Raw genomic sequence first — 288,358 nt, forward strand, 5'->3', positions numbered from 1 at the left:
TTTAGAATTGTAGGTGTGTTTTCTCTATGTTTTATGACAACCTGAAAAGTAGGGAAGTGACATTTCTAAAAGCAAGAGTTTAGGAACAGAGGTTTAAAGAATGTATATGGTTCTCATAGATTTTCTCAGCAAAGACATCCATATATCTTGGTTAGCCTTTGTATTAGTCCATTCTTACACTGCTATGAAAAAATACCCAAGACTGGGTAATTTATAAAAGAAAGAGGCTTAATTAACTCATAGTTCCACATGGCTGGGGAGGCCTCAGGAGACTTACTATCATGGTGAAAGGGGAAGCAAACACATCCTTTTTCACATGGTAGCAGAAGAGGTAGCTGACTAGCACAAGGGGGAAATGGGCTCTTATAAACCATCAGATTTCATGAGAACTCACTCGCTATCACAAGAACAGCATGAGGGTAACTGCCCCCATGATTCAATTACCTCCCAGTTGGTCCCTCCCATGACACATGAGGATTATCAGAACTACAATTCAACATGAGATTTTGGTGGGGACACAGCCAAACTATATCATTCCACCCTGGCCCCTCCCAAATCTCATGTCCTCACATTTTAAAACACAATCTGGTACTTCCAACATTCCCCCAAAGTCTTAACTCATTTTAGCATTAACTTAAAAGTCCAAGTCCAAAGTCCCATATGAGACAAGGCAAGTTCCTTCCACCTATGAGATTGTAAAATCAAAAGCAAGTTAGTTACTTCCTAGATACATGGGAGTACAGGCATTGGGTAAATACACCTGTTCCAAATGGGAAAACTTGGCCAAAATAAAGGGGCTATAGGCCCCATGCAAGTCAAAAATCTAATAGGTCACCCATTAAATCTTAAAGTTCCAAAATGATCTCCTTTGACTCCATGTCTCACATCCACGTCACGCTGATGGAAGTAGGCTCCATGGCCTTGGGCAGCTCTGCCTCTGTGGCTCTGCAGGGTATAGGCCCCCTGCTGGTTGCTTTCACAGGCTGGCATTGTGTCTGAGGCTTTTCCACATGCACAGTGCAAGCTGTCAGTGGATTTAAAATTCTGGGGGCTGGAGAACAGTGGCTCTTTTCTCATAGCTCCACTAGGCAGTGCCCCAGTGGGGACTCTGTGTGGGGGCTCCAACCCACATTTCCTTTCCACACTGCCTTAGCAGAGGTTCTCCATGAGGGCTCTGCCCCCGCAGCAGACTTCTGCCTGCACATCCAGGCATTTCCATATATATCTGAAATCTAGGCAGAGGTTCCCAAATCTAAATTCTTCACTTCTGTGAGCCCACAGGCCTAACACAACATGTAAGCTGCCAACACATGGAGCTTGCACCCTCTGAAGCAATAACCTGAGCTGTGCATTGGGCCATTTTATCCATGGCTGAAGCTGAGGTATTAATAGCTGGGATGCAGGGCACCATGTCCCAAGGCTGCACAGAGCAGGGGAGCCCTGGGCATAGTCCACAAAAGCATTTATCCCTCCCAAGCCTCCAGGCCTGTGATGGAGGGGCTGCTGAGAAGGTCTGTGACATGCCCTGGAGACATTTTCTCCATTGTCTTGGTGATTAACAATTGACTCCTCATTACTTATGCAAATTTCTGCAGCCAGCTTGAATTTCTTTCCAGAAAATAGGGTTTTGTTTTCTATTGCATTGTCAGGCTGCACATTTTTTGAACTTTTATGCTCTGCTTCTTCTTGAATGCTTTGCCACTGAGAAATTTCTTCTGCTGGATACCCTAAATCGTCTCTCTCAATTTCAAAGTTACACAGATCTCTAGGGCAGGGGTAATATGCCAACAGTCTCTTTGCATACCAAGAGTGATCTTTACTCTAGTTCCAAACAAGTTCCTCATCTCCATCTGAGACCACCTCAGCCTGGACTTCATCATCCATATCACTATTGGCATTTTGGTCAAAGCTATTCAACAAATCTCTAGGAGGTTCCAAACATTCCCACATCTTCCTGTCTTCTGAGCCCTCCAAGTCTCTAGGAAGTTTCAAACTTTCTCACATTTTCCTACCTTATTTTGAGCCCCCAAAACTGTCCTAACCTCTGCCTGTTACCCAGTTCCAAAGTGGCTTCCACATTTTCTGGTATCTTTACAGCTCCACTACTCCTAGTACCAATTTACTGTATTAGTTTATTCTCATGCTGCTATGGAGAAATACCCAACACTGGGTAATTTATAAAGGAAAGAGATTCACAGTTCTGCAGAGCTTGTGAGGCCCCAGAAAACTTACAATCATGGTAGAAAGGGAAGGAAACAAGTCCTTCTTCACATGGTGGCAGGAGAGAGAGGTGCCAAGCAAAAAGTGGAAAAGTCCCTTATAAAACCACCAGATCTTGTGAGAACTCACTCACTATCTTGAGAACATCCTGAGGGTAACTGGCCCCATGATTCAATTACCTCCCACTGGGTCCCTCCCACACTGCATGGGGATTAGGGGAACTACAATTCAAGATGAGATTTGGGTGGGGACACAACCAAACAATATCAGCTGTATTTTAAGACAATTGAAAATAATCCCGGTCAGTTAATCTCCTTGGGGAGGGAGAAAAATGATTGTGTTTAAGTTATATTAAACCTAATGTGGGAATTTGTTTAAGCGTTTCCTATAATTGAATTAAAGACAAAAAGTGTCTAATGACTGGATATTTCAAGATTTCGAAGACAGGAGAAGTTCAGGGTTTTGAGTAGATAGTCCAAAGGATTTGAGAGTGTCTGATGTCAATGTAGGAGCACTTTAAGGTGATTTTAATTTAGAGGTTGTGAACGTGAGAGTTGATGTAAATGTTTAGAAAAGGAAAACATATTGTGATTAAGGAGATCAAAGAGCTGAGAGGCCAAGGTTTGAATGTTTCATCCATCTCTTGAACCTACCTAGATTTCTAGCAGTTCTTAAGATAAAAAAGTCTTAGTCAATATCTTCATTGAGTAAATAAATAAATTAATTAATTAATAATGCATTCAGAAGCTTCAACTGGAGTGATATCTGCTGAATCAATCTACTGTTCTTACTTATTGAGTAATGAGTATCATTAATTATCTGAACTATTCTAATAGCATCCAAAGTAGACTGTGTTAAGACTTTTAGCTTTATCCAACATATTCCCTCAAGTGGACAATGGTTATTTTTCTAATGTGATTTCATATAAGATGACTTCCTACTTTCGAAAAATAAAACTGTAAAAATCTGTAGTCAGATTCCAGTTTAATTTTCCTTATCCATAATTTTTATTATTATATTTTTCTTTCTTATCTATCTATTAAATATCAATTACTTGCTTCTTATTCTTACATGACCATGTAAAATTTTATGTGTTCTATAGCATCTGCTGGAGCATGTTGTCCTCGTGGGTACTCCTGGACCATGCCTCTGCAAGCATGTATCCATTGATTCCAAAATATATATTGACTGTCTACATCATTAAATTGGTCAACAATAAAGATAAGTTGGTTAGAAAGGCACACATTTTCCAGGAAATAAGTAAAGTAAATAAACAAATGAACAGGGCGATCATTTCTTATAATAGGAACTGGAAAAAAGAAGACAAGTGAGGAGTGAGGAGCTATAGGTATAACACACACTACCTTTTTTTTTTTTTTTTTTTGAATGCAGTTACCTAGATACCTAATTTCAGGAAAATTTTCAGAACGACTTCTTGTCGAAGGTAATTTAGTTGAAATAGGAATTTAAAGCCATTTAAAAAGTGGAAATTAGAATTATGACACTTCAAAAAGCCTTAAAAAGGAAAAAGGGTCTTTGAAAGTTTCTGATGACTGGAGTTGCAACAGATGAGTTTAGAAGAGAGGCTGGGTTAAAATAAGAAAGTTTGGGTTTTTATTAACACTAAAGTAGGAAGTGTGGGGGTGCCTTCAAAGTGAAAGCATTTGATTTATTCTTTCTGATCACATTCCTTGGAGAGTGCAGAATGGATTGATAGGTAAAGCCGAAGTAGGGTCAGCAGTAACAGTGAAGACGGGAACATCTTCAGTGCAGAAGGAAGGGACATACATGTGAGAGAATCAACAATGCTTGCCTCTGACTTATATGTAGGGAGTCAGGAAAAGGAAGGAGTCAAAGTTATGTAGGTTTTGACATGAGCAAATGAGTAACTAGTGGTACCATTTTGTAAGAAGATAAGACTGATGGAAGGGAATCCTTGCGGGCAATAATAAACCAAAGGCTCAGCTTTGGACGTGATACATTTGAAATGCTCATGAGATATCCAAGATTTGTCAGGCAAGCAACTGAGCGTGTGGGTCTGGAGCTTTGAGGGGATGACTGTTATGGATATATAGACATATCCATATAGATAGATAGATAGACTTTCATATATACCTAATTTTATATACATATATGTGTAAGTGTGAATATGTGTATATGTGTATACATTTTGCAAGCATGATGTCATCATCCAGATGGCATTTATGTCCATGATAATTAAAAAGATTGCCTGTCATAGCAATATATCTTATAAAATAATTATATTTCTGTGCTACTATTGCTCTATAGAACATTTTTATAGCATGAATAGTTCATATTATAGCTTACTGCATACATGTTTGCAATTTCACATGGTAGCAAACTTCCTTGGGAAGGTTTGACATATTATTCTTTTCTACATCTTCTATCGTGCTTAAATTGTATGTTTATGGGTATATATGTGCACGCATTTGTCTGTGTTTTCTATAATACACATGGATTGAATTAAGTTTCTTGAAATGTTCCATCTTGAAAACTTCTGTACGGCTATGTATTCTTTTTCTGCTCCATTTGTTGAACATTGCTTTCTTTATATTAATATATTCAGTGCAGCCATAAATATAGGCAATCTGGGCACACTCTCTTACTTTTACTTTTTTCTCCCCAGTAGTGAGATTGTTTTATGAAAGTCTTAAAAAAGCATCTGTGATCTTTGCTGCTATAAAAATAACCACTGATTCATTCAGTGCATTAGTGTTGCAGAAGAGGGGAAAAAAAGTGTAATTACATTATGCAAATTAAAGAAGCTTAGATAGAATGACTGACCTTGTTATGTGGGTTAACATCATTGGGTGGGTGAGCTATAACAAGATATCCTTTTGGAGTAAGTAGGTTAGCAATAAAACAGAAATCATAGTAGTGTCTCCAGTTGTGTGCACATTTTCACCTCCCACCTAGAAAGTCTCTCCTAAGGACCAATCATAAGTCCCATATCCTTTACGCTTTTTTGTCCACCTCTGGCCTTTGTGTTCTAACCTCCCCTTCATTATTCAGTTAATTTTCTCTATTTCCAGTGTTCTCATATCTGTTTATTCCCTTGGAAGGTTGTTTTTAATATAAAATCTATTTTCACATAATTTTTAAGTTGATTTCATCATGTTTGCAATTATGTGACACATGGAATCTGATCATGCTTCAGCAATCAATTAAATATTTATCTTTAACTAAATTACATAGAACATCAGCATCTAGGCAAATGCCCTTGGGGGGAAAACGAACCACCCCACAAAAAACAAAGCAAAACAAAACAAAACAAAAAACAGAGATTCATACTTGCAGGACAAAAAATATATTTAAAAAATCAAACTATATACATAAAAATACTTATCTAAAACAAACTTTGAAATGCAGTGATTTAAGGTAAGTAAGTGATAACTAACCTAAAATGACCCCCTGGACTTTACATAAGTAATACTAAAGTAAAAGTTTACATAAGTGTCTCTATACTATACCAAGCACAGAAATTATTAGAATTAGTTCACCCATGTTCATGCATTCTACTTTCCTAATCAAGGCATAACGTATTCCCTGAACTTTTCCATAAATGGAATAATGAGCACCAAAAGCACGTGTATAAAAATAACAGACGTGGCCTGCTTTCTTTTCTGGTTAATATCACCTGTGTGTATGTCACACACCGTGTACTTAAAGGAATCTAAAAGGAAAGTGGTTATTCAAAAAGAAAATGAAACTACTGTTACTAAAACATGAGCTTGCCATATTGCTTAGCACTAAACAAAAACAAAAGAAAGAACAAAATATTAGAAAGAGAGGCATGATGGACTAATGTTGGTCAGAGTCCTGGAAAATGAAATTATGTATAGTTGTTAAACTGATAAAATAAGGACTCCAGTGACAGGAAAATACTCATTATAGTCCTAGAATTAGGCTGAATTTTCAGCATAGACATAAGTTTTGTAGGTTTTTTTTTTTTTTTTTTTTTTTCAGGTGGAGTTTCACTCTTGTTGCCCAGACAGGACTGCGATGGTGCGATCTTGACTCACTACAACCTCCACCTCCTCGTGTTCAAGCTATTCTCCTGCTTCAGCCTCCAGAGTAGCTGGGATTACAGGCATACACTACCATGCCTGGCTAATTTTTTTTCTTTTTTTTTCTTTTTTTTTTTTTTTTAGTCGAGACGGGGTTTCTCCATGTTGGTCAGGCTGATCTCAAACTCCAGACCTCAGGTGATCTGCCTGCTTCAGCCTCTCAAAGTACTGGCATTAGAGGCGTGAGCCACCGTGCCCGGGCTTTTTTTTTTTTTTGAGATGGAGTCTTGCTCTGTCGCCCAGGCGGGGGTGTAGTGACATGATCTTGGTTCACTGCAACCTTCGCCTCCTGTGTTAAAGCGATTCTTCTGCCTCAGCCTCCAAAGTAGCTGGGACCACAGGCGTGTGCCACCACGCCCAGCTAATTTTTGTATTTTTAGTAGAGACAATGTTTCACCATATTGGCCAGGGTGGTCTCAAACTCCTGACCTCGTGTCCCGTCTGCCTCTGCCTCCCAAAGTTCTGGGATTACAGGCTTGAGCCACCGCAACCAACCCGTTTTGTAACATTTAAAAAAAATTGTGCGGCCGGGTGCGGTGGCTCACGCCTATAATCCCAGCACTTTGGGAGGCTGAGACAGGCGGATCACGAGGTCTGAGATCGAGACCATCCTGGCTAACACGGTGAATCCCCATCTTTACTAAAAATACAAAAAAAAAAAAAAAAATTAGCCAGGCTTGGTGGCGGACGCCTGTAGTTCCAGCTACTCCGGAGGCTGAGGCAGGAGAATGGCATGAACCTGGGAGGCAGAGCTTGCAGTGAGCCGAGATTGCGCCGCTGCATTCCATCCCGGACAACAGAGCAAGATTCCCTCTCAAAAAAAAAAAAAAAAAAAAAAAAGACTGTGCATCTTTTAAAACTGCTAGTAAGAATACAAGGATGTGTGTCTGTGTGTGTATGTCTGTGTGTGTGTGTGAGAGAGAGAGAGAGAGAGAAAGAGAGACAGAGAGAGATTTCCCCCCAATTAATAGAAATAGAGATGAAATCTCATTTTACTGAACTGCTGAATGTGATAATAGCCAAGGTCCTTGGAAAATAATGGTAATTCTAAAATTTAATATTATACAGTTTTTATAAAATGCTTTCTATTTGTGTTAGCTATGACAGTGACAGATCTTCAGAAAACTATATAGTTTAAAAAAAAATTTCTTTTTGGAAATGACCAGAAAGATACAACTGATGAGTATAAAACCTGGTATTAATTTTTTTCCATTTTATTTCTATTATTTTTTTATTATAAGTTGCTTTTAACCTACAGACATACTATGCTTTAAATATTGGAATGAGATTATTTCCTACTGAATATTGCTGGAAATAATAATAGCTTCAACTAAGAAGATAAATATATGTGGTTTAATCTAGTATTTCAGAATATTTGGAAAAATATCTTTGTCCTTAAATTTGCATCTATTTTGAAATATGCCACATGAGTGAATTAGAAATCAAGATTTGATCTCATATTTCTACCTTAACTACTTTGACCAGTGCCATAGTTCAAAAGAGAGTCTAAGAAGGGTTCTTCATGAGCTTGTCACCTCTCAGATGTCACCTTATACAGCTTTGCTATTATACCCAGAGCAATATTTCTCTTTCAATGGTAATTTGCATTTGGCACTTTATCAGGCATTGATTTTTACTTCTGTTCCCAATACAGCAGTAGGAGTTGGAATGTCTGAGTTGTGATTGATATTTCATTTGGGAATTCTTATATTCTTTTATTGCCAAGAAAAAAAATCCATTTTCCAGAGTACTAGAGTTGATTCTTCAAATTAAGTCTGAGATCTTTAATTCTCTAACTTCAGAGTGAAAGGTACAGTGGTAGTTAACTTGGCTTATGAAATAAGAAGGAGTCACCTAATCTCTTTGGTTAATAAAACATCATTTTTATGTATCCACAGAAAGCTTTAAAATGATATTTACATAAAAATTATAGGAAGTGACACAACAAAATAATAAAAATTAAATTCTGAAAAGTTATGTTTCCCTTTAAGAATTGTCTCAATTTGTAGAAGTCAAAAAAGGTGATTTTAGGTTATGCAAATTAGTCTGTTTAATCTACATAGAACTATGGATTATTAACACACACTAAGAAGGTTCCATAGAGATGTCTGTTGTCACTAACACACAATGTATCATACTGATGATGTAACTCCACAACTTCTGCAAACAGACATGTATGCTAAGTTCTAAGGCAAAATCAAGGGATCACTTATTTTATGAATCAGATTGCAAAGCAATATTTTTACTTCTATTATAGACATCTAATATATTCAAATTTAAGCATATAGTTATCCAATATATATTTAAAAATGTATGTTCAGTAAAGCCTCAAACTGAATTTACAAGGAAGATTTGAAAGTAAAAGTAGGTATTAAGAAGGACTGTTACTATACATTTCATGGCTGTTGAAGTCTTCATTAAAACTCAATCAACTAGACAGAAATAGAAACAGATGTTTTGTGAATAGATGTGGTGGAATGGGGTTTAGTCCAGCCAAACCTGTGGCTGGAGTTGCCCCGAAAGCAGCTGCAGAGGAATTTCCACAAAAGTGCCCCAAATTAGCCAAGATAGTGCTAGTTGAGGTTCCAAAGAAAGAAGCACTAAACATCAGAGTGGTCAGTCCAAAGCATTTATTAGAGGAAGTCGCATAAAGAGTGGGCTGCAGGAATTCTCACCAGAGGCAGTAAGAGAAAAGGGATGTTCTTCCTAAGTATGTCCACAGAAATGAAGTCAGAGTATGGAATTTACTTGAGAGTTTAAGGAATCTGGCTCAGGACTGAGGCCTTTTTTGGCAACAGCCTAGATACTTTTATCAGTGCCTGGGGATGTTCAAGGCACCAGATTGGGTTCAAGCCTGCTGTGTAAATCCTGCATAGCCAACGGTACTGGAAGACTCTACAAATGGTGTACTTTTAAAATCACAATGCTGTTCTACTCTCACCTGCTTGGTAGAAAAATGAAAAAAAAGAAAAAAGAAAAAACAACAAACAAAAAAAAACACAAATAAACTTAGAAAAACCTGAATAAAATGACATACAGTTCTGACTCCCATTAACGTCCCTAATGATGCTCATTACGACCCCAACTGCATTTTGATGCTGAAATATAATGCTTCTATTCATCATCGGAATAGAATATGGATGCTGACAATTGACAACACTTAATAATAATAGAAGAGTTCACAAAATTCAAAACTCCCTGTGTATATTGTCAGCTTGAAAGAAAATGTGTGATGGATGCTGATCAGCTCCAAGAAAAGCGAAATGACATGTTCTGGAAGAGGAAATAAAGACAAAGTGATCTAACAAGGTTCAGCAGCATCATTCACTTCAGCAAATAAGCATAAGACAAAGACTTTCTGACATGATTCAAAAAGAATAAAAGGAGTGTCTTATTAAATTATTTTTCATTTTAAGGAGGTTATTAAAAACAGCTTTTAATAGTCCTAAAATCTCATTCATCTTCTAGTCTCTTTTAAAACTTGTTAGCTTTGTTTATATTTCTGTATCTGTGTGTATATATCTGTGGTTGTTTTCTTTTTTGAAAAAAGATTACTTGGTTTTTACAGAATTTGGGGTATAAAGGTGGGAGTCAGACATGTAGGCCAGTGTTAGTCTCAGGCCCAGAGAAATCAAAAGGTTAGTAAAGGTCAGCTATTCCATAGGGATAATTTGTTTGTATTCTCTGTTCTAACAGTTGAAGTATTGTCTTGAGATTCTGTTACTAGGATGAAAGCTATCATGTTCTTATTATGTCTATTAAAAAGTTAATTTTTTAAGGTTTTAAAAATTTTTATAATTGAAAAAAGTTTATTATAGAAAATTGTGTAAATATAAAAACTAAAAAGAACAAAATAAGCATAATCGATGATCTCATATGGAGAGTCTCCTTGCTGAGAATTGAGGTACTTCTCAGTGTCTTCTGATTTATATTGGGCCCATCTCTCTATTTCATTCTTTCCTCAACCTTACATCATTAGCATATTTTTCCCATTAATATTTTCAAAAAGTCCCACACATTATTTGATAAGATCCTACTGAAAAAAAAATTATTCCTCAAAGTGTAAAATAGTCTATCCAAAAATTTGTCTTTGTTGGGGCAACATGACCAATATTTTCCAGAGCCTAGCTAAAAACTGGCTGAGACTGTGAGTGTGATGTAACTTCGGAAATAACTTTGGAAGCCCTTCTCTGTACTGCATGAGCACTGGGGTTGACCATCACCATAGATTATATTACTACTCTTTCACCTCACAGTGTGACAGTGGGACACAGCAGTAGAATTGACTTGACTCAATTTCCAACTCTTTCTAATTTCAATTTTCATTCATTCATTCAGCAGATAATTGTTAAGAACCTACTATTTGAAGAAAAAATAAAGCCTCCTAAATTAACATGTCTGCCTTTCTGTAATATACATTCTGGATGGTTTGAATTGAGTCTCTGAATTGGAAGATGAAATTGGTTCCTCTGTTTGTCCTCCACTGTCCTTTGACATTTTGTTATAAGCTTTAACCTATATGTCTCCTTATAAATAACATTTCTTGACTGCCAGCTTTACTGATCAAGGATTGGATTATATTTTAAACATATCAAGGCATTGTTTCCAAAACAATGGTCAAAGCAACTTGCCAAAAAAAATACCAAGAGGGATATACCCTGATTGATTCTCACATTCCTCTCAGATACATTTTTAAATGTGATACACCGTCCTATAAATGTACTGAACGAAGTGTGACAGAAACCAGGCAGGGACATTCCTGAAGGCAGGTTTCCGCAGCTGTCTCTAGCCACATACCTGATATGCAACAATCTGCATTCATTCTGATTGTATCAGGTGAAAGCTATGGAAGATTAAAGTGGCCCAAGTGAAGTTGTACTTTGGCTAGTATTAATTCATTCAGAACATTCCTAATTGTGCTAAAAAGCATTCAGATCACTGTTCTAAATTTATCAATAAACCTATGTAAAACACTTTTTGACAACAGGTCTAAAAGCATATCATCAGAATAATACAGACATTCTAGACCACTTTATGCTGACAGGCAAATGTATGTTTCCAAATCGAAAAGCTTATATCAAAAACACAGGTATATGTGATACATTATAAAATTAATATATTATATGTAATATTTCCCATTCTAAATTTATTCATGTACATTTATTAAAGTGTGATTCTTAGGGAAAAATGTTCTTGTCATTTCTTAAATTATTTTTATTTAAATGGCTTTTATTTTGTGAAATCATAAGAACACTAGAATTAATTTTGTGTCTAATGTTGCTTGTGTAATTTTTATTTTTTTGAGACAGGGTCTTGCTCTGCTGTCCAGGCTACAGTGCAGTAACATTATCAGAGCTCACTGTAGCCTCAAACTCCTGGGCCCAGGGGATTATCCTGCCTCAGTTTCCCAAGTAGCTAGGACTACAGGCTCACAGCACCATGCCTAGCTAATTTTAAAAGATTATAGAGAAGAGGTCTCCCGTTGTTTCCCAGACTGGTATCAAATTCCTGGCCTCAAGAAATCCTCCCTCCTCAGCCTCCCAGGGTGCTGGGTTACAGATGTCAGCCACCTCACCTGGCTACTTCTGTCATCTTAATATAATCACTTGATACATACAGCAAGGAGTGTTCTCTATGAGTTTCCTACTTTATTTGATCTGATATTTTTATTTTAATTATTTCAAGCATTGGAATTTTGATGTTTTAAATTATGTAGCAAATTGATGGATTTTTTTAAAAAAAGATTATTTAGAAAATACCAGATTATTTTAGAAGTGAAATTATATGCAATTTATCTTCGAAGGAGAGGGATCTACTAAAATATGTTCAGGTTGCCAGTTACATCTTACAGAAAAAAAAAAAGGAAGAAAGAAAAAGAAATGCAAATGCAATGGAATAAATGGAAAGAAAAGAGAAGTCTCAAAAGAAAAGACCAGAGAAAGGCAAGAAGACTGAAGTAATACACTTTAATATCCTGTCTTTTCAACACATTTTTTTTTTGTTCAATGTCTCTGAACCCTTCATTCTTCTAGCCACAGTGTACTGTTGTTGCCAAACTTTCTCCATAATTCAGCTAAAATCAGGCTCTCGTTACAAGACAGGGAAAGATTAGGCTCACAAATAGATGGAAGGGTGAGGAAAATTGAATTTATTTGATGAAAAGGAAAAAGAAAGGAAAACCCTCAGCAAAGGGAAAGGAGGTCTTGCCAATGACTTCATAGATTGAATACCAAGTCCCCACACAGGAAGAGCAGAGGCCAGGCTCCTCCCCGCTGCAAATGGTGTGAATTTCCTGAGGCTCCACCCCCTCCTCCTAGTGAGCAGGTGGACATTATTCATGAATAATCAGTTGAGAAAGGTTGAGCTTTATGTGGGACCAGCAGTCCATTCTTTTAACCTTCAGGCTGTTTTAGGCTTGAAAGCGGGGTTTCCCAGGGGCCCTTGGCTGCCTCCTGTCTCTATCACTGTTTTTATAAACTTTTATAAATTTTATAAACTTTAAAAAGTTGGAGTATATGTGTACATATCATATGTGCATGTACATAAAATACATATGTACATATCATTGTACATGTACATAAAATACACATGTACATATACACATCTATGTAAACATATGTGACATATTATACATTCTGTATTATAAATTTATAAAATATACACACAGAATACACAAACACACACGCACTAACGCAAAGTCACAAATCCTAAGTGCACATCTTGCTTAATTATCACAAAGGAAACACACTATATAAAAAATAACAAAATCAAGAACTACTGTAGAAATCTGTGTCCTATCTCAATCACTATCCTTCTCCCCTCCAAGAGGAAACCACTATTCATACTTCTAACACCATATGTTGTTTTTGCTTTTGTTTAACTCTATGTAGATGAAACCATGTGGCATGCTTTGTTTTGCATTTGAATCTTTCCATTCAAAGTTATGCTTGTGGGAGTCTACAATGTTGTTTCATATGTTCATTTTCATTGCTGTATACCACTCTGTTGTATGTATACACAACTATTTATTCTACTTTTGATATGCATATGTGTTCTTTTCAGTTTGAGACTATTGTGAATAATTGTGCTTTGAGCATTCACGTACATTTCTTTTGGTGCACAGATATCTGCTTTTCTGGTAGATATGTAAGTATGGAATTTCTGTGTCATAGGGTATAAATATGTTCCGCTATAAAACTCATTGTGAAAAATTTCTTCCAACTGATTGTAATAATAGTAATAATTGTAATCACTTCTAACAATAGTGATATTTCCTGAATCTGTACAAACTGTCTAAAATATTATTGGTCTTTTTTACAGTGTTATGAATCCTTGAATAAACAGTAGCATTTCACCAGGGGTTTCTTTTTTCTTTGGCATTTTCCTGGTAATGTAAGAAGTTGGGTTTTGTTTTCTTCCAATTTTTGAACTTATTGGTGATTTTGAAAAGTAAATATTTACTCTCCTTCTTATTTGGATTGTCTATCTACTCCTTATTTATTTGCAAATATTTTCTATATAATCCAGTTCTGAGTTGTCAATGTTCTGTTTTGCAGCTATTCTTTCTTACTCAGTGGCTTACATTGTCACTTCCCTAAAGGCAGCACTTTGGTTAAATGGATGCTTCATCTACTCTCTGTTTACTCTCAGATTTAAGCTGTCCTTGAGAGTCTGGACCACAGGGATGGTCTGTCTCTCTGCTCCTTTCCTTTCTTAATAGTAGAATATACACAACACTTTACAATTTTTTTTTAATCAAAAGTGGAACCCTCTTTTTCAAAAGAAATCTCATATGGAACCCAAAAGATAAAAGTAGAGCAGATCTTATTGTAGCAGGGAGATAGTTCCAGAACATTTTTGGCCATGCCACCCTCCTGCTCCGCCATCACAGGGACCTATGTGGCACCTCCAGGAATCCTATGATTCTGCAGAGCAAAGCTTGAAAGTCTTGTATTCGTTCTCAGTTCTTCTTTTACTGAGTTCTCAAAAGTATTTGACTCCTTTGGTCACTCACTATTTGGCTTCTGGGACATCACTTTTGAAGAGTTCTATTGCAGGTCAGAATCCTATACATAAACTTGCACACCCAGCCATAGGGCAATTACAAAGGTTTTACATGGCAGATCTCACAGGGTAAAGCTGCCCACCTAACACCAGTTGTGCTGCAGGCCAGTGCAATGCAGTCTCTGGAGGGAGTCACAGACAAGGACTCAGGCTCACCTGCACTGGCCATGTTCCTGTATATAGCTGCATTCCAAGCTCAGGTGCTTCCATCCAGAGGCCCTCTATATGTGAAGTCCTTAGCCAAGTCCTTTCTTGGTTACCTCTACAGAGACTTCCTCATCAAGGGACTTTGAAGGCACTATTCTCTACTCTCAGCACTTTTTCATTCCTATTTGTCTCCCTTCTTTCTTCCTCCTGGCCTTTTCCCTCTGGCCTCTCGGTCTATAAAACATCATAAATCTTTAGAGCAAGGCTTCTATGGCAATGGGACATACATTCTATGTTAATACATCTAGTACTATTCCACAGGGAAAAATAGAAAATGCTGGGAAAACTGGCAGCTTTTCCTGCTTTGGGGTTGATTATACTACCTACGGAAGTGAATAAAGCCTGACTGTTCTTTTCAGTTTGGCTTCTTGTCTTAATTGACCACCTGACCACCTAAGAACTCAGGCCTCTTTTTCTCTGACAGATTTCTGTTGCTCCTCTTACCTCACCGATCTCCCCTTCTGTCTCCCATTGTTATATCCTCCTCATCTCCCTGTATCCTAAAAATCAGAATATTCTGGGGTTTACTCCTTAGAGCCCTCCTCTCCAGTTATACTCAAGATTCACAGTTTTAAAATCATATGGCCTCCAACTAAATTTATAGAGATTTGTATCTCCAGTTTCAATTTTTCCTCAAACTCCAGGTATCTCCATGGGAATGGCTCAAAAGCACCTCTACTACTGGGACCTAAGTTGGTAAAGGAAAAGTTTTTCTTCCATTGATACTTTCTAGTCAAGTTTGTAATTAAGTAAATAACGAAGTTACTCCATGATATACATTCCCTCATTATCCATTTGTTCTCTTAATATCATTGCTATGGTCTGAATGTGGCCTCCAAAATTCATGTGTTGAAATTAATTACCAATGTGAAAGTATTAAAAGGTGGTCCCTTTAGAACATGATTAAGTATAAGGGTGAGCTCTAGTGGATGGGATTAGGGCCTTTTTATAAAAGGGCATGAGGGAGTGGGTTTGTTTTCTGTTCTTCCTTCATGTGAGGTCAAAGTACCAACTTGGAAGTAAAGACCAAGTTCTCACCAGATACAAAACCTGCTGGCACCTTGATATGGGGCTTCCCAGGCTCCAGAACTGTGAAAAAGTAAATTTCTGGTCTTTATAAATTACTTCACTTCAGGTATTTTGTTATAGGAGCACAGATTGAGATGATCATTATTATGATCATTATATTCATTATGTCCACAAATCTTTATTACATATGCTTGATAAACAATAAAAAATAGAACCAGCATCTGACCTTGAATGGCTTACAGACTGGTGAAGAAATATATTTTAAAAGTAATTTCAGTTATTTGGAGAGAGGTGTAATAATGTATATAGTGATTTTAGCAATTTTTTGTCTATCATCTTGCTTTAAAAGATGAGGAAAGGAACTAAAGTCAGCAGGTTTATATAAACTAAATGTTGTAGTAACAAAGAAAAAGTAAGTTTCAGCAACTGCTGATTGAAAGAATATTTTATTGCTAATAGTAACTAAAATTTGTTTTACTAAGCAATTTTTGTAAATGTTTTGTAAATTTTTATTATTTATTTTCTAGGAGATTTTAGATTATTCTTTAAATTTTTTAGTTCTTTTTTAATAGTATTTATTTTTAAAGCAATATTGAACAAAAGTTACAATTTCCCATAGACTTCCTATGTAGGCTCATGTACACAGCTCCCTCATTATTGAGATCCTCCACCAGAGTGCTATATGCGTTGCAATTGATGAACTATATCCACACATCATTATTACCCAAAGTCCACAGTTTACATTAGGATTTACTATTGGTGTTTTACATTCTGGGGTCTAGACAAATAATGACACTTAGCTACCATTATAATATCATATAGAGTAGTTTTTTCAGTATACATTTATAATTGTTCTATTTTATTATTAGTTATTGTTAATGTCTTACTGTGCCTATTTATAAATCAAACTTTATCACAGGTTTGTATGTATAGGAAAAAACATAACTACAGTTACCGTTTGAACAATACACAAATGCACTTATACATTTTTTTTTCTCCAATCAAACTTGGATTGAAAATACAGTATCCCTCAGATGCAAAATCCCTCATATCAGGAAGGTTGACTTTTCTATATATGTGGGTTCCATAGGGCTGACCGCAGACTGTATTATGCCAGGATTTTGGTGTACATGGGGATTCTGGAACCACGCCCCTGTGTATAACCTGGGATAATTGCAGAGAGTTTCCGCTGAATGGTTGTAGGCATCCACTATGGATCTTGGAACATACCCTTCATAGATAAGGGGGTAGACTATTGTATTCTTAGACTCATGACAATATTGAAATCAACTGAGCCCTCTGCAGCAAGAAAAGAGAAGGGTGAGAAGTTTCCACACTGTTTTGTTTTCCCAGAACTTGATAACCACAAAGGATTACTTTGTTTTCAGGTATTCAGTGACAAGGCCCAACTCCACCTTTTCTTAATGACTCAGATAAGACATATTCATCTCCACTGTTCTACATGACTGCCATAAGTCTCCTGAATGACTCTCTTGATTGTTTGCTTCTATAAAATCCAGTTATTTGAGATGTTCCTCATTATTTAATGTTTTTTCTGTTACAATTGCCTGAATAAATAATCTCCTTAATTGTTTGGTGTCTTGTGATTTTATACTCAGTTTATAGAATAATTCAAACATGTCATATTCTAATACTTTAATAGTTTCATTTATTTTTAAACATTTAGATTCCTGATCCATTTGAAATACATTCCTTCACATAGTTGACATAAGGATTTGCTTTTATATTTTTTCAAATGGCTAACCAAAGTCTCAGCACCATTCATTAAAAAGGGTGTCTTTGGGACCAGGTGCAGTGGCTTATGCCTGTAATTGCAGCAACTCAGAAAGCTGCAATAGGATGACTTGAGGCAAGGAGTTGGAGACCAGCCGAGGCAACATAGCGAGACCCCATCTCTAAAATAATTTTAAAAATTAACCAAGTCTGGTGGCATACCTGTAGTCCTAGCTACTTGGGAGGCTGAGAAAAAAGGATTGCCTGAGCCCAGGAATTTGGGATTAGAGTGAGCTATGATTATACCATTGCACTCCAGCCTAGGCAACAGAACAATATCCTGTCTCAAAAAAAATAAAAAGGTGGGAGGGGTTGCTGCCTATGAAATGATGCTATAGTGAATAGTGATTAGATATGTCACCTTTATCATATGGCGTATTTACTTGTATATTCGGATCTGTTTCTGGATTTTCTATTGCATTGCCATAAACTTAGTCTAGTATACAGGCTTCTAATATCTGGTAAGTCTGACCCCTAAATTTTTCTGGTAATTTTTATATGCTTATTTTCTCATTTTTCCATATTAGTTTTGGTATTAACCTCTGCAGTGATATAAGAAAAAAAATGTGTGTTGGTATTTTGGGGTATTATTTTAACTTTCTATGTTAGGGAAGACTGAGGTCATTATGCATGTGAGTTGTCCTAATCAAGAGTATGAATCCTTTTCATTGATTCAAAATTACTTTTGTGTCTTTCAGGGTTTTTAAAAAGTGTTTCCTCATTTATCCTTTCTACATTTAGTATTAAGTATATTCTCCAGTACTTAACCTTTATTGCCACTGTAACTGACTTCTTTATATTCTAATGGGCAGTTGTTTTTGTATACGAAGACAATTTGATTTCAGTATGTTTGTTCTATAAATCCCTGCCATAGCCCAGAGATTTAAAGTGCTTTCCTTTCTTCTTTCAACTTTATAAATTATTGAAATTTTTCTTTGTTTAAAAGTAATTTTTAATTTATTCTTTAGGAACTTTCATCTCTATTATCATCTCATCTGCAAACTGAAATAGATCTATTTCCAGTATAATAGTACAATATGAAATAGTAGAAAAGGTAGTGGGCATTTTGCCCTATTCTTGAATTTAATGTAAATTCCTCTGATATTTTCCTCTAAGTAAGATGCTGCCTTGAAAACTAACTTAGATAGATAGATAGATAATAGATAATTATAAATAAATATAGATAAATACATTGTCAAGAAGAAATAAATTTTTGAGTGTTTTTTTTAAATTAGAATTGGATATTAAATTTTGCTGAAGGCTTTTCCATCATATATAGAAATAGTAACATGATTACATCTAATAATCTAGTGAATTATACTGATGATTTTCCTAATATTGAACCAGCCTTGAATTCATGGAATAAATGCTGGTTGGTTTTCATGTATTACTTTCTTAATGTAGCATTGGATTCAGTTTGCAAATATTCCATTTAACACTTTTACATCAAAGTAATAATGATCTGGCTTTATTTTTTGGGTACTGTTTTTATGAGCTTTAGGCTTCAATAATATATTTGCTTCATAAGAGTTATTAATAGATTTTCTTCATTTTCAATGCTCTGGAACAATTTATGGAGCATTGAGACTGTTTGGTGTTTGTGATACAGACAGGAGGCAGGGAAATACTGGGTAGAGGGGGATGATTCCCTGGAAAAGGCCCCATTCACAAGCCTGGGCACACAGCCCTAAATGAGAACTCCACATCCTTATTTTTCCCACCCAATGTTGCTTTTTCCAAAACCACCCAGGCCTGCCACACCCCCATCCTGTACCTATAAAAACCCCAAACTCCCCTGGCAGAGGAGCAGAGTGGTGTGGCAGAGAAGAAGAGAAGAGAGTAAGTGTCTGTATGTTGAAGAGGCAGCTGGACATTCGGAGAGGAGTTCAGGAAGGTTATCTTCCCACTCCATCCCCTTTCAAGCTCCCCATCCCACTGAGAGCCACCACCATCTCTCAATAAAACCTCTTCATTCACCATCCTTCAAGTTCCCATGACCTGATACTTCCTGGATACCAGACAAGAACCCAGGTACCAAGAGGACAGGGTATATATCACCCTTACTCTCCACTGAGCTGGTTAACACTTAGTCATCTATGGACTGCCACTGCTAAAAGGGCATTGTTTGAAACACACACCCTCTGGGGCGCTAGAGGTCACAGTCAACCACTAGACACTGCCGTGGGCCAGTACAAGGATGGTTCATAAATGAGTCTAAGGGCACTCACCCCAGCTCCTGCATCCACTCACCCGTATCCTCCCCCTCCCACAAGGGGTTTGAACTCAGTGGTGAGCAAAACAAGCCATCCCTCCCACCATCGCAAGTCCCACAAGAGGGTCAAGGAACACTCCCGCCTCATTTGGAAGTTTAAAACAATTCCCCAGTGAAAATATTTTGCCCTGGTCCTTTTCTGAGGTAATTTCCTCATAGCTCTCTTATTTTTTTCTACGGAAATTTGACTGTATAAGAATTCTGTGAGGTTAATTTTGATAAACTTTATTTTTCTAGCGAATTACTCATTTTTATAGGTTTTTGAATCTATTCGAATAGAGAAAAGTAGCCTCAATAATTTTTTTTGTGTTTTCTGTTAAAATGGCCATTTTCTCTTTGCCATGTCCTCTCTCTCATTCTCCCTCTTTTCTTGATAAAATTAACTAGTGGTTTGGTTAAAAAGCAGGATTTTTATGTATTTTTTTTTTTGCTTTTTCTATTCTCTAACATTAATTTTTCATTCATTATTATTTCCTTTGTGCTTTCTTTTAATTTATCGTTTTGCTTTATTTCTGGTTTTTGAGCTGAAAATTTGACTCATTCTTTTTCATTCTTTCATTTTTAGTGACAAAAGTACTTAGAGCAATACATTATCCTCTCCTTTGATCAGTTTTAAATCTCATAAATTGTATTTTTTTTATTCTGGTATGTGCTTTTTCCTTTTCATCCAAGAGTTGTTTAACATAATCCATTTCTATACTCGACATGGTTTGTTCTAATTGTTATTCCTTTATTGTTTATCTGTATTTTATAGTTTATAGTCTTCGTAGTGATACATTAAAGTCATCAAAGACCAGGACCCTTTATTTCTTTTCTTTTCTTTCTTTTTTTTTTTTTTTTTTTTCTTTTTGAGACCAAGTCTCACTGCGTTGCCCAAGCTGGAGTGCAGTGGCACTTCATTTCTAATCATTTATGAGACCACCATCAGGGTCAGAGGAAATTCAAATAGCTTTTTCTCATAAAGTAATTTTGATTTATTACAATGATTAAATTCATGGCTTGCTTTGGAAGGGAGTCTTTTTTATATCAGCTAGTCATTTGGGTCTAATTTCTTTTTTCTGTTTCTATTGTTCTTCTATTTGAAAGATGTATGAATACCTGCTATTTTGAAAGCCTCAGAAGCAGTTCCCAGCCTATATTTGTATTTGTATATTTATGTATTTACATTTTACAATATAATGTGTATTTATGTATTTGTAATATATAGTTTTTAAAAATTTCTTGCTGCCATAGCCCAGGGATTTAAACTCTTGCCTTTCAACTTGCAATCAGCCATGATGCATGTCATGTATGAGAAATCCATCTCTAAAGAAAAGCTTTTTTTTCTCTCCAGAGAGAAGTTCACTAGTAGTTTTAATTTCAATGATTTTACTGGTAATTATTTTGGGTAACATAAATTATAAAATAACAAACCTTAATGTGTTATGAAGCTTGATGAAATGTTACAAATATTGTTTCTCTATTTTTTCATATCTATAGTCCTTAATTTTTTCCATATTTTTATTGAAAGGTATCCTCAACAAAGTTAGCCATTCACTTACAGCTGCCCCACCCCATGCAGCAATAGAGGATTTGTTATTATAAAACATATAGACCCTAACTCCTAAAGTATAAAACAAGTTATGATACTAAAACTCTATGTCTATCTAGGTCTATAAAGACACTTTAGCTGTAGCTATCTACTCTATATCATTTTTTGTGTAGTAAATTCACTTAAAATTCAAAGTAATATAGCAGAGCAATTGAAAGTATAGAACACTTCTGATGAAGTTATGGTTTAAAATTAGTTTAATAATATTAACTTTTTTTCAGCTATAGAAACATTTCATATAGTTTTCTTAACATAAGGATTAAATAAGTCTAATTTATGCTTGTAATAACAGATTTTTCCATCATTTGCCAAGTTACTGAAAAATACGTTTAAATCACTAAAGAAATTCATACCAGACATTTAACAAATAAATTGTAATTAACAAAATAATATTAAAGGTAGCATTTTTGTTTTAAAATAATGTTACCTGTACATTAAACTGGCTGATTCTGAAATAGCATTCAAGAAGGTAAATGATTCTGTTAATTTCATTAGAAAAATGTGAAATATAAATTGCTTAAGAGAAAAATAATACACTGTAATTTTTCTTCTGTATGTTCTTTTATTTCCCGAACACAAAACTTGCTAACCTGTTTTTTAAAATTGCTAGGTAAAACAATTTAGAAAATTTTATATGAAAAATGAAGTTAGTGTTTGCATTAGAATCATCAACATTATTTAAGAAAAGTCCATTAAAATTCACAATCTCTTATAGTTTATTATTTCAAGGTAGTACTTCTTTTACAGAACAGATTGTTCTTATAATTTTTGCATATTCTTGGTAAGTTTTTTTCAATAAACATCCTTTACTTCTTTATCTCCTTTGCCTAATTACTTTCTGATTTTTAAGAGATCTGTAATATAGAGCTTGAAAATATACTCCAGATGTCTTCCATCTGATGGTATTGTTCTGATGTACAAAAGACAAAAATTCTCTGTTATCTTTCAAAAATATTTGCCATAGAGCAGTATTATAAAATGAAATATTCACTCTAGTGTGATACAGTAGCTATATATGGAAAAGAATGTTAAAATACTCACAAATAACATTTAAACAAATGCATGTTTATATTTGTATGTATGTATGTATTTATTTATTTCTATGGTCATGTTAAACTTTTTTTGCACAAATAACATGAAAATAAATTAGTGATATTCAGAAAATAGATGGAATATTAAATAGACAAACTCCAATCCACATATTCTTTATACTTACTAGTAGTTATCACATATTGTATCCTTGGCCTAATATCTTTAATATTCAAATCTGCAACTTCTAAGTCAGGCGGTAGTTTTACATCATCTTGGTAAATTTTCACTTTTCATAAGCTACCCCTTCAATGTTAATTTTATCTTAGTTGCTTTATCATGCTATATGATATGTTCAGTAAATCCTTATCACTTCTCCTTCAGCTACCTTGGCTTCCTTGCACTTTAGTACCTATACCCATTCCTATCTCAAGGTTTTCCATTTGCTCTTTAGGGGAACTTTTTCCCCTCAGGTACATCCTTGGCTAGCTCTCAAACTTCATGCAGGACTTTGCTCAAAAGTTGCACCCTGCACAGAGAACTTCCAGATCACTCTGGCCAAAACAGCACTCCTAGTCACTCCCTACTCTTTTATTCTGCTTACTTTACCTCAATATCATTGATCCCCAATTGACATTATTTCTCAATGTTTATTATTAGACCTATGAGAATGTAAGCTTCATTGCTTCATGAGGCCAGAGATTTTGTTAGTTTTGTTTATGACTCTATCACCAGGTCTTAAAGCTTTACTTGGCACACTATCAGTGTTCAATGCATTTTAAATACATAGGTGTGGTACTCATTTTTTATTTATTTTATTGCCATTCTGTGTTGCAAAGAAAATAAAATAGTTTGAAGAAATGTTGGTTTTTTTCAAAGTAAGAAGATGAAAGTGATGGGACTGAAGGATAAACACACAGTAGATAAATCACAAGGATGATTGTGAAGGCACAATACAGGTTTTACATGGAAGTATGAAAATACTTTTACTTAGTAGAACTTTTGCTTTGATAAATTACTAATTGTGCCTTAAGATCAACATAGGCTTAAATTTTAAACTTTCAATTAAAGATAAGGAAACAAAAGGGTCAAACTACAGTGGGCAAAATATTCATAAAAATATTAGAAGCCTACAAGTTTTTTGTACATATTGTATACCTCATGTAATTTTCAGATAATAAACTTTATTCTGGGTATTGCATATTTACAATGGCTTAAGTCAGGAAATTAAGGGAATAAAGACAATGTCTACTATCTTCTAAAATAATATTTTTATCTACTCTATAAAGAATACTTGCATGTTTACCATGAAATATTAGTGTGCCTTTTGGTAAACATTTCAAACATTCTGCCTAGCCTCAGGAAAACAGAGTTTGTTAGAAACTAAAGAAATAAATGTCCAGTCAATAGAAAAGATCATGAAAATATGTTATTGTCAAATTTGTGCTTACATTTTTAATAACATTTTAAATCACGTTTGGTATCCAGTAACTTTTAGTGAAGCTCTATATTCTTATGCAGATTATGTAAAAATGCTACTTGCATAACATTCTGGGAAGAAGACTTAAAAAGTGTTATCTTCTAAAGATCATTTAAATATAAGCCTATGGAGCAATTATCCATGGATGCTTAAAACATCAGATGGTGGGAAAATCACCTCATCTTGTTCAATGGGAACAATCTGGAGGCAAGTAGTGTGTGTTGTAATTGTTTTATTACTTTTGGTTGAGGAGAAAATGCTCATCAGAATTTGATTACCTGCCCTAGCCTATACAGGCAGTTATCAAGGAAAAAATATACACCTTGGCAAATTTTGCCTATTAGTTAAAGAAGTACTTAAGTTCAGTTTGTGTGTGATGTTTGAAGACAATTTAAAATTAGAATCTTAGAGACTCGACATACTTTTTAAGATTCAAAGATTATATGAAAGAAAGAGACTCAAAAGAAATTCATGTTACATCCACTAAACAGCTGAACATCAGACTTGAGAAAGAAAAAAAGAATTTTTATTCTCAAGCTGCTATGTCTTTGAAATAACTTACAAACACCAAATGGAAATCATTTTTGCCATATTTCACCCTTTGCAGACCAATCGACTACATCAGAATAGAGAAAGAAAAAGAGAGAGAGAGAGAGACAGAGAAACAAAAACCTGATGTTATATTCATAATTTACTTTGGATTCTAGTTCTGGAACCAGTACCCCTAAATGAATCTAGAATGACTGTGCCTGCTCAGGATGCTCAGATTGAGATGCTAGAATGCATGCTCAGGATTGGAATAGGTCACAACAACATTTTGTTCATTCATCAAATGCTTGAGTGCCTGTCAAGTGTCTGGCATCCTTCTCAGACCTGTGGATACAGCAGACGACAAAACAAATCATGACTCGATTCTAACAGAACTTACATTCTAAAAGTTTTTTGTGCTCCACTTTACTCAAACCACCAATCAGTGAATACTTCTGTTTTATTTGTATGTCAGCTTCTGCATTCTCATGATTTCTCTTATTTTCAGTTGATGCTGTTTTTACTTTCTGTGCCATTGTTCCTAATTGAGAAACTTGTTTGGACTTACTCCTGTGGTTTTGTCATTAGAAATCTTGATAACAGGCAGTAGCTAGACCTACTTCTTGTTTATCCTGTTAGGAAAAGGTTCAGAAATGCACTTAATTATATTAAATGATGTTATTCATTTCTGATTCCTCTTTAAGACCTGAAAAAAATATAGGTATTCATTAAACTCTGAGGCTGTTAATACTTACAGCAGTCTTACATATTTCATACTATTTATAAGTGTAATTGAAGAAAAGCAATTGGTTAGAACAGGAGGCTAAGGGATTTGACTTTGACTTGAACTGTATTTGTCTACTATCAAGTCAATATGCATGGACATAGTGCTAGCACTCTTTTATATGAATATAGTGTAATATTTATTACAGAAATTTATAGACAGGCATAAAATTAGTATGATTGGCAGATTTATAAAAATATGATTTTCCTCTGTAAATGGGGATAAGAGTTATTTGCTAGACATCACACTCTATAATATATACCTGGGAGTAATCTGTTTCTTTTTGTTTGTTTGTTTATTTTTTATTTTTATTTTTTTAATTTACCTATGATCTGTGATGGGGAAGACAGCATCAATATTGGTGGTAAAGAGGGAGAAATTAAGATTTTGGTTAAATTTTCAAGTTGTTATGTTTGAGTTACTGATTTAGAATTCCAAATGGAATTGTCAAGCATTTAGTTATATATCCAAATCTAATAAGAGATGACCAGGTTTTAGATAACCTAAAGTTAATGGGGTCTTATGAACATATAGAAGGTATGTAAGCTTATGAAAGAGGATCACAAAGGAGAAAATGCAGATAGAAATGCTAGTCAGACTACCCAATGATTTAGATGATGGGAAACTAAAGAGAAACTAGCAAATGGAGAATGATAATAAAAAATGGTTACTGTGGTAGGAGTATCATCTACTAGGAGGTTGTGATATCCTTAAAGCCAAGTGAAGATTTTGTTTCAAGAAGGAATAGTAAGTCAAATACTAATAGAGGTAAGATGAGAACTGAGAACTGACTGTTGGAGTTCAGTATGTGGAGATTTTTGATAACCTTGCCAAGAATATTGACTTATGTCTAGGAATAAAAGCCTGATTCAAGTGGAGTTTAGAAAGAAGAAAGGGAATGTTGAGCCAGCAAGTATAGACAACTCTTTCTAGAAGGTTTCAGTAGAGATTGTTTGTGAGAAACAGGAATCCATTTATTCACAATCCGATTTTACTCTGCAAATGGGAGTTAATAAGAGTAGTTTCCTGGAAATAATATTCTATAATATTTTAAAATATACCTGGAGATAATACTCTCCAATGTTTTTGCTGTGGAATTCACTCATCTTTTATTATAGATTAAAATTATCTTTTTCTAAAACAAATATGACTCTTTTATATAAGTTTCATGTTGAGTGCATCATTCAAAGCCAGATAGACTATTGTGTCCAAAAATCACTAAGTTTTATAACTGCAGGCTAAGCGTGTACATCTTGGAAAAAATATACTTAACCTTTATATGCTTCATTTTCCTCGTTTACAAAAAAACTGCTGACAAAATTACTTGCACAAAACTAGTTTGTAACTATCAGTTATTTGGCCTCCATACAATCTTGCTAGAATTCCAGGTGATACAAAAACATATTTTTTCTTCTGCTACTTTTTATTTCCTGTGAATTCTGTAATGCTTATTTTGAAAGAAGAGTTTTCTATTAAAAACTTTTAAAAATCAATTACAAAACTGGGATTTCAATTTCTAAGTCAACTCTGCAATTGTAAAGGAGTGGGGTTTGGAAATAAGCTTGACATTCAAACCTCATAGTATTAGTTCCATTGCTGCTTACTACAGGGATGTAATCCTCACAAAAATACTATTTGATCTCAGGGAGGGGAAAAAAAGATAATGGATTGCCCCTCCACACGAAACCGTAAAACAGTGCTCTGGGTTGCTGCCATTCAAATGAATAGAAACCGGCAGCAATTCTAACACCTATCCAGTTTCAATTTTGTAACATCTGCAAGCATCATTCTGGAAATGGTAAACATTTTAATGGTCAGACCCTGTCCACTTATGAATTACTATCTTCAGTATTATCCCCCAGTTCTATCTGGAAAGAGAAACTAAAATGTGACAGATTGCTGTGAATGAAATGAATGGAGATGCCATTTGCATTCATTTCAGCAGCGGCAAACTCGCTCCTTTCCCATTCTTTTGTTGTCCTTCAGAGATCTCCCTTATTGCTTTGGAAAATTCAAGAGTCAGACACTACATTTTAATAATGTGGCTTGAACTCCAAGCATCAGCACATGAATTGATTTAAGAGCATCAAACAACTTTATAATTGCAGTCCATCTCTGCCTTTTAAATACAAATTCATTCTGATTGAATTAAGATTGAAGCTGCACCTTTTTTATAAATTGAATTTTTATACATATAAAAACTTTTAAGTGTCTAGTATATACCCATTGAAATTCAGAAACTAAATAGCACATTACTTGCTTTATACAAATTTAAGATTCAATGAACTAAAACCCTTGCATTTTCCTTGAATCTCTTGTATTAAAAAAATACATTCATTTCACTCATTTGGTAACCGTTCCTAGAAGTGTCATATTTGGAAGATGATTCAATATGTGTGCTGAGTGCATGAATACAATAATGCAACCTGGATGCACACGCACGTATTCTGTTTTTGTAAAAGTCTAAGGAAAAAAACATTTTTTACTACTTCTCTATGTACCCTCAAACATACACCAAATTGTATTCTGGGTTATATAGTACTAGGAAACTTGCTGAAACATATCATCTTACTTGGTTGATCAATTAAAGGTGAACCATTACTGCAAAACAAAGCCAAATGTGACACCACTTATGTGTAAATTACAGTTCAAATTTTTCTCTGAAAGATATCCCTTTGCAATTTTAGAAAAAGACAATGTGCGAGAGATCTAAATCATATTAAGTATTATTTAAGGAAGATATAACCTTATAATAGAGCTTTAATGGAGAATTTATTTATAACCAAAATGAACATATAAAATGATAATTTTAGTGATGTATTTTCTTTCATTTGCCTTTTATCTTCTAAGGAAAATACGTATTTCCCATCAAAAACAAATGTATTAGAAGAAAACAATAGAAAATTAATAGCATCTGACATATTGGATCAGCTTGGCAATCTATATTTTGCAACTCTAAAGGCTTAAATAATAATTACGTAACAGGCTTTATAGTATGATTGGTAAAGTTGTCAGCTGTAGTTGAATTTTCCTGTTTGTTTTTAATATGTTTTTGTATTAAAAGCATTAGTTATCCAGATATAAAGATGGAGGAGCATTTAACTTAAATGAGGAATACCTGCTTCTATTGACTGGTTATCAGTATTTGCATTTTGAAGTTTTCCATTAAAGTAAACTTTAACAATATCAAAGAATACTCAGATTTGATATTACTAATAATTTTAATTTAAACAATTAACACAGTGAAGGTCAGAATGTTTTCTTTAGCATGTGATAAACTTGCCCAAAATTCTACTTTCCAACATAAATTCTGATGCATGAAAGATGTTTTATTTGTAAGAAGTTTTTTCCTTGGATTAATTTGAAGTTGTCATGGGTATTTTACTTGGATAGGAAAAGTTAAAAAATATACAGAAAAAAAAAAGAATCTTCTTTCTCCAAAGAAACCTCTCATGAAGCCATAAATTGTTTATTTCTGTTTATAGGCAACATTTTTCTTTTTATACAGCTGTGGGAATTAACAACCAACCAAGTCAGGAAAAGGAAAAACAACAGTAGCCTCTTTCATGACACCTTTCAGTCATTTGAGTATTTAGATTGATTTGTGGAACTACAATAGTGTTATGTATTCAGTGTGTGTGTGGATAAAGTATGAAACAAGGCCATACATCCTGTCCTAAATAAATATATAGTAAGGCATCTATCATAGTTAAAAATAGTGTATCCCTTCAATTCCCATCTGATTTTAAGTTATATACAAAATAGCATATGTTTCATTCAACCCATGCTTTAACTTAGAATATGTCACCATATTACTATCCAGACTAGCTTTGTCTCATTTTATAGAATTAAAAATATTCCACTTCTCCAGAGCTGTTTGAATTCTTGTCCAATATGATTCAGTCCATACAAATCTAATTTCACTTGAAAATTGTTCCTGCAAATACTAAGTAATGCCATTCCTCTCATTTAAAAATAACCCTAAACTCTCCAGACCTCTATACATAAATTGACAAACACTATGTTAACTAAGTAGTTAAACAAAATAATTTTTATGCCAGTCAATAGTCTCCAAGAATACTGCATGATTTCCTGCAAAATACATGATTTTACATAGGGAGCAAAATGACCTTCAAGATAAATAAAATGATATAATAATGTTATAAGTTGCTATCTTAACTGAGCTCATAAAAGTGCTATGAAACTAAAAATTGATTTATGGAGCAGAAATTTTTACCTTGTCTGACTATAAGAATCACCTAGGACATTAAAAAAAATGCTGATGTTCCTGATACCCCAGCACAACTTAGTCAGAATCTCTGGATGTATAGCATGAGAATTACAATGTTTAAAAAGTTTCCCAGGTAATTCTAATGTCCAGTCAAGTTTGGAAAACTCCGCCTCAAAGGAAGAGTAATGATTTTGATTTTCCACTCTGGGCATCACTTATATAAGAGGTTTGATTCAACAGCCAATCATGGAACAAATCAATAAGTTAAACCACAGCCAATCACGGAAGAAGTCAATCAGCTAAACGGTTGCTGAAGTTTTAAGTGATCTATTTCTCATATTATAGAATATCCAAATAATTTAATGATATCAAAATGTAAACCAAATAATGATATCCATAAAAAGGCAAAAGGCAGAATTTGAACTTAATAAATGTTATTTTACATAATTTCTATATATATTTAAGTCTAAATATGTTTATAAGCACATGTATGTATAATGATCTCTATTTTTCTACCTATATGGATGTATAATCCATCTATTTCTATATAGCTATATGATAGTGCATAGAGAACATATAAAATATTTTTGGAAACATTAAAATATTATATTTGTATTTCTACATTGTTTATTTCTACAATTACATGTGGAAGGTTCAGAATAACCCTTGGAAACTGATCTCCATGTTTGACATTCCTCTAATGTGGGACATTTGGCCAGGTGTGGGCCAATACTTAATTTCTTAAAGTCCCACAGCAAGATTAAAATATAAATCATGATTTATAATTAAATAAAATATATGTTATTCCATATTTATATCCCTCAAAATCTCTTGGTATGTTTATTAGATAAGGTGTCACTGCTCTAGTACAGCAGAGAAAGCCACAGACTTATGAAAATTAGGTTTTTCCCAAAACATTTTTTGCAGTGATGGGTAGTGTACTTGTTTTCTAAGGTTGCCAAAATATCACAGACTGGGTGGCTTAAAAAATAGAAATTTTCTTACAGTTTTGGAGGCCAGAAGTTGAAGATCAAGGTGTCTATAGACTTGGTTTCTTTCTTCTGAGGCCTCTCATCTCGTCTTGTAGGTGGCCACCTTCTCACTGTCCTCACATGGTTCCCCTTTGTGCATTCTCTGTATCCTCATTTCCATTCCTTAAAAAGATGCCAATCATATTAATTAGGGCATATCCATATGACCTAACTTAAAATGTACTGCCTCTTTAAAGATCACATCTTCAAATACTGTCACATTCTGATGTACTGGGTATTAGGATTTCAACTTGTGAATTTTGGGAGACAACTCAGCCTGTAACAAGTAGATAAAGGAAAATAAATAATCAGATCTATTGTTCTTAACTATTCTGTTTCCATGACTAGCTTTAAGAAATATATTCCAATATCAAGACAAGTAGTAATATAGTTCATCAATAACCGAAAAGCAGTGTGTGCATGTGCATGGAGGGAGAAATCAATTAATTTTGTTAGATTCTCCAAAATGTAAACCTTGCCATTTGTTTGTCATCAGGCGCAATTTGTCTATGAGCTGCTTTTTAATCAATTTTTTCCACATAATACTGATGCCAGCTGAGTTTTTCTAGGATCATCTATAGTATTCATTTGCTTTGATTAAATGCTTTAGGTACTACTGTTTTCCACATTTGCCTAGATATTGTAGCTCCTTTAAACTAGTGCCATTCAAAAATACGCTAAAAGTTTCTGCTAATATTTAAAATAACTTTATGAATTCTGATTCTAGTTACCCTTCCAATATCACCAATCAGAATCAAACAAACCACTGGTCTCCTGAATGTGAATTTCTCTAGGCAGCCTCAAACTTCCCTGGAAGTTCTCAAGCTGGCCTTCTTAACAGAACTTTCTTTCTGAGCAAGCATCATCAGAGACTGCTGATCTTCAAGAAGTACCTCCACTTGTTCCTTTTCTTTCCACCTGACCATTATCAGTTGAACAAAGGCAGTGACTCCTTGGCAGTCATCTAGGTGTTCTTTCTCCAGCAGCAAAGTTGGTGTAATCTAATAGCTTGTTAGATATTTGGAATCTCAGGTCCCATCCACCACCTACTACATACAGCAGAATCCTCATTTTAAAAGGACACTAAGGTGACCCATATGCACATATAAGCTTGGAAAGCTCTAATCTTTGAGAAAATATGTTTCTCTGAAGCTCAGCACCTGTTTGAGGCATCTCTCCCAACTTGGTTGGTTAAACACCCTGGGTACCTGCCTAGTTACATCTGTGTTCACAGGTCAAAATATGATGCCTCTTCCAAATTTCCAGTTCTCAAATATTTGTAAATATTTTCATGTCCCTTTAGTTATACTTTTCTCAGATCAACTTCTTTAGTTCCTTCAACCATCTCTCATATAATGGTTTCCAGCTCTCTTCAAACTTCAGCCATTTTCCTCAACATGATTTCAAATAAGTCAACATCTATGGCAAACTGCAAAATACCTACTGCACAATAATCTACGCAAAAATATTTATTATACAGAAGCAAATACTGAGAGATAAATGTAAATGGGAGACAGGCATGACCAATTACACATTACCAGTGTGCTCTCATGTCTTAATAAAGTTGAGATATCAATTTGATTTTTAGCTTTTTTCCAAGAAGTGCTGCCCAACAAGATGCAGAATGATAAATGTTGACCTCTTAAAACCACTAAGGTATAAAGTGCAACAAAAATTATTAATACAACTATGTGATTAAGTGTGTCTCTATCAATGAATCACAGTGACAGGAGTATTCCAGAGTTTGCCTGCAGGAGTGAAAAATGAGGTCGTTAGTGAAAATCAAATGCAAATATCATTAGATTCTGGAACATTTCTCTTTACATATTAAAAAAAGATATCTCCAACTTACAGTGAGGTACACACTTCAATTTAAAATATATCTCTGTGGAATATAAAGTTTTTAAATAAAAATAGCCCAGTATTTGGAATTCTGAAACTGATTTTGTTTGAACATATGAAACATGCATGGTTATATCACAAAACAAGTGAAAACTATCCTAAAATTTATAAATAATAGGTGTATTAATATTAAAATTTCCAGTTATGTATTTTCTATATATGTGGTTGATTTACTTTTAAGAGGCCAATGAAACTGAAATATTGCTGATTCTAAGGATGCCTCCAGTTTTTAGAATGTTGACTTTTTATAAATGGAAAAGCTTTGGGTATTAAAAATATAATTTACATTTTAAAATATTTAAATATCTAAGTTTTCTTTACATACAGACATACAAATCTTAAAAACAAAATAGGAAAAGTGCATTGTTTGGTTTTAGAATATGCTTGGATTTCATCACTAGTGAAGGACAGAGAAAGAAAAATGTTGAACACATCTTATGGATAAAAATATGCAATGAATCAAAACTAGAAAGGGGGCTGTAGAAAGTTTTTAGTGGGCTTTATTCTCTAATCAATCATAAGTCATAAAAGCTTACTGAGAAGAAAAATTATGTGACTCATGTTTTGAAAAGTTAACTTCGGAGGAGGAGATGAGAAAGCTTTTAAATAATTCAGTCAAGGAGACTTGTTAAAAGACAGCTGTAATAATCCAGAAGAAAACATTTACTTTTCTTTATAGTTTCTGCTTGTAAATGTTTCTAGATAGTGATTCAATTACTCTTTAAAGTCATGTTACGCCTATCCTGTTGCTTCTTTAGATGAATTCCTTACCTAACTCATTGCCCCTGTTTTATCATGGTCAATATTAATTCATAGCCTGGTACGAAACTCTCTACTGAAAGCCATGATTTGTCAACCTTGTAATTTCAGTTTAAATTTAATTTTCTTTAAAAATCATTGTGCTTTGATATAATACTTACTCACTTACCCTGACTATCATGCACCTGGTGCTTTCCCAATTGCCTGATAATTGAATATTTCAGTAAAAAGATTTACCTACAGTTACACAAAATTCATAAATACATGAGAATGATTTAGGGAAATAATTTAGAAAAATATTTGTATAGAATTAGTCTAATTAATGAAACTCAAATCAATTTTGAAAAGGAAAAAGTGAAGAAAACCATCTCATTCATTCATATGCTAAGAAAGAAAGAGAAACAAAGAAAAATAGAAGTGTAAGAAGCAATAAAAAGAAATGTAACAGATCAGAGGAACAAAAAGATAATGATATAATCATTTACTTCATGGAATTTAATAATTAGTGAGACAGGAAAATATGAAAATAGTTTACTTTTAGATTTAGTGACTATATCAATGGAAACTAATAGCCATAGGTAATTAATAGCAGTAATCAATAGAAAAAATAGGAAAGGAACTTAGGAAGACTAAGGGATGAGAAAGTACGTTATGGAAGATTTCTAAGGGAGGTAATACAATGAGCCACATGCACTGAAAAGAAATTTATATCATGTATTTTCCAGTCTGATTCTTTCTGGTACTCAAAAAAATGCAGGCTTGATTTATTGATTTGGGTAGGAGGTTGCACCCTTTCTCTTAAGCTATCATCATAGGACTTTTCCTATAATGGGGCACTAATCAGGGGCCATCTTTAACCTATTTATATCATGAGCATACAGAGCATTGGCAAAGATTTAACAATGCTTCTTTCAAGTTTAAGTAAGCAGTTAGTATACTAAACTAAGTGGAGAATTTACCTAGTGAGGAATCTATCATTTAAATAATAATAATATATTAATTTTGTGACTTAAATTTTTTAGGGCACATTAAAATACTGTACCATTTTTGAGCTTCATTGCAGTCTTCTAAATTATTTGTTTTCCTTTTTATCTCACAGAGCTAAAACAATTTACCTACAGTTACACAAAATTCATAAATACATAAGAACTATTTAGGGAAATAATTTAGAAAAATCATTTTACTATTATTCTTCATCTATAAAATAGAGTAGATAGATAATTCCTCTCTAAGGATACTTCCAAGCCTAGAATACTATGATTAATATTTTAATATTTTCTTCACTTATATAAGAATTCTAATATTAAATTTACCTTATTAATTTGCTTAACAAACAGTTTTATTCATAGTTAATGAAATATCACAGTAGAATTTAGTTAAAACTGGTTTAATTAAAGGAAGTAATGAAAACTTGTCTATAAAATTCCAGGTAAAAACCAATGTACTGTATACATTAAAGTGTGAATATTGCTTCTATTTGGAACAGGATGCAAACTTAAGATCATTAAATTCAGCGAGCACCTACTGTTTGCCAAGTATTTTTTTAAATTTATTTATTATTATTATACTTTAAGTTTTAGGGTACATGTGCACAATATGCAGGTTAGTTGGCACATGTATACACATGTTTGCCAAGTATTTTTATACATCGTTTTGTTGCAACAGCCTTTTTTGGTAGGTAGAACCTATCTAACTTCTGGCATGTAGAAACAGAACATCTAATTAATCAATAATTTACCCAAGATAGATTGGTTTATAAACAGCATAGTTTGAATTCAAATATCTCTTTATTACAAGCTCATAATTTGAGACACTATTATGACTTCTCAATTCCGTGTGTTCAATTAGTAAGATTTGTTACTTCAGCTTGTTTTAAATATTCTTAACATTAAATATTAAATTATTTTCTTCTAGATATAACACCTAATGCTTTTTAAATTCTATGTTGACCCAAAGACATATATTTTATTCTACTCATTTTTGAACTCACACTTTTATAGTGGAAGAGATATGACATGGAAATTGATTATATTAAAGCTTAAGAAACAAATTTAGATGTTTTAAATAAAAAAGACCATTTACTATATACTTACAGAAATTTGAAGTCCATTAAAAAGTAAATAATAATTTAATTATATTCAGAAAGGTGGTCTAGCAATGTTACTGCTATTTGTATTTTCTGATATCCCTTATTTATAAAATGCAGAAAAAGGTACATATGCACATGTACACATATAGACTGACATACACAGCCTTAGTCTCATAATTGTGATATCATATTATGGCTCTGATAAAAATGTTCCATACGTCAATTAACTAAAATTATGTGACAAAGTCAAAATAAGACTAGTGTTACTTCTAATTTTGTGTTTTATTGAGTCATATTTTAAGAAAATTGAAAAGCTTTTGCTCTTTTATTTATGTTTGACACTGGCAAAAGCCTCTTCTCAAATGTAATGAAAATGATAACCTAATAAAATTAAACAGAAAATTGAACCCTTAGGTCTGACATTACTTACACTTATTTCCAGCATAGCTGGCATCTGACCAATTTAAGAATAAAAATGAAGGACTGAAGAATCCACAACTGATATTTATGAGTATATTTAATAATTTCCTTCAAGAGCATATAAACTCAGGCATTAGACAAATTTGTGCTTTGTTTCTGGAATCTTGATTTTTACAGATTATGATCTTAATTATGATTTCCATGTGTGAATGTTCATTGACTCTTCCTTGGTTTCAGAGGTTTCTGGGTCTCCTCAGTTCTCTAGTGCAAAATACATAACCTAGACCTTGATTTTTTTCTTGATTTGGAGATGGTGTTCTCACTCTGTATCTATATAAGCAGACCATTTTGACATGACCAGTTTTGTACAAATATAAAGACAGTAAGGAGGACATTTTTATACAGGTATTTATATACAACGTTTTAATTGCCTAATAATGTGTTCAGAAGAAATCCTTGACTGACTAAAAAGTATCAAGGTTGATAAATAAATATTCATGCCAGGCGAACAGTTCAACATATTGAGGTGTATCAAAATCAAAAAACTTGATGTAACCCTAAACAATTATTTTTAAAAGATCTATATTAGTTGATTTGTAAGGTTTGTAATGTTTTTCATATGGAAATATCAAGGTAGAAAAGCAAGATGCAAAAAAGTATGTATCATAAGGTTTTCTTTAAACATAAATTACAATATTCATATATGTATACTTGTGTATATACAGAATGTACAACTTTATGTATACATAAATATATACATATTTTTAAAATGTGCTTTTTTCTATTAAAACATTTGGTGGCTTTTAGAGAATAATTACAGTTGAGCCTAAATTGGAGGCTTTGAATATCAAGTAAAAGCAATATTTAGAAGTATAAATGAAAGAAAAATTAAAGATAGGCTAATTGTGGAAGAAAAAAATGAGAGAAATGACAGATGAATCCAGGTGATACAATATGAAATAAGAAGAGGTGAAATAAATAAATAGAAGGGAGATATTAATTATTCTGATGAAAGAAAAATAATGTCCCTATGGATATTATTCTGGGTAGTATTTATAAGAGAACAATGCAAACTTTGAAAAATTCAAAAAATAAAGGAAAATTCTAAAGACTCCCACTGATAAAAAAAATTAATTAAAAAATTAGGTTTCTCTTCACCAATACTGGAAGAAATAATACATTGATCACAAGGAGAATCTTGATATAAATTTTAAATCAAAGATTTTATTATCCAAATTTCTAGAGAATTTTTTTTTGAGACGTTGTCTTGCTCTGTCACTCAGGCTTGCAATGGCATGGTCTCAGCTCACTGCAACCTCTGCCTTCCGGGTTCAAGCAATTCTCCTGTCTCAGCCTCCCGAGTAGCTGGGACTGCAGGCGTGTGCCACCCAGAAACTCTTGATGGTTTGGAAATTATAGAACAAATTCTGCAAACGATATTTATAGCTACTGAACAAAAAACTGCTCTGCAGAGCCCTGTACCTAACAATGCAATTATGTCATTCATTTGACAAGGTGAAATAAGTTAATGCATATGCAAAGAAACATATCACTTGCTTTTCTACCTGAGGAAAATACTTGACAAAGCATTGTAAAAAATGCAACAAAATAACCAGAAAAGAGCCTCAAGAAAGGGAGCATACAGAGGAAAAAATCAATGGTGGGCAATAAAGTAAGCATATACATAATTAAGTTAAATTAATAAAGAAAGTATACTATAATTACTGAATAACTCTTGGAAAAGAAAATGTTTGCGATACAGGAAATGGTTGTAATTACTGTCAATTAAAACTGCCATTGTAACTAAGAAAAATTTAGGATACTTTGATAGTGTAGGGTTTATTAAAAAGAAGTAAGATTATTCTAAAAGATTTTCAGAATTTCAGATGTAAAAAGAAGTTGGAAGCAGAGTATGGAAAATATTTTTTTCTTAGAAAATAGGATAAATATATGCAGGGAAAAATAAGAGAAAGTATCCATTAATAAAATAGAAAAGTACAATAAAATCCCCCAACTAATAACAGAATAAAAAGTGTCTCTATCTTTCTCTCTCTCTGTCTTGTGTGTGTGTGTGTGTGTGTGTGTGTGTGTGTATTCATTGGGGGATTAAAAGATTGGTTCTAGGACCTTCTTTGGATACCAAAATTCATGGATGCCCGTCTCTGATATAAAATTGCATAATATTTGAATATAACCTATGCTCAACCTCCTGTATATGTTAAATCATCTCTAGATTACTTATAATGCAGAATATAATGTAAATGCTATGTAAATAGTTGTTATTTATACTGCATTGTTTAGGGAATCATGACAAGAAAAACAGTCTGTACATATTCAGTTTGAATACAATTTTATTTTTTAAATATTTCTGATCCACAGTTGGTTGAACCCACAAATGAGGAACTCAAGGCTATATATATATATACAAATACACATGTGTATATATGTATACACACACATGCACACACACACACAGTTGTCTTAGTCCAGTTGTGCTGCTACAACAAAATATCTGAGATTGGGTTATTTTTAGAGAACAAAAATTTATTTCTCATAGTTTTGAAAGTCGAACATCAAGGTGCCAGTAGGTTCAGTTATCTGGTAACGGTCCATCCTCTGCTTCCAAAAAGATGCCTTGAATACTGCATCCTCCACAGGGGAGAAATGCTGTGTCTTCACAAGGCAGAAGGGGGAAACGCAAAAGGGGCAAACTCCCTTCACTAACTCTTCTTATAGGGCATCTAATTTAATTCATTAGAGCTCTGCTCTAATGACTTGATCACTTCCCAAAGCTACAGTTCCCAAATTATTACATTGAGGATTTTATTTCAACATTTTTCAAATGAATTTTGGAAAGGAAAAAAACATTCAAACGATAACAATATATAGACATAGATGCAAATATAGATATAGATGATATAGATAGATACACACACACATGCGTATGTAACTGTGACGTATTAAGGGTTATCCAGAGAAACACACACACAAGCACATACACACATATAGACATCTATTTGTTCTGTGTCTCTAGAGAACCAGGACTATTGCATTGACTACAGAGAAAATCTTGGTATGATATAAATTTTAAATCAAAGTGTGGAAGGTATCCAGGGGGAGGTAACTGAATCATGAGGGCCAGTCTTTCTCGTGCTATTCTCGTGATCGTTAATAAGTCTCATGAGATCCAATGGGTTTATCAGGTGTTTCTACTTTTGGTTCTCTCTCTTCTCTTGTCCACCACCATGTGAGTCATGCTTTTCATCTTCCACCATGACTGTGAGGCCTTCCCAGCCATGTGGAACTGTAAGACCAATAAACCTCCCTCTTTTGTAAATTGCCCAGTCTCTGGTGTGTCTTTATCAGCAGCGTGAAAACAGACTAATGCACAAAGATTTTATTACCCAAATTTTTATAGAATTTTGATAATTAGGAAAAGGTAACCAGAAAATCTTGATGGTTTGAGAATTATGAAACAAGGAAGATGAAAAATCAAATATGAAATATCAAACTATACAAGAAGTAATAAAATTGTTTTTCTATATAAAATAATGACATAGTAAAATCTGTACTCAGAAGAAAAAATACACATTGCAATACAGTCATTAGTAAAGAAGAAAGAATAAAATAGTTTAACAACAGGTTACATTATTTAGAAAACTACAAAGCAACCAAGTGAAATTAGGCTAAAAATATTATAAAGATAAAAGCTAAAATAAATGAAATGAATGAAGTAAATATGCAAAGTATGCATACATTCAAACTCTGATTTCTGGAAAATACTAGTTAAAAATTGGTTTGCATTTCATCTCATAATAGCTTCACCTTCTTTGTAAGAGTAACATATTTTACAGATGATTTTACCATTTTCTCTTTTTTCACTTCTGTACTCCATATGTCAATATACTCTAGTAAGTTCTCTCTGATTTCAGATTATATACAACAATCTATTGACCAATTTGAAATTATCTACTCAACTTATAATAATCCTCTCTCTTTAAGAGAGTTGTTCCTGCAAAAAACAACTGGATCCATTTGGGTAATTACTATGCTCCAGGTATCTATCTATCTATCTATCTATCTATCTATCTATCTATCTATCTATATCATCTATCTATCTACATCTATACATATATACACACTAATGTATATATAATGGTTAACATATATGTATATGTATGTGCATGTATATATGTGTGTGTGTGTACTATATTTGTAGGTGATTTTACTATTCTCTGCTTTCTAGAATAGTATTAGAATAGTCTACTATTCTGCTATAGTATAAATCACACAAATAAACTCAGGGAGGTTCTTTAGGAGATATTCCAGAAGAAGGCATTGTCATAGGAGATGACAGCTCAATGCGTGTTACTGCTTCTGAAGACCTTCCAGTGGGACGAGCTATGGAGGTGGAAGACAGTGATATTGATGAACCTGACTCTGTGTAGGTCTAGGCTAATATGTGTGTGTTTTAGTTTTTAACAAAAAAGTTTAAAAACAAAAAAAATTGAAAAATTTAAAAATGGAAAAAAATTTTTATAGAATAAGGATATAAAGAAAGAAGTATTTTCATACATCTGTACAGAGAGATTGTGTTTTAAGCTAAGTATTATTACAAAAGAGCCAAAAAGTTCAAAATGTTTAAGAGTTTAGAAAGTAAAAAAGTTACAGTCAGCTAATGTTAAATGTAGATTAAATGTGTAATGTTTATAAGGTCTACAATACGGTACAATAATGTCCTAGACCCTCACATTCACTCACCACTCACTCACTGACTCACCAGAGAAACTTTCCATCCTGCAAGCTCCATTGGTGGTAAGTGACCTATACAGGTATACCATTATTTTTTCTTTTATATTGTATTTTTACCCCACCTTTTCCCTGTAACACAAACACCATTGTGTTATAACTGCCTACAGTATTTTGTACAATAACATTCTGTGCAGGTTTTTAACCTAGAAACAATAGCTGTATTATAGCCTAGATGTGTAGTAGGCTATACCATCTGGTTTGTGTAAGTACACTCTATGATGTTTTCACAAGGATGAAATTGCCTAACGTTGCATTTCTCACAACCTATCCCCACTGTTAAGAAACACATGATTGTACTGCAATACCAGACATAGTAAACATTTTTGAAAATTAGAGAAATAGAGGTAACTAATTCAGTTACAGGGGTTAAAAAAGACTACTGAGTTGATGCTTGAACTGTGTGGTTGAAAGTAAGTAGCATTTAATCAAGTGCAAAATGTAGGAAAAAGTCATGCTAGACAGCGGAAACCTGTATAAAGGCCCAGAGGAATGAGAGAGAAGGTCATTTTCAAGCATCTATAAATAATCAAAAGTGTAGAGAGAAGAGGGTGGCATAATGGAAAAAGGAATGTAAATAAGGCAACAAATTATACTCAACCTTTTGCTGTGTGTAATAGGAAGTCACAGAAAGATTTAAATCTGGGTGTTATGATATATTTTAAATTTAGCGGAACACTTTGGAAACACTTTGGAGGACAGGCAATGGGCAAGAAGCAAGTGGAAAGATAAGTGGAAGCTATTTGAAACTTCTGCTTGAAACGGGGTGAATAGTTCAGCTAAGCAGGGGGAAATGGTAATAGGAAAAACAGGGTGGATTTTGGAGTTCACCAGGAGTGGACCTCCACAAGCACAAGTGGAGTCACTTTCAGAGACTCTCTTAACATCTGTCATGCAGGTAAAAAATGTGAAATGTGAAACATCTTAATGGTCCATTTTCAAGGCATGATAAATATAAATACTGGCAGTCAGCCTGTGGATGTAACAAACCACACGGCTCATGCACCTAGAAGGTTACAATAAGCAAACAGAATGTAGAGGAGGGGTCAGCCCATAAAAGGGAAGAAATTTTTGTTTTTGGGAAATCAAAACTTAAGTGGGGAAGGAAATGGGGTATAACCTTATAAGGGAGATGGTGAAACTTAGGTGACATCTGGCAAGATTGTACCTCCATAATACTCAACCAATGAGGAACTGGGGGAAGGACTTCCATGTTAGGAGATAAATTACCTGCTGTAACTGCCCGGGTGTGCCTGCCTACCAGACACTTGATCTTGCAAGACCACCATTAAAAGTCTCACTTCTTTTGTTCTTCGTGTCTCCAAGTCTATTCGTTGGGTTTGGACGGGTGAATGTGTCTTTCTCACAAAACCTATTCAAGCTTTTATGTGAAAGCAAACTAGTTAATACGTCTCAAAGCACATTAAAAAATTTAAAACTATAAATATCTTTGGTATTGATCTTATTAAAGTTACACCAATTAAAGTTAGAGTCATTAAAATGAATTATCATCTCTGCCTTTTATAGTACAAATAATATCCATCCTTTTGTTATCAAAGAATTGTAGTCAATTTATTTCAAACATTTTAGATAGAAGACAGTTGCCTGTATATCAGAAATTGAACATTCTTTTTGATCACTCCAATTAGAGCTCCTTTCCATCATATTGGGAATGTACCACTGTGTACTCTGCTTCAACATTTCTCATTTCTGCCATCTTGCTTACATCTCCTTTCTTTCTCCACTTTCCTTTTGTATTTACTCAGCTCCTCTTTCTTTTCTTTCCCAAAGAACATGTTTTCAAAGAGATAACACAGACTATGAATAGAGATTAATACAATTCCTCAGAAATCAAAATGTATTTATTCATTGTTTACTTCACACTTACAATAGGCGAGGCCCTGTCTATGGTCCTAGTGATCAAATAGTGATGAGGCAAACTTGGCCTCTGTCCTCATTAAGCTTATAGTCTACCAAGAAAGGTGGTCAATTAAATAAGTGATGATTTGCCTGAGTGTATGTGTGTACAAGTAGAAAGAGGTGGAGAATGAGAGGAAGAAAAAGAGATAAGAAAGAATTTGAGAGGGTCTTTGAATTTCTGCGGAATCATAGAATAGGAATCTAATATACAGCTAGTTGTGTCAACCTTCACAGAGGAAATTATGTTTAGAAGGAGATCTAGCATAAGAGAAAAATTTATTCAGGTACCAGTGAGAGTCAGGGGGATGAAAATTTCTCCAGGATAAGGAAAGAACTTTCTTGAATATCTTGATGCAGAAGAGAAAATAACTGCTTCCAAGAATAAAGAAGTCCAATTTGGCTGGAAAACAGAGTGAAGACAGAAATAGTGAGGGTTTCACTGCTGGATGTCAAAATTAGTATTGTGATACTACATGAAGAATACTGCCTGAAGAATAATATAGTGCTACCAAGATATATTTTAAAGCAAAACTCCACCTTAAGAAAAAACATCTGAATCAGAATAATATTTTCTTTTTTTATTTTTATTTTATTATTATTATACTTTAAGTTTTAGGGTACATGTGCACAATGTGCAGGTTAGTTACATATGTATACATGTGCCATGCTGGTGTGCTGCACCCATTAACTCGTCATTTAGCGTTCAATTATTATCACATCTGTGAATCTAGGGAGTATTAAACTGATTGGAAGAGGAAGGAGAAAAATGGTGTTTTTATAGAATTAAGTAAATATTATTTGTATAAAAGAATATATTTGATTAGATAAAAAAGATAATGTACTGACTGAAAACTAAAATTTTAAATACTTGCATAGTAAAAGGGACACACTGTACTTGAAAAATAAATGTATAATTGCAGCATAAGTGGATTATCTGCTCATATAGAGAGGGTCCCATCTTCAGAAATAAAGACAGAAAGAACAATTACAGAAAGAATTGCATCAAGACAGAAAGAAGCTGCATCAAGGACTGCAAAGTAGAAGCACATCACTTCCACATGGCATGACCTGCATTATCTGCAGACCTGTTATTCACTCCCACTCAGGAAGTTAACTGGTAGTGTTCAAAGAAGTTTACAATTATAAGGCCAAGTGGAAGAGTCACATTACATGTAAGTAAATTGCCCATCCCCTTACAATGGCAGAAACTCTTCAAGAAATGATGCAAAGGGCAAAGGAAAAGTGACTAAAAGCCCACTGACCAACAATGCTATAAGACATAGTAACTATTTTAAGTTATAGCTCTTTGATGTTTTTCAAGTACTCAAAAACTTATTAGAAAATCCACAAACCCCTTTGTTCAGAACTAAAGCCATCAGAATCACTAAAATCCTTTCTAGTGTAGGAGAAAATACTTAACCTAATGACCAACTGAAATTTAAGTTTGTGTGGACCTATCTATTTTAGTTACTTACTTATTTCTATCTATGCTCCTAATATGGCTATTTTTGTTTTACTCAAACTACTATTTGGTGTGAATCAATGTTAGGCAAGAACAAAATAATATTACATTATTAACAATGAAAATTAAATATAATAACAATATTAAGATGTATAAATTTATGTTCCAATTAAGAAATATATATCTTACATTTATGTTTAAAGCACCCAACCAGATCTCAATAAAATTTCAATAGTTTTCCAATTCTTTATTCATCCAGTAGTTCCTTCATTTGATATAAACTTATTTGGCAATCAAAATCCTAACATAAGAATAAAGGAATTAAATGTATGCATCCATAACAAGATCTTTGTATGTTTTACAGTTTTGCCTTGTTACTATAATTATATTCTATGATATTTAGGTTATATTTCTATGTTACTTTAGGTTTGTTATTTTTTTCCTCTTCTATTTTTCTGTCTCTTTTTTTCTTTTTTCTATCCTTTCTTTCTTCTATATTCTTTTCGTTCAGCAATAATGTCTAAAACAATGTAGCCATTTGCATTTTCAAACTATAGCCATGACAGTATCTCCCATTCCATATTTTCATCTTAAAATGTAATCTTGACACTCCTACCATGGTGAGAGGGGTCCTATGTTCTCCCTGTTGTGTCTGAGCAGGCTGCTGACCGTGGAGGAAGTAATTCCTAAAGCAAGCTAAGAGAGAAAAAGTAATTCTCTGTCTTACTTTCTGGAACATTCACTTTTAGAGCTCTGAGTCTAAGTACCTCAAGGAAGTCAAAACTGCACAGTTACTCGTGAGGAGAGACCACATGAGAAAGCCCTGATAACTACATGGAATGGTAAAAATACCCAGGCAGCCACCATCTTCTCCAATTTTCTAGAGTTCCAGCTGTAGCAGCCATCTATCTGCAACCATGTGAGAGATCCTGAGCCAGAACTGCTCAGACAAGCTCTTTTTTATTTCCTGACCATAGAAACCATGACAGTTAATAAAATTATTGTTGGTTTAAACTATTAAAATTGGGATGATTCATTACACAGCAATAAAGAAGCAGAGAAAACACTGAGTTGATGTCAGTGTTCATAGATGTTAAGGTCACAAGCATGAATGGTTTCTCTCAGTGTTTTTACAGCCTAGTTGGAAGAAAAATATCTATATATATTAAAAAATGGCAATATAATGCAAAGAGTACAACAGCAAAGTTAGCCCATCATGCTGTGGGATTCCCAAATAATTGTAGGGAGAGGCAATGGGCCCTGAAGATCCCTGCACATTCTTGCTGCATATGCCAGGATACATTTTCTGGGGTTTGGTTTATAGCCAACAATGATCTGGGATGAAGTAATGACTCCTCTCAAAATAAAAGCAGCTTTGCTTTTACTTCCCATAAAACATTCCAAGCTCAGCATTTTTCTCCTGTAATACAGCCCATTACAGGTGCAGGCAATCATCTAGCCCAATCTGTGTTCCCCTACTGGGACTTAGGGGACCTAAGGATAATGGTATCAACAACATGAGGACCATGCTGCTTTCTCTGCCATGAATAATAAACTCCTTTGCCCCTGACCCAGTAGTGTCCTATCTTTGCCAGTACCCATGAGACAGTGACAGTCTGGCCTGTTATTCATAAGTAGGTTAAAATGCCAGATCTTACAGAGTTCCTGTAAAGGATGTCTCAACTTTCCTTGGAAAGTCATGGAACAATTCAGCAAGTGATGGTTCAATTGAAAGTCATGGTTAAATTCACAGTTGAACGTTACAGCTTTTCAGGTCTATGTGGAATAGCCACTCCATTGTCATGGTTACATAGGCTGCCTTTTTATTAATGAGAAATTAAAGCTAACTAATATAAAATGTAATTTTATAAATGGTATTTTATGATAATGGAAGATTATGATTGAAGTGATCAACAGTCTAAGACAACACTTAGACTGACAAATATTTAAAGATTAATTTTTATCCTGTTTGATCGACAAATATTTAAAGATTAATTTTTATCCTGTTTGACCAAGAATTTCAAACAAATGGGTAAAAAAAATCAATTTTCCCTTATTGCTGATATTTTATATTTTAATTAATACAGCTGGATTTTATTTGTTGGCATTAGATTTCAGAGAGATTTCTCTTTTTTTCTTTACTTGCTGAAGTTCTGCCTTCCATTTCAAAAGTATATTCCCTAGTTTGCTTCAGTAGAAAAACATGTTCTCAATTAGTAATTGACAATTACCATCTGCTTTTAAAGGAACGTGGCTGTCTCTTGTGTGTTGTAATATGATTCATCAACTTAAACACAGACTGAGGCAAAATGGTTAAAGGAAATTTTATAAAGCAAATTATTGGCATCTCAAAACAGTATAACAGTTTCTTGTTTTATAGCATGATTTTTTTTCTAAAATAAATTCCTCACAATTAAGGTACTACGTATAAATGCAATATTTGTTATCAATAATGAGTCTTAATGTTATTAATCACTGTGACACTATGTTTTATGCTTGAATTCTCAAGTATATGCTTATGAAATTTGATATATCATATGTTTCTTAAACAAGTATTATCAAATAACCACATGCAAGATGTTAATATAAGAGTCTTAAAGCAAGAGGAGAACCATGAAATTTTATAGTACCAATCTCTATTTCACAAATTAAAAACAAGCGACAGTGATTGGTCTCTCCCAGTATCACACAGCAAGTTAAAGGAAGATCTACATTTAAAACATGTTTTCTGACTACAAACTGATATAATTTTAAACGATTTTTAAAGAGAAGTAGATATGTTCTTCTTGCTCTTGCACATACCTTATACATTGGCCTCATATAATTATTTCTGATTATTTCATTTTTTTCAAAATAATAGTTGCCTTGAGGGTGTGGGGGGAAATAATGTGAGAAGGAAGAGAGAATAATGTTTTATTTTTTATAAAATATTCAACTGGAGCATATAAAGTAAGTTATTACCCACAATATTATGCCAGTATATTTTTTATGTAACCTATTTATATTAAAATGTAAAGAAGAAAAGTACACAAATATTACATTTACAAGTCAATACATTTTACCCTGCAAACACACCTAGTAGGTGTCACCCAAATCAATGTTCAAATATCACCAAGTACCCAGAAACAACTTATGTGCCCTCTCATTATGTTCCCCAAAATATATTCTCTACTCTGACTTCTGTCTCCAGAGATTAGTTATACTCTTTATATTTTTAAGAAATATTACTTAAATGATGTCATATGAAGTGTCCTCTTTTATGTTTTGTTTCTTTCTTTTAACACTGTGTTTGGGAGATATGCCTGTCTAGTTCTTGTAGCAGTATTTTGTAAACGTTCATTGCTGCACTCTGAATGAATAGATCACATTTTTAATCCATTTTAACCTTGAAGGACATTTAATTCATTCTAACATTGATAGTAATCATTTGAATTTGGAGTGTTTTATATACTGCTTTGGACATTCTTTCACATATTTTCTGGTACATATATACATTTATGCACTTCTGTTGACATTGATATTGGAGTGGAATTTCTGGATCACAGGATATACATAAACTCACTATCAGTTAATACTGACAAACAGTTTTAGAAACTAGTATAGTAATTTGTACTCTGATCAGCATTATGTGAAGGGTCCCCTAGCTCCAAGCCCTAACCAACACTTGGTATTGCATTTTTGTTCTTTGGTTTTTATTTTTTCATTTTAGCCATTCTAATGAACTAGAGTGATTTCTTATCATGGTTTTAATTTAAAATTATCTTCCACATATGGGCTATTATTGATAATTAATTTACTATTGTGTGTATTTAATACTTCCAAAAATATTATTTCTAATATAAACTTTTAATATTCATTTATATTTAATAATTTATTTATATATTATACTGTTCTTCATTCCTTCTTCTTGTATGTCCTTCCAAGATCCCCTTATTTATGCCTAAAAAAATTGTTTCATGAAGGGCCGCTGGAGAAAATTTTTTTAGTTTTTGTTTGAAACGTCTTTATTATAACATCATTTTTGAAGAACGATTTTATCAGGTATATACTTCTATGTTCCTTCAAGATTTTAAACATGCTATTACATAATCTTTTGTCATTCTTATTATAAAGTCAGCTATCAGTCTAATATTTACTTCTTTGAAAGTCATGTGTCTTTTAATTTCATTTAGGACACTGAATATTTCTCTTTATGTTTGCTTTTTGTTGTTTTACTACATATGTTTAGGGTTTGTGTGTGGGCAAGTGTGTGTTGTGTATTTATTCTTTTTGGCATCGGTAGGGGCTAGATGCATTTTTAAATGTTCTTAAATATATATTTTTTAAATTGTTTTTCTCCTCTCTCGTCTGTAGAGCTACTTATATTTATTCTGAGCTTTTTCACATTTCTAAATGTGTCTCATATTCTTTTTAGTGCTTTGTTTTCATTCATTTTTGTCTATGTGTTTTTAATTCTGTAAATTTTCTACAATTCTACTTTCTATTTATTAACTGTCTATCCCACTAACATAATATGCTGTTAACCCATATGGTAAGTTCTTAATTTCAACTATAATTCAATGATTTTTAGAATTCTCAATTTTTTGTGATCTTTATAAATATTAATTACCTCAAAAAAGACCCTTTGAAATCCCTTTTAAAAAAACATATTAATTACAATTATTTTGTAACTCTCTGATAACTAATATCAGGATTACCTGTGGGTCTGTTTATATTTTTTTTTATTATTTACTTTTTAATTTTTAGTTTATGTCTTCTTTTGAGTTTTGTAAAATTTTATTGAATGTTGAACATTTTTGTGATAAGTTATAGTGATTCTGAATGATGTTACCTTTCTCCAGAAGAGATACAATTTTTTTTTTTTTTTTTTTTTTTATGTTAAGAATTATACTTTAATTCTTTCATTTCTTTTTTTTTTTTTTTTCTTTTATTATTATTATTATTATACTTTAGGTTTTATGGTACATGTGCACAATGTGCAGGTAAGTTACATATGTATACATGTGCCATGCTGGTGCGCTGCACCCACCAACTCGTCATCTAGCATTAGGTATATCTCCCAGTGCTATCCCTCCCCCCTCCCCCCACCCCACAACAGTCCCCAGAGTGTGATGTTCCCCTTCCTGTGTCCATGTGTTCTCATTGTTTAATTCCCACCTATGAGTGAGAATATGTGGTGTTTGGTTTTTTGTTCTTGCGATAGTTTACTGAGAATGATGATTTCCAATTTCATCCATGTCCCTACAAAGGACGTGAACTCATCATTTTTTATGGCTGCATAGTATTCCATGGTGTATATGTGCCACATTTTCTTAATCCAGTCTATCATTGTTGGACATTTGGGTTGGTTCCAAGTCTTTGCTATTGTGAATAATGCCGCAATAAACATACGTGTGCATGTGTCTTTATAGCAGCATGATTTATAGTCCTTTGGGTATATACCCAGTAATGGGATGGCTGGGTCGAATGGAATTTCTAGTTCTAGATCCCTGAGGAATCGCCACACTGACTTCCACAAGGGTTGAACTAGTTTACAGTCCCACCAACAGTGTAAAAGTGTTCCTATTTCTCCACATCCTCTCCAGCACCTGTTGTTTCCTGACTTTTTAATGATTGCCATTCTAACTGGTGTGAGATGGTATCTCATTGTGGTTTTGATTTGCATTTCTCTGATGGCCAGTGATGGTGAGCATTTTTTCATGTGTTTTTTGGCTGCATAAATGTCTTCTTTTGAGAAGTGTCTGTTCATGTCCTTCGCCCACTTTTTGATGGGGTTGTTTGTTTTTTTCTTGTAAATTTGTTGGAGTTCATTGTAGATTCTGGATATTAGCCCTTTGTCAGATGAGTAGGTTGCGAAAATTTTCTCCCATTTTGTAGGTTGCCTGCTCACTCTGATGGTAGTTTCTTTTGCTGTGCAGAAGCTCTTTAGTTTAATTAGATCCCATTTGTCAATTTTGGCTTTTGTTGCCATTGCTTTTGGTGTTTTAGACATGAAGTCCTTGCCCATGCCTATGTCCTGAATGGTAATGCCTAGGTTTTCTTCTAGGGTTTTTATGGTTTTAGGTCTAACATTTAAGTCTTTAATCCATCTTGAATTGATTTTTGTATAAGGTGTAAGGAAGGGATCCAGTTTCAGCTTTCTACATATGGCTAGCCAGTTTTCCCAGCACCAGTTATTAAATAGGGAATCCTTTCCCCATTTCTTGTTTTTGTCAGGTTTGTCAAAGATCAGATACTTGTAGATATGTGGCATTATTTCTGAGGGCTCTGTTCTGTTCCATTGATCTATATCTCTGTTTTGGTACCAGTACCATGCTGTTTTGGTTACTGTAGCCTTGTAGTATAGTTTGAAGTCAGGTAGTGTGATGCCTCCAGCTTTGTTCTTTTGGCTTAGGATTGACTTGGCGATGCGGGCTCTTTTTTGGTTCCATATGAACTTTAAAGTAGTTTTTTCCAATTCTGTGAAGAAAGTCATTGGTAGCTTGATGGGGATGGCATTGAATCTGTAAATTACCTTGGGAAGGATGGCCATTTTCATGATATTGATTCTTCCTACCCATGAGCATGGAATGTTCTTCCATTTGTATGTATCCTCTTTTATTTCCCTGAGCAGTGGTTTGTAGTTCTCCTTGAAGAGGTCTTTCACATCCCTTGTAAGTTGGATTCCTAGGTATTTGATTCTCTTTGAAGCAATTGTGAATGGGAGTTCACTCATGATTTGGCTCTCTGTTTGTCTGTTATTGATGTATAAGAATGCTTGTGATTTTTGCACATTGATTTTGTATCCTGAGACTTTGCTGAAGTTGCTTATCAGCTTAAGGAGATTTTGGGCTGAGACAATGGGGTTTTCTAGATATACTATCATGTCATCTGCAAACAGGGACAATTTGACTTCCTCTTTTCCTAATTGAATACCCTTGATTTCCTTCTCCTGCCTAATTGCCCTGGCCAGAACTTCCAACACTATGTTGAATAGAAGTGGTGAGAGAGGGCATCCCTGTCTTGTGCCAGTTTTCAAAGGGAATGCTTCCAGTTTTTGCCCATTCAGTATGATATTGGCTGTGGGTTTGTCATAAATAGCTCTTATTATTTTGAGATACGTCCCATCAATTCCTAATTTATTGAGAGTTTTTAGCATGAAGGGTTGTTGAATTTTGTCAAAGGCCTTTTCTGCATCTATTGAGATAATCATGTGGTTTTTGTCTTTGGTTCTGTTTATATGCTGGATTACATTTATTGATTTGCGTATATTGAACCAGCCTTGCATCCCAGGGATGAAGCCCACTTGATCATGGTGGATAAGCTTTTTGATGTGCTGCTGGATTCTGTTTGCCAGTATTTTATTGAGGATTTTTGCATCAATGTTCATCAAGGATATTGGTCTAAAATTCTCTTTTTTTGTTGTGTCTCTGCCAGGCTTTGGTATCAGGATGATGCTGGCCTCATAAAATGAGTTAGGGAGGATTCCCTCTTTTTCTATTGATTGGAATAGTTTCAGAAGGAATGGTACCAGCTCCTCCTTGTACCTCTGGTAGAATTCGGCTGTGAATCCATCTGGTCCTGGACTTTTTTTGGTTGGTAAGCTATTGATTATTGCCACAATTTCAGCTCCTGTTATTGGTCTATTCAGAGATTCAACTTCTTCCTGGTTTAGTCTTGGGAGGGTGTATGTGTTGAGGAATTTATCCATTTCTTCTAGATTTTCTAGTTTATTTGCATAGAGGTGTTTGTAATATTCTCTGATGGTAGTTTGTATTTCTGTGGGATTGGTGGTGATATCCCCTTTATCATTTTTTATTGCATCTATTTGATTCTTCTCTCTTTTTTTCTTTATTAATGTTGCTAGCGGTCTATCAATTTTGTTGATCCTTTCAAAAAACCAGCTCCTGGATTCATTTATTTTTTGAAGGGTTTTTTGTGTCTCTATTTCCTTCAGTTCTGCTCTGATTTTAGTTATTTCTTGCCTTCTGCTAGCTTTTGAATGTGTTTGCTCTTGCTTTTCTAGTTCTTTTAATTGTGATGTTAGGGTGTCAATTTTGGATCTTTCCTGCTTTCTCTTGTGGGCATTTAGTGCTATAAATTTCCCTCTACACACTGCTTTGAATGCATCCCAGAGATTCTGGTATGTTGTGTCTTGGTTCTCGTTGGTTTCAAAGAACATCTTTATTTCTGCCTTCATTTCGTTATGTACCCAGTAGTCATTCAGGAGCAGGTTGTTCAGTTTCCACGTAGTTGAGCGGTTTTGAGTGAGATTCTTAATCCTGAGTTCTAGCTTGATTGCACTGTGATCTGAGAGACAGTTTGTTACAATTTCTGTTCTTTTACATTTATTGAGGAGAGCTTTACTTCCAAGTATATGGTCAATTTTGGAATAGGTGTGGTGTGGTGCTGAAAAAAATGTATATTCTGTTGATTTGGGGTGGAGAGTTCTGTAGATGTCTATTAGGTCCGCTTGGTGCAGAGCTGAGTTCAATTCCTGGGTATCCTTGTTGACTTTCTGTCTCGTTGATCTGTCTAATGTTGATAGTGGGGTGTTAAAGTCTCCCATTATTAATATGTGGGAGTCTAAGTCTCTTTGTAGGTCACTCAGGACTTGCTTTATGAATCTGGGTGCTCCTGTATTGGGTGCATATATATTTAGGATAGTTAGCTCTTCTTGTTGAATTAATCCCTTTACCATTATGTAATGGCCTTCTTTGTCTCTTTTGATCTTTGTTGGTTTAAAGTCTGTTTTATCAGAGACTAGGATTGCAACCCCTGCCTTTTTTTGTTTTCCATTTGCTTGGTAGATCTTCCTCCATCCTTTTATTTTGAGCCTATGTGTGTCTCTGCACGTGAGATGGGTTTCCTGAATACAGCACACTGATGGGTCTTGAGTCTTTATCCAGTTTGCCAGTCTGTGTCTTTTAATTGGAGCATTTAGTCCATTTACATTTAAAGTTAATATTGTTATGTGTGAATTTGATCCTGTCATTATGATGTTAGCTGGATATTTTGCTCGTTAGTTGATGCAGTCTCTTCCTAGTCTCGATGTTCTTTACATTTCGGTATGATTTTGCAGTGGCTGGTACCGGTTGTGCCTTTCCATGTTTAGCGCTTCCTTCAGGAGCTCTTTTAGGGCAGGCCTGGTGGTGACAAAATCTCTCAGCATTTGCTTGTCTGTAAAGTATTTTATTTCTCCTTCACTTATGAAGCTTAGTTTGGCAGGATATGAAATTCTGGGTTGAAAATTCTTTTCTTTAAGAATGTTGAATATTGGCCCCCACTCTCTTCTGGCTTGTAGGGTTTCTGCCGAGAGATCCGCTGTTAGTCTGATGGGCTTCCCTTTGATGGTAACCCGACCTTTCTCTCTGGCTGCCCTTAACATTTTTTCCTTCATTTCAACTTTGGTGAATCTGACAATTATGTGTCTTGGAGTTGCTCTTCTCGAGGAGTATCTTTGTGGCGTTCTCTGTATTTCCTGAATCTGAATGTTGGCCTGCCTTGCTAGATTGGGGAAGTTCTCCTGGATAATATCCTGCAGAGTGTTTTCCAACTTGTTTCCATTCTCCCCGTCACTTTCAGGTACACCAATCAGACGTAGATTTGGTCTTTTCACATAGTCCCACATTTCTTGGAGGCTTTGCTCGTTTCTTTTTATTCTTTTTTCTCTAAACTTCCCTTCTCGCTTCATTTCATTCATTTCATCTTCCAGGGCTGATACCCTTTCTTCCATTTGATCGCATCGGCTCCTGAGGCTTCTGCATTCTTCACGTAGTTCTCGAGCCTTGGTTTTCAGCTCCATTAGCTCCTTTAAGCACTTCTCTGTATTGGTTATTCTAGTTATACATTCTTCTAAATTTTTTTCAAAGTTTTCAACTTCTTTGCCTTTGGTTTGAATATCCTCCCGTAGCTCGGAGTAATTTGATCGTCTGAAGCCTTCTTCTCTCAGCTCGTCAAAGTCATTTTCCGTCCAGCTTTGTTCCGTTGCTGGTGAGGAACTGCGTTCCTTTGGAGGAGGAGAGGTACTCTGGTTTTTAGAGTTTCCAGTTTTTCTGCTCTGTTTTTTCCCCATCTTTGTGGTTTTATCTACTTTTGGTCTTTGATGATGGTGATGTACAGATGGGTTTTTGGTGTGGATGTCCTTTCTGTTAGTTTTCCTTCTAACAGACAGAACCCTCAGCTGCAGGTCTGTTGGAGTACCTGGCCGGCCGTGTGAGGTGTCAGTCTGCCCCTGCTGGGGGGTGCCTCCCAGTTAGGCTGCTCGGGGGTCAGGGGTCAGGGACCCACTTGAGGAGGCAGTCTGCCCGTTCTCAGATCTCCAGCTGCGTGCTGGGAGAACCACTGCTCTCCTCACAGCTGTCAGACAGGGACATTTAAGTCTGCAGAGGTTACTGCTGTCTTTTTGTTTGTCTGTGTCCTGCCCCCAGAGGTGGAGCCTACAGAGGCAGGCAGGCCTCCTTGAGCTGTGGTGGGCTCCACCCAGTTCAAGCTTCCAGGCTGCTTTGTTTACCTAAGCGAGCCTGGGCAATGGCGGGCGCCCCTCCCCCAGCCTCGCTGCCGACTTGCTGTTTGATCTCAGACTGCTGTGCTAGCAATCAGCGAGACTCCGTGGGCGTAGGACCCTCTGAGCCAGGTGCAGGCTATACTCTCCTGGGGCACCGTTTCCTAAGCCCGTTGGAAAAGCACAGTATTCGGGTGGGAGTGGCCCGATTTTCCAGGTGCCGTCTGTCACCCCTGGAAAGGGAACTCCCTGACCCCTTGCGCTTCCCGAGTGAGGCAATGCCTCGCCCCTGCTTCGGCTGGCGCACGGTGCGCTCACCCACTGACCTGCGCCCACTGTCTGGCACTCCCTAGTGAGATGAACACGGTACCTCAGATGGAAATGCAGAAATCACCCGTCTTCTGCGTCGCTCGCGCTGGGAGCTGTAGACCGGAGCTGTTCCTATTCGGCCATCTTGGCTCCTCCCCCCGAGATACAATTTTTAATAGAAATTTTGTCTTAAATTGGAGTAGGGGCAGATCATATTGATCCAAACAGATTGAGATGGTTTGGAGCTAAATTTAAAGTTTATAAATATTACTTTATTAGAAGTTATCAATTTCCCCAGCATAAGGCTTCCCATAGGTCTCAATTAAATACCTGAGATGTTTTCACTATCCACTTTCCACAGTAAGCCTTATTCTCCTTTTTGTTTGTTTCCCACAATTGATTGATCCTGTTGAAATCTTTGCTTAACCCTTTAAACTGCTTTTTTTCCCCCTCCTCAACTTCCAGCTCCTGCACAAGTTAGAATTCAACAATTTCCTGAGAACTAAAGCCATGCTGAATATCAGTGTTCTTTGTGGTTACCTTTTCTATAGGACTGTGAGCCTTTACTATTATTGCATCCTTGTACTCCAATATTTGTTTCAAAAGCTTATTTATTTCTCTTTAGGATCAAAGCACTGTGTAGCAAATCAACAAATATCCCATGAAGAAAAACGAAAGACAAGTTCGTCATGATGTGTTTTCTTTAATTGTTGAATCTTGGCTTCCATACTTGTCTTAGTTAGCCGATAGTAACTTCAAACTTATAATTTTTAGTTTTTTTATATTTTAATCAAATTTCATAGTATTTCTCAAGCAATATGTTTGGATTGACACAACTACACTACCATATCCAGAAGTAAAAATCATATTCACTTGTGTTTGGTCAACAAAGTCAACTGTCATTTTTTATTATTTCTTGGTGTGGTTAAGATTAATTGAGCAAGAGCAAATGTAATTACACTATCAAATCAGCGTTCAATTTCAGTTTTCTTATTCCATTATACTAAAATAATGATTTTCTTTTGCACATATGACTGTGCTGCCTCACAGAATATCTGCCATCATGTACCATGATTTTATCACTTAATATTTTCTCATAAGCATTTTTTTAAGTAATTTAAAAATTATTTTACAGACTTAAAAATTGTGCAATATGCTTATTAATCATTATTTAAAGCAATTTTAAAATATTAAATTGTATTGTGTTTAACAGTAACAATGAGCATCTTAGAGACTTCTCTACCTCACTTTTATAGTTTTGTACATTACAGTCTTAGATATATGAAAATTAGATCAAAAGAAGTAAGCATTTTAAACATTTTCTACATAATACCAAATGCATTCAAAAATGTTGAAAAGCAATTTCTAGTTCCATCATCAGCAAATATTTCATAATTTTAAAACAAACTTGATAGCATTAGTTACTATCATTAAAAGGGAACTCAATTTAAAATATTATCTAAAGTCTCTCTAATTTGTTTCTCTTTGATTATTAATACAAATAAAACTATTTCTACATATTTGCTTACAATTTTTACATGTTCTTTTAATTAATTGTTTATATGCTTCTTCTACTTATGTATTGATGATTTTATTGTCTTTTCATAGTTTAAGGTGTTTTGTTTACATCACATATTTATATATACATATATTAACTGTCATAATTTTCCAAATATTTACTCAGATAGTGACTAAAACTTCTCAGTGCTTTTGCAATTAGGAATACAGACAATTCTCATTATTTACAGTAGTTACATTCTATAAAGCTGTCACGTACACTAAATTAAACTATACAAAGCATTGCTCCTAGAGGAAATACAGGGTTAGGTACCTGTGAGCCTCTAGTCACGACATTTGTATCAATATAGACTTGTTTTATGTGTGTGTCTTTTAAAGGCACCTTATTTAATATATATTGCTGATTTATTAACATTAAAATTCATGGCCCACAGCACTATCACTCATGCCTGAATGAAGGTTATTCAACACACATGTTTTCTCCATAATGCACCTATTAGCCTTCTTGTGTTTAGAAGCACTAGACAGCATCTCAGAACTATGCTTAGAGACCATTTTAAACAGAAAAATTACCAATAAAAAGCACACAAATGAGAAAAAATGTGGCACTAAGTAGATTACCAAGTAGATTATAGCCTGAGAGGTGAAACAATAACTCAGGGCATCACCTTATTTAACTTCAGCCAGAAAGGTGCCTGTCAGGTGACTCAAGTGTTTGGTGTAGTGCACATGTCTGCAAACAACTGTGAAAGTGCCATGAGCATTGATTTAGTGGTTACAAAGAAATTTTATCTTGTATGCAAATTTACAAATATTGAATCCATGAATAATAATAATAGACTGTAGACTGTACAGGAATTCCTGTTATATGTTTAAATACAAAAAGCCACAAGGCAAATACAGAGCAAGAGAGAGAAATCTTAATATCTTGGGACTTGTGAAGAAAGTCTGACCAACATTTTAAATCATTATGATAATTTTAATTTTAAAAAAATGCCTAAGAGAAAGGCATAGAAGAAATATCAGATGTGAGTGTATTTAGTATTTGGTAGTTCTTAAAAAAAAAAAGAAACTGTCAAAACAGGTGTAAATGATCTCCAGCCAAAGACTAACAGACGCAGAGCTGCAATTGAAAAAAAAGTTGGGTATACTAGTTATTGCATTGACAGAGAGCACACACTAATGGGAATTTTGTGATGTCTCAGAAAGAAGTGTTCAAAAGTACTTACAAGGTTTGACCTTACGTTAGGTGATTTTTGGAGAGAGTTCAAAGTGATGCTTTCTTCTGCATTGAAAGCAATGAGAAATCAGGGGTAATTCTATGGTTGACCATCTTAGAAAATATTGACTAAATCATGGGGAGAGTATTGTGAGGTTATACCTGTAATAAGTACTGTGAAAGCTAATCATGCAAATTGGATTTTTTGTCATACCCAACTAAAACAGAGTTAAGAGGCCAAGGGAAAAAAGCACTCAGGGTACATAAGACCTCCTTGAATGCAATTCTCTGCAAGCCTGGCTGCTAAAACTGCCTGCTGTACTTGGAAGTCAGTTTTATCTAATAACTACTAAAACAACCTGCTGCTACTCTAAAACTAGTTTTACCCACCACCCTCGCTTACCAATTGGAGCTTGCCAGGTCCCCAAAAGTTTACTAGTACCAATTAAATTTCTTATAAACAATATATAACATTTCTCTTTTTATAAAACCTCTAACCTTCTCTTTGTTCTTCAGGTACATGGAAGATCACCCTATCTGTGTGCATACTCTAAATTGCAATTCTTGTTTTTCAAATACAATGTGTTAAATTTACATTTCTTTCTATATTTTGACTTCAGTGGTACACAAGCAGCAGGCATTCTTCCAGGAAAAGGAGATGTTTGGTTATATTTATGGTTTGAACAATTTTCTTTCCCTTATCTAAGTTCAGTCACAATGATAAAGTAGCCTTACTTTTGTCTTGATCTATCAAATTCACAGGGTGGCCTGGTGCAATTATGGCATTTTTACAAAATTCATATATTCAACAGGAGAGTACAAAGACCTAGCTGTGAGCACCAAGCCATCTCTTAGCAACACCATGCCTCATGGGTAATAATGTCAGGCAGGTACTGATAGTGAAGGGCTGTTTTTTCTTCTTTCTCAAGGGTACAAAGCATTAAAGGCATTCCCAATAACTGGTACTGTGTCTTCTCTAGTATAATACTATAATATATTATTGAAGACCACACAGGTAATCTGATCTGTGCATATAGGGGATGGTAGTAGAAAGACTAAAGGACACAACCTGTATTAACCTTAAAGTTTTAAAATATATTCCTGAGCAAGAAATAGAGTTTTGAGAAAAATATTGCAAAACCATAAACTATTTAAAGAGTCCGTTTTCTACATTAAATTGAGAATACTTTTTGAACAGAAAAAACACACCCTGATGGAAAAAACCAAGAGCTCTATATTGAACCTGGGTACTCCTTCTCCTTTTATTTAGTCACTTGCCTGCTTTTACTTCTGTACATGTTTTCTTCCAATATCAACATCCTCCTCTTAAAAGGGCAGTGTGAATTCTTCTGTATGGAAGTTTATATTCAAAATTCTTGGATGTACATTTTGCTGTAAACTGTTGCCTGGTTTAAGAAGCTATGTATGGATACTGCAGTTTATGGTGGAAATTAAATAATTAAAAAGATCATTATTATATGAAACAATAAACAAAGAATCATGCTGACATATATCAGTGGCCAAAATATGTTTATTAAAATTCAAATATTAATGTTATTTTAAAATATGAATATGTATCTGTCATTGTAATAGTCATATCCAAAAATGTGTCTTTAAAATGTACATTAGTAAAAAACAAAGTTTTGGATAATGATCTCCAAAAAGTAAGAAAATCACAGAGTTTAAAATTAAAAGCTAAATTGATAAAGACATTCATTTGATGCTTTAAAAAACTGTTGAATTGTGATGTTTATTCACACACACACACATATACATTCACACACAGAGCTATTAACTCTTAGAAGTGCACATTGGGCTAAACACACATACTCTAGAGCTGCAGGGTGTGGTGCCTTGGGGAATAGCAGGTAACTTTCAGGTCAGTAGGATTTGATGACATTTGAGTAGACTTCTGAATATTGAAAATATTTGATATTTGTAGGACTTATATTCTTTAACAAGTAAATTGATAACACTATCATTTTATTTCCTATGCACTCAAATACAGGAGAGTGTAGGAGAGAGAGAGAGAATGCATAATATGACAGTCCTGTATTTCCTGGCTCATATCATTTGCCTACTTATAAACATCACAGCTGAATTAGATGTGCCCCTGGGGACATGTGAGAATTCAACTTGAACTAACATATCTATCCCCACTGTCAAACCACTGGGCTTCAGCGGCTAAGTCTCAACTTCCAGACCTGCAAAGATTGTAGAGACTATTTCTTAGTCTCAGCTGGTAGAATCAACATCCTCACTTATCAGAGTCCTTTTGAATATGCCTTGAGTCTCCAGATTATGTATCTGGATCTTTATCTGGCACTAAATTGTTGACTTCTTCAAAGGCTGGTGTTACTTCCTATGCTTATTAAAGAGACCCTGCGGGATACTTTGTTATCAGAGGCATTTAGATGTATTTTACTGAATTTCTGGTCACATCAGTCACATTTCTCTTTAGTCTTTTTTTTTTGTTTTTTATTTTTTCCTCTATCCTATAACATTTCCAAATTGCAATATATTTTTTTCCTTAAAAAATGTAGAGGCAGTTCCCACTTAGATGGACAGAGCAGTGTGAAGAGGCCCACATTGTGAACTTTTATTCCAAGAACTACCACAGAGACATACAAGGAAAGCCCAGAGAAACAGACCCTTTGAAGGAGGTAGATTTCCACTGCAGGCTCTGTGGGACAGCTAAGGAACTGTGAGTGGGATTGCTTTCTAAGCTGGGAGGCTTGTAGCCTGGGGCAAGTTCTCAGCCCTGCTCACTGGCTGCATGAAAATAAAATCGATGCTGTTGTTAGGGGCATGGTGGGTGTGAGACTGGCCTTTCTGGCTGGGAGCTGTATGGTAGCAGAGTGAGGTCTGTGGCTGCTGGCTTTCCCTGACTTCCCTGGTGACCTGTCTGACACAGAAGAGACAGCCATATATCCATAACTCCATTGGCCTGGGAACCACACCCCTATCCCACACAGCAGCAGCAGCAAGCCCCACTCAAGGAGAGTCAGCTCAGACAGTCCTAACCCTACCCCCACCTGAGGGTCTTTCTCTACCTGCCCTGGTAGCCAAAGACAAACGACATAATCTCTTGGAAGCTCAATGGCCCCACCCCCACCTGACCCTAGGGCAAGCTTGTATCTTCCCTATACAACTGTAACTGATGCCCTCTTTAAAGCTCCAACTCCTGGCTAGAGGACAACCAACACAAAACCAGTGCACTAAACAAAAAAACAACGAGGACCCTCACAGAGTCCACTTCACTCCACTGCTACCTACACCAGAGTAGGTGCTGGTATCATGAATGAGAGACCTGAAGATGGCTCACATCGCAGGACTCTTTGCAGACACTCCCCATTACTAGTTCAGAACCCAGTGGCTCTGCTGGGTGGCCAGATCCAGAAGAGAAGTAACAATCACATCAGTATGGCTCTCAGGAAGCCCCATCCCTAGGGAAAAAGGTAGAGGACTGCATTTAAAGAGCACCCGTCAGACAAAAGATTCTGAACAGCAGTCCTTGAGTCCCAGATCTTCCCTCTGACATAGTCTACCCAAATAAGAAAGAACCAGAAAAATGATTCTGGTAATATGATAAAACAAGGTTCTTTAACACCTCCAAAAGATCACACTAGCTCATCAGCAATTGATCCAAACCAAGAAGAAATCTCTGAATTGCCAGAAAAAGAATTCAGAAGGTTTATTATTAAGCTAATCAAGGAGGCACCAGAGAAAGGTGAAGTCCAACTTAAAGAAATAAAAAAAGAAGAATTGATACAGGATATGAATGGAAAAATCTCCAATGAAATAAATAGCATGAATAAAACAATCACAACTTCTGGAAATCAAGGACACACTTAGAGAAATGCAAAATACACTGGAAAGTTTCAACAATAGAATCAAACACATAGAAGAAAGAACTTCAGAACTCAAAGGCAAGGTTTTTGAATGAACCCAATTTGACGACGACAAAGAAAAAAGAATTTTAAAAAATGAACAAAGCCTACAAGAAATTTGGGATTATGTTAAACGACCAAACCTAAGAATAATTGTTGCTCCCAAGGAAGAAAAGGTATCTAAAAGTTTGGAAAACATATTTGAGGGAATAATTGTGGAAGCCTTCCCTGGTCTTGCTAGAGATCTAGATATTCAAATTAAAAAGAAGCTCAAATAACACATTGGAAATTCATGGCAAAAAGATCATTGCCTAGGCACATAGGCATCAGGTTATCTAAAGTCAAGACAAAGGTAAGAATATTAAGAGCTGTGAGGCAAAGCATCAGGTAATCTATAAAGGAAAATCAACTGCAGATTTCTCAGCAGAAACCCTACAAACTAGAAGAGACTGGGGTCCTATCTTTAGCCTCTTTAAACAAAACAATTATCAGCCAAAAATTTTGTATCCAGAAAAACTAAGCTTTGCAGATGAAGGAAAGATAACAGTCTTTTTTCAGACAAAAAAATGCTGAGGGATTTCAGCACTATCAAGCCAGCACTACCAGAACTGCTAAAAGAAGCTCTAAATCTTGAAACAAATCCTCAAAATACACCAAACTAGAATCTTCTTAAAGCATAAATCGCATAGGATCTACAAAAAATAAAAATAAAAAAATAACACAATGAAAAAAGGGACAAGGTATTCAGGCAACAAATAACATGAGGAACAGAATAGTATCTCACATCTCAGTACTACTGTTGAACGTAAATGGCCTAAATGCTTCACTTAAAAGATGTAGAATGGCAGAATGGATAAGAACTCACCAAACCAAGCATCTGCTGTCTTCAAGTGACTCACCTGACACATAAGGACTCATATAAACTTAAGGTAAAGGGGTGGGAAAAAATATTCCATGCAAAGGGGCACCAAAACAGGCATGATTAGCTATTCTTTACATCAGACAAAACAAACTTTAATGCAACAGAAGTTAAAAAGGACAAAACAGACATTATATAATGATAAAAGGACTAGTCTAACAGGAAAATATCACAATCTTAAATATATATGCACCTAACACTGGAGCTCCCAAATGTATAAAACAATTACTACTATACCTAAGAAATGAGATAAACAGCAACATAATAATAGTGGGGGACTTTAATACTCCACTGACAGCTCTGGACAGGTCATCAAGACAGAAAGTCAACAAAGAAAGAATAGACTTAGATTATACCCTAGAACAAATGGATTTCACAGATATTTACAGAACATTCTACCCAACAGCTGCAGAATATACATTCTATTCATCAGCACACAGAATGTTCTCCAAGATAGACCATATAATAGGCCACAAAACAAGTCTCAACAAATTTATGAAAGTCAAAATTATATCAAGTACTCTCTCAGACCACAGTGGAATAAAATTGGACATCAACTACAAAAGGACACCCCCAAACCATTCAAATACATGGAAATTAAATAACTTGCTTCTGAATGATCATTGGGTCAACAATGAAATCAAGATGGAAATTTAAAAATTTGAATTTAAATTTAAGTTTAAATAATTAAATTTAAATTTTTAAATTTAAAATGAATGATAATTATAATTAAACTGAATGATAATAGTGACACAACCTATCAAAACCTCTGGGATACAGCAAAAGTGGTGCTAAGAGGAAAGTTCATAGCATTAAATGCCTACATCAAAAAGTTTGAGGCTGGGTGCAATGGCTCACGCCTGTAATCTCAGCACTTTGGGAAGCCAAGGTGGGGGGAATCACGAGGTCAGGAGTTCAAGACCAGCCTGACCAACATGGTGAAACTTCATCTCTACTAAAAACACAACAATTAGCCAGGCGTGGTGGTGTGCACCTGTAATCCTAGCTAGTCAGGAGGCTGAGGCAGGAGAATCGCTTGAACCCAGAAGGTGGAGGTTGCAGTGAGGTGAGATCACACCATTGCACTCCAGCCTGGGTGACAGAGCAAGACTCTGTTTCAAAAAAAAAAAAGCTTTGAAAGAGGACAAATAGTTAATCTAAGGTCACACATCAAGAAACTAGAGAAACAAAAACAAGCAAAACCAAAACCTAGCAGAAGAAAAGAAATAACCAAGATCAGAGCAGAACTAAATGAAATTAAAACAAAAGATAAATGAAACAAAAAGCTGGTTCTTTGAAAAGTTAATTAAAATTGATATACCATTCATGAGATTAATCAAAAAAAGAAGAATGAAGATCCAAATAAGCTCAATTAAAATAAAATGGGAGACACTACAACTGATTCCACAGAAATACAAAAGATCATTCAAGGCTACTATGAATGCCTTTATGCAGATAAACTAGCAAACATAGAGAAGAGGGACAAATTCTTGGAAATATATAACCCTCCTAGATTAAACCAGAAAGAAATAGAAACTCTGAGAAGACAAATAACAAGCACAAGATTGAAATGATAATTAAAAATTTGCCAAGTAAAAAAAAAGGCCAGGACCAGACAGATTCACAGCTGAATTCTATCAGATATTCAAATAATTGGTACCAATCCTATTGACACTATTACAAAACATAGAGAAATAGGGAATCCTTCCTAAATCATTCTATGAAGTATCACCCTAATACCAAAACCAGAAAAGGACATAACAATAAAACTATAGGCCAATATCCCTTATGAACATAATGACATGGTATATGTCATTGTATATTACATATAATGACATGGTATATGTCATTATGTATTACATATAATGACATGGTATATGTCATTATGTATTACATATAATGACATGGTATATGTCATTATGTATTACATATAATGACATGGTATATGTCATTATGTATTACATATAATGACATGGTATATGTCATTATGTATTACATATAATGACATGGTATATGTCATTATGTATTACATATAATGACATGGTATATGTCATTATGTATTACATATAATGACATGGTATATGTCATTATGTATTACATATAATGGTATGGTATATGTCATTATACATTACATATAATTATATATTATATATCATTATATATTATGTTTAATGAGATATTATATAATATAATAATATAATATATAATACAATAATATAATATAATATAATAATATAATATATTATATAACATAATATATAATATAATTTAATATATATTTATTATAGATATATTTATATATAATATATATGTTATATATATAAAATATATATATAATATAATATATGTATAATTATTATACATATAGTAATATAATATATAAATATATATTATAATTACATATAAGTATAATATTATATGTACATATATGTACATATAATTATAATTATATGTACATATATGTACATACAATTATATTATATAATTACATATAATTATATATTATATATCATTATATATTATGTTTAATGATATATTATATAATATAATAATATAATATAATGTATTATATAATATAATAATATAATATATATAATATACATTTATTATATATATTATATATTATATATAATATATATAATATATGTATAATTATTATACATATATTAATATAATATATATTAAGATGTATATTATAAATAATATAAATATATTATTATATATTATAAATAATATAAATATATTATATAAATAATATATTATATAATATAATATGTTACATATGATATAATATAATGATTATATAATATATCATTATACATTACATACATGATTATATATAATATGTATAATATATAATTATATACAATTTTTATGTAGTATACATTATGTTATATATTATATAATATATTGTATAATGATATATAAGTATACAATGTCTAATATTGTATATTAGATATTTAATATTACATAATTAATATTATATAAATAATATAAATTATTTATTATATATAAATATATTATTAATTATATACAAATACGTAATTATATATTTAATTTTATATAATTAATACGTAACCATATCTTATATATAATTGTTATATAATCATACATAATATATAATTATAAAGTATATATTATATATTATTGTATAGTATATTATATGTATATATTAAATATATAATATGTAATAAGAGATCATATATTTTATATATACACTGTGGAATACTACTCAGCCATAAAAATGAATGAAATAATGGCATTTTCAGCAACTTAAATGTAATTGCAGACTGTTATTTTAAGCAAAGTACCTCAGGAATGGAAACCCAATCATCAACATCGTATGTTCTCACGCATAAGTAGGAGCTAAGCTATGAGGACGCAATGGCATAAGAATGATACAATGGACTTTGGGGACTCGGGCAAAGGGTGGAAGGGATGTAAGGGACAAAAGACTATACACCGGGTACAGGGATGGGTGCACCAAAATCTCAGAAGTGACCACTAAAGAACTTATTCATGTAATGAAACACCACATTTTCCCCAAAATCTATTGAAATAATTGTTTTTTTTAATTAGAATTTCTTTGACTGGAACTAGGTCATTGATAATATGAGTATCTGAATATAAATTTTAGTTGTGCTTTTTATTAAGGTTGTCAAACTGATTTTTTAAAAATAATGTTTGCTTAACCATGTGAAAGAGATGCTATTTTCAATTTTTAATTTAAATATCACATTGAAAGAAAAAAACTATTTTGCCTATTTAAGCCATTACACATACTCATTGATAAATAAATTTCAACAATATAAAAGTATTGGAAACTTAAATATAGAATTTAGATGATAATTTGGTAGTTTTTTCATATATTAAAATAAAAGAGAGTTACTTAATATTCCTTCCTTTGAATCATCTGATTTTAAGTTCTAACTCTCGAGGTAACAATACAAGTTTAAAATTCACTCTTAGCTGTTCAAACCTACAGTTTAGTGCTGGCTTTCCAATAAAAGCTACTTTAACTTTTAGTCTGATTTCCAAACAGTAAAACAAATGTATCCTAATATAATGACTAGTTGCATATATTTATCTGTTATGTAAGAACTTAGATTAAAAAAGAGGATGATTGCAATAATAAAATGGCTTTATTTAAAAACCAATATAACAGACATCAGATAATTTTAGATGTGTTCCGATCTAATAAGGACTTTTTACTAAACAAATCAAAGTAATTTTTTTAAAGGAAATGCACTCTTAAATAAAATCTTAAGTCAATTTGTGGCATATCATGTTTAGATAACTAAAATAGAGAATGTTAAAGTTTAAGTGAGCTGTAAACTATTTCATCTTCATTATTATAATCTAGTCAGCCAAAATAGCAATTTTATATATAAATAAATAATAGTACTATATAATATATATTTTAGATGTAAAACTTATTTAATATATTATGTATTTAAACATATCAAATAAAATATATAATATAAATATGATATACTTTATCTATACATATGAAAACAAACAGAAAGTGGTTCTTTCTTGTGTCTGTCAATTTCCTGCTGGAAACTGGATTGAGAGTGAGCTGAATAAATTTACTGAGAACCCAGTATAACAGAGTGGGAGTAAATTCAAGGGCAGAACTTGGAATTTCAAATGTGGGAACCAGAAATCAATAGAAGAAAGATCTCTGTGTTAAATTTAATACTCTAAACAGTTATTGAAGCAAAGAACACCATCCAGAAAGCAATGAGAACTAGTGAATTAATACATATACTAAACAATAAAATGTTTGCAGAAAGGGAATTTGCCCTACTGAACCTCAATAGATTAGGCTAATCATTGATAAGACACTGCTAATTAATAAAGAAGAAATACATTCCCTTGATGTAGAAAATACATTACATTAGAAAAACAAGCTGCTCTGCTACCTTTTATGATTTTTTTTTGTTCATGATTTTAAGGGGTAAGTGAGCAAATTTTCTGGTATTTTCTGATATTGCTCTACCATCTGCTTCTTAAATGCAGCAATGACCTAGGTCTCTGTTCTCAAATACTCAAATTGTCCTTTGCTGGTACTTTCTGAAACAGTCTGTAAACCCATTCTTCCATTTTCACTTCCTGTCAAATGTTTATCAAATCTGCATCTCACATCTTGAACTTCATGTTCCCAAATGCCTGATAAGCATCTCCATTAAAGTATATTAAAGACAACTCAATCTTACATATCCTCCACTAATTTTTGAAGAAAAATTGGATGTTCTTAAAAATAAAACACAGCCAGTGTGGTGGCTCACGACTGTAATCCCAGCACTTGGGAGGCCTAGGTGGGCAGATCACCTGAGGTGGGGAGTTTGAGACCAGCCTGACCAACATGGAGAAATCCCGTCTCTACTAAAAACACAAAAAATTAGCTGGGCGTGGTGGCACATGCCTATAATCCCAGATACTCGGGAGGCTGAGACAGGAGAATTGCTTGAACCAGGGAGGCAGAGGTTGCAGTGAGCGAAGATAGCATCATTGCACTCCAGCCTGGGCAACAAGAGCAAAACTCTGTCTCAAAAATAAATAAATAAAAAAAATAAAAAACAGCAGAAAAGTACAATACCCATTTCCCTATCACTCGATTGAATCTCAACAAGTATTGTGGTACGGTTTTTACCACTTTTTTATTTTTAAGCATAACTCCTCAATTATTTTTATAAAAATAGCATGTTTCCATTATAAATATTTCAAGCATTTCAAAAAGTATGAGGATAAAAGGAAAATATCAGATCGAATCCCATGACCCAAATCAGGAACACTGAGTATCATTGCAGAGAAATAGTATAGATTCAAACCTTACCACTAGTTCTTTGACACAACCACACCTTTACCAAATTCAATATTTAATTCACCTTTTATCTGAATAGATGTAGTGGTTAAGTAGACAATCTCCCATCCCACCCAGAAGAGCACAGAGGTGCTGTATTTATTGAGCTTGTTCATGTTGAGCCAGTCATTCAGTCTATTTTATTCCTACAAGGCCCATATGCTGGTTATAAACTTTTAAAGGTATTTTTTCCTTCAGACATTGTAGACTTTGTCACATTATCTCCTGACATCCCGTCTGTTAGTCTGCTTTCTTTTGTTTTGTTTTTAAAGAGATTTGAAAGGACTATGATAATTTTTACCCATGGAGCAATTTGTTTTCCTTCCTGGATTGCCAAATAATTTTTTTTCTTTCTCCAATCTCAATTTTGTTAAAGTTTTTAACAATTTAACTTCCTCTACATTTGTTAAATTTCTCAGTTTTATTACATTCTTTAGGATTCTTTTTAGATATTTACGTGCAGCTTTTTCTCCATTTTAAGAAAATACTTTTTATTGTTCACTTTGGACATCTGCATTCTAGAAATATATTACAATATTCCTTTATTTGTTTAAATGTTTTGTTTTTAAATGTATTTGCAGCGACTATGATCATCTCAAGCCTTTCCACTGTGACAGTGATTAGATTTTTAGTGGCTTATCTTCTCTTTATTTTTCTTTCTAATTTTAAAGTTCAAATTGTCTGACACTGAAATTTGCTCTGACCATGTAAGAATTCTGGTCATCCTTCCCACTGAGGACAGTTTATTTTCTCCTCTGAGCTATAGTTTGAGGCTCAGTATGCCTTAGAATGGATGATGAGAGGAAGTGAAAATTCTTAGTTGCGTTGATAACGCTATGGTCTATTTTAGAACAAATGGGCTATGCTTTTTCTTCTGATAATTGTAAAAATATCTGTACTGGAGTTCATTCTCATAAATGTCAAGAGCAAGGAAGGAAGACCAATTTTTATGTGATCTCAATTATTTACCCAGTTTAAGAATAGCCCTGAAGGATTTACCTTGTTCAGGAAAAAGCAAAAATTTCCTTCATTTGTTTTCCCCATTATGCAGACGTATTTGCATAAGTTCTTTCCACTAATTCTTAACAAAAAATGAAAAAGCAAATGATATGTTTCTCTCCAGATTTAGAGATAATATTAATAAGAATCTGGGATACTGTAAACTCAATTTTATATTACCAAGGAGTAGAGAAGTATACTTCTCCTTTACTCAAGGATCTTCTACAATGAAATCCAATGTTTACAAGTATAAGAGATTAGAATATTCTCCTTTTTAAAATTATCACATGAGTTGCTTTATTTCATTTGATCTTACCATGTTTAGCTTATTTCACTGAATTTCAGGAAAGTCAAATACCGAGACTAGTTTCAAACAGCATTTTTAACCTGAATTTCCAATCAGCTTTCTATTTATGCTGATCTGAAGATATCACTGTTTTTCTAGTCACAAAAATTCAAAACCCTGGAGTTCTTTTTTATTCCTTATTCTTGCTCCTCTAAAAATCCAATCAGCCATCAAAGTACATCAATTCTAAGCCGAGAAAACCTTGATGGCTCTTGATATTTTTTGTCTCTGAGCTGTATGTTCGTAGTTCCATCCTACATTCTTTCTATAATGGACTATTATGCAAACCTCTTAACTAGAATTCCAACCCTGTCCTTCTAAAATAATGAAGAAATAAGCCTTTATTGATACCCATTATACAAAATTTATCTTCTCTAATTATAAAATATTATAAAATATATGGCTTTTGTGTTATTAAGAACATTTCCCAAATTACTCACTTAACCAGGGACAGAACTGGGATTTGAGCCCATATGTGAGAAATTCCATTACTGTACCCATTCCACTACTCTAAGTATTTTTCCATTTATTTATATGATACCTAAGCCAGTATATGCATGGTGGATGCTTCCATTTTCAAAGAGTTAAGATTAAAAATGCTTTATGAAAATCTACATCTAAAACAGCATTAAAGTCTATATCTTTAAAAAAAATCAGCTTTTAAAATTAGATACCTAAATTAAAAAATAATGTTGCCCTATCTTCTTTCTGACTTATTACCAAAACCTAGTAAAAATATTTTGTACTAGAATATTAATGAGAATAATTATACTTACTCATTACACATTTATTAATGTTAAGAACCCTGATCAATTGGGAAGAAAGATAAAATGAAAGGAAATTATCCCTTTTCTTACAACTCAGTTATTCTCATTGGAAGTCAAATAATTGGGATATCTAAGTGTCATATTGCAAAAAAAGAAAAACTTTCTGTCTTTTTTCTCTCAATCAGTAACTCTAGTGATTACTTAATAATTTTATGCAGGAAAAAGGAGGACTATTTTTAATTACTGTTCATTTTAGTATAGGTGAAGCATTTTGGGACTTTTTCACCTAATATTTTCTTTTGATGTAAATGCTTTTTCAGGGGTAGGGGATCTAGAATTCACTGTGTTAGAGTTGTATGTATTTTCCAGTGGCCAAATGATATTCAATTTCATTATGCATTCTAATTTTAAATTTTTTTGAAATTATAAAGCTACATTTCAACCCATATGTGTGTAAGTAATGTGTTCTGGAACCTATTATGTATATTCAATAATATGTGTCCTTTAAAATAAATAGTAAAGTCCTCTTGCCCTTTGAAGAGCTGTAACTCTTTTTCAAGGAAGATATTATGATAAATTTCTGAATCAGCTTTGTGCTCATACTACAACTAACTTTGCTGCAGACATTGGATTTTCAATATCAAATCTCTATGGTCTAAATATTCAAATTGACTAATATCAGATAGTGAAAGAAAATAAGAAAATAGGTTTCACTAAGCACCTAATGTATGGCAAACTATATGTCAAGCCTATTTCATTTACAATATCATTAAATCCTAAAAAAGTCCTGTAGAGAAATACTTTATACAAACAAAGCAAGTGACTCAACACAAAGGCTCACAAATACACTCTTCTTAGAATATGTTTTATCAATTCAACTAAAATTTGCTAACTGTCTAATATTTAGTTAGCTTTGAAAATATGAATTTTAAACCTATACTTTAGATCCCTAACCTTGAAGTGATACTTATTCAATCTCAGATCAACTGAGTTAGATAATGATTGGCTCATGATAATAGAATTTCCAAGCAGCCACTTTCTGGTAGGCAGGAGAAATCAAGTAAATACCTACTGATTCGTGACATGAAGCAACGAAGCATTGTTGCTGACTGCTAGAAATTGACAACAATCAATCAAAGTGACATGTAGCAATTAGAAACAAGGTAGCTGTAATTGAACAAATGTGTCAACCAGCTTATAAGCGAAAAGGTAGTCACAAATAGCTACAAGACCTAAAACACTGGATCTATTCATTAATCAAAGGGCAGATTTCATAGCTATACTCTGTAGTAATACTTCCAAATAAGGTCTACTTTAGTTTTCAAGTGTCATCTAAGTAAAACAAAATAGATACATGTACAGTCATACATAATTAAGGTGCAAAAGTATGTTTTACAAGAAATGTTCTATTGGCTTAACATTCATTCTTTTATTTTTTTACTTTTTTTTTTGGAGAGACAACACCTTGCTCTGCCCAGGCTGGTCTCAAACTCCTGGCCTCAAGTGATCCTTCCACCTAGGCCCAAACAAAATTGCTATGGTGTGAAAAGTTTCAAATAATTTTATCCAGCATTTTTGCAACATGGAATATTTTATCTCTTGAGAATGAAGGATGCTTCCCATAAAATAGTGCATTTTCAGTCATAGTAGCAGGACAACCAGAAATTGTTTATGGTGATACATTTAAACAGGAAGCATACAAAATAATACATTTTTCATTGTATTAATTTTGTTATTTGGTTCATAAGGGAGTTTAAAATGAAATAGATAATTTTAGTAGCAAAAGCTACTGTAGGCTATTTTGGTACATTTTCTGAAGTGCTATTCAGACCCCTGTGGTCAAAGAATATAAAGTTTTAGTTATGTAGAATAAATAAACTGAAATATCTAACCTAAAGCATGAGGACTATAGCTAACAGTATTGGATGGTATTCTAGAAATTTACTATGAGAATAGATTTTAAGTACTTTTTCCACACACACACACAGAGTAACTATATAAGATGAGGGATATGATAATTTGCTTGACTTTAGTAATTATTTTATTATATATACATATATCAAAACATCATGATGTATACCTTAAATATATGCAATAAAAGTAAATTAAAAAATAACTTGGAAGACTGAAGTCCAAGGTAACATTCTAATATTTGTATAATAAAGAATTGTTTTTTAAATGAATTTCTCATCAAATATTTATACAATTTTATATGATATGCCTTTATAATCATTTATACATTTAAAATAGGATGGTGTGTAGCACACGATGATGGCTGTCAGCCATACTGGCTTTACTGCTTTTATTACTACAATGTATAATAAGGTAGGGTGGAGTTAATGTTAGTAAAATGTTGCTTAATTAGTTGTCTCACATAAGAGTAGGTAAATGTAGGGATTTTTAATCAAATTGAATATTTTCAAACCCTGATCTAAGTTTATATATAATTTATAGGAGATACAATATGTATATGCTCTTATTTGTAAAGATACGTAGGATTTTTTACTAGTTTGATTATGTTGAGCATAGTTTTGGACAATGGAATGCACTTGCAAATTGACTGGATGGTAGTAGTGGATATGTGACCACTGATTGTTGGAAATAAAACAAGTCCTTAGGGAAAGAAAAATGTAGATTAAACTAGAACATGACCCAGATTTCCTATATCTTCTTAGGGCTCATTCTGCTTCAGTGTATCATACTTGATTCTATCATAAGTATTTGAAATTTTGTAGTAAAACAAATATGTATAGATTTGAAATTAGGATGTGCAAATTTTATTCATGAGGAAGGAAACTAGAATAAAATTATTTACTTCATTTTTCATACAATCAGAGAATGAGCTAATGGAAAACCACATTGTGCAATCAGTGCAAAGTAACCCTTAGAATGATATGCTTTTCCTGAAAATAGGAAATTATGAAACTACTACAACTGTAGATAGTCCAAGTCATGCAGCTCCAAAAGAACCAGTACCACCACCTTTGTGGACAGAGGATGCAAACTACTCCCTGTGGCTTTTCTGAAATGTGTCTGGTAGAAAAGAGAGAACTGGTAAGCAAAATTTATTCCCAGTAATAAAGCTACCAAACATTGAAAGTACAAACATGGATAAAAAGTTAAAAAAAAAGTATGCTTCCTTTCGTCACCTTGATGAGCTATAGTTTTCAAATATGAGAAAAAGAAAGTAAATAGATCTCTCTCTATATATGTAAAATATATATAACTATATATTATATTATAATTATTATATGTAATTATAATATTTTAATGTCTGGTGAATTTAGAGGTGAGTAATCTGTATGTTTCAGGCAATTAATGTCATGTTATTATTAAAGTTTTATGGGCTTCCTAATCAATGTTTAGATCTTAAAGCTATTAAGCCTTATTCATTCATATTATCTTCCTTTTCCAAAATTCACTGCACAAATCCTTAATTTTCACTTTTATCTTTTCTACATTTTCATATACTTATAACTGTCAGCCACTAGGGTGATGGAGAGATTGAGAGCCTTTCCTTTAAATCACAGAGAGGCCATGTCAAAAGGTCATCAAGGATGGAAAATGCAGGCACATTCTGAAACATCGAGCACTGTACTTCTAACTAGGTCTGATAGACACATAAAAAAATCTCATAAATGCAAATAGCATTCCAGAACAAAAGATTGTCACTTCTTTCTTTGAAAAATAACTGTCTAGCTTATCTGTCTTTCCTCACACTGACAATTGCCTTCGTAAAAGCAAAAGATACACAATATGGATTGAAAGGTGTATTTCATGTTTATGCAGAGAAAAAAAGTGCATTTCTAATAAATGAATAGTGAGATGTAAATGAGAAAAAAATACCTATATGGCACAGGAAGATCTCAGAAATAACAATTGAACTAAGTAGTCCCAACAAAGATTAGTAGTTCTTGGGCAGTAGCAACAACAGATCATTGATTTTAAAAACACTGTAATTTTTTTAAACTATAATCACAATACCTATTTCTGCTGATCTTTCAAAACAGACCTCCTTTGGTTAGTCATTTTAAAGATGACTGTATCAGAAGAAAGAATTGTCATCCAGCAGATGGCAACGAAAGGGAAAGAGACACATTTTATCCAGGAAAAACATAGTCGAACCTTCTTATAAATCCATGGGAACTCTGTGAAGAATATTCATAAAAATATTAATTAGTTGGCAGTTATCAAAAGTGACAAATTTATCTGATGTCTTTAGGATTTATATGTAAAAATAGCACAGCTAAAGAAACATCTATTGGTCTTGTAGTATTTATAAGGAAATATTCTATGCCTCATATAAATTTTTTTAAATGTGTAATATAATATCACATGTTCCCTGTTATCAAGAAATACAATCTAATGAGACATATAGGACATGTCCACAACTAAAAATACCGCCTGCCAAATGATTATTGGTATAATTAAGGGATATATAAACTGCGGGAGTACTTAGAAGAAGGAATTTAGTGTCTCTAATATGAACACTCAAACATACCTCTTACTGAATCAGTAAGAATTCCTTCAGCAGGAAGTTTTGGTGCAGACAGGAAAAATATAATAATGAAAAGACACTTATATAAAAGAAATGACAAGCTAGCATAAAGCTTTTGCAATAGCGCTTAACATATTTCTTCCCAGTTGGTTCTACTTCTACTATCTCGGTCCTTGTGGAGCCGTGGATATGGGGCCTTGTCTAGTCTAGTCAGTGGCTCTCTCTTTATCAATTTGACATAGTTTTTTGGCACAGTTCACTGAACTCTTTACATGGCAGTCAGGGAATCTTTCACCATAAAATACTACAAACCTCCTGGTATTTTAGAAACTATACACATGAATGAATGAAATGCATGAAGACTATTTCCCTCAAAATATATATTATAAAACCTCAGAGTTTGTATGACAAGTTCTATTGTACTATTTTACTATTATGTAAAAATTCTACTGTATTGCTATATTGTAGATATTATTGAGAAGATATATATCTTAATAATATCTTAATAACAAACATACTAAATATAATAAATATTATAATATGTGTGTACATATGTAATATTTACTATATTAACTATGTTTATACCACAAATATATATTATGTAATATTTTATGCACATATATAATTGTGTATATATATTCATATGTATGATATTCATATATAATATTCATATATATAAATGAATGAGACATTGGGCCTGCAATACTCTTACATGAACTGAAAATACATTTATTTCTTATGGAGCTAAAGGAGTTACAAGTGAATATAAATTACTTTAAAATAATAATATTGGCTGACCTTCCATAGCTACATGACACTAGAAAATACCAATGATTTATTTCTTTAATATTTAATAAATAACAACTTATAAATCTTCAGTATGTAGTTGGGTCACATATTGCTTTATTTTACCCACTCCATCAATTTTAGTTCATGTATTTAGAGTATGCACATTTAGAATGTTCATTTGTATAGTTGGATTAATATCAACCATGTTTATAATTGATTTGTATTTGCTGTACTTGTTCCTGCTTTCTTTTATTGTCTTATTCTCATTTCCTGCTTGTCTTTTATTTTCACTGCAAACTGCTTTTTCAGTTTCAACTAACCATTTTCTTATTCCATTTTCTCTTCTTCTTAGCATATCAGTTATACCTCTTTTTAAATAGTTTTTTCTTGTTGCCCCTAGAATGTGAAACATACATGTACAGGCATTCTAAGTCTACTTTTAAATAACACTATGACATTTTACATATAGTCCAGTAATTTACTATGGGATATTTCCAATTCTTCTATTCAGACTACGTTTCTACTTGCTTTTTAGCTTGCTTGTAATTTTTTTGTTGAAAGCTGTATGTGGTTTATCAGGGAATAGAAACCAAGTAAAGTAAGACTTTAGTGTTAAATTTTATGTTAAACTGACTAGGGCTTGGGCTGTGTGTTTAGTTTAGAAGTTTAGTTTTCTGTTATGTCTTAGATATTTTTTCTCCCCTGTGGTCTTTGAGTTTTCTTTAGAACTCCTTTAGTGCAATCTGCACTGTGGAAATCCATTGTTATAACACTGGAGCCCTGTTGATGTGGTGGTATGGGGAGGGCAAATGTTTTATAATCATTTGTTTAACTCTCAGTCTTTTAGAAGACCTGTTACCCTTACAAGTGTTTTTTTAACTGCCAGATGAAACAAGAAGGCTTTAGGGATGATGTTGGCTGAGTGCTGTTCTCTCAGATCCATAAGGCTCTGATAGAGATTTTCTTCCTGCAGAGTAGGTCTTTGTTATGGAGATAATTTGCCATATTTCAAAGTGGTTATGTTCCCCTGACCCTGCCAAAAATATTGGGGTATATTGCTTGGCTTTTAACTCTGAGGACCTGGTATGGTACCTGAAGCAAAAACTCCACAAAAGTTCCTTTCCCTATCCAGCCCCCAACACCACACACATACAAGACTGTGGTTCCCAGGTATTTCTTTCTTTTATTCTAGTCCACACTTATCCCCAACAATTCATCAAAATTGCTATTCAAGCTTTTCTGTCACTTCACGGTTCCATTGGTTTCTGCTCCATGCAAGCTGACCTCAGCTCTGTCTCTCTAGAACTGTTTGTATCTCCAGTTTCCAGGGTACCGGTCTTTCCTGTGACTTGAATTGTCTGGTAGTTCTAAGAAATGTCATTGATTTTTATTTTAGCTTTTCTCTTCTTGTAAGTTTGGGAGTGATAACATCCATCCTCTTTACATGTTGTAGAAAAGCAGAAGTCCTGAAGTCCTGTGCTTTTTAAATTGTGTGTGTGTGTGTGTGTATGTGTGTGTGTGAGAGAGAGAGAGACAGAGAGAGAAAGGAGAGAGAGAGAGTGAGAGAGAGAGAGAGAAAGAGAAAGAGAAGAAAATTTTAAGTACAAGGCTAAGGGCAAGGCATCTATCACAGATCTAAGAATGATGCTGAATATTAGAAATGAAGAGATTTTCATTTGGGAAAATATTATTAAGGGTATGCTTATATCTAGATCTTGTGAGGACAATAAACCGCTATCATCTCCAAGATTATTTGGTAGCAGAAAGCACATAGTATGCATAGATAGGGTTTTCGGTAAAAAAAATACAGTTCTTAGGGTTCTGAAATATCAATAAACACTGTAGAAATGAGATGAAGTTGTGGCAATATTAAAGTTTTCAGCATATTCTTATAAAGCACGACAATTAATTTATTGTTAAGAATAGGTAATTTCTTTCGGATAAAACTACTGTAATGGGCCTTTTAGTTACCCAAAGGTCAACAGATAAGATTTAACTGAAACTGTGAGACTTAGAGACATAGAAGTTTCAAAGAGCTGGGAAATCATTGCTTTGAGGTAAACTGAGGCATAGGGAAAACTAAATTGTATTAGAAAAACATGGTATGGTTAGAAGTAAGAAACATTGGTGGAAGAGAAGGCATAATATGCACTCCAAATGTAACCTGTTAATTTCAGTTTTTCTAGTTTGGTTAAAGAAATCATGACCAGATGTTAACAAACATTCTAGGCTAGTGAAACCTCTGGTCTCGTGCATACAACAAATTACAATTTACCTGTTCCAGAAAATTTAGGATGCTTCCAAGATTTCACTATAATAAACAACACACTGATAAAGATGTGTATGTGTGTGTTTGTATGTGTGTATTCATCTTTTCTCAGCGCACATATGTAGACACTTATTCACTAGAACAAATAACATGTTGTCAGAAACATTTTGTGCTCCTGGATATAACATAATTGGCAATTGTAACTGCAATCTGACAACAAGAATGTACAAAATATAATACCAGTTTCTCAAACTTATCTTATTCAGCCATAAAGTGAACGGTCAGATAACATTCTATGTTAACACATGTGTTAACACAGAATGCTCAGAGTTGTAAACTTTTCATCTTTTCTAACTTTTATCTTTTGATCACTTTTTTCTTTCTTAAACTGACTTATTTTTGTTTACCAAAAAGTTGTACATATAATGGCTATTTGTATTTTTTCTTTTATAAAGTTATTATTCTTTCTCAGGCAAAATTTAATATTAGGGTATATAGTCTTGTTTGTTGTTCAATATATTGAGATTATTTGTTACTTATTTAATGTTAGATTTATATGCTCTAAACTATGGTCTCTAGTGTGTTCTTTGTCTTCAATTTTGGAATTCATATATTTTTAATATCACTGATATCATTTGGATGTTTTGTCTCCTTCAAATTTCATATGAAGTGTGACTTCCAGTATTGGTGGTAGGCCTAGTGGAAGGTGTTTGGATCATGTGGGAGGATGCTTCATGAGTGGCTTGGTGTTTATTTCACAGTAATGAGTGAGTTCTCATTCTATGAGTTTACATGAGATCTGGTTATTTAAGAGTCTTGCACCTCCTCCCTCTCTTTCTTGCTACATCTCTTTCATGTGATATGTCTCCTCCCCCTTGACCTTCCACCATGATTGTAAGCTTCCTGAGGCCCTCACCAGAAGCAGATGCTAACACTATGCAGCTTGTACAGTCTGCAGAAGTGTGAGTCAAATAAATTTCTTTTCTTTGTAAATTACCCAGGCTGAAGAGGTTTTTTACGGCAACACAAACGAACTAATACAACTACCATTTTAAATTTTTAGCTAGTTGAATATATCAATCACTTCTATATCCACCTTATATGTTTTTCTGATGCTCAGGAAAAAATTCGTATAACTCTTAAATATTCACTTGCGTTTACTTCTGGCTTTGTATCTTTATATTCCTTATTTAACTTTCCAGCTTTTCTGGGATTTGTGTTTGTTGACGGTGTAACATCAAATTTTGAATACATATTTTTTCCTCAAAATTACCCAGTGTCTTGAACAACCTGAGAAACACTTAGTTTTCTACAACTATTTGAAAAAATGCCTGTTTAAATAATCATATTTTAAATAATGTAATATAATTTGAACTTTGGTGTCCTCATGACCCAATCTTTATATTGTTTTCAAAGATACAGTCATCAAAATCAGAAAGCTTGATGAATAATGACGAGCTTTACCCTAAATCTCCTTAAGATTTATCCTTTTAATCATGGAACCTCATTAAGCATCCTATTTATTCAGCCCCTCATTCTTAAGTGTTTCCACTCAAAGAAGACACTAAGATATCTCTCTCATATTCCCTATCCTCCTGTGCTCTTGATCCCCAACACAGAACTTTATGATTCTTTATAGAACATCACTCATCAGCCTAATGACATTTTCTAGAAACTCAATGTTACTTCTGTGTTAATCAAGGGAAGCACGCAGGGCCTACTAGAAAATATAAATTGTTATTTCTCTCATAACTATTTTTCTAAAAAAGTCATAGATGATAACATATTTTCTTTGTTTCATATAAGTGCCAACATTGCTTTCTGAGATTTCTATTTGATTCCATTAATGTATCTATTCTGTACCTATAAAACTTTATTATTATTACACCTTTACAATCATTTGGTAAATCATATTACGCCAGTATGTTCATTACTCTCTTGTTTAAATTGCTTTGTCATTGTTTCTTATTTGTTGTTTCACATAGATTTTTAAGATATTTTTCAATATTAATAAATACTCATTTGGAGTTCTAGGGAACTTATGTTAATACACAAAATAAAGATAAAGGCATATCTTCGTAATAATTTTCTTCTAATACATGAGCATACTGTAGATTTCTACTGAAGCTGAATTTTATTTTATTGGCATAAAGTAAATTGAAATAAAATTAATAGAAAACATAAAAATTGGCAAAGATAATAAAAAGTTGATAGCCCTGTATAATTTTAATTGACATTTATATAATATGAAGTAGAATGTAACGAGGTGGTTCAATTTATAGCCTGAGAAGAAAAATTCAGTTCATGTGCATTGCTATTATTCCATTTAGTATATTGAGTTATTATTTTTAAATAACCTTTGCTTAGTAAAATAAAATAATCAAACTTTACTAAAATGCTCCTCACCAAAATTTTGTAGAAATGCTTTTCAATATCTTACTACAGAAGACACCTAATAGAAACAGGAAATAGAGGAAAGCCTTTGAGGGAAAAGTGTGACCATTTTACATTTGAAATCCTTAATAGAAGTATTTGAGTGCATTTTATCTGAAAATTAAGAACCTGGGGAAGTGAGTAAGTTGAAGTAACTTAAAAGATGACTAAACATCCAATAAATTTTAACTGTTATTTTGTCAGTAATCGATGCAAGTGATATATTAAATTTGGAATATTTTTGAATGCCTTGGTTTTCTACATAAATAATGTCATTTTCAGTTGTATTTTTCTCTTATAGATTCTGAATATCAACTCCAGTATTTTTTATTTTATTTTGTTATATTGTCTTAAATTGCCTAAAATCTTCTGAGCAACGTTAAAAAGTGGCAAGCAGGCCTGGCGCTGTGGCTCACGCCTCTAATCCCAGCACTTTGGGAGGCCAAGGCGGGAGGATAATGAGGTCAGGAGATCGAGAACATCCTGGCTGACATGGTGAAACCCCGTCTCTACTAAAAATACAAAAAATTAGCCAGACGTGGTGGCAGGCGCCTGTAGTCCCAGCTACTCGGGAGGCTGAGGCAGGAGAATGGCGTGAGCCCGGGATGCGGAGCACAGTGAGCCAAGATCGCGCCACTGCACTCCAGCTTGGGCGACAGAGCCAGACTCTGTCTGAAAAAAAAAAAAAAAAAAAAAAGTGGAAAACAGAGGTGCAGCTTTATTTTATTTATTCAATAAATATTTACTAAGTTTAGCTTACCTAAGAAATATTATATTGATCTAGTCCTCAGGAAATTTACATTTTAGTAGGAAAGACAGACAATCTCTAAATAATAATATAAATAGACAATTATGAATTCAAAAAGTATAGTTTGTGTTGCCAGATAAAATAAAGAACACTCAGTAAATTTTGAATTTCAGATTAATAACAAATAGGTTTAGTTTTTTTTAAATTTTAGTATGTTTTATAAATTTTTTATAAGAATTACCCATGTATTGCATAGCATATACTTGCTTTAGTACCTTTTATGTTTCTATAACAGAATACCACAGACTGGGTAATTTATAAAGCTTTTCCTTTTTTCCAAAGTTATAAAAATTTTAGGTAAGCACATGATCAACTAGAATAAAAAAAGTACCTTCCCCAGTATCCTTTGTAGATAGATATGTTCATGTGTTTAAGTTTCAACCAAATCGGTGGAAGTGGAAGTTGCGCAGCCCTTCTGAGAAATATCCTGAAGTGATATTTGGGGTACATTGTCCCTTTCTTCTTCCATTTATTGGTACTGCTGCTTGGAATGTGTAATTTCTGGAACTCATCTTGGACGCTGAGTAGTAGAGCCACACATAGAGATGCTAAAGCTGAAAGCTGGAAGGAGCTTGGGTGCCTAAGTGTGCTATGACATAATTTCTTAGTCTTAGATTTGTTACCTCTGAACTTTAACAACTGGGGGCAAATATTTATTTAAACCACTGTTCTTTTTTTTCTCTGTAATTTGTTTCTATATGAATTCTAACTCACGCTTTCTCCTATTGTTTGTCCCCTCTTTAATTTCATTTTGCTTTTTCATTTTGTAGCTCTATTCACTGGTCTCTCCCTTCTTCTTCACAAATTATAATTTTACTTTATCTTCATTTTATCCCTTTTCTTTCTTTTTAAAAAATAATTTTAATGTGGTCAAATATGCATAACATGTACTTCTTTAACCATTTTAAATTGTACATTTCACTGACATTAAGTTAATTCACATTGTTCTGTAACCATTACCACCATCCATCTTCATAACTCTTTTTGTCTTGCAAAACTGAAACTCAGTACACATTAAACAATGTAACTCTCCATTCTCCCCTTCCCACAGCTCCTGACAACCACCATTTTTACTTTTTGTCTGAGTTTGACTATTTTATGTACCTAATATAAGTGGAATCATACAGTATTTGTCCTTTTTTATCTGGTTTATTTTACTTAGAATATTTTTAAGATTCTTCCATGTTGTGGCATGAATAAGAATACCATCCCTTTTTAAAGCTGAATAATATTCCATTGTACATGTATGTTACATTTTGTTTATTCATCAATGGACACTTGAGTTCCTTTCACATTGAGCTATTGTGACTCATGCTGCTATAAACATAGATGCACAAGTATCTGTTCAAGTTTCTGCTTTCAATTCTTTTGTCTGTATGTCCAAAAGTAGAATTGCAAAATCACATGACAATTTCATTTTTAATTTTTTGAGGAACTGCCATTGTGTTCCATAGCAGCTGCACTATTTTGCATTCTCACCAGAAATGTACATGGGTTCAAATTTCTTCACATCCTTTTTTCTGTTGTTGATAATATTCATTGTAATAGGTGTGAAGTGGAATGTCATTGTGGTTCTTATTTATATTTTTCAAAGCTTCAATGATATTAAACAGCTTTCAAGACTGTATTGGATATTTGCGGTGTTTTTGAAATTCCATGTGAGTTTTACAATGAATTGTTAATTTTCTACAAAAATAACACCATTGGGATTTTGGTAGGGATAGCATTTAATCTGTACATCACTGAATAATGTTGAGATCTTAACAAAGAATTCTTGCCATCCATAAACACGAAATGTCTTTCTATTTATTTGTGTCTGCTTTAATAACTTTCGGCAAAACTTTGTAGTTTTCAGAGGGCAATTGTTTTACCTCCTTGGCTAAGTATGTAAGTATCATTTTCTTTTTAATGTTATTGTAAATGAAGCTGTTTTCTTAGCTATTTTTTCTAATTCTTTAGCATATAGAAACACAATTGATTTTATATGTTGTTTATTGTATCCTGAAACTTTGCTGAACTTTATTAGTTTTTAGCTTTCTTGTGGAATGTTTAGTTTTCTACATAGAAGATGCTGTCATTTATGAACAAAGGTATATTTACTTCTTGCTTTCTATTTTGGATGCCTTTCATTTCTTTTTCTTTCCTAATTGCTCTGGCTAAGGTTTCCAGTACTATGTTAAATAAAAGCTGCAAAAGCATGTATTATTCTCTTGTTCCTAATCTCAGAAGAAGAGCTTTCAGTTTTTCGCCATTGAGTATGTTAAGTGTGGATTTTTTGGACGTTCTATATTATATCGAGATAGTTTCCTTCTATTCCTAGTTTGTTGAATGTGTTTGTCATAAAAGAGTGTTGAATTTTGCCAAAAGCTTTCTATGCATTTGGATGATTATGTGTTTTTCCCCTTCATTCTGTTAATGTTATGTATTACATTGATCAGTTTTCATATTTTGAACCATCCTTGCATACTAGGAAAAAAATCCCACTTGGTCATGGTGTATAATTCTTTCATGTGCTATTGAATTCCCTTTGCTAGTATTTTTTTAAAGAATTTTTGCATTGATATTCATCCAGGATATTGGTCAATAGTTTTCTTCTCTTGTAGTGTTTTGTCTAGCTTTGATATCAGGATAACGGTGACTACACAGAAGGCATTAAAAAGTATTCCTGTTCTTCAATATTTTCAGAGTTTGAGGATTGACATTATTTTTTCTTCAAATGTTTGGTAGAATGCACCAGTGAAGCAATCTTGTCCTGAGTTTTCTTTGTGGAGAAATTTTTGATTACTGATCGATTCTCCTTTACTAGTTATAGGTCTATTCAGGTTTTCTATTTCTTCATGATTTTATATGGTTAGTTTGTGTGTTTCTAGGAATTTGGTCATTTCATGTAGGCTATATGGTTTGTTGGTGCTTGATTTTTTGTAGTAATATCATATAATCCTTTTTATATCTGTATAATTAGTGGTAGTATTACCACTTTCATTTCTGATTTTAATTATTTTTGTCTTCTCTCTTTTATTCTTAGACAATCTAACTAAAATTTTCTCCATGTCTTTTCAAAGAACCAATTCTTGATGCTATTCATTTTTTAAATTGTTTTTCTCTTCTCTAGATTATTTCTCTCTGTTCTAAACTTTAGTATTTTTTTCTTCTACTAGCTTTGTATTGTTTGTTCTTTATCTAGTTTCTTCAGGTATAAAGTTTGATTTTTGACTGGAGATCCTTCTTTTTCAATATAAGTATTTTAGGCACTAATTTCCTTCTTAATTGCATTTCATAAATTTTCATATGTTATTTTAAATTTTTATTTCTCTCAATAAAAATTTTCTAATCTTTATTGTGCTATCTTTTTGGCCCATTGGATATTTAAGAGAGTGTTGTTTAATTTCCACATATTTATGCATGTTTTAATTCCTCTTCTAATATTAACTACTAGTTTCATTTCATTGTGATCAGAAAAGATAATTTGTATAATTTTAATATTTTAAAATTTTTAATCATTTTTAATTTAAAAATGTAAAAATGTATTAAAGGCTTCTTTGTACCCTAACTTTGGTTTATCCTGGAGAATACTCAATGTGCTCTTTTCATCCTTTAATTCCTCTATTCCTCTTTATTTTATTGTTTACATAAGATGTAACCAAGACTATAATCTTTCCATTTATTGCATTTTTAAATAAAATTAATTTAGTTCATCTGAATTTTAAATAATGAGACCAGATTTCTTGTTTATAAAGGAGAAAAAAACATGTATACGTATTATTTTGCATGTATATTTTCCTGGGATGTTTTTACGTTTTTAACAGTTCTTAAAAATATCACCCATTATTGTTTTTAATGATGCACCCTCCTGCCAGGTCTTCCCTCATTTTTAAAGAACTATTGAAAACACAGTCATGAGTAAGACCACTTGAAAACAGATAACCTTAACTTTCAAACTTGAAGAATGTGTAAATTAAAACTGTTTATCCATTTTCAATACTTCTAATGTGTGAGTTTTCTGCTACAAGCAATTCTCCAATTTTTTTCTGTGGATACCAACTGGTGTCCTACAATTTAGTTCAATTCTGCCACTAACCACCCAGAGTCAGTATAGATTCCATAGTGCCACACTACTTCTCCCATTTCAGATTCTAGTCACTAGAAATGGTTGACTAGGACACTCACACTTTTTTCAGACTTGGCTATAAGTTGGGGTTTCCAACAATCCCCTCCTCATTTTCGATAATTTACTATAATGGCTCATAAAACTCAGGGAAACACTTTACTTATGTCTGCCAGTTTATCATAAAGGACATTATAAAAAGATATAAATGTCATCCAGATGAAAAGGTACATAGCATGAGGTTCAAAATTCCCAAACACGGGAGTTTCTGTTCTTGTGTAGTTGGGATATGTCACCACCCATCATGGAGATGCATTCGCCAATACAGAAGCTTTCCAAATCCCATGCTTTGGGATTTTTATGATGGCTTTATCACATAAGTATGATGGATTATCAATTCAATCTTCAGGCTATCACTCCTCCCTAGAGAATGGTGCTGGGGCTAAAAGTTCTAAGCCTGAAAATCTCCAGGATGCCAGCCACCCTGAAGCCCCAAAGCAGGTGCTACAGAGTGTTAACAGCTCTTTCATTCCTGACATCTGCAGCCTTATAAATGAGGGTGCATGGTGCCCAGTGGCTCAATATCCCATTGCTCAGCCAGCAAGAGGGGAGTGGTACAGGGTTACAGCTCTGTTCACACTTGCTGTTTGGAGGGCCCTGAGTTCTTGTCCCACATTCAAGAGGAATTAGGTTAAACTGACATCTGGCAGGTGAGCAAGATGAAGAGTTTTATTGAGTGATGAATCAGATCTCAGTGAGAGGTGGACCTGAGTTGGGCATCCCCTACCAAAAGTCGGGTAGCCTCCCCAAAATGTAGCTAAGTCTGAGGTTTTTATAGCCAGAGAATGGGGAAGGTGCCGGCCATAGGAAGCACTGGGAGATGTAACATTGAATTGATTGAAAAGCATTATTCAGAAATAACCAGTTAGGAAAGAGTGGGCAAACAGAAATATAAATTTTCACTCTTGGTAGTGGGTTTCATCTGGAACCAGCAGCCTGGGCTTTCAGGCTTCAGGCTGTTTTTGGCTTGAAGGTGTGGTTTCACTGGGGACCTGCCTTTGTCTGCCTAAGATTTGTCTGCCTCCTGCTGCTATGAAAGGCTTGGTCCTTCTAGTGTCTAACCCCCAATCTTGAGTTATCTAAGAGCCCACCAGGAGTTACCTCATTAGGACAAAAGACATTCCCATCACACAGGAAGCTCCAAGGGATTTAGGACGTTTGTGTAAGATGCACCTATTATCCCCCTTACTCAGAAAATTACAAAAGTTTTAGGCGGTCTGTGTCAAGAAATGGGGGAAAGGATCAAATATATATTTCTTAATATGTCACAATGTGTTAAGATCACCACATCTAAAGTTAGTGATTATATTTTTATTTCTAAGCAAACACATTCCCAGGCATAATTTCCTCACATCTTTCCATCATCTAGTGTTTTAAATGAGATAAAACAAATAAACTAAATAAAATCAACAGTAAAGGAAAAAGCAATCCCCATAACTCAGTTCTAAGCCAATTAGAGTTTATAAGAACAAATATGTATTAATCACCTAAATTATAAGAAAAACTTCAAACGTTTTTAATAATTATGATAAATAAATGAAACTTTTTAAAGTAACTTTAGTTACTTTCCTGGAATTTTACAGAAATGGCTAAATTTCTATTTTATAGTGATCTGTTTTTTACCACAATGAAAATAGAAAGGCTTGGATTTTAATGTCTCTACTTTTATTATTTATACATTTCACCTGCATATTTTACTCATGACAACTGAAATGTTCTAAAAGAAATATGCAAAATAGATCTTCTGATGACAATTGATTTTATTTTGAAAAGATCATATGCCTTAATCCCTAAGGTAACCACTCAGTCAAAGGCTGAAATAGTACAAGATTTGGATGCCATGTCATATCAGAATTCAAGACTTACTTATTTTAAAAACTTGTTATAGTACCTTTTTCTTTGTAGTTTTTGAGATCACTATGAAATTCTCCTGAAGGTATTTATAAAAATATTTGACCATCAGACTCAGTTGACACAAGCTAGCAATAGCTTTGCAAAAGAAAGAAAGAAAGAAGTTCAACTGAACAATTGTGGTAGGCAAAATATTAACTTCCTTATCATTATTCCCTATACCTATCTATTTTCTAGCACATGAAATACAATCTTTACTTGGATTTTCAATAGGTAAACACATCTATTAAATAATCTCTATGTATTTATCACCCACCATCAAACCAATCCATTTTACAAATTACACTTTAAAAGACACAAATTTACTTTTAATATGTATCTATTGATGTCATAAATCATCATATTCATAATTAAATTGTCATCCGACTGAGGCAGGGACACAGAAAAAAATAAAACAGCTTAATGAGCTTTCTCTAAGCCATTGCCTACCAGGTTTAAAAAAAACAAAAACAGTTCAGTCTTTTTATGTGAAAGAAATGTTTCTTTAAACCTACTATAAACTAGTGGATTTACAGTTATAATTATTTTTCTCATTGACTTTTATATTACACTTGGGACCCTGCTGTTATTCAGGATTTGCTTTTAGATCTATTTTCATCAGACAGTTTTCCAAGTATATTTGCACATCTCAATTCAGTTACATTGAAATTATTTTTAATCTAAAATGCATGTTTTAGTTATTTATTTCCTTTTCCAATCTGAATCATTCTGCCCTAATTTGTGTAAAAATTCATGCTGACTTCTTTTTCCTTGTTTATGATTTGTGAACCAACTTTCATCCATCTAATTAAAACTTTTGTGAAGGACAAAACATGAAATAACTGCAAGGAGGCAGTCTGAAGTTATCTGAAATGATTCCAGCATCAGTGATGCAACTTTCTATAGTACCTTCAAGTGTTTGCAGACCCAAATAAGTAAATTGCTTGGTCTTTCCTGAGTGTAATTAGTACTTAATTATAGATTGGATAGATTGGTGCAAAAGTAATTGCAGTTTTTGTTATTGAAAATAATACTACACTCTGGTGACTTGATGAACCTATCTGACAGTCAGTTTAAGATGTTAGCAAAATGATTCCAATGATATTCTGTTATTTATAACAATAAATAAATAGTTTGAATATAACAAAAGATTTAGAAAGAAAGGAAACCAAATAAAACTAATTACAGACTTTACTCCTATTTGGAAAAGAAAAAGATTGCGAAATAAAAACTATGAGAAACCTAGGCTAACATGAACAGTGAATAAAAGAAAAGCAGTAAGCCTCAGAAGGATGTTGATATGAATGAAAATAGCGATATTAAACCTCCCTTCCCACACACAGACAAATCTAGAACTATTGCTTAGTTTTTCTGTCGGTATGGAGTCTATTTTCTTTCTATGAAGCTCTTCAGTATTGCTGAGTGAGTAAGCCAAATGTAAATGAGACTATTGAAGGGTAAATGGACCTAAGAGGTGAGAAAATGTCATGCTAATAATCAGAGAGGTCTCTAAAGGTCATGGGAGAAAACTACATAAGGGCCACAATCAAGTTTTTCGTTTGGTCTCTGAGACTTGCTAGAAAATTACACTAATATTGATGAAAAGAAGATTCCTAGTACTCTCTAAAATGTCTATATAAAATAAATAACATGTTTTTCTAGAATTTCACAGACAATATAATTCTTGAGGCCTATAATAAACATTCATTACACCCACTATATCAAACAAGCATATCCCTGCTATTAGACATTTGATAACATTTAATCTTGAAAGTTTAAACTGAATAGTGAAAAAATTATTTTAAAAATGGTTCTAAATGCTCACTTCACTATATGTTGAATATGGCAGTGGTAATTTGATATTTATACATCCAGTTATGGACAAGTCAGTATCTATCCTTTTATAAGATATTAATATATAGTTGTGGATTTGCTTTGTATTAAACAAATGCTTTTATATTTGGATAATAAAATTAGTAAAATGTACATGTATATTTTATTTACTCATGTTGAACAAAATTCTGATACTTTTTGTTTTGGGTTTATTTTGGCTTTGTGTATCATTTATTAACATACTAAATTTATTAGCAAAATAATATAATGAGAATATCTATATTTCAAGTTTATACATTCTCAGGTCTAATGTCCATATTACTTATGATAGAATAATAAAAATATAAAGTGAATAAAAGATGCAATTTGAATAAAAAATTCAATACAGTGATTTTTAACGATTTTTTTCTATATAAGAAATTATTACGAAATAATAATTTATCAAATACAAATGATACGGCTTTTTCACTCCCTTAGTTTGGAGAATGAGAAAAAATGGCACCCAGCAGCTTCTTCTCTCTTGTTGTTTAACAAGCAATAGGAAATATTTCAGCTCTTTTACTACCACCACCAGCAGCTCAGCAAGCAGGAGTGTTATAGATCTTTTGCTCCTGCAGTTTGGTGAGTTTTGGGTTCTTGTCCTGTGACTAAGAGGAATAAGGTACATGGACACTGAGGAGTGAGTAAGGCAGAGTAGAATTTTATTGGGTGACAGAAAGAAAGGTCTCAGAATCAAGAGGGTACCCAAAAGTTGTTTGTGAGGCTGAGTCCAGGGTTTTTATGGGCTTAGAATAAGGGAGTGTGTGCTGATTGCTCCATGGGTGGTCTTGGAAAAAGCACCATTTGATTGGTTACAAGGCGTCATTCAGAAGGAACCAATCTAGAGCGAGTGAGTAAGATGGTGATGGAAGTTCTCACTCAAGTCATGGACTGTATCTAGAACTGGCACCTCAGTTTTCAGGCTTTAAACTACCCTTGGCTTGAAGGTCGAGTTTCACTGGGGACCCATTGTTGTCTACTTAGGAATTTGTCTGTCTCCTGTCACTACCAAAAGCCAGAAACATGTTAATCCAATCAATGAAGTGTACTTTATTTTTATCTTGATAGAAATACAAGGAAAGCATTATCATAACAAAATAATACACTTTCATTCCATACATCAGCATTTCTCAGATAACTGATTTGGGCTGTTTATTTCATTCATATTTGAACTACAAATTTCAGCTTGTGTTAGAAAGCAACAAGTCCTGGTTTCGTATTTTTAATCACATGCTGGCCAAATTTAAAAATCTGAACTCAATTTTTTGTCAATTTTAACTTTTTAAATGTTATAGAAATAATAAGTAGAAAATATTCTCCCTTGAGTCTTAGTTTCAGTTTGGATTTAAAGTAAAGGCAATGTTCATCAACAAATGCTGCATGATGTTTAAACTTCCTTTAATTTAACTTAAATATGATCCTACAAAAGCTATCAAAAAAATTAACTATTTTGCTAATATTTATTTTTGAGGAGACGTGAAATTTATCTGGGTAACTGAAGTCAAATGTGCAATCAAGGGGTTTATTATATAGGAGAAAACATTTGCATAAATTTACTTATAAACCACACATTCATTACATATATTCATGAACTAAAAGAAAGACAAGTAAATTCAATTTATTCTTGAAATGCTATTCCATCTTAAAACAAATTATACAGATGACTACCACTGTCCATAACATGAGGATTTAGAAATTATCCCCTTTTGGTAGTCAATTGTCAGAAATTACAGTGTGTGTGTGTGTGTGTGTGTGTTATTGTTGTTTTTTTTTTTTCCTACAAGATGATGTTAAAATAAGTGTTTGAATGCAATTTCAAATGTCATTGTTGGAGTTGTGGAAAAATGATAGGGAAGAAAAGGCAGTCACAAAGGATGCATTACAATCGGCTATCACAGTGGATACCTGGAACTTAGTCCCATTGAGAAACTCTGGAAAATGGCACAAAGTCACACTTCATAATCTCACTTGAGAGGCATAGGAGCTGCTATATTTATGTATTATTTCCCAAGATGATTATTTGAAGACTGCTCATAGAGTGGTGTGAATTCCATAACCCATTCATTCCCAGCACTCACAATGCACAGAGAGCAGCCTTCTGTGCTGTCAGAACAAGTCCTCAGACACAGAAACACAGAGATTGGTACTGGGAAATTAGCCATAATTTACTGAACCATTCCAAGTATTTGGGCAAGGCTTTGCTATGAATACTCCTATCTTTACCTTACATTGCTCAGAACCCCCTCAGGCTCTAAATTAAATTCATAGTTTATTTAATGTTATTTATGGTATATCCCTTAATGTTATTTATGGAATATCCCTTTTTAAGGGATGGTCAAAAATTTTTTAAAACACAAACAAAACCAACAAATTACAGGATGATGGAGAGTAGGTCAAGCTTTAGCTCTGCTTTTTTAGTGGGTGCTGAGTCTGGCCACAGCTGATATTCTTTATATCCGTCTTTTACTGCTCCTACCAGATTTCCCTCAACTTGTGTCAGCAGTTCAGCTAGTCCAGAGTACTTTCCCAGTGTGACAAATTATACTTTCATGCCTGAAGGTTCCAAATCTTTGGTTACCAATTGCTTTGTCAGATTGTGTCTTATACAATTGCCATTTAAGATTTTGATTTAATGGAAGCACTGAGATAACCCAAGGAATTGTTTTAACTACAGACATATTTCCTTCTACCCTCATTGCACAGCAACAACCCCACCTTCTCATAAAAATTATGGTCTGTTATCCCTGCCAGTATACTAACTCCTTTTTTGTGTGCTGTTTTAATGACATAAGGAGCTCAAAATAAGTTGAATGACATAAGAAGCTCAAAGTTAGTTGAATGAATACTTTTTTTTGGTAGTATCTTTAATATGTTCTTGGGTAAAAGTGTCCCTCCCCTCATAACAAAGACCTAGAAGAGGTCCAGAAGGCCAAAAATTGCTCAAAAAAGCAAAAATATTCTTAATTGCATCACTGGGAACATAGGTGAGAAAACACTGAGGCATAGGCATTCTATGTATCAGAAATACATTCAGTCCAAAGGATTCCAGGGACATTTTATTCATTGTTGCACTACCTTTGCTATATTGAGTACTGCTTGTTCCAAAGCACTGTTCAAGATAATTAATCAGTCAATGTGTTAGCCTTTGAGTAGAATTGCTGGTTAAGGCACTGCAGAAAGAGAAGGAAAACACATATCCATTCCCAAGTCAAAGCAAAAATTAAGCCAGATAAAGTTAAACAGGCAAAGAAGACTTTTTAATTCAAGAAGATTGCAATAAGAAAGGAAGCTGAACTCCACTGTAAAAAAGATTGGCGAACTTTTAGACACTGGAATGAACTAGTGAAAAAATATTGGAGGACTTTGAGGCTGGGGTTGATCAATGGCATCTGTCCAGCACATTGATTTATTCCTGAGTTTCTAAATATTTTTCTCTGTGATTATCCTATCAGTTTACTAATTGTTGCCCATTGAAAACAGGCTCCTACCCTCCCATGGAGATTAGCAGATAGGGGTTCCAGCTCCTCTGATGTTTACATTTCAAAGAAATTGTTCCCAGGTCCTTGAAAAAGACATTTCTTGGGTTATACAACTGGCAAGGGTCAGGAGATTTACATACATTTCAAAGTGACAGGAAAAGAATACACAACGGAAAAGTTTCCGTAGCAAATGTTATAAGACTAGGCAAGTCAGGTGTTCATAGTCAGAAAGAAATCCATCTAAAATTTAGTCAAGCTAAGGAGAACTTTAAAGAGTATGTGAATATGTGAATCCAGTATAGGTAAATTACTACTTAAGGGTGAAAAGGATCCAATGTAATCAATATATCACACAGTGGCTAGGTGAGCTTTTCAAGGGATGATAGCAATACTTAGGGCTAAAGTTTATTCTCTACTGCTAATTGGTTAGCATTCAGGCATGGCAATATCTATTACAGGAAAAGGGAGTCCATATTGGGCCCAGGAATATTTACCAGTTCTGCTAAGGCTATTCCTTTCATTAGAAAAATTCTTGCTTGGTTCTACAGTAATTAAGGACAGACCATTTTTGCTGTTTTCTGTTCTTTTATTCTTTTACCATTTTTGGTTCTTGGTTTTATTATGTCTTTTTTTTTTTTTTGAGACAGAGTCTCACTCTGTCACCCATGCTGGAGTGCAATGGCGCAATCTCGGCTCACTGCAACCTCTGCCTCCCGGTTTCAAGCGATTCTCCCTGCCTCAGCCTCTCAAGTAGTTGGGATTACAGGCGCCCACCACCACACTCGGCTAATTTTTGTATTTTTAGTAGAGACAAGGTTTCACCACGTTGGCCATGCTGGTCTCGAACTCCTGACCTCACTTGATCCACCTGCCTTGGCCTTCCAAAGTGCTGGGATTACAGGCATAAGCCACCGTTCCCTGCATATTATATGGCATTTTTAGCAATGCTATAATTAATAAATATGGGGTGTGTCTTTGTTGACTTATCCAGATATATCTGTAGTATTAATTTCTACTTCAGTTCTTGAGTCAAATATACATGTGATGATAACATTGCAGGTAATTTTGATAGAGAATGCCAAATTTCGCTTTAAAAAATTAGATTCCTACTTTGTGGGTGTATGAAAAGATCAATTAATTTGATTAAGCCAATTTCAAGAAAGATCATGCTATAATGGCCATGCTATTTAGGTTCATCTGGACTCCTGGTACAAAGATTTTCCACGTTCCAACCCACAATATGAAACCTCCCCCACCCTTGGCATTCTTCAACTCATGGGATTTGTGTTAAAGTTAGCAATGGAGTTTGATTAATTAATTAAATCCTCACACAATTGAAGCATATGCATATACATAACAAGTTCACCATCCAGAATGTTTTTAGTAACATTTTTTATGCTAATATAAACTCAAAATACCTCAAATGTCTATCAGCAGTTAAAAAGACATACAAATTTTGGTATATTAATAAACGAAACATGATACATCCATGAAAATACATGAACCAAAGTAAAACTTCATGCAAAAATAAAATGGATTACACAAACATGTAAAGTGACTGAAGTCAGACCCAAATGAATACATACTATATAATTCAGTTTACATAAAGTATAAAGTAGCCAGAAGTATAGTATTGTGTTAGAATTCAAGATAGTGCTTATTTTGGGGAAAGGGAGGCTAGAATTGGAAGGGAGATAAAATAAATTTCTGAAAGGCAGGCAATCCCTTGTTCTTGACCTGTTTGTGATTACACAGGCATTTATGTTAAAAACATGGAGCACCGTATGCACTACATACTTTACTGTACATGTATTACGGTTAAAAATAAAAAATAAAAAGAACACAAAATTAAAATCTCATAGTTGCACATGCTAACCATTATATCGCAAAACATGGTTACAATTTTCTCAGCACTTTGTAAATATTGCTTTACTAAATTTTTGTTGGTGTTGTTCATCAAAACGATCATATTATAATGTCTTGAGAATAGAAGCAAGAGGTGTGGAAAACTTTTCCTGATATAAACAATGTTCATTAAATATTCTTTCTGATCATTTTATTTCAGAATGGTAACATAAAGTCATTTATATCCTAACGATATCTATCTAATCCATCAACACATACAAAATTGTCAGAATACCTACATTTAAATAGTACATTTCATCTTATCTTTTCTAATGTTTTGCCAATTATTTATTTTATTAACTCAAAATAAAGAGAATAGAATTAACTATTAGTGGGGACACATCAAAGTTGTAAAATTTTATCATGTATTTCCAGAATAAAATATATGTTACCATTTTCATAGCAAATTTAAAATACTTTAAAATGACAAAGGGAAAATTGGACGACAGAAAAACATGTAAAATGGTAGGTTAATTAAACCTTATTATAATATAAGAATATTCCTGGTAAATTCCCATCATGAAATTAAAAACTATATTATCAGTTAAAATTTTTTGCAAAAAATAACGTAACACATTTTTATATTTTTACTGAATTTCCATTTTATGTCCATATCAATTTAGATATTATTTTTGAGCAGCTTCTCAAGCTTTTTGCCCAATTTTCTAATGGATTGTCATTCTTTTATTTATTGATTTACAGAAGTGCCTTATATAATCTGAAATCAGGTTTGTTAGAGATATTTATTGTAACTATTTTTCTCCTATGGTTTACACTCTTTTTTCTTAATGTTTCTTTTGATAAAAATGAATTTCCTGTTGTAATAATATTTTTGTTTAAGCTTTTAGTTTCTATAGCTATGAGAGATATTGAATATTAATATATTTCAATATTATTTTCAGGTTTTAGTGTTAAGAATATGTCACATTATAAATTATGTTAGGAAAGTATATTGTAACTCTAGGTTTTTTGAATAATGTCATGTAAGATCCTGGAGATTTCCTTCTTAAATATATGGAAAAATTGACTGTTTAAAATTAATAAAATTTAAGGCAGTGGCCCCATTTCCACAGCTCCACTAAGCAAAGCCCTGGTGAGTACTGTCTACAGTGGTTCTGCCTCTGTGGCAGGCTTCTGCCTGAGGATATATCCTCCAAAACCTAGGTGAATGTTACCAAGCCTCCAGCACTCCTGCATTCTGGGCATCTGCAGACTCAATACCATGTGGAAGACAGAGGGGCTTACACCTCATGCCCTCCAAACGCTTCCAACCTCTCCCCATTGCCCAGTTTCAAAGCTGCTTCCACATTTTCAGGTATCTTTACACCATCCCTCCTTTGGTACAGATTTACTGCATTAGTCTGTTTCATGTTGCTGTAAATATCTGCGGCTGGGTAATTTATAAAGCAAAAAGGTTTTATTTGGCTCACACTTCTCCAGTATATACAAGAAGCATGGCATCAGAATTGCTCCTGGTGAGGGTCTCAGATTCCCTCCACTCATGGTAGAAGGAAAAGGGGAGGCAGTGTGTGCAGAGATCACATAGTAAAAGAGGAAGGAAGAGAGTAGGAGAGGGGTGATGCTAGCTTATTTTTAACAACAAGCTCTGGAAGGAACTAATAGACCAAGAACTCACTCACCTCTCACACTAGAAAGTTTAATCTATTCATGTGAGATCTGCTCCCATGACACAAACACTTCCCATGAGGCTCCACCTCTAACACTGGGGATCACATTTGAGAGTGATCACACTGGGGATAAACATCCAAACATAATGGAATTCCTTTCAACTCATTTTCATTATAGCTTGTCTCTATTTTTTTAGTACTGTGTCTTTCATATTAAGTATAAATAAGGTATTAATCGCAATATAAAATTCATCACTATTCTGTCTTTCTGCCTTCACAGTGTTTTAGTTTGCCAAGTCATCACTTTTAATGCTTGGATATAATGTTCAGATGCTGGTTTTTCAAGTATGTGTGTATATACATATATATATATATATATATATATATATATAAAAAATATACCAATAGACCAAGAATATTATCCATGCAAATGTCCATAAAGGTTACAAGAAATAATATTTACTCTAATAAGTCAAAAATACATCACAATTTTGAGTTTGACAGTGAAAGATTTTATTTTCAAAATTTATTTAATTGTTTACATGATATTATTTATTTAATGTGAATAAGGGTCGCCTTAGCTAAAGGCCATATATTTTTGGATACTTTTCCTCCCCACATTCAGTATTCTGTTTTGTTTAAATACAAGCACATTTATTCTTTCTTTCTTTATTTTTTTATTTTCTTGAGATAGAGTCTTGATCTGTAGTCCATGCTGGAGTGCAGTGGTGTGATGCTAGCTCAAAGCAGCCTTGAACTCCTGGCTCAAGCAATACTCTTGCCTCAGCCTCCAGAGTAGCTGGGACTACTGGCATGTGCCCCTATGCCTAGCTTTTTTTTTTTTTTTTTTTGTAGAGACAGGGTCTTACTTTACAAATATCTTTATTCTTAATGAGCTTTTGCTACTTTCTGCATGTTTTAAAGGCTACATAGCTAAGATTATTACACAATAAATTAGGAGAGGATCTTAAAATTTCAAACAATTCCAAAGAGGAAAAAGGAAGGTTGTGAATCCTGTGTTGTCTTTATAAATGAAACACGTCCCTAAAGGAGCTAAATTGGGATCAAGGAACCAAGAAAAATCACACAGTAAAGATAATCTATTTTATTATCTATGTGAAAGTTTAAATGTATTCTTATAGGAAACATTGACTCCATAGAAAATTAGTATCTTTAAATAAAATATTATGAAATATTCTTTATAAGAAACTCTACTTCAATCTTACCTATATCCATATTTAAGCAGACTGCCTGAGCTCAGGAATTTGAGATCAGCCTGGGCAACACGCCAAAGCCTCATCTCTACTAAAAATACAAAAATTAGCTAGGCATGGTGGCACACGCCTGTAGTCCCAGCTACTCGGGAGGCTGAGGCACGAGAATTGTTTGAACCCTGGAGGCAGAGGTTGCAGTGAGCTGAGATCCTGCCACTGACCTACATCCTGGGCAACACAGCCAGACTCTGTTTAAAAAATAAATAAATAAATAAATAACATCTCTCCTATCCTTTTGAATTTTACATATGCTTTGCAGTTTATTATATACCTAATATTTTACCTTCTCATTGATTCATCTATAAACATTGCCTTTGGACAATCAGAAGAATAAATTACTCCCTTTTAAAACTTCATATTTGGCTGATAAGATTATTTTTTTCTCCAGTGTTGTGTGGTTCATCATATTAATATTTTGCATTATTTGTACTTTATATATAAAAGAAACCTTGCTCATTCTGAATTTGTGTTTTTAAACATTCTAATGACAGTAGATTTTTTAATTTTTAAAATTTTTTAAATTTGTTAAGTTTCAGGATTATGTGAGCTACTGTACTTCTTTTTAAACTTCACATTTAATCTTAACATTTTTGTTGCTTAATTTGAAAAAGAAGTTCATAGATTACATTCACGATATTAATTTTCAGGTAAAGTGATAAAACACTATAGCAAAACTTCAACCGAATATTGTAGATGTTTTTTCTTTATATTTAACATTCTTAAATAGAGTCGAAATCACCATTATTATACAAATGTGATCACAAAATGATGCTAGTGATGTCAGTGTAGAAGCTGAAATGACAATTCATATGGCACAAATGGTATTGCCAGCGGTGACATGATTTTCCAAAATGTTGAACCACTCTAGGTTACATTTCAAAGAAAGCAAAATACAATCTCCTTATAATTTATCCAGTACTTTAATTTGACAGGCATGAAAGCTATGTAAAATTTATTTTATATTTCTGTGTAAAATGGAAGGCTATATTTAAAGTAGACTTTTTATTCTGGTCATTTGTCTATTACATAACTTTATTTTTCTTACAAACTCTGATAATAGGTTGTCTATTTTCCTATTCCTTCTTTCTCTCCCCCAACACACATTATCTATTTCTAATCATTATCTACTTCTAATCATTATTTCTCTCCCAATTCACACACACACACAGTCACGTACAAAACATGCTCTCATACACACAGTCTGAATGTAAACTTCTGAGAGAGATCTATGTCTATCTTCCTCATTGCTGTATCCTCTACACATTGTAATTATTCAATAAATATTTGTTAAAGAAATAAATAATTTTTATTTTCATCATTTTATTTGAAATAAATGTACTGTTCCTCTAAGTGAATTACATATAATCATTTAAAACCCAAAGTTATTATGATTAGAACAATTCAGCCAGAACACTGCAGTGATAGTACTAGTAGCTGTCTTCCATGGTTATTTTATCGTTAACTACCAAAAAACCACAGCATTTAAATCAGAAAATAAATATTTTGTAATCTGAATTTCTACACTAAAAGTCAAATGAGCTAACTCTAATAATTGTACTCTATGTTATTCACCTACAAACTTTTAAAAATGGATAGCTCTTAGTTTCTAAGTAAGAAACAATAACATAAAAAGCATTGAATTCAAAATGAGCCAAGGTACCCTTTAGCAGAAATGTTGAATTACAGTTTGTCTAAGGAATACTAGTATTGCTCACGTTTGCATATTTAGATTAATAGTACATTTCTACAAGGTTTGTGCTGTAATTGGAACTTAAGTAACATTTGTAAAGTGTTATTTGTCAGAGCCTGAAGAGACCCAAAGAGAATGTATGTCATTATGCAAAATTACTAATTAAGTACAAGTAATTCAGCAGATAATTTACATGTTCATTTTATAATAGAAATTATTTAGTTTTAAGGTCCTCTTTGTATTTCTAAAGTAATCTCGACCCAAGGGATCACAGACTGTTAAGAAGAAGTATAAATTATAGAATGAGACATATGTTTAACTGACTCACAGAGCTTTTGTTGTGGCTAATGATTCTTCTAACAGTAATTGCATAAGGGAAAACATTTTCTTTTTAAGTAAATAGTGCTCGTTACCTCTTAAATCTACTGTCACTTGACAACATTAATGTGGAAAAATTTCTACCTTCTTGATTAGCTCTCCAAGGATATTCAGCAGCTTTAAATTAATATTGATGAAACAGAAACCATCATATCCATCAGTGTTCTTACAAATGTGGATGCACGGAAAAAAATAATATTTCAATAGATTCTGGAAAGGGAAACAATTAGTTTTCTGAAACATATTGTAAATTACTGAAATATAGTGTAAACTATAAATATAAGGAAATTATATTAGAATGGGGTATTTATTGGGTACCTGTTAATAAATACTAGATCTATATATAAATCTTAAATCTTTCAATAATAAAGTCTGCATTTGTATAGTCTAACTGTGACCATATTGTGTTACAAATTGTTATCCCATAACACAACTCTGGAGAGAAAAGAAATCAACCTGCCTTTCCAAACCAGTCCTTTTTAAAATTCAAATCGTCTGAAAGCTCCATGAAGGTGGCAATACTGTTTATTTAAACAGCTCTAGTCCACTAATGTAAAACAGTGCTGAGGTATACTCTAATTTAGGTGACAATTCCCTCAAGTTCTTCTCTCTGTTTTCTTTAGGTTTAATATGTTGTTGGTTTTAAAATAACTGTAAAAATGATATTAATTCAATTTTTTTCTAATTTTTATTGGTGCATATATTTAATGCTGTCAAATGTTCTCTGATGCTTACTTTAGCTGTATCCTATAAATCCTGATAAGCCCCATTTTAATTTTGAGAAATAGTGTAGTTTTATTTGTTTCCAGTTTGATCCTGGGGTTGTTTAACACTGTCCATTTTAATACCTTGTGGAAGAATTTTTTGTTTTCAAATTTGTTACAAATTATTGTTTTATTCAAAATTCACAGAATGCTCTTAGTATTTTTTTTTTTAGTATTAAGATTTCATTTGTGGTATAAAATGATGAATTTTTATGAATAACTTTGCTGTACTTAAGACAAGTATAGTATCATCTGGGTTAAGGTTTCAATATATTAATATAATATCTAAATTATTGATGACAGATGTTCAGTACTTCAATATCTTTATGAAATTTTTGTCCACTTGATTCACCTTGATTAAAGAAGAATGTGTTGATTTTTATTTTTATTAATTTCCTTGTACAGTTCTTTTTGCAGCTGCAGTTGGTGTTTAAAGCAAGTCACTGCTATATTACTATTGGCATAAAAATTAATGGCTGTTACAGCTTCACTGAGAAACATTGTTTTTAAATTTATAAAATATTTCATCATTATATAATCTACTTGGCATCAATTTTGTACTTTTGGATATCAAGATTTTAACTCCTACTTTACTTCAATTGCATTTAGGTAGTACATATCAGTGCATCCTTCTATTTTTATCACTTTTTAATGTTGTTTTTTCAGGTCTGTCACTTATATAAAGTGATATTTTGGATTTTACATTTTTATTCAATAAAACCATTTTCTTTCTACTGGTGATTTAAGCTCATTTCATTACACTAGAATTAATATATTTGGCCTCCATTCTCTTATATTTTTAATGTTTTATGCACACAAGGTATGTCATTATGTGGTCACTTATTTGTTCTCTCCTCATATATTTTGGTATTTAGAAAGTTTTGCAATTCTAGACTAACGGCTATATTTATAACATTTATACTAATGCTTTTGAAGAATATCCTTAGTCCTCTAACTTTTTCAAGTTCTATTGTTTCCCTCTGTAAGTGAAATTTAATTTTACTTGGAAACTTTTATTCTCCCCCCACCATCTCCCTACAAATCTGATTTGAAGTAATATCTTTCACTCTCAGTTATTGTCAGTAATTTGTGAAGTGATTATCCTTTCCATACACTTTCTTAATTTTGTAAACCACTATTGATTATGTTACTTTATCTAAAATGTCAGAATATTTAACCTACAGGTACTTTATTGTCTTCTTTATATCTGTTAGTCATTTCTCTATAGATAAACATATATTCAATGTTTAGCACCAGATTTTAAGCTCAATTGTTTTTATATTCTACAGATAATTTTCTAGGTAGGATTTATGGAAACAGTATTCCTTGCGTTCTGACATATTCTTAAAGTCTACTTTTACACTAGAAGGTCAATTTAGACAGACATAAAATCTTTTTGTTATGCTTTTTCTTCCTTAGAACTTTAAGCATATTAATAGTTTTCTTTGGCACAAAACATTACAGATGAAAAGGCTGAATATCAGTCTTATTTTATTTGCTTTATAAGTGACTTGAACTTCTTGCCTGGATACTCAAAGAATGTCTTTTCCTTTGTTTTAAAGTATAATAGCTTTGCTAGAATATATCTAGGTGCTAGATGTCATCCACTGTAGGTTGATTTTACTAAGTACCAGAATATAAATATGGTTATGTGCCTCTTAATGATGGGGATATGTTCTGAAAAATGGCATCATGAGGCAACTTTGTCATCCTGGGAATATTATAGAGTGCATTTACACAAACTTAGATGGTATAGCCTATAACACACCCAGGTTATAGCCTATTGCTTTTAACCTAAAATCTGCATAGCATGTTACTATGTTGAATACTTGTAGGTAATTGTAACACAATGATCAGTATTTGTGTATCTAAACATATTGAAACATAGAAAAAGCACTGTAAAAATAGAGCATAAAAGATTAAAAAAAGGAATACCTGTATAGGGTGCTTATCATGAATGAAACTTATAGAAAAGAAAGTTACTGTGGGCAACTCAGTGAGTGAGTGGCGAGTGAATGTAAAGGCCTACAATATTAATGTGCACTACTGTAGACTTTACAACACTGTTCACTTAGACTACATTAAATCTATTAATTTTTCTTCAACAATAAATTAAACTTAGGTAATTCTACAGGAGAAGCAGAGCACAGTGGCCAAACAGTGACCACCCCCCTGTAGGAACACCCAATTAAACAACTATCCATGCAAGGAATCACCTTCATAGGGACCAGAAAATCAGATGCATAATCATAGTACCTGGCTGTAACAGAATAACAAGGAAAGAAGCATTGAAGGGGACAGGCAGGATAGTCTTACATTGCCTACAGGACCCCTCCCTCAAGCCCAGACAGCACAGCACAAAGAGAATCTGTGTGCTTTGGGGAGGGAAAGTAAGCATGGGACTTTGCATTAAAGCTCAGTGCTACCCTATCATAGTGCAGAATTCTGCTGGCGCACTTAAAGGGAGCATTTAGACCAACACTGTGCCGGAGAGGAATCCTCCACCCTAACCTGAGGAAACATGAGGAAACTTGAGTCTCAGCCAGTTTCACCATGGGCTGACTAACATGGCCAGGGGCCCCAAATAAATTTGAGTGTCAGTAAGGCCACAGAGACTGCAGTCGCTGGGCAAGCCCTGGTGTTGCACTGATTTTGGAGACAGTGGATATGGAGTGCAACCCAGAGTGTCACCAGCTGCAGAAGCCCACAGCCATGAGAGTGCCTGCATCACCCCTCCCCCAATTGTAGGATGAGCAGCTCACAGGCAGCCTCCTTTTTAGGGGAAAAAGAAAGAGTAGAGACGATTTTGTCTTGAAACTTGGGTATAAACTCCGACACAGTAAAATAAGTCACCAAGCAGATTTATAAAGCACCAATTCCAGGTTTTTCCTCCTGCATGGTATTTATAGACCCACCCTGGGAATTCGCTCCCCTAATGGAATGGACCCAATCCAAGAAGGATTCAGCATCTGCTGCTTAAAATGATCCTGGGCCTTGAATAAAAATGAGTGGCAGCTAGGCATTAGTGTCCACAAGCCTTGGGCAAGGTTTAGTACTATGCTGATCTAGAAAACAATGGGCTACAGAAGTGACCCAGGGCCATGTTGGCTGTGGTGGCCATGAAGATGCTCATATTACCCCTTACCAAACTTTAGACAGCTCAGTGCAGAGAGAGATCCCTTCTGATTGGAGAAAAGAGAGGGAAGAGAGCAAGAGACTTTGCCTGGTATCCCAGATAATACACCCTCCTCCAGGTAACCCAAGGCTATGTAGTTAGGAGTCTACAAGAGCCACAGTGTTCCTATGCTTAAGACACTCCCCAGTGCTGAAAGAGCTGCAGTGACCACAGGATTAAGTCAGAACACACAAGCCCCTTTGAATTCATGGAAAGAAGGATAGGTACAAACAAGCCCAGACTGTGAATATTGTAATAAATGCCTGATTCTTCAATGCCAAGACATTGATAAATGTCCACAAGCATCAAAAACATCCAAATCTAGATGTGGTGGATCATGTCTATAATCCCAGCTATTTGGGAGGTTGATGTGAAAAGATTGTTGAGGTCAGAAGCTAGAGTCCAGCCTGGGCAACATAGTAAGACTCCATCTCTCTCAAAATATTAGCCAGGTGGTATGTGCCTATATTCCCAGCTACTCAGGAGTCTGAGGTGTGAGGATTGCTCAAGCCTAGGAGTTTGAGGCTGGACAGAGTGAGACCCCTATCTGTAAAAATAAGTAAAATGTAAAAGAAAAAAGTAAAATTAAAAAAAATTATAAAGTAAAATTTAAAAGAAAAAAGAAAGAAATTCCAGGAAAATATAACATCACCAAATGGACTAAGTGAGGAACCAGTAACCGATTCTGGAGTGACAGATACGTGACCTCTCAGACAATTAATTTAAAATAGTTCTGTTGAGGAAGCTTAACACAAAGAAGGAATTCCAAATTCTTTTAGAGAAACTTAACAAAGAGATTGAAATATTTAAAATAATTAAGCAGAAATTCTAAAGCTGAAAAATTCAATTAACAACCTGAAAAATGCATCAGAGTTTCTCAACAGCAGACTTAATCAAGCAGAAGAAAGAATTAGTAAGCTTAAATGCAGGCTACATGGAAATACACAGTCAGAGAAGAAAAAAAAAGAATGAAGCATGCCTATAGGATCTAGAAAATAGCCTAAAGAAGAAAAATCTAAGAGTTATTGGTTATAAAGAGGATGTAGAGAGAGATAATGAGATAGAAATCTTATTCAAGGAAGTAATAACACAGAACTTTACAAACACAAGGATAAACAAAGAATCCTAATAGCAGAAGGAGAAGAAAATAAATAGAATACAAAGGAGTTAAAATACATCTGGAAGCAGACTTCTCAGTAAAAACCTTAGAGATCAGGACAGATATTTGAAATGGTGAAAGAAAAAAGAAATCCCAACTTAGAATGTTATTTCCAGCAAAATTATCCTTCAAACATGAAGTAGAAATAAAGATCTACCAGACAAACAAAAGCTGAGGGATTTCATCAACAGCAGACTTGTCTTACAAGAGATGCTAAAGAGAATTCTTCAGTCTCAAAGAATAGGACATTAACGAGCAAAAATAAATTAACTGAACATATAAAAGTAACTGGTAAAAGTACACAGACAATACAGAATACTCTAGCACTGTAGCTGCAGTAAGTAAAAAAACTCATATATTTCACAGAAAAAACAAAAGACAAACCCATCAAAAATAATACTACAACAATTTGTTGAGACTGTACAAATATATAAATAGAGTCAACAAATAATTAAAAAGTGGGGGGATGGAGTTATAGAGCTTTTTAGCTTTCTCTTGTTTGTGTGCTTATTTGTTTTCTTTCTTTTTTCTTTTGTTTTCAGTGATCAAAGTTAAGTTTTCATCAGTTTAAAATAATTGGTTATAAGCTTCATTGTAATCCCAAAGCAAAAACCTTGTAACAAAGACACAAAAAAAAATGCAAGGAATTAAAAAATACTACCAGAGAAAATAACTTTTAAACAAAGGGAGACAATAAGGAGGAAGAAGAAAAGAAAGAGAACAACAAAACAACCAGAAAAGGAATAACAAATTGACAGTAATAAGTCCTTCCCTAGCAATAATAACATTGAAGCCACAATAGTAAAACCAAACAAAGAAGGTTATTATGTAATGATAAGAAGATCAGTTCAACAAAAATATATTACAATCCTAAATATATATGCATCTAACTCTGCAGCTCCCAGATCCATAAAACAATTAATACTAGACCTAAGAAAAGAGATAGACACCAACACAATAATAATAGGGGACCTCAAAACTCCACTGACAGCAGTAGACAGATCATCAAGGTGGAACGTCAACAAAGAAACACTGGACTTAAATTGCACTCTAGAACAAACAGAACTAACAGATATGCACAGAACACTCTACTCTAGAACTGCAGAATATACACTCTTCTCATCAGCACATGGAACATTCTTCAAGATAGACAATATGATATGCCACAAAAGTCTGAATAAATTTTTAAATATCAAAATCCTATCAAGTATCTTCTCAAGGCCACAGTGAAATAAAACTAGAAGTCAACTCCAAAAGGAAACCTTAAGACTATAGAAATACATGGAAATTAATCAAATCTGCTCTTGAATGATTTTGGGGTTAACAATGAAATCAAGATAAAAATTTAAAAATTTTTCAAAATGAATATTAACTGTGAGACAAGGTATAAAGACCTCTGGGATACAGCAAAAGCAATGCTAAGAGGAACGTTTATAGTGCTAAATGCCTACATCAAAAAGTCTGAAAGATCACAAATTGGCAACCCAATATCTCATTTAAATGAACTATAGAAACAATAACAAACCATATTCAAAGCCAGCAGAAGAAAAGAAACAAAGATCAGAACAGAACTACATGAAACTGAAATTAGAAAATTACAAAAGATCAATGAAACAAAAAGGTGGTTCTTATAAATAAAAATAAAATTGATAGACCATTAGCTAGAAGAACCAGGTAGAGGGAAGATTCAAATAAGCTCAATTGGAAATGCAAATGGAGGCATTCCAATTGACAATAAAGAAATACAAAAGATCATTTGAGACTGCTATGAATACCCCTCTATACATACAAACTAGACCATCTATACTAAATGAATAAATTCCTGAAGAAATATAACCCTCCTTGCTTTAATCTGGAAGAAACAGAAACCCTGAATACACCAATAATAAGCAGTGAGACTGAATCAGTAATGAAAAAAATGACATCAAAAAAGCCCAAAGCTAGATGAATTTGCAGTCAAATTCTACCAGACATTCAAATAATTGGTACGAATCCTACTGAAAATATTCCAAAAGACTGAAAAGAAGGAAATCATCTCTTATTCATTCTATGAAGTCAGCATCACCCTGACATCAAAGCCAGGAAAGAACATAAAAAAAGAAAACTACAGACCAATATCCCTGATGAACATAGATGCAAAAATCCTCAACAATATACTAGCAAACTGAATCCAACAGCACATAAAAAAGATAATTCACCATAATCAAGTGGGTTTCAGCCCAGGAGGGATGGTTCAAGATATGCAAGTCAATAAATGTGATTCATCACATAAATAGAATTTAAAATGAAAACCATATGATCATCTCATAGATACAGAAAACACATTCAATAAATTCCAGTATCTCTTTATTATAAAAACCCTCAACAACTTAGGTATAGAACAAACATACATAAACATAATATGTCATGTAGTACACACCCACAGCCAAAATCATAGTTAACATGGAAAAGCTGAGAGCATCCTCACAAAGAACTGGAACAAGACAGAGATGCCCACTTTTACCACTTCTGTTAAAAATAGAAGTCCTGGCTATAGCAATCAAGCAAGAGAAATAAATAAAGGACGTCTGTTTGCCAATGATGTGATTGGCTACATAGAAAATCCTAAAGACAACTCCAAAAGACTCCTAGATTTTATAAATGAATTCAGCAAAGACTCAAGCTATAAAATCCATGTATACAAATTGGTAGCACTGCTATACACCAACAGCAACCAAGCTGAGAATCAAACAAGAATGCAATCCCTTTTACAATAGCTGCAAAAAAATTGAGATACCTAGAAATATTCTTAAAAAATGTGAAAGATCTTTACAAGGAGAAATACAAAAGCGTGGTAACATAAATCATCTTCTATACAAACAAATATAAATACATCCTATGCTCATGGATTGCAAGGATAAGTATTGTAAAAACGACCATACTGCCCAAAAGAATCTACAGATTCAATGCGATTTCTATCAAAACATCACCACCATTTTTTCACAGAATTAGAAAAAAAAAAGCTAAAATTCATATAGATCAGGAAAGAGCCCCAATAGCCAAAGCAATCCTAAGCAAAACTAATAAATCTGGAAGCATCACATTACCTGATTTCAAATTATACTACATGGGCATATTTACCAAAATAGCATGGTATTGGTTAAAATAAAAAAAGTAGATACATAGACCAATGGAACAGAATAAATAACTCAGACATAAAGCCAAATACATATAACCAACTGATCTTTGACAATGTACACAAAAACATAAACTGGGGAAAGGTCTCCCTGTTCAATAAATGGTGCCAGGAAAACTGGGTAGCAGCCACATGCAGAAGAATGAAACTGGATCCCCATCTCTCACCATATACAAAAATCAACTTAAGATGGATTAAAGCTTTAAATCTAAAACCTGAAACCATAAAAACTCTAAAAGAAAACCTAGGATAAACTCTTTTGGACATTGGCCTAGGCAAAGAAATTACGACTAATATCCCAAAAGCAAATGCAACAAAACCAAAAATGAATAAATGAGACCTCATTAAATTAAAAAGCTTCTGCATAGCAGAAAAGTAATCATCATAGTAAAGAGAAAACCCACAGAATGGGAGAAGATATTTGCAAACTATGCATCCAACAAAGGTCTAGTATCCTGGGTTTATAAGGAGCTTAAATCAGCAAGCAACAATAATAAAAATAATGAACCCCTCAAAAGGTGAGCAGATGACATGAGTAGACATTTTTCAAAAGAAGATACACAAATGATCAACAAACATGAAAAAATGCTCAACATCACTAATCATTATGGAAATGCAAATTAAAACCATATTGAGATACCTCCTTATCGCAGTCAGAAGGACCATTATTGAGACGTCAAAAAACAATAGATGTTGGCATAGATGTGGTGAAAAGAGAACTCTTACACACTGCTGGTAAGAATGTAAATTAGTACAATTCCTATGGAAAGCAGTTTGGAGGTTTCCAAAATAACTCAGAGTAGATCTGTTATTCAATCCAGCAATCCCTCTACTGGCTATCTACCTAAAAGAAAAGAAGTCATTGTATCAAAAAATACTTGCACATGTATGCTTATCATAGCGCAATTTATAATTGCGCTAGTGACCAACCTAAGTGCCCATCAACTGAAGAGTGGATAAAAAAAATGTGGTATACATCATGGAATACTATTCAGCCTCTAAAAAGAGTGAAATAAGGTATTTTGTAGCAACTTGGATGGAGGTGAAGGTCATTATTCTAAGTGAAATAATTCAGAAATGGAAAACCAAACACCATATGTTATCACTTACAAATGGGAGCTAAGCTATGGGTATGCAAAGGTATACAGAGTGGTACAACGGACACCGTAGAGGCAGAAGCCAGGAGGGTTGGAGTGAGGTGAGGGATAAAATCCTACATATTGGATACAAAGTACACTACTCAGGTGATGGCTGCGCTAAAACTTCAGACTTCACAAGTATATAGTTCATCTATGTAAGGAAAACCCACTTGTACCCCCAAAGCTGTTGACATAAATAAATAAATGAATATATATTTAGATAGATGATAGATAAATAGATGTAAATATAGAAAATAAATCAATACCATAGAAATAAAAATAAAAGAAAGCAGTTAATCTGCTTCCTGAAAGCTTAGGTTTCCCCACCTTGACCAGTTCTCAAAAGAGAAAATGCCCCTAAGCCTGCAGAGGTCCCAGAAGAAGCTTGGTCTTACTGACCTGGCTCTGTTGCCTATGAGGGTCTAGAATGCTCTCTGCCTTGGGCACCACCCACTTGGGCAGGTCACACCATCATCGCTTTCCTTCAGGCCCTCTGAGGGTTACAGGGTCTACGTTCTGTGCCTTGTGCTCATAGGAGGCAGCAGATGTAACAGAGCTGATTTTCTGGAGGATCAAACAAAGGCATGTGGAAAGAAAAGAAAGAAACAGATCACAAATTAAGCCAGTGTATCTGCTTTGATTTTTGTCCCTTCCTATTCATTCCAGAGGACTCTGAGAAAAAGCCACTTAGATCCAGAGGTGCCCAACTTAAAACCCTTTAGTGTTCTATATGCCTCATGCCCACCCTCTGCCCCTCATTCACTGACATGCCATGCTGGACTTTCTTCTTTTCCTTAAATATATTGGATTCTTACCTAACCCATACCACTCTTCTCTTTGCTTCAAGCACCCTTCAATCCTCTGTCCTGTCTAACTTCTTTCACCTGGCTAAACTCTACTTGGCTTTCTGTTCTTGGCTTAAGTGTTTCTTTTTCAAAAATGTCCCTTTTGACTATTCCTATCCTAAGAAGTAATCCAATTGAATGAGAGAACACAGAGGATGTTTAGGACACTGAAACTACTCTGTGTGACACTGTAGTACTATATACATGGCATTATACATTTGTCCCATGCCACAGAATGTACAACACCAAGAGTGAACCGTAATGCTAACTATGGACTGTGTGTGTTAATGATGTATTATGACAGGTTCATTCATTGCAACAAATATGCCACTCTAGGGGGGATATTGATACTGGGGGAGCTTGTGTGCATCTGTGGTAGCGGGGAGTATTTGGGAAATCTCTGTACCTTCATCTCAGTTTTGCTGTGATCCTAATATTGCTCTGAAAAATAAAGTTTATTATAATAAAATAAAAAACCAAAGCAATAATAATAATAAAAATAAATAATAATATGGCATGTAAGTCATCAAAATTCTCCAATAAAAATACATAGAGTGGCTGAATGGTTAAAAGAAAAACAGGACTCAAGTATATGCTGTGTATAAGAAACTCAACTCACTTATAAGGACACATAATAGAGTTACAATAAACAAATGGAAAACTATATTCCATGCAAAGGAAAATCTAAAAAGAGCAGGAATAGCTATACTTATATCACAAGAAATAGACTTCAAGACAAAAATCTGTAAAAAGAGACAAAGAAAAATAATTATATAATAATAAAGGGGTCAACTCACTAAGAGTATATAACAATTGTAAATATATATGCACTCAATACTGGAGCACCCAGATATATAAAACAAATATTATTTGAGCTAAAGAGAGAGATAGGCCCTAATACAGTAATAGTTGAGAACTTCAACACTCTACTTTCAGCATTGCATGTATCATCTAGACAGAAAATAAACAACAAAACACGAGACTTATTCTGTACTATAGAACAAATTGATTTAATAGACACAGAACATTTCATACAACAGCAGCCAACTTCACATTCTTCTCCTCAGCACATGAAACATTCTCAAAGATAGTATATGTGTTAGGCCATAAAACAAGTCCTGTAAATTTCAAAAAAGTACCTTTTCTGACAAAAGTGGAATAAACTAGAAATCAATAACAAGAGGAAATTTGAAAACTATGTAGACACATGTAAATTAAACAACATTCTCTTGACTGAGCATTGGGACAATAAAGAAATTAAGAAGAAAACTTTTTAAAATATTGAAACAAATAAAAATAAAAACACAGCATGCCCAAATCTATGGTTACAGAAAAAGCAGTAATAAGAGGAATGTTTATAGCAATAAATGCCTACATGAAAATAGTAGAAAAACTTTAAATAACTAATGATGCATCTTAAAGAAGTAGAACAGCAAGAGCAAACCAAACCTCAAATTAGCAGAAGAGAAATAGTAACAATAAGAACAGAAATAAATGAAATTGAGACAAAAAAAAAAATTGCAAATGAAAGAAAAATTTAGTTTCTTGAAAAGATAAACAAAATTAACAAACATTTTGTTCTGAGTAACTAGGAAAAAAAGAGAGAATACCCAAATAAATAAAATCAAAGAGAAAAAGAAAACATTACAAATGATACCACAGAAATTTAAAAGGATCATTAAAGACTATTATGAGCAACTATATGCCAATAAATTGACAAACGTAGAAGAAATATGTAAATTCCTAGACACATAAAACCTACCAAGATTGAGCCATAAAAAATCAGAAACCTGAATAGACTGATAACAAACAAGATAGAACCAATAATAAAAAAAAATTCTATCAAAGAAAATCCCAGGATCTGCTGATTTCTCAGCTGAATTTTAACAAACACTAAAAGATGAATCAATCCTACTCAAAACTATTCCAAAAAGTTGAGAATGAGGGAATACTCTCAAACTCATTTCATAAACTCAAACTCATTTCATCATACAAGACCAGTATTGCCCTGATGTCAAAATCCAACAAAGACAAAACAGCAACAAACTGTTGTTGGTTGGTGACCAATATCACCAATCAACATAGATGCAGAAACCTTCAACAAAATACTAGCAAACTGAATTCAACAACTATTCAAAAGACCATTAACCATAATAAGGTGGGATTCTTCCCATAAATGCAAGGATGAGTCAACATATGCAAATCGATAACTGTGAGAGATCACATCAAAAGAATAAAGAGTAAAATACATATGGTCATTTCTACTGATGCTGATAAAACTTTTGATAAATTCCACATCTCTTTATGATAAAAACTCTCAACAAACTGGGTGTAGAAGGAACAAATCTCAAAATTCTAAAAATCCATATAAGACAAACCCATGAATATTATCATACTGAAAAACTGAAAGCCTTTCGTCTAAGTTCTGGAACCCAACAAAGATACTCGCTTTCATCACTGTTATTCAAAAGAGTACTATAATTCCTAGCTAGAGCAATCAGACAAGAGAAAGAAATAAAAGGCATCCAAATTAGAAAGAAGTCAAATTATCCCAGTTTGCTGCTGATATAATCTTATGTTTAGAGAAACCTCAAGACTCCATCAAAAAAGATTTAGAACTAATAAACAAATTCAGTAAAATTGCAGGATACAAAATCAACCAACGAAAACCAGTAGCATTGCAATATGTCAACAGCAAACAATCTGAAAAAGAAAAAAAATTCCATTTATAATAGCAAAAGATAAAATAAAATACCTGGGAGTATACTTGGCCAAATAAGTGAAAGCTCTCTACATTTAAAACTGTGAGTCATTGATGAAAGAAATTGAAAGGGACAAAAAAAGTAAAGACATTCTATGGTCATGGATAGGAAAAATAAAAATTGTTTTTGTTATTATCTTATGCATTTTACTTTTTAATTTTTTTTAACTTTTAATTTAGGTTCAGGACTAAATATGCAAGTGTGTTACATAAGGAAATTGCATGTCACCTGTGTTTGGTATACAAATAATCTTGTTACTAAGGTAATAAGCATAGTAACTGTAGTAACTGATAGGTAGTTTTTCTATTTTCTCTCTCCTTCCACACTCCACACTCAAGTAGACCTGTGTCTGCTTTTCCCAAGTAGACCTGTGTCCATGTGAACTCAACATTTAGCTCCCACTTACAAGTGAGAACATGTGGTATTTGGTTTTCTGTTCCTGCATTACTTGGCTTGGTATAATTGTATACCATTGTATAATACTTGCAGCTCCCTCTATGTTGCTGCAAAGGACATGATCTCATTATTTTTTACAGCTGTGTAGTATTCCATAATGTATACATACCACATTTCCTTTATCCAGTCTACCATTCATGGACATTTTTGTTGATTCCATGTATTTACTTTTTATGAATAGTATGGAATTAACGTAGGTGTACATGTGTCTTTATGATAGAATGTATCAGTCCATTCTTGCACTGCTATAAAGAAATACCCGAGACTGCACAATTTATAAAGAAAATAGGTTTAATTGCCTCACGGTACCATAGGCTGTACAGGAAGCATGATGCTGGCATCTGCTCAGGTTTGGGTGTGATCTCAGGAAATTTAGAATCATAGCAGAAGGTGAAGGGGGAGCAAGGTGCCTCACATGGTGGAAACAGGAGCCAGAGACAATGAGGAAGGAGGTGCTACACACATTTAAACAACTAGATCTTGTGAGAACTCACTATCACGAGAACAGCACCAAGAGGATGACAATAGACCAATCATGAGAAATCCATTACCATGATCCAAGAACCTCCCACCAGGTCCCACCTCCAACACTAGGGACTACAATTCAACATGAGACTTACTGGGAACACAGATTCAGACAATATCATAGAATGATTTCTATTCCTTTGGGTATATACCCAATAAGGGGATTGCTGGATCAAATGGTACTTCTCTTTTAAGTGCTTTGAGATATCACCACACTGCTTTCCCCAATTGCTGAAATAATTTGCATTTCCCCCAGCAGTGTATAAGTGTTCCCTTTTATCTGCAACCTTGCCAGCATTTGTTATTTTTTGACTTCTTAATAATACTTATTCTGATTGGTGTGAGATGGTATCTCATTGTGGTTTGGAATTCCATTTGCATTTCTACTAATGATTAATGATGGTGAGCATTTTTTCATATGCTTTTGGCCACTTGTATGCACTCTTTTTTGGCTCTGTCAGCAAGGCTGCAGTACAGTGGCACAATCTCGGCTCACTGCAACCTCCACCTTCCAGGTTCAAGCAATTATCCTGCCTCAGCCTCCCAAGTAGCTGAGATTACAGGTGCATGCCACCACACTTGAAGAATTTTTGTATTTTTAGTAGATACGGGGTTTCACCATATTGGTCCGGTTGGTCTCGAACTCCTGACCTTGTGATCCACTTGCCTCAGCCTCCCAAAGTACTGGGATTACAAGCATGAGCCACCACGCCTGGCCATATGCATTACTTTGAAAAGTGACTGTTCATGTACTTTGCCCACTTTTAAATGGGGTTGTTTTTTGCTAGATACTGTCTTTAAGTTCCTTAGAGATTCTGGATCCTAGCTGTTTGTCAGGTACATAGTTTGCAAACCAACAGCCAACATCATACTAAATGGGCAAAAGCTGGAAGCATTCCCCTTAGAAGCAAAACAAGACAAGGTTGCCCACTGTCATGATTCCTATTCAATATAGTACTATAAGTCCTAGCCAGAGCAATCAGGCAAAGAAATGAAAGGCATCTGAATAGGAGGAGAGGAAGTAAAACTCTCTTTGTTTGCAGATTATGTGATGCTATACCTAGAAAAACCCATAGTCTCTGTTGAAAAGCTCCAAGATCTAATAAACAACTTCAGCAAAGTTTCAAGATACAAAGTCAATGTACAAAAATCAGTAGCATTTCTATATACCAACAACATCCAAGCTGACAGACAAATCAGAAAGACAATCCCATTCACAATATAGCCACAAAAAGAATAAAATACCTAGGAATACACCTAACAGGGGCATGAAATATCTCTACAATGAGAATTACAAACCAGTGCTCAAAAAAATCAAAGATAACATGAACAGATGGAAAAAAACATTCCATGCTCATGGATAGGAAAAATCAATATTGTTATAATGGCCATCCTGCCCAAAGTAATTTACATATCAATGCTATTCCTATAAAACTACCAATTACATTATTCACAGAATTAGAAAAAAAAATTCTAAAATTCACATGGAACCAAAAAAACTCACATAGCCAAAGCAATTCTAAGCAAGAAGTACAAAGTTGGAGACAGCACGTCACCCAATTTCAAACTACACTGCAAGCCTACGGTAACCAAAACAGCACGGTACTGGTACAAAAACAGACATATAGACTATTAAAACAGCATAGAGAGCCCAGAAATAAAGCCAAACCCCTACAAACATGTGATCTTTGGCAAAGTTGACCAACTAGCAATGGGGAAAGGACTATTCAATAAATGATGCTAGGATAACTGCCTAGCCATATGCAGAAGATTGAACCTTGACTGCTTCGTTACACCATACGCAAAAATCAATTCAAAATAGATAAAAGGCTTAAATGTAAAACCTAAAACTATATAAATTCTGGGAGATAATCTAGAAAATACCATTCTGGACATAAGTCCTGGCAAATATTTCATGATGAAGATGCCAAAAACAATTGCAACAACAACAAAAAACTGGCAAATGGGACCTAATTAAACTAAAAAGCTTCTGCACAGTAAAAAAACTATCTATATCATTTAAAAGTCAGTACTATTCAATGAAATCTGCAGATCCAATGCAATCTCCCTCAAAATACCAATAATATTCTTCACAGAAATATAAAAAATATTAAAATATATATGGAATTACAGAGCAAAAAAGAACAAAGCTTCAGGCATCACATTACCTGACTTCAAATTATAGTACAAAAATGGATAAAAGGTATGAACAGACATTTCTTAAAAGAAGACAAACAAATGGCCAACAGTTTTATGAAAAAATGTTCAACATCATTAATCATTAGATAGATGCATATAAAAACTACAAGGAGATGTCATCTCATCCCAGTTAAAATAGCTTTTATCAAAAAGACAGGCAATAACAAATGCTGATGAGGATGTGGAGAAAGAGAAACTCTGGTACACTGGTGATGAAAATTTAAATTAGAAGAGCTACTATGGAGAACACCGTGGGGATTCCTCAAAAAAAAAAAAAAGAAACTGAAAATAGAACTACCATATGATCCAGCAAACCCACTGGTGGGCATTTATCCAACAGAAAGGAAATCTGTATATCAAAGAGATATTTGCACTGCCATGTTTGTAACAGTACTATTCACAATAGCCAAAATACAGAAACAACCTAAGTATCCATCAGTTAATAAATGGGTTTAAAAAGTGGCACACATACACAATATAATCACAAAAATGAAATCCTGTCATTTTCAATAACATGAATAGAACTGGAGGACATTAAGTTAAATAAGACAGGCACAAAGAGACAAATATCACATGTTCTCACTCATGTGGGAAATAAAAAATACTGAACTCATGGAGATAGAAAGTAGAATGATGGTTACCAGAGGCTGGGAATGGTAGTTGTCAGGGAGGATGAAGAGTGGATGGTAAATGGGTACAAAAATACAGTTAGATAGAAGAAATATGATCCAGTGTTTTGTAGCAAAATAAGACAACTATAGTTAACAATTTATTGTACATTTAAAAAAAACTAAGAGTGAAATTGGAATGTTTGTAACACAAAGAAATGATAAGTGCTTGAGGTGATTGCTGCATAAGCCAATTACCCTGATTTGAACATTACACATTTTATGCTTGTATCAAAATATCACATGTACCCCATAAATATTTATAATGATTGTATATCCATAGTAATTAAAAATAAAATGTTTTTATAAAATTTAACCTGATGGTACTGTAACTATTTTAAACTTTTAAATTTGTTAACTTTTGTGCTTTTTTGTAATAACAGCTTAAAACACAAACACATTGTACAGAATATTTAGTACAGCTGTACAAAAATATTTTCTTTCTTTATATCCTTATTCAATAAGCTTCTTTCTTTTTAAAAACATTTTATTTTTCTTTTACTATTTAATTTTTTTTTGTTAAAATCTATGACATCAACACATATTTTCCTAGGCCTACACGTGGTCAGTATCATTAACATCAACATGTTCCACTTCCATATCTCATCTCATATCTCATTAAATGTATGGAGCTATCATCTCCTATCACAATGTCTACTTCTGAAATAATTCCTGAAGGAATTGCGCTAGGCTGTTTTTACAGTTACCTTTTTTTAAAAAAAGATAGTAAGTAGAAGTATATCCCAAATGAATAATAAATAGTATAGTAAGTTCATAAACCAGTAACATATTTATTATCAAGTATTAGATACTGTACATAATTGTTATGTGCTATACTTTTACACTACTGGCAGGACTGTATGTGTGTTTACATCAGCATCACCAAAAACAGATGAGTAAGCCTTGTGTATGACCGCTATAACCATGTTATGACTGCTACAATGACACTAGGTGATAGTAATTTTTCAGCTTTATTAGAATCTTATGGGACCACCATTGTACATGTGATATAACACTGATCAAAACATAATTATGTGGCACATGACTGTATATGTATTTATGTTTGTATTTGTGTGCATGCATGTGTGTATATATGTTTATATGTTTCTGCGGTTTTTCCCTTTTGGCATTATCTACATAAGTATTCATTATTAGTTTCCTTTTTGTTTAAACTTCATTTCTATATATTTTTTCCTTTTAGAGTTCATTTATTTCTAAGATGACCAGAAATTTTTTATATCACCTTGTCTAATTTTATTTCCAGATTTTTCTAAATTTCATTGATGTTATTTTTATAATTTCTCTCATTTTCTCTAAATCTTTAGCTGGTTTTGAAATAGTAGGGTAAATTTTTCATGTTTCCTATGTCTGTCCTTTAAGTATGGTTTCATTGTAAAAATGCAATCCTATTTATTATTTTATGGCCATGTGTTTAATGCTTGGCCACATCACATACATAGGGAACTACCTATACCTTCATTCAGAACAGAATTGAGGGAGCAAGAGGTAAGATCAGATCTTCAGAATATAGTAAAACATGACAGTGATAGCTTTTATAATTCCACGCATACCCACGTCCTTTAAGGACAAAATAGAAGTACTCGTGAAAAGTAGCTTTGACTATCTTAACAGATATAAAAAGTATGAAGTCTAAAAAGCATGAAATCAAATTTGCTTGAAGAGTTGTGAGATGTCTACAGAAATAAGAATAAATAATTAAAATGTGAATTACATGTGTGCTATGTCAGCCTCTGTAGATTTAAGCTGTTATTGTTTTGGTTTGTTTTATTATGATGCCACCCAAATGATCTGACCGTTTTTCAAAATAATTTAATTTATTTTTAAAATTAATTAATTAATTTTAATTAATTAATTAATTAGTTAATTAATTAATTTATTTATTTATTTGAGACATGGTCTCTCTCTGTCACCCAGGCTGAATTGCAGTGGCACAATCTCGGCTCACTGCAACCTCCGCCTCCTGAGTTCAAGCGATTCTCCTGCCTCAGCCTCCCGAGTAGCTGGGATTACAGGCATGTGCCACCACGTCTGGCTAATTTTTGTATTTTTAGTAGAGATGAGGTTTTACCATGTTGCCCAGGCTTCTCTTGAATTCCTGGCCTCATGTGATTCACCCGCCTTGGCTTCCCAAAGTGCTGGGATTACAGGCATGAGTCACTGTGCCTGGTCTGATCTGACAGTTTTAAAAGAAGCAATTAACAAAATGGATTTCCTTAAACAATTTTGAAAAAGAGGAGACTAATCCTAGGCTGCAGAGTAATAGGCAATTGAAAATACCTGCAAGAGCATATAACAAATAGAAGAAAAAGAATCAAATGGAAACCTGCAAATGTAAAATAGTCTTGTCTTAACTGCAGACTCTTTCCAAGTAAATTCAGATTCCTGAAAAGAATATAAAGCTTTTACAAAGATGCTTAAGCTAAGGATAAATTTCTACTACTATTTTGGAAAGAAACTATACATAATGAATGGTGACCTAGAATCTTCAGCTAATCTCATGGTCACAGTTTGAAGAGGTAAATCAGAAAGAAAATAACATTTTGCATAAACTGTTTCTTTATCATTAAAGTTAATTATTCTCTTAAATACGTTACATATTAAATGTCAGCATATTAGAAACTGTGAATGTATTAAATTTTTATTCATGATATCATTAATAGAAAACTCAAGTTATATTAATAGATAAATGATTATAAGCTATATTATGATTTATATCATTTATAGAAATAAATTATGTCTATCTGCTCGAAAGATAAAGATGTTGGATAATTGGTTGTTGTGTTAAAGTAAATGTAGGGCCAGGTGTGGTGGCTCATCCCCGTAATCCCAGCCCTCTGAGAGGATTGCTTGAGCACAGGAGTTGGAGACCAGCCTCGGCAAAACAGTGAGACCCTGGCTCTTCAAATAATAATAATGATAATAACAATAATAATAAGCAAATGTAGAAACACTTAAAAATAATCAGATTTAGGGTGAGGCCAAGATGGCAGACTAGAAGCAGCACATGTGTGCCTCTCTCACGGAGAGGAAACAAAAAGGCTAGTGAACACTAACCCAACAGGCCGATCATCTGAAAAACCACGTCAGGATCCATCAAGGCAGCAGGGGGACACAGAACAGAGAGGAGAAAAGTTGGGTGCTAGCATGTTTGGGCTCAACACGAAGCCAGGAGAACCTCTGTGACATGGGAAAGGGTAAGTGAGTGAGGGTGCCCAGGGTGATTCATGCTCTCCACAGGAACCTGTGTAAGACTGGGAATAAGAGAATCCCCCTGGCGCCCCCATGCCCTCACTGCACTTCTAAACTGAGGCAAAGAGCCACCTGGATGTTTTGCAGGGGCAACTCACAAGTCCAAGGAAACTTTACAAGCCTTGAGCCCTGCAGCAGACCTATAATGGTGCCACAACCCCAATAGAGGCACCAGTTGTGGTGACTTGGAGCAGTGAGATTGTTGCACCCCCTTTTCCGGATAGGGCTTGGTGGCAGCTTCCAGCCCAGTGGTCCTGCTTAGGCCCAAACTTGCCTGCCCACTCCTGCCACGCCCCCACCACTGGTAACCACATGGACAAGCCCTGCTAGAGCTTCTATCCCAGCCATCCCTTTTTTCTTTTTCTTTTTTTTTTTTTTAGATGTAGTCTTGCTATCACCAGGCTGGAGTGCAGTGGCAGGATCTCGGCTCACTGCAGCCTCCACCTCCTGGGTTCGGGCAATTCTCCTGCTTCAGCCTCCCAACTAGCTGGGACTACAGGTGCGTGCCACCATGCCCAGATAATTTTTGAATTTTTAGTAGAGACAGGGTTTCACCGTATTGGCCAGGATGGTTTTGGTCTCTTAAACCTGTGATCCACCCAACTCAGCCTCCAAAAGTGCTGGGATTACAGGCATGAGCCACCGTGCCCAACTCAGCAGTCCCACTTCTGTGTGAACTCAGTTGGAGGGCACATCTTCCTGTTGTCTCAGAAAACACCCAGACAACAGAGCTGGTGACCACACCGGCCCTCACTACTGGTAACCAGGCAGGCAATGCTTGCTAGAGCTTCTAGCCCAGCAGTTCCACTTCTATGTGAACTCATCTGGTAAGCACATCTTTATATTGTCCCCTAGGAAACATCCAGATGTCAGAGCACATGACACCACCTGGCCCTACCAGTGGTAACCAGGTAGGCAAGGCCTGCCACAGCCTCTAGCATGGTGCTCCTGGTTCTGCAGGAACTCAGCTGATGAACGCAGCCTTCCTGTTGTCCCAGGAAACAACCAGACTGCAGGGCTCATGACCCCACCCTCCCCCACTATTAATAGCCAAGCAGGCAACACTTGCTAGAGTTTCCAGCCTAGCAACCCTGATTCTGTGTAAACTCGGCTAGAAGGCACAGTTTCCTGTGTCTCAGGAAAGGCCTAGACAGCAGGGCAGGCATCCTCACCCATCCCTATTTCTGGTAGCCAGGAAAGCCATGCCTGCTAGAGCTTCCAGCCCAGTGGTCCTACTTCTCCCTACTTCTGTCTGAGGGTAGGCACAACCTTGTATTTCCCCAGGAGGCATACATATAGCAGATTAGGGCTGACCTCACAAGGATATAGCTTGTTTGCTAACTCAGGCCCCTGCCTGTGAGAACTCACGAAGCAGAACACCCCACATAAGAAATGTGGGCATGGAGAGTTATTGGAGGAGGTTCCTCCAAGACCAGGAATTAACTAGAATTGAAGTGAGTAAACCAAACACACCATATACCATAATTAACCCCTGAAGGGTATTAAAGAAGAAAAAAGAAAAAAAATCCCCACAAGGATAGTAACTTCAAGACTGAACAAACATCAGCCCACACAAATGAGAAAAAACCCAACACAACAACTCTGGCAACTCAAAAAGCCAGAGTGTTTTCTTATCTCCAAATGATTGCACTCTTTCACCAGCAATGGTTCTTAACCAAGCTGAAATGGCTAAAATGTCAGAAATAGAATTCAGAATAAGAACAGGAATGAAAATCATCAACATACAGGAGATAGTTGAAACCCAAACCAAGAAATCTAAGGATTACAATAAAACAATACAGGAGTTGAAAAATCAAATGGCCATTATAAGAAAGCACTAAACAGTTCTGAAAGAGCTGAAAAATTCACTAGAAAAATTTTATAAAGCAGTCACAAGTATTAACAGCAGTATCAACTGAGTTGAGAAAAGAATTTCAGAGCTTGAAAACTGATCCTTTGAAATAACTCAGGAAGACAAAAAGTGGATCTACAACAATATTGAGAACATGAAAATGACAATATTAAATCACTTTAAAATTTTTATTTTTACCAACTATAAATTCCTATTTGAAATTTAAAAGATAAAATGTTAAAAGAATACATTTATTGAAATGGCTGTACATGTAAGCAGGCAACTACACAGCAGACGTGGCAATATGTGTGGAGAGAAGGGTGAAAGTAGAAACAGTGGCTCAAGGCATATCTATGTACATTAGCTTTTACTGGAATGCTTATCAGAAAAGTTAAGATTCTACTTATATATTAAGGCACTTGGGCACGTAAGATTTAATACTCTTTAATGAATGAATCCCTATTTTCAACTAAGATAACTTGCTATTATCACACACCAAAAAAAATTAGAATGAACAAAATTTAAATAAATTAAATCCATAGGATTGTATATTTTTGTAAACTGACTGTCTTTTTTTTTTTACAGCAAATGCTGGAAATAAGCAATTTCTACTAAGGCAGATTATTGTGTAATTAAGCCATAGCTATAATTCATCTAGACATCTGATGTTATGTCCTATTAACTCCTTACATACATGAAAAAACTCTGTTTCCTGATATTATCTTGAAAATATATGTAAGCATTATCAAATATTGTTCAGATATTTGAACAGTTTTACAGATTAGCTTTCCTAAATTAAGATGTAGACTAGATTATCCAGAATAAGATGTCAAGGCCAGGCACACTTAATACACTTTCCAGTCTTGTTGTCTGGTAAACCTTTTTAACAACTTTCTGCTTCTGATATATGTTTTGGTAAATACTTACCTAGTATAAGAATCTATGTGAAACTTATATGCCAACTCTAATTCATTGGCTCTCTGAATCAAGTATTTACCAAAATATATGTTATTAAAAATGGAAAAGCACATTTTTAAAAGATTTACTATAGGTTTTATATAAGATACTTTTTATGAACCAAAATTTTAGTTAGAAGCGTTGAGAATACGAAATTCTGAAAGTCATAAACACAATACAGATAAATTGTGTGGGTGTGTATATATTTGTGTGAATATATGTATTTAAAGTGTTCAAAATATTTTGAAGCATGACATCAAAGCCATTTAAATAAAATACTGAAACTTTCCAGCTTAACATTCAATTTTGGAATAACCTTCAAAACTATAAAGAAAGTGAAATATCAGGGGGAAAAGTCTAAAATGTAGTCATAATATGCAAAGAAATCTAAAAATCCATGTAAATAAAAAACACCCCAACAAGAAAATAAATTGTGATCATGAGACATTAACTCATAAGTATGAAAATACAAATGGTCAGTGAGTACACAAATGCTGTTCAACTTTTGTAATTTACAAAAGTGAAATAAAGCAATGATGAAATGGTTTGTTTTACATATCATGTTGAATTGACCAACAGCTTAAAAAAGACCCTTGTTTCTTGGAGCATATGGAAATAGGTATTCTCCTACAATGACAATGGAAATGTAAGTGCCACAAGTATTCTGGACAGCATTTAAGCAATATTTATCAAAATTACTTTTTAAAATTGATTCTTTTTTAACCATTAATTCTACTTCTAAACATTTTCTTAAGAAAATAGATATATTTGCATATATAAGTTTGCAAGGATGTTAACCTCCAAGTTATTTATGACAGAGGAAGAAAGAAAAAAGGAAGAAATTATCTAGCAACAAGAAGTTTATTAATAAGAAATTAGTTATATTTTGGTACAGTCATTGAACAAAACATAAATGTCACTCAGATTATAAGACAAATAATTATTGTGAGCATAAAAGTTGACAATAGCATATTGTTTAATTAAGAAAGCAATTTCAAACAACATTTGTAATATTATCCTATTTTTCTTAAATTACCTAGGTGTATATATGTAGAGAGAGAAAAAAATAGAAAAATATGTAACAAATTATAATAGGGAATTGGTTTGCATAATACAATTATATGCAAATTCTTTTAATTTTTTCATTGTCCATAATTTTTTATGGACTAAAAGATTTTTATTTTAGAAAATGTGCAAAGAATATACACATAATTTCTATAAAAATAAAAGACAAAAAATTGTTCTCATTCATAAGCTGAGGTATTGCCAAAAAATATTTTACTATTTCTTTTATATTAGTAATATATGAAATAGAGAATGTGAATAATAGTTACGAGAAACAACTAAGCCAAGTAAAAATATGAAAACAGTAAAAACAAAAGCACTTGCTTGCTAGATACCTTTGGTATGAATCAGAATTTGTAAAGCAATTATTTAAATGTAATTAAATAACTCTTGCCTCGATTTCCAAATGTATTTGAAGCAGCACATATTAAAAGACAACATAAAAAAAAATCCTTTAGAAAGTATTTTAAAAAGCTGAGGAATATAGATGAAAGGCAAGAGAGAAAGGAAAATAGGTGAATGGTTCTAAACTAAAAATTATGCTAGAAAACAGAATAAGTGATGTAACTTCAATTCATCAGAAAATCAATCAGTGAGTTTCTGATCAATGAAGGCTAAAAGTGAACCTTAATGGGTTCCATAGCTGCCACAGTCTAATAAAAGGAGATGTGAGTACATAAAAATAGAGGAACTTACTTTTCTGAACCCTAAGAGAATATCACAACACAAAACAATATAAAAGAGATTTTAAAAGTTTTTAAACAGAATTTCTATAATCTGTATATATGATTTTCATAATATTAGCATCTGGTAAATATTAAGCCATGTAAGTATGAAGAGATTTAGGACCAGGCCAACTTTGGATCACCTGAGTTGATAACAGATTTATAACTTAAGGAATGTAGAAGTTAAGGTTTTACAGTGCAAGTTACAATTTAGATTAACTAGTAAGTACCTGAATTATAGTCAACTAATGGAAAAAACAAAACACATAAAGCCAGTTTTTAGGCAACATTAAAAACTTCCATCATCTTAATTTAAACCATCCAAAAAACAAGCATGTCAGGATATAAATTTAAAAGAAATTCAACTATATCTGAGTACTTTAAGCATCAATTCAAAATGAAATTAGATCTTTAAATTCATACTATAAATTTCTAAAAGTCTGATTCCTCTGAACTTGGATGAAAAATTAGAAAATTTCTGTTGGTAAAAATACTTTGGAATCTTTAGGTGTAAGAACTATTTTGAGCATATTTTCATAGAAGAAATTAAAGCTAGCAATATTACTAAAATAATAAAATATGCAATAAATTCAAATAATTACCTCATTTCATTTGGTTCAAATGTAATAAAAATATATCTATTTATACTTATTGCTATGAACACATCAAAATAAGAAAAATGTGCAATATTAAAATTAGAAAATGTGCCTCTGTAAAATGAACTAAGCTTCATTTCTTTTTCCACAAAAGAAAAAAAAATGGCTTGGTATAAAAAACGTTTTATCATAAAGTTTACTGAACTAAGCACCCATCATGTGGAATATGAAATTTACTGAGGTCAATTCAGGCAGAGATCACTATCATTCCTCCACCTGCTGCAGATACTAGCTGGGAAGGTACGTTTTTCTTTCCTAGTGTCTCTGGGCCAAGGCAATGCTAAGAGGTTTGGAGCCCAAGATGCGGCCATTCATCTCAGTCATTGCTTTAGTAGCATCCTCAGGAGAGGAGAAGCAGATCAAGCCAAACCCTTTGCTCTGTCCCTCTTCCTGCATTACCTTAACTCTGCTAATTGATCCAAATGAAGAAAACTCGTTTCGTAGTTTTTCATCATCAATGGTGTCATCAAGGTTCTTAATATAGAGCTTTACCCCCTGGCACCCACAAATTCGTTCCCTTTTCAGCTGCTCAAACATTTGCTTTAACTCAGCCTGTCGCTCTACTTTCTTTTGCGCCCGGCCTACAAAAATCAGCTGCCCATTTATGTCCCTTCCATTCATTTCTTCAACAGCTTTCTTGGCAGCCTCATGGCTATCAAAACTCACAAAGCCAAAGCCTTTGGATTTCCCACTGGAATCTGTCATCACCTTAACACTCAGAGTTTTGCCATATTTGCTGAAAACGTCCTTCAATCTCTCATCATCCATGTCACCGCCAAAGTTTTTGATGTAAATATTGGTGAATTCACTGGCTTTGCTTCTGAGTTCAGCTTCACGATCTTTTCGGTTTTTGAATCTGCCAACAAACACCTTGCAGCCCTTGAGTAGTTTTCCATTCATCTCCTCAATGGCCCTGTCTGCAGCACTCTGGTTCTGAAAGTGCACAAATGCATAGCCCTTGGAGCCTTGATCATCACTCATCACTTTGGAGGAAAGGATCTTTCCAAAAGCTGAAAAATGTTCATAAAGGGTTTTGTTATCGATAGATTTGTCCAGATTCTTGATGAACACGTTCCCAATTCCAGATCTCCTCAAGTAGGCATCGCGCTGAGACCACATGAGACGGATGGATTTGCCTTTTATGATGTCAAAGTTCATTGTGTCCAGCGCCTTCTGGGCATCAGCCAGCTGCAAGAAGTTCACGTAGGCATAGCCCAGAGAGCGGCGGGTGACCTGGTCCCTGCAAATGCGGATGGACAGCACAGGCCCCACAGTGCTGAACTTCCTGAACAGCAGGTCCTCGGTGACATCTGCATGTAAGTCACCCACATACAGGGAGGCCATGCGGTACTTGGCTGCTACATTCATCTCCCTGTCCTTGCCACTGTGAGTCTGTCCCCTGGAGCTCTTTGAGCAATCCCTGTGGGGGGATACTAGGTCACAGCTTTGGCCGGGCTCAAGTGTGGAGGCCTCGGGATCACCACACAAAGGCCAAGCAATGGAGTTCAGACACGGCTTCCCCAGCTCAGGCAACACCCTCATCCAAAAGTCCCCACAGCCACCAATCTGGCCCTCCTAGGACGCAGCAATAGAACTGTGAAATCGCGAAGAGAGATTATTATTAGGACAAGACGTTCCTTCCCCTCAGATTTGTGAGAAAACTTCAAGTGGCGGGCTGGCCCTCCATCTGAGCATTCTCCACAGACGCCCTGGTCGCTGGTTTCTGAATAAAAATAGGCCTCGCTCAGAGTGGTTTAAAGTTACAGCCGCTCAGGGAAGAACTCCACAAGCGGAGGCGTCAGAGGCCCCAGCCGTGGAGTATGGGCTGCGAGGTTCTGCCCGGCAGAGACCCGAACCTGCCAGGTACCGGGTTCTGCAGGCGCCGCCGCCGAGGCGCTGCCGGGAGCGACGCGGGCCAAGGGCGTCCTGAAGACCTAGGGGGCCCCTCCGACCTCCCGACCCGCGCGGCGCCCAGAGAAAGGAGGCGTGGGGGAAGGGGAGGCTGACAGACCGACGGACTGACGGACGCGGCGAAGCGGGCGGCCAGGCGGGGGCTGGGGGCTCACCGGCGGTCGTCTGCGGGCGGGCGGGAAGCCCGGAACTCGCGCGCTGAACTTCCCGCGCACTCGCTGCCAAGTGGGATGTTTTCTTTTTAATATTTTTTTTAAGAACGTTTTTCTTCCCCCCGCCCCTATTACACGTTTCCCACCCTCCTCAGATGGCTAAGCTGAGAAGCAGGAGGCGGTGACTGGGGTGGAGAAAGGCAGCCGAGGGGAGTGGCCCCAATAAACCCACCCGCCCGCAGGGCTTTGCATGGGTCTGAGTGAAGGAGCCTTTCCAAATGTGGATCAGGGCCTGTCACTTCCTGGCTTCAAACCCTCCAGTGGCTTCCTTTGACTTTTTGATAAGGTCCAACATCCGCACCTTGTTCTATAAAGTTCTGCAGGATTCCTGAAATGTTCCAGCCTCAACTGCTGCTTAGTTCCCCTTACAAAACTCCAAGACACACTAGCCTTTTTCAGAGCCAACTTTATAAAAATGTGTTCTTCGGAAATAAGTTAACTGCTCTTTCCAAATAGATGTTTTTTCTAAATCCCTCTGACAATTTAGGTTTCCCTCTTAGAAACTCTAACCCTACCCTGTATTTGCCTGGCTTTTGTCTAATTACAAAATATTGCATATTTCGTAACAATAGAAGCCATGTGCACTTTATTCTCAGGGACTTGCAGACAAGGGATGTGCAGTATTTATTGAACAAATCTTAGCCTCAGGTTAGTTTTCACATCTAGTTAAATGGAGGCGATGGCACTTATCTTAGAGAGTATTTTACGTGTGAAATGAGTTAATAGATTTGGAAATGGATAACACAATATCAGATACATAAGTGGTTTCCAGTAACAATGATTTCATTTTCTTTAGCATTAAATAAAATTCCTTAGTATCTAATGAATCCTTAAAATTTGAATCATAATGCATCTTAGGGAGTCAATAAGTTACTGTCACGGTAGCATGACCTTGATTCTCCAAGAGTGCCAGAACCTATGAAATTAACCTGTGGTCTCAGTTGTACTTGTTTACAGAAACAAAAGCCAGGCCGGATGCCAGTAGCCACAAACAAGCCACTAGATAAAAACTCAGCTTGGCAGTGCTACTCAGACAGACCTGAATCCTCACTTCCTTATCATATTAAAATCTCTGCCCAGTGGGGAGAGATGCCCTTTGCTAGGCACATATAGTAAGTGCCCAGTGCAAAAGGAAGAACAAGACTGCACACATTCTAGTTTTCTCTTGAAAGTCCCACCTCTTTCCAGGAATTCGCATCCTTAGTCTCCACCTCCATGCTCTAAGAGACCTTAAAAATCCCCCTTCTGCACATACCTGGGGAGAAGGTGAATGGGAAGCTCACCTTCTCTACTCTTTGAACAACAAATAAAGTTTCTGCTCTGCTTAACAGAACCAACCTCCTTTCTACTGTCTCAATGGCAACAGGCAGGTAAAGGACCCATTGGGGTAAAACAACCCCTCTTCAGGGCGGAACATTACTTGCAAATCTGAATTGGGTGGATCAGTTAATGTAAGGCAAATTTAGTACTTTTTCAACTTTACTGGACATAAGAAAAAACTAGTGCTCTTGTTGAAAAAGCAGATTTTGATTCAGTAGCTTGAGGTGGACCTGAGATTCAACTTTTCGAACAAGTTCCTGAGTGATGCAAATTCTGCTGGTCTCTGAACCACACTGAGTAGCAAGATTAATTGAATCCTCATTTAGAGGGATCTTTTCTAATGTAAGAACTGGAAAACTAAAAATATGTGTTTAACTTGCAGAAGATAATAATACTCTAGCAAAATTCATTCTTAGAAATGCATTAAACAAAACTGGAGCATGATTTTCACTATAAAATCCAAATTGATTGTAATCTATCTAAAATTTCCTATGTGGGAGATGAGAAGATGCCACTCCAAAATATGAGAGATTACTGAGCTGAAGATAATTAAGAAGAAGCAGATGCAGGAAAGCTCACTGCCCTGCATCTACTTGCCTAGAAGCATGATAGAATTATAATGAAAAATGTTACTTTGCCCTCCCCAAACCCGCTTGCAAATGTTAGCCACTGAAGACAACTTTGGACCCTATCAGCCTGGAGAAGGTACGAGAGGAATCTATATTAACAAATTTTAACAAGATAACTAGCATTTATCTACCATTGATTCACCTTCCCCCAAGTTGCTGCCCATAACAACTTAAAGTCCTTTTTTGTTTGTTTTACCACTCATCTAAGAATTTACTTAGAAGAAGAAGGTGCTATATAATCTGAAATTCACCAAAGAGGTGAGTCACCTCTTTGAGAACTACTCATTATATATTTTATATATACACGAGAATATATGTAAAATATACATACTCATGTATATATAATACATGAGAGTATAAAATATATATGTTAAATTACACATGAACTTGTTTGTTTTTCTCTTGTTTTTTTTTTTTTTTTTGTCTTGTTTTAGTTTGTAATTTTTTTAGGCAGGGTCTCACTCTGTTAGCCAAGCTGGAGTGCAGTGATGCAAACAGGGCTCTCTGCACCTTGGACTTCATGGGCTCAAGCAATCCCTCCACCTCAGCCTCTCTAATAGTTGGAACAACAGACGCATGCCAACATGCCAGGCTATTTATTTATTTATTTATGTTTTATTATAGAGACAGGGTCTTGCCTGTTGACCAGGACCATCTCCAGTTCCTGGGCTCAAGTGATACTCCTGCCTTAGCCTCTCAGAATGCTAGGATTAGAGGCATAAGTCACTGTGCCTGGCTGTTTGTAAAATTTATTTCAATATGTGTTGTTCCTATAGCATCATTTGTTCAAATAAATAAATACAGTAATCTTTTCTTTCAGCCTGTCTTGTAAGCTGCAATTGTAAAAAGGAAAAGAGATCACCAACATAGTTGTAGACACCATTAATGGATTTGGGCAGTACTCCAGTACACACTTTAAGAATTTAGATGCTATTTGGTGTTGTTTAACATAAATAAAACAGTGATTGCTATGTTCAATATTATCAGGAGTTTTTTGTTTTTGTTTTTGTTTTTTAAGAAAGCTCCTAAGTGTGTAGTCCCTCAGAATTTAGTCTTAAGATTTTTAATTTCTAAAAAAATATAGTTTAGATCTCATCAGTTCTTTGTGTTGTTTGAATACAACGGTACTTCAGCTATAACAAGATACCAAAATATTTCAAGAACTTGTGGGTTTTTCATTTTACCTTAGTGTGATCTTCACTCGACATTTTGTGAAAAATGAGAAGAATTTCCAAATTTAGAATTTAGTCCTACATTCTCTAATCAACTTACAGGCAACTGGTACAAACCTCAGTTGGTTAAATGACTAATTATTATACATCTTCCTATTTGTTTTAGTTACGGTGTTTTTATTTTTATATTTTAACAAATACAGCATTTTTTAAGTAACTATGATTCTTCCTTCTCTTTAATTCGCTAAATCTCCTCTTTTTGTCAGTTGTGTTCTTCACTTGGGGTGTCCTTTACATTTGCCCTTTCTTTCCCTTCCCTTTCCTATTGCCTTTGCTTCATTTCCTTGTATATTACTGCATGAGTCTTATTTGTTCACCTTCTTTGATTTGGGCTGTTTGTATATCAGTCCATGCTGCATTTTGTTACTGGAATAATTTTACTAATCTCTCTTTCATAATATTTTAGTAAAAAATAGCAAATGACACCAAAGACTTTGCAAGATCAATATCATTGTAACTACATATATTTTCTCTTGTCAAGCTAATCCCTCGCTTGTTTTATATGTACATGCAGTTAATTCTTTTAAAAATAGAAAGGAATGCAATATATTTGAAGAGATTATCTGCATTCTCTTGTTTATTACAGTACTATTCACAACAGCCAAGATTTATGGAATCAACTGAAGTGTCCACCAGTGGATGAATGAATAAATAAAATGTGTGTGTGCATGTGTGTGTATATATACATATATATAAGTATATATATGCATATATAAGTATATATACATATATATGCATATATAAGTATATATACATATATATGCATATATAAGTATATATACATAATGGAATATTATTCAACCATAAAAAAGATTGAAATCCTGTCATTTGCAGCAACATGGTTGGAACTGGAAGTCATTATGTTAATTGAAATAGACCAGGGACAGAGAGATAAACATTGCATGTTCTAACTCATATGTGAGAGCTAAAAAAATGAATCTCGTGAAAATAGAGTAGATTGCCTAATCTTGAAAAAAAATAGTAATTTTGCCTACCTTATGTTATTTAGTTCAATTGCCCTCCAATGTACAAGTTTGTTGTGTGGGTGGCTCACAGAATTAGGAGAGGATGAGATTGCTGTTTTGCTTAAATGGCAGGAAAACCGTCAGTATTTCTACTCACTGATATTGACAGCAATGGAAGTTATTGTTTACTTTGGTATTTATCGTGAAGATATTAATAAGTAGCTATTTTGGGTATGGAAATGCATTTTAAAATAAAAATCTCTCATACTAAATTAGGTAAAATTAGTTTCTGAAGTCTTGAATCATTGTTCTGATGTAGTCAACTATTAATAAAATTTTTCTTTTTTGTGTTCAAAATGGTCTTTATTGCCTTAATACATAGTAATTAAATAAAGAAAACTTGCTTTTGTTGTATTATGAAACTATCATGTTCAATTTACCACAAAGTATATTATTGTATCTTTCAGATTATTTGGTTCATTTTTTTGACAATAATCTCTTTCCAGTTGTTATTTGTTATTGTTGTTGTTGCTTGTGTATTTTGTTTTGTTTTTCTTACCCAAATATAGTGTTAATTTCTTGAGATGAGGAATATGATTTACATTTCAGAGTTACCTTTCTCTATATAGCACATATGGAAATTTTTCAATAAGTAATGCTTGATTGCTAGTAGATCTTGATGAAAGGTAAATGTCCCCCAAGGCTGAAATAGATGGTGTCAATCATCACATATCACCCAATATACAGCTTTGAGCACAATAAAAACCTTGGAAATTCATTTACTTGAATCCCAAGCTGTCATCACACCAGTAGAAACTGATGCGAAGACTTACTTTATGATAAAAGGTTGCTTCATTTATGTACATCCCCTGATCCTCCTCTGTCCCCCACCACAACCTCAGTCATTTCAATGAGAAAGATAATTAGGGATAGGGCCAAGGCTCCTAAGAAAAATAAGAGAATAACATCATTCAGACCTATTTAAGAGAAAGAGAAATAACATTATTCAGACCTATGTAAGCATACTGAGGTATTATATTTCAGGAAATAGCATCAAATTTCAGTGGTTTTATTAGATACTGATACCCAAGTTATAATACTGCCTGGTTCCCTGGCAGGTGAGAGTGCCCAAATCCAGCTGATGGGGTTTAGACATTGTTCACAGTAGGGAAAGAAGCTAAATGGACCTTGTGGGCTGCTCCATTGGACCAATTTAATGTACCATTTTTACTTATTTTACAACTGATTTATAACCAATTTCACAACAAAATTTATAATAGGAATTTCTATGTTAGATGCTTATACATTTCTACAAATTGGCAGATTCTAGGGCACTGAACTGTGGAAATTAATTTCTATCCCTTATAGAAACATCTTGGTCCTTCATGTAGGTGTCATGTTAAGGGTCATTCACTCATAAGATAGTAATTGAGCTGGAGATTGACCTTGCACCACTCAGATTGCTACCATTGCTAACTGTGTCCATCAATATAGCATACATTTTTTGACTTGCTTTTGAGGCAAGGAAGGCTACATGGCATTGAGTTCTGATGACTCCTGGAAAGCTCTAGTGGGATAACACTTCTTGAGGCTATCAGTGCTGTCCCACCACCATTGATCCATTTTTCGGTTGCAATGTTACGGTTTAAATTCTATCAGCCCACTGTGGCTACACTATTGTGGCCTTTGGAATGAAAGTCTTACATTTTTAGTTTTTAGAACTAAATATTTAGAAATATTTACAGTCTGACAATGGAATATCTTCTATCATGATACCCACTCTACAACACCTTGATAATCAAGATAGACTTCAATAGACTTTCCTTATGCCAAACTATCTGTAGAAATCAGGTTGTGCTGAGAACTGGAATGTCCTTCTTTAAAAAATCAATTTGAAAGGATTCTGAGTCTATATCCCTCAAAACCTCTTAGTCCCCAGCTTTTAGCAAGAGAGTTCAGTGGTTATCCCCAGAAAGTGGCTATCTCATTGGCTACTTCCTGGGTAATCATCAGGACAAAAACAGTGGGTTACATAGATCTATTATGAACAGTTGGCATTCTACCCTGTTCATTCTTGATCATGATACCTTTTCTTTTCCCTGATGTCCTCACCATGCTGGACTGGCTGGTGTGCTCTCCAAGGAATAGACTGACCAATACAGACTCAAAGGATTTAAATTCTATTGCAATTCAACCACCTGGATACTCTTCTTAGATTGGTATATTCCTGTGTCATAACAATAACGACCGTTTGTTCAATATATTACTCCCTAAGTCCCTGTATTGTTGTCCACACCAACCAAAATAGCAGACATATGGATGTAGTTTTTGTCTCTTATGTCCCTGGCCTCCATGGATTAAAGTTATGGGTTCAAGTAGAGTATGATTGGGGATAGGTGAATTTTTAGCTCCAGAATCGATACACAGCAATTCTGTAGCAAAGGAAAGAGAAGAACAAACTTAGTACCCGGGAAATATCTCAGAATTTAGAAATTATGATGAAGAAAGGAAGATCAATGATAATCGTCTTTCAGAATCACCCTGAAGAGTTGCTCATGATGAAAAAAACTCCTTGGTGTGCGTCTCCCAAACTGTGGAAAGTGCTTTCAATTTAAGTGACGGCAGAGTCTTTCATCTTCTACCACATGGAAATATGACCATGATTTGAATGCTGCTTTCCTAAAATTCACTGTGAAGTCAACTGGAAAACAGCAGAGGATGCCCTCAGTTCCTGCATATCCCAGGCAAAATAACTGTCAGCACCTTGGGATGTTTCTCGCACTCCACTTTCCACAGATATTATTCAGTTATTCCATATAGTAGATGAATGCCATCTTGCTGTCAGCACAGACAAAATACTGTAAGCTGTACTGATGTGTCAGGCAATCCCTCAACAAACATTCTATTTGAACTGAATTGGGAATTCTAAAATGTGCCAGCTAGCTGGGAGGACACGTCATAGGCACTATCAACCTGTGACCCTCATGATATAAGTCCCATGTGGGGCACAAAATTTGTAATTATACTTTTCTCTATGGATACTATGTAGATCTGTGAGATTGCACTTCTGCTTACAAGCCAGGCATTAACTTGACTACCCTCTGAAGACATGGTAACTTGCCCTTTATGAATGACAATAAAATATCTTCAAGTATTTAACAAAATTACATCAGTATAACATGTAGCTTTCAAATAACTGTGGAGAGTTCTCTGAAATGAGGCAACCCTTTGGTGATTTTTCCAGAGGTAAGTGACTTATTCATGTGAAACCTGTATACAATTATCCCTATAATGGAAGTCATACAATTTGAAATGGTAATATGAAATTTGCTCCTGATTTTGTCTGAAGTAACCAGTAACACTATTTTGGCCCTGAAAGATATTCAGGCCTCACTTCACTGTCCAAAGTTGTTATGGAAGAAATAATTACTCTACACTTTGTGCTTGAAAACCAAGACAGTTTCTGTGCAATCTCACATATAGTCTATTGCACTTGGATTAGTGCCTCAGGCCAGGTGGAAAGGTCAATACAGGAAAAAATAAAAATAAAAAGAAATTCATTCTTCATCTCAGGTAGACCCTGATGCTTTAAAGGAGTTGTTGAGTTGGTTGGGTCTAGAACCCTGGTATACAAGGTTGAAAGTGATACCACAGGTTTATTTCATCCTGTTACTTGAAGTCCTGTTGATAGTAGCCTTTCTATCAACAATAAATATGGGACAAATTGAGCAGCCTCAATTTTCTCCCTGCTTCTGTTGCTTAGAATGGCCAACAGAGTGGTGTACTCATAGGAAAATTTGCCAAAATACAAGATAATGTAGAAATAAGAGGTGGATATTAATAGGGAACAATTTTCCATGGTTCTTTTGTGTTTCTGTATGATTTACAAGCAGAATCACTGACTTTCATTTTTTTTTTTTTTCAGATTGTCTTTTCTAAGATGGTTTCATGATAAACAGTCTGGAAAGATTGATGGTGTCTCCATCTAAAGAAAGAGCAAATATTTTTACTATTCCTTATAAAAGATCTGTGTTCCCTAAACTTAGGTTTCCCTCTCTTAACGCAACATACTGAATAGATAGGTGTCACCTGGCTCTCTTCACATGGCCTTTTGAAAATTGTGCTTGAGGAACTGACGCAAGAAAATGCTTATATTCTGGCTCCCATTGTTGTTGTGAGTGATGAAGTCCTTTGTCTCTGACTCAGAAGTCTCATGTCTCCTGGCAATATCCATGCTAACTTGGTAGTTTGTAAGTAGGGTAAAAATATCAAAGTCTTCACAGTTCTTGACATTGAACAAATAAAAGAATGAATTAAGGATAATCTCTCATGTTTAGAGCAGAAATCTCATGACTTTGAAAGAAGATCACATTTATTTTACTGGTATTATTTTCTCTTTCTTCTACATTACTGGTATATCTCCACATCCTCACACTACACTTGGCAGTACTCCTATACCGCCAATTATGGAAGTAGTAATGGACTTAAGATTTTATCAGTAACACAGGAAGCTGTCTGGTGTGCAGCCTATTATCCCTCTTTATTTTGTAAATTCCCCATGTCGCAAGTTTCACTAGGTTTCTTTAGCTTCCTTTGTTGCTATTTCTCTTAGTAAAATTATCTTTAGTCTGACAACAAAATTAAAAACAAATTGGATTTAGAGAACATTCTTGGTGTTTTCTACTTCATCAAAAACTTACATTAGAGCAGTCAAATATGATGTTTAGGTGTCTACAACAATCTAAGAGAAAGACTTGAAAGTCTCCATAACATTCTTGTTTTATGGTATCTGGAACACTTCATTTCAGTCTCTAAAGCCAAGTGTCTGCTAATATGCCTTATAAAAATTCTGGACTTTTGCAATCTGATGACATAAAAGAATGTCTGGCTAGCTTATCCTGTCTCCTTCCTAACACTGATAGCAGATGATCCCTTGGTGAATGGGGTACAATCCAGGATTGACTGGAATCCTTCCATTAGCTCTATCATTGCCTACATGTCACTTGTTTCTTTTCCCAGGAATGAGACACTGGAATGTCTTTAATGTCTGTAGCCTTAGCATTACTCATCCTAGGCTCCCTCTCCTAATATGTCATGCAGAAAATTTGCTTTATGGCTCATCCTAACAAACTTAAACTAAAAGGTACAGTCTTGGCTGGCTTTCTAGTTAAAATCTAGTTAGAAAATCCTTTTTTAAAATCTATGTAACTACAACTGTCCTAGTGCTAAGGTATCTGCTTTTTTAGATTCCTCTTTCCTAAAGCGTCAGGGATCATACTTTCTAAGGCTAAATCTACACCTCATCCTATGCATCATTATTGTAATAGTTTCTAACAATTGTAATAAGATTCAGGGCAATCACTTACTGCATCAGAGTTTAACAATCCCAAGAGAGAGACTCGACAAATACCAGCCTGCCTTTATGTCATACAAAGTCTGCAACTATGTGCAAATCCAGTATATTACCAGAAAAAATGCAGTCTTGTCTATAACCAATGATAATCGCCTTTCAGGAAACACGGAGTCAGTCTCAGAAGGAAAGCCAGAAGTTGACTTTCTCGCTGATCTCTCTCTCTTATTCCATATCTATCTCTATTTCTTCAGAATCCCTGGTTTATCCTGTAACTCTTTGTCAGGGCCAGAAAAACCTGTTGTGCCTGGATCCTGATATTCCTCCAGGAGGAACACATGTAAAACAAAACAAATTTTTTCATGCTAATGTTGATTTACTCTTAATATTATAATATTTTTTAGACTAACACAATGTTTCTTCATTGTTAAAGACTCCACCCTACCAGGGGTGAGGATGGGAAGAACAAAATCCTAAAGAGATATAGAACCTGGGCCAACCACACAGTCATTTGGATAATGATTGATAAAGGCCTGAATTAAGGCAGTAGCAATGGGAAATAAAATAATTGGGTTGCATATGCAAGAATTCAAACTGGTATATAATCTGAAGTTATAATTTGTTTCCTAAAATTACGCTGCTAAAGTTGTAGTATTTAACTAATAAGAGCAACAACCTAAAGAACATCATCTATGTTCCAAACACTGTAATATAAAGTATTAAACACAGAGTAAGTACTCATACAGCACTATTAAAACAGTATTATATTGTTATATCAGTTTTACATAGTGATGCCTACTCATTTCAGGCAACAATCTTAAAGAGGAGATTTCAGTCTAACTGTTTTTGATTTGGACATCAGACTCAGAAACTTTAACTTGTCCAAGTAATCAGAATATTTAAAAAAGGTAAGTATTTTAGTCTATGTCTCTCTAATTTCCAAAATCATGCTTTTATACTCATGCTTTTGTTTATACTGCATTCACTTTGAGAATACCTTTGATGGCTCAGTGAACATGTCTTTCTATTTTTTAACAATATCTAAGCTGCTTAAGCAGACATTTTCACAACAAAGCCAATATAAACAAAGTTTCAAGTAATTTTCATAGTTTCTGCCACAATTCTGATTTGTATTCCCACTTGTTGACTCAATCCAGTTGTAATTTACTATGTCCTGTATTTATTCTTTATACCTTTATTCTCAGCATTTCTCTAATTTATCTTCCTCTTATATCTTGACAACACATCTCTCCCTCTCCTCAGATAGCTAATTAAAAATTTGCAAGACTAAATAATATGAGTTCCCAAAAGACAGTGTGTCAAGGAGACATTAGAGGCCATGGATGAGGTGTAGGGAAATGCTGGGAAGACATGCCACTTTGATAGACAGGCATTTTGAGCTAATAAAGTCCTTAGAGATCTCCCTGACTCTTTGGAATGCACATATGGATACAGCTGAAATCCTCTCCAGCTGTTCTGTTCCCAGAAGAGATATGGGCTAACTTTAGATGACCCACAAAAAGCCCTCTACTCAGGAAAATTTCAGAGGAGATGATCCAGAAGGAGAAAGAGTGTGAGGGAAGAAAAATTTAGAACAAATGGGCATGTTCCAGAAATATAATAAATGGACATGAAATATTTTAGAAGAACTTGAGGAAAAAGGTTGTTTCTCTAGTGATGTAAGGCTAATCATGTTTATGAACTTCTCTGGGATTTTTTTTTTGCATTTGTGAAAAGGAAATTATGACACCTATATTAATGTAGAATTACCTGCTATAATTATGAAAGCCAACAATTACTGAATACTTACTAGGAACCATACTGTCTTATAAGCATATTACATAAATTATCTCATTTAATGTTCTATAAAATAGTATATGGTAAATACTATTACTAGCTCCATTTCCAGATGCAGGTAGTGAGGTTCAGAGAGTCTGAATAACCTGCCTTAAGTTATATGGATAACCTCGACAGTCTTACTCCAGGGTCAGTTCTCTTCTCAGCATCATTGGTGAGAAATGTCATAGCAGTTAACCTTTCACTTCAGACACTGCTGATCAGCCATTCGTTTTTATTTTATTTTATTTTATTTTATTTATTTTATTTTATTTTTTCTCACAAGGGAATTTGTCTCAAGGGAATTCCTTTGTGGGATGCTAAAGAGTGGACTCCAGGGTCCCACTCTATCACCCAGGCTAGAGCCAGTGCAGTGGCACAATCATGGCTCACTGCTGCCTCACCTAGGCTCAAATGATTCTCCCACCTCAGCCTCCTGAGTAGCTGGGATTACAAGCACATGCCACCACACCTATTTGTTTCTTTTTATTTTTGTAGAGATGAGGTCTCTCTATGTTGTGCAGGTTGGTCTGGAATTCCTGGCTTTAACCGACCCTCCCATCTTGGCCTCCCAAAGTGTTGGGATCGAAGGTGTAAACCATTTCACCTGGCCTGATTGGCCATTCTTAAAGGCTATTTCTGGAGAGGTAGGGCAGTGATAATGTCCATTGTGCCCCTGATTCTTTTACACTTTAACCAGTATTAGCTAACAGGCTCTGACACAGAACCTGCCTAGTTTACTTACCTATCTGCCTCCTACCCTCTCTCTGGTTTTTAAACCCTCTTTAATATTCTGACACCCATTATTTGACTGGGGTCTTCTTTCTTACACTGGAGAGCCACTGAATTTTTGCCCTGGTCTTAAGGACACCAGTTTTCCTTATCTAAGGGCCATCCTCTCTGCCCTTTGCCCATCTAACTCTCTTCAGCTCAACATTCATTGCTCTCTACTTCCTGAGTTTCAATTTTATCTACATTATCCTCATCCCCCTTGCCCACCCCAATAAACAATGCAAACTATAAACATGCAAACAATAATGCAAAAAATAATGCAAACAATAAACAATGCCAGGCCAGACATTCAGGTCCTCTTACAGCACAGTAGAAATGGGTAGTTAGAAGATTTACAGACACAATGTCAGTTGGCAGACATTCTAAGCAGTGACAACTTTTTTTAAATTAAATGAGAGTATTGATTTTTTTATGTCGTGCGCATTTTAAAATGTCATCGACAACCCTCCATCTCATCTTTCACTGATGTATTTTGTCTTTAAAAGCATTTCAACCTCTTACTTTTCCTCTTGAAAACTGCACTTTATTTTATCTTCCTTTATTGATTATTAGTAGGTACTTTTTGTTTTATTGATACTTTAATCCTTTTATGATCATTATTTATTTTAAATTGTTCTTTATTTCTACTCACTTAAACAAACAAACAAACAAAAATATGCATTACCTGATCACTGACTTACCTCACTCATCCTGTATGCCACAGTCTCATTTGTGAAGATGTAAAACCCTTCTAGTAACTCAGCTCAAAGAGAAATTCTCTAATGGTTCCTATCACATTTTTATTTTGCTAGCAATCATAAAATTACCTATCCTTTCTCTATTTCTGAACTATGTTTTGTATCTTATTTAAGCGCTTTTTGCAATAACAATTCATTTAGCTGTTATGAAGCTCAAAAATTCTACAAAAAAGCACAATTTTGGAAATCATAGTCTAATTATTGCAATTGATATTTGCCCTTTTTAGCATTAAATAGTGATGAGATTTTTCTTCTTAGAAATATTAATCGTTATGACTTATTAATTGAGAGTAGAACAAGATAAAAATGGGGCTTATCATAAGAAACAAATTTAGAGGAACAAGAGATTTTAGCTTGAAAAACAGGAGATTAATGGGTAATCTTACAATTGTCCTGAGAAATAAGTTTCGACTTAATATCTTTGTGTTAAAGGACAGAACTAGTAACTGTTATATGAGGAACATTATAGCATAATTTGAGAAACCACTAAAAATTAGAAGAGTTTAAAAATGAAAATTAGCTGATTTTTTGTAGTAACAAGTTTAAATATTTGAGCCATATAAACATATAGCAGAAGTATGACAATGGGAAAACCTTTGTGGGAGGCTAAATAGATAATCTTTGAGATTGATTCCTACTTTATTATTCATGACATATTTTACAATGTTGTAGAGGCATGATATGAAATAATTAGAATCGACCAAAATTTGTGGAAGTTTAAACTGTGTACAGGGATGATTCATTTCTATGTGATGTTTTGAATAGTTGCAGTAGAAAGATATTTTTAAGAATGTTCAGTATGTAATCAGCACATATTGTTTTTTGTTGTTAATTACACCTATTTATCTGTTTATGTCTTTTTAGTAAGGATTAGCTATAGATGCATATTCATAATTTTCCTTAAAATATCTATAAAAACAATAGCATTAATAACTATCATTAAAATTGAAGTATGGTAGCAAAATTTTATTTCTACTTTTTCTTCATTTTCCGATATACCAGGAAGGAATATCAACATCTATAATTCTCAGAACCTGCATTTAAATATCTTCAGATTACTTGAGTAAATATTCTTGATTTTTGCAAGGACAATTAGTATATTTCTTCTCTCAAGTATAGATTCTGGATTTAGGAGAGGAAAAGTCTTCCAAAATGTATATGCACTTTTTGCATTCATGGATATTTATGTGTTATATAGCTATGTTTGTGTGTATATTTTTACATTGAACAGGGTAAAAAATAGGAAATATACAACTGTACCTGAATGTCAAATCCCCTGTTATTTGAGGATATGCTATTTAAAGTGATTTTTAACACATATGTAAAGTAGTTTTAATCAACTCAGGTGTGCTTCTAACAATGTTTGGTACTTGTCAAGAATTGTATTAAATACTGGAAAATAATGATGCTAGACACAATTCTTACCCACAGGTACATATAGCCTAGTGAAAGGAGGGAAACAGACATAAATACCTAAATAAATAAGTTATAATAAAATATTAATTAATATTTCTTAATTAGTAGTACTTATCACCCATTCACAGATGGTTTAATATGCTTCCATTTGTATTTGTCTATTGTAATCATCAGTGCTTGAGTAACCTTGGCAACGTAGATGTCTAAGTAAAATTATTGATTAAATGAACAGCTAAGTTATTCAAGTTGTACCTTTTTTTATATTCAGCAAAGCTGATAAAGAGTATTAGTGAATAAAAATAAATAAATAATGGAGTTTGATCAGTTAATGTGTTGCAAAGTATTGGTAAAAACAGGTTTCTTAAGGAGGACACTTAAATTTGCCTATAAAAATTTTTGTTCTGCAATACTAAATTAGTCCCATAAGCTACAATGTAGTACAGTATTAATTGAAAAGAATTGTGAGCAGTTTATCTTACATAGAATAAGAAATGTAGCAAAGAAACATGAATGGATTTAACTTACAGTAGCTAACTCTGGCTGAGAAACAAACAACAAATTCCAAATATTATTCTTTCTATTGCCATGGAAATCTATTATCCTCCAGCAGCTTTCCCCAGTCCACTCGGTTGAAATTGTCTCTTCATAGCCCTCTGATATTTATTTTATAAAAAGATTGAAGGTTCCAAACATTGACAGAAACATAAAAAGTTAAAAATAACTTATATGAGGGGTGACGAAATTGTGGCAACAAAAATTTGTGACTTCCCAAGCAATTTAATTAAAAATGTGTTTTGTTTTCCCTGAATGGTAAACTGTTAGGTCACAAAAGCAGGCTTCAAAATGTCCACAAAATAGCAGAGATTGGTGTATTAATTTATTTTCTCTCAATTGCTGACTCTCATACATTAACTAATTTAACTCTTCAGCTCTTATCAGAAACAAATAAGTATATTCAAGATTTTGAATATGCTTTGTTGCCAATAGGTAGCTTTTTATGGCAGGAGAAAATAAAAGAAGACACGGTGTTTTGGAGGTTCATTTCAGAAGTTAAAGGCCTTGAAACCCTAAAAGTTCTTAAAAGTTCTTAGTCTGAAACTCAGCTCAACACTTGTGAGCTATGTAACCATTGGGAAGTCACCTTACTTTTGTAAGCCTCACATTCCTAATTTGTAAAATTAGGTTAGTGTCAGCCCTTCCTATCTCACGCACTATGTTTGGCATATAAATCTATAGATCTATAGATATATAGATGTGTGTGTCTGTGTAATGCTCTATAGGAACACACACACACACATCCATATGTATATATCAAACAGTGTGTGAGATAGGAAGGGCTGAATCTATCATAATTTTACAAATTAAGAATGTGAGGCTGACAAAAGTAAAGTGACTTGCCAATGGTTACATAGCTCACAAGTATATATACTATATATATAACATTACACAAGCACACACACATACACACACACACATCACTATGTTACATTTAATCCTTTTTGCTTGAAATATGCCTCACACCCCATACTCTCACTGAAAATCTAGCCACACAACAGTTAAGTACAGCAACTAACAACATGTTGACTGCTTGGTACATATAGTAGAGGAACTACTTTATGAAAGCAAACAGTGAGGTAATTTTATCAATGTCAGCCTAAGTATCTGACTACAGTTCAAACCAGTGAGTTAGGAAATGGATTTCCCTAACAAACAGAATAAGAATCTATTCAGAATTCCACCATTTTTATTTTCTTATAGAACAAATAACATAAAATGAAAGGTGCATGTCTGTCTTTACAAGGGAGAGAAATGGTAAGAAAGTAAATTTAAGATGAAAGAGGAGAAGGAGAAGTGAGGAAAACAATGATAGAGCGAAGTGGAAATGACCTTGACGGACCAGATGATTTATGGGGATTTCGTTGAAGCTGTACAACAATTGGGACACAGTCAGGAGACCAGGGGGATGGAAAAATCACAGTAATTGTACTTTATAAATAAACTTGAAACATGTTCTTTTTTCATCTATCAGGGTAAGAAAACCAAATCAAAACTTAAAGAAAATTGTATATACTTGGCAAATGTGCTCATTAATACTGCCAGCAACATTGTCTAAGTTTCTAAATTAAAAAACAAACAAACAAACAACAACAACAAAAAAACAACTATCCTTTCACAGGGCTTACTCTAGCCATTGTAAATATTCTCAACTTCATAAAAACAATGCTCAAACCAGGATGGTTTGTAAAAACTGTCTTCACTTCCATTCTCCTAAATCTATGCACTGGATACTTCACTCACTACAACAAAGTAGTAGTTGGTAATAGCAGTTGGCCTTTTGCCTTTTAAAGGCTTTCATACTTCCATCACACAAATTCTATGGTCAGTTTTCAATTTTACTTTTCCTCAGTCTCCCAGTAGCATTTCATACATTATTTTCCATTCCTCCTGCCCAAGTTTCTGTTTCTGGTTTCTTTTCCTTTGTCCTACCTCTAGTAAAATGTATTTTTAAACATATTTGTTCCTGATCTATTAAATATGATCAATAAATACATACTGAATGAAATTAAGTGAAGCTAAACAATTAAAATCTATGAGTCCATATTGTATTACTCACAATAGGCCAGATAACCCAAAATATCCACTGTAAATCAGTTGTCTTACGTTGTCTTCATTCTTGGGTGAATCTGACAGAGTGGCCTCGACCTAGATCATTCTATAATGATTCCTTCAGCTAAGAAAAAATATGGCACTAGCTCATATTTCATTGGCCAAAACTAATAATATAGCTCTGTATGAGTTCCACAGGGAGAACATATATAATCCTCCAGTAAGGAGAGATATCAGTTTTGGTGAGTAGTAATACAATCAACTAACATATATGAACAACAACAAAAAAAGAAACAAAACGTCCAGTAGAGATAATTATTACAATATTTTCCCCCTGAAACTTGGTAATTTTAAAAAATCAATAATTTCTCTACCTTTTAGGACCAACTGTAAATTATCTTAATTGTTGGAGAAACACTCCATTACAGAAAAATGCCTGCTAATAAAAGCAGAAGGAATGTTTGCATTTCAATGACAGATTCAGGCAAGGATTACAAATAAATATTAAAAGGAGTAGCTTATGCTGTTGGGAAACAATATATGTTCAGTTCCAAAGTAAGACCTCACACTTCTCTTAATAAATTCAAAGTGAAACACTGTATCTGTAAATTAGAGAGGTTTGGAAGTTAGTATGAATAATCCTAACAGCACTAATAAAAGGACACTCAATATTACATCCCTCTCCTATTGTGTTGCAAAATGAAGTGGGATCATTGCACATGAAATATTTATGCAAAAAATGTTTAACTTGAATCCAATAAAGGCCTGAGGCTTAACTTTTACTTTACAAGATAAAGTTTTAAAGGAACACGGAATGACATCACAAGGGAACACTTACTAAAATTCACTGTGTGAGGCATTTTATAGAAAAACTGGCTAGGACTTTTCAGAGTTAATGTTATTTTAAAAATGTAAAAGCTAAGAGGATTTTTCTCCATCAAAAAAGACAAAGAAGACACACAGGTGAATATGTTACATGAACTTTCATTGGACCCTCATTAAAATTATACAGCTATAAAATATTATTTTGGAAAAAATAGATATTTTCAATATAGATTTGATATTAAAAATGACTTCAGTAAAGTTTAAGGATATAAAAATCAATGTACAAAAATCAGCAGCATTTCTATAGACTAGCAATGTTCAAAATGAGTGGCAACTCAAGAGCACAATGCCATTTACAACAGCCATTAAAAAAAAAGTCTAGGAATACATATAACCAAAGAGGTAAAGATCTCTACAAGAAGAAATACAATCACTGCTGAAAGAAATCAGATTTGACACAAACAAATGGAAAAATATTTCATGCTCATGGATTGGAAAAATCAGTATCATTAAAATTGCCATACTGCCCAAAGCAACCTAGAAATTCAACAATATTCCTACCAAACAATTGTCATTTCTCACAGAATTAGAAAAAGCTATTCTAAAATTCATATGGAACCATAAAAGATCCCAAATAGCAAAAGCAATCCTAAGCAATAAGAACAAAACCAAAGGAATAACATTATTTGACTTCAAGCTATACTATAAGGTTACAGTAACCAAAAGAGCATGGTACCAGTAAAAAATAAACACATAGACCAATGGAATAGAACAGGGACTTCAAAATAAAACCGCACACTTACAGACCTCTGACCTTTGACAAAGTCTACAAAAATAAGCAATGGGGAAAGACTCCCTATTCAATAAATGGTGCTGGGATAGCTGGCTAGCCATATGCAGAAGAATGAAACTGAACCCATCTTTTATCATATATAAAAATTAACATAAGATGAACTAAAAAGTTAAATGTAAGACCACAAACTACAAGAATCCTAGAAGAAAACCTAGGAAATGCCATTCTGGACATCAACCTTGGAAAAGAATTTATGACCAAGCCCTCAAAAGCAATTGCAACAAAACCAAATTTGACAAGTGAGAACTAATTCAAATAAGAGCTTCTGCATAGCAAAAGAAATTATCAACAGGGTAAACAGACAACCTACAAAATGGGAGGAAATCATCACAAACTATGCATACAACTAAGGTCTAATATCCAGAATGTATAAGTAGCTTAAACAATTCAACAAGCAAAAAACAAGTAACCCTGAGCAATTCTGTAAAGACAAGTAGGCAAAAGACATGAACAAACACTTCTCAAAAGAAGACATAGAAGTGACCAATAAACATAGAAAAAATGCTTCACATCACTAATCATCAGAGAAATGCAAATCAATACTACAATGAGATACTATCTTATACCAGTTAGAATGGCTACTATTAAAAAGTCAGAAAACAACAGATGCCGGTGAGGCTGCAGAGAAACGGGAACACTTACACACTGTTGATGGGAATGTAATTAGTTCAGCCACTGTGGAAAGCAGTATGGTGATGCCTCAAAGAGCTAAAAGCAGAACTACCACTTGGACCAGCACTCCCATTACTGGGTATATACCCAGAAGAATATAGATCATTCTACCACAAAGACACATGTGTGCATATGTTCATTGCTGCACTATTTACAATAGCAAACACATGGAATCAACCTAGGTGCCCATCAAGAGTGGATTGAATGAAGAAAATGTGGTCCATATACACCATGGATTACTATGCAGCAATAAAAAAGAACCAAAGCCTGTCCTTTGCAGTAACATGGATGCATCTGGAGGACATTATTGTAAGCAAATTAATGCAGGAACAGAAACCAAATACTGCATGTTCTAATTTATAAGTTAGGGCTAAATATTGGTAAAAATGGACATTAAGATGACCACACTAGACACTGGAGAGTGCTACAAAAGGAGGAAAGGAGGGAGGCAAGTGATGAAAAATTAACTGTTGGGTACTGTGGTCACTACCAGAGTAATGGTGGCAGTCGTACTCCAAAGCTCAGCATTACACAATATACCCATTTAACACACAAGCACATGTACTCTACGAATTTAAAATAAGTTGAAATTATTAAAAAATGGTTTTATTGTTCATTTTCTCTTGTAATTGAACTGAGATCAAATCCTGATTATTATAACGTTATATTGAAATATTTTTAGATGAAGTTCTATAAATTTGCACTAACTTTCAAATGCTTTAAAAATAATATGGCAAAATAACTCGAATTCAGGTGTTAGATCTATAAAACTTCATTTTATTATTTGATTACTTTTAGGTATGATTAAACTTTTCAACAGTAAAAAGTAGAGAACAAACTACAATGAGATGTCACTTCTTCTAATAAGATTTGCACAGCTTTGAAAATCTCACTTTGTCTAGTTATGGGAAGAATATGGCCAACTGAGCAATTCTGTATATCAATAGCTAGATAATACATTTTCATGAAAAACAATTTTTGAAAATCTTGTGAAAACTATTTCATAAGAATATTCATTTCTGCTTAATTTATACTATTAAACAATTAGAAATAACTAAGATATCTGCAAATAAAAGGATGTTTGAATGAAACATGATCCATTCATATGACAGATAAGGAAAAATACATATTTTATTAGTAAGTAAAAAAAAACGCATTTCAGATCCATACCTCTGTTGTAATACTAGGAATAAAAGTGTTGGTATAAATAAGTCTATATATAAGTCTAGAAGGAGGACAGTTTTATTTTTATTTTGTATGCTTGAAAAAATTAAGCCATGAAACACTGTATAATAATGATCACATGCCAATCCAAGTGTCAGAACTGGAACGAAGTCAAAGAATATCTGCATCTTGTTTTTTTTTTTTTTAAATTAAAACAAAACAATGTGAAAATAATAATAAAACTTAAGCCCAAATTTTTTATGCCTTACTTTACATTGCTTAGCTAGAGTTTTACAGAACAAAGAAGCCAGGTCCTATGATGCTTATGCTTTTATTGTGGTGTGATAGCAGTCTGCATATACGTTTTCTAACTACACAGCTAATTACAAAATGAAGTTCAAGATAGGATGCTTTTGTCAACATCAGTTTAAAAAGTTAACATTCTGATTTGGAATATGCTTGCTAAAATAAGCATGTTTATTAAAATATAATACTTTAGAGTTTCTATTTAGTATTTGAATACAATTTTAAAATTGAATGACTTTTTTAAAATGTCAGGTTTTATTTTAAATAAGTAAAGATTAAGGTTTTTTTTAAGTGTTTTCTTTCAAATTGCCTAGCTATTTATCTTTGTTTTTATTGCATTTGCTTTTGGGTTCTTGGTCATGAAATCCATGCCTAAGTCAATGTCTAAAAGGTTTTTCTGATGTTATCTTCTAGAATTTTTATAGTTTCAGGTCTTAGATTTAAGTCCTTGAGCCATCTTGACTTGATTTTTTTATAAGGTGAGAGATGAGGATCTGGTTTCATTCTTCTACATGTGACTAGCCAGTTACCCCAGCAACATTTGTTGAATAGGGTGTCTTTTCCTCACTTTATGTTTTTGTTAGCTTTGTTGAAGATCAGTTGGCTGTAAGAATTTGGGTTTATTTCTGGGTTCTCTATTCTGTTCCATTGGTCTATGTGCCTTTTTGTATACCAGTACCATGCTGTTTTGGTGACTGTAGCCTTATAGTATAGTTTGAAATCAGGTAATGTGATGCCTCCAGATTTGTTCCGCCTCCCTGGTTCACACCATTCTCCTGTCTCAGCCTCCCCAGTAGCTGGACTACAGGCACCCGCCACCATGCCTGGCTAATTTTTTTGTTGCTGCTGTTGTTGTTGTTTAGTAGAGACGGGGTTTCATCATGTTAGCCAGGATGGTCTCAATCTCCTGACTTTGTGACCTGCCCACCTCGGCCTCCCAAAGTGCTGGGATTACAGACGTGAGCCACTGCACCTGGCCTGTTCTTTTTGTTTAGTCTTGCTTTGGCTATGTGGACTCTTTTTTGGTTCCATATAAGTTTTAGAATTGTTTTTTCTAGTTCTGTGAAGAATGATCGTGGCATTTTGATGGGAATTGCATTAAATTTGTAGATTACTTTTGGCAGTATGGTCATTTTCACAACATTGATTCTACCCATCCTTGAGCATGGAATGTGTTTCCACTTGTTTGTGTCATCTATGGTTACTTTCAGCAGTGTTTTGTAGTTTTCCTTGTAGTGGTCTTTCACCTCCTTGGTTAGGTATATTCCTAAGTATTTTTTTTTCAGCTATTGTAAAAAGAGTTGAGTTCTTGATTTGATTCTCAGCTTGGTCACTGTTGGTGTATAGACAAGCTACTGATTTGTGTACATTAATTTTGTATCTAGAAACTTTGCTGATTTCTTTAATCAGTTCTAGGAGCTTTTTGGAGGAGTCTTTAGGGTTTTCTAGGTGTACAACCATATCATCTGCAAACAGCAACAGTTGCACTTCCTCTTTACCAATTTGGATGGTCCTTGTTTCTTTCTCTTGTCTGATTGCCCTGGCTAGGACTTCTAGTACTATGTTGAATAGAAGTGGTGCAAGTGGGCACCCTTGTCTTGTTCTGGTTCTCAGAGGGAATGCTTTCAACTTTTCCTTGTTGAGTATAATGTTGGCTGTAGGTTTGTTATAGATGGCTTTTGTTACATTGAGGTATGTCCCTTGTATGCCGATTTTGCTGAGAGTTTTAATCACAAAGAGATTCTGTCAAATCCTTTTTTGCATCTATTGAGACGATCATGTGATTTTGGTTTTTAATTCTGTTTATGTGGTGTATCACATTTACCGACTTGCTTATGTTAAACCATCCCCGCATCCCTGGTCTGAAACCCAGTTGATCATGGTAGATTATCTTGTTGTTATGTTGTTAGATTTCGTTAGCTAATATTTTATTGAGGATTTTTGCATCTATGTTCATCAGGGATATTGGTCTGTAGTTTTCTTTTTTGGTTATGTTCTTTCCTGGTTTTGGTATTAGGGTGATACCGTCTTCATAGAATGATTAAGGGAGGATTCCCGGTTTCTCTGTCTTGTGGAACAGTGTCAATAGAATTGGTACCAGTTCTTCTTTGAATGTCTGGCAGAATTCAGGTGTGAATTTATCGATTCCTGGGCTTTTTGTTGTCATTGGTAATTTTTTTTATTAGCATTTCAATCTTGCTGTTTGTTATTCGTCTGTTCAGGGTATCTAATTCTTCCTGATTTAAGCTAGGAGGCTGGCATCTTTCCAGGAATTTATCCATCTCCTCTAGGTTTTCTAGTTTATGTGTGTAAAGGTTTTCATAGTAGTCTTGAATAATCTTTTGTATTTCTGTGGTGTCAGTTGTAATATCTCCTGTTTCATTTTTAGTTGAGCTTATTTGGATTTTCTCTTTTTTTTTTGGTTAAGATAACATATTAATATTGAAAAGAATTTAAAGTAGTATTTTCTCCATAACAACACCTAATTGATTAAATCATCATGCTGTTCTAAGTGTGGGTAGGGGTGGGGAACAATTATCACCTTTATTGTTTGGAGTAGGGGGAGTAGACACCATTCTTCAGGGGGTGCCATGTCATGCTTGGTATTCTCTATTCCTTTTCCACACTCTCCCTTATTTCCTCTTATGCAAAGAGAAATTATTTATCTCATTGTGGAATTGTCAAGACACTGATATCCACTGAGCCATGCTATGTAGTGCGCATATCACTACATGAGTAGTGTGCATACCTATGGACACTAATTTACAATTTGCCTGAACAGCAGAAACAGCCCTGTCTCTGTTTCTTGCTCTACAGTATCACCAGAAATTGTATGCATCAAGTCTTTGGAGCCTCCTAGGACTCTGACAGGCACCCACCAGGCTTCTTCTTTCCTTTTCTGTGCTTTCTGCTATGTTACTTTTGTTAGCTGCTGAAATCCTTCACATAGTTGTCTAGGTAAGTGTCTGCTATTCAGGCCCAACATTTTCCAAGAAGATAATTTCATAATTTCATTCACTTGGGTTTGACGATTTGGTAGGAGAACATATACATTGAAGGAAGTTCTTCTTTTGAGTAGAATCCAAACTGCATTCTCCAGTTTAGCTATAACGGAAAGCCCTTGTACTTTTAGTGTTATTGAGCTCTTACATTGTATATTAATGTCATTAACACTGTATATTATTCAATATTCTGCCCTAGTATTCAGTTTTAGTTTGTAAAAACTTTAAAGGAGAGAGGAATTGATTCTTGAATACTCACATAATTCTGCCTCTATATAATGTATCTAAATATTCGCCCTCCTTTTCTTTTCCTCCATCCTGATTATAAAATAAAAATCAAATTTCAGAATTTAGTATTTTATTAAGTAAGGGAGCAATATAACATTGGGAGAGTGATCTTTTTATTATTTATTCTTAAAACTTTAAAAATGTGTTATGAAGCTGACATTTTGATTTGTTGGACTGTGGGAGGGGATGGGAAGAAGGTATTATTCGATATATTTTGGATAATATTCAAATATATTTATTTTCAAAATTTTACCCACATTTTTCTTAGGTTGATTTGTGATCAAAGAGAAAAAAGGCAAGCCAGAAAATAAAATATCCTTACAATTTTAATATCAACTATTTACATAGTCTAACATCACTCCATGCTAACTTAAAGTGTAGAAACTCTTCTAAAACACCAAACAATTACTGGTTTAGTTTTTTATATTCTAATAAACTGTGTAGTACATAGGAGCCAATGGTGTTTTACAACTAGCAAGCAATTTCTGTAAAAGTAGGGTAGCTGTTTCAGACAACATAAAACATAATTTTCAGATTAATTGGAATAAGGAGGTGATATGCTCAGATAACACTAATAGGAAAACAAGGTTCAAGAATCAGAAAATTCAATAAAATAAGCACCTTATCTCTAGCAAACCATATGGACCTTAAGCCATGAATCCTTAGGTGCTAACTTTACCTCTTGGTTTAGTGGATTTATTTATTTTGACTCATCAGAAACTTCATATTTTTGTATTGTGTACATTTTTTGTAAACCACATCATATTTTTTGTGGAATGGTATAAAGTATAGTTGATTAAATATGTTTCCAATTTTAAGGAGTTTAGATTGCTTTTAGAGGAGATTTTTATGCTTTACACAACCAAACTAGCGCTTCAAAATTCAATCAACTTTACTTTGTAAAACTGCTTTAAGTACTTGTTTACACATTTTTTTCTAGAATCGATTATGTTATATGTCCTTATATATGATTTACTAAGTAGTATGAGTAGAGTTTTTAGGAAGCATAGAAAATATTTATTTTATTCTGTAAGTAGAGCCAGTTTATTGATTCAAGTAATAGTATATATTTTCAACTTTTAAAGTGGTTCTAGTGATTTTTTTCACTTAAGATTTTATTTAGCAATGTCTTCACAGAAAGAAAAACAGCATACAATATATCACAAATAGATTAACTAAAATATCGCCAAACAATGCTTACATCTTTGTAAAATGACTACCTTACAGAGCAATCTACCCAAAATTATATATAAATAAATATTCTGGTTGTAGTATAGTTGATAGGGAATTATATTAGATAAAATAGGCCAGAAATGTTGTTTTATAGTAAGTTTTCCTTTGTTCCAGGAAGTTTCAATTAAGAATTTCAGAAACATAATTCTCTGAACTTATTTGTTCATTTATCTTCCATAGAAATATTTCAATAATATGTGAATTTTCAAGATGACCCAGAATGAGAGAGATCAATGTTCAAACCATTCTTGCTACAGATTTAAGATGCAATTCAATTTGGAGGTTTGACCTTGGTTTTCATAACTGAACTGTTTGTCTCCATACAATGTTCTACCTTTGAAGAATTGGCTTTAAATCTTTTTCATTTTTTTTTTTGAGACGGAATTTCACTCTTGTTGCCCAGGCTGGAGTGCAATGGAGCAATCTCGGCTCACTGCAACCTCCACCTCCCAGATTCAAGCAATTCTCCTGCCTCAGCCTCCCCCATAGCTGGGATTACAGATACCTGCCACCATCCCTGGCTATTTTTTTTTTTTATTTTTTAGTAGAGAGGGGGTTTCACCATATTGGCCAGGCTGGTCTTGAACTCTTGAACTGGCTTTAAATCTTTATATTGAGTTAAATAACTAATTTGGAGTCAAATTACTCAAAGAATATAGACATGATATTGCTAAGGGAATGTAGGTGCTGGGTTATTACTGTTTGAAAAATATATGTAATATGAAACATTAAAAATAATTATTGCTCTTTGAATAACTTTATAGAAATGGAGAAAAAACTATTTGAACAATCCCTATGGGCTTGAGGCTCAGACTTCTGAGGATAGGATGCTATCCAACTGTTGGTATCTCTGAAAAGACAGGATAGGGTGCTTCTAGGAGTACCAAAATAAGTTAGACTCTAATTGCTAATGCCAGGGCAACACTAAGAGGAACATTAAGTGGAAAGGAGAAAGTCCCTTCTCTCCTTCTCAGCTTTCATTTTTTGCAAGCCATTTACTGGCAAAACCTAACAGAAAATCAGTGCTCCAGCATTACTGAGCAGATGGAGGCAATGATAAATAACTGATCTAGGACATCTCCCTGTTAGTCAGTATTCATGGATATTCCTACAAGCATAATAAAATGTCCATCCAATATTTACTTCATGTTTCTATTTAACAAGATGTGATGATTCTCCAACAAATGAACTGTTACCATCAAAAGGTATAAAAATATCTATCTCTGCATGATGTTAATTCTTCTTCTAGTTTAATCATTATCCCAATGAATCTCTATTAGAGATTAAAAAAATTAGAACAATATTGCCAAGGAAGTATTGTTTCTATCATTAATTTTTTAAAGAATGTCTATAATATATAAAAAATTTTAAATCATCATTAAGTCTTTTAGAGTTTTGGATGGGTGCCATCATCCACCACATTAAATCCGTATTAAAGCTGAACAGCTTAATGGAGTGGTGGTGAACCACTGGACATACAGATCTGTGCCTATTTACTATTTTCCTGATTATCTATCTGTTTACCCTGCCTTCCCTCACTCCCTCCCTATATTGCTCTCTCATTTCTTTTTCTAACTTTCTCACTTGCTGGTTGTCCTTCTAGTAGAAAATTTTAAACGCTTCAGGAATTGATGAGAACAAGTTGAGGAAACAGAGATAGAGTTAGTGTCTGCAACAGCTGAAAAATAAGAAGTTGACCAAATTTGTAGACTTAATGAAGAACATTAGACCCAATGTCAGCAACATACTCCTCAGCATTTTAGATAGCTTATAGGGATTTTACTTGAATCATTATTTTTGTAAAAAATATATCAAATGAATAAATTTGAAATTACATTCTCATTTTCCTTTTTGTATTACATTATCAGGCAGGGTACATTAATAAAAGTATTAGAGTTATAAAGGCAAAATAGAAACCATGTTATAAACAATATCATAGCCTAAGTTTTTGCTTCTTTGCAGATGAATTACTGAGATTTTAAAAAAATTCTAACTTAAATAGCATAATATATAGAGAGGGATTCTGGCTTAAACTGGCAGACTTATAAATAACTTCCATTTGTAAAAGGTCACGTTGAAGTCATAGAAAATACATAAAAAGAACTAAGTAAGTAAATGTAAAAATCATGAAGCACAAAATTATAAGAAAATACAAAAGTTTAGAGAAATTCCCGGAAAAAAGGCAGATGGTAGTTGATCCAATTAATCTAATTAGCCTTTACAATTAATAATATTTTTATAATTCTAATAAAGTAAATGCTACTTATCAATTTTTAATTTTCAAATGTAACATATAGAAAAATCCTGATGAACTTAATTATAGGTAAAGCACAGAATGTAAATGTTGTAACCTGTATTTAAAAAGTAAAATAATAGTAATAATAATATAGTACAAACAGAAAGAAGTAATATTTTAAATGTCTCCCTCTTTTATATTTGAGAATCAATGTAATCTTTAACATTTACATAAATCAAGACAAGCATGTAAAGTATTATTTATACACTAATAAAGATAGTAAATAAAAGAAGCAAAGTTTGTCAAAACAAAATAACGGATGAAGACATCAATAATATACTGATAAATGAAGAGAAAACTAAATATCATATTTGTACTTATAAGAATTACTACTTAAAATATTAAAAAGAAGTATTTTATGTGGAACAATTTGTAACTACCTTTTGTCTTCTTAACCTCTTTATGTTTGAGGAATACAGCAAGCTATTAAGCAGAATGACTCCTAATTTTGGTTTATTTGATGTGTACTCATATTTAGATTCAGGTACCATTTTTAGCAGAATTTCCCCAGAAACACTATGTCATCATTTTAGGAAGTAAGTAATGTCAAATTTGTGCACAATTTGTTGCAATATTATTGATCGTAACTTTAATCACTTATTTAGAGTGGTACAAATTAAGGTTTTCAACTGTGAAATCACTCCCTATTGTAAGTAATAAGAAATTTGTAGGTAGCTACTTTGAGAATGTGCACTGTGAATTTGATAATACTGCATTGATGTTAAATTTCTAGATTTTGATAATTGTATTGTATCTATATATGAGAATATGTTGCTGATAAGAAATACATGTAAAGTAGTATATTAAGATGTAAAAGGATACAATATCCTGAAATTAATATCTAATAGTTAAAAAAGAATATTATCTTTGTATAAATACATACATAGAGAATAATAAAATATCGATGTTGCGAAGAGTTAGAATTGATGAATCTGAGTGAAGGATACCTGGAATTTCCTTGTACTATTTTTGAATCTTCTTTGTAAGTTTGAAAATAAAATGAAAAACTACAAAAATAAAATAACGGTGTCCTCTCAGATTTGAGACTATGTGTTGAAGATGGTAACAGGGAAATTATCTCATTTTTTTCTTAATACATGCATTGTATAATTCCTTTTTTTTTTCTTTTTTTTCTTTTTTTGAGACGGAGTCTTGCTCTGTCGCCCAGTTTGGAGTGCAGTGACACGATCTCGGCTCACTGCAACCTCTGTCTCCCGGGTTCAAGCGATTCTCCTGCCTCAGCCTCCCAAGTAGCTGGGACTACAGGCACGCACCACCACGCCCAGCTAACTTTTTGTATTTTTAGTAGAGATGGGGTTACACTGTGTTAGCCAGGATTGTTTCCATCTCCTGACCTTGTGATCTGCCCTCCTTGGTCTCCCAAAGTGCTGGGATTACTGGCATGAGCCACCACGCCCAGCCATATAATTCTTTTAAGTAAGCAAAACAATTTAATAATATGAAACTTTAAGCATTTAGCACAATACTTAGCACATAGTGAGGACTTAACAGTGGTGTATGAGTAGTGTGCTATTCCTTGAAGGAATACAAAAAGAAACATTTGTTCTTCACATTTTCTAAATGAAGAATTCTAAGGTTGTGTATTAATGGTTGCTTTGTAGAGAACTTTACTCTCAGGCTCTCTGAACTAACACAAACCTTTTGACTGGTATCATTTCACAGGTCACATGGCAGTAACCTAAACATATTAAAATTAACTGTGGGAAACCGTAAAAGGGCTGCCAGGACAGGTTCAAATCACTGGACAAAATGATGATATTCCAAAAATGAATTTCTGTAGGTTTCCTTCAAATTAAGGTGACTTATAAGAAGTAACTGAAGATAATATTCCCATGACCTTTTACACTCATTTCTTCTTTGAGGTATGTGCTTAACAAATAAAATTTGTAAAACATTGTTTTTTTTTTCAATAGTTTTTTTTGGTAACAGGTAGTTTGCTTACATAAATAAGTTGTTTTGTGGTGATTTCTGAGATTCTGCACCCATCACCCAAGCAGTGTACACTGTACCCAATGTGTAGCCAACCCTTTCTCTTGAGTCCCGAAAGTCCATTGTATCATTCTTAAGCCTTTGCATCCTCGTAGCTTAGTTCCCACTATGAGTGAAAACATGCGATGTTTGATTTTCCATTTCTGAGTTACTTCACTTAGAATAATGGTCTCCAGTTCCATCCAGGTTGCTGTAAATGCCATTATTTTGTTTCTTTTTATGGCTGAATAGTGTTCCGTGGGGGGTGTGTGTGTGTGTGTGTGTATATATATATATACACACATATATATATGTCACATATATATATGACATTGTCTTTATCCACTCATTGCTTGATGGGCATGTAGGCTGGTACCATATTATTGCAATTGTGAATTCTGCTGGTATAAACATGGGCGTGTGGTTATCTTTTTCATATAGTAACTTCTTTTCCACTGGGTAGATACCCAGGAGTGGGATTGCTGGATCAAATGGTAGATCTACTTTTAATTACTTAAGGAATCTCCACACTGTTTTCCATAATGGTTATACTAGTTTACATTCCCACCAACAGTGTAAGGTGTTCCCTTTTCACCACATCCACACCAGCATCTATTATTTTTTGATTTTTTAATTTATGGTCATTCTTGCAGGAGTGAGGTAGTATCGTATTATGGTTTTGATTTGCATTTCCCTGATCATTAGTGATGTTAAGCATTTTTTTAATGATTTTTGGCCATTTGTATATCTTCTTTTGAGAATTGTCTATTCATGTTCTTAGCCCACTTTTTGATGGGATTGTTTGTTTTTTCTTGCTGATTTGTTTTAGTTGTTTGTAGATTCTGGATATCAGTCTTTTGACAGATATATAGATTACAAAGATTTTCTCCCACTCTGTGGGTTGCCTGTTTACTCTGCTGATTATTTCTTTTGCTGTGCAGAAGCTTTTCAGTTTAATTAAGTCCCATCTATTTATCTATGCTTTTGTTGCATTTGCTTTTGGTTCACAGTCATGAAGTCTTTCCCTAAGCCAATGTCTAGAAGGGTTTTTCCAATGTTATCTTCTATAATTTTTATGATTTCCAGTCTTAGCTTTAAGTTTTTGATCTATCTTGAGTTGATTTTTGTATAGTGTGAGAGATGAGGATCCAGTTTCATTCTTCTATACATGGCTTGCCAATCATCCCAGCACCATTTGTTGAATAGGATGTCGCTTACCCACTTTATGTTTTTGTTTGCTTTGTTGAAGATCAGTTGACTGTTAGTATTTGGCTTTGTTTTGGGATTCTCTATTCTGTTCAATTGATCTATATGTCTATTTACATATCAGTACCATGCTGTTTTGGTGCCTATGGCTTTATAGTATAGTTAGAACTCTAGTAATGTAATGGTTCCAGATTTGTTCTTTTTGCTTAGTCTTGCTTTGGCTATGTGGGCTCTTTTTTTATTCCATATGAATTTTAGGATTTTTTTTTCTAGTTCTGTGAAGAATGATGGTGGCATTTTGATGGGAATTGCACTGAATTTGTAGATTGCTTTTGGCAGTATGGCCAACCAGCATCTATTTATGATTAAAGCCCTCAGCTAAATTGGTATAGAAGAGACATACCTCAAGGTAATACGAGCCATCTATGACAAACCCACAGCCAACATTATACTGAAGGGGAAAAATTTGAAAGCATTCCCCTCTCCGAGCACTGGAACAAGACAAGGATACCCACTTTCACAACTGCTGTTCTTCCCCAGAGCAATCAGACAAGAGAAAGAAATAAAGGGCATCCAAATTGGTAATGAGGAAGAAAAACTGCCCCTCTTTGATTATGACATGATTGTAATACCTAGAAAACCCTAAATCGTCATCCAAAAAGCTCCCTGAACTGGTAAGTGGATTCAGCAAAGTTTCAGGATACAAAATTAGTGTACACAAATCAGTAGGCCTGATATACACCAACAGTCACCAAGCTAAGAATCAAATAAATAACTCAACTTCTTTTACAACAGCTGCAAAATAAATAAAATACTTAGAAATATACTTAACCAAAAAGGTGACAGACTTCTACAAGAAAACTACAAAACACTTCTGAAAGTAATCATAGATGACACAAAGAAATGGAAACACATCCCATGCTCATGGTTGGGTAGAATCAATATTGTGAAAACACAGTATTTTAAAATGTAAAATGATCACTTTTTAATTTTAATCAAGGGTTATTGAAAGTGCATATTAATAAAGGTAAATATGTAGAGGAGATTAACAAGAGGCTTCTCATTTTTAGAGCCCATATCGGGTTAAATAAGTCTGACTGGGTTGAATGAGGTAATATTGGTATGATAGAATTAAGACACAAGTGAAACTTGGTATTTATTGGAAAGTAGTTATCATTTGTTCTGCTGAATGCAAAAAGGAAACCAATAAAAGGACAGGGAATTATGTCTTAAAAAGCCCAGAAAATATGTAACAAATAAATTCTCACATAAGCTTTTATAAAGATCCATTTCTAGATTAAAGTTAGTATTACATGTAGTCCCAGCTACTGGAGAGGCTGAGACAGAATTGCTTGGACCTGGGAGGCAGAGGTTGCAGTGAGCCAAGATCGTCCCACTGCACTCCAGTATGGGTGCCAGAGTGAGTCTCCATCTCAAAAACAAACAAACAAACAAACAACAACAGAAAAGTTGGCATTCCATGGAACCACACATACATAGGCATAATGTAAGTAAATAAAGTTTTATTGGCTTTTTCAGAAACATCTAAGAATTATACACCACATGAATATTTTGTATGTCAATATACATGACCTGAGAAGCTTTTTGCTTTTCCTTGTGTGTTTTGAAGTATTTTAGAAACTATTTTAGGAGTGTTTTCAAAGCTAAAGCATTTTACCCTTTGTAACATTTGAATATTTGATATGTGTAAATAATTTGAATGCACTAAAGGCTGAATTTAATTAACTACAATCTGAATGAATAAAAATAAAGAATAAAAGTATATAACATAATTTGAGATAATAAAACATACTGTGTAAACATATAGTATTAGGACGGAATTTCTTGTTTAATTTATGAATTGAGACTAAAAGAAAAAAAGTCCTAATTTATTTTGTTGTAATTTTGTGGGGGAATAAATGCATTTCATTGCAAATAACTGTATGGAATTAAAGTGTTAAATAGAATATACCTTATAAGCCAGTATATGTTTGAACAAATCACTCTGGCATTTTATAGTTTACTCATTTAGTCACTCACAAATCATAAATTACATTCCTACACATACAAAACTCTGTACTAGTTGTGATTAGCTTTTACCTATTCCTTTCTATTCTACATCAGACACTCTATTAGAAGCCTATTTTTTCACACACATGAAGACTGAGATTTAGGTAAATCATTTGTCCAGGATCACATAGCAAGAAGTGATATAAAACAGATTTGAACCTATGCAATTTAATTTCAGAGTTGACTACACATAAACATTATATATACTTTCTAGGACTTGACACAGTCTCTCAAAAGACTTACAATACTGAAGTAGAGAATAGAATTATAACTAGAAAATCTTGAAAATAAGGGAAGTATGTATTAGTATGCAAATCTTAATCAATTTTTTTAACAAAGCACAAAGAGAGAAAGAAATTTTGGGGAAATAGTGTAGAAGTGATGAGTATTCACAGAGTCAGATTTGAGTTCCATCTTGTATCAATCACTTACTTGATGAGAAATTTTGGGCAAGTAATTTAACATTTCTAAGCCTCATTTTTATTACCTCTAAAGTGAGACTATTAATACCTACTCCATGGGACAGATTTGAAGATTAAGTAAAACGACACACAAGGCCAAAGCAGCATAGCAAAGGCTTGGAGAACTGAACTATGACATAGACTACTGGAAATATCTCAGATTAATCCTGAGTGGAACAAGTATGGGACACACAGAAAGCAGCACAGGAAAAACTTTAAAAACTGAAAAGTTATTGGAAACACAAATAGCAAAACATCAAAACAGTGTATGCAGTCTGAGTTGAACAATGTTGATTTCCTGCTAAACAAAACCAGGAAACTCCACAGCAGTTCTCCAGAGAATTTACCGGGACCAATAATCTCACAACATAGTTTTAAAGTTTACTCAAGATCTAAAGAACAAGAAAAATGTTATTTATTTCAAAGTTATTTGCAAGAGGAAAGGCTATAACTAGTACAAATCCCAACCCCAAGATAAATAAGATGTTGAAATTATCAATGAAGTCTTAAAGCAGCTATAATAACCATATTCCTTGAGATAAAAGTAATAATCTTAAAATAAATGGAAGGATAGAAGGTCTCAGCAGAGAGTTAGAAACCATAAAATACAAATGGTAACTTTAGAACTAAAAAGAAATCTAATATTTGTAAAGAATTATTGAATGAGGACCATATCAGAATGATGATCACAGTGAAATGTCAGTGAACTCAAAGAAAGATTAATAGGAATTATCAAATCTGAAGATTAGAAAGAAAATGCATGAAAAAGAAGCATAAATGAAGTTTCAGGAGCCAATGGGACAGCGTAAAATGTATAGTATTTGTGACTTTGAAAACCTAGATGAAGAGGAGAAAAAGAATAAGGCAGAAAAACAAACAACAAAACCTGAGCAAAACCTGGCCTAATATTTCCAAAACCTGGTGAAAGACACAATTTACAGATTTACTTCTTGGTGAATGCCAAAGAAGAAAAATTCAGAAAGGCTATGCTCATACAGAGTGTAATTAAGTTGCTGAAAAATCAAATAAACTTTGAAAATACCCTGAGAGAAACAAGACATTAAATATAAGACAACAATGACGTGAAAATCTACAATTTCTCATCAGAAACCGCAAAGGCCAGAAGACAGAGAAATAATATGCTCAAATGGCTGACATATAAGAATGTCAACCCAGAATTCTATATACAGAGGAAAGATCCTTTACTTAGAAAAGTAGAACAAAGGTATTTTTTAAGGATGAAAAATTTTTGGGAGACATGCTTTAATGAAGTGCTAATGAAGGTTCTTCAACCAAAATGGAAATGCTACCAGAAAGAAACATCAAGAATGAAGGAAATGATAAATATTGAACAGATGTAGTGGATTATTTCTTTCCAGAAGTGTTTATTAAAATATGTAGAACAATTTAAAGCATAAATTATATAATCAAATAGGGGGAGGTTTAAAATGTATGTAGATACAATACTTATGACAACTATAACATAAAGAGGAGATAGTAAAATGAATAATATCATTGTAACTCTTTTATATTTTATGTAAAGTAGTAAAACGTTAACTCTGTGGAAGATTACTTATGTGTATTTCAATCCCTAGTACATTCATTAAAAAATAATACAAAGAGATATTGTAAAAGTCAGTAGATAAGTTAAAATTGTTTACGAAAAATATCCAAATAATCAAAAAGAAGGCAGAAAAGAGAGCAAAATACCAAGGATACAAAGAGAAAACAAACCTAAATCCAATATTTCAATGTTATGTTAAGTACGAATGGTCTAAAACTTCAAATAAAATATATTATTAGATTAGATTTAAAAATAAAAGCAATACATATACCTTAAATATAATGATATAGACACGTTAAAGTACAAGTATAAAATAAGTTACATTTTAATATCAAAGTATATTTCAGAGTAAAAATAATATGACCAGGTATAAAAGTCATTTCATAACAATAATGGTTTCAACTAATCAAAGGGACATAACAATTCTAAACACCTACACCTTTAATAACATTACTTAAAAATACATAAAAACTTAATGGAACTGCAGAAGATTTAGACAAATTCACAGTTAACAAATACTTCTTTCTCAAAAATTGACAGACTATGCTGTCAGAAAATCAGCAAAAATATAGTAGACTTGGATAACACTATCAACAAACTTGAGGTTATCAACATTTTTAAATATTTGTAGAACACTATACAAAACAGCAGCAGACATGAATTCCTTCAAGCGCAAAATATAGAATATTTGCCAAGACAGATCATATTTTGAGACACAAGACAAACCTCAATAAATTTTTAAAGATTTGTCAGACAAATTATGTTTTCTGACAATGAAATTAAACTCGAAAATGGTAATAGACAGATCTTGAAAAACCCACATACATTTTAAAATTTTAAAAACTTCAAATAAAATGACTTAAAAAGAAATATTTAAAAAAAACAAAAAAATTGAACTGAATAAAAATATAAATGCCCATACCAAAATTTGACGGATGCAGTTTAGCAGCAATTGGAGTAAAATAATAGCATTAAATTTTTATTAGAAAAGAAGAAAAGTCTTAAATCAGGCATTTAACGTTAGGCATTAGCAAATTTTTCTGTATAGGTTCAGATGTTAAATATGTAAGCCTTATTAAGTCACATGGTCTCAATCACAGCTACTCAACTGCCATTTTAGTACAAAAGAAGACATAGACACTACATAAATAAATGTCCATGACCAAGTTCCAATAAAACTTTATTTACAAAAAGTAGAGAGCAGACCAGATTTGGGCACAGTTTGCCAATTGTTGACACTCACCTTAAAGACCTTTTTCATGCCCAAAGCATGCAGAAGGTAGTGAAAGCAGCGGTGGCCCTTCTGGTGCATCCACTGCAGAATGCCAGCTCCGGCATGGGAGGCGCTGGGGCTGCACGCTCTGTGAAGCAAGTGGGAGCCAGGAACAGGCTAGAGTCCCGCCCTCTTCTGAGTTGGCAGTCAGTTGCCACTCAGCTGCAGCTGCGGACCCAGCATCCTGTGCTCTTAGGGACCCGGGAAGCCCACCTGCCCCTGTAGGCTCGGAAGTGCCTGTTTCCACTGCTTGGCCTCTCCCTGCTTTTGGCGCCCGGTCCAATTTTGGAGCAAAGTTGAAGCCAAGCTTTGGTGTTGTGGCAACTTGGCTGGGTGTCCGTGTGCTTTGGGGTGGTGCTGACACGCCAGCCTCCTGCCCCCCATGCCTCAGCCCCCTCTGGACTTTGGGCATCAACAAGCACAGGAGGGAGCCTGAGGGGGACTGAGGGCGGCAGCGTGGTGCCAGCCTGCAGGTGGCCCTGGGCATGAACAGCCTTGACCCAGTGGACCACATGGTGGAGGCAGACAGGTTCAGGTTCATGGGTGGAAAGGGGCCGTCCTGGGTGAAGCCCCATCTTCAAGCCAGGGATGGGCTGAAGCCTCGGGGCTGGGCTGACAGTTCCAAGTGAAGTCTGCCGGCCTAGGGTGCTTTGCATCATGTTTATGTATAGTAAAAGCACAGTTCATTTTACTTGAATTAGATGTCTACCTCAAAGATATTTTACCATAATAAAACAGTGTGCTTCACTCAAAGTTGGTTCACTGCATTCTTAACACATTATGTTTAACAGACTCATTTGGAGTTGAAGGTGAAGAACAATGGCGAGTTGATTTTATGATGAACGTTGTACTCTGATTATGATGTCTAGGGTAGGCAAGACATACTAACTGAAAATTAAAATTACTAATATAAGGAAGGAAATAAATAACAGCCAAACAACCATATAGGCTAGAATTCTACCCACGTTCGTAAGAAAAATACTATAGACTTCTGTAGCCAAGAAATATTTATTGAGGTTCTTCTGAAACTATGGTTCTTCTGAAACTTTTAGAGTAGGTGTAATTTGTATAATCATGCTGAGGTAAGAAAGAAAAAGATATTCAAGGTTGGAAGAAAGGAGTGAGTTTGAGAATAGTGAGTGCTATGGAGAACATGTTTAGGGTGTTTTCAGTGGGTAAATAGGATTATTCCACAACTTTGTTTGCTGTAGTCCTCATTTTGGTTATCATATGACCTTTGAAGATCGAACAAATTTCACACAGGCAGCATCAGCAATGTAATTTTAGCAAATTAACCTCAAGTGAGAGGAAGGAGAGGAAGCATCCTCGTATTCAAAATAATCCCTCTAAAAACTCCATTCTCTTCAACAGTGGGCACGGTGGAACAGAGCAGTGACCAATAAATATTTGTTGAATAAATAAATGGTAAACATAAAACACACATAACAAACACATTTATTGCTTATCAAAATTCTAATGACATAATTATGAAAACATTTATTTAAAGTTAGTACTCTGTGGAAATGTAAGCTCCCATTGGAGCATGAATTTATTTTTCTACTCTTCAGCACCATACAACAAATGTTTAGTTTAGTGCCTCATCCATGATAGGGACTCTATAAATATTTCCAACATGAAAGAAAAAAAGAATGGCTGAGTAAAGGAAAAAAACAGTATTGTTCAAACAATGGCACCAGATAGAACTAAATTTATTTTCTTTCTTTTCTGGTGAAGGGGTTGTTTTGTTTGTAATTTGTTTTAAAATAGAATAAAATATGCAATAATTAAATACAATAAAGGCAAATGGAGAGAAGTAAAATTTTTACCATTTTTATGTATTGTAAACAGTTTTGCATTTAAGATATATACACAATACCACAAGAATAAAAGAAGGGAAGAAAGTGGAAATGAAAAGAAAATAATTAGTAACAAATATTTACAATAAAGGAAGGAAGACTCAAAATTTAAAGAGGTGACAAATTTTCTTTCTTCTGTTTTAATTCTTTTAAGTTATTACTAGCTATATTGGTAACAGAGGCATAAATTGAGGTAATGATAAATGATGAATATCCAAAAGCCTTTTTAAATTGTAAAACATATTAACTTTAGATAAAATATGTAAATGTACCAATAATATTTTTGTAAATGTTCACTATACTGTATTTCATTTGTTCCTATCTACAAAAAGTGACTATGAAGTATTATCTTAAATAATCTAAGGAAAATAATATACACAGTTCTCTATCAGCAAGGGTGGGAGATACATGAATTTTTTCAGACTTATCAGAGTAAGGAAATGGAAAACTATAATTTCCAGGTAATTAATTGCTAATGTAATTACCTGGAAAAAGGTTTATAACTTGTTCCTCCAGAAAACACATTTTTTTATCCCCTCATAATGAAAGAAAATTTTACAAGTTTTAAAAACTCTTTTTTTTAATTTAATTTTATTTTATTACTATTTTACTTTAAGTTTTAGGGTACATGTGCACAATGTGCATGTTTGTTACGTATGTATACATGTGCCATGTTGGTGTGCTGCACCCATTAACTCGTCATTTAGCATTAGGTATATCTCCTAATACTATCCCTCCCACCCCCTCCCCACAACAGTCCCCGGAGTGTGATGTTCCCCTTAATATTTTTCCATTTACACATTATTCAGCTCCTTCACATTACCGAGAAATCCCCAACATTTACCAATCTTTCATCTGAAAACATTTATTGCTATTGGCTTAAAATTAGCACTTAGAAATTTTAATAAGTAAAATTGAGTTTAAATGTGAAAACTTACTACATAAATATTAAATAAACATCTAATGTGGACTCTATCAAGAACCCCCAAAATGTTACGTATTTTTCTGAATATATGCTTTGCTTATTTTAAGATATTTTTTAAAAATTAAAAATATAAACAAGAGAAAGATCTGTCATTTACTATAAAATCTTAAAGTATATTGCATATTAATTTCACTATTTGTATCTATGAATATGCGTATATACTATACACACCTATATAGATATACCATATTTTTTCATATCCTCACAAAGAAAAATTTGTCCATATTTTAGGACAAAAGCAATAAGCATGAGCTTATTGGTCCTCTGTTTCTTAATTATGTGTATCTACCATGTGTCCACTTTTATATTTGATTTTTAAACATTTTCTTATCCATTGTAATTTAGTAATATAAAGGGTATTATATCAAAGATTAACTCTTAAAAATGATCATAACTAATATTTACCAAATTTGTTACATGTTTTGCTGTTCTAACTTCTATATCAAAGGAACACTACAACTTAGTGACTTAAAATCATCATTTAAATTTGTTCATAATTGCATGACTCAAGAATTCAAGGAGAACTTAGCTGTATATTCAACTCTGGTACACATGAAATTAGCATGGTACCTGGGGCTGGAGGACCTACTTCAAAGTTGGCTTCTTCACTCACAGTCTGACTCTCTCGTGCCCCTTGGCCTCTATATTTTTCAACATGATGTTTCTCTTCCAAGACTTCTTCATGGACTTGGACTTTTCACAGCATGGTAATTTCAGGTCAGTTATTTATATTGGCTTACTTTCCTTAGAGCTAACATTTCAATAACAACTATTACAAGTTATCTGGACAGATATTGAATCACTCATATATTGTTGGTGAGAATATAAAATGGTATAGACACTTTAAAAATTAGTTTTGCAGTCGCTGTTACAAAACTAAACAATCAATTTTCATGAAATCCAACACGTTCATTCTTGAGTATTTAACCCAGAAAAAAATGAAAATTTATATTCACACAAAAACCAATAAAAATAAAAATTTATGATCACACAAAAACGTTCATCTAACCTTTATTCATAATAGTCAAACACTGGGTATACACCACATATGCGGTAGTACATTTTTTACCATGAAATGCCCTTCGACACTAAAATAAAATTGATGAATGATGCAAAAACTTAGAAGAATCTCTAGAGAATTATGCTGTGTGAAAAGATCAGTATCAGAATTTTGCATACAGTAGAATCCAATTTATAAAACATTATTTGAATGACAAATTATAGAAATGAAGAACATATTAGTTATTTACAGGGCTGAGAGATGAGGAAAGAAATGGTATGAGAATTTATTATAAAAAAGTGACAGAGGAATCATTGTGGTGCTGGAACTCTTCTGCACCTTGACTGCGGTGGTGGCTACACAAGCCTGCACATGTTTTAAAATTTCATAGAACTTAATAGAAACTTGTGCAAATAAATCAGTACTTGTAAAACTGGAGAGAGCTGAATAAGATCAGTTCATTTTACTAATGTCAATATCCTGGTTATGGTACTGTACTGGTGTTAAAAGTTGTTACCATGGGAAAAAACTGAATAGGATACATTGAATGTCTCTATATTAGTTCTTAAAACTGCATGGGTCTACAGTTATTTCAAAATAAACATAATTAATTTTAAAAATCAAAGCCAAAATGTACAAATGTATATGTAAAAATGTTTTATTATTTTAAAATAATGCATTTTAATATCACAAATGATAAAAGGATATTTCTTGTCAGCTTTACATTCAACACAAAATTGGTTGCTTAGCCATAAACATAAGAAAATATAGAGAAATAAAATTCATTAGAAATGAAAACAAAAATATCTATGCTCCCAGATGTTACGATTCTAGACAGAAATAAAATTCAAGTTTACAAAAAGTTTACAAAAGCAAGTAATTAAAATTAATAAAGTTAGGCAAGTTTGACATACACAAGGGCAATATACAAAAATCAAATGATGTCTGAACTTTAAGAATAGTATCAAAAATAAATTATGAATAAATCTAACTAAGGTTCTACAAAAGCTTTTTAAATGAAATTATACCATATTATATATTGAAAGAAATGAAACAGGATATAAAAAGTTATATCATATTCATAGGAAAAGATATTACAAAGATGACAAATGTCTCTAAATTGAGATATAGATTTAATGTGATTCTATTTATAATCATAACAATATATTTTTTCTACTTGACAACTTTATTCTCAATTATTTGGAAAAGTAAAGGGCCAAGAAAAACAGAAGAATTCCTGAAAACAGACAAGGAAAAAGCAATTCTAGTTTTAAATATAACGACTTCTTCTAAAGCTATAAATATTTAGGACAGTGTGGAAATTGTACAAAAAAGGCAAATAAAAAATTACAGAATAGAAAGCTACAGACCTATGTATTTATGCAAGATGTATATAACAGAAGTGTTTGTGCAAATCAGTGGAACTGGATAGACTATTTAAGTATTTATGGATTACTTCATTATATAGATTTTTCAAATTAAAACAACATTCATACCTTAAGCAAAACGAATTTCACATGGCTTAATGGATAAAAAATGATACATTGAAATGCATTAAATTTAAGTACTTATATTCATCAAAAGACTCATAAAAACAAAGTGAACACCAAACCCTATGAATCTGAAAAGATATTTGAAACACATTTAGCAGTCATGAATTCAAATTTGGAAAATATGAAGAACACCTAAGATAAATAACAAAAAGGTAAATATTACAATGGAAAAGTGGACAAGGAAAACTGACAGAGCATTTCATCAAAAATCGAAATATAAGTGGTCCATAAACAGTAGGAAAATGACCAATTTTATCATAAAAATGAAATACAATGAAATAGCAATGCATGCCTATCACATTGGTTGAAAAGGATGTTGAACAACAGAAGCTCTTTTTTCCAGTTTTAAATTGATACATAATAATTGTATATATTTATAAAGTGCATATGATATTTTGATACATGCATACAATCTATTATGATCAAATCAAAGTAATTAGAATATCCATCACCTCAAACACTTATCATTTCTTTATGTTGAGAACCATCTTAATCTTTTGAAATATTCGATAAATTATTGTTAACTATAGTCACCCTACTGTGCTCTCAAACACTAGAGTTTACTCCTTCTATTTAACTGTATCTTTGTACCCATTAACCAACCTTACGCCTCTCTTCCCAACACTTTCCAGCCTCTGGTTATGATCATTCTACCTTCTACTTCCAGGAGATAAACTTTTGTAGCTTCCACATATGAACGACAATATGTACCATTTGTCTTTCTCTGCCTGGCTCACTAAATGTAACATAATGACCTGAAATTCCAATTATGTTGTTGCAAATGACATGATTATATTCTTTTTTTATGGCTGAATACTATGCCATTATGTATGTATACCACATTTTCTTTATTTATTCATCATTGTTGGATACTTAGGTGAATTTCATATCTTGGCTATTGTGAATATAGCTGCAGTAAACATGGGAGTACAGACATCCCTTTACTATAGCAATTTATATATATATAGATATATATATATCTAGCAGTAGGGATTGCTGCAAAGATCTATCTTTAGTTTTTTGTGGAACCTGCATACTATTTTCCCTGGTAGCTGCACTAACTTACATTCCTACCAACAGTACACTAGCATCCCCCTTTCTCTGCATCCTCACTAGACTCTCCTTTCCACAATGTTTATTCTTGCTGCCTTTGATATCTTTTTAGAAAGTTCACTATTAACTAATTTTTGTATGTTGATTTTATACTATGAAACGTTATGGAATTGGTTTATGTGTTGTTAACAGTTATATGTTAGACTGTTTAGTTTATTCTGTGTTTAAGATCATGTCATATGCAAACAGGGACAATTTGACTTCCTTCTTTCCAATTCAGATGCCTTTTGTTTCTTTCTCTTGTCTAACTGCTTTAGGTTGACTTCCAGTACCAAGTTGAATAATGGTGAAAGTGAGCATCCTCGTCTTTTTCCAGATCTTAAGCAAAGTCTTTCGGTTTTTTTCCTGTTCAGTATGGTATTAACTGTGGGTTTGTTACATATGGACTTTACTGTTTTGAGGTCTGTTCCTTCTATACCCAGTTGAAAGTTTTTAATCATGAAGAGATATTAAATTTTGTTGAATGATTTTTCAACATCAGTTGAAATGATTACATGATCTTTTCTTCTTCATTCTGTTAACATAATGTATCATTCATAGTTTGCATATATTGATATGCAAACTAATGGTCAGTGATATTTTTATTGTGTTGTTGAATTCAGTTTGCTAGTATTTTGGTGAGAATTTTTGCATCTGTGTTCAATAGGGACATTAGCCTGTAGTTTTCTCTTTGTTATCTTCTTTTCTGGGTTTAGTGTCAGGGTAATTCTGGCCTTAAAAAATAAGTTTGAAAGTATTCCTTCCTACTTAATTATTTGGAACAGATGAGTAGAATTATTTTTCTTTTTTTTTAATTATTATTATACTTTAAGTTTTAGGGTACATGTGCACAATGTGCAGGTTAGTTACATATGTATACATGTGCTATGCTGGTGTGCTGCACCCATTAACTCGTCATTTAGCATTAGGTATATCTCCTAATGCTATCCCTCCCCCCTCCCCCCACCCCACAACAGTCCCCAGACTGTGATGTTCCCCTTCCTGTGTCCATGTGTTCTCATTGTTCAATTCCCCTCTATGAATGAGAATATGTGGTGTTTGGTTTTTTGTCCTTGTGACAGTTTACTGAGAATGATCATTTCCAGTTTCATCCATGTCCCATTTTTCATTTTTATTCAATAGTTTGGTAGAATCTGGCAGTGAAGCCCTAAGGTCCTGGGCTTTTCTTTGATGGAGGACTTTTTTACTCTTACTTCAATCTCATTAGTTTTTATTGGTCTCTTCAGGTTTTCTGTTTCTTCGTGGTTCAATCCTGGTAAGTTGTACTTGTCCAGGAATTTGTCAGTTTCTTCAGGTTTTCCAATTTGTTGGCACATAATTGCTCATAATATTAGCTAATAATTATTTGTATTTTTGTGATACCAGTTGTAATGTTTCCCTTTTCTCATCTCTGATTTTATTCGGGCATTTTCTTTTGTTTTCTAACTAATGGTAACTATCTAAAGATATGTCAATTTTGTTTATCTTTTCAAATAATCAAGTTTTTGTTTGGTTGATCTTCCATGTTGTTCTTTTAGTCTCAATTTTATGTATTTCTTCTTTGATCTTTATTATTTCTTCCCTCCTATTAATTTTGTGTTTGATTTATTCTTGCTTTTCTACTTCTAAAAGGTGAATTGTTAGGTTATTTGAAGTCTTTCTACTTTTTTTGATGTAGATGTTTATTGCTAAAACCTTCCAAGAACTGTTTTTGCTTGTTTTGATATACTGTGTTTCCATTTTCATTTTTGTCTCAATTTTTAAAATTTCTTTTCTAAATTTATTTAATGGCCCATTTGTTGCACAGAAGCAGGTTGTTTAATTTCAATAAATGTGTACAGTTTCCAATATTCCTTCAGCTATTGATTTATAGTTTTATTCAATTATTGTCAGAAAAGATAATGGATAAGATTTTGATTTTTAAACATTTTTTAGGACTTGTTTTGTTACCTCATAGATGGTCTAAATGTTCCATGTGCTGATAAGAAAATGTGTATTCTGCAGCTGTTGGGTGAAATGTTCTGCAAATGTCTGTTAGGTCATTTGGCCCATGATACAGTTTGACTTTTCTTTGTTGATTTGCTGTCTAGATGATTTATCCATTAATGAAAGTGGGGTATTGAAGTCCCCCCCTTAGTATTATTGTATTGCAGTCAAATTCTCTCTTTATGTCTATCAGTATTTGTTTTACATTTTTTGGGTGATTTGGGGTTGAGTGCAATATATTCATAATTGTCTTAAGTTCTTGCTATACTGACCCCTTTATCATTATGTAATGGCTTTCCTTGTCTTTTTTATTTTATTTTTATCTTTCTTTACTTAAAGTCTCTTTTATCTGATATGGTTATAGCTACTCTTGCTCTTTTTTGGTTTCCTTGTACGGAGATACTTTTTTTTTAACCCTTTCATTTTCAGGCTGAGTGTTTCCTTGCAGGTGAAGTATGTTTCTTGTAGGTAGCATATAGTTGAGTTTGGTTCTTACAGATCTATTCAGTCCCTCTGTTTTTTAATTGGATAATTTAATCCATTTCCATTTAAGGTTATTAACTATAGGTAAGGGTTTACTGCTACTGTTTTGTTACTTTTTTTAAAAATTGTTTTGAAGATCCTTTCTTCCTTTTCTGTCTTCTTGTATGGTTAAGTGATTTTCCCTAATATTATGTTTGGTTTCTGTGCTATTTATTTTTAGTGTAATTATTATAGATTTTTGCTCTGTGGTTACCATAAGGCTTATAAAAGCATCCTATAGTTGTAACAAGTTATTTTAAACTTATAGTGACGTAACTTTGATCTCAAAGAAAATAAAACTCTATAACACAATTCCCCTCTCCATTTGGATTTAGCAATGTTTCAATTTACAAGTTGTTATATTGCCTATCTCTTAAACTATTGTTTTAGTTATTATTGTATTTAAAAGTTTTTCCTTTTAGTCTTCCCACTTAATATATAAGTAGAAAGACTCTGGTTTACTTATCATGAATACAGTATCCATAGTATTCTAACTTTGTTTCTTTACTTTTATCAGTGAATTTTATACGTTCAGATGTTTTATTGTTACACGTTAGTGTACACTTCTTTCAGATGGAAGAACTCCTTTTAGCATTTCTTTTTTAAAAATCGTTATTTATTTTTTAAAATTTTACCTTTTATTTTATATACCAAAGGGTACTTGTACAGGTTTGTTATATGAGAATACTGCATGATGCTAATATTTGGGATACAGATCTCATTACCCAGGTGGTGAGCATAGTACCCAATAGGTAGTTTTTCAACCCATGACTTCCTCTCTCCTTCCACCATCTAGAAGTCTACAGCATCTAGTGTTCCCATATTTATGTCCATGTGTACTAAATCTTTAGCTTCCACTTATAAATGAGAACATGTAGTATTTAGTTTGCTGTTCCCACATTAATTTGCTTAAGATTATAGCCTCAAGCTGCATCCATGTTGCTGCAAAGGACACAATTTTATTATTTTTTATGGCTGTGTAGTGTTCCATAGTGAACATGTACCACATTTTCTGAGGCAGATCTGGTGTTGATGAATTACCTCAGTTTTTGCTTATCTAGGAAAGTCTTTACTTCCCTTTCATGGTTGAAAGATAGCTTTGCCAGATACAGTTTTGTTGGTTGGCAGAGGGTGTTTGTTTGTTTGTTTATTTGTTTGTTTTGTAGTTTTGTTTTCTCTCTTCAGCACTTTGAATATAGCATTTCAGTCTCTCCTGGCCTACAGCATTTCTGCTGAGAAATGTGCTCAACACCATATTGAGTATCTGTTGAAAGTAAAATATTTATTTTCTCTTGCGAGTTTGAGTATTTTTTTCTATGTATTTCAGTTTTGCTAAATTGATTATAATGTGCTTTGGGAAATCCTACTTTTTATTGAATTTGATTAGTGACTTCTGAGATTCCTGAACCTGGATATTGTCATATTTCTCCTGATTTAAAAACTTTTCAGGAATTATTTTCTTAAATGTGTTTATAGGCCTATTTCTCTCTCATCTTCCCCAAAAATTCCAATTATGTGGAGATTAGTTTACTTGATGGTTTCCCGTAATTCTTATAGATCTTCTTCACTCTTTTTAAATACTTATTTCTTTTTGCTTCTCTGATTGGGTAATTTTATATATTCCATCTTTAAGTTCACTAATTCTTTTCTCTTTTTGATCAAGTCTGTTGTGACAGCTCTCTAATGAGTTTTTCGGTTCAGTTATTTTAATTTTTATTCCTTGGACTTTTAATATTGTTTCTATTTTTTCAAGTTTCTCATTTTGTTAATTGATTGTTTTTTAATTTTTATTTAGTTTCTATCCATATTTCTTTGTGATTTTCTAAACTTCTTTAGGGGTTCTCCAGATTTGGAATGGCTGAATTCCCAGCCATTATTTATATAGAGAGAGGAAGAGATTTTTCTGAATGCTCTGTCAGACATCTTACAGACGTTTAATTATTCTGGATCCATTGATGGAGCCTCCTTGATGCCTTTTGGTGAGTTCATATCTACCTGAGTTTTCACCATTTTGATGTGCTTATGTTGATGCCTGCACATTTGAGGAGACACCCACCTCTTCCAGTTTTTGCAGATGTTCTTTGGTGATGTTAGGGGTTATGTCTTAGTATTAAATTTAAACACTTGAATGTTGTTTCAATTCCTGGGAAGGACTTACGGTGAATATCGGAACTAAAATACTGTACTGAAACTAAATTATTGCCTGTCATTTTTTTCTCAGTCTCAGGATGACTTATGTTAAGCTGAGCACTAGATCTTAAATACCGCCCCAAACTATATTGCTGCCCTGACATTATTTCCCATTCTAGGGAAATTTTACGGGGACACTAAACCATGTAGTTGTTTATAGGCAAGGGTAAGGCTCTATGCAAGCACCTGGGCTTTGTGGAAACTCCAGCTAGGAATGTAAACCTTCCCTAAAATTGTGCCTCCTGTGTTGCTATGGCTCCTACCAATCTCCTCAACAGGGTGTCATCACTGCCTACAGTACAGAGTAGCCATCAAGATCTATGCACCAGTCACTGCAATCAGCACGCTGCTTTTTCTTTTCAATTCACCTCAGATGGTTAGGCCTCCTGGCACTCCCATTAGTTTCCACAGGACAGGACTGGAGTAGATTTCCTGTAAAGATTTGCAGAGCAATCTGAAGATTGTACTTCCACTTTTAATTCCCTCCTCTCACCTCAGAGACCACAGGTCTACAGAAATTATTATTACATTTTTAATTTTTATTTTTCAGATGGAGTCTCACTCTGTTACCCAGGCTGGAGTGCAGTCACATGATCTTGGCTCACTGCAACCTCTGCTTCCTGGGTTCAAGTGGTCCTCAGTCTTTTGAATAGCTTGAATTATAGGCACCAGCCACCATGCTCAGCTAATCTTTTTTTTTGTATTTTTAGTAGAGATGGGGTTTCACCATGTTGGCCAGGCTGGTCTGGAACACCTGACCTCAAGTGATCCACCCACCTTGTCCTCCCAAAGTGAGAGGATTACAGGTGTGAGCCATCACGCCAGACTGGTCTAGAGAAATTCTCTGTGAGAGGTGTTATGCTAGTTTTGGGGAGAGAGTAGCACACTTTAAAATGACCATTTATTTTACTATTCATGGCTTCTGTCAGTTCTATGAACTTAAAAGCTTTCTTGGCTTCTCCCCTGAGTTCTGGTTTATTCAGAGTGATAGTTTTGTCTTTAAATAGTTTCTAATTGTATTTTTGTTGGGGAAGTAATGCCAGGAGATATTCTGTTTCACCATCTTGCTGATATCACTGATGAAACTGCATCAGAAATTTTATACACTGTTACTTAAAGGGTAGGATGCTAAAGGCACTTTGAAAAAATATTAAAATTTGATTTGTGGAGTAGAAGACATACAGACTCTATGGATCATAATTCCCATTTCAGATATACATCTTGAAGATATTCATTCGTGTATAACTCTCTTCATATCTCTCATGCCTTCAATACTTATAAGTATATAACAGTAATCCTTTTTTGGCACACTTTTAGACCCTGGACAATATTTTATAGTAAAATTTTGGATGCAAGCATATAATATTTTTATTTTGTAGAATGAAGAAGGCATGTCTTCAAAGCAGAGCTCTCAAGGAGTTTTAAAATAGAATATGTATGGAAGTTTAGAATAAGGAAGAAAAACATTTTGTTAAAATCCGGTGCCTATGAAGCGCTGAAAATTATTTCATTTATCCAAAATCACTCAAAATGAGTACTCAAAATTACTCATTTTTATTTTTAAAAATCAATATTCCAGGATAACACTTTGGTGTTTTAAGCATCCCTTTTCTTCTCTACCAAGATAAAGTGAGCTCCCTGATAATTAGGTTATAATCATTGATTTGTGTATTTAAATTGGGTAGAAACAACCTCTCATAGGTCCATAAGCACTGAAGAAATCTTAGATTTTATCAAGCTAGGTTCACTCATTTAATTCCTAAAGAAAGTACCTTGTGAGGTAATATATATCTAACATATATCTAAAGGGATATATTTATGAACACATAAAACATTCTTTTCCTCTTTTTCATGATTTTATATTCAAACTTATATAGCTCATAACTTCTTCTCACAACCCAAAACAAATTCTGCCTCTCAAGCAAAACAGTTTGATCCTCAAAAGGAAATGAAGTTATTCATCGAAACCTTGGCACTAAAAAGCTCCCAGAAATCCATAAATGGTAGTTTGTACTCTTACTTCATTCTTTTTACCATGTTCCCTTTTACTTTTTTCCCCTTACTCAAGAGAAATGGCTGAAGAAATAACTTCTTTGTCCACTTTCTGATCCCAGAGTAGATAATATCCTGCTTATAATATATATATGTATTTTATTACTGTTCAATTTATTTTTCAAATTTTCATAGTAATCACATGCAAAGTTTCCTCTATTTTAAAAGGAATTTTAATTTAATTTTAAATTAATTTTAATTTAATTTAAAAGGGTTTTTAAAAATGTAACTAATATAGAGATACATACTCTCTATCCTGTGAAACATGGATAGATTTGCCTAAAATTGCCTCTTTTGAAGAAGTTAATGACTTCCCTGGATTTCTTTGGATTAACAAAAAATCATGTTCTTGAAATACACTCTGGCCTCAAGTCTCCACAATCACATATGTCATTTTTATTTTGTGGCATATCATTGCAGAGAAAAAAAAAACTCATTTTTTTCGCTAGTATCAATCAATACATAGGTAGCTAGCTAGATAAATAGATAAATGATAGACAATTTTCAGGCCAGAGTAGCTCAGATTTAAATAAAAGCTTACAGATATAATGAATGGCTTGTATTATAGCAACTCGAATATACTTCTCTCTATATATATATGTCAGTGTGCGTGTGTGTGTGTGTGTATACATATTTTAGTTTGTCAGGTTTCATCGTTGCTCTAAATTCCCAAGCTCTATTTTCTATCTAACTAGGTCCTCACAGATTCTGCTACTCTTTCTTTTTCCTTCTATTTATGCTCCATGTTAAAAGCAAAATTTACTCCTCTTGCCCCATACAGCAACTCCCCCATTGCTAACAAACAGTTCTTGGTGGAGGAGTTATTAGAGCTCAAGTTCACAGTCTACCTTTGCCATCACAAAGCAACCCTTTTCCTAAACAAATATTAAAAAGGTAAGAGAAATTCTGGTTCTTGTAGATAGAATATCCTCTTGTTTGTTGTAATTGTAAAAGTGATACTTGCATTATTTGAATTTTAACATATATCTAAAGGGATATAGAAACAGAAGTGAATATTTTCCTCCTCAGCCACTTTCTTTCCACCACATTATGATTATCCAGTGCTTAACAATTTATTGTATTGTTGCATAAATTTTCAGTGCATATAAAAACATTTTGCAAGGTTTTTTCTTCAAGTATGTATCTTGGATATGCATTTGTGTCTGCATCTAAAATTTTAGTGTTTAACAGTGGCAGAGTGTTAAATCATTTAATGAAACAATGACAAATGTTTACCATTATCCTATCTCCCTGTCCTGCTCTCTCTATTTTACTGTCTCATTATTTGGCAAAATCATGTGAATACTTGAAGAATTTCCTTGTGTGTCTGTGCATATGTGTATGTGTGTGTGTGTGTGTGTGTGTGTGTGTGTATGTCAGGGAGAAAAAGGTCTATCAAGAGCTTATGGCATAGGAGGATATCCCCAGAACAAAATTCTTTTTTCCAAACACAACAAGCATTATCCATTAATTTAATTGCTTACCACAGGAAGATAAATATTGCAATTCCGGATCACTTCTCCAAAAGTTTCAAGTTCCCTCAGAACATCCAGTTCTCAACTTCTCAAGGACAGAATTCCAGCTTTTGGCTGCTAGACTATTTCTGCCAAATTCCCACTAATTCAAAATAAAATATTTGGACGGAAAGAGTAAGGAAATAGCTGAGGGAATAAACAAGTCAAGTTCGACTCTGCACAAAATCTTGAATGCCCGATATAATTCAATACTTACAACATCCTATGATACAGCTATTTTTAAATCAAATCTAGTGCAGGTGAGAAACTAGGCTTAGAGAGTTGAAGCAATTTTCTCAATGTCTCTGCATGTGCTATTTCTGTTACTTTATATCATTTTCTTGTCAAAGAAAGAAAAACATCTCCCAAAAGATATACCTAAAAATGCCTGAAGTTGTTGCACTGTGTGGTCTTCCCTTGTATTAGCCCATTTTCATATGGCTACAAAGAAAAACCTGAGACTGGGTAATTTATAAAGAAAAGGAGGTTCAATGAACTCACAGTTCCACATGACTGGGGAGGTCTCACAATCACGGCTGAAGGCAAAGGAGGAGCAAAGGCATGTCTTACATGGTGGCACACAAGAGAATCTGTGTAGGGGAACTGCTCTTTACAAAACCATCAGATCTTCTGAGACTTAATCACTATCATGAGAACAGCACAGGAAAGACCTGCCCTTATGATTCAATTACCTCCTACTGGGTCCCTCCCATGACATACGGAGATTATGGGAGCTACAATTCAAGATGAGATTTGGTTAGGGACACAGCCAAACCATATCATTCCGCCCGGACCCCTTCCAAATCTCAGGTCCTCATATTTCAAAACCAATCATGCTGTTCAAAAATTACCCAAAGTCTTAACTCATTTCTCCATTAACGCAAAAGTCCATGGTACAAAACCTCATTTGAGACAAGTTCCTTCCACCTATGAGCCTGTAAAATCAAAAGCAAGTTAGTTACTTCCTAGATACAAAAAGGGTACAGGCATTGGTAAATACAGACATTCAAAATTAGCCAAAACAAAGAGGCTACAGGTCCCATGCAAGTCCAAAATCCAGCAGGGCAGTCAAATCTTAAAGCTCCAAAATGATCTCCTTTGACTCCATGTCTCACATCCAGGTTAGGCTGATGCAAGAGGTGGGCTCCCATGGCGTTTGGCACCTCCTACTCTGTGGCTTTGAAGGGTACATCCCTCCTCACGATTGCTTTCACGGGCCGGTGTTGAGTGTGTATAGCTTTTCTAGGTGTACGGTGCAAGCTGTTGGTGGATCTACCGTTCTGTGGTCTGAAGAATGGTGGCCCTCTTCTCACAGCTTCACTAGGTAGTGCCGCAGTGGGGACTTGGTCGGTGCTGCAACCCCTCATTTTCTTTCTGCACTGCCCTAGCAGAGTTTTTCCATGAGGGAGAATCTGCAGCACAACTCTGTCTGGACATCTAGGTGTTTCCATACATCCTATGAAATCTAAGCAGAGGTTCCTAAACCTCAATTCTTGACTTCTGTGCACCCGTCAGCCCAAAACCACATGTAAGCTACCAAGGTTTGGGGCTTGCACCTCTAAGGCAATGGCCTGATCTGTACATTGGCTCCTTTTAGCCATGATTGGGACACAGGGCACCAAGTCCTGAGACTGCATAAAGTAGCAAGTCTTTGGGGTCTGGACCATGAAAGCATGTTTTCCTCCTAGGCCTCCCAGCTTGTGATGGGAGGTGCTGCCATGAAGACCTCTGACATGCCCTGGAGACATTTTCCCCATTGTCTTGGTGATTAACATTTGATTCCTGGTTACTTATGCAAATTTTTGCAGCCAGCTTGAATTTCTCCTCAGAAGATGTTTTTTTTTCTTTTCTACCGCATCATCAGGCTACAAATATTCTGAACTTTTAAGCTCTGTTTCCCTTTTAAACATAAGTTCCAATTCCAAAGCATATCTTTGTGAATGAATAAAACTTAATGCTTTTAAGTTATGTCTTGAACACTTTGCTGCTTAGAACTTTCTCCCACTAGTACTCTAAATCATCTCTGTCAAGTTCAAAGTTCCACAGATCTCTAGGGCATGGGCAAATAGCCACCAGTGTTTATGCTAAAATATAGCAAGAATCACCTTTGTTCCAGTTCCTAGTAAGTTCCTTATCTCCATTTGAGACCACCTCAGCCTGGACTTTTTGGTCAAAACAATTCAACCAGTCTCCAGGAAGCTCCAAATTTTCCTACATCTTCCTGTCTTCTTCTGAGCCCTCCAAACTGTTTCATCACCTACTTGTTACCCAGTTTCAAAGTTGCTTCCATATTTTTGGGTATCTTCATAGCAGTACCTCACTCTACCAATACCAATTTACTGTATTAGTCCATTTCTATACTGCTATGAAGAAATACCCAAGACTGGGTAATTTATTCAAAAGAAAGACGTTTAATAGACTCATTATTCCTCATGGCTGGGGAGGCCTCACAATCATGGCAGAAGGTAGAACAACAAAGGCACTTCTTACATGGTGGCAGGCAAGAGAACCTGTGCAGGGGTACTTCCCTTTATAAAACCATGAGATGTCATGAGTTTTCTTCACTATCACGAGAACAGCATGGGAAAAACCTGCCCCCATGATTCAATTACCTCCCACCGGCTCCCTCCCATGACATGTGGAGATTATGAGAGCTATGATTCAAGATGAAGTTTGGGTGGGGACAGAGCCAAACCGCATCATCCCTTATACTAATTGAATATCTGCCTTATGGTTGATGAGATTGTTGGAATAAACTGCATAGATAACTTTAAATGGTGCTTATCCTGAGGCGGCCAATACATTGGCCCTCATTGATGTACTCAACAATACTCCATTTGGTTTGTGACAAGACTTAAGGGTTGATGACAGAGTTTTGTTATCCGAAAATGTCGTATAATGAAATCTTCTGTTTTTATAGACAGGAAAATGAGTATGAGATGTTGCGGGGTATCTGTCTAATAACAGACATATTTTATGGTGAAACTGAGATTCCTCTGTGGTCTTATATTTCCTCTGAGCAAAACCATGCTGGTGAACTAGAACATCTACAAATAATCATGTATCTCATGGGATAAATCCTATAGAAATGGTGAATCGCATCAAACAATGGTTTAAGGTAAACCTAAATCTGGAAAGATCACAAGAAGACTGAGAGATATAGCCATCTCATCTTTGGTGTTTATATTTGAAGGATTAAACTGAAAGGACAATTAAATATGAAGTACTTGTTTCAACCAGTTTGTTCTCACTTGTCCAGATTTAGTTTTTCTGCTAATCAACTTTAGTTCTCAGAGATAAAACTAAAACAAAAGTAGCGACAAGTAGATGCTTGCTAGTATTCAGGCCGTCAGTAGCTTTAAGAATAAATTTCTATATGTTGACGAAAAATTAAAGTGAAACAGGAAACAAAACATATGTTTCATTATGAAAAATAACAAAGTAAACAATTATTATACTGTAAGAATAGTATGTATTTTATGAAAGGGCTTTTCTATCAAACTTCAATTATTAATACTTATTTTTAATAATATTTTATTGTAATTAAGTTTTAACTTATGTTAAAGTGATTTGAAGTGATTAACAAAGTCTGGTACTAAATGTTTTATTTTTCCTTTCTATGTCTACAAATGAATTTACAAATCTCTTTAAATTGTGGAAAATTTTGAAAATAATTGTTCATGTGCTGTGTAATGTGCTTTCTTTAGTGAAATCTTCACATAATGCCATGATCATGCAGTGTTTTTATGTTGCAGATCAAAAACAAGAGAAAGCATGGTAGCATTATTTTCCAAGGTGTTAGCACAGGTTTATTTTCCCATAATAATGGAGTCCAAGTAGCTGGCAGAAACATTTTAAAATATCAACTTTCAAATGTAGCTGCACAGTTTAAATTCAGTCATATTTCACATCTGTGTTATGCAGCTCTATCCTAACAGGGGTAGAATCCAGAACACAATCTGTGTTAGAATGGCCTTGAAAGTAAAATGAGAGAACTCTTCACCTGCCCACTGATGTTCTTTGTGCTGTACACAGAAGCAACAAACACAGGTTCAAGCTGCTGAAAACAAACAATTAGAAATCAAATCAAAGCCTGTTTGGCTTCACAATTGAATGCTGAGATGCAATAGGAATTGTAACAATGCAAAGTAATAGCCTGCCGAATTCAATGAATATGGCTTAATACTTTTAGACCACAGCAAGACTTGGGTAAAATTAAAAAGTAATGTAAAGCTCTTTGGTATGCTCTACTAAATTAGTATTCTGAGGCATGTGTCTACACACCATACATAATGAAGACTGTTGGTTTCATTTACAGACACTGGCTACATTAGCTAGCACTAATGTGTAAAAACATATTGTATGCTGGTCTATAGAGGCACTCCAAATTTTCATTATGTTTTAGTCAAAAAGTGCTTGTTTTGCAGGATGGAATCCATGTCAATAAAATGGATTGGGTGTCACTTAAACCAAGTGACATGCTAATCTTCTAGAGGCCTCTGTCCTTAATCTCTAAAGGACATAAGTCAGTTTAGAAGCATGAGCTGTTCTCACAGGTAGCAACTATTGAGCTCTTTAATGTAAATTCAAAAGCAAAGCTTATCAGTGTGTTTCAGAAATTGCTTCAATGTGAGTTGCTGTCTATGAAAAAAAAAAAATCCCCCTACTTCCTCCAAATCCATGGGCAACTTCCAAGTTTTTATAGTGCCTGGGAGCACCATTTAATTATAAAGAAATTGGTTTTGGTGATAGCTGCCCTATGACCAATTGGATTAGAGGCATTTCTTCTGGCTGTTATTAAGGTAACTTTACTATTGCCCTTGTATAGTTAGGCATGATCAAAATATTAAGCAAAGCAATGTCTCAATCCAGAATTTCAAGACCCAGTACCTAGATGTTTTTAAAGTACAGCTATAACTAACCATTTAATAACAAAAGAAAAGAGTAATGGGATTGGGATTAATAGTTCTTTAGTTTGTAGAGAGAGTTACAAAATGTGGAAAATGACACTAATTTAATTTCTAATATTTTAACATTGCATTTGTTATATCATAGGAAAGCTAGAAAAGCTCAAAGAAAAATTGCAAGACGTTTCCAGAATCTAAGAGCTAAATTAGTTGACAATAAAAACTTTAAAACACAAAATTAAATAGAAGTCTCCATTCTGTATATATTTTATTTTCTAAATACCAAATAGTATACATTTTCTGCTCATTTGCTCCAAATAGAATAAAATGCAATCATTACTGGAAGTTATTACTTCAGTAGAGTACACTGGAGTATATTCTACTCCAATATAACACTTTCCACAAAAGAGTAAGAGTCTCACATCTATGATTATTTCTGGTATTACATGACACTCTGTTCATAAATACACACATGAAATCTTGAAAGCATGCATTGCACTAAAATTAGAATCACTAACATAAAAAGATGTAATCGACAGAATAAAATGATAAAATATTCCATTACTTCTGAGAGCAAAGCAATAGGCTAATAGCTAATAAGTAATGAAGTTAATGAGTATGCTTGAATGCAGGGATATTTTCTTTAAATTGGAATTAGCAAATACCTTTTTTAAAATTTAAACTATTTTTAAGAGTGTGTGCAAAATATATTTTTCATTCAGGAAATAAAATATGCTGATTCAAACTTTATTTTCATTGGATAATTTCAGGTGTCACTGACTTGCATTGTTAATATAAGTATCATTTCTTTTAATTGCTTATCTATAAACACCGAAGGATATCGAGTAGTATCTGTAATGATTCCAGGATAAAGCAGTCCCATTTCTCTCTTTAATATGTTTTTCATATTAACTTGTTTTATTCCCACATTCTTAGAATAAATAATGTATGTGTTGTTGAATAACTCAATGCATATTGTGAGCTCTAGTTAATGAAAAATTAGATTTACAATGATAAATTAGTTTGCTGGTAGCAGTAAAATACAGATTATTTTTACTTAGTTGCAAAATGATGACAAGCTAAAATTTTGGGACCATTGCCAAAGGATTAGTACTATCAAAGACATAATATAAATGCATCGTAATGACACATTTAGGAGGAAACATTTTAAAAAATCATTTTGAAAATAATATTTTATACAGCTAGAAGGATGTTGATTTTGTTGCAAGTATAAATTTAAGAAATATTTAAACATGTAAGTTAGTATGTCTTAATGAAATAAAAACATAAGTATGTGTAGAATTAACATTAGTCAGCTTTGAACACTATACACGTAAGATATTCCTTCACATAATTAAAATTTTTGTGTGTCAATAAATATATAAGTAAACATGAATTCTAACATAAGTTATATAGTGTTGTTCTTGATTTTTATCCAGTGTTCTTAGGCAAGAACATTGAAATCTTTTTTATCTATTTTTATATTAAAATACTTTATTAACTACATATAAAATACTCAATTGGTTTTGGTTTTTTTGTTTGTTTGCTTAAGGAAGATGATTATGATAGAATTGTTTGTGTTTCTTAAAAGAAACTTGGGATTAACATTTGTCTCTAAAATATATGAAGTTCATGTGATTCCTTTGATGTCTCCAAACTGACGCTCAGCTGTTGGAAAATGTTCTTTGTTTTGTGTGACATTTGCTCACAGATGTTTCTGCATGATTCTGTCCACAACTGTTTGTTCTTTTAAGTGTCTGCCAATCTGAGAGCATCAGTATATGTAATGCATGGACATATATTCATAGAAACAAATACTTAAATGATAAATAATTTAAAAATAGGGATAAAAGTGCTTTGAAATACACTGTAATAGTTGCTTTCTACATTCTGTGATTAGAGTTTAAAGGATATTTAAAATGTGTGAGCACAAAAAAATATATTTAAAGAAAATGAAGAAAAAAGAGAGAAAAAAAGCAATAATTGAATACAAAACTGTATTTCCAGAGGAGACACTTTTTTTTTTTCTTTTGGAAAGTAGAAAACTACTTACGTAAATTTCTTTTCTTTCTGTAAACAAATGAAGAAACACAAAGTTAGGAAATAAATAAAAAAAATAATACTGGGTAATTAACCAAAAAAAAGTCATAATAGAGTGCTGCGAAATGATATATTTACATTTTAAGTTTATATATGTATATAAAATAGTGTAGACAAGAAGTATATATATTTATTTTCCCTATAAGTATTATAGTCTTATTCTGGAAACTATTAGGGTAATTCAGAAAACTATCACTCTGCATTGCTACATCAAAAATATCATTGTTCTGGAATAGATCTTGAGGATAAGTAAAAAAGGTAGTGGAATTGAAATGATATCTCAAGCTTATTGAATTGCGATATATCAATATTGCTTTTCTTGGTTTGAAAATGTATCACGGTAATATAAGATGTCAACATCAGGGAAAATAGTAAAGACTATATGGAAAACTGTTGTAAATCTAAAAATATGCCAAAATCAAATGTTTATTTAAACATACATCATATGTTGTTGTATTAGAGATGTAGCCTTTAGCCATTCATTTAGCAGAGATTGATTCAATGCTACTGGTGCTGGTCCCTCAACTTGGCACAAAGTGGGCAGTGAGATAATTAAAACCAAACTACGTAACTCAGAAAATACAGAAACCAAGCTGGGTGCAGTGGCTCATGCTTGCATTTCCAGCACTTTGAGAGGTTCAGGCAAGAGGATTGCCTGAGGCCAGGAGTTTGAGACCAGCCTGGGGAACACAGTGAGACCTCATTTCTATTTTTTTTTAATTAACTTGGCAGAGTGGTACACACCTGTAGCCCCAGCTACTAGGGAGGCTAAGGTGGGAGGATTGCTTGAGGCCAGGAGTTTGGGCTGGGTAACAAACAAAAAAAGAATTAAGAAGGAAAAGAAAATATAGAAACCAAGGTTACTGCCCTCATGAAACTTACAGGCTCATATAGCGAAGATTTGCTAATCATATGAAAAAATACAGATATACAATGATAAATTCTAATTATTTTACCATTAAATTTTAATGATAATTTTAATATGGGAAATGCTTATTGTTGAGAGAGAAAATTAAAAAAGAAGTGCCACTGTAATTTTTAAGAGATTTAAAAAAATTGTGCTAAAATACACACAAGATAAACTCAACAATTTTTAAGTGTACAATTAAGTAGCATAAGTATATTCACATTGTTGTGGAACTATCATCCCTATCATTCTCCAAAACTTTTTTAACATTGTAAACTGAAATTATCTACTCCTTAAACAATAACTCCCTATTTCTTCCTCCACACAGCTCCTGGTCACCGCTATTCTACTTTCTCTATTTACCTCATATAAGGTAAATATGTGTATAAGTGGAAATGTGTAGTATTTGTTCTTTCGTGTCTGGCTTATTTAATTATCAATGTTTTCAAGACTCATCCATGTTGTAGCACATATCAGAAAATCATACCTTTTTAAGGCTGAATAATATTCTATTTTATGTGTATGCTATTCTTTGTTTATCCATTCATATGTTGATAGGCATTTGGGTTGCTTCTACCTTCTGGTTATAATAAAGCTGCTATCAACATCAGTGTACAAATATCTGTTCATATTTCTGCTTCCAATTTTTTGGGGTACTCAGAAGTGGATTACTGGATCATATTCTATGTTTAATTTTTTTTTGAGAAATTGACATGCTATAATCCACCACTGCTGTTTTTAAGCAAAACCTAATGTGTACAATGAGAAGGTCAATTGAAGAGTATGTTAGATAGTGATGAGGAGGCGAAGGGCATTGGAGGGAAGAGAAAATTTGAAACTGAGGTGACATCATGATGCAGAGGCCCTGAGGCCACATTGGCTAGTTCTGAAGATGCTGAAGGCTTAAAGGAGGACAACATGTGGTTGGCCATGAAGACAGGAAAGGAATTGGGTTAAACACAATGTGCAGACCTGGTAAGGTGCCAGATGAGACAAGATTATGTAGGCCACTGCAGTGTGTTTTCATTTTATTCTCTGTACAAAGAAAACACTGTGACAAATTTTCAAGTAGGACTATACTAGGGCTTAAATTTTATCATATGAAAAATAGGAATAAGGCAAGAACATATGAAGTGAGACACCTTAAGAGGCTATTATCAAATTTCTCCAGGTATGACTTTATTATTACCTTGCATGAGGATGGTGGGGTTTGTGATATGGACTTAGGAAACTTGGTGATGAATCCAGTATAGGAAGTATAGGAGGTAAGAGAGATAGAGGTGGCAGGATTAACTTACAGCTTTTTGTTTGTAACAGCTCAATGGATGTTTGCATCATTTACCAATGAGGAAGAGATTGTGGGGGAACATGTTGGTTTGGGAAATTTCAAATTAGAAGTGCCCATTAGAGATATGAAAATCCTATAATTTAAAAAGTCTCTCCTTGAGTTTAGAGTTACCTAAAGACAAAAAACTTTAGAAATTTTTATTTTTTTCAGATTTGACTTAACCTGCAGAGATACAGTGATCCTACAGAGTAAGTGTTTTTTTTTTCTTTTTTTGTTCATTTTACTCTGAAAGTCAAAGATGACTGCATTATTAAAAGAAAAGAAAGATAACAAAATGTACCTGAAACCTTCCTTCAAAAATCATTTTATTTCATAGAGACATTAAAATTTGTTACTCACAATTACCTGGTAAATTTACCCTATATAATTTGTCAAATCTTGTAATTCAGGCAAAATATGTACTACCTTTTCAATATATTAATACAAAATGACCTGACTATACAAAACTAATTCACTGTATATATCTGAAATCTCACAGTTGACTTTGTTTTATAGATTTCTTCTCAATTTTATTGTCTTCTGCCTTAGTAGAGTGTTCTCTGTATATTACATTTTAGTCATTACTACTGTTTGGTTGGACTTTGTGAAGTCTGTTTTTTTTTCTTTTTCCTTATGAATAGAAGTGTCCTGGCAGAGAAAATCAATTTGTCACCCATTCTTAGGACTGTAAAACTGTTGCCACTTGGTCACTTACAATCTTAGTGTGCATTGAATGTTATTGGTTTTATGCCATCTCACAAGTAGCTCTTTGCCTTTGATATTTTACAATATTATTATGTAATCTGGTGAAACTACTTCATGTATTTCTTCTAGAATACATTTCCAGAAAAAAAATCTGCACAGGAGCTCAGAAACATATTAAATAAGGCTAAAATATGCCATAGTTCTCCTGAGGTGATTCTTGTAGGAAAAAATAAAAAATAGTTTACATTTGGTAATATATGTGCCATGTTATCATTACTAGAAACATTAGAAAAAGCATAATTGACATTGTACTAATATGGTAGCAAGGAGAAATTATCACTTTGATTTTAGGGCTATGATTTTTTTTCATATTTTTATGGTTATATGACTCTATCATGTGTTTTGTTATGTGTCCTTCCAACTACCCACTAGCCAGGAGAAAAATAAAGCTACTTTAGGAAAAAATATAGAAGAAGAAGGAGAAGAAATGAAAGAGGAGGAAGAGGAAGAAGAGGATAACTTTAATGAAATTTGACAGTTATATGAAACTGTTTTCACTGGTTATAAATATAATATATAATTCATAATAATATAATATTATTTCAGAAAATTAGAAAATACAAAAAAAAAGAAGAAGGTACTGCCAATAGTAATTTTTTTCACAAGAAGTAAACATTGTTAACATATTCTCGTATATTCTCCAGTATTTGATGCATAATGAGATTCAGGTGATTTTTTTACCTGCCTTTTTTCATTGAAAGCCAATCACAATTTAAATAATAATATAAACTACTTCCAAATACTGTTTCACCTAGTGTTGAAAAGCATTGTTATTCTCATACATGTCTGGTAAATTTGCATCGTAAAACTTGTCAGTCTGGATTATTGACATAAAATTTTTGACTCTGCATTTACCTTTAAAAGTGGCATGCTTATACAGATTATTTTAGGCATTGAGAGGACAAAGATGACCCATTTGAGACAGCAATAAAGGGGCTAGAGATGGCCATGATGACCCTGCCTAGACTGAGTTGGCTGGACAATAACAGTCCTCTGACAAATCTGTAAAAGTTAATTCATTGAGAATTAAGAGTGGTAGCAGCCATTTAAAGAACAAAAGAAAAGATATCTAAATATATACGCAAGATTGTAGAAAGACACAAAATATATTTCTTGAAAAGAGTCAAAGGTAGACAAGTTGACCCTTAGCTGAGGTTTCTTTTAAATAGTCTAATATTAGTGATATGATATGCATTGTGATAGGAATGTACTTGTAGTTAGGCAGGCTTGTGTACAAATTTTGAATTTACTTCTTATATTTGTATGAATTGAGCATGTCATTTAACTTCTCTAACTTGGCTCAGTTTACTCATTGTTAAGATGATATTAATTATAAGATTTCTTCATTGGATTCTTGTGATTATTGGATGAAATTTGTATAAACAGCTTAATATAGTGAGTAACATATAGTAAATGATTAATTAATGGTACAAGTAAATGATAGCTATAGAGATATTTCTTACATCACTGATTTTTTTTCTACTCAAATTGCTATATTACCCAAATAAACAAATATCATATATTCTATTCATATTGCTGTTACATTAAAATGTACAACTTATTTAAATTATACATGATACTTCAAATGTGTAAAGAATGTCCATTTTCATCTGCTCTATTTTGTGATTTTTAAAGAATACAGGCATATCATGTTTTATTGAACTTCACAAATGCTGCTTTCTTTTTTTCTTTTTTTCTTTCTTTCTTTTTTTTTTTTTTTTTGAGAGGGAGTCTTGCTCTGTAGCTCAGGCTGGAGTGCAGTGGTGCGATCTCGGCTCACTGTAAGCTCCCCCTCCCGGGTTCAAGGGATTCTCCTGACTCAGCCTCCTAAGTAGCTGGGACTACAGGCACATGACACCATGCCAGGCTAATTTTTGCAGTTTTAGTAGAGACGGGGTTTCACCATATTGGTCAGGCTGGTCTCGAACTCCTGACCTCAGGTGATCCACCTGCCTCAGACTCCTAAGTAGCTGGGACTACAGGTGCCCGCCACCATGCTTGGCTAATTTTTTTGTATCTTTAGTAGAGACGGGGTTTCACCATATTGGTCAGGCTGGTCTCAAACTCCTGACCTCAGGGGATCGGCCTGCCTCGGCCTCCCAAAGTGCTAGGATTACAGGCGTGAGCCGCCACGCCTGGCCAAATGTTGCATTTTTAACTAATTGAACCTTTGTGGCAACCCTGTGTCAAGCAAATCTATGGGTACCTTTTTTTTTTTTTTTTAAGACAGAGTTTCACTCTTGTTGCCCAGGCTGGAGTGCAATGGCATGATCTTGGCTCACTGCAACCTCCACCTCCTGGGTTCAAGCGATTCTCCTGCCTCAGCCTGCTGAGTAGCTAGGATTACAGGCATGCGCCACCACACCCGGCTAATTCTTGTATTTTTAGTAGAGACGAGGTTTCACCACATTGGCCAGGCTGGTCTTGAACTCTGGACCTTGTGACCCACCCGCCTCAGCCTCCCAAAAGTGCTGGGATTACAGGCGTGAGCCACCGCACCCAGCCGGGTACCATTTTTTCAATAGCAGGTGTTCACTTCCCATCTCTGTGTCACATTTTGGTAATTCTTAAAATATTAAAGTGTTTTTATTATTATCGTATCTGTTATGGTCATCTGAAATCAGTGATCTTTGATATTTCTATTGTAATTGTTTTGGGGCTCCATGAACTGTGACCATATAAAGTGACAAACTTAATTGATAAATGTTCTTAATTGACATATGTTCTCACTGCTCCACTAACCAGCCGTTCCTCAGTCTGTCTCCCTCTTCTTGGGCTTTCCTGTTCTCTGAGACACAACAATATTGAAATATACTGAAATATTTAAATTAGGCCCATTAATAACCCTATAATGGCATTTAGGTCATCAAATGAAAGGAAGAGCCACTTTAAATCAAAAGCTAGAAATAATTAAGCTTAGTGAGTAAGGCATGTCCAGATTGAAATGGGCTAAAAGCTAGGGTTCATGACTTAAACAGCTTAGTTGTGAATGCAAAGGAAAAATTATCATAGGAAATTAGAAGTGTTACTCAAGAGAAGACACAAATGATAAGAAAGTGACAACAGCCTTATTTCTGATATGAACTAAATTTGAATAGCCTGGATAGAAGATCAAACCAGTCACAAAATTCCTTTAAGCCAAATCCTGATTTAGAGCAAGGCCCTAACTCTTTTCAATTCTAGGGAAGCTTGGAGAGGTAATAAAGCTGAAGAAAAGTTAAAAGCTAGCAGAAGTTGGTTCATGAGGTTTAAGGAAATAACCTGTCTCCATAATGTAAAGTGCAAAGTAAAGAAAGCAAAATGTGCTGATGAAAAAGCTTGAGCAAGTAATGCAGAAAAATCTAGCTAAGATAAATGCTGAAGGTGACTACACTAAAGAACAGATTTTAAATGAAGATAAAACAGCCTTTTATTGGAGGATAATTCAATCAAGGGCTTTCATAGCTAGAGAGGAGAAGTCAACACTTAGCTTCAAAGGACAGGCTTAATCTCTTGCTTGGAGCTAATGCAGTAGGTGACTTCAGGTTAAAGTCAATATTTGTTTGTTCTAGAAATGGAAAAACAAAGCCCAGATGACAGCACATCTGGTTACAGCATGGTTTACTAAATATTTTAAGTTCACTAGTGAGACCTACTGCTCAAAAAATAGATTCCTTTTAAAATATTACTGCTCATTGATAATACCCCCGGTCAGCCAAGAGTTCTAATGAAGATGTACAAATGTTGAATGTTGTTTTCACACCTGATAGCACATCCATTCTGCAGCCCATAGATGAAGGAGTAATTTCAACTTTCAAGTTTTATTATTTGAGAAATACCTTTTGCAAGGCAATAGCTACCACAGATAGTGATTCCTTTGATGGATTTGGACAAAGTAAATTGAAAACCTTCTGGAAAGGATTAGCTATTCTAGATACCATTAAGAACATTTGTTATTCATGGAAGGTCATCAAATATCAACAAAGTTTGGAAGAAGCTGATTCCAACCTTCATGGATGACTTTGAGGGATTCCATATTTTAGTCCAAGAAGTAACTACAGATGTAGTGGAAATAGCAAGAGAATTAGAACTTGAAGTGGAACCTGAAGATGTAACTGAATTGCTACAATCTCATGATGAAATTTAAATGGATAAGGAGTTGCTTCTTAGAGAAGAGCAAAGAAAGAGGTTTCATGAGATGGAATCTACTTCTGGTGAAGATGCTGTCCACATTGCTGAAATGACAACAAAGGATTTATAATCTTGCATAAACTTAGATGCAACAGAAGTGGCAGGGTTTGAAGGATTAACTCCAATTTTGAAATAAGTTCTATTGTGCATGGAATGCTATCAAAGAGACTTGCATGCTTGATATGGAAAACCTTACTGTTGTCTTTTTTAAAAAAATTGCCACAGCCAACCCCAGCCTACTACAATCATCACCCAGAGCAGTCAGCAGTCATCAACATTGAGGCAAGACCCTCCACTAGCAAGAAGATTATAACTTGCTGAAGGCTCAGATTATTGTTAGCATTTTTTAGTAATACATTATTTTTAAATTATGTATTTTTTATACATAATGCTATTGTACACTTAATAGAGTACATTATAGTGTAAACATAACTCTTAAATGCACTTGGAAATCAAGAAATTTGTGTGACTTTATTGTGATATTCACTTTATTGCGGTGGTTGGGAACTGAACTTGCGATATCTTTGAGGTATGCCTATATGTTGCAGAAGATACTCCCTATAATCCAGTGACTGCTCTTTATATTCAGGGGCATGGCCCCTTCATGACAGACTTTGTAAAGGCAACACTTTTTCCTCAACTGCCCTTGGGAGAAAACATACTCACTAATAGGAAGGCCATTATAGTTTAGAAAAGACGCTGACAGATCAGATGAAATTTCTGGCTTCAGACCTTGTTCTGCCACTCAATATTTATACATTCCCTGCCAAATTATTTATTCTGTCTGCAACATAATATCTTGTTTGGAAGTGAATGAGATAACTTGCATCATTCCATTTATTTCCAATATTGTCTTCTCTGTTTCCTGTGCATTGCCTTTCTCTTTGCAAATATAGAGTTCACGTAGCAAATCCTCTTCAACATTAAAAGGCTAACGTTGGTTATAAACTGAGTACAGAGATGACAAAACTAAATATATGGTACAAAATGACATTTCCTTTATTGAGATGTATGAGAAGCACAAGGGCAACATTGTCAAACTATCAAAGATAGATGAATGGGGAAGTTTTATTGCCAGAGGAAAGATATTTGATTTTCAGTTGCCAAAGTACTGTGAGAGCTGACAGAGGAGCCTGGACAAAAAGCAGATGAATAACTTCTTTCCATTCAATGAACAGATTTCATCTGGACCTTGATGACACATGTGTGCTTCTCACATATGTTTTTATGCTATTTCCATTACTTAATTCATTTCTAAGAGTGCTCCATACACCTATAATGGCCCTCTCCAACTCTGTTCCAAGTAGATTTGAACTTGGTAGAATGGGAATGAGGAGTGGGTAAAAAATGAAACTTATTGAATGTTGAGTACTTGTCAAGGAATTTGCTAAGGAATCAACACTCCGATTTAATCATAGACACTGTCTGAAGTAGTTATCCTCATCAGCTCCATTTTACAGATGTAAAAACTGAGTGTCAAAAAATGAAGTTACTTACCCAATGTAATAGAGTTAGTAGGTGTCTGTGCCTGGATGTGTGCATCTACTCAAAAAATTTTAAACCTCACACCCTTAAATACAAAACGCAACTCAGAACTGGTGACTTTGATACATTAGAAGTATGCTGAGATATTTTTCTCTTCAGTCAGTCCCTAGAGCTGTCGCCTATGCCCCAGGCCCGTTTGCTCCAGCCTCCAAAGGCCTTCTCCATTTCCCCCTGCACATGGTGCTGGCATCATTTTCCATGTATGCATGATGTGATAAAGTTGAGAGGCCCAGCTCCACCATATGACTTGAACAAACACTGGGAATAGAAATAATACATACGCTAAGTGACACACTTATGACTTTTATCAGTTTTTTAAAAATAAGAAATTAGCATGGGTAAGAGTCATGAGTCTTAAGAAGGAACACATACATCTGTACCTTCCAACACTGTTAAAATATGCCAAATTCATACCTGTGGAAAGAAGTTTAAGATAGCACCTGGGTGGATGTCTTTTCAGAAGTGCCGAAGAATGGAAGAGTAAGAAGATCAATGCGATACTTGGTTATACTAAAATTATACAGTAGCAGCTCTGACAATATTGTCTGTTAAATCATTTATTTAACATTAGTACACTGTTTATGTCAATAACATTCAAATCCAAAGAATACCTGTCATTTCTCACATATAATTTCAATGTTTTAAAATGCCTTTACAAAGAAATACATTTAAATCTAGAAATTTTCATAAGTGTATTAATACAATCCAAGATTTGAATTTATTGAGATACCTGGTTTCTAATCTATATCTTCATTCTTTTTTGGCAGTTTTCAAAACTATATATAATACACTATGACAGAAAAAAAGTACAGGAAAGATATAGCCCAAATACTATCTTGAGTCACTAGGAGAAATTAGTTCTGAAAATTTGGGGGCATCCTAAAGTTTTCTAATGGTTCGGTTCTGACTTCTTACTTTGGCATATATGTTAGTTCTTCTCTCAAATTTGCCTTCTCTTTATTTAACTTGGTATGTTCCAGTTTCTTCATTTAGAACACAGAAACAAATTTTCCCTTGCTTATTTGACAAAACTTTTGTGATGTTCACACAAAGCGACAGATCACAAACTTATGAATCTGAAAATAATTATAAACACCTATAAAACTATAATAATACACATTTGTATGCTCTAAGGTGTTACATAGGTATTACAGTAGTTGCATATATAACAATTGTGTAATTTTTATTATAACTAAATCCAAAACTTCATTAAATTTAAGTTCTAAAAAATAAACAAAACCTCATTATTCTACTAAAACAAATTCCAAAGAAAATCTAACGACATGGAAGACACCATTAATTTTTAAAATGTAATTTTCCCTTTTAAAAATTTAATTTTTTGCTAGAATTTGTATAATAATATATGGTGATAATTGCTTGTAATATACATTTAACCTCGATTTAATTTTGAAGGATAAACAATAAGAATATGCTGACCTGGATTTTGGGCTTCACATGTCGTTTTCCAAGTAGTTTAATCCATAAACACTGCTTGAACCTTTGTCTATGTTTAATACCTCAACAATGTTTAAGTACAATTGACCTTTGAGTAGCACAGGGGAAGGGAGTCCTAGTTCACTCTCCTACAGTCAAAATTCTGCATAAAATTGTAGACTTCTCAAAAATGTAACTGCCAACTGCCTATTGTAAACCAGAAGCTTTACCAGTAACATAAACAGCCAATTAACATATACTTTTAATGTTATATGTATTACATACTGTATTCTTATAACAAAATAAGTTAGAGAAAATAAAATATTATTAAGAAAATCATAAAGAAGAGAAAATATCTGCTATTCATTAAGTAAAAGTAGGACATAATAAAGGTCCTCATCGTCATTATCTTCACACTGAATGGGCTGGGAAGGCAGAGGGGGAAGAGGATCGTTTGTCTTTGTTGTCTCAGGGGTGGGAGAGGTGAAAAAGAGGAGTCAGGAGAGGCAAGCACAGCCACTGTCACTTTATGGAAATACATCGTAATTTCAGTCTGATTTTTTTGTTTTTTCATTTATTTACAAACGTTTCTGTATAGTACCAACCCTTCTTCTACCATTTGCTTTAATTTTAGTATCCATCTAATAGAAGGGTCCATGCCATAAAATAAGTAAAATTAATCCTGAAAAATCAAACCCTCTGTCAGATTCTCTAATGCTAGTATGTTTTATGACACTGCTTCTACATCTTCTTCCTCATCTTCTGACACTGGTTTGGAAGCACTCACTTTCATCAAGTTGTTTTCTTCTAATTCCTCTGGTGTGGTGTCTATTAGCTTTTGCATTTTTCTAAGGAGTCTATCTTGAAACACTTCAACTTCTACTTTTTTGCCATAGCTATAAGTTCTTTCATAATTTCCTTAATTCATTCTGTTGTAAATCATGTGAAGTCATGCAAAACATCTGGACAGTTTTATCCAGCAGAAATTTATTGTTTCGGGCTTGAAGACTTTTATGGCTTTTTCTATCTTCAATGGTGTAATCCTTCCAGGCTTTCACAGTGTTCTCCCTATTGGGGTTCTCTTCCACAGCCTTGATAAGCCTTGTCATAGAGTAATATATGTAATGAGCTTTAAAGGTTCTTATGACTTCTTGGACTAGAGGTTGAATCATAGACTCTGTGTTTGGGAGTAAGTAGACCACTGTTATGCCCTTAGTGTTGAACTCATGGGGTTCTGGGTAGCCAGGAGCAATATCCACTGTTAACTTTAAAATGCAGTCCCTTACTGGTAAGGTATTTTCTGACTTCAGGGACAAATAATTAATCGAACCAATCCAGTGAAAGCGTTTTCATTGTCCAAGACCTCTTGTCAGATAGACAAAAGATTAGCAGCTGATGTTTGTCTTTTCCTCTTAATTCTTGGAAATTAGTAGCTTTATAGATAACGGCTGAGTTGATCAAAACCTCAACAACATTTGCATAAAACAGTAGAGTTAGCCTATCCCTTTCTGCCTTAAATCCTGGTGATCGCTTCTCTTCCTTACTAATAAACATCCTTTGTGGCATTTTTTTTTCCAGGATAGGCTACTTTAATCTGCATTAAAAATCTGTTCAGGCAAATATCTTTTCCCTTCAAGGATTCCTTTAGTAGTGTCTGGGAACTTTTCTGCTGCCTCTTGGTCAGCAGAAGCTGCTTCTCTTGTTATCTGGACACTGTTTAGAGTTAAATCTCTTTCTAAAATTATCAAGCCATCCTTTGCTGGCATTAAATTTTCCAGCTTTAGATCCTTCACTTTCCTTTTGCTTTGTCATATAATGACTTCACTTTTTCTCAAATTTTGTGAGTCTACAGGTATGCCTTTCTTATAGCAATGTGCATCCACATAAAAGCTACATTTTTAATACAAGATAAAAAGGCACATGTTTCACAAGAAGTGCAAAGTTTTGTGCCTGCTGGAGTAACTGCAGCAATGGCTTTACAAATTCTCTATTCTTTTTTACAATGGTCCTAATGCTGAATTTGTTTATCTTGAAATGGTGGGCAACTGCTGGAACTGCAGACATTATTCTATGGTACATATGAAGCAATTTAACTTTTTCTTATAAAGTCATGACTTTGCTTCTTGGAGGCACTTCTAGCATCACTAGTGGCACTGCATGTGGATCTTATGGTGTTATTTAAGGTTTACTGTATTTCACTAAACACCACGGAAAATACATGAGAACTATGAGAGATCACTTTTTACTGCAGTATGCAATTTACTGGCGAGACAAGCTGCTCACAGGGAGATGATTAGCATCACATGGTGTTTTAAGTGTATACAACAAGAGCTCACTGCAATAACAGGAGGTGGCCACAAAATTATTACATTAGTATAATATTATTATAGTTAATTTTATGCAGTTATAATTTAATACAGTATTTTTACTTTTTTTTACATTTCTCTCAACAGCCAATGGCACCATTACTATTTGTAAGCATGTGCACAAGTTTTGATTTTTACTTTTTGTAATAGATTTGTGTATATTTTATGGTAGTAAATGATAAAATATGCTAATATGCTAATATTTACAAATATTTTATGTATTCATGACATATCTTACCTTTTCTTAATTTTTAAAATTTTCTAGGCTATGTGGATTCATCTGTGAATTTTTTCAAGTTATTGCAAATCTTCAAAAAGTTGATATATTCATTGAAAAAAAATCTTTGTGTAAGTGGACCCACACAGTTCAAACCTGGGTAGTTCGAGTGAAGTATTTTAGTCAAGTATTTTAGAAAGTTTACCTATCTTATTTCTTCAGATAGAATAATGACACTCATGACTTTCTCAATCGTAAATAAAAAAAACTAATGGTAGAGGTTTTTTTTAGTGTACACTTTTGTAAATTATCTAATTGTTAACAATGAACAAGTTTTGCTGTCTGAATTAGAAAGAAAAAAAAGTAAAAAGTCAAGGTAAAGTAAAACTCTGTAATGTGTTTTAAGTAAAATGATTTGGTCATTACTATAATTCTTAAAGGTCAGAATAAGAGTAAAACACTCTAAATGAGTCATTCTTTAAAAATCATATTAAAATGTTTGGATTTAAACTGATAGCATCTCTAAGTTGAAAACTTTGATTTAGGGCTTCATAAATTAGAAGTTGTTGTGGGTTTGGTCTTTTGAGATACAACAGCAGTAGTTCCATTGAGTCGGATAGACAATTTATAATATATAGAGACACAGATAGCACTTTTGGACTTCCTAATAAGGATGCCATTTTACTCAAGCTATCTACTTGTAAATTTTAAATGAAAGACCAAACTAGCTAATAGAAACTGTCTTACATGAATAATGTTTAAATTTTATAAGGATGATTTCATTACATAGACTTGTGCTCTCCAACAGGCATTTAATTTCCTTTAGATTTGTGGTGATAAAGCATTGTGTACTTCATTTTAACAACTGTCCACTTTCTTAACATAGAGTAATATGATTTAAAATAAAACAAGTGTATATACGTAATAATTTTATTAATTTTTGATGTTATGTATTAATATAAATATGAAAATTCCTTGAAATATTAAAAAAATAAGCTACTGATTATACTGTCAACATACATTTGATATAAAATATTGATATGCTAGTCATTTTGTATTTATAATCTTTCCATGGATAAGCATTTTTCCTATTTTTTAATACATGAACATAGAAGATGCATATATACATAGCTAGTGCAATGGTACTGGAACCGATAATATTGATAATAACAAACATTAGTAACAATAACAATCATGTGTTGAGTGCAAATATGTTCTAGTCACATTACAGGGTTTTTTTTAGCCCTAATAGTAGCCCTGCAAAATACAAATGTATTTACCCATGAGGATGCTCTTGTTCAAAAAAGTCAAATAACTTACACTCTTTTTCTTATCTCACGGCCTCTGATTCTTCTCTGTTTCATTACGATATTGGTGCATTTTCTACTGCATCAAGTTTGTAATCTATTCTCCACGATAAATAGATTACACTTTATTTTAACTATACTACTTACTAAAAGGTATTCTATGTATATATTATGTGCCTTAAATTGGTGTGTTGTTTTAATACTTAAATTTTATGAAGACACCGCATTATTTATATCTGTGCATTTAGAATGATAAGAACAAAATTTAAACAAAATTCACAGAGTTTGTATTTCATATGTCATTAAAAAAATAAAACAGCCAAAGTACAACATAATCTGAGTTTGCATAACAAAAATGTATCTTACAACAATGTTGAGGTTAAAGTCAAGTGATAAGAGCCTCTCACTGACCTTTATTCTCCCCCATGGTCTCTGGAAATAGACTAGACACATTTACAGATTTTTAATGCCTATTTCATATACCTCCTTATGTCAGACATTATAAATTTAGGATTAGTGGTCAAATTCTTTTCCTTAACCTGAAAAGTCTATTATTCTTGAGGAAGCTTGCTCATGATATTCACTTGACATTCAATTGCTTACCAGCACCTCAATGTGCCCAAAACAAGATTCATTTTCCAGGATCCCAGATAAGATTCTTCTCTTACTCATTCTCTTTGATTAGCATCCAGTTGCTCAGGAAACAAATCAGACCATCATCTTAAGTATTTTTTTTTATTCACAGCCCAAAAGCCAATATTTATTTCTGCTTTCGATTCAAGTCCACTTCTTGTCTCTCATCATCACCAGCTTCAATGTTTGCTATACCTTTTAGGGTATTTATATCTACTATGACTTTCTAGCAATTTTACTCATTATGCTGTCATATGAATATTTTTTTCAAAGTAGTAATCTGATAATATCATTTCTGTGTTTCAAATCCTTCAAAGAGTGATAAAACCACACCCCTTAGCTTTTCACAAAAACCATGGGATTTCTTGGTTTTCCTGGACTCTATGTTTCTTTCCTGCTCCTGCTCCCATCACTTCCTCTTAAAGTTTCCTTTCCAACAGTGGTGAGCCACTTTGAGTTTCCTGAAAAGTAACACCCAATTTCTTATCACCAGTCATCTGTCTTTAGAAACTTTTTTTTTCTTATCTGTCTTTATCCTGCAAAATGCTGCACCTCCATCATACCACTCATAATCTCTTTGACCTGTATCTCTATGACCTCAGTGTAATTAATAATTAACACTATGTACTACTTCTTCTTGACATATTTTTATTATTAAGCGTGCCACAAAGTATTCTAATTGATAGCATATACTTTTTTTTTTGCTACTGGACCAAAGCAACATGAAAGCAGGGAGTATGTTTTCTTCTTTATTTCCATAGCATCTAGCACAGTACATGAAATAAAAATGATGCTCAAATAAACCCTTCTGTAAGGAAAAAAAAAAGGCTTTGGAGAGTAGAGACTTGAAACAGAAAAGTTAAGAAAGAAATAATAATGTAGTAAAGATCCAATGAATTTTATTTTTAGTCTTGACTGTAATTTCTACCTGAGTCCAGCTGGCAATAAAACCTTAGCAAAAAATCTTTAATGACAAGAAATATTTTTCCTATGTAAAAAGAAATGAGAATTTGAGTTTTTCACTATATACTGTTTTGCTTCAACTTCAGAGTTAGGGTTTAAGTGCAGATAAAACAGAGTCAAATGAGAAATCAAAGAACAGTGGAGTTTTTTTGGTTACTATAAACATTAAGCATTCATCCATTAAAATTTGGGTATATTATGGACTTCTTTTCAGCTGATAAGTTAATAAATTATGTATTTGTACCTTATAGTGGCATCACACATACTCAACACAGACGTAGATAGTAATATTTACAAATAAGAGTATCTAAACACACTATAATAAATAGCCTTACTTTTTAATGGACGTTGAATTATCATTGAATGTGGGTAAACACTAAAACAGTAAAATGACAAAATATTTTTTAGGTTTTTAAATTTTATTTTAATCTCACTTTAGAAACAGAAGAAAGAAATCATAATCAATTAATGCTATCTCAAAATATATAAAATATTCCCATAAAATGTTTTATATTAAGAATAGAACAATCTTGTCTCAAAAGTGTTCTTTGTTGAAAGAAGAAGCAAAAGGCATCTGAAATTTATTTATTTAGCTTAATTCATGACATCTATTTTGAATCAATTCAGCAAATTAAAATCATCAGGAAGGTATCAGATGTACAAGCTATAAGAAGTTAAGAATTGAACATAGATAAAATGCTCTTTGAGGCAGATCACAGATCTTTCAGACTGACTATTAAGTCTTGTTAAATAAAATAGTAGCCAAAAAGCAAAATTATTTAAAAATGAAAATAAATCAATGGCATTTAGCTATTATTATTGTGACTTTGAATGCCCAATTTGAAATTTCTGTACTATTATTAACAAGAATATGTCAGTACTTTTTATTATGAATGCCTATAATGTTAAAATACATTTCCATTTTAAAAATTTTACCCATTCATCTCATTATATATATATATATTTCTCATTATCTATCTATCTATCTATCTATCTATCTATCTATATCTTTCTCTCATAAAGCAGATACATAGGCCATAGATTTATTTGAAAGGAAATTTACAAGTGAATTTCTTTCTCTATTATGTGAGATGGAATAATTGTAATTTCTGATATACTAAATTTAATTATTTAAGATAAATAAATATTTATATAACATTTTAATTTTTGTACCCTACTTTAAAATTTTAATCTTGAAAAACAGTTCCTAAGCTCAAGCAATACTTCCTGAGTTGACTGATTTTATACTATAAACATTTCTTAAAAATCAATATCAGTTACATCTTAGTAACAAGTCACAGATCACCAGATGTAACAAGTCACCATTTTCATGAGATCAGACTATTGAATATTGAAATTCACTATAAGCATTATTTTACCACAAAATATAGAAGAAAAGGAACTCAGAAAAAATGAAACTGTCAATTCAAGGAAGAATTGTGTATATAGACTTGATCGCATTAAGTCTGAAGTATATTTTTAAAAAAGAAACAAAGATAAAATGTTGAGCACTTTGCTATGTCAAGTCAGCAATGCAAAATGAAGCATTCACTCTATTCATGCTTCTGATAGAAGATGTTTTCAGAAATCATAGAAATAGACTTGCAAGAACTTTTTTAAACTAAATTAGGAGGATTATTGCACAATATTTCAGGAGATTCTGAAATATCAAAACCCATAAAGGAATTCAAAGAAAATATAAAAAGCATAAATGAGAAGACAGTGGTATGTAGATTTACATCCACTTTAACTCTCTGATCTTAGGGTTGCCTAACTTCTTGGGATTCGATTTTTTTTTAATTTATCAAATAGAAATGCTATTTGTTGTATAAGTTATTCCAAAACCATAGTATGTATACACCTGTACAGATTTCTGAGATGATTTAACTATAAACACTGTATTGGCTTTATTTGGCAATGAATTTCAACCCTCTTTTACAATTTACCTGGAAGGAAAGAAAATGTTCTATGTGAAATTTGTAGCACAATACCATCCATGTACAAAGGACATCCTATGACAATGTAAACAACAATGATAAATGCATCTCATGTGTTAAAATATCAAAGATAGTAGAATATAATTAATTATGTTATTAAATGTCCCACAAGGTAATAATTAAACAAACAACATAGAATTAAGGGCAATTGATAAAGTGATGAATCTAATATATGGGTAGCATTTAGAAAAACCACCAATGGTGATGTTTTAGTACTCATGGGCTAATAAGGAGAGTGAGGAGAGCTGTAACTAACCCTAAGTTTGAAGGGGAAGTGGGAAAGTGATTACTAGAAATGAAAAATGGGAGCTATATGGAAAGGGATGTTCAAGATGCACTGTGAACCTAGATCCAGTCAACTAATAGTGACCTGACAGAAATTGAACAGAGGAAATATGTATCTTGACCTCACTGTTCATCTATTCTTTTACATTCTTCTAATGACACTGTTGGCTAAATCCTTTTGCAAGACTGAAGTGATACAGTCTATACAAGACAATCTCTTTAGACCTAAAGCAATGGAGAAGGGTAGAAAGTGGATCCAGAGGACTAATAATTTCAGGAATATATTATATATTCATCAAATATTTTTCCAAATATTTAAAACTTTAGCAGTATACACCAGTGGAAAGAATGAAGATTGCAATCAACACACCTGTATTTGAATTTAAATTCCATTGTTTTCTAGCTGATTTACATTAGGCAAGTTAATTATCTTTTCTATATTATAGTATCCTCTATGAACTAGGAACAATAGCACTTGTTCATATGTGAGGTCACCGTATTGTGCTCATAATAGGCTATATATAAAAAGCATCTACACAGAATTTGGCATGTAGTAAGCATTGGAAAATAAAATTATTTTGTCTTTCTTTTTCCCTACAAATCAGATTTTACTTAGATTACTCAACTCCATGGCACATCATTTTAAAAAAAATTTGGATAACACCTAAGTTCTGAGAACATTATACTCAATCAATTTCACATTCTTTGAAGGCAAGAGAGAGTCTGATGCACTTGAAAATTCTGCTATAGTAAATATTCTTAAGGAAATCAGAATTAATTTAACAGTATAGGACATTTATTAGTCATATGCTATAATTTTAGTCTGGATTTTATGATACTTCATCTTATGGAAATAATTCTCAACAGAGGAACAAAGCAGACTAATATATTGTGACCATGGCTGTTTGATGTCATCTTGAATATGTATTTACAAACTCCATAGAAGGCAGGAATTGATGTTAGGTTTGCAAGAAGTGGTGAATCATCTCTTTGACAATGATTGCATTACAAATCCAAAAAGTTATCAAAAATTAGCATGAATATGCAAGAACTGGTGTCTTCACCCATTTTTGTGTTGCTTAAAAAGGAATACAATACCTGAGGGTGTATAATATGTAAAGAAAAAACTTTATTTGTCTCATGGATCTGCAGGTTTTATGAGAAGCATGGCACCAGTTGCTTCTGGTGGGAGGCTCAGACTACTTCCACTCATAGCAGAAAGCAAACGGGAGCAAGAGTGTGCAGAGATCACATGGCAAGAAAGTGAGAGAGACAGGAGAGGGAGGTGCCAGGCTTTTTTCAACAGCTAAGTTTTTTGAGAACTAATAGAGTGAGAACTCACTCATTACTGAAGGACAGCACCAAGCTATTCATGAGGGATCTGCCCCCATGAACAAAACATCTCCAATTAGGTTCCACCTCCTAAATGATCAAATTTCACCTTGAAATTTGGAAGGGTCAAATATCCAAACCATTGTAATCAGTAAAAGCAATATTGACAACTGATAAAACTTTGTCCTAAAACTAAGTGTGCAGTATATAGTGCTTGTAAGTGTCCCAAATGAAAAAATGCATATTTAAAACTATAAACCCTAAGTAAGTAAGGAAATAAACAAGAATCACACTTTTGCCATAATATTTTAACTTAAAAGAATGTCATTGATTACTTAAGTATTCAATTGTGTGAAGAAAAAAATCTAACTTTCAATTTCAACTGAAATCAACAGCCATAATGCATTAAATTTAGACAACCATTAATCAATAACCAATATACAATACAAAGAATTATCTTAAATGAAGTAATTTAAATGAAGTAATTTAAATGAAGTATACAACATTAGAGCACATATTAAGTGCGCACTCTGTGCCAGGTATTCTGTTAAGTGTTCCAAACAAATCACCTTATGTGATCCTAATCTATACACTATTGAATGTCCCCATTTTATGAATGAGGAAAGTGACTCTTAAGGGAGGTTAAATAATTTGCCTAAAACATCAAGATAGTAAGTTTTGGGGTCAGAATTTGTATTCAATCAGCATGACTCTGAGACTCTACCCTCATTCACTATATCACACTGAATTTTTCATGCATTTTCAAAGTTTTACATTATGACCCTGAAATAACTAATGAAATTCTAAAAAGTGTAGGTGCCAAAGATGTAGTAAAACAATATATATAGTACAAACAGAAGATGACAGGACATAGGTCACAGGGGAAAAAAAATATTTATGGCACATACGTTCAACTGAGATGTTCCTGAGTGAACTACCGACGTGATAAGCCAACGACAACAAAGTGCAAAAAGGAGATATATAATCAAGGTAAAAAATAATGATCTTATGATTTTCTGGGTGGGAAAAGTCAGATAAATAACATAATTTTTCCACCATGTCCAAGAAGTTTAGAAGTTTCTGATCACAGAGGGCAAAGTACTTCTCTAATTGACTTTGCTACTCTTTCTTTTTTGAAAGATTGTAAAACAAGTTTTTTAAGAATGAAGTTTGAGGCTGTGTAGTTCAAGGCTATTTTTGCTTTTGTTATATACAGGTGTATTACGTAAACTATGGTGCAGATCTATATTACTCACCCCAAATTGAGGGAAAGAAAAAAATCAGTGGTTAATGTGAGATAATTTATTACAAGTTAAAATAAACACATTACAGGTTCTGGAGGTAATATCCCCTGTAACAGGTGTGAAGCAAATATCAGTAGGCTTAACTCTTTGACTATATCAAATATGATATTCTTATGATTATTAGAAAATTTTTATTATAATATGCTATAGTGGTTAAGAAATGAAAACCTAGAATGACTACCTATATGATTTAACTGTGTGTCTCACTTTCCTTATCTCTAAAATGAGGGAAATACTGTCAATATTTTACAGACCTTTAGCTATACATTGATGAATCTCAGATTTATTTCTTTCGAAGTTATCTCTCCAGCTCTGACCTCTTCTTTGAGTTCTAAAACATATACATAATAATCTATTCTATTTATTCCACTTAAAATATTACGGTCATCTTAATCTTAACATATTTATTATTAAAGTTTTCATTTATCACCTAAGTTAGGTACTTTCAGCCTTTCCTCTCTCTGTATACATCATACCATCTGACCATCTGCTTAAGAGCCATAAGTGTCAGTCATCGTTATTACCTCTCACTCTCTCCTTCAGTCACCATAATTCATTGGCAAATCAGCTCCTACTTCTCTCTGTCTTCTTTGCCACTACTTTGCTTAAAACCATCCTTTGTCTTGATGAAAATATTATAATATCCTCCTAAAAGCAACATTGCCATATCTCAATGTTAGGGACAAAGAAAGAAAAACTAACAGAGTGAGAAGGTGATCTACAGAGAAAATATTTTCACACTACACATTAGACAAGGGGTTAATATCCAAAACTTATAAGGGACTTAAACAACTCAAAGGCAACAAACAAAACAAAACAAAAAACTTCAAATTATGTAATTAAAAAAATGCACAAAAATACTCTGAATTTCTCAAAAGAGAGCATACACATAACCCACAGGTATATGAAAAAATGCTCAGCATCACTAACCATCAGGGAAATGCAAATTAAAGCTGCAATAAGAGATACCATCTCGCTTTATTAGAATGGCCATTATAAAAAAGACCAAAGAAAACAATTGGCAAGGATGTGGAGAAAAATAAACATGTACACAGTTTTGGAGGAACTGTAAATCAGTACAGCCATTATGGAAAACACTATGGAGGTTCCTTAAAACATTAAAAATGGAACTTTCATGTGATCCAAAATTCCCACTACTGGGTATATATCCAAAGGAAATGAAATCAGTATGCCAATGAGGTATCTACACTCTCATGTTTGTTGCGGTACTATTTACAACAGCCAAGACAGGAATCAACCTAAGTGTCCAACAACAGATGAATGAATAAAGAAAATGTGGTATATGTACACAAAGGAATACTATTCAGCCATAAAAAATAATGAAATCTTGTCATACACAATTACCTGGAAGACATCATTCTAAGTGAAATAAGCCAGATACATAGACAAATACCACATGATCTTATTTATATTTGGAATCTTTAAAAAAAAGTTCATATGCTAGAGGTAGATTAGTTACCAGAGACTAGGGTAAGGGGACAAGGAAGAATGGGTAGAGGTTGGTCAATGAGTATGACATTACAATTAGATAAGATGAATAATTTATCACTTTCTATTACTATGGTTAACGGTAAGGTATTGTATATTACAAAATAGCTAGAAGAGAGGCCTTTGAATGTTCTCATTATAAAGAAATAATAAATGCTTGAGGTGATGGGTATGGTAACCACCCTGATTTTATCATTATACATATATGTATCAAAATCTCAAATTGTATTCCATAAGTAGGTACCATTACTATTTGTCAATTTAAAAATTTAAAAGTTAATATGTACCCCCTCCCTCAAATTCTGACATAAAAAACAAAACAAAATAACATTAGGGGTATGTGAATTAAAAGTGTGTGCTGCTAATTGCTGTGCTTTAGAGATTGTAACTTTAATGGATGATTTCAGAAACAATTGCCAGTTGGAGTAATAAGGGCTAAATCCACAAAGATTCCACACAGCTAGATGTTAAAGGAAATACTAGCTGATAAAAGAAAGGAAGGCACTTCATCTTTGGAGAGACTACAAGAGCAAAGACCTGAAGGTAGAAATGGTCTCTCTTCATATAAAGAATAACCAAGCGCTCTAATTGGAGAAAAATTAGGGAAAATTAATTAAGTGACAAATCCATTGACTATTCTTTGCACTACTCTCAGAAAAATTTCTATATGTTGCTAATATAAAATATTGTGAGTGTCTATTATTGGATTTCAGGAAACATAACTAAAATCATAGCAAATAAATGTTAATCTAAATCTTAGATAACTTATGACTACAGGTTCAGCCCGTGTTAGAGCAATGCATATTACATTTGAAAGAAGGGAATGAGACAACATTATACAAACACGTTGCTCCAGACTACCTTGCATTAAAAATTTCAAAATATTTCGGTTAGAAATAGCAGTTTCAGTAGAACTTCAAAGTCCTTCTTTTAAAAAAAGTAAAATTTCTTTTGAGCTATTGCTAGCTGAAGATGAACAAACAAAATCATGAAAACATAAGCAATTAGTATTTGTGTTTCCTCAATAATCCTCGTCAGACTTTCTCAGTAATTCCTTTTCCTGCTCTCAACCAAAGGGTTGTGCTACAGGGAAAATGATTTATTTCAGACTTCAAAATGTAGTATTAGTGGATGTGAATTAAAAATAGATAAGAGCATAAACACTTTGCTAGAGACTATTTATTCTTCTTTACATTTATTTATTTATTTATTTTTTAATTTTATTATTATTATACTTGAAGTTTTAGGGTATATGTGCACAATGTGCAGGTTTGTTACACATGTATACATGTGCCATGTTGGTGTGCTGCACCCATTAACTCGTCATTTAGCATTAGGTATATCCCCTAATGCTATCCCTCCCCCCTCCCCCACCCCACAATAGGCCCCAGTGTGTGATGTTCCCCTTCCTGTGTCCATGTGTTCTCATTGTTCAGTCCCCACCTATGAGTGACAACATGTGGTGTTTGGTTTTTTGTCCTTGTGATAGTTCACTGAGAATGATGATTTCCACCTTCATCCATGTCCCTACAAAGGACATGAACTCATCATTTTTTATGGCTGCATAGTATTCCATGGTGTATATGTGCCACATTTTCTTAATCCAGTCTATCATTGTTGGACATTTGGGTTGGTTCCAAGTCTTTGCTATTGTGAATAGTGCCGCAATAAACATACGTGTACATGTGTCTTTATAGCAGCATGATTTATAATCCTTTGGGTATATGCCCAGTAATGGGATGGCTGGCTCAAATGGTATTTCTAGTTCTAGATCCCTGAGGAATCGCCACACTGACTTCCACAATGGTTGAACTAGTTTACAGTCCCACCAACAGTGTAAAAGTGTTCCTGTTTCTCCACATCCTCTCCAGCACCTGTTGTTTCCTGACTTTTTAATGCTCGCCATTCTAACTGGTGTGAGATGGTATCTCATTGTGGTTTTGATTTGCATTTCTCTGATGGCCAGTGATGATGAGCATTTTTTCATGTGTTTTTTAGCTGCATAAATGTCTTCTTTTGAGAAGTGTCTATTCATATCCTTTGCCCACTTTTTGATGGGGTTGTTTGTTTTTTTCTTGTAAATTTGTTTGAGTTCATTGTAGATTCTGAATATTAGCCCTTTGTCAGATGAGTATGTTGCAAAAATTTTCTCCCATTCTGTAGGTTGCCTGTTCACTCTGATGGTAGTTTCTTTGGCTGTGCAGAAGCTCTTTAGTTTAATTAGATCCCTACATTTATTTTTATAGTAACTTACTGACAGATTACTTTAAATGTGTTAAAAGAGACTTATCCAATAATAAAATTTAAGAATTTTCCTATCTAAAATGTAGTATACATGTTCAGAGAAAACAAGGAAAAGGAAACTTCAAGCTAGCACATTCACACTATGATTTTTTAAGCTGAATGGCTCATATGAACTTCTTATGCAACAGACAAAACACTGAATGAGAAATATATGTTAATTTAGAAAAATGCAATATAAAATAAAGCATTGATTAGTAGTAAAATTTTAGCTTGGTTAGTGCTAATATTCCAATGTTAATATACCATAATTGTGTAAAATAAAATATTAGTTAAGTCTTTCATGAATTATTCAATATATTGATTTTGCTATATGTAATTTAGAATCAGTCTGGCAATATAGTGTTTTAAAATGGTTTTAATATATTATAGGAAGATATCTCCATTTAACCAGGACAAATTTTCTAATAACTTCTACTACAAAACTTTATTCTTGCCTATATTGCATAAGACTATAAATTGCACTGTTTTAATTGGGAAAATAAGTTCCATTTAATTTCCTTATTATATTTTAATTAATCTTTTTAAAAAAATTAGAAGAACTCATTTTCAATGCTTTATTAAACAATTTGAGAGACAGAAATATTCTGGTTTTAAGTGGATTTTTGATATCAATTTTCGAAGTACTTATAATTAGTGTAAAATAATATAATTCTATGACATGTTAGATATTCTTACAAAATAACCTACCATGTGTTTTGCATTTAATTTATAGCTGGGAACTCACTAGGGTGTATTTTGATGTTTCTACATGAAGCATAATATCGTGATTTTGACCAATAATGTTTTGTTTTTAATAATTTTCACCATAAAATAGGTTCTCTGGGAGCTTTCAAAGAAGTATGTATCCCTATCCTCCACATTATTTTAACATAGATCAAAGATAAAGACCTTGCAAAAATTTCAGTTTGACCACAGCTTTCAAATAATTAAAAGAAAAAACATCTATTTCTACTGAAACATATAGTTAAAAATAAGTAATGGAACTTACACAAACACTTCTAAAATAACTAGGCTCAAATGAACATCTTTTCGGGTTTCTAACTTCATGAATTATTTACTTTTGTCCAGTTGCTTGAGAACTAATAATTAGTCATTTCAGAGATTTTGTCTTAATTTTTAAGGCCTAGAGATTTGTGAGTAAAAATTTTGCACATGAAAGGTTGCTATAAAACTTTACTAGATACTATAATGTTTTACTAAATATATACTTAACAGATAGAAGCAATAACCATGACTCACTTATTTTTAAGGGTGGATATTACTGGGAGAAAATAGACTGCATGTTGAATTAGACTTGCCTTGCTTTCAAAAGATTCCAATTTAAATTTGACTATGTTTTAATTAAAATATATATTCATTGGCAATTATTCATTCCTATTTCAAAACGTAAATATCATGAGAATATCATACTCAATGTTAATAATCATTTAGTTGGCACTTAGCACAGTTCCTAGCTGACTTTGTTTTATAAAGTATGGGTAAAGGTGAATAAGGCATAATAAACCCAGTTTTCTGAAAAAGTAGGAATATACACTCTGGGAAATGGGAAAATAATTAAGAACATGTTGTCTAATAGGAATTATTGAAAATAAAACCAAAGCATGTCCAGGATGGCATTACGGAGAATGACTAGGGGTATTTCAGAGGTGGAAACGGGAATATCATGACTAAATGGGAAGGACATAGTGATGACTTCCATAGAATCTGGGATATGTAACAGCCTTAGATCTACGTCTAGTTTAGTTAAGAATAAAACAGAATGGCAAGTTTTTAGGTCTGGAGGAGAAGGGATGATATACAGTACGTAATTTTGAAATTTTTGAGGTTAAGTTGCTTGTGGAACATCTAAGATTTAATGTTCAGAAAGATCTAGGTACAGAAGACAACAGCTACACAGATTAATGCCAGCACATTTTTAAAAAGGCAACATGGAAGTTAGTGACTTTTTTTATATCAATAATTATTACTCAGTAAATGAATATTTTTGTATTAAATCTAATTGTGTGTAACCTAACACCAGCCTCATCCAAACCTATAAACAGCCAAATATCAGGGTAAAGTACAGTTTCCCCAAGGCAAATGTTCAAATATATTTTGGTTTAAAAGGCTACTGTCTTAAACTTGAAAAGAAAACTAAAGGGAAAATTCAATAACTTAATTGTAATAATATATAATAGATAACCAAATTAGAAGAGTCTACAATGATGATGATGGTGATAGATAATATTTATATAGAGAACAAAACAAACATAAATGTTTTAATTGACTAAAATAAAAATATCCATGAAATCCTAATAAAAACTTGAAACTATTTTTTCATATTTTGAGATAATTCTTGATATTTAATAGTGACTACATATTTAATTTTAAAACATTTTAGTAGGATGATATTAATATAAAGATAAAAATAATCAAAGTTATACACCTTAAAAATCAAGTTAGAAAAGTTATATGGCTGTTAGAAAATATATATACCTCCTATGTGCTAGGAACATCTATATAATGTTCCAAGGACTTTACATAAATTAGTTCATATATCCTCAGAGTATGCTTATGAATTCCTGTTTTACTAAGCAGACATTGAGGCTGAAAAATGTTTTAATTGGAGTCAGAATTTCAACCCTATTAATACATTTTATCAAGATATAGAAATGTTATCTTAAAAGGACTTTAAAAAATATGAGTTTTCTTATCTGATCACATAACACAATAATTTTGTGCTTTTGGCTAGTATTTATGAAACCTAATCTATATTTGAAGTGATGTACCAAGAAGCCTAATCTAGTACACCCAGGCACCAGGCAGGATCCACCCCACCTCAAACCCCTGGTAACAGGCCTATGGACCTCACTGGAGACTCAGCAGTAGCCATGTGACCTGGCTCCAATCCCATAAGACCCCCTTTCTGGAGGTAATCCCATCAGCCTATGGACCCAAAACATCTTTACCTACCAAAACCAGTCTGTAAAGACTGGAAGAGGTGTTTGCTCCTTCAGATGCACAGACACAAATGCAAGCCTATGCAGATCATAAAAAATCAGGCAACTGTCACACAACCAAAGGAAAGCAATAAAATCCTAGCAGCCCACTTCTACTAGATCTCTATAGAACTACAGATCTATGAATTGTCAAAAAACAAAATGATCATCTTGAAGCTGAATAAGATGCTCAAAACAGATAAACAACTAAATAAAATTAGGAAAACAATGCATGGGCAAAATAAGTTTTATAAAAAAATGGAAACCATAAAAAGAACCCAATAGAAATCCTGAAGCTAAAGAATGCAATAACAGAAGTGATAATTTTATAGATAGCTTTACTGGCAGACGTATTCATGCAGAAGAAATTCTTTAAATTTTTAATACCATGATTGTTTTCAATACCATAGAATATTAGAAAACTCAGAAACAATACAAAGTAGACTTTCATTGACTGAAATAATAGTAACATATAAAAACCTAATAAAAATTGGAAACTCATTTTCTCACATTTTGAGATCATTCTGGATAACACTTAATGACTACAAACATCATTTTAAAATGTTAGCTGAGTGGTACCAATATGAAAATAGGAAGAGTCCATCTGATATATAAACTTATATAAATGATATGGCTATTAGAAAATATGTCCAAATGGAAGCTGAGCACGTTGGCTCACACTTGTAATCTCAGTGCTTTGGGAAGCAAAGTGGGAGGGTTGCTTGAGCCTAAATCACAACTAAAATAACTTGAGAACCAAGAGCAAACAAATCCCTAAGCTAGCAGAAGACAACAAATAACCAAAATCAGAGCTGAACTGAAGAAGATAGAGACACGAAAACCCTTCAAAAGATCAACAAATTCAGGAGCTGGTTACAGTGAGCTATGATCATGCCACTGCACTCTAGCCTGGGTAACAGAGCAAGTCTCTCTCTCTCTCTTAAAAAGAAAATGAATATACCCAAATGGGTCTGTCCTTTTAAAAAATCTGTAAGACAGTGGCAAAATAACCCTCAAAAGAATCACACTGATTTCAGGTAGCAAAGGAGAGTTAAACTTTGTGTTAAGTATTCCTATTCAAATCATTTATTAAATAGGGAATCCTTTCCCCATTGCTTGTTTTTCTCAGTTTTGTCAAAGATCAGATAGTTGTAGATATGTGGCGTTATTTCTGAGGGCTCTGTTCTGTTCCATTGATCTCTATCTCTGTTTTGCTACCAGTACCATGATGTTTTGGTTATTGTAGCCTTGTAGTATAGTTTGAAGTCAGGTAGCGTGATGACTCCAGCTTTGTTCTTTTGGCTTAGGATTGACTTGGTGATGTGGGCTCTTTTTTGGTTCCATATGAACTTTCAAGTAGTTTTTTCCAATTCTGTGAAGAAAGTCATTGGTAACTTGATGGGGATGGCATTGAATCTATAAATTACCTTGGGCAGTATGGCCATTTTCATGATATTGATTCTTCCTACCCATGAGCATGGAATGTTCTTCCATTTGTTTGTATCTTCTTTTATTTCATTGAACAGTGGCTTATAGTTCTCCTTGAAGAGGTCCTTCACGTCCCTTGTAAATTGGATTCCTAAGTATTTTATTCTCTTTGAAGCAATTGTGAATGGGAGTTCACTCATGATTTAGCTCTCTGTTTGTCTGTTATTGGTGTATAAGAATGCTTGTGATTTTTGTACATTGATTTTGTATCCTGAGACTTTGCTGAAGTTGCTTATCAGCTTAAGGAGATTTTGGGCTGAGACAATGGGGTTTTCTACATATACAATCATGTCATCTGCAAACAGGGACAATTGGATTTCCTCTTTTCCTAACTGAATACCCTTTATTTCCTTCTCCTGCCTAATTGCCCTGGCCAGAACTTCCAACACTATGTTGAATAGGAGTAGTGAGATAGGGCATCCCTGTCTTGTGCCAGTTTTCAAAGGGAATGCTTCCAGTTTTTGCCCATTCAGTATGACATTGGCCGTGGGTTTGTCATAGATAGATCTTATTATTTTGAGATACGTCCCATCAATACCTAATTTATTGAGAGTTTTTAGCATGAAGGGTTGGTAAATTTTGTCAAAGGCCTTTTCTGCATCTATTGAGATAATCATGTGGTTTTTGTCTTTGGTTCTGTTTATATGCTGGATTACATGTATTGATTTGCGTATATTGAACCAGCCTTGCATCCCAGGGATGAAGCCCACTTGATCATGGTGGATAAGGTTTTTGATGTGCTGCTGGATTCGGTTTGCCGGTATTTTATTGAGGATTTTTGCATCAATGTTCATTAAAGATATTGGTCTAAAATTCTCTTTTTTGGTTGTGTCTCTGCCCAGCTTTGGTATCAGGATGATGCTGGCCTCATAAAATGAGTTAGGGAGGATTCCCTCTTTCTCTATTGATTGGAATAGTTTCAGAAGGAATGGTACCAGTTCCTCCTTGTACCTCTGGTAGAATTCGGCTGTGAATCCATCTGGTCCTGGACTCTTTTTGGTTGGTAAGCTATTGATTATTGCCACAATTTCAGAGCCTGTTATTGGTCTATTCAGAGATTCAACTTCTTCATGGTTTAGTCTTGGGAGAGTGTATGTGTCGAGGAATTTATCTATTTCTTCTAGATTTTCTAGTTTATTTGTGTAGAGGTGTTTGTAGTATTCTCTGATGGTAGTTTGTATTTCTGTGGGATCAGAGGTGATATCCCCTTTATCATTTTTTATTGCATCTATTTGATTCTTCTCTCTTTTTTTCTTTATTAGTCTTGCTAGCGGTCTATCAATTTTGTTGATCCTTTCAAAAAACCAGCTCCTGGATTCATTGATTATTTGAAGGGTTTTTATCGTCTCTATTTCCTTCAGTTCTGCTCTGATTTTAGTTATTTCTTGCCTTCTGCTAGCTTTTGAATGTGTTTGCTCTTGCTTTTCTAGTTCTTTTAATTGTGATGTTAGGGTGTCATTTTGGATCTTTCCTGCTTTCTCTTGTGGGCATTTAGTGCTATAAATTTCCCTCTACACACTGCTTTGAATGTGTCCCAGAGATTCTGGTACACATGTGTCTTTGTTCTCGTTGGTTTCAAAGAACATCTTTATTTCTGCCTTCATTTCGTTATGTACCCAGTAGTCATTCAGGAGCAGGTTGTTCAGTTTCCATGTAGTTGAGCGGTTTTGAGTGAGTTTCTTAATCCTGAGTTCTAGTTTGATTGCACTGTGGTCTGAGAGACAGTTTGTTATAATTTCTGTTCTTTTACATTTGCTGAGGAGAGCTTTACTTCCAACTATGTGGTCAATTTTGGAATAGGTGTGGTGTGGTGCTGAAAAAAATGTATATTCTGTTGATTTGGGGTGGAGAGTTCTGTAGATGTCTATTAGGTCCGCTTGGTGCAGAGCTGAGTTCAATTCCTGGGTATCCTTGTTAACATTCCGTCTTGTTGATCTGTCTAATGTTAACGGTGGGGTGTAAAAGTCTCCCATTATTAATGTGTGGGAGTCTAAGTCTCTTTGTAGGTCACTCAGGACTTGCTTTATGAATCTGGGTGCTCCTGTATTGGGTGCATATATATTTAGGATAGTTAGCTCTTCCTGTTGAATTGATCCCTTTACCATTATGTAATGGCCTTCTTTGTCTCTTTTGATCTTTGTTGGTTTAAAGTCTGTTTTATCAGAGACTAGGATTGCAATGCCTGCCTTTTTTTGTTTTCCATTTGCTTGGTAGATCTTCCTCCATCCTTTTATTTTAAGCCTATGTGTGTCTCTGCATGTGAGATGGGTTTCCTGAATACAGCACACTGATGGGTCTTGACTCTTTATCCAATTTGCCAGTCTGTGTCTTTTACTTGGAGCATTTAGTCCATTTACATTTAAAGTTAATATTGTTATGTGCGAATTTGATCCTGTCATTATGATGTTAGCTGGTTATTTTGCTCGTTAGTTGATGCAGTTTCTTCCTTGTCTTGATGGTCTTTATATTTTGGCATGATTTTGCAGCAGCTGGTACCGGTTGTGCCTTTCCATGTTTAGTGCTTCCTTCAGGAGTTCTTTTAGGGCAGGCCTGGTGGTGACAAAATCTCTCAGCATTTGCTTGTCTGTAAAGGATTTTATTTCTCCTTCACTTATGAAGCTTAGTTTGGCTGGATATGAAATTCTGGGTTGAAAATTCTTTTCTTTAAGAATGTTGAATATTGGCCCCCACTCTCTTCGGGCTTCTAGAGTTTCTGCTGAGAGATCCGCTGTTAGTCTGATGGGCTTCCCTTTGTGGGTAACCCGACCTTTCTCTCTGGCTGCCCTTAACATTTTTTCCTTCATTTCAACTTTGGTGAATCTGACAATTATGTGTCTTGGAGTTGCTCTTCTCGAGGAGTATCTTTTTGATGTTCTCTGTATTTCCTGAATCTGAATGTTGGCCTGCCTTGCTAGATTGGGGAAGTTCTCCGGATAATATATTGCAGAGTGTTTTCCAACTTGGTTCCATTCTCCCCGTCACTTTCAGGTACACCAATGAGATGCAGATTTGGTCTTTTCACATAGTCCCATATTTCTTGGAGGCTTTGTTCGTTTCTTTTTATTCTTTTTTCTCTAAACTTCCCTTCTCACTTCATTTCATTCATTTCATCTTCCATCACTGATACCCTTTCTTCCAGTTGGTCACATCAGCTCCTGAGGCTTCTGCATTCTTCACATAGTTCTCGAGCCTTGGCTTTCAGTTCCATCAGCTCCTTTAAGCACTTCTCTGTATTGGTTATTCTAGTTATACATTTGTCTAAAGTTTTTTCAAAGTTTTCAACTTATTTGCCTTTGGTTTGAATTTCCTCCTGTAGCTTGGAGTAGTTTGATCGTCTGAAGCCATAGTCCCCTTAATATTAGTCTCGTTCCCTAGTATGAAAAATTTGCATAACAATCCCTCAAATAGTTGAAATCTATAGAGTATACTTCATCCAATTTTTGTTATATTATTGCCCACCAATAGTAGAAAAATATTCCTAGTAAAACTAACAAAGTAGCAATTACTTGGAGCTGTTAATATCTCATTAAGTTTATATATTACAAATACATATCTATATTAACAATTTCAATCAATATTCTTTAAAGAGTATTTTAGCCCTTAGCTATCAATAGTCAGGAAGACTAATGAATATTTTTTTCTCCAACGCCCACACTGAATTGTATAGCCTCACAAACCATTAAAAAAACAAAAGGATTAATAGGGACAGAAAGTGAAATAGTGGTTACCAAGGACTTGGGGAAGGAGGAATGGGCAGTTATTGCTTAAATGGTACAGAGTTTCTGTTTGGGATGATGTAAAAGTTCTGGAAGTATATAAAGGTGATGGTTGCACAACATTGTGAATGTACTTAATGCCATTTAAATATATATTTAGTAATTTTTAAATGCTATATTTTATGTCACGTATATTTTGTCATAATAAAAATGCAAAAAATAAAACACCCCACACAAAAGGAGCATTTTTGGAGTTGTTCCAAAATATTCCATGCTAATAAAGCATGAAAATTGAATAAGCTGCTCTTGAATGACTTTTGGGTAAATAATGAAATTAAGGCAGAAATCAAGATGCTCTTTGAAATTAATCAGAAAAAAAGATACAACATACCAGAATCTCTGGAACACAGCCAACAGTTTTAGGAGGGAAGTTTATAGCACTAAATGGCCACATTAAAAAGTTAGAAAGATCTCAACTTAACAACCTAAAATCACAACTAAAGGAACTTGAGAACCAGGAGCAAACAAATCCCTAAGCTAGCAGAAGATAACAAATAACCAAAATCAGAACTGAACTGAAGAAGATAGAGACACGAAAACCCTTCAAAAGATCAACAAATTCAGAAGGTGGTTTTTAGAAAAAAAAATTAATAAAACAGACAACTAGCTAGACTAATAAAGAAGAAAAGAGAGAAGATTCAAATAAACACAACCAAAAATGACAAGGGATATTACCATTGACCCAATAAAATATGAACAGCCATCAGAGAATATTATTAACACCTCTCTGCACATAAACTAGAAAATCGAGAATAAATACATACATTCCTGGACACAGACACCCTCCCAAGACTGAGCCAGGAAGAAATTAAATTACTGAATAGACCAAAACAAGCTCTGAAGTTGAGTAAGTAATAAATATCCAACCAACCAAAAAAATCCCAGGACCAGAGGGATTCTACCTGATGTACAAAGTAGAGCTGATATGACTCCTGCTGAAAATATTCCAAAAAATTCAGTAGAAGAAATTCCTCCCTAACTCATTCTACAAGGCAAGCATCATCCTAATACCAAAATCTGACAAAGATCCAACAAAACAAGAGAACTTCAGGCCAATATCCCTGATGAACATCAATACAAAAATCCTCAACAAAATACAGGCAAACCAAATCCAGCAGCACATCAAAAAGCTTATTCACCACAATCAAATATGCTTTATCCCTAAGATGCCATGTTGGTTCAACATACACAAATCAATCAATGTGATTCATCATATAAGTAGAGCTAAAGACAAAAACCACATAATTCTCTCAATAGATGCAACAAAGGCTTTTGATAAAATTCAATACATCTTCATGTTAAAAACTCTCAATAAACTAGCTATTGAAGGAACATACCTCGAAATAATAAGAGCCATCTATGACAAACCCCCAGCCAAAATCATACTGCATGGGCAAAAACTGGAAACATTCTTGGCAAAAGACAAGCATGCCCTCTCTCACCACTCCTATTCAGCCATAGTATTGGAAGGCTGGTCCAGGGCCATCAGGCAAGAAATTAAAAATAATAATAAAGGGTATCCAAGTAGGAATGGAGGAAGTTAAACTATCTCTGTTTGCAGATGACATGATCCTATATCTAGAAAATCCTATTGCCTCAACCTAAAAGCTTCATAAGCTGATAAACAACTTCAGCAAAGTATCAGCATATAAAATCATTGTGTAAAAATGTCTAGCATTATTACAGCAACCACAGTGAAGCTGAGAGACAAGTCAGGAGCACAATCTCATCCACAATTGCCACAAAAAGAATAAACTATCTGGGAATATAGGTAACTAGGGAGGGTGAAAGATCTCTACAAGGAGTACTACAAAACATTGTTGAAAGAAATCAGAGATAACATAAACAATGGAAACGCATCCCACATTCTTGTATAAGAAGAATAAATATCAAAAAAAATGGCCATACTTCCCAAAGCAATTTATAGATTCAATACTATTCCTATTAAACTACCATTGACATTCTTCATGGAACTAGAAAAACTATATGAGAATTCATATGAAACCAAAAAAGAGCCTGAATAGTCAAGACAATCTTAAATAAAAAGAACAAAGCTGGAGGCATCATGCTACCTGATTTCAAACCATACTTCAGGGCTACAGTAACAAAAACAGTATGGCACTGATACAAAAACAGGCACATAAACCAACGGAACAGAATAGAGAGCCCAGAAATAAGTTCACACACCTGCAACCTAATGCCTATCTGATCCTCAACAGACCTGACAAAAACAAGCAATGGGGAAAGGATTCTTTATTCAACAAATGGTGCTGAGATAACTGGCTAGCCTTATGCAGAAGATTCAAACTGAACTCCTTCCTTACACCGTATACAAAAATAAACTCAAGATGGATGAAAGGCTTAAATGTAAAACCCAAAACTATAAAAGCCCTGGAAGACAACCTAGGTAATATCATTCAGGACATAGGCACAGGCAAAGATTTCATGATGAAGATACTGAAAGCAATTGCATCAAAAGCAAAAATTGACAAATGGGGTCTAATTAAACTAAAGAACTTCTGCACAGCAAAAGAAACTATCAACAGAGTGAATAGACAAACCTACATAATGGGAGCAAATTTTTGCAAACTATGCTTCCAACAAAGGTCTAATAGCCAACACCTACAAGGAACTTAAACAAATATACAAGAAGAAAACAACCCCATTAAAGAGTGGACAAAGAACATGAACAGAAACTTCTCCAAAGAAGACATACACACAGACAACAAACAGGGAAAAAAGCTCAAAATCATTGATAATTAGAGAAATGCAAATGAAAACACAATTAGATATCATCTCCTACCAGTCAGAATGGCTATTAATAAAAAGTCAAAAAATAACAGCTGCTGGCAAGGTTGTGAAGAAATAGGAATGCTTATACACTTTTCATAAGAGTGTAAATTAGTTCAACCATTGTGAAAGACAGTGCGGTAATTCTTCAGAGACTTAAAGACAGAAATGCCATCGATCCAGCAATCCCATTATTGGGTATATACCCCAAAGAATATAAATCATTCAATTACAAAAACACATGCACCTGTATGTTCATTGCAGCACTATTCACAATAGCAAAGACAGAATCAACCTAAATGCCCATCAATAATAGACTGAATGAAGGAAATGTGGTACATATATACCATGGAATACTATGCAGCCATAAAAATATAACAAGATCCTGTCTTTTGCAGGGACACTGATGGTGCTGGGCGCCATTATCCTTAGCAAACTAATGAAGGAACAGAAAACCAAATACCACATGCTGTCACTTATTAGTGGGAGCTAAATGATGAGATGATAATATACGGACACATACAGGGAACAACATGCACTGGGGCCTATCAGAGGGTGGAGGGTGAAAGGAGGGAGAGGATCCAGAAAAACAAGGGGTCCTTGGCTTAATACTTGGGTGACAAAATAATCTGTATAACAATACCCCATGACACAAGTTTTACCTATATAACAATCCTGCACGTGTACCCCTGAACTTAAATAAAAGTTAAAGAAAGAAAATTTCAGGGAAGTTTTCTAGAATTATCTGAGCAATTACTCCAAGCCATTGCTCAATAAGATGTCTGTTTAACCTGTGCTTACTATCCAAATGCAGTTCCACTTTTTAATACAGACCCATATCTAAAGGAGCCCATTAAATCCCACTATAAACCAAATTTCTTAAGAGCTAGCTGTGAGAATCAGTTGCAGAAAGCTTGTTTTTCAGTGGAGTTAACTGCTCACAATCAAGAGAACTTCCAGGAATCCCAAGTTCAAAGGTAAACACCTACTTCAGCTTCATGCTATCTAGAACTTGATAGAAGAGAGCTAGGAGGCTTTTATGATTTTCCTGTGCACAAGAACTAAACTAGCAGGCTTTAAAAAGTATAAGTGAAACTTCAGAGGGTTATATAGCTCTGAAGTAATGGTAAAAAACCTAGCAGGGGAGGTGAATGGCGAAAAGAAGAGATGATTCTAAGGGGATTTCTGGTAACTATTGCATAAACTGACTTGGCTGCTAAAATACCTGCTGTGTCTGAACATCAGTCAAGAAAGGCAAAAAAAAAAAAAATGCATTTTGATTTTTTTGGTTAAAGTACTGTGTTTAAAATTCAAGACGTCTAATGTTATTCTAAATCATATTCTCATTGTTTCTTCACATGTCCTTTTAAAAACATACTACAATTGAACATTTAGCTCTTCTTAATAAAAATTTGTATAGGGACTTGTTTATAAGCACAATAAACTATTCTGTGTGTGAATTACGGGGTAATAATTCACACCTTGAGCTTTAAATGGAGCTCAGTATGATCTTATGTCTACCCATGCAAAGGATGTGAATTATTACATCATCATTCACATCCTGTTGTGTTGTGCTTCTTAAATATCATGTTTTTGCAGAAAAAAATGCTTTATATTTATGCGTTTTATTCTTAAATTTGTGTTTGGGTATATGGCTTTGGAAACTGTACAAAAATGCGAGGCAAACAATACTTTAATGCTGTATTAGAGGCATTGTTTATTTTACATTTGAAATATTGTTGGCTAAGTTTAATCAAGCTATATCATCATACTAGCAAAGGCACTGCATAGGTATTACACATTTCTTTTACAGAGCAGACGTATTCATCTGTTTGATTACCTTGATTATCGTCTTTAAAGTTAAATTTGTCTGTTTGCCTCTTATCTTGTACATTGAGGCAAGAGTTGTAAATTAATTATTTAATGTTATCCAGATGGCAGAGATTCTTTCACGTTTAAGGTTGCATCTAGGCAAATACTTCAAAAATTTCTTTTACTTGTTATTTCTAGAAGTACACAAATTTGGTAATTCTACAAATTTTGTTGAATATTTTTTATCTAAATATTTAGTAATGAAATTAAAAAGTGAAGATTAATTTTGTTGTAGAAATTCTTATTTATATGTGTCCATGTTTATCTTAAACAGAAATATAGGATTTCAAAATTGAGGCTTGTTAGATGTTTCATTTTATTAGAATCTACAGAAAGCAGCAGACCTAGAATTTGTTTGGACTCACCTGCTTTTTGTCTAATTATTTACTTGTTTAACAAACTAACTTAATCCTAGGGAGATTAAGATTATCAAATTTGATAATAGAAGATGTAAATATTTCCATTTTTCAATTGTAAGTTTTGTAAGATTTGGTAACAGTGAAACAGCAAAATAACTAACTCCATTTTTGTCTAAGGGGCCTTTACTCATTCCTGCAGGTAGGCTAGTATAATTTTAGAGCACTAAGATAATATGTAAAAACAGCCATTATGTAATTTTTAAAACTAACTCTGAGATTAAAGGAGAAGTATGTAAACAACTATGTTTTGGGAAAGGCTTATAGGAGCATTGTGACCTGACCAAGGGCAAAAATGTTCCCAGCCTCCTCAGACCCTCCCTGGTGCCCAGATGTCTGTGGTTGTCAATCACCTCTTGATCCCAACCCCCTGTTCTTCCCCTTGCCCTTAACATTAAAAAAGCCTAAAATTTGTTCTGACTTAAGATGGTATTTTAGGATACTGGTCCACTATCTTCTTGATTTGCTGGCTTTCTGAATAAAACTGCTTTTACTTTCTCACTAATTCTCTTCTCTTGTGTTTGGCTTTTGAGTGGTGAGCAGCTGAACCTGGACTTGCCTTATTCTGTTGTAACATGAACCTGTGATTATATTGTTTAGTATCATTAAATATATATATATGTGCACATATACATATAAGCATATACCCATACATTATATATAAAATACCAACATAAATTTAGATTATATATGTACATTTTATACATAATTACATATATAATACCAATTTATAGATAAGTTTTGCTCTCCAATATGATATTCACTAACTTCATCTGTTATTTAAATTCAAATTTTGATTGATTTACATTAAATTAAAATTTCAGTTACTCAGCTACACTAGGCACATTTTAAGTGCTCAATAGTCCTCATCACAGAAAGTCCTATTGAACTGAACTTAATATATATGTACACACACATACACACACAATATATATATATACACACACACAAGCTTATATATATGCTGTCTAAATTTAAATATAATCCATACATATACATGCACACTACATAAATATAAGTTTTATAGCAGATTCTTCTATTTATTGACCAAATTGAGTAGGTCACAAGAAATTACTAGGAGCTCTACCAAAAAAAAGCTAAAGCTCTCTTGAAGGCAAATTATATTAAAAAAAATTATTAAAGAATTTATCTAATTTGCCAGTATGTTGCTTTTGTATGTTTGTTTCCTTGTTTGTGTTTGAACACTTCTTTTTAACCCAAACTACCATTGAAAATTGTTACTGTAAACAGCAAATTATTTACTTTTAGAAAAATAAACTGAAAAATATTTGGTGGATAGTTCTCTCTCTTAATTTATGTCAAATGTAGTCATTGTCCTTATCTTTATGTTGTCTAAAATATTTCTATGCTATTATTATATAAATTTATTCTTGTTAATTTGTAAATATGTATTATAGTTTTGATTCCATCACTTAAGTAGGCTATAATTGAATTTGACTGCAGTTGTTTTTATAATTAATTTTCATGTTTATTTGCAGAATGTATTATGTACACTTTTGAACAGTGTGCCACATGCAATTAATTGCAGAAGATTTGACTTGGTATGCTCTTTTTCATTTAATTAAAACTCCAACTCATTGCTATGATGAAGACTGGCACAATGGGAAAGGCAAATAATCTAGAAAAGAGTGAAATGTAACAAGCTTCAATGAAACATATGCACAGTTTGGAAATAAGCGAGCAAATGTTAATATCTTTTATCTTGTGCTCTAGTTTATGAAAATTGCCATGGCATATATTCATTCAAGTACCCATTCATTAATCACTTATTTAGTACCTACTATGCACGAGGTACCATGTCAGATGAATGCAAAACTAGAAAATCGTGGTGTCAGAAGAAATCCAGAGAAGCGCAAAGTTATTAGAAGAGAACTCTTTCCAGACCATTTTCAAGTAGATATGTTTTGCTTAATCAAAGGAAAAAAAGAGGCAAATGTTTAAATGTATGCTCAGTGACCGTTCTCCAATTGTTGATTCCTGCTACACAGTCTTGTTCTCATGTACAGGCTTGAATGCAGCTGATTGAGAGTTGCAGAGAGGTCACTGTTGTAAAACGGTATGTGTATAAACATCTAATGAACAAAAGGCATTTGTTAGGTTGTGTACTCATTTTCTAGGGCTGCCATAAAAAGTAATGCACCACTGAGGAGCTTTTTTCTCACAGTTCTACAGGCTAGAAGTCCAAGATCAAGATGTCAGTAGGGTTAGTTTCTTCTGAAGACCTGTCTCCTTGTAAACAGTTATATTTTCCATGTATCTTCACATGATCTTTCCTCTGTGTCTGTGTATCCTAATCTCTTCTTCTTATAAGGACACTAGTCCTATTGGATTAGGGCTCACACCAGTGACCTAATTTAACCTTAATTACTTCTCTAAATACATTATCTTCAAATAAGAGTCACATTCCGAGGTACTGAACGTTAAGATTTTAACACATACATTTCAGGGCACACAATTTAGCCCATAGCACACTGCCAGACAATATACATATATATTATCTTATTAGATTCTTACTAGTCTTACCACCAAGCCCCTGTTCCATGGTTACCTCGGCCCTGCATCCTTATTACTCTTACTTTGTGGGACTTTTACCTTCAGACTTTAACTTAAATCTGATTCTCCCGGAAAAGAGTGCTTTTCCTGTATCCCTTAAAGTGGAGGGTGTTTGGGTCATCTGACTAAAGCCTCTCTCCCACCTTAGGCACTCTTCATTTCACTAGTGAAATGGCACGTAACTGGCAATGTTCCCTTTCAATATAAGTCTCATCTCATTCTTGCTAACTATGCTGCCCACATGCGCAAGATATCTAATGATTTATTTCTTATTCATTGAACTCTGCAACTCCAAAGACCTCATCTACTTCAGCTACAAACTCCCATGGACTTTCATCACCAAAATTACTCTGTCTTAAAGTTACAAATTATGTTTGTATTCCCCCTATATCTTTCTCAGTAGGTATTCACTCAACAAATTAAGAGTGAAATATCAAGGTTAGGCTTTATTCCAGGGTCTTAAAAACATTAAAGGACATACTTATATCTTACAAAAGTAAATTGCACTATAAAATACTAAACTATACTATGCTAAATTAAATGTAGTACTTTACAAACAAGAAATTTATGAAACATTGACTATTCACCTTTCTAGTATTTCACATCAAGGCGAGATAAGCATATTAAGAATGAGCAAAACTAAAACTCCAGATATTATAAAATTTACATGAGGCTATTAATTTCTGAAACTTATTTATTTATTTATTTTTTGAGATGGAGTTTCACTCACTCTGTTGCCCAGGCTCGAGTGCAGTGGCACGATTCATGTTCAAGTGATTCTCCTGCTTTCAGCCTCCCAAGTAGTTGGCATTACTGGCACATGCCATCACACCCAGCTAATTTTTGTATTTTTAGTAGAGACGGGGTTTTGCCATGTTGGCCAGGCTGGTCTCAAACTCCTGGCCTCAAGCAATCCTCCTGCCTTGGTCTCCCAAAGTGCTGAGATTACAGTCATGAGCCACTACACCCAGCCAGACTTTTTTATCTCAGTGGCTTTAAGGATACAAGTGATTTTTGGTTATGTGGATAAAATATGGGATTTTAGTGTACCCGTCACCTGAAGCATGTACATTGTACCTAATAGGTGGTTTTTCATCCCTCACCACCCCCCCAATCCTCCATGCTTTTGAGTCTCCAGTGTCCTTTACACCACTCTTTAAAATAGAATCTTGCAATAGTTGGTGAGCCTTGTTCTTCCAAGGCAGTGCGGAATTAGGTTACTTACTTACGTGCCAGTCGCAAAATTTACCCCTTTCTGCTGTGCATGTTTTTTGCTACCACCCTTGGCAGATGGATGACTATAAGAGCCACAAATACCTCCCTGCTCCCTATTTCGTACCCCAGCTGACTCCCATTCTTTCTCTACATAGCAGGAGGTTGGTCTCGCTAAATCTCATATATTTGATTGTTTCCCCACACTACTTACAGAAGTTCAATAACTTTCAGCGGCCTTCGCTTATGAAAATGTATTCTATACAATGAAAGGGATGTGTTACACAGCACCTAAATGTGTCTCTTTTTTAACTTTTATTTTAGGTTTGGGGCTACATGTGAAACTTTGTTATATAAGTAAACTCATGTCACACAGGTTTGGTGTACAGATTATTTTGTTAACCAGGTACCAAGCCTAATATGCAGTAGTTGTTTTTTTCTGCTCCTCTCCCTCCTCCCAATCTCCATCATCCAAAAGGCCCCAGTGTCTGTTGTTCCGTTCTTTGTGTTCATGAGTTCTCATCATTCAGCTCCCACTTATAAGTGAAAACATGCAGTATTTGGGCTTTTGTTCTCTTGTTAGTTTGCTAAGGATAATGGCCTCTAGCTCCATCCATGTTCCTGCTAAAGACATGATCTTGTTCTTTTATATGGCTGGATAGTATTCCATGGTGTATATGTACCACATTTTCTTTATTGAATCTGTCATTGACGGAGATTTAGACTGGTTCCATGTCTTTGCTATTGTGAATAGTGCTGCAGTGAACTTTTGCTTGCATATGTCTTTATAATAGAATAATTTATATTCCTCTGGGTATATACCTAGTAGTGGGATTGCTGAGCTGAATGGTGGTTCTGTTTTTAGCTCTTTGAGGAATCACCATAGTGCTTTCCACGATGGTTGAACTAATTTACACTCCCACTGACAGTGTATAAGTGTTCCCTTTTCTCCACAACCTTGCCAGCATCTGTTATTTTTTTGCTTGTTAATAACAGCCATTCTGACTGGTGTGAGATGGTATCTCACTGTGGTTTTGATTTACATTTCCCTAATGTTGAGTGATATTGAGCTTTTTTTCATATGCTTGTTAGCCACATGTATGTCTTTTTTAGAAAAGTCTCTGTTCATGTCTTTTGCCCACTTTTTAATAGGGTTGTTCATTTTTTTCTTGTACATTTGTTTAAGTTCCTTACAGATTCTAGATACTACACCTTTGACAAATGCATAGTTTGCAAAAAATTTGCTCCCATTCTGTAGGTCTGTTTATTTTGTTAATAGTTTATTTTACTGTGCAGAAACTCCTAAGTTTAATTAGATCCCATTTGTCAATTTTTGTTTTTGTTATGATTGCTTTTGGCATCTTTGTCATGAAATATTTGCCTGTTCCTATATCCAATATAGTATTTCCTAGGTTGTCTTTCAGAGTTTTTACCCTTTTGGGTTTTATATTTAAGTCTTTAATCCATCTTGAATTTATTTTTATATATGGTATAAGGAAGGGGTTCAGCTTCAGTATTTTGCATATGGTTAGCCAGTTATCTCAGCACCATTTATTGAATAGGGAATCATTTCCCTATTGTTTGTTTTGGTCAGCTTCGTTGAAGACCCAGAGGTTGTAGGTGTGCAGCTTTATTTCTGGGCACTCTATTCTCACCACTGCTATTCAACATAACTATGAAAGTTCTTGCCAGAATAGCCAGGCAAGAGAAAGAAATAAAGTGTATCCAAATAGGAAGAAAAGAAGTCAATCTATCCCTCTTTGTAGATAACAAGTTTCTATATCTGGGAAATCCCCTAGTCTTGGCCCAACAGCTTCTTAAGCTGATAAACAACCCCAGCAAGTTTCAGGATACAAAATCAATGTGCAAAAATCACTAGTATTCCTATACACCAACAATAGCCAAGAGACAAATCAGGAATGCACTGCCGTTCATGGTAGCCACAAAAAGAATTAAATACCCAGAAATAATGCAAAAGATCTCTACAATGTGAATTACAAAACACTGCTGAAAGAAAACAGAGATAACACAAATGGAAAAACATCCCGTGCTTATGGATAAGTAAAATCAATATCATTAAAATGGCTATACTACCCAAAGCAATTTATACATTTAATGTTATTCCTATCAAACTATCAATTACATTCTTCACAGAACTAGGAAAAAAAAACTATTTTACAATGCATATGGAACCATAAAAGAGCCCAAATATCTAAGGCTATTCTATGCAAAAAGAACAAAGTTGGAGGCATCACATTACCCAACTTCAAACTATACTACAGGGCTACAGTAACAAAAACAGCATGGTACTGTTACAGGAACAGACACATAGACCAAAGGAAAATGTGTTTTAAATTACTATATTTGTTAATCTGTATATATGAATTTTTGTTATGTACTATGATTTTCAATTTTGATTTGTAAATACCAGATATTCATTATTTGAATAAAGTAATTGATTTCAATTAACTTGGTTAGTTGTTGCTTTGTAATTTGTAGAAAACCAGTTTATATAGAAAATGGAAATATACATACTTTCACTTATGTCATTCTCACAACAATTCCATGAACTAGGTATTATTATACCATTTACAAATGGAGGCACAGAAAGTCTCAGCAACTTATTCAAAACCATACTGCTTAGGATGGAGTATTATCCAAATGAGGCTAGCCCACATTTGGGGCCCATAACTTAACCTTCATGCAAAGATCATGGAAGAAGATATAAGAGCAGTTTGTTTTCTCTCCTCAGTTTTTCTCTTTTTCCAAAAGAAAACTTTAGTATTCCTAAGGAAAGTATTGACTTCCAAAATTACTACAAGAACATTACTGTAAGAACAAAATAGAAAGAATAACATAAAATATTGTCTACTTTATATAATTAAATTGAAATAACTATGCTTCTTTAAGGCCACATACATCTTAACCCACTCAAACTCATGTTTTCAAAGGTGCATTTATCCCGTATTACTATTTATGTTCAAGTTTATACATTTCTTAATTATGTGGACTCCCTAAACATAGTGCATTTAGTTTATTAATATAAAATGAGAGCTGTTACAATTTACTGCTTACTTGTCTTCTCATATAGCAACCTGTCATTCAGGCAAAGAAAACATGTCTAAGATTAATGTAGGTCACACTAACCCAAGTATTTTGATATTTTTGGAGCAAACAGAACCAAAAAGTAAACAGGCAAAAAGTCAATCTTTAAGCCAACAATGATAACAGGATATGTGTAAATGAATGGTTATTATAACATTTTTTTAATACCAAAAGAGGCAAAATAAAAATTTTAAACCCTTTCATAAGGCTATGGGGCAGATAAAGACAGGAGAAGTCTAATTGCAATATATCCTGTAATGGAATCACCGTCTGTGTAGAAGCTGATTAAGGTTAATTTGAATCACATCAATTTGAATTAATGTGGCCTTTGCAGAAGGCCAACATGATCAATTAGTACTTTTAACTCCATACATCTGCCTAGAAAGGTTAGATTTATTAGTTTTCAAGATAACATTTTAGAATGCAAATCCATGTTACTTCATTTTTCTCCAGCCCACCTTACCTGAACACCTGGAATTTCTCAGCACAGATGTGTCTTAGAGTGAATTCATTTATAATGTGAAGCAAAAAAGGATGTACAGAGAAAAACAGCCAGATAGTTTTGCCTGTCTTCCAATGCTGGACAAACAAGTTCAAGTTACCCAATTAAGTCAAAGATCATAGTTTAGAAAAAAAATAACTGGTTATATTAGGTATAGAGTTATGTGTTACCCATATGGATTTCAAATCTTAGAGCTCAAAGATCCTTTAAGGTTTTATGGACAATTCATTTTAGTTCCCTTATTTTATGGATTAAAACATACTGCAGACCAGCAAATTTAAGTAACTTGCTTATAATCACACAACAAACTAGACCAGAAGTTTAGTCTTTAGGCAACACTTTACACTTTATAATCCCTGCTGAATTGGATGTTTTACATTATTTGCACACACATGCAAAAACGTGTCACTGGCAAGATACGGTATTTCTATCAATTGTTGTGGTATCAGCAACAATCTCAGCAATTAAATTTTCAGAGATGAGATGTCATCTCTTTACTCCTAGAAAATTTACTTTTTTTAAAAAAAAAAAACCTTTTCAAGTTAATCATCTTATCACTAGCCACTTTGACTAACAGGCTACTGGAATGTATTCAGGCATACAGAGTAGTTTCATGCTTCTATGCCTTTATTTCCACTCTTCCCCCTGGAATGCCCTTTATCATTGTATCTTAACTGTCTACTCCCCCTATTCCTACATGGAATACTCACATTTTCACTGGTTTATTGTTACATAACAAATCATCACAATCAATTCCTTCAAATGGCAAAAATATATTTGCTCATGATTTTGCAGCTTAGGCAGATAAGCATAGCTCATGCATGTCTGCTTCACATGGTGAAATCTGAGACAACTCACCTAAAGCTAAAGGATCCAAGATGCTTCATTGGCAGGTCTGTTGCTTTACCTGGTATTAATGAAATAGTTGTGGGACTGGCTGGGCTTGTCTTCCTTACTTCTTAGTCTGTTATTATACAGGGCCTCTCTGTTTCCAAAGTCTAGCTCTCAACCAAGATATTCAGACTTCTTTATGATGACTGCCTTCCAAGAGAAAAGAATAGCTGTTAGGCCTCTTAACTTCTAAGCTTAAAAGTCATACAGTATGACCTCTGCCACTTTCTATTGGTCAAAGCAAGACTCAGAACTATACTGGATCCAAGGGATGGGAAATCAACTCCCTCTCTGGATGGAATGAGTGGCATATACTTATTGGAATGCCATTAAGTCTCTGGCTGGAATGAGTGGCATATACTTATTGGAAGGCCATTTGATGATGGCCTCCTTCTGATCAGTAGACATCAGCTAGACTAAGCCAAGTCCTTTTCCAGAAGCACCCCTAGCATACCCATAGTCAACTGAAGCTAAGCCAAGAGTTCCGATTTTGTACCTTTTAATCCCTTATCATTTTACTTATCACATTATTATATGATTTAAATAATATAATTTATATAATATAATGATATATAATGATTTGAGACCGCTTCCTTGCAAAATAATAAGAAACCAGAACATGATCAGTTATTAATCATCCTTGAGTCATTGGTATTTAGAGTATGTCTGGCAAAGAAAGAGCTCAATAAAAGATTGCCAAACGTAACTCAAAGTTTTAAAAGTACTGAAAGGGGAAGAAGCATCTTTTTCCAATATATTCACATGGCCGAGGAAAGTTGAATTTGAGAATAGGGACACTTAAAAAGATGTAACAATGTAGCTAGAATATTTTATGGAAAAAAATTCATAATAAAATGAAACAATGAGATAAAAGGTGCCCAGAAGTTTGTTTCATAAGAGTTTATTGCCCTATGTGGTGATAAACAAGACATTTGATTCTATTTATTTTATTTGTACCTTCTTTTTTTTATCTTTTTTTGTTGTTGTTGAGACGGAGTCTCGCTCCATCACCCAGGCTGGATTGGAGTGCAGTGGTGTGATGTGATCTCGGCTCACTGCAACCTCCGCCTCCCAGGTTCAAGAGATTCTCCTGCCTCAGCCTCCTGAGTAGCTGGAATTACAGCTATTCAGTGGCGTGGCACCACCACGCCCAGCTAATTTTTGTATTTTTAGTAAAGATGGGGTCTCACCATGTTGGTGAGGCTGGTCTGCAACTCCTGACCTCCTGATCTGCCTGTCTAGGCCTCCCAAAGTGCTGGGATTACAGGCATAAGCCACCATGCACGGCCTATTTGTATCTTCTTTAAATGAAATAATTCGTATTGGTTCATTAAATATGTCTATCTGCATGTGGCATTTGTTTGTAAGTATTTATTCTTATACTGATAAATTTTCACAAATCTAAAAATTTTGGGAAATCCAAGAAAGGCAAATATTGCATAGAGTGAAATTTTCCTGAGGGCAAAATTCCAGGATGAAATCTTTAAGGGAAAATTATTTATCAAAATCCACAGCCTGAATTAGTGTATTTGAAAGATGTGGAGGTTTCCTCCCCCTCAAACATTTCCATCTGTCTCTTATTTCCTATCCCCACTTTGGTAATAGCTGTGAACTTGTTGAAACAATCCAAATGGACTATTTCAAAGGAGTAAGCTGACTCTGCATAAAGCCATTTCTTGAAAATGCTCAATAAACACCAATGCTTTTATTTCTCTCTTTTAAAAGGCAGTAGAGGACTTGCTAGGACCTAGGGATGGCTTTCTTATTCCTTGTCAAACTATACGAGAAAGAGAAATAGAGATCTGGTCATGACACCATCTCTAGCCCTGAATAAAACTTTTGTCAATGAACGCACTACCCGTAAGCTCATACAATGTTTTTACTCTGGAAAACGATGATAATAACAGATATTATATGAGCACATTTAAAGGATCTTTTATGTGTCAAAATTGCTTAGATAAAATAGAAATTTTATTTTCAACTAGGAATCACAATGAAAAATAGATAAGTCATTACTCTCCTTCAATGGTAGCTTTATTTATACTCACCAGGATTTAAGTTGTTAGTTTGTCAATTAATTTCATTAGCTTTGTATTTCTGTTCATTATGTTGAAGGCTTTGAGAAAGGTCTATTTGAAAGGTGTCTCCAGAGATATCTTTTTTTACTATAAAATTAATGTGACATTTATCTGCTAGACACAGAACCACGAACACAGTAAATAAACTTAAAATTTTCATTCAAATATTCCTATGTCTAAATCCCGTGGTTAGAAACTATAGCAGATGCAGGACAAAAATGGAAAGCAGGAAAATGTGTGTCCACAGATTTTATTAGTAAGGCAGGAATTGTTAAGCAGGCTAAAAGCAGAACAGGAGGGAAGGCTAGGTAGGCCCTTCCCACACAGTTGGTACAAAGGTTGAGATAAATGAAGCAGCTAAAAGCACAGGCTTCTTTTTCAAAACTACTCACTAAAAGCAAAGTGGGAAATGAGAGAGACTTGCCTATAAGGAGACTATTTTCTGAGACTCACCCCTGTGGTTGATACAGGAGAAAAATACAGGGCTACACAATAATATAGGTAATACTACTCCCTCTCAAACACAGCTTTTCTAGCGTTGGTCATTACAATCAGTCTCAGTGGACAAATGCCCATCTTTGGAAGCATCTAAGCATATAATTACTTAATAAAAAATAAAACAAGTTACATGATTATAACTGTCTTTTACTAACATTACATATTTTATTACATTGTCTAGCAGTGAATGTGAGTGCTATAAAATATCATGAAAATATCTTTTAGCAAACATTGGTCTGTGAATTTAAAATATTGACATCTAGTGTTAAAATATGTTGGCATAAACTTACTAAAATTAAAAATGTAACCGATATTCATCTGCATTTTGTTTAGCTGAATATGTCTGTCTTCTTTTTAACTTGTGTCCAAATAAATTCTGGAGGGTTTTAAAAACTATTTCCTGTCATTTCCATTTAATAATTATGTTTTGTGTTTGTTCCTCTTAGCACATTTCATATTCATCAATTCAAATAGCCTGTTTTTTATTTATGGAATTCTAAACAATGTTAGAGTAAACTATTGGGTGCTCCATTCCATTTAATAAAGGATTGCTGTGCATATGTCTGCAGTTGATATCCTATTTGAACATGTACAATTTATATGTGTGTATATGCATATTGAGTCATGTGTCATTTCACAACAGAGATATGTTCCAAGAAATACATTGTTAGGTGATGTTTTTGTGTGAACATGATAAGGTGTGTTTACACAAACCCCAAAATTATATTACTACACACCTAGGCTACCTGGTAGAGCCTACTGCTCCTAGGCCACAAACCTGTACAGCATGTTACTGTACTGAATACTGTAGACAATTGCAACACAATATTAAGTATTTGTGTATCTAAACATAAAAAAAAGTAAGAATGCAGTATTATAATGCTATGGGACCACAAGCACATATATGTTCCACTGTTACTGAAAAGTTATTATGCAGCACATGACTGTATATACATATATATTTGTGCATATATATATAAAAACACACATATATACATTTTAATGTATTTGTGTTATGTTTTCACAATTTGCATTTAATATATACTATTTGGTATAATATGATTTGATATAGCAATACTATAATAGTAATGTGAAATATTTGGAAGATTTAGGATGAAATGAGAAAAGATTTGACCTTATACAAAAATTTTAAAATTAGCCTGGAAAAAATAATAAAATTGAGAAAGAGAACAAACTGTGGGGTTCAAGGCAGTTGTTAAATTTGTCAATTGTGTTAGCTTAAAAAGTGATTTAAACTCTTGAGTCTAAATAATCTTTAGATTCAAGAATATAAAATTGTCTCACATGCTTCTGTGATTAAATTCATAAGAAAGTTCTGGCAGATAGGAGATGCTCAATAAGTAGTGGCTTCTTTCCTCAGCAATTGTTCAAAATTGATGCAAGGCTTTGCTCATTCTTTTTAATCTAGGAAGAGAATAAAATCCAGAGGAAAAGAACAAGAGTCTCTATGTTTGGGAAATACAAATCGAAATCTCAGTGCTTAGGATTTAATGTGAATGATTTAGATGGTTAAAACTGAGTGTCAACTTGATTGGATTGAAGGATACACAGTATTGATCCTGGGTGTGTCTGTGAGGGTGTTGCCAAGGGAGATTAACATTTGAGTGAGTGGGCTGGGAAAGGCAGATCCACCCTTTATCTGGGTTAATCTGGGTGGGCACAATCTAATCAACTGCTAGGTAAGCTAGAATATAAACAGGCAGAAAAATGTGGAAGGGAGACTGGCATAGCCTCCCAGCCTACATCTTTCTATTGTGCTTCCTGCCCTTGAATATCAGACTCCATGTTCTTTAGTTTTGGAACTCACACTGGCTCTCCTTGCTCCTCAGCATCCAGATGGCCTATTGTGGGACTTCGTGATCATGCAAGTTAATACTTAATAAACTCTCATATGTGTGTGTGTATATATATGTGTGTGTATATATATACACACACACACGTATATGTATACATATATATATTCCATTAGTTCTGTCCCTCTAGAGAACGTTGACTAATACAATGATCTTTTCATGTCTAATTTCCATATCTGCAAAATGTATTTCAAGTTTTCTGTTATATAAAAATGAAATGATGGTCGATGGGGAAATATATATCACTCATTCAAAATATTATTTGACACATAATTGGCAACAACCATATATATTTTATATATATATATATATACACATATATACAGCTTTTGCTTCCTAACCAACACTGCACTAAGTACTTTAAATGCATCATCTAGTTCACTACTCAAGAATTTAATCATTATTATCTTTATTAGTTTCTCAAATTTTAAAAAATATTTAAGCAAGTTCAATAGAACTTTCTTCAGTAATAGAAGTTTGGTTTTTTTTTTATCTTCTGATTTGGTAGCTACTAGTTATATGTGGAACATAAAATATGACTAGTACAACCAAAAATTTGTTTTTAAATCTAATTTTATTTAATTTGAAACTAACTTTAAATAGCTTCATGTGGCTGATACATATTGGACAACATGAACATAGTCTATATAGATATAACACTAAGTTTATAAATAAAAATTAAATTTAACTTGGAGCTGACAGGATCTCACTCTGTTGCCCAGGCTGGAGTGCAGTGGCATGATCATAGCTCACTGCAGTCTTGATCTCCCAGGCTGAAGTGATCCTCCTTTCTCAGCCTCCCAAGTAGCTGGGACGACAGATGCACATTACAGGACATGGCTTTTTTTATTAGTAGTATTTGTTTTGTAGAATTGGGCTCTCACTATGTTGCCTAGGCTGGTCTTGAACTCCTGGGCTCAGGCAATCCTCCTGCTTCAGCCTCCTAAGGTACTAGGACTACAGGCATAAGTCACCATGCCTGGCCTTGGAGTTATTTTCTAAGATGACAAATACTTAAAATTTGTACCGTACAATTCACCACCTCATCTTACATTATTCTGTTCAATATTTTTTAGTGTATGTTAGTGTTATCTCCCCAGATTGTGTGGTAAATTCCTTGAGAGTAATAGCTATGCTTTTTATTTTTTCTTTTCTTCCTGCTACATGCCTATGCCAGAAAGCCTTTGCACAATCCTGCCCAGTTAGGCTGAAGGTGCTTCCTTGTCCATTTGCCATATGACAATGTTTCCCTCATCGGTGAACATCTGGATTGGTAAAACTACCATGGTTTAGGCTATTGATTCGCAAGAGGTAATTTATAACAAAGAAGGAGATCAATTATGTGATTTTTTTTATATAATGACATAAAAATGTTAACAGAATTTTTACTTTTTGTTTACTTTGTAATACTTTTTTCAAGAAATATATATATAATATATATATATTTTATATATATATATATATATATATACATAAACCCTGACACTCAGTGGCCCAAATAAGAAAAACAATTAAAAAGTTAAAACTGGGTGGCATTACTGTTCAGCGTTTCATGTTTAAAGGAGCATGATATCCTAGGAAAGAGAAAATTGAGGAAAAAAGTATTGGTCCAGAGAGCTTGTCTGGGATCAGATCCCCTTTTTGTTTATTGAAGTTGGGAAACGTATCAAATATCTTTGATTCCATTAAAGAAGAGTGAATTTATGAACAGAGCAAAGAAAATACAATAGCAACTGTATCTTGTATAGCAGGTCACGATTATAATGGTGTTTTGCTACAGAGCCATTCTAATTGATGCCTTCCTCTTAAGACATTACTCACTGTCCACTCACAGTTTTAAAAATAACCCACAAGCTTAGGGGAGAGAATTGTCTAGCCAAGAAAAGTACTTATCCCTTCATCTTAGACCAAAATTTACCTAAGATATTTTAACTTTTACTTAATGTTTAGAAAAGCTTATAGAAAAATAAATTTTTAGAATGGGAAGATGGTAGGAATTATTCAATCCAAACTCTCTTCTATTATACAGAATAAACTATGATCCAGAAAATACAGACTTGTTTAATGTAAACAAAATGCTTAGCATCAGAGACAGAATAATACTTTTTTTCTTTGTCTGATGTTCTAAGTAATAGTGAACATTAAGATTACACTTGAGGCCGGGTACAGTGGCTCACGCCTGTAATCCCAGCACTTTGGGAGGCCAAGGCGGGCAGATCACAAGGTCAGGAAATCAAGACCATCCTGGCTAACATGGTGAAACCCCGTCTCCACAAAAAAATACAAAAAAATTAGCCGGGCATGGTGGCGGGCGCCTGTAGTCCCAGCTACTTGGGAGGCTGAGGCAGGAGAATGACGTGAACCTGGGAGGCGGAGCTTGCAGTGAGTCGAGATCGCACCACTGCACTCCAGCCTGGGTGCCAGAGTGAGACTCTGTCTCAAAAAAAAAAAAAAAAAAAAAGTACACTTGAAACAATACTAAATATCTGAAGAGAATAGAACTTTTAAAACACTCATACAATAAATAAGCAAGATGTACTGGATAAACAGAAATTGATTGCTGCAAGTTATTTGAAAAACCTATCAACTTTATTCTCATTCAAGATGGCCATGTGCTCTAAATATAGAACACTGCAATCCTCTGACCTTAAAGTTATTATAAGACACGGTATGTGTCACTATGGAAGTGTTTAGTCAAGCATATAAAACTCTTAGAATATCCAACTTAACTTTACCAGAAAATTATTAGGCCTACTAAAACATGTTTTTACTTTTTTCAAGAGCAATCAAATCAAACAGCATATATCAAACTTTGATAAACACATTTTTTTTCATCTACAATACTGCCAATAGATAGAAAAAGGGAGACTGACTTCTCTACCATTCTGAAAGCTTCTTGCCTCTGCTCTCCACACTGTGTTATTAGATATCACAGAAGCACATAAAAACTATGCTATTCTAACTGGTGTGAGATGGTATCTCATTGTGGTTTTGATTTGCATTTCTCTGATGGCCAGTGATGGTGAGCATTTTTTCATGTGTTTTTTGGCTGCATAAATGTCTTCTTTTGAGAAGTGTCTGTTCATGTCCTTCGCCCACTTTTTGATGGGGTTGTTTGTTTTTTTCTTGTAAATTTGTTGGAGTTCATTGTAGATTCTGGATATTAGCCCTTTGTCAGATGAGTAGGTTGCGAAAATTTTCTCCCATTTTGTAGGTTGCCTGTTCACTCTGATGGTAGTTTCTTTTGCTGTGCAGAAGCTCTTTAGTTTAATTAGATCCCATTTGTCAATTTTGGCTTTTGTTGCCATTGCTTTTGGTGTTTTAGACATGAAGTCCTTGCCCATGCCTATGTCCTGAATGGTAATGCCTAGGTTTTCTTCTAGGGTTTTTATGGTTTTAGGTCTAACATTTAAGGCAATCATTAAAAAGTCAGGAAACAACAGGTGCTGGAGAGGATGTGGAGAAATAGGAACACTTTTACACTGTTGGTGGGACTGTAAACTAGTTCAACCCTTGTGGAAGTCAGTGTGGCGATTCCTCAGGGATCTAGAACTAGAAATTCCATTCGACCCAGCCATCCCATTACTGGGTATATACCCAAAGGACTATAAATCATGCTGCTATAAAGACACATGCACACGTATGTTTATTGCGGCATTATTCACAATAGCAAAGACTTGGAACCAACCCAAATGTCCAACAATGATAGACTGGATTAAGAAAATGTGGCACATATACACCATGGAATACTATGCAGCCATAAAAAATGATGAGTTCACGTCCTTTGTAGGGACATGGATGAAATTGGAAATCATCATTCTCAGTAAACTATCGCAAGAACAAAAAACCAAACACCGCATATTCTCACTCATAGGTGGGAATTAAACAATGAGAACACATGGACACAGGAAGGGGAACATCACACTCTGGGGACTGTTGTGGGGTGGGGGGAGGGGGGAGGGATAGCACTGGGAGATATACCTAATGCTAGATGACGAGTTGGTGGGTGCAGCGCACCAGCATGGCACATGTATACATATGTAACTTACCTGCACATTGTGCACATGTACCATAAAACCTAAAGTATAATAATAATAATAATAAAAGAAAAAAAAAAAAAAAAAAAAAAAAAAAAAAAAAAACTATGCTAATAGGTGTCATGGAGACACAGGGTAAAAAGTAGATCGATTGCTCAAATGACACTTCACAGCTGCTTGAAGAGGCTTTAAGGCCTCCCAGACTATGCAGGTGAAACAACTCATTTTGCCAAGCAGTTTCCTTTTAGGGTCCTCAGCCTTGTGTGACCATCTAATCTGATTTTATCTTCAGCAGAAGTTATTGATTCAAATCAGACAAACCTTCATATATGGAACATGGGCCAGGGAACACCTGCATCTGGCTAGATAGCACATTTAAATTTCATTCTTGGCAGCTAGAATCCAGGAATTTTTAATATGATTTTTATAAATTTATAAGGTGTGACCACACATAATATTTTGTATTATGGAAAAAAATCTGGAAAACAGCCATGTTTTTAAAGCCCATAGGGACATGGTGCTGTGACATTTGTAACTCTCATTTAGATATAAATAATCAAGTATCTATTTAATAATGTAAATAGAATAATTTTTAAAAACTAAAAGTTCCTTTTTGTTTTGTTTTCATAATTTCTACCAATTATGGCTGTTACTCTAGGGAGAGTCCACAGAGCTCCTGCTACCACCATTCCAAAAATACTGTCTTTCTCTATCAATACTGTATACTAAAATGTAACGAGTGTTATTTCTTAACATGTTTCAAGCTGAATTTATTCTATGCTCTAATTTAGGGTCATCCTTTTACCTTGTGCTCTTTCTTTAATATCATTACTTGATAAAATATTATTTATTTTCTAGATGAAGTTTAAGCATGGTTTTCTTTAAGGAAGGTTCTTGATTTCTCAACTTGGTGTGTTCTTAATATCTTAATCCATGAGCCTTTTATTTCAAATAAGTCCGGTCACTTATCTTTGCCTTAGTTTGGAGTTGTTCTTTTTTATTCTTTTCCCTGCCTTTGATTTTAAGTTCCTCCGGGAAACAAATTATGTTTTATCTATCTTTGTATTTCTTATCTTTTTTTCACATTTTAGCATCTATAACAAGTAACATCTAAATAGTTGTCAATACATACTTGGTTGTAGAAATACATTAATGAATGAACAAAATGAAAATAGCTCACAATATGAAATATCATATCATAAAACCACACAGTTATCAAACTGCATCTCACAACGTTCCATAACATATTATTTTAGACTTCTTTTGTCCTAATGTCAGCTTAGCAACATTCCATATTCATTAAAAAAGTAAGTTGAGAGAAAAATATTACTACTATAATGTATTTAGCTTAGCCTTAATGTAGGAGGGGATTATTAAGCTATTAGGAAAACATAAAATGTAAAATTTGTATTTAATAATTCAAGTGAAAATCAATCAAGAAGCTTAATAAGGTTTGTCAGAAAAAGATATTAAATGGTACAACAGTGCTAAATGTTTTTAAGTGAGGCCTGCAAACATATATTTTAAGTTATATTAGGATATTTTGAATTTGTCACTGAATACTTCCCTCAGTTTTATTTATCATCTTGGAAATCACTCAAAACTTTAATCTCACAAAGGGAAGGAGAAGGAAGACAAGGAGGAAGAGAGGAAAGACTAACTTTTTTATAAAGTCTGATATTATGAAAAAGACTGAGATATTGTGATTTCAGATTCAGACCACCACAATAAAACAGATATCACAATTGAGTCACAGAATTTTTTTGATTTCCCATTACATATAAAAGTTATGTTGGCCAGGCACAGTGGCTCAGGTCTGTAATCCCAGCACTTTGGGGGGCTGAGGCGGGCAGATCACGAGGTCAGGTGATCGAGACTGTCCTGGTTAACATGGTGAAATCCCGTCTCTACTAAAAATACAAAAAATTAGCTAGGCGTGGTGGTGAGTGCCTGTAGTCCCAGCTACTTGGGAGGCTGAGGCAGGAGAACGGCGTGAACCCGGGAGGTGGAGCTAGCAGTGAGCCGAGGTCGTGCCACTGCACTCCAGCCTGGGCGACAGAGCGAGACCCCGTCTCAAAAAAAAAAAAAGTTATGTTTACATTATACTTTATAATAACTGTGCAATAGCAGTATGTCTTTAAAAAAAAGTACATACCTTAATTAAAGTGTATTTTATTATTGAAAACACTGATAATCCTCTGACCCTTAGGCCAAGCATAATATTTCTGCTGGTGGAGGATCTTGCCTCAATGTTGATGGCTGCTGACTAATCACCGTGTTGGTTGCTGAAGGTTGGAGTGGCTGTGACAATTTCTTAAAATAAGACAGTGAGGTTGCCACATCAGTTGACTTTTTCTTTCATGAAAGATTTTTCTGTAGCATATCATGCTGTTTGATAGAATTTACCCACAAAACTTACCTCAAAGTTGGAGTAAATTCTCTCAAACTCTGCCACTGTTTTATTAACAAAGTTTATGCACTATTCTAAATCATTTGCTGTGATTTTAACAAGGTTAATAGTGTCTTAACCAGTAGTAAATTCCACTCATGAGATCATTTTATTTGGTCATCCATAAAAAGCAACTCTTTATCCATTAAAGTTTTATCACAAGATTTTAGGAATTCAGTCACATCTTCTAGTTCTTTTGCTCTTCCCACCACATCTATAGTTATTAACATATCCTCTACTGAAGTTTTGAACACCAAAGTCAACTCTGAGGGTTGGAATCAACTTCTTCCAAATTCCTGTTAATGTTAATATTTTGTCCTTCTCCCATGAATCATGAATGCTCCTAATGGCTTCTATAATGGTGAATCTTTTTCTGTAGGTTTTCAATTTACTCTTCCCAGATCCATCAGAAGAATCACTGTCTATGGCAGGGATAACCTGAATAAAGGGCATTTCTTGAATAATAGGAGTTAAAAGTCAAAATTATGGCTTAATACACGGACTGAAGGATTAGTGTTGTGTTAGAAAGCATGAAATCATATATTTTTCTTCTTATACATCCCTGCCAGAGCTCTTGGATGACCAGATGCAGTGTTAGTTAGCAGTAATATTTTGGAAGGAATCTTTTTTCTGATCAGTAGGTCTTGACATTGGATTTAATACATGTGCTGTCTTTGAGGTGTTGTTATTCCATTTCTAGAGCACAGGGTAGATTTAACATGATTCTTAAGGGCCCTAAGATTTTAAGAATGGTAAATGAGTATTGGTTTCAACTTAAAGTCAACAGCTGTAGTAACCTGTAAGAAAAGAGTCAACCTGTCCCTGGAAACTTTGAAGACATACACTGACTTTTCCTCTCTAGCTATGAAAGTCCTCATGACATCTTCTTCCAGTATAAGGCTGTTACATTCACATTGAAAATTTGTGGATAAGTGTATCCACATTAATTATCTTAGGTATGTTTTCTGAATAACTTGATACAGCTTCTACATCAGCATTTGCTGCTTCACCTGCACTTTTTTGTTATAGAGATGATTTACTTAAACTCATGAACCAACCTCTCCTAGCTTCTAACTTTTCTTCTGCAGCTTCCACACCTCTCTTAATTTTCATAGATTTGAAGAGAGTTAAGGTTTTGCTCTGGTTTACGACTTGGCTTAAGAATTTAACACTAAAACTTTCTTCATATCAGCAATAAGGTTATTTCATTTTGTTATCATTTGTGTGTTCATTGGAGTAGCACTTTTAATTTCCCTCATGAGCTTTCCCTTTTCATTTAGAACATGGATAACTGTTTGGTGCAGGAGGCCTAACTTTTGCTCTGTCTTGGCTTTCAACATGCCTTCCTCACTAAGCTTAATCATTTCTAGCTTTTGAATTAAAGTGAGAGACATGAGACTCTGCCTTTCACTTTAACGCTTAGAGGCCATTGTAGGGTTATTAACTGGTTTAATTTCAATGCTGTTGTGACTCTGGGAATAGGGACGTCTGAGAAGAGTGAGAGAGATGGGGAGAACATCTGATCAGTGGAGCAGTCAGAACACATGTAACGTTTATCGATTATTTTTCCTGTCTTATATGGGCATAGTTTGTGGCTTTCCAAAACAATTACAATAGTAACATCAAAGATCACTGATCGAAGATCATCGTAGCAGATATAATAAAAATTTTCGAAACATTCCAAGAATTACTAAAATGTTATACAGAGATACACAATGAATATATACAGTTGAAAAAAATGATGCCAATAGACTTGCTTGACACAAGTTTGTCACAAATCTTCAATTTGTGAAAAATACAATATCTTCATAGGGCAATAAAATGAGGTATGTCTGCATTCCCTACAATCAAGTGGAGCAGAGAAAAATAAGCATTCTTTGCGCAGTTGTAACATCACATATAAATTAAACTATTCATAAATTTTAATGTAGTATCAGCAATATGAATGGGATAGATGCTACCTGTTTATGAGGGTGGTATCATAGAAATTCAAGTAAGATATCCCCTTTATCATTTTTTATTGCATCTATTTGATTCTTCTCTCTTTTTTTCTTTATTAGTCTTGCTAACGGTCTATCAATTTTGTTGATCCTTTCAAAAAACCAGCTCCTGGATTCATTAATTATTTGAAGGGTTTCTTTTGTCTCTATTTCCTTCAGTTCTGCTCTGATTTTAGTTATTTCTTGCCTTCTGCTAGCTTTTGAATGTGTTTGCTCTTGCTTTTCTAGTTCTTTTAATTGTGATGTTAGGGTGTCAATTTTGGATCTTTCCTGCTTTCTCTTGTGGGCATTTAGTGCTATAAATTTCCCTCTACACACTGCTTTGAATGTATCCCAGAGATTCTGGTACACATGTGTCTTTGTTCTCGTTGGTTTCAAAGAACATCTTTATTTCTGCCCTCATTTCGTTATGTACCCAGTAGTCATTCAGGAGCAGGTTGTTCAGTTTCCATGTAGTTGAGCGGTTTTGAGTGAGTTTCTTAATCCTGAGTTCTAGTTTGATTGCACTGTGTTCTGAGAGACAGTTTGTTATAATTTCTGTTCTTTTACATTTGCTGAGGAGAGCTTTACTTCCAACTATGTGGTCAATTTTGGAATAGGTGTGGTGTGGTGCTGAAAAAAATGTATATTCTGTTGATTTGGGGTGGAGAGTTCTGTAGATGTCTATTAGGTCCGCTTGGTGCAGAGCTGAGTTCAATTCCTGGGTATCCTTGTTAACTTTCCGTCTTGTTGATCTGTCTAATGTTGACGGTGGGGTGTAAAAGTCTCCCATTATTAATGTGTGGGAGTCTAAGTCTCTTTGTAGGTCACTCAGGACTTGCTTTATGAATCTGGGTGCTCCTGTATTGGGTGCATATATATTTAGGATAGTTAGCTCTTCCTGTTGAATTGATCCCTTTACCATTATGTAATGGCCTTCTTTGTCTCTTTTGATCTTTGTTGGTTTAAAGTCTATTTTATCAGAGACTAGGATTGCAACGCCTGCCTTTTTTTGTTTTCCATTTGCTTGGTAGATCTTCCTCCATCCTTTTATTTTGAGCCTATGTGTGTCTCTGCACGTGAGACGGGTTTCCTGAATACAGCACACTGATGGGTCTTGACTCTTTATCCAATTTGCCAGTCTGTGTCTTTTACTTGGAGCATTTAGTCCATTTACATTTAAAGTTAATATTGTTATGTGCGAATTTGATCCTGTCATTATGATGTTAGCTGGTTATTTTGCTCGTTAGTTGATGCAGTTTCTTCCTTATCTTGATGGTCTTTATATTTTGGCATGATTTTGCAGCAGCTGGTACCGGTTGTGCCTTTCCATGTTTAGTGCTTCCTTCAGGAGTTCTTTTAGGGCAGGCCTGGTGGTGACAAAATCTCTCAGCATTTGCTTGTCTGTAAAGGATTTTATTTCTCCTTCACTTATGAAGCTTAGTTTGGCTGGATATGAAATTCTGGGTTGAAAATTCTTTTCTTCAAGAATGTTGAATATTGGCCCCCACTCTCTTCGGGCTTGTAGAGTTTCTACTGAGAGATCCGCTGTTAGTCTGATGGGCTTCCCTTTGTGGGTAACCCGACCTTTCTCTCTGGCTGCCCTTAACATTTTTTCCTTCATTTCAACTTTGGTGAATCTGACAATTATGTGTCTTGGAGTTGCTCTTCTCATGGAGTATTTTTGTGGTGTTCTCTGCATTTCCTGAATCTGAATGTTGGCCTGCCTTGCTAGATTGGGGAAGTTCTCCTGCATAATATATTGCAGAGTGTTTTCCAACTTGGTTCCATTCTCCCCGTCACTTTCAGGTACACCAATCAGACGCAGATTTGGTCTTTTCACATAGTCCCATATTTCTTGGAGGCTTTGTTTGTTTCTTTTTATTCTTTTTTCTCTAAACTTCCCTTCTCACTTCATTTCATTCATTTCATCTTCCATCACTGATACCCTTTCTTCCAGTTGGTCGCATCGGCTCCTGAGGCTTCTGCATTCTTCACGTAGTTCTCGAGCCTTGGCTTTCAGCTCCATCAGCTCCTTTAAGCACTTCTCTGTATTGGTTATTCTAGTTATACATTCGTCTAAAGTTTTTTCAAAGTTTTCAACTTCTTTGCCTTTGGTTTGAATTTCCTCCTGTAGCTCAGAGTAGTTTGATGGTCTGAAGCCTTCTTCTCTCAACTCGTCAAAGTCATTCTCCGTCCAGCTTTGTTCCGTTGCTGGTGAGGAACTGTGTTCCTCTGGAGGAGGAGAGGCGCTCTGCCTTTAAGAGTTTCCAGTTTTTCTGCTCTGTTTTTTCCCCATCTTTGTGGTTTTAACTACTTTTGGTCTTTGATGATGGTGTTGTACAGAAGGAGGAACCGGTACCATTCCTTGTGAAACTATTCCAATCAATAGAGAAAGAGGGAATCCTCCCTAACTCATTTTATGAGGCCAGCATCATCCTGATACCAAAGCTGGGCAGAGACACAACCAAAAAAGAGAATTTTAGACCAATATCTTTGATGAACATTGATGCAAAAATCCTCAATAAAATACTGGCAAACCGAATCCAGCAGCACATCAAAAAGCTTATCCATCATGATCAAGTGGGCTTCATCCCTGGGATGCAAGGCTGGTTCAATATACGCAAATCAATACATGTAATCCAGCATACAAACAGAAGCAAAGTCAAAAACCATATGATTATCTCAATAGATGCAGAAAAGGCCTTTGACAAAATTCACCAACCCTTCATGCTAAAAACTCTCAATAAATTAGGTATTGATGGGACGTATCTCAAAATAATAAGAGCTATCTATGACAAACCCACAGCCAATCTCATACTGAATGGGCAAAAACTGGAAGCATTCCCTTTGAAAACTGGCACAAGACAGGGATGCCCTCTCTCACTACTCCTATTCAACATAGTGTTGGAAGTTCTGGCCAGGGCAATTAGGCAGGAGAAGGAAATAAAGGGTATTCAGTTAGGAAAAGAGGAAATCCAATTTTCCCTGTTTGCAGACGACATGATTGTATATCTAGAAAACCCCATTGTCTCAGCCCAAAATCTCCTTAAGCTGATAAGCAACTTCAGCAAAGGCTCAGGATACAAAATCAATGTGCAAAAATCACAAGCATTCTTATACACCAATAACAGACAAACAGAGAGCCAAATCATGAGTGAACTCCCATTCACAATTGCTTCAAAGAGAATAAAATACTCAGGAATCCAACTTACAAGGGACGTGAAGGACCTCTTCAAGGAGAACTATAAACCACTGCTCAATGAAATAAAAGAGGATACAAACAAATGGAAGGACATTCCATGCTCATGGGTAGGAAGAATCAATATCGTGAAAATGGCCATACTGCCCAAGGTAATTTATAGATTAAATGCCATCTCCATCAAGCTACCAAGGACTTTCTTCACAGAATTGGAAAAAACTACTTGAAAGTTCATATGGAACCAAGAATGAGCCTGCATCGCCAAGTAAATCCTAAGCCAAAAGAACAAAGCTGGAGGCACCATGCTACCTGACTTCAAACTATACTACAAGGCTACAATAACCAAAACAGCATGGTAGTGGTACCAAAACAGAGATATAGATCAATGGAACAGAACAGAGCCCTCAGAAGTAATGCCGCATATCTACAACTATCTGATCTTTGACAAACCTGAGAAAACAAGCAATGGGGAAAGGATTCCCTATTTAATAAATGGTGCTGGGAAAACTGGCTAGCCATATGTAGAAAGCTGAAACTGGATCCCTTCCTTATACCTTATACAAAAATTAATTCAAGATGGATTAAAGACTTAAACGTTAGACCAAAAACCATAAAAACCCTAGAAGAAAACCTAGGCAATACCATTCAGGACATAGGCATGGGCAAGGACTTCATGTCTGAAACACCAAAAGCAATGGAAACAAAAGCCAAAACTGACAAATGGGATCTAATTAAACTAAAGACCTTCTGCACAGCAAAAGAAACTACCATCAGAGTGAACAGGCAACCTACAAAATGGGAGAAAATTTTCGCAACCTACTTATCTGACAAAGGGCTAATATCCAGAATCTATAATGAACTCAAACAAATTTACAAGAAAAAAAAACAACCCCATCAAAAAGTGGGCAAAGGATATGAACAGACACTTCTCAAAAGAAGACATTTATGCAGCCAAAAGACACATGAAAAGATGCTCATCATCACTGGCCATCAGGGAAATGCAAATCAAAACCACAATGAGATACCATCTCACACCAGTTAGAATGGCGATCATTAAAAAGTCAGGAAACAACAGGTGCTGGAGAGGATGTGGAGAAATAGGAACACTTTTACACTGTTGGTGGGACTGTAAACTAGTTCAACCATTGTGGAAGTCAGTGTGGCGATTCCTCAGGGATCTAGAACTAGAAATACCATTTGACCCAGCCATCCCATTACTTGGTATATACCCAAAGGACTATAAATCATGCTGCTATAAAGACACATGCACACGTATGTTTATTGCGGCACTATTCACAATAGCAAAGACTTGGAACCAAACCAAATGTCCAACAGTGATAGACTGGATTAAGAAAATGTGGCACATATACACCATGGAATACTATGCAGCCATAAAAAATGATGAGTTCATGTCCTTTGTAGGGACATGGATCAAATTGGAAATCATCATTCTCAGTAAACTATGGCAAGGACAAAAAACTAAACACCACATGTTCTCACTCATAGAGGGGAATTGAACAATGAGAACACATGGACACAGGAAGGGGAACATCACACTCTGGGGACTGTTGTCGGGTGGGGGGAGGGGGGGAGGGATAGTGTTAGGAGATATACCTAATGCTAAATGATGAGTTAATGGGTGCAGCACACCAGCATGGCACATGTATACATATGTAACTAACCTGCACATTGTGCACATGTACCCTAAAACTTAAAGTATAATAATAATAATAATAATAAAAGAAATTCAAGTAAGAAAAAGAAACAATAGTGTAAGGAATAATTCTATAGCCACTATTTACTTACACCATTCATTTGTCATTTTCTATTTGTATTATCTAAGGCTCTCTTCACACAAAAACAGCAGAGTTGTGTAGCTGTGACTAAGATTTATGGCTATAAAGCCAAAAACATATACTACTTGACCTTTACAGAAAAAAAATTGATGACCCCATCGCAGAACATGTGCTCAGTGAGTCAGATAAGTAGTGCTTTATGAGGACTCTTCACAGCATCAAGCCAAGAGAGAACACAAGAGAAGGTCTGAGAAAGGGCTCTGTGCTCCTATGCTGTGTATTCTGTTTGATGATAAAAAATATGCATGTTGCTTACTTCAGGAAGTAATAACATGTATCTTAGATTAGGATATCTAAAAGCAGAGGCTGAGACAGAGATTTGGGTAGTAGTTATATATTGAAGGATAGCTTTTAATAAAAAAAAATATAGTCTGAAGTGAGTGAAAGGAAAAGGGAAGGGTCAAGCAAGACTATTCATTCTGGTAAAGTATATCCTGGGCTGAATCCACATTGGAGGATAAGGCCTCTGAAATAGAAATCTTACTGTAGTGTTTTGCCCCTTTGAGGGAAAGTTGCCTCTGTATCAATCGTTCATGAATGGACACTGCCTCAGTATGAGTAGGTGTGTACATAACATTCCAACAAAGTTGGCTTCTGCTAGCTGAAGCGATTATCTAGGAACTGGGGTAGCTGTGAGCCATTAGCAGGCAGCACTTACAATAGCTAGGGGATAGGCACATCAGCCTGCTAACAGGAGATCCAGTGGAGAACAAACAGCAACTACTACAGAATCTTACTGAAATAACAGTCAACTAAATGTCTACTGGATTTCAGTCTTGATTACTACCAAATGATGCATCCAGAATGATCTCAGCTATTTGATTAGAAACCTTTGAGAGTCCTCTTAGGATATCTGTTGAGTCACCCATGGGCTGGCCTTTCTAGATACTCATTACTTATTCATTGACCCAGCAGCATTTTCTATGAACAAAGCCTAATCTTACTTCCTTTACTAGTACAGTATAAAAATATTTGAATTTCCCTAAAAATGTTATATTGCCTTATTCCTTAGCACTCTGCCCATGCTGAAACCTGTGTCTTACGTCAATAGGTTGACATATACATTGAAGAATTCAGTGCCCCTCCTACCCTCAAGTGACCACTTCGATACAGGAATTGCTGAGACTTAAATATTAAATTCCTAGTGGCTTTATTCAAAAGGAATATGGTAGATTGGGGAAAAAAAAAGATAAATGCTCTGCAGCTCTACTTATCAAGAGGTCAAGTTTATGTTAAAATCTCTTGAAATTTGGCAAGGCTTAGGACTTGCTTAGGCCAGTGGAACAGTAGAAAACCTGATGCAAGGGGATATTTAAAGTGCTGGCACAATGAGGCTTTGGAACTCTAGGGCTACTGTGGGAATGAGTTTAGGCAAGGCTAATGTAGGATAAAAGAACACATAGAGAGAAGAGCAAGTTGGTCCCAGAAGTCCCACCCATCAGAACCAACCAGTCACAGCTGGCCCACCATTTAACTGCAGATGCATGAGAATGAGATAACCTATGTCTGGTTCAAATCAGAACTGCCTAGTAAACCCAGCCCAAATTATCTACCTACAGAATCATAAAGTCAATTTTTTAGCCACTAAATTTTTTTGGCAGTTACTCCTATAGAGAGAGTTGTCCAATAGAAGATGCTCCACTCCTTTATCAGGCTCTATCAAGTATAACTAAAATATTGAGAATCCCTTAAAACTGGAGAGAAAAACAAGTTAAAGTGAAAAATTAGGAAAAAATATTCTTAGAGACTAAATGAGTGAGTTACATTATTCCTCTGAGAAGGTTTATACCCAAAAGATTATAAATCATTCTACTATAAAGACGCATGTACACGTATGTTTATTGCAGCACTATTCCCAATAGCAAAGACTTGGAACCAACCCAAATGTTCATCAATAATAGACTGGATTAAGAAAATGTGGCACATATACACTGTGGAATACTATGCAGCCATAAAAAAGGATAAGTTCATGTCCTTTGCAGGGACATGGATGAAGCTGGAAATCATCATTCTCAGCAAACTACCACAAGAACAGAAAACCAAACACCGCATGTTGTCACTCATAAGAGGGAGTTGAACAATGAGAACACATGGACATAGGGAGAGGACTATCACACACTGGGGCCTGTCGGGGAGTTGGGGGAGATACAACATTAGGAGGTATAACATTAGGAGAAATACCTAATATAGGTGATGGGTTGATGGGTGCAGCAAACCACCATGGTACGTGTATACCTATGTAACAAAACTGCACATTCTGCACATGTACCCCAGAACTTAAAGTATAATAATAAAAGAGATAATGCAAGAGTATTGACTCCAAAATGTGTACATCTGTTTTCAGATAACCTATTTTCAACATTGTCCCCATTGTGCTCCATTCCTAAATTCTATTATCGTTCACTCAGTCAAATCTGGGGACTGAAATTCCATCAATCTCATTAATTCCACTGGGTCCTCGCAAACAGTATGTTAAAGAATCACACCAAATGTCAGAGTTCTTCCAAAAGAGTTGAGTTTTTTTGTTCCAATGAACACGGTTCATATGAGAAATACGGTTCATATGAGAAAAAAATAATTTAAGAATAGAAGCCATCTAAACTCTATGAAACTGTTTATAAGAAACATTTGCAGGTAATCATCATTTTTGCCACATAATAGGCATTGGGTGTTTACCATATAAATTAGCTTATCATCATCAGATAAATGAAGTTACTTTATTGCCTCTATAATTAAGTAGAAAGATGGCAGGATGAGAAAGTAACTCTTGCTTCTTTGGTTTGCAAAATTTGAAATGTTGAACTTGATCAATTTGCTTGCAATGACCAAACACTTTAGTTACAATAGCATTCGTAAAACCTATCCCTGCCAATGCTACAGTAATGCAAGCATAATATTTCTTTTATCTTTTTTACACTTGGAAGGTAAAAGAGATAAAAATTGTCAGAAAATCTCAGCAGTTCACATAAATTTATGTCTTCTTAAACTATCTTTTCCTACAACATAACAAAAGCACAGGGAATCATGCTGTATTTTATTGACATTGTAAATAGTGATTTTTAAAGATTTCTGGCTTCATGATTTTCTCTTTCCTGTTGCTTTCCACAAGTTTCAGGAATAACGTAAGAATATATACAGTCAAATATTTATTCCTTCCACACCCTGGAACATACAATATGTCTTCAATCTTATCCTACAAAACACTGTGTTAGACTGTGAACAGAGATGACAGCCTAAAACAAAACAAACAACCCTCACCCGCCAAAAACCAAATATACCTAAAGCAAGGGTTTATAAAGTCATTGCAAAAAGAGTCCCAAATTGCCATTATTGGATAATATGGGAGTCTGGTGCATGGATTTTAAAGCAATATACAGATATTCACTACATATGTCTTCAAATGTGCATACTTTTTCTTTAGTTGTGACAGCAGTCACTTGATATTGATGAACTCTGAATGATGCCCAAATACAGAAAGATGCTCTTAAATGTGGCCAATTGAAGACAAAGTATCTTGGTCACTATGGTGGTTATTATAATATTCGCTATTATGTATATATTTTAGTACAACCAGAAAATATCAGAACATGAAATGTTTTCTATGTCATGCTAGAATTTAAGTTCCACATATGTACGAACTGTTGGTTAGCTCACCAATGTATTTAACTCACCAATATATCCCAAGGATATAGCCTGACATGTAACAGGTGTTAAATTAGTGACTGGATGAATATATGATGAGACAGATTCTGGTTATTTTCTGTACTGCTGAAGTGTTAGGGGTTCTTTTCTCCTTGAGTTCTTCAAATTATTTGCTGTTCTGTATATTTTGTCATAAACATAACAGAGGTCAGCTTAAAATACCTATTGAGATGTATTTTATAGGCATTAAGAGGAGCAGGACAAATACTTGAGGAAACTTTGCAGCACAGGATGGGAGTCTGAACAGCCATCAGAGTATAATTTTAGGTAGAATGCAAATCAGTAATGCTGTGGTCGGGACCCGCTCTTGCTTTTAGGTTTTCCTGTAATGCTAATCATTCACATTCAGAGTCCTCTCCAAGAAGAGTGAATTCTCTGTGTCAATTTTAGACAACCAGAGGCTTAAAACAAAAATGATTGACTCTTTATCCTTTCTTTATTCCAAGAATGCATTGTTCCTTTTATTTTACTGCCCATTATCCTTAACATATTCAGCATTAGAATTTCAGTTATGAATCTCCAGTGTGTATTTTAAAAATTCAAATAACTGATACTTTGATCAAATCTTTAACTTGTATATCAGAGCGTTAAGGATGTTAGCTCAAGTCTGTTCTCTCTCTAACCTCATATAATACACGCACACATATGCACACACACACACACATACAAATATATATAAATGTAAAAAAACTCATACATATACAAAATAGGTGTGCATATATACATAAATATATAAAATGTGTGTATATGTAAATATATAAAACATGTATGTATATATATAAATATACAAAATCTGTGTGTGTGTGCTTAACACTTTAGGAAAAAATATAATGCTTTCTTTTCAAAAGGAGACTCAGATTTTTAAATACAAATTCCATTCCTTTGAAGAAGGGTCAATTGTATTTCCTATTTAAAATTTAAAGTGAAATCACCTATTAAGGAGAAAAATACTTTTTCTTCAAATAAAATACAGTTCTTACTAAAATATTCTTGATGAAATCTAAATGAACAAAACTGTAAATGAACCAATTACCTTGTTCTTTTATTAAAGATTAGTAGACGTCCCAGGGAGCATTAAGCTTAAATTTGAACAAATTATTGAAACTTGACCAGCAATTTGAATGGAAACTGTATGTGTGGAAAATTATACAATGTAAAAAGCTAGTATTTTTTTGTACATTTTGGGGAACTATGTGGCAGTTTTTATTACATATATTTTTGCATTATTATCCTGCAACAAGTCAGAGGGGTATAATGCTTCATGCAGGATGATGACACTGTAAGACAGCAGTCATAAATAACAGAAGTGAAAGCACATTTTCGACTTTTGAATAAAATGTCTTTCCACTGATTCAGAGTAAGCATCAAAGCTCTGCTTTGAGAAATCCTATCTTTGAACTACTCTATATGGAGTAGAGTAAATATGGCCTTATCTGGGTTCAGTTTTCAAATAAAAGTTAAAATAAAAATGAAATCATCCATGCATTTCTAAATCAACTTATGTAATATTATCCCCTCACCTTTCTTCCTTTTCACCAATGTACCATGAATTGAAGGTTATTTTTGTTGTCATAAAGTCATATTTATGAAATGCAAAATACCAAAGAAGGAACTCCATAAGGTGGGCTAAAGCTTATTTTAAAAACACAGAAAATGAAAATAAACACCAAAATTTTATGTTTTAATTTTCTTTGTCAAAAATTCAGACATGCTAAAATAGTACTTTAATATTCTCTAATTATTTTTATATAGACTTTTTGATAATTACTTATCTGTGGAAAGTTTTAGAAGGAATCATAGTTTCACAATTGTATGAATAATTGTGTTCGTACTGCTAATATTTCTCCATTAATTATTGTTGTATATTTCAATTTTTGCTATTTCTTGAAGCTAGAGTTTTCAAACTCCTCTCATGCATATGAAAACCTACTTAATTTGAGATCAGTGTATACAACTACTTATTAAGTATCTACAACTTGGATTCCTTAAAGGAACCCAAAACCCAACTACATATCTGGGCTCATTATCTTTTTAACCAAACCAATCTTTGTTCTGTCATCTGTTCAGATATCAAAGCCAAAATCTAAAAAGGTGCAGGCAATCCTTGCCAAATTCTCTTTCCTTGATAGCCCCATATTTAGTCTCATATCAAGTCCTGCCAATATTACCAATGTATTTAAGAACTTCTCTCCATCTCCATTCTTACTCCTTGTATCCAAACTATCATCCCATTTTTTTTCTGTATTGATGCAACATCCTCCTACATTCCTACATTTATTTTTACCCTTTTCAGCTTCTTTTATATATTACAGCTGGAGTTATATTTTCAAAATTACAAACCGAACATGTCCCCTCAGTGTATAAAAACATTAAGCTGATCTCAATGCTATTAGCATAACCCCCCCCCAAATTTTTACATACAAGGTTTTGCACAATATGGTAACTGACAAATTATGTCTCCTTGTTATAGGTTACTATAATGCTCCAGTTTTTCTTAATAACATATATGGACATTTACACATACATACCTATGTTTTTATTTGTCTCTCATCTCTTATACTTAAGATTATGAGGACAGAGAGCTTGCAGTTCTGACCCTAGCCTGCTTTCTCCAGCTTCTAGTCCAATTGGTTCCGAATGAATAAACGAATTACAAAAACACAGAGGAGAAAATTACCAGGCTATGCATAAAGGAAAAAGTAAAAATAAGATAGCGATGGTTAATTTTGACAGCCTTAACTAAGAGAAAATGAATAAAATAGTTTGACAACTGAACAAAAGTAACTTGGTGATGAGAAATTCATTTATTCATTTACCCTTGAACTCAAAATACATTTCCTGAGAGTAGATAGTGTTTTGGAAACTCAGTTGCCAAAAAACAACTCATTCACTAGAGTAGCATATAAACTTATAGATAAATTATTGAATTGAAGTGAGAGATGTTTTAATGGAGAAATTCAGAAGAAACATTGAAAGCATAAATGAGAATAAGGGAATCCTACATAGGATTTGAGAAATGTTTAAGAATTTGGCCATATAAATTTTTCTAGTTAATACTGTATAAAAAAATCCTGAATGTTTGGTATAGAAAATAAATATTTATAAGTACAGAAATGATTCAATAAAGTATGCTCTGGTCATAGTAAGAAATACTCTGGAACCATTATACACAGCAAGGTAGATGGGTAGTACTGACCTGGAAATATATCAATGGCATTTTGCTCAACAAAAAAGAGAAAGTTGCAAAATAAAATATATGAGCATATGTGTGCAGAAATCGTGTGAATGCAATTTAAATGGTCTAAAAGGTAAACATTACATGCACCAAAGTGCTAACAATGGTTAAATCTGAGGAGAAGATTTACATGGCAAATGAGATGTCTAAAGGGAACTTTCTAATTATTGCATGCTATATATTATTTTCTTGTTTGTGTTTCAGTATATGCATTGTTTTTGCTTTTGTATTTGCAAAATAATTGTTCTAAAAATAAGTTAAAGGTGCTCACCTATTGGGTTGGATATAAAGGGAAGAGTTCATCATTTGTAGATTTGACTTTTGCCCACATTTGTTCTGTACTGTCCTATGGCTGTCTAGTTATCTATTTATGTGCCCAGTGGGATAGAAAACAAAAACAAAAACAAAAACAAAAACTGCTTGCAGTTTCAGAAAGACCATGATATTGAATACCATGTTGTTTGAACTTTATAGGAATGAGACCATTAAAGAATTTTTTTTCAATAAAGTAATAGTTACTTGAACCATAATACAGTAGCCTATAGGTCATTAAAACGCAATGTAAACATTTTTTTGTAATACATTTTTATCCCCGAAGTTGAAATATATAATTAAATGTTAAAACTGAAGACTAAATGTTACGAAATTAATTAATATAAAGTTTGGTCTATATTTAGAGAGTAAAAGATTTTTACCACAGGACAAATACAGACTCGGGGAGGAAGTGGCACTGTCAGTCCGCGGCACTCGTGGGCTCTTCAACATGGAGCTACGGGAGGCCTTGAGAAGCAGCAGCAGGAACGAGGCTCGCCCGCCAACCACATCACGGGAAACAAAGCCCGAAAGAAGCTCCCCCGATCATGGCTGACTCGAGGTGGCCGTGCACCCTGATGGGCATTTATCCCCATGAACCCAAACACAAGAAGAAGGTTAATAAAGGTGCTACTGCAGCGCAAACTTGTTACCTCATAGAAGGTATCAGGTTTCTCCTCCAAGAATTCATCGTCAACAAGGTCCGGGAATGCAAGGTGTCTGTCCGGAAGCCCCGGAAGGCCTGTGAGAAGAGCCAGCGGAACACCGTGGAACATCTAAAGGACAATAAGGCCGACTGCAAACATGACCACATCATCAAGGAACGGTACCCCACATTCATCGACGCCCGTGGGGACCTGGGCGGCACCGCCTTCTCCATGTGCTTCCTCTTTTCCACCTTCCCCCGGACTGACAAGTGCCATGTGCAGACCGTTCCGCTGTGCTGCGGGCTCGCAGCGGAGTTCATGCATTACATCATCGCTGCCTGTTCCCCGAGCAAGGTCTTCCTGTCCATCAAAGGCATTTACTACCAGGCTGAGGTGCTGGCGCAGCCCATCGTGTGGATCAACCCCTGTGCTTTCTCCCACGACCACCGGACAGACGTGGACTACAGGGTCATGGCCACCTTCACCTAGTCCTACAGCACCCTACTGGGCTTCATCGATGAACTTCAGCCTCTACCAGTCGCTCAACGTTCACTATTCCCTCAAGCTGAGGGTCAGGCCCAAGCAGAGGTGAAAGCCAGTGAGGGCATCTACGCGCTGGACTCAGAGAGCCCAGTGGAGAAACTGGAGGCCCTCAGTGCCAGCCTGGCCCGCGCGGTGGTGCCTGCCACAGAGGAAGAGGCCGAGGTGGATGAGTTTCCCGCCAATGGGGAGTTGGCGGTGCAGGAGGAGGATCACAGGAAGGAGCTGGAGGCGCAGGAGAAGCACAAGAAGCTTTTTGAGGGCTTGAAGTTCTTCGTTAACTGACAGGTGTCCCCTGAAGCCCTAGCCTTCGTCATCAGGAGTTTGGGGGGGGACATATCCTGGGAAAAGCCTTAGTGCATGGGTCCCACCTATGCAGCACCCACCAGATTGTCGACTGGCCTGGGCAGCAGACCTCAGTTACTGGCAGACACTACGTGGAGCCCTAGTGGGTGTTTGACTCCATGAACGCTAGACTGCACTTCCCTGGAGCAGAGTACTTCCCTGCAATGCAGCTACCCCTACATTCTTCACCCTTTGTGACTGAGGAGGAAGGAGATTACATCCCATCTGAGAAGCTGAAGCTTCTGGCTCTGCAGCGGGGAGAGGACTCAGGAAACTTGAATGAGTCAGAAGAGGAGGAGGAGGAGGAAGACAACCAAGGTGATGGTGATGAAGGGGGAGAAAATGAAGAGGAGAGTGGTTCGGAAACGGAGGAAAAGGCCTGGCTGGCAGCACCGGAGGAGCAGAGAACGGAGGGGAAGAAGCCCAGGGTGATAGCAGGACACGAGACGCTGGAGAAGCAGCAGCAGCTGGCCCAGGAGGAGGAGAGCGAGGCCAAGCGCCTGGCCATTATGATGATGAAGAACCCAGAGAAGTACCTGTACCAGAAGATCTTGTTTGACAAAAGGCGAAAAAGCCAAGAGGCCAAAAAGCTACCAGAGTAGCAGAAAGCCCATGATGAGGCAGTGAGATCTGAGAAGAAGGCCGAAAAGTCAAGGCCAATTTGAGTGCCAGTGGCCCCTCAGAGGGCCAAGGCCAGCTCCCCAGCAGCTGGATGTGGCAGAGGCAGGCCAGAGCACCGAAGTGTGGTGACAGATCAGAGTCACTTCTTTTCTCCTCTTCCTTCCTCCAGCCAGTCCTGGCCCCTCATGCTCCTTGGCTAGCCTGGTGGGGAGCTCTGGCTTCCTTTGGATGGAGCTCCCTTGCTGGGTCTGGGTAGAGAAGAGGCCTCTGTGCCCAGCCTGGTTCTGTGCTCCCAGAAGGCCTGACCAGGCCCTCACATGCTGTCCCCCTTCATCCTGGCTTTCCACGGCTCTCTCCCACACAGTGTGTCCCATGATTCTCAGGCTGTGATGGGTTAAGGGTGTGGGTAGCAACTGTTATTAAACGACTGGACTTTTGCAACCAATTGTGAAGAAAAGAAATAGATTCACTAAAAGTAAGTCATTTAATTTATTCACCCAATTAATTTAATTAATTCATTTTCCTGTTATTGAAGTATAACAAACCTGTAGCATGTTGTACATTTTTAAAGAATAGAGTACAATAAAAGTTTAAAAAATCTAAGGACTTATATAACCAAGATGGAGGTTAAGGTAAAAAAAATCTATATTAGATGAATAGGAAAAAATATTATGTGTGTGTGTATGTGAGTCCATTGGGTGCAATAGTAAGATAACTAAATTTTACCTTAGCCCCCAAATAGTTGATTTTCTATCTGTCAAACTGCAGTGAACTCAAAAAAGTTATTAAATATATTATTTATGTTAGAAGAAATTGTCTGGACATACAAATTTGCATGGCGAATGGAGTAGCCATGTGAAATTTTTGGACTAAAATGTATGTATATACATTTGTTTAACAAATTTAAATTTTAAATTAAAATACAAGCAATGCATATTTGTAGTTTGTAATAAAAATACAAAAATATTAGGTATGGTGATAAAGTATATTTAAAAGATTGAAAAATAGGAAATATTTAGTAAAAAACTAGCTTGTCTTGGCACATATACCCACCAAAAGAATCATTTTTGAAATGCATAAACTACTAAGGTAATCCCAAAAGTGCATTTAGAATCTAAAGAATAAATTAGATAAAAATAAATACATTTAAAAAAATAAGATTGTCTGAATTGACAGTGTGGTAAAGACCAAATGACTCTAAAAAATAAGACATTATGAATATTACAAGGATATAAGTTTGACATAATTATTAATTTTATGGCGATATCAAAACTATGCAAAAGCTATGCAAGTTATAAAAGTAAAACAAATATTTTCATAGGTACAAATAAAATAATCAAACCTGAACTAACCTAAATATTCTCAAAGCAAATATTGTAATTATTTGTTCAGAACTATACAATTAGTTCTGTTGCTAATAATTTACTTAATTATGTAATTTATCATTGGAAAATGGTGAGTCATGCTGTCCATGTGATGTTTTGGCCAGTGATTGACTGCATAGGTGACAATGGTCCTATAAGATTATAATGGAGCTGAAAAATTCCTCTTGCCTAGTGACGATATAATTGTCAGATTGCTGTAGCAGAAACTCATGTGCTTGTGGTGATACTGGTGTAAACAAACCTACTGCCTTGCCAGTCATATAAAAGTATAACACATAAAATAAGGCACAGTACATAATACTTGATAATGAAAATAAATGACTATGTTACTGGCTTATGGACTTACTATACTATGATTTTTATTGTTATTTTAGAGTATACTCCTATTTATTTTAAAAAATTAACTATAGAATAGCCTCAGACAAGTTTTTCAAGAGGTCTTTCAGAAGAAGGCATTGTTATCATAGAAAATGATAGCTCCATGTATGTTGTTGCCCCTGAAGAACTTCCACTGAGACAAGATGAGGAGAGGGAAGACAGTGACATCAATAACCCTGGCCCTATGTGAGCCTAGACTAATGTGTATGTGTGTTAATTTTTAACAGGAAAGTTTAAGAAGTAAACAAAAAAAATCAAAAAATAGGAAAATGTTTATAAAGTAAGGAAATACAGGAAAAATAATTGTATAGCTGTACAACATATTTGTGTTTTAAGCTAAGCGTTATTGTAAAAAAGGCAAAAGAAAAAAATTAAATACTTTATAAAGAAGTTACAGAAGCTAAGTTTAATTTATTATTAAACAAAGAAAATGTTTTTTGAATAAATTTAGTGTAGCCTCTGGACAGTGTTTATAAATTCTACAGTAGTGTAAAGTAATGTCCTAGGTCTTCACATGCACTCACCACTCACTCGCTGACTCCCGCAGACAACTTCTAGTACTACAGTTCCCATCCATTATAAGTGTCCTATACATGTGTACCATTTTTTATCTTTTATATTGTATTTTTACTGTACCTCTTCTATGCTTAGATATATTTAGATTCACAAATACCATGCCATACAGGTTTGTAGCTGGGAGCAACAGGCCATACCACACAGCCTAGTTGTGTAGTAGGCTATATCATCTAGGTTTGTATAAGTGCACTCCACGATGTTTATATAAGCAAGGAAGTCATCCAAGGATTCATTCCTCTGAAATTATCTCTGTGATTAAGTTACCCAGGAGTGTACTTGTATGTGAGTGCATGTGTATATGTGTATATATATACACACATATATATGCATATGTATATATATAATTACCATACACTGATAATATAATTTCAAATTTCTAATAAGAAATCTATGAACTCTAATACTACTTGCTTTCACCTTATCCTTTCATTTGTTTTTACCTTCAAGCTAATAGCTGAATTTATTCTCTTTACTTTTTTTTTCTTTGAAGATTAAAGGCATGCCTAGCTTTGTACTGCAGTTGCCTGGACAGTTGACAGCCTATTTAACTGAAGTCATACAAGCTGTACATTTTAATGCCTGGATTCCAAAGTGCAATCAAAATGACTTTTTTATATGTAAGAGCAGTGCACTTCTGAAATATTTGTAGATGGATACATAACAGTTTCATAAAACTCTCTTGGCCTTTTGCCTTTTAAAAAGACATTGAAGTCAACTAAGCTGATTAAAGTATTTTTAAGTTGGGAATTCTGGAGAGATTTTAGTGCATATAAAACATGTAATTCTGGTTTATTATTAACTCTAAATTAACTTTAAGAGTATGTATACAGTAACTGAATAATCCTGTATTGACTATAGGATTGCCTTGTAATGGTTGAAAGCAATCACATCAAAGAGGTAACAAATTTAAAAAATAAGTAAATAAAAACCTGGAGATTATCTAGTCTAATCACATTATGTTATCATGACTGTTCTCCTCATTCCTAACTCATGACATTTAATTATCTTTTTATTATACATTAGAGAAAATAATGGCATTTTATATGCATAATTTAAGTATGCTTTATACCATATTTTACCTATTAGGGAAGGTATTTTTTTATTCCATATCCCAAATTCTTCACTTCACAGAAACTTACAGGTCAAGCCCCTTAACATGTAAAAAAAAAAAAAATGCCCTAATGTTGTAGGACAAGAGGTTTGCTTCCTGGTATATCTGTCCTACTCCCTTTAGCAATGCTTTAGCTGGAAATCAAATCAGCAATAGAAAAAAGTCAAATATGCATAATTCTGATGTGTTCCTAAAGTAAGGATAGATTTTTTTTTTTAGCATGGAGTTAGCTTTTATTCTCTAATTATCTTCACATATAGCAATTATAAACCAGTGAAGAACTAACAAATTAAACCTTTCCCAGAAATATTCTGAAATTTATGTTTTTCCCAGTCCAGGATTCTCCCTAAAGTAAGGACAGAATTTTAAATGGAAACTTTTTTTTTAACACCTCTTTAACAAGAAATCCCTATTTTAAAGATGGCCAAAGTGTACATCCTAAACAAGAGCTCACCTAGATCACTGTGTATAACAGTGATGGATGCTTGTTGTTATATGGTCAGATTGCTTATTCAGATCTAAGCAAAACAGCAGTATATTCTACCTCTCCTCCACTTAGACTCTCTAAAGTAAGAATAAATTGCATTGCCCTTTATGTGCATATTTTTCACTTAGAAGCAGCCTGCATCAATTCAAAAGTGTTAAGTTTTCATGTTTTGGCAATACATAGATAAAAATTTAAATAAATGGATAAAAGAAGCTGTTTGTTTTTTACTTAAATGGAGAAGTGCTAAGGAAACAAGTAAATTTGACATGAATAGCAACACTTGTAAACACATATTTAACAAGACTAAATTGTAATAGCATACTTTCCAAAGCAAGGGAACACATAAATTATTTTTTAGTGCTCAAAGTAAATTGAGGACTTAAGAAAATGAGCTAAATATTATGCAGAGAATGATCAAAGCAGAACGTATTTCTATTTTCATTTTTATTTATTTAATTAATCAAAGAGCAATGATATGAAACTATTGAACACTAACTGGAATTTAGTGTATGTTAATTGTCACATGTTATTCCTGGCTAAGAAATTTCATTCAGAGAGAAAATATGTTTTTCATTTTGAAAAGGCGGTCACATTTTTTGACTCCATCAATGTATTGACATTGATATGTAGTTTCACATCAATTCACTGTATTAAGCTCCATTTATAAATATTTTCTGAGTTGTGACTTTGTGCAAGTCATAATGTTCAGAAAATTAACTACTAAAATAGGTCTCATTTACTTGCTTCTGTTACAAAATTAGGTAGCAATTGCAATTAATGTTAAGCATACTTGGCAGTCCACTTTTGCGTGCAAATTGCAACAGATCTTATTCTCCCTGCAGCTTCCTTAGATTATAAAATAAACTAGATTTTTTCCAAATGAATATAAAATTTTGCCATGATCACATTATATCTATTAAAAGTAAAACTAGGTTTTAAAAATTGTATTGAATATCCCAAGATATTATTTTTTCCAGATTACACATGGGAGGATTTCAAACAGTTTCTTACCTTTTCAATGATTAACTAATGTTACTAATTGATCATAATCATTTCTAGATGTCTAACCAAGTGCCCCAGTTCAACAACTCATTATTTTACTTGTTCATTTTGATATTATTTGGTACAACTACATAACGCTGCTGAATGGAATATACTTATTAGCATGCAACTTTATGACTGTAATTTTGTTTCTGTTTTCTGTACTATTATTAGATTTAGTGCTCACTTGGTCCTAATTCAGCACCATTCTTTTTGAACTTTGCCACTTCAGGTGCTCCAAAATCCTAGGAATTAGTCAAAGTACCAAACTCAGTGGCCAAACCTTCTTTTAATACTCTAGAAATTCACTTGCCAACCAGTTTTCTTCACATGAAAATACAAAAACTACCAATCAAACGAAAATTTGTAACAGGTAATAATAAACCTTGTATTAATATTTTGTGTATTTGCATACACATTTCATAATGTCATGATTTCATGATGCAAATACAGTTTATTAATTCATTTGAGCTTTTGTCTACCTATTGTTTTATGTCAAAGCTGTTCCTCACCCTCCCACCCCCAGAAACATGCACCTTTCTTTAATTAGCAACATCCTTCTTACAGACAGTGTGCCTTTTCTCACTACAATCTGTGAGTTTTGTGAATTCTGCGACTTTCATACTCCACTCTATCCATTCTCTACCCTCGCCTATAGTGGACAGGTTCATTCATCATTAGGACATCACCCAAAGTGCATCTTCTCACTGAGTAAAGAAAATGACAGGCCTCTCTTTCTACTGGAATTTAAGGTATACAATGTGTGCCCTCTCTTCAGCCCTATTCTTGACAAATGAAGGAAGACACAGAAGCAGTGAGAAGGGAGGGACTTGACTAAGCAAACAGAGAAGTAGATGTGGAACTGAAAGTCTTGGTACAGTATGAGTCATAAAGACCAGTTGTTGCTGAAACCAGGTATATTCCTGCCTTTTCAATGAATGTGCAACCTTTCCTTGCAGTTCATAAGCGATTATGTCAAGGGCCATTCAATTGCATTTCTATTATTTTTAATACACCTGCTATAATTTCTTCCACTCAAGTATTCTTCTACCAGATTAACTTCTCTAAAATATCTCCTTCACAGTGATAACAATTTTCTGAAATTAGGCAGTTGTGATGGTCACAGAACTCTATGATTACATTAAAAATCACTAAATTGTACATTTTAAAAGTGAATTTTATGGTATGTGAATTTTATTTCAATAACATATATTGAAAAATATGTTATTAAGTAATATATAAACATATATTGTATATTGAATCTTTTTTCTATATATACATATATCCACTTTATTATTTTGTTTCTTTAAACAAAATATCAGGTTTTCTACTTGTCTTTTAGATAAAATTCAAATTTTTCATTCTGTCATTTAATGCCCCTCCCCTTAAAACCAATGTAATCCCCAAATGTAAATTTTTCTACTGTCCAATATGGTCTCTTCATTTTTCTACAAGCATCACATGCTATTTCCCAACATCTTCCCGATTGAGCCATACTAGTTTTTATGATAATCTCTTAATTATCAAAGCAGCAGTCACTTTTATTTTTATTTTTATTTATTAAATGACTCAAGTAGCAATGATCTGAAACTATTGTATGTCAAGTAGAATTTAGTGTATATTGCCACCTTTTTTTATTTTTGGCTCTGAAATTTCATTCAGAGAGTTTTTTTTTGGTTGAATAATTTTAAAAGGCAGTCAGTGTTTTGACTTCATCATTACATTGATATTCATATGTAATTTTGTCCATTCATTCTATTAAGCTGAAATTATAAATATTTACCAAATATTTAAAGGTTATAGAAGCCTACAGTTATTTTGCTTTAATTTCATCTCAACCATAGATTTATCTGTGCCAATTTATTTTGATAAAGTATTATTTATCAAATATTGTTTAAAAGTTAAGAGAAATAAGTATAAATAATTAATTTTTTCTTTTAAAAATTATTATTTAGTTGTTTGTGGATAGTAAGTAGTCTAGCTCCAGACCAAAAACTGTGTGTGTGTGTGTATGTGTGTGTGCATGTGTGTGTGTATGTGTGTATGTGTGTGTGCATGTGTTTTCAAGCCCCTCTACAGGCAGTTGCAAAAGCTTTACCTGGCAGGCCTTCTCTAGGGAAAGCTGCTACCTGCCCACCAGACTTGGTACACAGCCATTTAGTGCAGTCTCTGAAGAAAGTTGCAGTCAAGGACACAGGCACTCCTGTACTCCTATGCCATACTTTTATGTATATCTGTATTCCTAGCCCAGCTGTCTCTCCAGCTGCCTGCATTCAGAGGCTTCTTTACAGAAGGCTTAGACCAAGGTCTTGCTCAGGTTCCTTCCCTGAGACCCCCTTACTGGAGGAGTAGGGAGGTGGGGACATTTTTCTCCACTCAGTCTCAGTATGTTTCTCCTTGTAGCTCACCTCCCCTTCCCCTGCCCCCTCAAGGCCTATCAAATGGCAGAAGGAGAATGTTTTTCTGGACTCCTTTATTAGTGAGACATTCTCTAGGTCTGTGCAGATCCTTCTGATCCTCACCTGCAGTCCATGTAGAGAAATGGAATGGTGATGGAGGAGATTTTTCTGTGTAGCCTCTTGCTCATAGTATGGCAGTGATTAAAGTCTTCACTGTCCCTTCCATGCTGGCTTGGTGCTTTAATCAGCTACTCTAACACTTGGCAGCTCAACTCTCTCCGGCTCACCTCGGCTCTTGACACAGAGTATCGTTTTGTAATAGTTAATTTTATTTCCCAGCATATGCACAGTAATAATTGGTACTTACTTGGTATGGTTTGACTGTTCCTCACCCACATCTCATCTGAAATTGTAATCTGAATTGTAATCCCCTCAAGTCCAGACAGGGGCCTGATGCATGTGATTGGATCATGAAAGCGGTATCCCCCATGTTGTTAGTGAGTGAGTTCTCACGAGATCTGGTTGTTTGATAAGTGTCTGGTGCTTCCCCCTTCTCTATCTCCCGATGCCATGTAAGATGTGCCTTGCTTCCCCTTTGCATTCCACCATGATTGGAAGTTTCCTAAGGCCTCTCAAGCCATGCAGAACTGTGAGTCAATTAAACCTTTTTTGTTTATAAATTACCCATTCTCAGGTAGTATCTTTATAGAAGTGTGTGAATTAACTAATACATTACCAGATTCAAAATAAATAATTTCTGAAAACATGGAGAGGTATTTGCTCTTGTTTAATACTTTTTAATTTGTCTGTGCTAAGCTTTCCCTAACTGTGTATTAGCTGGATTTGTACTATATTATTGGGATGAACAATATTAAAAATTTTCTTTTCTACCATAATATAGGTCTATTTTCAGCTATAGTATTTTAATTTAATATGACTTTTTAACCTACTTTTTAAAAGAGCACTCGTATCATTCTTTTTTTAAAAAAATTTTGTTATACTTTAAGTTCTAGGGTACATGTGCACAACGTGCAGTTTTGTTACATAGGTATACATGTACCATGTTGGTTTGCTGCATCCATCAACTCGTCTTTTACATTAGGTATTTCTCCTAATGCTATCACTCCCTTAGCCCCCTACCCCCTGACAGGCCCCAGTATGTGATGTTCCCCACCCTGCAACCATGTGTTCTCATTGTTCAACTCCCAGCTATGAGTGAGAACATGTGGTGTTTGGTTTTCTGTTCTTGTGATGGTTTGCTTAAAATGATGGTTTCCAGCTGCGTCCATGTCCCTGCAAAGGACATGAACTCATCCTTTTTTATGGCTGCATAGTATTCCGTGGTATATATGTGCCGCATTTTCTTAATCCAGTCTATCATTGATGGCCATTTGAGTTGGTTCCAAGTCTTTGCTATTGTGAATAGTGCCACAGTAAGCATACATGTGCATGTGTCTTTATAGTAGCATGATTTATAATCCTTTGGGTATATACCCAGGAATGCGATCACTGGGTCAAATGGTATTTCTAGTTCCAGATCCTTGAGGAATCACCACACTGTCTTCCACAATGGCTGAACTAATTTACACTCCCATCAACAGTGTAAAAGCATTCCTATTTCTCCACATCCTCTCCAGCATCTGTTGTTCCCTGACTTTTTAATCACCACCATTCTAACTGGCATGAGATGGTATCTCATTGTGGTTTTTGATTTGTACTTCATTCTTATAGCTGAGATTTGCTTAAGTAATATAAATTAAATTATATTCACTTATCCATGGTGATGATTTTGCTAGTCATGTTAGGTTATTTTGGTTTGTGTTATTCATACACAATGTTTTAGTACAGTTCAATTCTTTTTTTTTTTTTTTTTTGAGACGGAGTCTCTCTCTGGAGTGCAGTGGCATGATCTTGGCTCACTGCAACCTCTGACTCCCTGGTTCAAGTGATTCTCCTGCCTCAGCCTCCCTAGTAGCTAGGATTACAGGCATACACCACCATGTCCAGCTAATTTTTGTATTTTTAGTAGAGCCGGGGTTTCACAATGTTGGCCAGGATGGTCTTGATCTCCTGACCTCATGATCCACCTTCCTCGGTCTCCCAAAGTGCTGGGATTACAGGCTTGAGCCACTGCGCCCGGCCTAGTATAGTTCAATTCTTAATTCTTGCAGAAGTGCGTTGAACTAAGGTGATGTAGATATCTGTCTTCATGTGTGATCTAAATACAATGGAAAGAAAAAAAATTTATGTAAGAACACTGGTGTTAGAGTTTCCTAAAATATTTAAAAATATATATCAGATTCTGGCTTTCATTCAGAATAGAGAATATGCTAAAGTTGGTATTTCTGGATGGCTTACCAAGTAAATAAAGTTTAGTAAAGGAAAAAAATAAAGGAAGTTCCTTTAGTTAACACTTCCAGTTGAAAACCGAATTATGCAACAATTTGTGCTATGCTTTGATAATTTGCCCAAAGTCAACAAGAAACAGAATGTGAATAACAGCGAGAAAATCTTTCAGAGAACCTTTCAGCTATGTTGTCTTTGGCTCAACACGGCAACTGCTAAATATAATCTTTGTGTCAAGTAATCTATATCCTGTCATCTACTTATTCAGTAATTCTAATCATCCAATATTTTTCAGAAATATACACATCAGTTTACATGCAGACACACATACACATACCCAAGCATGATTGTGTCAAGCAGTCTATATCCTGTCATCTACTTACTCAGTAATTCTACTAATCATCCAACATTTATCAGAAACATACACACAGTTTACATGCAGACAGACATACACATACCCAAGCGTGATCTTTAAAGCTCCATAGTGTTTTACATCTGCTCTCAAACTCTTTGAAGCCTTTGCACTCTTCCTATTAAAGTGTTTAGGACATCATTTCAATGAAGAGTCTGTTTCCAGCTCTCCGGCTGACGCTTTAATGTGTACCTGACTTTGTGTGTGACTCAGCTGCCAGCTGTTTTCAGGAAGTTTCTTTTTAAATATTCGTTTGGAAGTGGTTATGACAAGTTATCTTTGCTGTAGTTTATTTGATGTGAGCAATTTTTGCTCATTTATATGAGGAACAATAGCAAAAATACTTATTAGAACACATGAATCTTTGCAACATCCTTCTAATTTCACTCTGCTTTTCATATTATTGAAAGAAGCCCAATTTTCTTTGACTGTTTCTAATAAAGAATGGTTTGTTTTTACTGTACATAAGTACCATAAATCTGAACCATCAAAGGTCACATATAAAAATATGGCCAAAATCTTTATAACTGAGTAATTGCTCACTCAGAAAAACCCCTTCATCAAACCAACTGTTTGAAGGTTACTTCAAAAGATATTTTTTTCCTTAAGGGTTTTCAGTGTTAGTCATTTAACATTAAAACATTGATTTTTAAAAATTACAACTAAAGGTCACATTTATAAAACAACTATCTTAAATTAAAAAGAAAATCCAATGCATACAAAATCTTCATATCAGATGTAAGTACAAACAGAACATCTGTTCAAGGCTCATATGTCAAATTACATCTTCTATTAGCTTAGTGTTTGAAATGTATACTTTCATACATTATGCTTTATTCAGGAGACAGCTACATTAAAAAAAATAAGTCGGCCAGGCACGGTCGCTCATGCCTGTAATCCCAGCACTTTGGGAGGCTGAGGGGATGGATCGCCTGAGGTCAGGCATTCAAGACCAGCCTGTCCATCATAGTGAAACCCCGCCTCTACTAAAAATGCAAAAAATTAGCTGGGCGTGGTGGTGGGCACTTGTAATCCCAGCTACTTGGGAGGCTGAGGCAGGAGAATCACTTGAACCCGGAAGGCAGAGGTTGCAGTGACTAGAGATCGTGCCATTGCACTCCAGCCTGGACAAGAACAAAACTCTGTCTCAAAAATATATATATAGTAATAATTAAATAAAAAATAAGTCAAGGGTAGAAAGATATGAATAATTAATTTGTTATCTATATATAAGTTTGAGATAGTGCTGAGCATGTATTAAATATGATCTTTTGCATCACAGGAAAGAATATGCTTTTTGACTTCTTATCCCAACTCTTCCCCTCACACCTGTGTTACTTTAAATAAGTTACTTAATGTATGCATAACTTAGTTTATTCACCTATAGCTTCTTAAAACCAGCTAATACATTTGAAACACTGACAAATAAATTGACTATCTCTGTGCATTTGTGTCGATACAGTATGAAAATAACAACATGAAGTACTTATACATGAAAGTCCCTACTTCATTAACCGTACTTAAAATCAGTATGTGTACATATAGAGATCAAACTAAATATGCGCTTTCATCCAGTACATGGTAGCTGCCATACCATTGAAACCATTTACTAACAGGCTTATGATTAATGCACATAGATGTAATTCTGTGCTTAAAAAAGAAAAATAAATATTAGGAAAACAAGCAAAAACTGACATTATATGACATACTGCATTTGGAAATCTTGACATGGATTTCAATATTTATCAGAACTTCAGGCCTGAAAATTTAGCTTAGTTATTTTTGTTTGTGTGTTGTTTAGTGATATGCACTTCAGGTAATGAGACATAAATCTAATACACAAGATTCATAAGCTATTTTTTGGCAAACATATAATAAGATGATTGTGTCACTGTTGCTTTAAAGCCCAAGATCTCCCTAATATCCAGTGTCATCCTGTCCAGTGCCGTATCAGTCTGTGAAATATAAACTAATGTCTGTTTTAGGGTATCATTTATTAGTACAGGTTAAGAGCAATTCTATTGAATTATAAGTAGCAAAACAAGACTCACCAATTTCTGGATTTTCACCACGTTTTGCTTATGAAATATAACTAATGACCATCCATGCTTGCTGGGCTGGTCATGGATGAGAATGGACAATAGTTGAATCTAAAATTGAAAACTAAGTTTGTAGTTTCCTTGATGGGCAGCCTCAAACAATGTGGCCTCTCTATTAGCTTGCTCAAAAACAAATGGTAGCCCCTGTATCATTTTATTTTTCAAGCATAAAAAGTAAAACCTTTGGGAAGCTATCTTTGCCTTGGTTTAAAATACTGTTTTCAGATTCTGCTACTAAATATATTTTAGTAACATGACTATATTTTTTAAAATAACAATCATTTAGTCCATTTACTATGAGAAGCATTCTATCTATAACAAATTATATTAACATGTACTTAAAAACATACAGCAACTTCCTAACCAAACCTTGGATACAGTCTTCTATAACATAATCTAGAATTTTAGTCCAAAATAGCTCATGATGAGAAAGGAACCAGGGAATTTAGTATAAGAAAAGAAATAGAGACCTGAAGGACAACTAAGTATTATAGTTATGATTTCTTAAATAAATGAACAGCAGCAATCAAAGAAAGGGTACAGATATATGTCGTACTTTCAAATAAAATTGAACAAATCACATGTAACTACTAATGTTTGTATCGATGATCATCAATTTGAAGCATCCACTGCAATGCATACGAAAAATGGAATGACAGTATACATTCTCAAACTATATCTCTACTCAGATACAATAAAATAGACAATATGAACAAACAATGTAACTGAAATCTAAAAATCAACATTTTATGTTTTTTTCAAAGTGAATTATTCCTTCAGTTCTTATTATTAATTGACCAAAACCTAAAACTAACATTTTTTTCTTAAATTTTCCCATAAGAGCAAAGTCTTAGCATCTATTTTGGTTTTTTCCAATAACTCTGTTTCTTGCCTAGAAAGAACACATTAAGGAACAGATATTTAAATTAAGAAGACCAAAAGAAAAATAAAGGCAGTTTTAAACATTTAGTATTATTCATAGTAGATTATGAAAATCAGAATTAATACACAGATAATGAGATCTCCAAAACAAACTACCCGCATTTGATTTTAATAGCTTGGTTGAGAAATGGGAAACGGTGGGAATGATTAATTCTGAATTTGGAAAGTCTGTGGGTGATGTCATCCTTTTTAATCTGTGAATCAACAGTTAAATTTGAGATTAGTGGTTCCTCCACTGGCTGATATTTCAAAAAATAATGTTTTCTGGTTACAGATACTCTGATTCATTAGATTTTAGGTGGTTCTGGAGATGCAGAGAATTCTGATAGCTACATTGGGGGATGTTCATTTAGAAACCATAACTGCATTATCTGGGTTGCACATGTAGCAAACATATTTTACACTTTTCTAGATATTAATGAATCCTCTTTAATATGAACAGGCATGAAAGTTTTTGTTTGTGTTTTGTTTTTATTTGTTTAGTCAGTTTTTTCCTGATTCGTTTCTAATGAAGGTTCTTATGAAAAGTGATACAAAATTTGTGTCATCGACAAAGTCTAGAGGATATAATAAATAGTTAACATGAATAATTACTATTCTCAGACTTTGTGATTATAATCACTAGCTCTAAGGTTCTGACAAAGTTTAGAAAAATTAAATGAGAATCTCAAAGATGATTAACATCTTTGAAATATGACAATCAAGCAAGGTGAAAATTATTCAGTATTACGTTTTTTAAAGAAAAATAACTGAAGGGAAATTTAAACAGTCTCCAAACATGGTAGAGATGGAAAGCTAACCCTTTACTCTCTGAGACTTAGTATTCGTCACTTATAAAGTGGTAGAATTGAAATAGGTATTCATTAGAACATAAATGCTTACAGATAGGGAGTTGGTGTTTTTTACGCCTGTAACTCTAGAGCCTAGTATCACCTGTAACATATAGCATGTTCTTGATAAATATTTATTAAATGAATGAAACTATATGTTGTTTAGTTACAAAAAAATGCATGGTTACATCTTTATCCAACGTGAGCTAATGAGAAAAAATATATTTGTCCTATGTTTTGGAAAGTTGTATCTGCTTTGTTCTTGTTTTTGTTTTTTCACTCCAGCTCTGTTGCCAGACTGGAGTGCAGTGGCACAATCTCCGCACACTGCAACCTCCGACTCCCTGGTTCAAACCATTCTCCTGCCTCAGCTTCCTGAGTAGCTGGGATTACAGGCATGCACTACCATGCCCCGCTAATTTTTGTATTTTTAGTAGAGACGGGGTTTCACCATGTTGGCCAGGCTGGTCTCGATCTGCTGACCTCGTGATCCATTCACATTGGCCTCCCAAAGTGCTGGGATTACAGGTGTGAGCCACCATGCCTGGCCGTATCTAGTCTTTCTTAAGAAAGAGTGATAAATTGTATCAGTTATGTTATTCACAATATACAAAATTTATAGACAAACTTAATATTATGTGTTTGTTTCCCAAATTATATTTTGCCATCTGTATTAGTCCATTCTCACACTGCTATTAATATAAAGAACTGCCAGAGACTGGGTAATTTATAAAGGAAAGAGGTTCAATTTTCTTTACAGTTCAGCAGGGCTGGGGAGGCCTCAAGAAACTTACAGTCTTGGTGTAAGTGGAAGCAAACACGTCCTTCACCTGATGGCAGGAAGGAGAAGTGCTGACCAAAGAGGGAAAAGCCCCTTATAAAACCATCAGTTCTCATGAGAACTCAGTCACTGTTATGAGAACAGAACATGGGGTAACCGCCCCCATGATTCAATTACCTATCACTGGGTCCCTCCCATGACACGTGGGGATTATGGGAACTAAATTTCAAGATGAGAGTTGAGTGGGGACATAGCCAAACATTATCACCGTCCTTTTATTCAAAGTTAAAAGATAAATGTTTAAAGGATATAAATATACATATATCCACTTTCCAGATTTATTGTGCTACTCAAAAATTTTAATGTCATACTTGACATTTCAAAATACATTCAGAAAAATATTTGAGTGTTTAAGCCAACACATTTATCTCAAATATTAAATTTTATTAACTAAGCAAAATTTATATAATTAATTTAACATGTTCTAGTTAAGTGGGAGGAATTTAATATGACTTGTAAACCTATGTAGAAGATGATAAAGAATACCAAAATCCCACACTCCCCAAATTATTTATTCCTATTCTTGGCCACAGGAATTCTTGAATTCTTTCCAATGGTGTTATTGCTTGCATTCTTTTGGAAAAACTTTGTGTTGTGGCTAGGTTAATTACTATAACACTCTTAAACAGTAATTAATGTTGGTTTGTTTTCAGTTTATTAGTGCTCATTCTCATCTGATAGGCTAAAAAGAAGGGGGAAAAGTTGAGAAACAGGGATGGGTCTGGACCAAATTATATAGAAAGAGTGGATAGTTATCACTGCTAAAGAATCATTAAAGAAATTGCTCACTCCTGGCCGGGTGCTGTGGCTCATGCCTGTAATCTCAGCACTTTGGGAGGCCGAGGCAGGTGGATCACAAGGTCAGGAGATCGAGACCATCCTGGCTAACACGGTGAAACCCCGTCTCAACTAAAAATACAAAAAATTAACTGGGCATCGTGGTGGGTGCCTGTAGACCCAGCTACTCGGGAGGCTGAGGCAGGAGAAAGGGATGAACCCAGGAGGCAGAGCTTGCAGCAGCGAGCCGAGATCCCGCCACTGCACTCCAACCTGGGCAACAGAGCAAGACTCTGTCTGAAAAAAAAAAAACAAAAAGAAATTGCTCACTCCTTTCCCCTGTTACCAAAGGCACGCAAGAATTTTATTTATGTGTAAAGTTGATGTGTTAGTAAATGTTTTACCACTTGGCTCTCTGAAAGAAAAGCCCTCATCTGTAGTGTTTGCTGATTTCCATGGAGAAAATATCCCCAGGATTTTTCCATATTAACTATTGTCAAGCAAGCTCACTTACATTATGGACTGTTTTTCTACAGATTTATCATTTAACGTCTCTTTCTCATACTACAATATAAATGATAAACCCAAGGGAAGCACAATATAGATAATAAAAGAGGAAATAAAATCTCACTGTTAGAAAGGTAGGGTTCCAAGTAAATGATCATACAGGTACATTATTATTTTATGGTAATGTAGCCTTGAAGGCATCTCTAAAAGGAATAAATTCCAGAAAAATATCCTGCAAAACCAGCAGTGCCTGAAGGAGTTAGTAATTAAAATGTGCCAGAAAGACTACACTACAGAATTTCCTACATATTCACTCTAATAAATGTTTTCATTCAAGGAAAAATGTTAGAAAGAAAAAAATCAAATAATAGTTGACTTGAAAACTTGTAGACCAATTTTTAGCTGGGAGCAAATATGTAGTACAGATATATAAATCTCTCCAAAAGGATGTTCGATGATGGAAGTCCTTGGGGGTAAAGTATACCTATGGCAATTCGTTACTCCATTTAAAGCATTGCATTGTACTTTATTTACAACAAATAGTGTATAAAATGCTCAGACATTCTGTGAAAAAAGTAAGGAGAAACAAGAAATATAGGCTGTTTTTTTTTTTCCGTGAGTTGTATATAATTTTACCCAAAAATGTACTGGTTTTCCTTTATCATAGTCTTCCAATGAAATTATCAAGAGTATACTGGAGAGAAAAGATAGAGATTTTGTTGAATTCCAGTGTAAATTATTTGCATTGTCACTTTAAGTTGCCTAACATATCTAGCTTTCAGTTTCCTTAACTGTAGAATGTGAACAGTAATAGTAATAGTTACTATGTAGTGTACTCTTTCTGTTTCTTAAGTTATGCTAATCATTTCAGAAACTTTTCTCATTAAACTTTCAAACAACATGAAGATCCAGGTATTATATACCTATTTGTAACAGATGAAAAATCTGGGACACAGAGCATCTTGAATTCCTTCTTGAGAGTCACAGAGCAAATACATGGTCTAGAAGAGATTGTACTTGGATATTTGTTTCCTAAATTCAGACTTCCAATCTCCTCTCTAACTTCATAATATTTGCAAAAGAATTAAATGGATATGAAAAGCTAGCAATGTGCTGAGTATCTAGTAGGAGATCAGTAATTATTAAATGCATCCAATTTTTCCTCACATATCTAAAGGTACTATGAAGAAAGGATGTATAGCTTTTTTAGTCAAAAATAATTAGCACAAATATTCTGCTGGGTGTTTTGTATCCTACTGATGAGTTTCCTTATTGGTGGGAGTGGAGAAGAATAAAGAGAATTAGGAGAGAGAGAGAGAAGAAATCTCCAAATTGAACTTAAATAAATAGCAGGAGCTGTCCTTCAGAACCAAGCCTGCTATTAAACTAAAATGGTGCACACTGGATGCACATCGATCTTTACTGTCACCTTCTACAAACTATGATTGAGTAATAGATAAGTATTTGCATACAGCACTATATTCCATCATTGGCATGTCAGCTCTCAGTGCTAAGTGAATTGTGTTGCTCTCTGATTAACTTGAAATAAAGAGGACGATCATTTCCATCAACATTTATCAGAACTTTGTGGTACAGGCTAAACAGTTTGTGCCACAACTATTCTTGAAGTTAAGTTCAGAAATTCCAATTTATCAGCAGAATTAGTTTCCCAGATTTTCAGAGCTGTATTCTTGAGTATATTTTCTGATAATTTCTGTAGAATATTTTCAGGTACATTCGTTGAAAATTTATCTTGATACATAAAATTACCTTGGTCAAATGCGTAATACAATTATGACTTTGTTTTCATCATCATTTAATAATAACAAAATTCTCAAAATAGTTATAGAAGCATTTTTTTTATTTGAGATGGAGTTTTGCTCTTGTCTCCCAGGCTGGAGTACAAAGACACAATTTTGGCTCACCGCAACCAACGCCTCCCAGATCAAGTGGTTCTCCTGCCTCAGTCTACCCAGTAGCTGGTATTACAGGCATGCGCCACCACGCCAGGCTAATTTGTGTGTGTGTGTGTGTGTGTGTGTGTGTGTGTTTTTAGTAGAGACATGGTTTCTCCATGTTGGTCAGGCTGGTCTCGAAATCCCGACCTCAGGTGATCCGCCCTCCTAGGCCTCCCAAAGTGCTGGGATTATAGGCGTGAGCCACCGTGCCTGGCCCCTATCAAAGCATTTTTAATAATGTGTTGTTTGTGGGGAGTGGAAGAGAAACAAGTAAATGCCACCAACACTGATCTGCATATTTGTTAACAATAAACTAACAAATGATAAAATACAAATATTATTACAATGACAGAATAACTATTTCTTCTAGATTTTACTGAACTTCAAATTATACATGGTTTGAGTGCCTGTTTTAAAAGCAACAGGAAGAATTACACTTGGAGATATTTCAGAGATACATTTCAGAAATGAAATCTGAGGGTACAGATTCTAACTCAATCGAAGGTCTATGCATCAGACAAAACAATCTGCCCAGCTAGATCAAAATGATTACAGTCGCTCCAAAATCCAAAGTGGTAGCATATTCCATTATCTCACTAAAGTCTTGTGTGATCTCCTTTAACCTTTTCTTCTAATATAACTCACTTAACTCTTTTAGTACTTTTCTTTCCCTCAAATCATATGGAATATTTCTTTTCTTTCTTCTTGGAATGTATAGTATCTGACATTCTTATCATTTATTTAGAACCGTAAAAATACTAAAAAGGGGTATAGAGATCCTCTAATTATTAGACACTTATTTAATTTTTTACAACATGTCTGATATTAGTCAATGAATGAAGAGGCTTGGTTTATGGTGACAAATGAGAGCTGATTATTATGATCAATGACAGCAATAAAATGGAACAATGGAAACCATGGAAAAAAATAAAGCTCCACCCCATCTGAAGGTGGTCATCATACACAGTGCTTGCCGATTATTGAACAGACAGAATGCAGGTTCAGGACATCCATTGTGGAAAAAGTTGATCAATACTTCTTTTTTTAGTAAGACGCTGTGTTAGACATCTCAACACAGTTTTAAATACAGTAGTGGTACTAACCCCACACTTTAAAATAGTCCAATTTAGGGTAAGCCAAATAACTCCCCAATGTCAAAGCAGGAAAGGCATGTATTATATAAATAGCAGATTTTAACTTTGAAAATTTTTTAGGAATGTCAGCTAAAATAAAATCATACTACATAAATATTCAAGCATACATGAAATTCTGATATGTTCTGAATTTTCCTGAATAAACAAGAAAGTCAATATTTGATATTTAATTACAAACCATAAAATGTAGGTTTCTTTTAATACAAGAGAACATGAAAACAAAATTCACAATTGCATAATCCCCGTGACACTGAAAACAAACAAAAAACATTAATTCCAGAGGTAAAATTACATTATCTGCATTGTTCTCAGTATTTTACTTGCATTATGTCATTTAATCCTTACAAAAATCCCATTCAATTGCTTCTATTATGACCTCCAATTTATATACGAGAAAACTCAGACCCGGGTGAGAAAAGTGGCTTGCCCAAGGCCAGACAACAATAAAGTTCTAGAGTAGGATTTGAGCATGCGCTCTCTTTCCTTTCTTTCTCTCTCTCTCCAGAGATTTGTCCTTTCTTTCTGTCCAACTTAATTTTAAACAACTTGTACATATTATATACCCCTGCATCTTGTTTTTTCAAATGGAATTAAATTTTGGAATTATTTCCTATCAACATGTCCAGATCTACCTCATTTCATAACAACTACATGGAGGAATCATAATTCATGCAAAATATTCAGAGTAGCAGCATAGTGTTGTGTTTTAAGACACAGACTCTAGAGTTCAAGTTCTGGGTTTTGGATCTTAGCACCGCACTCACATCACCATTGCCCTTACTAGCTCTATGATCATTGTGCAAAACGGGGACAATAATAGTAATAGCTCACAAGGTTATTATGAAGGTTAAACAAATTAATATTTCAAATCATATTGAATAGAGCCTGATGTAATTAACAAACTATATAAGAATTGTTAATAAACATTAAGGAATTTTTTATTTCTAAGTTGTTGATATCCCGAACAATTTAAGTTCATCAAAGGACATAGCATTTTTAATTTTGAATATTGCCAAATGATCAAAAGTATGCTGCCTTATAGAATAAACATTATCAACATTTTTAATATTGGTTAATTTTTAAGTGGAAAATTATAGTTATTTAATAATGAGAAAGGTGAAATGCCTTTTTGGTTATTTATTATTTACATTTACTTTTTAAACATTATCAGATCTATTTCATACTTTTCTAATGGATTTCTTCTCTTTACTTAATCTTTAGAATATTTTTACAAATGTGTATCTTGTATTCCCAATTTTATCCTTCATAGTTTTACTATATTTATGTATTGCTATGCTGAAATTTTTTTTTATTATTATTATACTTTAAGTTTTAGGGTACATGTGCACAATGTGCAGGTTAGTTACATATGTATACATGTGCCATGCTGGTGTGCTGCATCCATTAACTCGTCATTTAGCATTAGGTATATCTCCTAATGCTATCCCTCCCCCCTCCCCACACCCCACAACAGTCCCCAGAGTGTGATGTTCCCCTTCATGTGTCCATGTGTTCTCATTGTTCAATTCCCATCTATGAGTGAGAACATGCGGTGTTTGGTTTTTTGTCCTTGCCATAGTTTACTGAGAATGATGATTTCCAATTTCATCCATGTCCCTACAAAGGACATGAACTCATCATTTTTTATGGCTGCATAGTATTCCATGGTGTATATATGCCACATTTTCTTAATCCAGTCTATCATTGTTGGATATTTGGGTTGGTTCCCAGTCTTTGCTATTGTGAATAGTGCCACAATAAACATACGTGTGCATGTGTCTTTATAACAGCATGATTTATAGTCCTTTGGGTATATACCAAGTAATGGGATGGCTGGGTCAAATGGGATTTCTAGTTCTAGATCCCTGAGGAATCGCCACACTGACTTCCACAAGGGTTGAACTAGTTTACAGTCCCACCAACAGTGTAAAAGTGTTCCTATTTCTCCACATCCTCTCTAGCACCTGTTGTTTCCTGACTTTTTAATGATCGCCATTCTAACGGGTGTGAGATGGTATCTCATTGTGGTTTTGATTTGCATTTCTCTGATGGCCAGTGATGATGAGCATTTTTTCCTGTGTCTTTTGGCTGCATAAATGTCTTCTTTTGAGGAGTGTCTGTTCATATCCTTTGCCCACTTTTTGATGGGGTTGTTTTTTTTTTCTTGTAAATTTGTTTGAGTTCATTGTAGATTCTGGATTTTAGCCCTTTGTCAGATGAGTAGGTTGCAAAAATTTTCTCCTATTTTGTAGGTTGCCTGTTCACTCTGATGGTAGTTTCTTTTGCCGTGCAGAAGCTCTTGAGTTTAATTAGATCCCATTTGTCAATTTTGGCTTTTGTTGCCATTGCTTTTGGTGTTTTAGACATGAAGTCCTTGCCCATGCCTATGTCCTGAATGGTAATGCCTAGGATTTCTTCTAGGGTTTTTATGGTTTTAGGTCTAACATTTAAGTCTTTAATCCATCTTGAATTAATTTTTGTATAAGGTGTAAGGAAGGGATCCAGTTTCAGCTTTCTACATATGGCTAGCCAGTTTTCCCAGAACCATTTATTAAATAGGGAATCCTTTCCCCATTGCTTGTTTTCTCAGGTTTGTCAAAGATCAGATAGTTGTAGATATGTGGCGTTATTTCTGAGGGCTCTGTTCTGTTCCATTGATCCATATCTCTGTTTTGGTACCAGTACCATGCTGTTTTGGTTACTGTACCCTTGTAGTATAGTTTGAAGTCAGGTAGCATGATGCCTCCAGCTTTGTTCTTTTGGCTTAGGATTGACTTGGCGATGCGGGCTCTTTTTTGGTTCCATATGAACTTGAAAGTAGTTTTTTCCAATTCTGTGAAGAAAGTCATTGTTAGCTTGATGGGGATGGCATTGAATCTATAAATTACCTTGGGCAGTATGGCCATTTTCATGATATCGATTCTTCCTACCCATGAGCATGGAGTGTTCTTCCATTTGTTTGTATCCTCTTTTATTTCATTGAGCAGTGGTTTGTAGTTCTCCTTGAAGAGGTCCTTCACATCCCTTGTAAGTTGGATTCCTAAGTATTTTATTCTCTTTGAAGCAATTGTGAATGGGAGTTCACTCATGATTTGGCTGTTTGTCTGTTATTGGTGTATAAGAATGCTTGTGATTTTTGCCCATTGATTTTGTATCCTGAGACTTTGCTGAAGTTGCTTATCAGCTTAAGGAGATTTTGGGCTGAGACAATGGGGTTTTCCAGATATACAATCATGTCATCTGCAAACAGGGACAATTTGACTTCCTCTTTTCCTAATTGAATACCCTTTGTTTCCTTCTCCTGCCTACTTGCCCTGGCCAGAACTTCCAACACTATGTTGAATAGGAGTGGTGAGAGAGGGCATCCCTGTCTTGTGCCAGTTTTCAAAGGGAATGCTTCCAAAAATCCTCAGTAAAATACTGGCAAACCAAATCCAGCAGTACATCAAAAAGCTTATCCACCATGATCAAGTGGGCTTCATCCCTGGGATACAAGGCTGGTTCAATATACGCAAATCAATAAATGTAATCCAGCATATAAACAGAACCAAAGACAAAAACCACATGATTATCTCAATAGATGCAGAAAAGGCCTTTGACAAAATTCAACAACGCTTCATGCTAAAAACTCTCAATAAATTAGGTATTGATGGGACATATCTTAAAATAATAAGAGTGATCTATGACAAACCCACAGCCAATATCATACTGAATGGGCAAAAACTGGAAGCTATGCTGAAATTTTTTTAAAAATACCTATTTCTGTAAAATTTAATTTATTTATCCTGGAAACCTAGCAGAAAAAATAATTTAATTTTATTACTAACAATTTTTTAAATTTCTTTATTTTCTCAATAATTATAAATGCAAAATAGCTCTTTTACTTATAAAAATACTTCGTGGAACTTAAATGCTCATGGATTATATTTAATTTACTTGTCAAATATAATCAAATCTGTAAAAGACAAATATTTCATAATGAGACACTTTAAAATATATGTGCACCTTTTTTAAAAAATGTATAAAATAAATTAGTTTTATTTAGTTTCTCTTAATCTTAATCTAATAAAAATAGAAAACCCAAAACTATAGATTAAATATTTGAAAATCAAAGTGGACAATATGTATACATTTTTTTCTCAATCATGATAAAATAACAACTCAGCTGAAATTCAAATGTATTACAAACAGTTCTGGTCATTTTTCACTTGTCAATGAGCCATTAGGCACTGTATTAACTTATTAGAATCTGTTGTTGCTCTTTTGTGATACTTAGGTTCCCAATAATTCTTGTTTGCAGTTGACAGTCTCATCATTCCTTGAAACAAATGGTAATTGTAAATCTTTGGCAAGGAGTGTATCATGATCATACCTATCCTTTATCCTGTCTTTCATTAGTACATTCCTCCTCTGCCTTGTTTTAGCAGAGTACAGGAGAAGAAAGATTTATTGTTTATTGAGTATAATTTGAAGGACAATCAAAAGATTCATTTGTGATATAGTCAACACTAATTGAAGTTACAGCAAATTCTTCTTATTTGGAATGAGATGTTACTTCACATACTGTTATATGGGATAATTTTATGATAAAATAATATGTTGAAATTATCCACAAAACTACTCTTAAAATACTCAAGATAGTATGGAATATTTCAAGATCATTTTCTAATAGCTGTAACCTAACATTGAACAGAGGTAGTGCTAGATTATGAAATCTTCGATGTAACATTGAGCATTCAAGTACCAAAAGAAAAATCTGGAGTACAAAATTCTAATATCAGAATGACTACAAGATGTAGGAGGAGAATAAAATAAAATTAATTCTTTGTGTAGGGCAATGAGGGACCTGAATCATGGCAAGTATGTGAGATGTACCTACAAAAGGAGCTTAGAAAAGCCAACTATGACAAAACATAGAGGACTGGGGCATGTTAAAAAAAGAAATATAAATATAAAATAACAGTCCAAAACATCATCAAACAGATGAATTTTAAGACACATAAACAAGCAAACAAACTTTGTATTAAAGCTCAATTTAGAAATTAGACTAAATATAAAGGATGTTCAGTCACACAAAAATATTAGTTGCTACAACAAAGGTCAAGATAATTTATAAAATGAAAAGAGAAATCTTAAAATTTTATTTGTGCTATAGCTCTTCGTATTAAACTACCATGCTTATGCTTCATTCACTTTAAAAATCTCGTTTGCCAAATTTTAGGTACTGTTTCCTTATTTTGACATGCTATGTTACTAATTTGTACTCTTTTGTTTAATCAGTAGTCCCCCAGTTGAAATAGAGATCAATTTTAAAATAATTTTTATAAAGGAAAGAAAAAATGAAAAAGTCTGTCTACAAGGAATTTACTCTGTAGTGAATAATATTTGTGTGTTTCTATTTAAAAAACACACATATTTATAAATACTCTAAAGGCTTATGTACCATTTTATATATTATAACGATATACGTAATCACTAAAGAAAATTTGGAAAATATACAAAGAGAAAAAAACACATATTTGCACAATCTGTAGGCTGTCAATCATCTGTTGTTTTTCTTAGTAGTCTTCTAAAATATTGTAGGAAAATTCTCAAAATAGGGAAGTACCAGCCACAGAGGAGTCACCTAGATGAAGTCATCTCTCTTGATTGAAGACGCTTATGAATCCTTTATGAAGGAGACACATGAGCTATGTCTTGATACTAATCAAACAAAGGAGGGAAATGCCCAGTAGGCAAAGGAAAAAATAATGTGCAGAAATGTAAAGGCAGAAATAATATCAAATATAAGGCAAAGGATAATTACTTGTTTGGTCTATGTATAATTTGGCAGGGGGAAGTCATAGTAAACAGGTCCAAAATTGACAAAAAGATTCCTAAGGGAAGCTGTTGATGGCAATTTACTGTAAGGGTAGTATGACTCACACTTGTTATAGGCTTATGACTTTGAGAGCAAAGAAAATTATTGTCAAGTTTAAGATGAGAAACAAGTGGAAATAATAAAATTTGGAGACAGTGAGACAATTTAGAGGACTGTTATAATAACTTGGTGTGTTAGATTATGCAGGTCTGAACTCAAATAAATGCAGAAAGGATGAAGAAGAGAACATTTACCTGGCACTTCAATACTCAGAATACAGAAGAGACTACCTACATCTTAAAAAGCAAACAAAACAAACAAACAAACAAAGAAAACAGAATACAGAGAAGATGAAAAACACTTACACTACAGAATTAGTGACCAACTGAATTTTGGAAGAAGAAAAGGTATAGGAAGCAAGGATAATCCCTATGCTTCTGACTTAGAAAATGTTGGTATTACTAACAGAATAAAGAACAATGGTAGACTTTTAGGTATGAGAGGAAATGATTAATGCATAAACACACATAAATATAAAAATGTAGAGTTTTACTATTAATTATAAAATATATTTTTTCTAAATATAGATATTTATTATCAAAATGAAGACATATTTAAAGCCATATGCATTTGGAATTTTCATGAATAAGAATAAAACGTATAAAGAAGTACTAATTCACAGAAATTCATTTAAATAGTAGACAGAGAAATATTCTACTATGAAAGAAACAAAGACTGAACAATCAGAGACAGAGGAAGTTGACTAGAATTTTGAAATATTATGAAAGCCAAGGAGGGAGAAAATTTAAGAGGTGGAATAATGAAGTGTCAAATGCCACAGAGAGGTATATAAAATAAAATAAAAAACATGCCCAAAGGCATTGGCAATATTCCAAGTCTTTGGAAACCTTAGTAAGAGCAGTTAGAGCAGAGTGATGAGGACAGAAACCAGGTTGCATGGGATGTAGAGACGATGTAATCTTATAAGGCAGAAACAGTAATGTATATTCCTTGTTGAAAAAGCTTGCTTCTGAAGAAAAGAGAATAGATAAGACAGTCATTAGAGTTCACAATGGGTCATGAACAATGAAATAAGTGAATATAAGTGAAAAAAGGAACAATTAGAAAGCAAAAGTTGAAAAATATAAAATAAATAACAAAGCAAGAATTTCTGATAACACAGAAGTTAGAAGGAAAAGTCAATTTTACCCTAGAGATGGGGTCTCACTATGTTGCCCAGGCTGGCCTCAACCTCCTAACCTCAAGCAGTCCTCCCAACTCAGCTTTCCTAGTAGCTGAGATTACAGGTGTCAGCCACCATGCCTGGCCAAAAAAAACCTTGAGAAAAATAAGGTGTACTTATCTAATTGAGGCAGGAGAAAGTTAGGTAAATACGGCTATATGGAGGCAAACACATTTGTAGATAGTAGAGAAAAATTGAAATATCGTGTAGCATATGACCAAAAGAAAGAGAATCCCAGAGTTAATTTATTTTCCAATCCTGGTATGTTACATTGCAGATGTTATATCATCTCCCACACATTTCTAAATTGTAATTAAAGGCTGATTAATAGCAGAAGCTGAGAGAGAAAAGAAACATAAAAATCTAAGGCTGTCTGATTTCGTAACATTGACTGAATTCTTAAAGAAACAGAGTAGAGAGCAGTTTAGGAAGGCAGACAAGGGCCCTGAGGGCAACAGCACCAAATTGATATCAGCTTGGCTCAGGTTCCCTTAGCTCTTTTTAGATTCCATTTCCTGTTGAACTAAATATGTTTGCTTTATCACTATTTTCGTCTATCTTTTCAATGTTGTCAATACATTTTCACCCTGAAACTTCCTCACTGATCTATAACTGACATCTGTTGGGACATTCCCGAATGGATAAGCATTTGATTGTTGCATGTCTGCTTTTTTTTTCTCTAAAATGTTTATTGTGTATAACATCAGAAAGAAGTGTGGAGTAGTTGTCTAGGGGCAAATAATACTGGATGCTTGTCATCCACAAGTTATCAGCTTGTCTCTGGATGAAAAGACAAATTTCAGTGAATTGGGTAAGACATTATAAATTGAAGACACATGCTTCCAAATGAAACTGGATACTTTATGTTTAAAAAGGTACAAGAAATATGTTGTGATACTTCACAGATGAATGTCAAAGTAATAATAGATCTTTTAAGTCCACATTTTCTAGGAAAATGTTAATAATTAGGTCATCTTTCTTACCTTCTTTCATTTCTCTCTCTCTGTTTCTCTTCATTCAGACAATGAAATACTCAGGGTTTCATCAATTGTTCTGTAAAGAAAATTTTGTGTTCAAAAGTATCCAAATAATATATGCCATGTCAGACTGACACAAGAGACAGACCCGTTATTGAGCAGGGGACCTATCCAGAATATTCAGTCAACATATATTTTTTGTCCTTACTTTACTCAAAAAACAGCATTAGAAAAAAAAATTACATGGCTTTTTGTGTCTCTGTATTTTGTTACAGTGCTGAATCATCTATGCCTGCAGCAATTGTAGCAAAACTGACTTCAAAGTGCCTGTTTTTTAGATTTAAACTAACGAGAAGTAAAACAAAGCTTGGCCGTGATGAGCCAAACAAAGATTAATCTATGATCTTGATATAATCACAGTTAAATTTTGTGCATTGATGTAAAAAATGTCTCTAAATTAAAACACAAGTAATGATAGAGGAAACCAAATGTCAATCATCATTTTATATAACTTTTAAAACAATTTAAATTTACAAATTAATGAATCACAAAGGAAAACAAAGAATAATGTTGAAGGTAAAATTAGTAGGAATCTAGATCTTATTTTTATGTAAACTATGATTTAATATTAGCATGTTTCTAAAATACATTTATAAATTAGGTAATATATGTGGAAGAGCATATAAAAATATAAATATTTAATCAAATATGAAGGCTTATTTTGAATACTTGGTTGTAACTCAGATTTGGCCTTCATGTGTGTGGAAACGAATCCCCTGTATCTGAGTTCAGGTAATTTTAATAAATAAGATTATATTAATAAAATCCTATTTTGGGAGGTCCATGTTTATTAGAAGCATCATCTGCTGAAATACACATCAACATTCATTCAGTAATAATCACAAATAACATAATTAGTTATTATAAATTAGTTATTCTAATTATTGGAATATTTGTAAAATTAATAATAGCAAATATTCAAGGCTAAAGAATAATTATTTACTTAGTGGGCAATCATACCTCATCATATGTATACTTATCAAATATCAAGTCTAATCTCTTTTTTGTGTTTTCTCTGATAATCTTGCAATCATTAGGCATTTTGCTCTTACAGTTTTGGCTTTTACATGTATCAAGACATGTCTGAGCAGTGTAAGCTTTATCCAGTTTGAAAGTTCAATAATGAACATTAGATTGATAAAAATATATTATTGCATTCAGTAGTGTTCTTTTTCTTTGCTTTATTTTGTGGTTGTTTCTGTTATATAAAATTGTGTTGTACTTTTCTTCTTCATTCACAAAAATACATTACTTGAGTACATTGACTTTATTTGGCAAACCTGTTTCATGTAATATTAACAAAATGAGAACCACTTATTGTTAGTTGCATTAAGTCCAAGCTTCTTAAATGAGTGAATTTATGACCTGTCAACCTACCAGTTAATATTATATTATTATTATTATTTTATAAATGGTGGGCACCTCTAGGCTGTAATAATAATAAAACAAAAAACTATCTGAAGAACCTTAGAGTTAAGGAAAGTATGCAACCAAAATAAAAACATATAACTAAATGTAATAAGCATTGAGGCAAACACATAAAATATTTATAAAAGGTGCTATTGGAGAACAGTGGAGCCGTTGTCTGTTTTCCTGCGGGACAAAAGTAGACTTCCTTGAGGAAATGTCATCTATCCTGAAAGTTAAAGCATGAATAGGAATGCCCCAAATGGGCCAAAGATAGTGCTAATAAGGAAGAAACTGTGTACGGTCACAGATATGTGAAGCAGGGAGCAGATGGCTCAAAGGTAGTTGAAAATATATCAGCCTTAAAAAATAGAAATCAGATGATCATTGTCGCTGTGTTGTATGCTTAAGTGTTTGGAGTTTAGCTCATGTATCTACCTCCTGCACCCCTCACACACAAAACTTCTTGTCTAAACAATAAGTTAATAAATTATATGGAATTGTAATAGCTGTAATTGAGATAAAAGAGATTTGGGAATCTAATACATGTGATGAACCTCAACCCTATAATATCAGGACTTAACACCCAAAACCAAACTATCCCCCTAACAAATATGCACTCTCTCTGTTGCTCTCTCTCTATCTCTCTCTCTCTTTCTCCCTTTTTCTCCCCTCTCACTTACTGGGTGTCTTTTTGTTTCACTTAGTTACTTGCACATGGCAAAAGGCTATTAAGCCTACCATTGTTATTATACGTAATAAAGATGTGACCTGTAAAAGACATACAAAATTAAGCAGCGGGAAACACAAGTATTTCGCTTGAGAAAGAATTTTATCATGATATTGGGAAGAAGGAATGTATAGAAAGAGAAGTGTAAGGAAACCTACCCAAATAAGAATCTCCAAGAGAAAAAAAGAGGAATGCTGTATCTCAAAAAGACATGTGACCATACATTTGTTGTTCCTGAGACAACTCATAGAACTAATGAAAAAAGGTGTACACTATAAAGTACTGCCATAGATCAATACCAGCGGAAGGAAAGGGAAGAAAAGAGAAGGATAGAGGAGGACAAATATTTGGGCAGGAGAAGTTGAGTGGTGATATAGGTCCAATACTTGACTCAGCTGACTCCACAGGAAGCTCCAAGGCTTAAATGGTCAGCAGTAGCTATGTTATGTTGGTCAAAAAAGGGCAAGATTTCAGACTTCTACCTGAATGAATTGAGTTCAGGCTCTCCCAGATACAGTGCGACTTTTAGATGAGAGTGCTCTTTGCAGCTGAGGTAATCTGTGGAGGAGCTGAGAGTTAATGGCCATCTACTGACAGTATTCCTAAAAGCTGGAGAGCTAAGACTTTTCTTGAAGGGAGACTTGAGTGGGACACTATGCCCAACTTACTCCCCTCTACTAATCTGCTCTTCAGTTAGTTGAAGATGGTTATTGAGTTCCTTAGCAATAATATCTTCTCCAAAGCAAGCGTTCACATCTTTTCCATCTCGTTTGCCTTTTATGTTATTCTTGGCCGTAAGTTCTAAAATGATTTTTCCCTTCCTCAGTTTAGAAGCCTAAGACTAAACATGGAATTCTAATAATATGTAAACCATAAAACACAGCATGGAAGGCTACAAAGGACAAAACAAACATTTAGCATTAATCAACTTTCTTAAGAGATATAAGAGAAAATTCCTACGTGAAAAACAGGAAAAAACAATTATTTACATTAAGCCTAGCATTTTAAGGACGTTTGAGTTAAATAGACAAAA

At 34.1% G+C, this 288,358-nt stretch overlaps 1 protein-coding gene, 1 long non-coding RNA gene and 1 pseudogene across 4 annotated transcripts; 1 reads left to right on the plus strand and 2 right to left on the minus strand.

Moving 5' to 3' along the window:
• Positions 1–30,328: 30,328 nt before the first annotated feature.
• On the minus strand, positions 30,329–143,536 carry LOC134739467 (uncharacterized). The gene is made up of 3 exons (XR_010126139.1): positions 143,510–143,536; positions 108,915–109,079; positions 30,329–30,471 (listed from the first exon to the last, which is right to left on the minus strand). It is a non-coding gene; the product is annotated as an uncharacterized LOC134739467 (long non-coding RNA).
• Positions 121,262–126,693, minus strand: PABPC4L (poly(A) binding protein cytoplasmic 4 like). Of its 3 annotated transcripts, none has more exons than XM_054485897.2 (2): positions 126,562–126,693; positions 121,262–126,089 (listed from the first exon to the last, which is right to left on the minus strand). In XM_054485897.2, exon 2 carries the CDS (start codon positions 126,035–126,037, stop codon positions 124,751–124,753), a length of 1,287 nt encoding a protein of 428 aa, XP_054341872.1. In that variant the 5' UTR covers positions 126,038–126,089; positions 126,562–126,693; the 3' UTR covers positions 121,262–124,750. The 3 variants fall into 3 exon arrangements, with proteins under 3 accessions (XP_054341872.1, XP_054341871.1, XP_063520199.1); XM_054485896.2 differs by having other exon boundaries at positions 126,507–126,692; XM_063664129.1 differs by having other exon boundaries at positions 122,900–126,218; positions 126,562–126,659.
• A 36,806-nt stretch (positions 143,537–180,342) lies between the features above and the next one.
• Positions 180,343–257,849, plus strand: LOC129034599 (pescadillo homolog; annotated as a pseudogene).
• Positions 257,850–288,358: the final 30,509 nt, after the last annotated feature.

The sequence above is a fragment of the Pongo pygmaeus genome, chromosome 3 (assembly GCF_028885625.2).
Source record: "Pongo pygmaeus isolate AG05252 chromosome 3, NHGRI_mPonPyg2-v2.0_pri, whole genome shotgun sequence".
NCBI lineage: Eukaryota > Metazoa > Chordata > Mammalia > Primates > Hominidae > Pongo > Pongo pygmaeus.

Coding starts and splice junctions, on each gene's coding strand:
- PABPC4L (XM_054485897.2), bottom strand. CDS start 126,037: ATGAGGGTGTTGCCTGAGCTGGGGAAGCCGTGTCTGAACTCCATTGCT.